Here is a 288,358-nt window from a genome sequence, read left to right as displayed (position 1 = left end):
ACAAAGATGAAAAATGAGGTAAGAATTATATAAAATAAAATATTTTAAAAAAGTTCCTTCCTTTTAATAAAGGAGAATAATTTTTTAAAAATATGTTGCCTGTATTTCAGTGCAACACAGGCACCAGCCAACCTGATCTTTTTGTCTAAAATAAGTAATGACTTAATGAACACAGTTATTAGTTACTTTGAATTTTGAGCTCTATTTTCTGAAATAGATGGTCTTAGTCGTCAGCCTACCAACTAGGTATCTTCACTCTTACTGACCATGATAAGTGTGCGCGTAGCAACTGAGTAGGGCTCTGTTTTCTAGTCTGCTGAATAGGGGGTTTAAGTTTATTTGTGTGTGTGTATATATGGCATTTTTATTATCATTAGGTAAACCTGTGAGTTGTTTCTTTGCTTATTCAGTTTTTATTTTTAAATATAGATTCACAGGATATTGCAAATAGTAGAGAGGGCCTGGCCCCTTTTACCCAGTTTCCCTTAATGGGCGCAGCTTACATCGTTTTAGTACAGTATTACAGTCAGACAGCTGATTGTGCAGTGTGTGCTTCCAGTTCTCTGCTCTTCGTCACATGTTTGCATTCTGTAACCACCACCAAAGTCAAGATACAAAGCTAGTCTATCATCATGGAGATTGAGTAGTTCCCTACTTACTCATATAAGGTCACGCAGGAGAAATGTACAAGCTATGGGACTGGTAATTCCTCTCATTTCCCTTTTATAGTGGTCCAGAGAGTCTTTTTGCACATCTTGAAATTTAATGGAAAATTCCAATTTAAAAATTGGCAAGCTTTATTTAAATCAGGAATTGTACTATTAGTACCAATGAAACTTTTCTAGCAAAAGTTAAGGATAACATTGAAAATTTCTGTTAAAATATGTAAGATTTAAATGATTTCAGGGCTTATGAGATATATTTTCATGTCAGACAGGAAATACAATTAAGTGAACAAAATTGTAGTTATTTTGACATTAGTTTGGTCTTTGACATGTTAAAGCAAATGTGTCAGGTTAATTGATTGTGAGCACCTCTTATAGTTTTTATTTTGAATTTGTTGTAAGGAAACTTTTTTCAAAAAAAGTCAGTTCAAAGATTGTTTTCAGAGAAAGGATCTTTAGAGGAAATAAAGGGGTTCTAGATACTTATGTTAGTTGTAGATTCAAGAAAAGACCATCACTTTACCGGGCTAGTTCCGGTGGGCTGTGTGAGCATAGAGCCGCCTCAGAGATGAGGCTGTTCATCCCGCGTGCTGCTGACTGTTGCGCATCAGCTAGCAAAGGTCTGCTTTAAATAGCCCGACAAACTATTTTCAAATATGTTAACAAAACAGATATATCCTGTGACTTTTTTTTATTTGTCAACACTATGATAATTTGCTTTGAAAAGACAAATTATATCTTCATTTGTTCCATTGATAAGAATATCAATGTAGTTGGTCTAAGGTTGCATATAAATTTCTGGCATACTTCCTGATAAATCAGATTCATGTTTAGAGAGCTTTTTGGTGACCTGGGATTTCACTTCTTCCTGGCATAGTCTGTGTGTTTTTCTCTTTGGATTTCTCTGTCACCGGCTTTTTATTTATTTTGTTGTAAATTCTAAAAAAAAAAAAAATTGTAATGCTTTAATCAGGAATTGTTTGGCTTTAAGGAGAGTTCATTGGGCTCTAACTTTTGGGGATGGTAAAGAACAGCTGACTTTGTATGAACAGCACAACCATCAGGAATCTGAGAAACTAGTCTCCGGCTCTCCTTCTGGGGAATAAATATGGTGTCTTGTCTCAACTTCTTGTTCCAGGTCTGCTTCATCTCCTGTTCCCACTTCTCACTTCCTCTTCTCTTTGCTCTGCTTTGTCATGGCGTCTGCTTCCCCATAGCTGTGGTTTGCAGGTGATTTTGCCAGACTGTTCTTTCAACTAAGGAAAGGTAGTGACTGTGTTCTTTGAGTTGGACCAAGAATCTGAATGCTTGGCCGTGAGGTGCTAGATGTCTATGCCTCTCCCAAGACCTTTGAGGGTGAGGTTCGGGGAGTGTCACCTTTTCTATAAGGCTAATACTTTTGGGTGCTCTACAGGAAGAGAATTCTCCCAGAGCAGTTGAATAGGGTGCTTAGTAAAACTTGGCGACTCTGGCAGTGCATGTCAAAGAACTCTGTGGGATACAAAGATAAGTTAGATTTGATTCTTTTGTTCAAGGATCAAATAATATGCAGGAAATGGCAAAAGTCTCACTATAATTTAATGTTAGCTTTTTTTTTTTTAATTCTCATAGCTGCCTAGGAAGAAGTTTTTTTTTTTTTATTTAAGATTATTTATGCATACAAGAGCTGGGGTGTTGCCAGAGATGTGGCGGGGTGAGAGGATTCACCAGAGACAGAGCGGGGAACAGAACAGGCAGACAGACTCAAATACCCTGCTGAGGGGAGCAGTATGCGAGACAGGAGAGGTCTGCTGCACCATGTGGGTTTCCTCTCTGGCCAGCTGGGAATGGAACTCGTGCTGCAGAGACTGCAGATTGCTTCAGAATGCGGCGCTTACAGGGAGGCCCAGTGTTAGTTTTTTATGTCAGTCACCTTAGAGACAAGCCATAAAGATGACAAAGCAGAAAGATAGACCTCGCCAGGATTAAGGAACAAGGGCTGCAGGGACCACTGGAGACATGGATGTTTTGTCTCTACAATTAGATTCACACCTAGGATCTATTCTGGATCTGAATTGCTGCTATCAAGGAGTATCCTTTGTTGAATTAAGAGGCTCCTTTTTTTTTCTTCAGCACTATCTTATATCAAGTAGACAACCTTTGCCATATCATTGGAGTCAAGAGGCATCTTAGGAGAACGCAATCCATCCCTATTCCAGAAACTGGAACATTCTTTTTTTTTTTTTTTTTAAAGATTTATTTATTTATGCATACAAGAACTGGGTACAGGCCAGAGGTATGGGGGGGGGGGGAGTTGAGAGGATTCACCGGAGACAGAGAGGGGAACAGAACAGGCGGCTCTACAGAGATACACTGCTGAGGGGAGCAGTGGGCAAGACAGGAGAGGTCTGGTGCACCATGTGGGTAGCTCCCTGGCTGGGGATTGAACTCGAGTCACAGAGGCTGTGGCTAGCTTCACAGTGCTGTGCTTAATCCCTTGTCCCACCAGAGAGGCCCCAGGAACTGGAACATTCTAATAGGCACTCGTGATCACTATTCTTTTGGAAAATGGTTCTCATCCTTGACAAGCTTTTGCAGTAAATCAAGGCAAACGCAGGACATTCATGCCTTCTTGCTTTGGATGATGAATCTGTAGTATTGAGCATCTTCTATACAACATGAGAACTGACATTGGGTCAGTCCAGTGTCTGGCTGACACCATATTTTATGTTTTGCAGAAGCTCCACGATGTTAGGGAAAGGTAGTGGAACTTCCCCGCCTCTGCGTCAGTATTGGAATTGATACAGATTTCAGACAAAGCCAAATCTTAATTACATATCCAAACCAAGACTGAGATTTTAGAAAGAAGCATAAATCAAGCATAGGCAGTTAAAGAACTCAGATTACAAAGCCAAAAAAGATAGAGCTGGTAGTTAAAGAGTTATAACACTTAGGACGCAACATAGGAAAGCAGTGGATGTTAACTTTTGTGCAAAAGAATTGCCTGGGGGAAGTATTAACATTTATAGTGTCTTGAGCTCCACTCCCTGATTCCTACTATCTTGGGCCCAGGCATATACATCCTTCCTGAGCATACCAGATAATTTGAATTGATGTAATACTTAGAACATCTGGAAAATGCACAGAAAATACAGCATACTATCCATTGAGAACCTGTTATGTGCTTGGCCCTGTGGCTGGTGCTTGGTGATCTTACAAACCTGTTTGTAACCTGGGATGTTTCCTCCTGGACCATGCTTGCCTTATGTTGAACACTGCACATTCATCCTTTATGATTGCTTGTGTCACTGAGTTGTGACATGGGGTGTGTTTTGATTAAGCGTGGTGTGTTTTGTAGATGTTGTACTTCGTAGTATAATGCTGCAAACATCTGTCTTTCATGGCTAGTTAGTAGTTCATTTTCTTAAACTTTTATATTCTCACATATCTCTTAGGGCATTCTTTTTTCCTCCCCTTTTCACAGTAAGTTTTCCCTTGTTCTACTTCCCTGCATCTGTTTAGCAAGATTTCCCCCACCATCATGTACTTTGGTGTAACCACCATCTCTTGAACCATTGTCCTTACAGATAAATCTTCCGCATCTTTTTTCATTTCTGTTATCATTTTCCTTGGCCTTAATTAATCCTAGTGTATTGAGTTTTGATGACATGGACTTTGACGCCTCACTTTCGTACGTGCAGATTTGACCTCCAGCGGGTTATTCTCTTACTTTGTGTGAACCTTGCTCTGTCTCAGTTTCTCCTTCTGTAAATTGGGGATCTGTGACATGGAGGTAGTACCGCTGGCATGGAGTTGGGAGCACGAGACGGTATTTTTAAAGTGCTTAGAATATTGGGTGGAGCGCCTTTTAATTTTATTTTCAGTTGGCCTGTGCTTGTTTCCGCGGTACCTCTCTCTTGAATCGGTAGAATTTTCATATGTTGCAAGTCATCCCTTCCTGGCTAACTTGTTTTTTGTTCATTGATTTGTTTTTTTCTCAGTTTTCCTTTTGTAGGCCTTAGTTGCATTTGAAGTAAACGCCTGTTTCCACCTAGTTAAAACTCTTTCTGTCCCGGCCGTTTCTCCCTCCACTATCCTTTCCTTGCTAAATTTACCTCTGGTCTTAGAGGTCTTAGATTTAAAAGCTTTAAAATCGCTCTTTCAGTACTTACCTTTCCGAATTTGTCTCCCTCCTCCCCTGTCTCACTCATCTTACTTGTCCTGCTGACTCTTTCGGCATCACGGCTTCGGTCACTGCCCTCCTCGCCATATCAGTCATCGCGCATCGCCCGCGGCTGGGATGGCTGCAGCCATCAGACGGGCCTTCCCGCCCCTTCCCTTCTCTAGTCCATGGCACGGTTTTTATCAGACACTTGCATCAGGCATTCAAAAATTTATGAAGCCTTAGTTCGAATTGTGTTATAGTCCAATTTTTAATCCTGCTGCCTTTTTAAAGTTCTCTAATATTTTTTTCCTCCTTTGCTAGCATCCTATTTTGTTATTTCTAAAGATGTTTTCTCTACTACATTCAAATAAATTACCTTTCTTTCCGCTGTACGTTTTCTTGGTATTTATTTCTTGATATTTGCTGCTTTCCTCACTTAATAATGTTTGTAATCCCTATCTTGCCGCTTAAAACTTTAATAAAGCCCATTTAAGCCCTTCTCTGTCTGAGGAGATGCTTTCCAGCGGAACCCAACACATTTGGAACATTTACTGCACGTGTAAGCTGCCCTTATGGACTTAGTCATAGAAGTTACTTACTCATAGAAGTTACTTACTCAGTACATGTGTGTACACGGAGACGTGCATGTGCATGTAGGTATGTATTTGTAAGATCTGTCACATTTTAATTATTTAGGTTTTCATTTCAGGTGTATGAATTACATTCCTTGTTCAAGTATAAGGCCCATGAGTCTCCTGTCTCCCTTCGTATTTTCCCCTACCTGTTTAATTTCATGGTTTGTTTCTTACTTAGCTCACCAGTTTTGATTTCGTATTATGTAAATAAGACATAGGCCTAGGCTTAGGGAACTCAAAGTTTGCTTTTGATAGAATCTGAAGGAGTATTTAACTCTGAAGAACAGGTCTCAGTATTGTGCCTGTTATTCTTCGTAAGTAATTTCTCTGATCCACCACAAAATTAGTAACTAGTAGGTTCCCCAGTCTGAATTTTTTACAAATATTTGGCTTTGTAATGCTGGTACCAATGACAATGGTTAAAAATAGACAGTGTCATAATAGGTAAGAATTTTAGCTTTATTATCTTCTGAGCATAAGCTCACTTCTCTTCATTTACCAGGACTGCAGGAGTTCTAGGCACTTAAAAATTACAATTATAAAGTTATTACACAGAAAAGACTCCAAGCAATAAAAAAGTATATATAAAATAGCAAGTGTAGCTTCCCTCCAGCCCCCTTCCAGTACTTTCTACCTGGTGTTCTCATCTATTGCTCATAAAACCCAAACTTGGTAGAAGCTTAAAGCAACAACAATCATTGTATTACTCTCTCTTAGGGATCTGGGAGTTGACTTAGTTAAAAAGTTCCCACTGACATTGGAGTAACCTGAAGGCTGGCTCACTAACGGGTCTGATGCCCAAGTTGGGAGAACTAAGCAATGAAGACTGGGGCGGCAACACCTCTTTTTCTAGGCACCTCTCTCAGTCTCTGGTCTCTCCAGTATAGTGGCTGCAGGGTCACTGGACTTATTGCATGGTACCTGTGGGGTCCCAAAAGCAGGTGTCCTGAGAGAAGAGAAAGCCAGGCTTGTCACTGTATTCCTGACTGCACAGTTTGCATCTGCTGCACTCTATAAGGAGGCAGTATACTGGCCTGCCTGAGATCAGGAACAGGGAGTATAGACTGTACCTCTCGATATGTGGAGTGGCAGGGTTCTGGAAGAGCATGTGTGAAAGGAATATTGTTGTCGCAATTGTGGCAAATACTAACTGACATCAAAAATAAATGCTGTTAATAATTTGGTTTACTATCAAAACTTTTTCTTTGCATGTACAAATCATTTCCCCAGATACCTGCTCATAAACTTGTATCCTACTCTAATGGTGTCAGTATATAAAACCTCACCTTATTTATTTTGCATATCATGAATGAGTGAACTATAATTTTCTATAACCAGTTCTCCTAATAGTAGATAGTTAAGCTTTCTGGAATCGATGTGTAGGAACCTTTCTTGACTGGTGTGAGATGGACCTGCCGCAAATACTGCGGTGCATGGGACTACATAGGTTTTCTTCTATTGTTGCTCTTCTAGCCATCTGGAAATTAATGCTTAAATTTCTTTTTTTCTTTCTTAAAGATTTTATTTATTTATTTATACAAGCACTGGGTACAGTCAGAAGCGCGGGAGGTTGAGAGAATTCACCAGAGCCAGAGCTGGGAGCAGAGCAGGCAGACAGACGGAGGAGACTGATGAGGGGAGCAACGGGCACAGCAGGAGAGGTCTGTCGCGCCATGTGGGACCCTCGCCCGTTGGCCTGGGATAGAACTGGCGCTGAAGAGGCTGCGGGAAGCTTCACAACCCAGCGCTCAACCGCTGCACCACCGGAGAGGCCCTCATGCTTAAATTTCTTTTCTTCTCTTTTTTGCATTTTTTCTTCTCCTCGCTATCACCTACTGATAACCCTATGCTTTTGTCTTGATATGAGAAAAGATGTGGAAGAAATGAGACTATAATCACATACAAACTGAAAGTCTTCAATTTGGCACTTTGTTTTCTTTTTTCTTTTTTCCTGTAAAGTATAGAAAAGCCATCTTAAATAACTTAGTTTAAGCTATTAAGTTCATCTACTAATCAAAAATTTGGTCATAGTAAAAGTAATAGCTGATTACTTGAACATTTTACTTTAAATGAAAAGATACAAAGATATAAATATGCATGTATTCATCAATTTCTTGCTATAGGCAGTGGTACTTAATTGGGATGATTTTACACCATTGGGCTATTTGGCAATGTTTGGAGACATTTTTGATTGTCACTGCTGAGTAGGGATGCAGTTATCTAGAGGGTAAGAGAGAAGTTGGGGTGCTGTTAATCGCTGTTCAGCTCCCAGGACAGAGTTGCATCCACCCTCCTCCACCACCTTTGAACAAAGAATTCTGTAGTCCAGAATGTCCATGGTGTCTGGGGAAATTCTGATCGGGAGGTCAAGGCCTTTTCTTGGTGTATGAATCCATAGATTGGCTCTTTGCCCCATACTTTCATATGTAAACCTTGCCCATACTGTATCACTTAAAAGTTCAGGTATTGGTTTCTTCAAATGGAAGGAGACCCTGAAGACACTTAATCATTGTGTTAAATCTTTTTTTTTTTTAATTTTTTTTCATTGTGTTAAATCTTATTATAATTTCTCTCCAGATTTTTTTTTTTATGATAGTCTCACCCACTCCTAGTTCAGTAGTGTTTTCTTTTTAAAGGAAATCATTTATGCCAAAACAGTTCATCTATTTTTTCAATTTAATATTCCTAGAAACAGTTCTTCATACTCATTTTGTTGATTTATATGATAAGTAATTAAATTTCACAATTGCACAAACAACTGTTACAAATGGTCAGGAAACAAACCAACCTACACCTGATTGGCGTGTATGCTGTGATAGCTTCAACATCCCCTGTCAGTTTGCTTTAGAAGGTGAATCTAGAGAGTGTTGGTTGCTTGTAATAGTAGGTTCATTGAAAGTTGGCTGACAGCTTCTATATGAGCAATAAGGAACTGAAGGATGTTTTTGAAAATTAATTGTTCTCAAGGTAAGTTCACTGAAAACTATAAAACTACTTAAACAAGTGACTAACCCTCTCCCCCCTACCACACACACACACAGCAAAAACAGACAAAAATATCTACCAGCAAATGAGAATATTACTGAATACATTACAGTTGAGTTTCATCTTGCCACACATTGGTAGGATTTGTGAGAAAGGACAGAGAGGATGCTAATGCTAGCCTTTGGAAGAGAATAAATGTTTCTTCTCTCTTGATTTATATGCTCCCATGGTAGGATTTTAGTGATCTTTGTGTATTTGGGAAGCTATTCAGTTACTTTCCTGGATTCTAGTCCCTCTCATAAAATAATAATAATAATAATAATAATAATTTTTTATATATATATAGAGAAAGACAGAGAGAGATTGAGAGATTTTATTTGTTTCAAAGACTATCCTTTTAACAACTATTTTAAGCAGGCTAAATTCCATGATATGTGTATTTCTGGATTACCTTCCTCTAGACCTTTGCGTGTTAAACCCCATCAACCAGTCTCCTGCCTTTTATTATTACATTTCTTAATATGTCTTTAAAGTATTTAAACCCAGCACCTTGGTTTTCACTAGTTAATTAAAGACTAGATGCTAACACATTTCCAATCTTTGTATTACTAGCACTTTTTTTCAGCTTTGATTATATGAATTTTTGGAATATATGTATAATTTGACCTACATGAGCTGTGCAGGCTGATTCATTGCCTAATAAAAATAGTTGTTATTTAGAATTTAATCAGAGTTTAATCAGAGAAATCCAGGAACTGCATTTAGATACCCTTATGAATTATCTAGTAACCAACACCAGTGGGAAATATAACCTGAATAGATGGATAATCTTCTCAGAGCTAGAGGATTAAGCTGAATTAGCTTAGGATTGTTCAGGTTGTTGATTACTATTTCTGGGGTTGTTGGGGAACACATTAACTCTTCTTCCCTGCACTCTCTGCTAATGTTGGTGATATCTTTGTCTAGACAAACTGTAGAAGAAGGATAAGAAATGCTTAGAGCAGTCTGACTGGGTTAACTTTTGGTTAATGAGATTTTTAATAATCATTCTTCCCCTTCAAGTTTACATTAAAATAGAATTCACTGTATAAAAATTATTTTTATATTTATGTAATTATCTTACATGTATTTTATAAAATAATGTGTGAGCATTTTTAACTTTGCATATCCATTTCCTCTCACTTTTCAAGGATAATGGCATAAGTGGAAATTCTTAGACTAAAGTTATTGCAAGTGATGGTTTTGAATGGATTTTCAAACTAATTCCAAACTGATCAAGACAGTAAATTTTAAGTCAAATATATTTAAAATGTTATCAGAATTGTTTGGAAAGTAAGTGATTTTTTAGAATTTTTTTTTTTTAAAGATTTTATTTATTTATGCATACAAGAGCTAGGGTACAGGCCAAATGTGTGTGTGAGGGGCTGAAAGGATTCACCAGAGACAGAGTGGGGAGCAGAACAGGCAGATTGACAGAAATACCCTGCTGAGGGGAGCAGCGGGTGAGACAGGAGAGGTCTGCTGAGCCATGTGGATAGCTCCCTTGCCATCCGGGGAATCGTACTCGTTCTGCAGTGGCTGTGGACAGCTTCACAGGTTGCATCTTAACCCCTTGCGCCACCAGGAAGGCCCCAGGAAATATTTTCTTTTAAACACATGAATGAAAGATAATTTTCCAAACGAACTGTTACATAGGGTTCTGTTTATAAGAGGCACCATAAACACTTCAAGGCAATTTAATGCATGTGTGTGGTGATGATTTTTTGTTGTTACTTGTATCAACCACTGAAATGTAGATACCCTCAGAAATAATCTGGTTTATCACTTGTGTCAGATAGGGCAATGAGGGAGAAAGATATTCTTTTCTAAAGTCTTACTGCCAGGGTAGAACCCTTATCTCCTCATTTTATACTCTTTTCATCATGCTACCTATTAGCAAAAGTAATGCAAAATGCTGATTGATTGTGCCCAAATCCTCTACTTCTGTGATAGGTGAAGATTTAATAACTTCCTTTCCATAGCCACTTTTAAACAGTAAATCTGTTTATTTTTCTTTCTACTTTATTATGTAGTATATATTACCTCCGTAGGGTGGTCCGAAATGATTCGGGCAGCTGCTGATTGTGTGCCTCTGTACCTGACTGTGTCTCAGTGGCTGCTCAGAATCTCCAGGATCTCCCTGCTCCTTGTGTCCCGAGACGTCCTGCCACCTGCAGCCCTTACATTATGCAAGCCCTCTCTAGAGATCGCCTAAGGAACATATGAGTGCAGGCTTATTATATAGCCTGATGTCATTCATTAGCACACCATTTGGGTAAAGATATCTGGTTTATTCTAATTTAAATGCATTTTGCATTAATTTCCAAATGAAAGTAGGACCATGTTGTTTGGTTTGTGCTTTTTATTTTAAAATTTAGATTCAACTTGCCTTATTTTGATTTATAAAGCCCTTCCTAAAGCCATATTTATTTCTGAATTCCAGACTGGTTTATTTTTCTTCAAACTCAAAATTATTTTTTTTTATAATTTTTTTTTTTTAATAAAGGCATGCTTTATTTATTTATTTATTTTGTTTGTTTGTTTGTTTTTGTTTATACATGCACTGGGTACAGTCAGAAGCGCGGGAGGGTGAGAGAATTCACCAGAGCCAGAGCGGGGAGCAGAGCAGGCAGAAGGACCGAAGTACACTGCTGAGGGGAGCAGCGGGCCGCAGGAGAGGTCTGTGCGCCATGTGGGACCCTCCTCCGGAGGCCGGGGAGCAGCCGGGGATCGAACCGGTACCGCAGAGGTTGCGGGCAGCTTCGCAACCGAGCGCTCAACCGCTGCGCCACCGGGGAGGCCCAAAATTATTTTTTTAATTGACGGAAAAAGGAAAAATTGACATTAAGTTTTTTTTAATTTGTCTTAATATAAACTTGAAAATCTGTAAAAACAGAAAAAATAGATAAATATCTATTAAAATCTGGGTTATGCAGAAGACTTTAAAATTTGGCATTGATAAATATACCACCAGAGTACTGGGACATTTGAAAGTATATTAAAAAAAATTAGTTTGACCTTCTCCAGTAGGTATGATGGACAGTTTCTGAATAGCAGAAAACCCCCTGTAAGTTTTCTCAAACTATCTGTGGCAGCATATTTTTCACTTGCTAATTTTTGGCTGACTGACTTTTTAATAAAATATAATAAAAATGAAAGACTAGATGAAAGGTATTGAGAGGTATAAACTTCCAGTTACAAAATAAATGAGGCAAGAATATGTAATGTACAGCATGGGAAGTATAATCAGTAATTAAATGTGCATACAAATATCAGAGCATAACATATACTTGAAACTAAAATAAGGTTATATATGTCAATTACATTCAATAAAAAAATGACTAGAAAAATTAAATGGAAAAATACAACCAATGAAATACAAGATATGAGGTCAAATATTTTGTGTCAGATTCAGCAAATATATTATTTTGTCAAGTTGCTATTAAAGGTTCTAAATACTTGTTCTCAACTTCTGTAATTATCTAGTCACACATGAACCAGTTCAGACAGTAATGGTGAGCATATATAGTTGCTGGCTGCAGGCCCAACTTTGAGAAGAACTTTTCTAGAATATGCCAACCTTACAAATACTATGTATAAGGAGTCATTTCTGTTCCTAGGCTTGGAAGCTCTCTGTTACAGCTAATACTGCTCCTATGAACAATATGCAGGTGGGTGTCTGATCTGCTAAAGTGTTGAGTGATGACCTATGAAGATCTACAAATGAAAAAGGGGACTTTAAAAAAAAAAAAAAGATGACGTTTTATTGCGGTATAAGTGATATAGCATAAAATTCACTTGTATTAAGTGTACAGTTGAACTACCTTAAGTAAATTTGCCAACTTATGCAGAAACATTCCCATAATCCAATTTTAGAACATTTTTATCACCTCAGTGAGAGCTTTCATGCTGCTTATACTTAATTCCCATTTCTAAGCCTAGATCTAGGCAAACACTAATCACTTTCTGTGACTATAGATTTCCCTTTTCTAGACATATCATGTAAATGAAATCAGTATCCAATGGCCTTTAGTGTCTGGTCTCTGACTCAGCACAGTAGTCTTGAGGTGTATCCACGTTGTAGCAGTATTTCACTCCTCATATTGCTGACTGATGTTTCACTGTATGGAAACAACACATTTGCTTATTCACCAACTGATGGATGTATTTGGGTAGTATCCAGGTTGGAGGATCTTTAGAACAACGCTTTTGTAGAAATTACTGTCCAATTTTTTGTGAACAAATTTCATTTTTCTTGGCTATATATCTAGAAATAGAATTGTTGACTTGGATGGCTAATTTATGTTTAACATTTTAAGAAACTGCCGTATTGTTTTCCATTCCCAGTAGCAGTGTATTAAAGTTACAGTTTTTTCACATTTTTGTCAACACTTGTTATTTTCTGTCTTTTTGATTATAGATATTCTGTTGGAGGAGAAATAATACCTCTTTGTGGTGTTAATTTACATTTCTCTGATAACTAATGATACTGAATACCTCCTCTGCATATTTGTCACTCACATATCTTCATGAGGTATTTATTCAGGTATTGTGCGTATCTTACAATTACAGCAGTTGTCCTACTGAGTTGTAAAAGTTGCTTATATATTCAGCATACTTGATTTTATCAGAAGATGATTTGCAGATGTTTTCTCCCAGTCTGTCTTTTCTTTCTCTTACTGATCTGTTTGAAGGTGAGAGTCTCTCCAATTATAGTAAAATTAATGCTTATTCTTATTTTAATGAGTCACAAGGACTGGTAAAATAGGAGACCAGTAGCTGGGCACCTACTTTGTTCTTCAGGACAATTTCAGAAATTATTTAATAATTCCAGAGTTTGCTTGATGAGTGATGTTAAATAACTTTTTCAAACAAACCACAAAGCCTGGTGTGCATGAGAGGGAATTGTTTTGCACCATGTTACTGGCATCAACTTCTATAATTCCTTAAGCAGTCAGATTTCTTAGTTGGGAGCAACAAACCTCACTATTTAAAATGTAAATTTAGGACACTGTAGCATTGTCAGGCAGTCTAGAGAAGCAGACTTCTGCCCTGGAAAGGGCTGTTGGGAGCTGTTCCCTGTGGAACTGCAGCCAGGGACACCACGCAGGTCCAATTTGTTTGGGACAGGGTCATCTTTGCTGCTTACTGGTGGTGCTACTGCTTAACTTTTGTTGCTGCAGCCTCTGAAACTTGACCTTGCGCTAGTCGTCCTCTCCACTAAGAGGATCTTCCTGGTTGACTGTGACAGATTCCTAGTTCAAGGCTGGTACCCAGCATAGGCAGAGACACTGTGCTCTGTAATAGGCAGGTATATCTGCCTATGCTCTGTTTCAAAAGGAAGCTAGGAAATAGTTGGCATTTTCTAGTTTCTTAGTGGGTTCCTGAAAGACTATTCAAGTGTTTCCCATCTTAAAAAGAAAAAAAAAAAATCTCCCTCAACCCATCCATCCTTTTTCATCCAAATTCTGCCGTAGCTTTTCTCTCTAGACAGTCCTGACCAGCCTAACTTCCATTAACTCACCTTTTCTGGACTCTCCAGTCTCTAGGATCTGGTGTGCACTTTAGTTAATCAGCTAAAATGTTCCCACAGGTAACTAAAATCTATGTTCAAATTTCAGTCTTCTAGTTTGATATCAGCATTTTTGGTCAATAGGCATGCATCCTTTATGAAATACTTCCTTGATTTTTTCGATACCACAGTTTTTTGGCTTTCCTTCTTAGTCTCTTTCCTTCTTCATTTTCTGGCCCTCCAAATTCTTCATGTTCCAAAGCTCTGCTCTAGGCCCTGTGCTCTTATATTACCCACTCCACTGGCCAGCTCATCAGTCTCTTCTCCCCAGGTCCCACTTTAGACTAGGACAGACCTCTTGTGCTCCAGGGAGAAAGAATATTATATCCAACTAGCATTTCTTCTGGATTGTCTTGAAGGCATATTGTTGGTGGTGCTTGTTTTTTTTAAGCAACGCTTTTTAAAACCATATTCAAATTTTTCTCTTAAGTATTTATTGCTGGAATGGCAACACCAATCAGACTTCTCCAGGCTGGTGGCCTGTAGATTATCCCTGACACTCAGACTCCTTCATGCCACATCCTCAAGAATCCTATGTACTAATAGTCCCTGAAGTATACCGGTTCCCTGTCTCTCCATCCAGGAGCAGCAACACCCTGGGGCTGGTGGTGCCCTCTTTCCCACAGGATCACCACATGCAGAATGTTACTCCTGCACCTGTCGGTGGTAAGCTCTTGCTCTTAAGATAAGACCGATCTATTTACTTAGCCTTATAAGGCTTTCCACTTATCTCTATCATTCTTCTACTTTTCTTATTGCATTTGGTATTCCAGCTATACTGTCTTTCTTGCAGTTTCCCAACTGGACAGATTTCTTGCCTCAGTTATCCCACAGGCTATTTAAGTAGTGTACGTTTTCTGCCCATCCCTCTTCCCCACTCTCCCCACGTCTGGCAACGTTCACTAATACTTCATGTTTGCATTTAAATGTAATTCCCTAAACTGGGTTTGGTCATTCTCTTACATGCTTCTAGAATACTCTGTATTTCCCGATAATGATACTCATTACAACTGATTATTTCTTCCTTCTAGACTACAAACTGCATGGAGGCAAAAATTATGCCTAGAGGAATACCTCTCCCTCCACACCATGGTACCTAGCATAGCGCTTGTCACAGTAAATATTTAATAAATGTTAGATGACAAGTAACAGACGGTGATCTGTTTGAAGAGCAAGAGCCTTCTTATATTTTAATTAGTAGAACTACTTTGGATGGATGAGTTCAGTGTCCTAGACCTAGATTAATCTATTTAAAAATAACTAGAATTTTTTGGATTAAAGAACTAGACATAAGACCTGAAACCATAAAATATATAGAAGGAAATATAGGCGAAACACTACGTGATTTGCACATCAAAGACATCTTTACAGACACATCACCCAAAGCAGTGATAGTGAAGGCAAAGATAAACAGCTGGGACTACATCAAATTAAAGAGCTTCTGCACAGCAAAAGAGACAATGACAAAAACAAAGAGAAACCCCACCAACTGGGAGAACATTTTTGCACCCAACACTAATGATAAAGGACTGATCACAAAAATCTGCAAAGAGCTGATGAGACTCAACAACAACAAAGAAAATAATCCCGTCAAAAAATGGGCAGAAGAGCTAAAAAGAAACTTCTCTGAAGAGGAAATGCAAATGGCCAACAGGCATATGAAAAAATGTTCAACATCACTTGTCATCAGGGAAATGCAAATCAAAACTACCATGAGATACCATCTTACACCAGTGAGAATGGCACATATTAAAAAAACTAGCAACAACAAGTGTTGGCGAGGGTGTGGAGAAAAAGGAACTCTTCTGCACTGTTGGTGGGAGTGCAAACTGGTCCAACCACTATGGAGAGCTGTGTGGAGATTTCTGGACCTACTAAACATAGAGCTTCCATAGGATCCAGCAATTCCACTCCTAGGTATTTACCCAAAGGACACAGAAACATCAATTCCAAAGAACACCTGCACCCCTATGTTTATAGCAGCACTGTTTACAATAGCTAAGCTTTGGAAACAGCCCAAATGCCCAAAAATAGATGACTAGATTAAGAAGATGTGGTACATATACACCATGGAATATTACTCAGCATTCAAAAAAGATAAACACATGCAATTTGCAGCAACATGGATGGCTCTGGAAGGGATCATGCTCAGCGAAATAAGCCAAAAAGAAAAAGAAAAATACCGGATGGTCTCACTCATAGCAGGAATCTAGAAAACTTAAATAAGGGACCAGAAAAATGAATAACTATAAGAAAGGGAAAATCAAAATCAACAAAAAACTATGAACCAGAGATACTTTTTGGGGGGTGAGGGACGGGAGGGGAGGGATTGGGGTCAGAATGCGGGGGTTGCAATTGTATGGGGAATATAAAAATAAAATTTATTATTTAAAAAAAATGTATAATAAAAATGATACTAAGAAACCCCAATAAATAAATAAATAAATAAACCTTACATCATTTATTTGGGAAGAAAAAAGAAAAAAAATAATATCTAGAATTTTTAAGTCAAAATTGTCTAAGTGGATATTGGAAAATTATTGGATCTTATATAGTTAAATTTTTGTTTAGGAACTTAAAAATGAAATTATAATTGTGGGATCAAGAAGAAAACCTGTCAAAGAATGGTCAATGAAAAATTTAACCAGTTAATTAAAAGTTAAAAAATTACTCCCTATAAAATCATCTTTTCCCCTTCTTTACTGTGGAGAGGCACTGTTTTGTAGAGAAAGCAAGTATCTGAACATGTGCCTCCACTCTTCTATGTCTTGACAAACATCTGTATCAGTTGACGTTCAACCTAGCATTATTTGAACCACAGCATAGGAGGCAACTCTGACAGTTGATTTGGCAATGAAATCTCTTTGACATTCTGAGCCTAAGTAGAGGGTCAGTAGTTTTTGGATTTTAAATGAATATGTTGATTTCATTTCAGTGAGTTTTTTTTCTATTTCATTTCAGTGAGACCCTACTTATTTGCTTAGGATTTATTCCACTTTATTTGAAAGCACAGTTATGCTGCTAATACCTATAATGGAAATAAAAATGCTTTATAAGAGCCAGTGAGTACATTATAAACATATGAATAGAGTGAAAGTGATATAAAGAAAACTACAGAGCATATTTTTCTTCACAAGTGGCAACAGAAGAAATACCTGCTGGGTTAGTGTGTAAATGAATTAGTATATTCTTTGCACAATTACAAAATAATACTGTGGAAACTAATATAGACTAAGAAAGTAATTTCTTCCTTTATGTATCTGAAAAATACAAAGTCAGGGTGGACTTTGGACAGTTGGTGATCCAGAGACTCCAAATTGGAGTCTGTAATTTTTTTTTGGTGTAATGTATAGCATTGTTTGGCTTTTCATTCTTAGTTTCCTAGAGCAGCTCTGGCCAGTAGATATGTAATGTGAGTCTCATTTGTAAATTTAAATAATCTGGTAACTACATTCTTAAAAGTAAAAAAGAAACAGGAGAAATTAGTTTTAGTAATCATTCTCATTTAAATCAGTGTGTCCAGATGGGCCTTCCCAGTGGCGCAGCGGTTGAGCGCTGGGTTGCAAAGCTGCCCACGGCCTCGGCAGTGCCGGTTCGATCCCCGGCTGCTCCCAGGCCACCAGAGGAGGGTCCCGCATGGCGCACGGACCTCTCCTGCCGCCCGCTGCTCCCCTCAGCAGTGTGCCTCGCTCCTTCTGCCTGTTCTGCTCCCCGCTCTGGCTCTGGTGGATTCTCTCACCCTCCCGCACTTCTTACTGTATATTTATAGAGTGTATATTTATTTATATATTTATAAATAAATATATATTTATTTATATTTATTTATAAATACTGTATATTTATACCATGCTTGTCTCAATAAATAAATTAATGAATAAATAAATCTTTTAAAAAAATAAATCAGTATGTCCAAAATATTGGCATTTAAACATGTAATTGGTATAAAATTTATTGAGAATATTTTAGATTCTAATTCATGTTATCTTCAAAATCATGTTCTTCAGTTACTGTGGATCTTAGTGGGACTAGCCCATTTCATAGGCTGTGTACCCACATCTGACTGGTGGATACTGTTTACTAGACAACACAATTTTGAAGTTTATGCTCTGTCTTAATGCAGCCTCTCCCTGTTACTGTAAGTTGGAGTTTTCTTTGTTGTGTGTTTTTAAACCCTGAACTCGGTTTCTTTAATAGGCGTTGGACTGTTCAGGTTATTTCTTCTGATGGTTGATGTTTTTCAAGTTGATCTATTTCTTCTAATTCGGGGTTTATGGATAGAGTTGTTTTTTCCTCTATACTTTTAGTCTCTGTAGGGTCTCTATTGCTGCCCTCTTTTTCCTTGTCAAAAAACCATAGCTGGTGTATGTTTTTACTTCATTTGAATGCATAAACAACAGTTTATCACCAGCACACCAAGTGTAAATGCTTGTAACCTTTCATTTACTTAAGTATCTAAAAAAGTAGTAGAATCAAGGTCATTCAAAAACATAATCATTTCCTGGAATGTAAGTGAACAAATAACTAAAAAAGGTCTGCTGATGGTGTTGATAATATGTTATCAAAATCATTTAAGCACCTGAAGTAGGTGAAGACTGTCAAAGTCACACTTCAATTTTAAGCAGCAGGTGCTTCCTTTTAGCTTTCAAAACATTTCTTTATACAATCAATTCTAAATTGAAAAATTAAGAAATTTAGAAACAAGGACATTCTTTTTCTTGGCTGAAGTAAATAGAGGGAAGCGATAGGCAGAATATTGGTGGCTGCATATTCTTGTCATAGGCTAACTTTCTTCCTGTGGCACAGGATTGACTTGCTAGCAGGTAACTTGCAAAAGAAAGATGTAGCTGTGCACAACCTGAGTGACCTGTATATATTCTGGATGTCAAAGTAATGCATACACCTGTTTAACTTTAACTTTATTTTGGCAAAAATCCCATCCTTGAAAGGTAGTACATGATTCAAATTTTTATATATATATTTATATAAATATATATATAATTTTATTGCCAGTGCCCTAAGGAAGAACAACCAAAGCTAAAAAAAAAAGCCTGCTCTGAATTTTTTTGTAACATGAATATTCATTTATCATTGTTATAAAAATTTACTCTTTATCTTTTTTAAAGTTGAAATGATTGTAAATGTGAATTTTGTTTAAATGAAAGTTAACATCTTCGTTTAAAAATGAAAGCCTTAAACAAAAAGGTCATTCAACTGTTAACTATTATAAAGAGAGAAGTGTTTTTTTTTTAATAAGTTAGCCTAGAAATAAATTGAATACAAAATTGACTTATGAATAAACAATTATGTTTATTATGATAAATATAGCATTTTAAAAATATTTCTTCTGCAATTTAACATTAGCCAGGTAATCTTGACACCAGCTCTAGTTTCAAATCTGTACATTAACCTTTTATTTATATTCAGTCCCTCTTCAAATCCCCCACAAGTTCCTGCTGTGAACAAAGCACTGGGGTGGGGCTTGGAATAAATAGAGTTGTCAATAAGACAGACTTGGTCGTACCAAAGTAATAAGCCCCTTATATATACTAGTAAATTAAAACCCTGTCAGTATCTATTTGAAGTTTGAATGTATTTTCAGTATTGTTATAATGAGAGTTTTGTGTGTTAATATTAAAAGCTGAGTGATGTAATGCACTTGCTCACACGTTTACACACGTACATACCCTTGCTGGCATCCCAGGGACACCGCAGCAGAGTGGAATGGTTAACGGCATAGACTCTGGAATCTGCCTTTGCATACTGGATCTGCTCTTCAGTGGCTTTGTCATCTGTAGTAAGTTAATAGTGTCACTTGCCTCATAGGATCAAATGAGTTACTTGATGTAAAGCACACAGACATAGTACCTGTTAAATATGTAGGATTCTGTCAGTGTTGGCTGTTGTCTACATTTTGTCCAAAAATAACTGATTTTGTTTTTAAATTTGAAAAAATTAGAATAAAGCCTTTGAAATCTGTTACCTACAAATGAGCTATTTCCTATATTAATTGTTGTAGTTATGTTTGGTTGTACTTTTTTTCTCCAATTCTGATTTAACAAACTTTTTACTCCCAGTTTGATATGCCAGAAGGCTGTCTGGTGATTCCCATTGCTACCACAAACAAAATCAGAGTTTTGTCAGTAAGGAATAAAGGAAAAAAGATTTTCAATAAGCAGTTAGTCGTGCCTGCTGTAATTATTTTCTGTAGAATCATTTTCTTTCTTTTGTTATAGCTTATATCAGGAATTCCTGTTCTAAGCAAAGCAGTAAAAAGATTGATATAAGCAATAATGAGCACCTACTAGCCCAGAGAAAATGTACTTCAATTTAAATAATAATAAAAAAAAGATAGTTCCCTAGTCTTTTCAGGTTTACTGTCTGATGAAGGAGATAGGATATAAGTGAAGTGAGCATTGTGGTTATTGCCATAGTAGAAATAGGTCCAAGCTGGTATGGAAGAGAAAAGAAGGAAAATGTTGTGTTTTTGAGAAGAGTCTCAGAAAAGGCTTCATCTGTCTTTTTAGATAGATCTATCTTTTCTATCTATCTTTTTTTAGAGACCAGAGAGTCAAAAATAATGAGTGGGTAAAATAATAATAGTGGAGAACTTGGGATAAATGAAATTACTAACATAAGCAGAGATTTATTTCATATCCTATCTTAAGCTAGAGAATAGCTTAGTTTTAGATGAACTAGATTAAATATATACAAAAACTCTTTATGAATTCTAGTATAATTTAGAAGAATTAAGTGGTTCTGAATACCTTATAGCATTGTTAGGACAAAATAATCCTTTAAAATGAACATTTCATAAACATTTAATTAATATATAAGCCAAATACATTTCCATAGTATCTTTGTCATCATTTGACATTAAATTGATGGAATAAGACCTTGTATTTTTTTATTTATTGTACAGTGAATAATGTATAAAGGAAACCTGTAGTGTTGTATAAAGACTCTGGAAAATTTTTAAATAAGTTTCTTTATAAGTAAATTAGGCAGTCATAGATAATACTGATAGTTTTATGAACTGTTAGTTAATTTGGTTGAACAAATGAACAGCAGAGTTAAGGAGCTACTTTAATGATGAGTTTGATAACTGGATTTGTTTCATTCATTTTTCAGTGTTAGGATAGCCACAGAGTTACTTCAAGATACATAACTCATTTGAAATATAGAACATGCACCATAATAAAGAAAACATGCTTATACTTAATTTTAAGACATATTTGGCATTTATAAAAATACAGTAATCATGTTACTTTGATAGTCTATTAGTACTAAATAAGTAAGGAAATAAGCCTCTCTCCTTGGGTAGCTTACCATTTATGGAGGTAGACAAGACTTACACAAACTGTTACTGACCCAGGCAGCACATGCCAAAGTGTTGAATTACGCTAAATCAACAAAGGAATAGTGCATTAGAAGGTAACCATTGCAAGAGTTATGCTTAGAAAAAGAAAGAGAGAATTCTGAATAAAAGTCTTCAGGGACAAGGGCTGGACCTAACCTTAGTTCTTGAAATAAGGGAGCATTACTTTGGTGAACTTTTATTTAAGTTCTGCTTTTTTCAAACCATTATCTTTGCAAAGGCAAAAAACTATGCTTTGAGAAATCAAAAAATGATTCTTTTGTTTAGTAGAACCTTTGTGAATTATCAGTAGTTAAACCTAGGTACTTTGAAGTCTAAAAATTGTGAGTTCTATACTTACAGTAATATATATCTGCACATGTACACAGATTTTTCAAGTAATTTCAAGTACTCAGATTTCTGGTTAAGAACTCACCAGCCAGCAGTTGTTTTACTGATTTGTTGTTAATCTACAGTAGCAGTTTTGAGCCCATAAAGTTGCATTTTGAAGAGAAATGGTAATATGTTACTTATATAGAATATCAGCTATTACTATGAAATCTGATTTATCCATAGTATGTTTCAGTAGCATCTGTACTTTTGTGAAATAATAGCTATTTCCTGGAATAATAATTATAGTTTATAAAGTGATGTCATGTATCTAGTCTGATTTACACATGAAGTTACTGTGTAAGGGTCTGTATAGTTAGGCAAGTTAGGCAGACATCTTCCCTTTCTTATTCCTGTTTTTTTCTTTGTAAAAGACTTTTTTATTGTAGTAAAATCATAAAATTGACTATTGTAACCATATTAATACATACTATTTTAAGACATATTTGGAGCTTGTAAAAAATCATGTTACTTTGAAATTCTTATTGGTATGTGGTACAACCGTCACCTCAGTCCAGAACTTTTTCATCACTTCAGAAGGAAAACCTGTACCCATTAAGCAGTTACTCTCAGTTCTTCCCTCCCCCAATCCTTGATAAGAATTTGTCTACTTTAAACCTATGAATTTGCTAGTACTAGACATTTTATGTAAATGAAATCATAGAATATATGGCCTTTTGTGTTTTACTTACTTCACTCAGAATATATGGCTTTTTGTGTCTGACTTAACTTCACTCAGTATAATATTTTCAAGGTTCATCCATGTTGTAGAATGAATAGTAGCATTGTATTCTTTTTCACAGCTCTGTAATATTCCACTGCATGTATATACTGCTTTCTGTTTACCCATTAATCATTTGATAGCCATTTGGGTTGTCGCTTCGTTAGTCTGTTACAAATAATGCTCTTATAAACATTTGTGTACAGTTTTTTATTGAATCACCTATTTTAGTTCTTTTGGGTTTATACTGGAAGTGGAATTGCTGGATCACTTGATAACTCAATGTTTAACTTCTTGAGGAACCCTCAAGCGATTTCCACAGCAACTGTATCATTTTATATTCCTATCAGCATTGTGCCATGATTCCAGTTTCTTCACATTACCACCAATTGCTGTTCCCCACCTTTTTTCTGGCTACCATGTAGCTCTTGGTTATGATTTGCATTTCCCTAATCACTAGTGTCTTTGAGCATTGTTTCATGTGCTCCTTGGTCATTTGCGTATCTTTGGAGAATTCTTTATTCAAATTCTTTGACCATTTTTGTGATTAGGTTGTTTGCTTATTGTCATTGAATTTTAGTTTGGTGTATTAACCAGGGAATTATTGCTTAATCCCATGTCAGGATTTTCCTGCATATTTCCTCTTATTTTAAGGTTTATGATTCACTTTGAGATAATTTTTGTATATTATGTTTTTTAATAGTTGAATAAAGAGAAGGTCATTGAAGTCATAGCTTACATATAAACCGGAGGCAAAGCAGACCATCTGTCCTTTCAGAGGTCTTCTCACCCAAGGGCTCATAAAGTAGGGCCACCAGTCAAATGTGATTCTGCCACTGTTTTTGGACAGTCCACACACTGAGAATATCTTAAAATTTTTTAATAGTTGAAAAAAAATTTTGGTACATGTGAAAATTACAATCCTACAAATAAAATTTTAGTACAGCATAATCTCTTTGATTGTTATGTATTGTTGATGACTGGAAAGTATGTCAGGTGCTTTGCATTAATGACTAAGGACTGAGCCCCTGAGTGAGCAAAATTTGAAAATAGAATAAACCAAGATTTGTATCTGATCAAAGTGGTTTGCAGAGAAGACGCCCCACCTCCCAGCGTGTTCTTTTTCACCTTAGTTTTGTTCTTTTTAACTTAGAGGGCTTAATTCTGTCTTCTTCTTCTTCTTCTTTTTTTTTTTTTTTATTGCTTTCTTTCAGTGTGGTGGTGAGGGGAAAATGTTTTGAAAGCATGTGGAGTTCTATAGGTAAAAATAAAATGTGGTGTTAATAAGTACTGTGGTTAAAGCACCTTGACTTGGTCAGAAATACTGACTTGCCTTTGAGGGTCTGACTCAACGCACCTATAAACCCTAATAATAATATGTGAAAAAAATCTCTCATCATTCTTCTTTTCTCTCATCTTAATTTTGGTGACCTTAAATTGACTACTTTTAGACACTCATGATAAATAAAAGGTTGGTGTAGGGTAAGTGAATTGATCAGGCTTTTTGTGCCACGAGTCTCTGTGGCTATCCCCTGTGGCTTTGCTTGTGCTAATGCAGGAGGCACTTGGGAGCGTGGGCTTGGGCTTTGTGTACCTCATTGTGGACGCCTGGAGCATGGTTGTGGGCGTGTGTAAGTGTGCACCCCTGAGCCTGAGCCTAGAGTTCAGGGATACAAGGGCAGCCTCACTCAAGGACAGCTCCGGGAGGGAGGACAGGCACGGGAGCACAAATGGTGTGACGACAGAAGAGGTGAGACCACAAGAGAACATCAGCTCAGAGAAAGTGTGAGGATTCACTGGGGGCTGGGGGGCTTGGTTGCTGCCAGCCTCCCAGGCCCCAGGTCCCCTACCCCTCTATCCCCCGTCACCCAGCCCGCCCTACGCCTGATTTCCCCTCTACAGTTAGACACTAGTTAAAGTCCTGTTTCTTCCTCATTATGTTGCTGCTTTTTTTGTCTTTTAAGTTGCGGCATCTTCTTTCAAAGAAATCTTTTAATTTGCTTCTTATAAAGTCAACTTTTCTATATTTTTTAAAAAATAACTAAACATAAACCACATTTAGCTAAAGGCTTTTCTCGCAACTTTTAATTTTGTTGACCTTAAATCTACTATTTTTAGGCACAGGGTAAACAAAAGGTTGGAATCAGTTAAAGGCTAGTGTACAGATGGTGAAAGTGATGTTTATTTACTGAAATGAAGGATAAACATTTCATTAGCTGTAGTTTTTTGATATGGTTCATTTGGTTACAATAAAATTAATTAGGATTTATTACTTACCTTCTCAAAAATTCTATAAAACACTTAAAGAATTCGTATTTAAATAGGAAAGAATTTTGTAACCTTACTGGTGATTGGATAGACCTACCCTCTTCCCCACATACATTCATTTAAAATATTGATGGATTAAATAGATGAAATTTCTAATGTTTGAATTTTATTTTTGACTTGGGAAAATACCTCTGCCATAAAATTCTCGTGCTTCTAGTGACTGCCTGACTCACTCTAGATCTAGTTTGAGGCATTAAGTTTAATTCGTAATTTGCGAGAGTAGACATTGTAAGGTGAGACTTTATTACTGTGAATTCAACTACCTGATTTTTTAGTAGCAATTTTGTGTTAATTTTGTATGTTAGTAAGATAACATACAAAATACAAAATTGCCACTGAAACAATTACTGTAAAGAACTCCTACCTCCATTAACAACTATTGTAAAGAAGAGTCATACATTGTTTTTTTGCATGTGATTGGGACCTGACTTGTCAAGTCAAGGAAGATGTCCCTGAGTTGAGATTTTGAAGATTGAGTAGAAGTTCACCATTCTAAGAGAGAAAACTATTCAAAACAGAAATCTTGTGGTAAGTTACAGTTTGACAAGAAGGATCGTCAGAATGATTAGAGGAAACAGTCTGACAGGTGTGACACAACGTGGCACTAGAAGGGTGGGATGGGGTTGGATCACAGATGGTCTTTCGTAACATGTCACACGGAGATTGGTTTTTATCCTAAGAGCAAATATTTATGCAAGCAGAAGGTTATGTTTTTGAAAAATCTCACACTGCTGTAGAAAGAATGATTGTGGGAAGGGAAATGAGGAGACAAAATAATATGGACCAGTCAGATAGAGCTGATGGCAGCCTGCGCTTAGATGGTTATGGGGGTGATGATGGCAGTGGCAGTTGATGGAGATAGTGACAGGAGCTAGAAATATTTATGAGGTTGACAGGACTCTGGAGCTGGGGGGTATGAGAGAGGGTACGGTATTAAAGATAACTTTAGGGCCTAACTTATTAGTCTCCCATGGAAGTTTTGCCATTTACTGAAATCACACAATTGTTTACTTAGTTGTTTAGGATAGAGAGATTGGAGTGGGGCAAACATTTGTGTATTTCCTTTGGACAAGTTTGAGTCTCACTAGCAGTCGAATAACTATGCCTGGAGCCTAGAGGATAGATACAAGTTCAAGACTTGAATCTGAGGATTGAGAACACACTTGGTGGAACACGTTGATCGAGGCTCTGGAAACTGGCTGTGCCGCTTTTGCTTCAAACTCACTTGCATCTAAAACCATACTCTTTATTACTAAAAATGACTCCTCCACTGGACATATATTTATCTCAGTTAACCATTTCCGAGTCATTAAGGTCTAAGCCTTGATAGGCCAATTTTACTTTCTTTCAAGTTGACACCAGTCTTGGAAATGCCTTCTTTCTGTTCGTGCTGCTGTCATTTTCACCTGGGACTTTATTAACATATACCTGAACTTTCATAACTGGCCTCCCTGGCTCATTTTGTTATCCTTTGGTGATGGAGACAGCTGCTGGATACTTAGAATCTGTTACTCAGGGCCTGCCCTTTCACAAATAAGACGATGTCAGGAAATAGTGTACAAATATATCAGGCGTTGCTGAAGTTAGCCTTTTCCCTCACTGTCATCTTTGCAGGACCCCTGTTTCAGGAAGATTGGCCTAGTCACTATCTTGAGCATACTTTGCATTTGTATCTCCCTTAGCATCTCTATGATAACAATTTCACGTCCATCAAATGCTCCCTTCTTTACACTTGTCTAAATAATTCCTGCAGTCTTCCTTTCTTTTGAGCCTGGGATCATTCACTTACTTGTATCAGCTGTAACATGTATTGTTTTTACCACTCATTTGGTGTTAGCTTATTCCATCTTAAATTATTGTTTATTTTTAACTGTTTTTCTTGACCTGAGAGGAGGGAGCATGTCACCCAGGTTCTAACTGTGTAATCGGAAAATAAATTGGCAGATCCTTTATGATTATATATTCACAGAATTACCAGAAATCCTAGAAACTATTTGACTGCCTATTTGCCTCAATCCCCTTTTGTATTTATATTTTTTAACATACTGTTTTCCAGCATGAAGTTTTAAAAGTAACTCTATTGAACTTGGTGTTTACTAATACATCTCATTTTAGATCAGGAAATTTAATGTTAGATCATTTTTAATGCCCCATATATTCCATGTGATTAAAAATTAACAAATACAGGAAGTTATATAGTGACATTTGGAAGGTCTCTCTGTTTGTTCCTCCACTCACCAAGTTCCTTCCCACACCCCTTATGGAATGATGTTTGCAGGTTGTATATCCTTCCAGAATTTCTCAGAGTAAACACTCTTTTTTACTTCCTTTTTAGTACAGGTAACACATGATAATATGCTTTTCTTCATCTGATTGGACAATTATAATGAATTTTTTTCATATCAATATATAGACAATGATGTAATATATAAATATATTTAAAAATATCGAGAGAGCCTCCCCTGGTGGCGCAGCGGTTGAGTGCTGGGCTGCGATGCTGCCTGCAGCCTCTGCAGCGCCGGTTTGATCCCCGGCCACCGGCGAGGGTCCCACATGGCGTGGCAGACCTCTCCTGTCTTGCCTGCTGCTCTCCTCAGCAGTGTATTTCAGTCAGTCTGCCTGTTCTGTTCCCCACTCTGGATCTGGTGAGTTCTCTCACCCTCCCATGCTTCTGACTGTACCCAGTGCTTGTATAAATAAATAAATCTATCTTTAAAAAAAAATATCGAGAGAGCTTCCTCGTTCTTAAATTTACAAAGTCTCACTTTGTGTAAATGCGTTGTACATTATTTAAGTAGTCCCATGTTGCTCATTCCATTAAGATTTGACTAGGATGAAGATGGCATCTCATCTTCTATAATTGTGCTTTTAATTAAATACCCCCAACCAAGGTGATAACCGATAGAGGAAATAACAATGGCCATTTGAGTTTTTATGCACCTGACAGAGCAGATTGAAATGAAATTCGAGAAAGATCATGTGTATTGATGCCAGCCAAATACTGTAGGAATGTTTATTCTCAGAAGTTATAACAACTTCTCAGAAAGGAAAAATCTTTGAATCTGACTTGTGTAAAATATGAATATCTCTTTTCCATAGTGCAGAAAAGTTTTGTTGGTCACTTTAAAATGAGGCTGTTTCCTGAATGCTTCAGAAATTGGTTTGAGTTTAGTCATGAGAAACTCTAAATACACAAAGTACAGTGAATCCCCAGCTGAGTCCTAAATAATTGAAAGCTCCCAGTAAGCAGTATTGTTTTGAATGGCAGGGTTGCAGTGGGCAAGATGTGAAGGGCAGAAGTTTTTAGTTGTTTGTTAGGCAATCCAGAGGAGAGAGCTGGACTTGAAGATAGCTCTTTGTGATTGGTATGCAAGCCAAGTTTCTGCAAAATGCAAAAAAGAGGGAAACCAGAGGCAAGAAAAGGAGGTAAGACGCAACAGAGGGAGAACTGAGCCGGTAAACACTGAGGCAGAAAAAAAGAAATGGAGTGGGCAAGACCACAGCAAACCGAAAGGAAAATCCAGAGACACCAGGAGTCCTTAGGAAAGTAGAAGGAAACAGATCTGTCAAGGTGTATCCAGGAGTCAATACAGATTTTGCTCATTTATGAAAATATGCACAATTTGAAAGATTTAGTATTTGAAAGATGTGGATTATAATGGATGAAATGAGAGAATTCATTCTGAATTTGTGTATAAAAATATACTGACTGAAAAGATATTGCCATAAATTACGACGATTGTCAGTGACTAGTACTGCTGCCATGGACTATTGTTGTTTTCAAAGTTAATTTCTCAAGTAACCAGAGAGTTAAATAAGCTAGCACCCCATTCCTGGTCTTTCAACTAAATACAATTTACTATAAATAATTAATATTAAATATTATTTAATCAAATAATATTGATCAAATAAAAGACATGAAATAACTGAGTTTTCTTGCTGAAAGGGGAATCCTGGTTAACTCTGTTTGGCTTATTTACTCATAGTCTCTTATTTACTTTTTTTCACTGAAGTAATTCTGTATGTATACATATAAGTGAATATCAGTGTTTATGTCAAAAGTAGTTTCATTTAATGAATGCCCATGAACCCTGGATTCCATTCTGCATCCAACTAACCTCTATGTGAAGTTTTATGCTTGCATTTGGCCATGAAATAATCAGTTCTACTTTGTGATAATACTGTAAGATACAAAACAGTCCAGCTGCTATGGTGCCCTGTGGGCTTACATAGAGCACATAAGTCTAGGATGTCGAATTCCAGACAAACCTTAAATATATTCAAAAATTACTTCAGGTTGTAGCTTGAAATTTCCCCACACCTGAAATGTTAGGTACAACACATGGTGCTCTAAAAATCACACAGTAAAACTTTCAAATGTTCCAACAACATTGTCGTCATATTCAGTGTGTTCCTTTAGGGTGGAACATTAGCTACTCAGCTCACCTGCCTCTCTCCTCATAATAAAGCCGTCCCCGGTGTTCCTTGGGCACAGGCGGCAGTTCTTCCTGAGGGACCACCATCAGTTAGGCTCCTTGACCCAAGTTGATCCTCTTTTTTCCCCCCAGTATTGAAGCGCTTCTGCAGAATTAATCCTAAGTCCTGATGCGGACTCTCTTTAATTCCCTTCAGTTTGCCACCCACCTCTTATTTTAGTGAATAAACAAAAAGTGTACTTTTTTAATCAGGTGAATTTCCCAGATACCCTTTGATTTGGGCTATTCCTTGGAGCTTCATTTAGCATAAGGTAAAACAGTTGAAAAGATTGCTTTGTGTTGGCGGCCCCATGACTGGTAATTTATTTTTTTACTTTAACTTTTATTAAGATGAAGTTGGTTTACAGTACTGATTTGTTTTGGGGGGCAGGCTACGAACCTCTTTAAATGTATGTCAGCGCACCACACCCACCACCAGAGTACCATTAACCTTCCTCCACAGTCCGTGAGGCCCTCCGCCCTTTGTGTCATGCCACACGCCATGCCCTGGGCTAGGCTCTGTTCTGCCATCAGAATCCCGGGGGTGGTTTGGGTTTGGTTTTGTTCCTTTGCTGCCTTCCTTTGTATTTCTCGTATGAGTGAAAGCACCTGTTTTTTGTCTTGTCTCCTTCTGACTTCAATTAACAGTAGCTTCTCCAGTTCAGTCCATGTTGTCACAAAATAGCAAGAGTACATCCTTTTTTATAGCTGAGTAGCTTTGCATGTGTGGGCGTGCGGGCGTGCGTGCATGTACACATACACACCACATTTTTCCAATATGCTCCCTGATCCTTGGGCACTTAGGCTGTTTCCATCCTGTACCTATTGTAAGTAGGATGCGTGAACAGGGAATACATGCATTCCTTCAAATGAGTGTTTTTGCATTCTCCAGGTAGATAACTAGGAATGAAATTTCTGGGTCATATGGTAGATCCATTTTCAATATTTTCAGAAAACCCCATACTATTTTCATTGCAAAATGTGATAGAAGTTAATTCTTTCACTCTGACTGAAAATTTAACACTGTGATTTCTACATAATCTACTTTTTGTATTTTAGTTACTAATTTGTACTGTTCAGTAATCCAAAGCGCTAGAGATTCCTCCTGCCAACCAGAGTTGAAAGAGAGGCTGGAAATGTAGCAACTAGTATTAAGAACCAAATCAGGAAGGCTTGGTAGCTTTCTGACTCTTCTGTGTATCCTATATCCTTATCAACTAACAGTAGCAATGGGTCCATCTTTTTGTGACCTTGATTTGTAAATGCCGCCTCTGTATCACCACTAGTTCTTTAAGTACCAGAACGCTTGAATGATTGTTTTATCTACTGTGGCATAATTATTGTTACTTAGTTCAAATGCTGCAGCATGCTGTTTTGCAGTCTCCTTTCAGTTAACATTTTGTCATGAATAATTTTCATGTCATTAGGTATTGATTTCCAATTTTTTTTCTTAAGGTATGTATCAATAAATCTGTTTCATAGTATAGTTAAGAGTCATCTATTGTTAGACATGTAATTTGTTTCCAGCTTTGGATTATTGTAACATTCTTGCAGTTTAATACTTGCACACATTTATAGATATATATACCAAGTTTGAATTATTTTAGTATTTGCTCTGTTAATATCGTCACACGTAGCTAAGTAAACCTTGCTTTCATATGTTTCTTCAACATAGATTGCAGTAAAAATAATCAGTAATACTTACCTGCCTTAAAATGCCAGGTAGGTATATAAGCATCTGCGTAACATCACTGAAGACTGTAGCACCTGGGAAAGGCATTCTCATGTCAGTGCTTAGCTTGCACCTTTGTAGTGAGTGCTGCTGTGTGCCTGGTCAGTGAGGTCTCTGTTTCCCTCTGAGCCTGTCATTTTGTAGGTCAGTGTGCCTATGCATGACTCTGTAGCTTCTGAACATAGCCGTGTTTTTCCATAGGGATGAGGTTAAGGGTTGGTGGGGGGTGGGGTTGGCTAATTAGGCACTAGGATAAGATCATTGGTTTTCTCAGTTAACTTAACCTGATGCTGCCTTGTCTTCCAGACTGTTTTCCCCACTTCCAGACTTTTTATATGAAAACAAGATAAATAAATGACAAGCCATTTAGACTGGTATGTCTGTTACTTGCACCCGAAAGATGGTGAAATTTTGAGAGATGTAATTAATTTGGAAAATGTGAAAGATTTCCAGTGGGGGAAATCACATAAGCAAACATCAGATAGGTTCAAGGATTTGTCAGACTAGTGGACACGTGTGTCTCCAGCTCCCCATTAGAAAAGGGAGAATTGCCATGTCATACTCTGTCGTCCACCAAAGTGCCATCTCAGTCTTATGGAGCCCTTCACAGTTCCTAAGGGGGGCTGCTGACGGGGTTTACCTCTCTTTCTCTAGTAAACTTAAAATTTGCCTTTTAGGTTTACAGTGTTTCCAGTTCTCCTGTGGGGGAAGTTAGTCTCTGTCGAGGAGCTAGATAGGAAATACCAGCTTAGTTTCATGTTCTCAACATAGAGTGTCAGGTTGAGCTTGCACAGACCCTATGTAGTTAAGATGACAACTTATTGAGTAATTTTGAATTAGCTTCTGATCAAGAAACCACTGTGAAGGAATGTTTTAAACAGTATAGTTTAAAGAGTAAAAGTGAAGTGAACTTGGTGATGTACGGATCAAAAAGAAGGCAACTGTGCTGCGAGTGTGGGGAGTGAAGGGCAGAGGTGCTGATATTGGGCAGTATAGGTAATAAAGATTTGAAATTTTATCCTATGTACACTGGGCGGTCGCTGCAGGGTTTTAAGTAGGGTGTGACATGGTTTGAATTAAGTTTTAAAAGATCACTCTGCCTATCATTGAGAATGAGTTTTCTAAAGAGCTCTGATTTCTGAAGAGCAGAGATTAGCAGATGTTGATAGAAGGTGTAAAGCTTATGTCTTAATTATAAGAAGCTCTTATTTAAGTTCTACCTCATAGCCCTCCTTTTAAAAAAAAAATAGTTCACGTTAATGGATAAGCTATTTAATTGGGTTCTTTGTAAGAAATACTAGAATGCCTGTTTTTGAGTTTAACTTCCATTCTGTGGGAGCAAACACAGCAGAGGAGCTGAGGAATAGCTTTGATTTTTGGCATAATTTTCGAGCGCACAGCTTTCTGATCGACCTTGCACTGCTCTGTAATCTCGGATGTTTCCTCCTTGTGTTAGAGATCGCACTTTCCTGGTGTCTGCACATAAACAGCTGCTTCTGGAAGTCGGCATCAGTGAGATGTCTTGGGATTTTCACACCATTGATGTCAGTTTTGGTAGAGTGGCGATGACAAATTTTTGGTGTGTTCTGTGCAAAGGAGCTGAATTGAAGGGCGGAGGTCCAGTCACAAGCCGCAGTCCACTGATCAGCTGCTTCAGGAAGTCACCCTCTTGCCTGTGGGTGAGGAGCAGGCTAGCTCGCGCTTTTCCCAGCTGCTCTCTGAGGGTTTTTGCCGTGGCGCACCAGCCGTCCCGCGCATTTTCAGTAGGGGCGTAACTAGGCATTTTATGATGTTCAACCCCTCAGGCACCGCCTTTCTTGTCACCATCAGCTGGCTTTGTGACAGCAGTGAGACTCTCCTTTTTCTTTTCAATACTGGATTCAGTGCTGAACATAGCCATTTGTACCCTGTCTCGTGTGCTTCGGGAGTATCTTCTAGTTCTCTGGCTGGGACAAGCTTTGGGCTGTGGGGCTTCCCCTGTTTAGGCGTTTTGCCCTTAAGGTACCCCTGCTTGCCGCTGGCGTCGGCCTTCTCAGTGTCAGGTGTCTTCTGTTCAGTAGCTGGCTCTTTCTTTCAGTGTCTTCCAGGATGGGGAAAAGAGCTAATTTTGTGATTTTTTTTTTTTAAGAGCAAGTTTAGCAGTATTTCATTGACTTTGATCTTCCTTATGTTTTCCCTTATTATCAAACCCTAAAAGAGAAATCTTTTCGTCTCTTTTTCTATCCATACTCAGTAGTTTCAATTAATTACACATTAACTGGCCACTACAAAACTTAGTGACTGAAAACAACAAGGATTTGTGATTTCTCATGATTTAGAGGGCTGACGAGGCGGCTCTTTGTTGTTTGCCTGGGCGTAGTCATGTGACTTCTGACGTGGTGTTTCGGGCAAGGATGAAGGTCCAGAATAACCTTATCTACATGCCAGTTGGTGGATCTTGGTTCTCCTCTGGATGACCATCTTAGGTGGTGATTTCAGGACAACTCTCCAAGAAAGTGAAAAGCAGAGGTTATCAGACACTCAAGGGTTAGCTTTGGAACTTGTACGACCTCGTTTCCACTACATTGTATTGGGAAGAGTAAATTCAAGTCAGATGACAGTCCTCCCTCTCAGTGAGGAAAGGGAAAAAGTCACAGTGCAAAGAAGCATTATTATGACCATCTATAAAGTTGTCTGCCACAGTCCACTCTTTGGCCACTACAGTTTTGTTTGTCGTTTATACAAAAGACTTTCATCCTTTCCTCCAATTCCCAAGAATCTAATCCAAATGCAGCCTTACTCTTCAAGCCTAACATTCTTGATCTGTATCAAGTCCACATGTGAACAGAGTTCTCAGGTTCAGTTCCCCTGGTGCACAAACTCTTGATGCAGACACCTGCAAACTAAAACGAGTACTAAATCAGTGATCTAAGTTTCTGGCTTAAGAAATGAGGTAAAGGTGAGTAACAACGCCAAAGTAAGCGGAAGGAAAGAAATAGTCGAGTACGATAGTTAAGTACAATAATAAACGATATAGCTAACCCCTGAAATTGAGACTTCTAGATTGATAAGTAAAAAGGGAAAAGACACAGATTACTCGTGTCTGGAATAGAAAGATCCTGTAAATATTAAGAGTGTTATGAATAATTTCATGCTAATAAAGTTCACAATTTAGACAAAAAGTCATATTCCAGGGCCTCCCTGGTGGTGCACGGGGTTAAGACGCAACCTGTGAAGCAGACCGCAGCCTCTGCAGCACGAGTTCCATCCCTGGCCGGCCAGGGAGCAACCCACATGGCGCAGCAGACCTCTCATGGCTCACCCGCTGCTTCCCTCGGCAGTGTACTTCAGTCATTCTGCCTGATCTGTTCCCCACTCTGTCTCTGGTGAATCCTCTCACCTCCCACACCTCTGGCCTGTACCCCAGCTCTTGCATGCATAAATAAATAAATCTTTTTTAAAAAAGTCATTCTAATATTTTTACAAACTATCAAACCTCTTTCAAGAAGAAATAGTTAACCTTTTATCACTATTAAAGAAATCAGGTTAATACTTAAAAACCTTTCTGCATAGAAAACTCCACGCTCTAGTGGCTTCACAGTGACTTCGCCAGCTCTTCCAGTAAAGACAAGAGGGACGCTGCTCACCTCTCTTTATGAAGCTAATATTACTCTGATACCATGATGAAGATATGACAGAAGAAGACTTGAGATGAATATTAAATTGTTATTAAAATATTAGGAAATTGTTATTTAAATATTGTTATTAAAATATTAGGAAGTGGTGATCAAAATAACAAATTGAATCCAAAAAATGATAAAAGTTAATACATCGTGACTAATGTAATATCAAAATGTAAGCTTGTTTAACATTCTACACTGACTAGTGAGTTAGGAGACTGAAGTAGAAAAGCTATAATCATTTTAAGAGATGTAGAAAAACACCGCTTGTGATTTTAAAACAAACAAAATTCACTAAACTAGGAATAAAAAATTATTAAACTGGTAAAGGTTGTCTACCAAAAACCTAAAACATTTGATAGTAGTTTCCTCCTATGACTGAGAACAGGTCGTGGGTTTCTGCCTTTATTGATTCTATTCAACAATGTCTGTGCACTCCTAGCTAGCACAGTATGATAGGGGAGAAAAAGAAACAAAACTCCTTATTCACAATCTGTTTGTGTTTGTAGAAAATCCTAAGGAGTCTATTTAGAAAAACAAACAAACTCTAGAACTATTAAGTCAGCTTAGCAAAATCACAGGCTGTCTGGTCAACAAAAAAGTCATTTTTAGTTTTGTGTCTCATTATCTCTTACTTGCAGTGAATAACTGCTAAGTGGGAGCTCAATAATTGTCCTTTATAATATAAAAATATTTAAGAATAAAAATAAATGTGTAAGATCTCATGCTGAAAGCCATAAAACACAACTGACATAAATAAATGGGGATGTACACTGTGAGCATTGATCAGAACACTCAATAATTTTAAAATTTCAGTTCTCCCCAAATTGATCTATACATTCAACACAATTTTAAAACCCTAAGAGGCTTTTGTGGAACTTGATAAACCACATCTATAATTTATTTTTTTAAAGATTTACTTATTTATGCATACAAGAGCCGGGGTGAAGGTCAGAGGTACGGAGGGTGAGAGGATTCACCAGAGACAGAGTGGGGAGCGGAACAGGTAGATCCACTGACATACACTGCTGAGGGGAGCAGCAGGTGAGACAGGAGAGGTCTGGTGCACCATGTGGGTAGCTCCCTGTCTGGGGATCAAACTTGTGCTGCAGTGGCTCTGAATAGCTTCATAATGCTGCAGCTTAACCCCTTGGGCCACCAGGGAGGCCACTGCATCTATCATTTATATGGAAATTATGAAGACCTGCCATCACCCATTTGAAAAAATTTGTTATTTGGGGCCCACACATATATGTCCAGTTGATTTTTTTACAAAGATGTCAAGACAATTCATTGAGCAAACGGTGCTAGAGTAATTGTATATCCTTATGGACTGCGATGAAGGGGAGAGTGGCACTTTGGCCTTTATCTCATACCATAAACAAAAATTAACTGAATGGATATAGTCTTAAACCCTAGAGCTAAAACTTACTCTAAAACTTCTAGAAGAAAATGTGACTTTCCTAAGGCAGCATTTCTTAGAGAAGACCCAAAAAGCTTGAACCACGAGAGAATGAATATTGATAAATTTCACTTCATCAAAATTTAAAATTTACTTTGAAAAACATGAAGAGGTAAGACATTACAAAGAGATGTGCATCATGAGATGGGTATCATTTCAGGGTAATGTAGAAGAAAGTGTGCTGAGTTTTGTGAGGAACTTCTCGTATGTAATCCTAACTCTGGCACTTGTCAGAGATCGTGTTTATTAAGTTATTTGGTGTTTTCATTATCTTCCCTGAACCATGGTTTTCTTTTTTTGGAAATAGTAATATTAACTCCTACTCTTTAGGATTATAGTGATGGTCAGGAGAAGAAAAGGTGAGGAAAAATAGAGTGCTAATGCTGTCCCATTGTTGATTCTTAATTCTCCCTTGGAAAAATGGTAAATATGAAAGGACCTTTCTTTTTCACACAACCAACTATAATTATCTCTTAAAGAGTCTAAATAGTCTTTTTTTAATGTTTCAATAGATATATAAACAGATCTATAAACTCCCGTACTCCCGTTTATATCCTTCTGAACCTTGCTGATTATGGAAATCAAAAGTGGGTGATGTCACCTTTTTTTCCTCCCCATTTTCTCTTAAGGGAAGAGTTGCTCACACTACTTTAGGATATGCCCTATAGGTTTATGCTAAGATTATTACTAATCTTATGTTTATGAGCAATTAAAAACAACATTCTCTAGAGATACAGAGATAAATTACAAACACATGGATATAACATTGTAAATATATTCTATGTGTTAAATATCCAAACTGTGGTCATAATAGAACTAATTGATCATTATTGTCCTTTTTGCCTTTTGGAAACTTCCTCTATATACTTTTTCTCATATAGCAAGATTCAGCTATACTCTAAAGTATGTAATTATCCTCCGTGAGAAATGAAAGATAAGTGGTTCCCAAGGATATATTCCATACTTTGAGCTAAAAAGAGAACGATTTCATGTCACGTGTGACAAACACTATTGCTTCACGAATCCACATGTTTCAGGCACAGAGAAAATGAGCTTTTGAATATCTGAACGTTAGATGATAGAGTCTCATCCATTATAAATTTATGCATTACAGAGGATTAAAAAATAGCACAACCAAGGATTCTTTTAAAAAAGCCAAATTAAGGGACTTGGGGCAAGAAAGATAGAAAATATCACTGTTACCGTGCTTAAGGTATATTACTGCGCCTTCTTTGTTTTACACTAAGGGAGACGAGGTAGGGTATGAGACAGTGAGAGTCAAGAGGTGGAATGGAAACATCCCATCTTCTTCCTTCTCTATTTTTTCTCTCAGCTGTTGTTGCATCATCTTTCAGTCACCCAGACTCTCTCCCTGGAACTGGAGAAAGATTGACAAGAGGAGGAGACGTAAGATCGATAGTGAGGATGGTTATATGGGAAAGTATAACCTGGCTCTGGAGGATTGGCAGGGGGTGCAGCATTTCTAAGCCCTTTGGGTTGTGGTCATGAGTTTGTTGTCTACTCATTGACATTCTTTTCTCATTAACAGTTAACCATTATTTCTAACCTGTTCTTTCCAATTTTACCTTTAACTCTAAGGAAAGTTACTCTTTTTTTTTTTTTTTAAAGATTTATTGATTTATGCATACAAAAACTGGGGTACATGCCAGAGGTGCAGTGCAGGGGGTGAGAGGATTCTCCAGAGACAGAGCGGGAAACAGAACAGGCAGGCTGTCTGGAATACACTACTGAGGGGAGCAGGGGGCAAGACTTAGGAGAGTTCTGCTGAGCCATGTGGGTAGCTCCCTGGCTGGCTGGGGATCTAACTCCTGTTGCAGAGGCTGCAGGTAGCTTCACAGTGCTGACGCCTAACCCCTTGTGCCACCAGGGAGGCCCAGCAAAGTTATTCTTATGTATAATACAACATTATCATTTTATACAATACTTGCTGTAAACCACACAGATTCATAAGCCAAAGACACCCAATCCTTAGATCAGTCTGTATGTGACATGGAATATTCTTATTCATGGCTTTGAAATTTTCTGCAGAAAAAGAATGTCTTTTTTTCTTTGTGAAAATAGAGCAAAACCATATAGATTTTCTTGACTCACAGTAGCTACTGGTGTATAAACCTTAGAGGCTGGAGACTTTGTCTTTGTATCTGCCATGATGTTTTGTGCCAAGTAGAGGCCTAATATTTATTAAAAGCAAGACTTTTTTTCATTGTTTAGTGTTCTCTGTGTGTTAAAAAAAGGAGGAATAAATGTGTTTGATAGCCAAGAGTGGCGTCAATTTTTAAAGTGTCAACTGAAATAATCACTGCTGTGAAGTGAACTCAGAGTTTAGCAAGCGAAAAATTTAGTTAAGAGATTTTTCAGACCCAGGCAAGGAGACCAATGTCAGCCTTCTCTGAGTGACTGGTCCCCGCCTCGGGGTGCAGACCTCGGTTTATGTCGCTAAGTTACATACACAGAAGGAAAACGTAATTGTTTTTCTTAACAAGGGAAAAAAATTTAGTTACACTTTCATTTAACTGAAGGAGGCTGGTTTCTAACCAACTTAACTGCTAAACTTAACTGCCCATCACTTCAGAGCTGTCCCTTGATCTTACAGTGGGCAGAAGGCAGAGCTCTCTGGACTGGGAAGATGGGAGGACCAAAGGCAATTTGAAGCTCCCGTTCTAAAAGTGCCGCTGTAGATGTGAGGGCCCGCAGGCCAACTCTCAGTCTTCTGCCTGTGATTCACAAACACAACAGGCCCCATGGCAGTGTTTCTCCCGTGCGGTTGGTCACAGCAAAAATCATTCTGCTACTGACACCTCTTCTGGAGGTGGCCCAGGCAGGCTGGAGGGAGGCATCTTCCTATGGAGCAAGAATTCTTCTTAGTCCACAAAAGTGTGATAATCAAGAGTTTTTTTGAAGGCAACTGAAACACTTAAAAACAGTAGAAAGTGCTGTTTAAAGGTGAAGTGTTTCTCCTCATCTGTTCGTTTTTGGCCCTCAGTATATTGTGCCACGTAGTTTTATTTTGCCCTGTCCTTTCTCCCACGGCCCCACCTTACTCACAGTTCTTTCTGTTGTACCTCAGTAATTAAATGGTTTCAACAGGGGTGTTTCACTTGAGTCTCTGTCAGTTTCTCTCTGCGTTCACCCCTTGTCCATTATTAACATTACCTTCATTTAATTAAAACTAGGAAACTGGGTTTTGCTTCAGATGAGCACAGTAGAGTTCTTACGTGACTGATTTCCCAGGCCTTGTCAGTCCCCCATATTTCAGATTACAAACTTTCCTATCTGTTCCGCACCCTGATGATTGGGAATCTATAATGTTAGAATGAAAAAGCAGTGTTAAAATGTGACCTTGCACAGTTAACCTCACTCAGCTGGCTTTCTTTATCTGCAAAATTGAGAGAATTAATGTCTGCCCTTGAACCTAATAGAATTTGTTGTGAGTACAAAATTAAACAAAGCATTGTAAGCTGCGAGACCTCTGCAACTTTAAGATTTTATGTGGATGAGGTTTCTGAAGTGCCACTTAGAAAAGACTACGGTAAAATAAAATAGTGACGCTCCTTTAAGGGTTCTCTCTCCAGATTTTCTGTAGTAGCCTCTTTACCCTTTATGGAAACTTAATGCACCTTTAGGGCAGGTATCACCACCTTCATAAATTCTTTCTCTGATCTGAATTAAAAGCGTTATCACCCCTCTAGTATATAGGTGACTTGACAACTTTTTAATGGACATAGCTATTCCCTTATTTTCACATTCTTTTCTGTCTACTCCCTATTCCTGAGTGAAACATACAAATAATGAAAATAGTCATTAAATTAGGGCTGTAGTTACTTAAACCTTAATGTGTCTCTGTGGTCACAGAGGGAACCTGCCCGCATTCTTGGACGCTGGGCTTCAGGTCCGCTTCATCCGTGCAGCTCTTCCTTCAGCTTCACACAGTCTGCCCCACACGTCTTTCATACATGACGTTGCCTTTGCTGAGAATAGTGTTCACTTTCTTTGCATGATATCTGTCCTTCAGAGCTGAGCTATGTTAATTCCTAAGGGAATGTTTTTCTGACATGTTGAACACATTGCATGTTCTTACAGCACCGGGTACCCATCACAGCACTTACTGTAAGTGCAGCTTTGCCATTTATTTGTAGAATTATTTAAATAATGACTCACTAACCTGAAGCTTCATGAAGATAGATACTCTGTTTGATCTTGTTCTCTATTATATCCCTATTACCTAAGGTAGTCTGCAACACACTTGTCACTTAATATTAAATGGGTGGATGAATAATAATCCACAAAAATCACCTGGCAAACATTGGACCAGGAGTTCTGGATCCTTATTTTCTGTATCTACTGGCTTACATCTGACTTGGAAATTTCTTGTAACCTTTCTATACCTGTTTTGGTATCTGTAGAACTGAAGGTGAAGATATTTTGAAGAGTATAAAGAGCTACTTGAATGTGAAATTATATTAAATAGCTAATGATACAAATGGAAGGTTGCGATGAATACAAAGTAGACTATATGGGCCTTGTCCTGTAAACCACAAAAGTTGCATTTCTTGTTGGATTTTAATCTCTAGTTCTTGTATATTCGACCTCTTATATTAGAAATGTTATCTCTCACTATCCATCATTTGGGGTAATGGATGTCTTTTATTTCCACTTGTGAAAAACATGAGCTACAACTTTGCCTAAGACCAGCCTGCAAATTCCTTTCCCTTTATGGCCTACCAAGCCCTATGAGGACCCCATCTTCCGCAAGTGGCTTATCTATATTTTTGTAATTACCTAATGCTGTGTGCTGTGAGGCATTGTATGTTACTTTATCTCTGGATAAAATGGAATAGGAACACATCAGTTAATTTATTTGCTTGCAAATTGAATACTTTGTTGCATTTTTGGTCCAGAGTAAGATACCCTCAACTTTGAAAACAAATTCTCTATACTTGGTCATCCCATAGTATTTTACTGCCAGCCTATTAAAATATTTTTCTGTTCTCTTCCTCTCTGCTTTCTGTTCCCAGTTTTTCTTACCTTCACCCTTTTTTATTCCTCTAATTTTTCTTCAACTTCAACAATCTGGGTTGCAGGGGAAAAAAACCTGGCACTTAATCAAGAACATGATCTCATTGCTTTCAATGGCTTAGAAAAGAAACATTTTAAAGCAGTTGAAAGATTTCACTTTGGAAAGTAGGTACTGCATAACTAAGTGTGTTGGTTCCCAGCAGAGCCTTGAGTAACCTTTTCCCAGCCATCCTCATGTTTTTTCTCTTCTACTTCCTGTTCAGTGAGCAATAGCCTACACTTAAAACAAAAATCCTGTAAGACTTGCCTTTTGGCTCTCCTGCCAGAGTGGTGTTTTCTGTTCTTTCACTCTGCTACACAGTACTTTTATGTTTCTGAGGCCCAATTGTTGCTAGGCCTCATCTCTTATATAGATAGAGCGTGTAACTGGCAGTGCCTTCCTGCCAGTCCCAGCCCTGTTGTTGCCTTAAGTAGTCTCCTAGGCCTTGTGGATTGTAACAAGGATTTGAATTGTATCAAGGGTTGGGGAACAGAAGTGAATATTCTTTTCTTACAGCTTCCTTGGAAAGACTCCTCTCCCCAAGTCACCCTAAAAGCTGGTGTGCTTTGTCACTGCCACTGGGTCCTCTGTGAGGGATAGTGGCCATGCCAGCACTGCTCTCCTTAGTGCCTTCAGAGTTGCAGGGCTCAGACAGCTGTCCCCTCCCCCCCATCCACACTTTGTCCCCAAGCTCCAGAGCTCAGGATTTGTGCTCACTAACAGTCTCTCTTGAAAAGGTTTCTTATCATTTGTATCTACCCTATGCTCTGCTGGGCCCCAAACCAGTTCAGAGAGGCAGATGGAAAATGACACCATGCTATCTCTTCCATTGTCCTTGTTTTGTTTCACTCTCCAGCTCATGCCCTTTCCTGCTGAAATTTCCATCATATATGAGCTGAAGGCAAAATACAGTGTGTGTTGTGGAGGGTTTGTCATACTTGGGATCAACTCAGCCAACATGTTACACTTGCTTAAACTGAATTTCACCTGCTATAAATTCAAAAGCAACAAAAATGTGTCCAATGCAAAGTCCCGGAGCACCTCCATCCCCCAGTCAGCGAGCAGGTTCTCACCTGAGAGAATGGCTATTACCCACTTCTTGTACATCCTTCCAGAACTGGAAGGACATTTACTCATATATAAACAAGTCTCTGGATAGTTGCTTACATGTTCCCTACGCTCCGCCTCTTTCCTTCTTCCGTTCACTTGGAGAACTGTTGCGTATCAGTGCATAAGGAAACCCCCATGGCATGGGCATGTCATGACTTAACTGATCTGGTTCTTCAATGGTGGGCATTTACGTTATTTCTAATCTTACTGTAATAATGCAGCAAAGAATACCTTGCATGTAAGTTATTTTGCTTGTGTGTCTCTGAGGGATAACTACCCAGAGCTGGAATTGCTGCATTAAAGTTATAAAATTTGAACCCTGCTGATAAGGTTTTTGCTGCTGGTAATTTTTAGTTACTGAATTCTAAGGAATTTTTGTTTTGTTTTTTTTGGTTTCTAGCTTATAGTCTGGACTCCTCCTTTTGGTGAGCTGGTTTTAAAACCACCTCATTTTATTTGTTGATTTCTCAGACAGTGCCTAGGCAACAGAAATAATTGAACCAGGTGTAAGGGAAAAAATACTTAATTTTTCTTTTCACATTTATATGGAGGTATAGGCATCAAGAATTATTTATTTCTCTGGCTGGAACAATTGACAGCCTATCTGGGTGACACACGGCAGCTAATATTTAGTGTCTTGAGATGACAGGGACTGTGGTGACCTGGAGCCTGGGGAGCTCCGGTCGTGGGGCCAGTGCTGTCCCTCTCCAGTCAGGTGTGGCCACTTGGTGACTCAGTGGTGACAGATGCTGCCATTTTTTTTTTTCTTTAAAAGTAAGAGCTTCCATCTTTCATATTCAGTTTCCTGCCTTTTAAAGACACGTAAGCCAACTCTCTCATCCTCCAGTATACACTGTAGGCTGTGGCGCTTCAGAGGGGACTCCTTGGCCTGTTCCTATAGCTCTGACTCCCATGGCCTCTAGGTCCTTGTCGTCCGCTGCTTTCTAGGTATTGCCTCTAGAAGTCCCATTGATTTTTTCAGTTCTGCATACCACTGTCTAGCCTACTAGATATTTATTTGTATTTTTCTTTTTCCTTGGTGTTTCCAGTCACAGTGTACAGAACCATGATTCTAATACCACATTTCTATTCATTTAGTCACTGATGACTCTAATAAGCATTTCTACTGTAGAGGCATACACTGTTAGAATTTTAACAGCCAGGACAGAATATACTGGTAATCATTATGTTTGCTCCATGATTGCTACTGGGATTCTTTCTTGTCATTTGTGGAGGCAGGGCGATCATGATCATAGATATTAGTTAAATATTAGGTGAATATTAAAGAATGTCTGAAGTCATCACTCATGGCCTTCTTTGAATGTGGTTTATTTTAAGAGATACTGGAAGAGAAATTAAAAGCTTGAGCCAGGGCCTCCCGGGTGGTGCAGGCAGTTGAGCGCCACACTGTGGAGCTGTCCGCAGCCTCTGCAGTGCGGCCGGCGAGAATCCCACATCGCGCAGCCTGCTGCTCCCCTCAGCAGTGTATTTCGTCAGTCTGCCTGTTCTGTTCCCCGCTGTGTCTCTGGTGGATCCTCTCACCCCCATCCCTGCACATCTGGCCTGTACCCCAGTTCTTACATAAATAAATAACTCTTTAAAAAAAAAAAAAAAGGCTTGAGCCAGAGTCTCCAAATATTCATGATTCCCACTGGATCGAAAACTCTTACTTCGTGGACCTCTGCTACTACATGTTCCTTTATTGCATTTTTCAGAATTTCCAAGAGTATATAGTATTGCCTCACCTTAGTCCATCAAAAGTGACTCAGCTTTTGGGAGAGACAAGTAATTCCTTTAAGGTGGTTATTAGACACTATTATTTTTGATGTTGATTTTTCTCAAGTAGTCAAAGTCATTTATTCATAATTATGCTAGTTAGAAGGTTGTTAGGAAAAGCTGTAACAAATTGAATTTGGGGGGAGGGAGGAAACTTGGGACAGTGAGTTCTTACAGTTAATAGAAGGGAGCAAGACTTACCAAGTTGCTCTTCAGAGAGAACTATCTTCCCAGCTGTGAAACTACTTATTCATCGCAGCTTTCTAAATCATCTCCGGTGTTTTCACTAGTGTATTGTAGTTCACTAACTGATGCTGCCCCCAAACCGCTTTTACCCTAGAATGCAGTAGCATTTTACAAAGATTAATGCGTCAAGCTTAAAAGGTGGTAAGGAAACTAGCATTTCTGGGTGCCTGCTTTAGGAACCTGCAGCCCCTTTTAAACTGTGTCTTAGTTAATCCTAATAGTGACCCCTTGAGGTAGATAACATTGTTTGCAATTCACAGAGGAGGAAACTAGGGCTTAGCAAGATTAATAAATTGGTAAAATATCAACTGTTAACAATGAGTAAAATGTGTTTTGTGCTGTTTTACCCTCCCTTTACATTTTAAAAAGGTTATTGTGTTAACTGTGTGTAACAAGGATAAGAATGGTGATGGAAAGGGTAGTTGGAAACCATGGCATTAAACAGCAGAAAGAGAAGCTTTCAAGCAAGAGGGGCAGAAGAAGGGTGGGAGAGAAGGTCACAGAGAAGACAACCCGCTGGCGAGGGTCCTTGGCACTGCTGGGTCGTGCAGGCTTGTGTCATTATAGTTCAGCATGTAAAGAGTAGCTATTTCCAGCTGTAAATTTCAGCTAAAATGATGACCTGTCAGTTATGTGTTGAAGTTAAAACATTAAGTATTTGGGGAATTTTAAGAGTGAATCATTTTCTGCCTTTCATAGGGGTTAACTTTTATATGGTTATGCTTGATAAGCATATCAAATCTTTTATTTATATATAAGCTGTTCAAAAGAAGTAATAAAGAGCATGGGATACAGATTACAGTACTTTTTTTATGCTGGTTAGACCTAATGTAAAATAATTCAAAACTGATTTGAGTCAGGAAATTATTGCAAGGATTGAAGAAGCCTTGCTACCTGTAATTGGATACAAATCTGTATGGAGGGCCTTCTGCGAGGTAGTTGTGTTTGGTAGCATGTATCGATCACAGCTGTGGATGGGGCTGCAAAGTTTAGCAAGAGAGAAATTTAGTGAAGAGGTGATTGATTCAGTCCCAAACAGGGAGACCGACAACCACCTTCTCTGAGTGACTGGTCCCCACCTCAGGGTTTGGGCTTTGAGGCCTGGGGTTCTGTAGGTAAGTTACACAGAAGAAATACATTGTTTTTCTTAACAATTTTCAGTTAACTGAAGGAGGTTATTTTCTAGCCAACTTAACTGCTAAAGGAGAAGTCCTGCCCGTCACTTCAGAGCCTTTCCTGATATTGCAGTGGGCACAAGGCAGAGCTATCTGTGTTGGGAGGATGGGGGATTGTAAAGGTCAGGAATGGACACAGTGCAGGTTTTCTGATCCAGCAGACCAGGTAAAGGAGGAGTCAGAGTCCTCAGGTCTTTTATGGTTTTTGCAGGTCTTTTATTGGGATTACCAGGTACACGGCAGGCAGGGGCACTGGAAGCCTGCCAGCCTCCCGGCCCCCAGCAAGTCTTTACTCTTTCTGGGCTCTCCGGCCTTCTCTCTGCTTCTCTGCTCTTGGCTTCTCTTTCAGCTTCTTCTGCTGCTTTCTCGGCTTCTGCTGGTGTTCCCGTGATGCTGCCCTTAAAAGCCCAGTCGAATCCCATCTACCTATGCCCACACCCTACTCCAGGTGCCCGCCATCAGGCATGCATTCAGGACCACAGGGTTCCGTCATCTATCCTGATGGCGGGAGGGCAGAAAAGCCTGGCATTTTTCCTTACCTTACAGGGACCAAAGGCGATTTGAATCCCTCATCCCAAAAGCGCCCCTATAGATGTGAGGGCGCGTCAGGCCAAATCTCAGCCTCCTTCCTGTGACTCACAAACACAACATGGCTGAGGTGTATAGACCTGTGGGGACATTTGCATTGTTTTCTCCTCAGAATTCTTTACAGTGAACAAGAATTACTGTTCTACTGACTCTTAATTTCCTGAGGTGGCCCTGGCAGGGAGAAGATAGGCATTTTCCTACAGAGCAAAGAGTAAAATTTTCTTTTCTTGGTCCATACATTTAATAAATAATTTAAAATATCAATACTATATAGTTCTGTGGTGCATTATAATTTATTATTGTCATGGTTTGAGAACTCATGAGCTTGTCAGTCGCTGAGGAAAAAATCAGAATAAGGGATGTGAAATGTACAGAGACTGTAGCAGATAAAATCGAGATAAGCCTTGTGGTTCTGAAGTAGAACACAAGTTCTTGGTGGGAATGGCCAGATCATGAAAACATAGAGAACGGGATGGGGGTGGGGAGGTGTGGAGAGAGAAAAGAGTGATTATCTGTAGCCCCAGGCTTTTAAAGACAGGAGTGTGAGAAAGTTGTGTGGTCCCCAACTAAGGTGGTGAGTGTTTTCTCACGATTGGAGATACTTTTTATCTCCATGATTAGAGATACTGTTTAGTCAGGCAATAAAATATATGAGGCCCTAAAATAGCTGTAGTAGACTTGGGGAATGCAGAAAATGGAAGAAGCTGTTGTTCTTGGGATGAATGTAGTCTTATGAATATTGGAATTTGACTTTGACCTTTAGTTATAAAATGTCTGATGATCTGCCACCTCCTCCTTATTTTTGAATTATATATAAACATATTCTCCTGAGATATGGCAGGTAAAATACTTCTCTTGCAATGGAGAGCATATGAATTCATCTTCTGCCTCTGCCTTCTTTTCTCCCTTTCAGCTCTCCTCTCCTGGTAAATTGAGAATGCTGCAAAGCTAGTCAGAAGAGTAGTTGATGATGCTCCCTCAAGTACGATTTAATGGATGCTGGGAATGTCCAAAAATAACGTCTCTCTATGGACCTGTTGATATTATCAGAAATTCTACCATTAGCAATTCATGCTGTTTCCTATTAAATTCGCTCATCCCTAGTAAAAATATTTATTTAATCCCTGTCTGGCCAGGATGGGGATTACATTTAGTATTTTTAATGAAAATTCCCAACTATAACAGTGGACTGTGGTGGGGCTGTGCTGCGTTGGTGGTGGCTGCGGAGTGGTGACACACACCTGAGGAGGTGGGATCCTGTGTTACTGACTCTCATACAGCGTTGTAAATCAGTGTTACCTTAATTTTTAAAAAATTACTTAGAAGTAACTTTTGAACTATAACTTCCTGTAGGGTAAGGAAAAATGTCAGGCTTTTCTGCCCTTCCGCCATCAGGATAGATGACAGATCCCTGCGGTCCTGAATGCATGCCTGATGGCGAGCACCTGGAGTAGGGGGTGGGCATAGGTAGATGGGATTCACCTGGGCTAAGACTGGGCTTTTAAGGTCGGCGTCACGGGGACACCAGCAGAAGCCAAGAAGCAGCAGCAGCCGAAAGAGAAGCTGAAGAGAAGCCGAGAGAGAAGCAAGAGAAGCAAAAGCCGAGAGAAGGCCCCTTTGACTGGTCTCCCTATCTATAATCCCAAACTTCTCTGATTACATGAGCTCATACTTTACCCTTTGCTCTTGCAGTTCGATCGATGTTGTCCTTGGTGCTAGTCTCTGATCAAAATGGACAATTTCTGCCTCAAAGTCTTGGATCTTGAGTGTTCTCTCCCCCTGTATTTTCATGGTTTACTTCCTAACTTCAAGTCTATATTCTGATTTAACTTTCTCAATGAGGTTTTCTTTGAGCTTCCTGTTTAACCTTGTGTCCCCACCCACCCACAATCCTTAAATTCTTTCCCGGCTTTAATGTTCTCTATTGTACTTGTTACAATCTTTAAACTAAACTGTGTGCTTGACTTAAAAAAGAAATTTTGCCTGTCTTCCACCCCAAGAATATAAGATCTTTATCAGCTGGGATTTTGTTTTGTTCACTGTTGTTTCCCAGTGCATGGCATATAATAGGTGCTCAGTAAATACTTGTTGACAGCATAAATGCATGAATGCAGGTTCCTGTAGCATTAGGCATAAAAAGAAGCACCTGTTAGTCAAGTGGATACCAAACAATTATCTCATTGAATAGTTTTTCTTAAAATATATTAACAAATTTATATTAACAGAATATATTAGCAAATTTTATTTTTCCTTCTACAAAAAATACGTAGGGTCAAATATAGACAGTTTCTATTTGTACATTTATGACAATTCTGAGCTCTTAATGAAAACTTCAAGTGACATGATTTAAATAGACCCTAAGTTTCTGCATGACTGACTACAATTTTTGCTTTAATTTATTGGTAAATTGATGTAAGTACTGTCTTGGGAGTCAGGGCTTCTGGTTGCTGTTCCCAGGTTTTTTTCATCTATAAACTGAGGTGATTAGAAAACATTGTTAACATCATTTCTAGCCTAATATATGATTCACCTTATCTAGCTTAATGAAATTTCTTATTCCAGTTCTGTAATTATTTAATTTATTAAACAATTGGGAAATTTCTGGGATACAGGAAATGCAAAATGAGAAGGAAGATATTTTGTCTTCCTGAAATGCAAAACCACAAGTTTTTCCTTTGGAAGTGTTTGTCATGTATTATATGCTTTGCCTACGAAAGAGAGTAGTAGTTTCAAAGTCACATGAATGTTTGAGCAATAAATCAGGGTATCTGGATTGGTGCTGTGAGTAAATTGTTATATTTCCATGTCAAAATATTCTATATATATGCCAGTAGGAGTGTCTTTTTTGCTTGTTTGAGGCCAGTGCATAGTTAGTTCCTTTTATAAATGATATTCATAGACTCCTAAAATTATAATGTTGGTATTTGACCATTCAGATGTTAAGTTTTTGTGTTGTTGTGAACTTTGGAAAACTGTCATTGGTGAAGCAACGTGGAGTGTTAAACTCATGAATTCTCAGTCGGGTATTTCTCACTAAGGAGGTGCTGAAGTCCTAGTAGAGTTCACCTCCAAGGGCAGGGTAGATTCCATGCTGTCAGAGGGCATCCATGTGATTCAGATTCACAGTAGGAGTGGAAGTACTTAGGTTACACCTCTCCTAACTGACATGGAGAGAGACTTCTGTCTGCTAGAATGTATTTGTGCTGAGACTCAGTAGGATGAAGCAGGGTCATGTGTAACTTAACAGTAACACCCAGTGGGAGTAGAGCACATGGAGACTTTTACAGTAGGGAATGCTGAATAATACACAGTAGCTGCTCCATAGATGTGGAGCAAAAATCTGAAAATCAAACCACAGAGTATACACCTGCAACCCTTTCAGAAAGAAAATAGTGTCTAAACTGATGGTAAAAAGTGCTCTTGATCAGGGTCAGTACATTTGAGGCCACAACGAGAGGCAGAGATGGTGACTGAGCCTCTGACCTAAGGATACATATTTCCTAGTGTTTTATAACATAGTTCAGTAAAATTTACCAGTGAGCCGCTACTAATAATAGAGAGGTGTGTATTTTTATTTTAAAGTTATGTAATTACTTTAACATGGAAAAAAGTAGGGAACATGCTGAAACTTCCACGTATCTTACAGTGATAGAAAACTGGAATTCCTGCATTAGACTCCCATTTTCATGCTAGAGCCATGTGGTGGTCATGTGGCTCTTCTGACTCTGTTTGTTGATAAGTCTCCAGGATCATCTCGGAGTTAAACATAATAGAGACTTCAGCTGTCGTGTGAGTAGAGTTACCTGGCAAACATTTACAGTGCTTGCTATTGTGCCTCTTTTGGTCTAGGTATAGATAATAGACAACAGTGTCACAGGTAATAAGCAAAATATATAACATGCAAATAATGATGCATGCTTAGAAGAAAAGGAAAGCAAATATGAAATGATTTTGCCTAAAAAAATAATAAACAACTGGGCTGAAGGGCAGCCTGGATCAGGTACACCTCAGGTGTTTGCCCAGTGCTTCTTGAATGACTTGGAGCAGACTTGTGTCCCCAGGTATAGTATAGGCACCCAACAAATGACTTGCTTATGGTAGAAAGTGATATAATTTGAGCTCTAGAATGGGTAAACTAATAGTTTCCCTGCATTCTGTCTGTCCTGTTTATGCTGTCTGTCCAACTCTTGTGTTGGGGAGCCACCTTTTAAGAGAAGAAGGCAGTCAGGATAATGACAGATGAGGAAATATTTTCAGACTGGAATCTGGACAGAGGATATCGAGCATGGATGCTCTTTGCAATGATTATGTTAATATTTTTTTTAAGATTTATTTATTTTATAGATGAGCTGGGGTATAGGCCAGAGGCATGGGAGGGTGAAAGGATTCACCAGAGACAGAGCAGGGAGCAGAATAGGCAGACGGACTAAAATACACTGCTGAGGGGAGCAACGGGCGCAGCAGGAGAGGTCTGCGCGCCATGTGGAAATTTCCCTGGCTGGCTGGGAATTGAACCCGCGCTGTAGAGGCTGGGGACAGCTTCACAGCGCTGCGCTCAACCCCCTGCTCCATCAGGGAGGCCCTATGTTAATTTTCAAAAGGCTACTTTGTGGAAGAGTAAAGAAGAAATTTAGTCTCTATTGATTCAGCCAGACAAGTGAGTTGAAATTACAAGAAACAGTTTTAGAATCTATAAAAGGAAGACTTCATCATCAAAACTCTTTATTAGACCTCCCTGTCACTGGAATTATAGTAAAAGCTACACCAGTATCTATAGATCTATAAAATTTTAAAAGTACATGTAATACTTCTTTAGGAATAAAAATTTCCATGGCATGTGACATTCTTACCTCTAATCATGAACCATAAGTAAAATTATGCATCTTAGATATTTTAGTGGTGTATTGGTTGTTGTTGCACAGTGCCTATCACAATTCAACATTTTCTTCAGAGAAATGATAAAAAATAGTATCCCTAGTCTTCTATTGTGAAGAAAGGTGACATCTAACCTAAGTACTTCCACTGCACTTGTAGTGATTACAATAATGAAGGAAGTCCATTAACTGACCGTAGGTGAGTAGTCTGCTCTTAATTACCCACCACAAGGAATTGTGAGGTCCGCTTTGTGTGTGTCCGGCATTTACCCACTGACTGACTGGTCTCTGGGAAGTAGTACTTGTTATTTACAGTTTTAAGCTACATGAAGCATTATTTGAGAAATTAGTGTTCTAATCCAGATGAATTTTTAATTTCTGTAATTTCTGGTTCTGTTTTTCCTCACAAGTCACCAGTCATGCTGTACCCCAAATTCTCAAACCACAGCTAGATGTGTAAGGCCTAATTTATCTGGCATTGTTCAGGGGAGAAACATTTGGCCCAAGTGAAATACCTTCTGATTAACTTCCTCAAACGTGAACTTTTAACCATTTCAGCTTAAAAAAAAATCACCTTTTTAAAACAAGGATCCTAAAACGTGACTTTTTGATGAGTCAGCGTTATTATTGAGTGTCTCTATAATTAAATATTTGCTTTCATTTATATTATCCTTTCCTGACACCTGTCACTTTTTTCAGCGGTAGAGTATTTTAATAATATATACTCCCAAATATATTCTAAATTTCTATGTCTAATCTACTCTAGATTTGGAAACCAGGTAACGACGCTTGCTTAGTTAAAATAGTAATATATCCGGGATTGGCTTGAAAAGATCGTTGCAGCGGGAGCAGCGCTGTGGAGTTGTTAATTATTCAAGCTGAGTGATGGGTACATACGCATTTTCACCCTCTGCTTTCTGCTTTTGTACATATTTGCAACTTTTCATAAGTTTTTTTTTTTAAACAACATATGTAAAAATAGCTCTATATTAGACATATACAGGTCACTATTATTTTCAATCTTTTATCTTTGTAAGAATTCACAGACAACTTAATATTGTACTTAATAGTGTTTATCTTTGATCAAAAGGACTGAGATCAAAGGAAGGGCTCCATCTAGTCAAGAAAGGTCACGTCCTCATCTGTAAATTTAGAGTATTAATAGTATCTAGCTTATGGGGTAATTTGTGAACCTCTGTATTTTAACACCTTATTTTTGGTTAGTTTTATTTTAAATAGCTGTTTTAGATGGATAACACTGGGTTCTGTGTGAGGTGCTAAAAGAACAGCAAAGGGGGGGGCCCTGCCAACGACTATTTCAAACTGAGAATTCTTTTTTGGTTTCCAAATCTGGGCTTACAGGTCTCAGAATTGTTTGCTTCGTCTCTGTGGTTGCTCCCGTGGTGGCGCACTGGCTGCCTGTGTGCAGCCAGGCCGGCTCTTCGCCCTCTCCTTGGGCTTTCCTCTTCCAACCTTAATGCTCCCTGTTCCTTATTTCATTCTTCATGATTTAAATATTCTGCCCTTTCTGTGTTTACCATTATTGAGTGAAACAGATATATTCTGAACCGCACACTGTAACTTCATTTGTAAATCACCGCTGACATACTGGATTCACAATTAACATTTCCCGAAGGTGAGAGTATAAATTGCTGCCATTTGGGGAGGCAATTTGACAAAATCTATTTATCATATTTTAAAGCATGTATACTCTGACCTAACAGTTCTGCTGCTGGGAATTTATCCTAAAGATATACTTACACATGCCCAATGTATGAAGGAATTTTGAATGGTATCTGGGTGGGAGAGAAAAAAAAAAAAGGAGCTTGGGATAGGCTGAAATTTGAAATTCATCTTTTCCTTTGTTTTATGCCATTGCTACTTTTTATATTAAATACAAAAACTAGGGCAAAAAGAGCCTTCTTGCCACGTGTGGATCTGCAGGTTCTTATTTCTAGTGGGCTTTCTAGTATATTTTTCTTTATGGGTCAACAGAACCAGCATTTGGCTTCATTGTGCAAAGTGACTATCTAGGCCTTTCATTAACTAATCATTTGATAACTGAGTTCATTTCTAATAGTACAGATTTTTACAACTTTATCGTGTGTCTATTGCATAGATGCATTTCTCCTTCCTGACCTGTATTCCATGTACATTCATGTACACGCTTACACCCCCTCCCACAAATCCACACCCCTAGCTTTCCTTCCTACTCTATGACTTGTTGACCAATTAATTTTTTTCATGCTCATTTACTTAGCCACATGTATGTTAAGATACATTGTAACATACGTATATCTTAGCTATATAATGTACATCTTAGATATATATGTAATGCGTGTTTGTGTATGTATCTAGATCGCATGAGGCACATATAAAGGGATTTTTTAGCTGTAGTTTTTCTTTTAAAACACAACCATAGTCATTTGATTGCCTTTTGCTTTTCTCAGTGCTACAGTGTGAACATCCCCAAGTCACCTGTTGAAAACCTTTGTTTCAAAGATTGCATTGTGTTAGTCAAAGTATATTTGATTGAGTCCATTTCTAATAGTAGAAATTTTTACAATTTTATAATGTAATTTGTGTGACCATTCCTGTGTTGACTGAAACAACACTGTAGAGCAAGTCATGGGAATATACATGACAGCAAACATCCTTGTACATATTGTGTGATTACTTTAATTTCTTCATGATAGATTCCCAGGAGTAGGATTGCTAGGTTAAAGATACAAGGACTTTAAATTTTAACATTTGTTGCTAATTTCTCCCCAAAGGGATATCATAATTCTTACTGAGACCAAAGAAATATGACAGTATCCTTTCGAGAAGATATTACCAATCTCTTAACATTTTAAGTGATATTTCATTAAGCTAGTTGTTACTTCTCTGACTTTTAATAAGTTTGAATATTTTTGTGTAAAGTTGATAACTTTGATCTGCTCTTTCCCCACGACAGATAATTTTCCTGATTTAATTGCTTAATTTGCCTTTTTCTTAATAGGAAATTTTAAACTTTTTCTCTATCTTTTAAAGTATCTGCTCTCTTAAGAATTTTTTAAAGAAATGTCATCTTCTAAATGTTGTAGACTGTATTGCTGTCATTTTTCAAATTTCTCCTTACATGGAGTTTATTTTTATATATAAAATATAAGATAAATGTCTAACTTTTTACTAGATGATAGTTAGCTTTATTACCATTTAAAACGTTTTAGCCTTTCCTGCTGAATTAAAATTTAACCTGTGGTTTGTATAGTTTTTCGTATGTGCTGAAATCTGAGTTCTGCATTCAGTCTCACCTATGTGACTATTCCTGTGCCAGTGCCATATTGATTTGATTATTGTCTTTTGATTATATTCTGATATCTGGTCAGTATATCTGCCTTTTTTTTTTGGTGGTGGTTCTTGGATTTTCTGATTATAACTTTCAGATCTTATCTAAACTAAAAAACCTTTGAGGCTTATGTCTCAAAACAGTTATTCATTAATATTGGGGAAATATTACTAGTGTGAATGAAATGTTTTCTATGATGTTTCCTACTAAACTAGGAAAATTTTTTTTATTTTAAATGTATCATGTCTCTTTAATAAATTTCAGTTTTCTTTTACTAGAATTGCTTGTTTTTTTGGTATTCTATCAGATCATTAGCAAAAAGATATTTTCCCCTTGCATGCCAATATTTTAGCTATTTTATTTATTTGGCTAGCATACTGTTTGCTGTAATCTTCAAGTCAGAAATTACAAATGGGGTTGGTGGGATTAATTCCTAAATGTACTCATTTTTTGATATATTGAATAATAACATCCATATGGTTAAAATAAAAATTTCCTATAATCAGTCTCCCCCGCCCCCACTTGCCTCTAATTTATTTCCTACCCTTTTCTCAAAATAACCATTGTGGTCTCTTCCACAGATCATTAAATTTCAATATAGAAGCACGTACTTGATACAGATGTACATATACACATAAGCATGCGTATATATAACCCCCATGTATGTGTATATATGTACATATACACACATATACTCACTGTGTGCATACAATCTTAATTTTATTTGAATTGGTTTGGATGTTTTGCTGTTGAGTGCTTGCTTTTGTTCTTTTTTCCAAAAATGTTTAATTTTCTATTATTTTCCATAGTTTTTATTAAGGTGGCTGCTGAGTTTTACTTAATGCCTTTTCAGCTTCTGTTGATATAATCATTTGCATTTTTCTTCCTAATTCGTTGATATATTGGATTATGTTGAGTCCTAAAAAGTGAGCCACTTGTATTTCTGCAATAAGTTATGCTACAGGACTGGGCACCCCAAGGCCCCCCAAACCCGCCTGATCTCAATAGATTCTGCCATTCACCAGCTGAAGATAAAACATGCTCTAGTGCATAAGACCCTTAATGGAAAGGAACTTTAATACAATTAGTGTGCAATAAAGAGAAGAGAAGGGAAACAGGGGATAAAATAGTTTCCACACACAACACCCAAAGTTACCCATCCCCTCTTGGGTAGACGCCCAGGCAAACAGGACCGCTGAGACCCATAAGCCTGCCACAGTCTAAGGCACTTTCTGGAGGGGACCCATTGGAAAGGGGCCAGGCAAGTCTGGGATGAAAGGAGCAAAATCAAGATAAAGGCGGCGCCTGTTGTTAACCTCTTCAAGTGTCTCTCACCCATGTCTGTTTCGAGTGTTTCCTTCTGTGCTTCCAAAGTCCCGGTACAAGTCTGAGGCCAGGAAGCAAGCTCATCTTCTTCACATGGCTCTCCGCCCGGTGTGCCTCTCCTCCAAGTCTCCCCCTCGCTTGTTTTCTTCTTTTTCTTTCTTCTCCTTCCTTCCTTCTCCAGTCTCCTCTCAGCTTCTCGGCTCCACCCTTTCTGGGGTGGGTCAGGGAACCCAGAACATCCCCTTTACTTGGCGACCACCCTGTTACAGATATAGTAATAAATTATTTTTTATTCGTGGCTAGCCTCTGTGGTCTAATTCTATTTTTTTTATTTAGAATTTTTATATTTAACTTTTAAGTGAAATTGGTTATGTTTTATGTATTATCTTTGTTGGATTTAGTATTGAGTTGCTGTGACTTCATAAAAGAATTGGAACATTGTATTTTTTTTATGGTTTAATACTGTTAGCATTATATTTCTTTAAAGGTTGAGTTTGCTGAGAATGAAAACCCAACTGCTCTTGATGTCTTTCTCTCACTAGGTTTTTAATTACGTTTAACTTATGGTATGTGGTTTTCTAGTCTAGGTTATATTTCTCTTGGTTTAGTTTTGATATTTCCTACTTTACTGGAAAGTCATTGTTCTCTTTTAGGCTTGCAAATGAACTGCCGTGAAATTATGTTTGTCTTAGATTTGTTTTCTTAATTCTCTCCCATATTTTTGGTTGTGTTTGTTTTTTGATTCTGAATCGTGTTGGTTTTCTCTTTTTTCCACTCTTACTAGATTTTCTGGGTGGTTATTTAATCTTTCAAAGAGGTAGCTTGTGGGCTTGTGCTTTCTGTAACTTTTATATTAATTTCAATATATTAATATTGAATTAGTAGTATCTTTGTTCCTTCCCAGTTTATTTTTATATATTTTTTCAAATTTCTTATTGAGTCATCCCATTGTCTTTTAAAAATGTGACATCTTTAACACCGTAAATTTACTTCTAGCTGTGATTTGAGAGTTTAGGGTGAAGCACATTTTAACTGAATTTGAACAAGAATGGAATGTGTGTATTCACTAATAGTTTTGTGGCTTGGTATTGCTATTTGTCTGGGAACACAACCAGCAACATTTTCAGATTTTCTTTGTACATTATATCTTTTTTTTTTAGGCTAGGTATTTCTTAAGTCAGCAAGAACTACAACAGCAAGTTCATTAAAGCTATAATTTAGGATATGCAAATGTGAAGGGTTTCTAACTTTACCCTGTTCATTTCACATATATCATTAGTCACTGTTAGACACTTTGGTCTTGCTTAATATAATTCAGTGCTGAGTGTGTATTTGAATGTGAGAGCTTTTGACATCAACATTTTAAACTTTTGTCTAATTTATAATCTTAACTTTGAGTAAATGGAGATCGTTGCCTCTTTAGATTACGGTTTGAAACTGCTAATAAGTTCAGTCAGTAAAACATGATCTTTAGCTCCTAACCCATGAATAATAGATCTCATTTTTTGTGCAGATCTATGTCTGAATTGAAAGGGGTCAAAGTGTCTGAATGGTGAATAACACAGTCGAATGCTAATCTGAAGACAGAAGTTACTAGACTTATTCCCTTACTAACTCACATTGTACTCAGTAATCTGAAGGCATCATGGATATTCATCTCTTGTTTAAATTGGTAGTCATAGCCCCTGCTACTTGATAGTGTATGAAGTGCTTGATCACCACCATTTTTAAATGTTTTAACTTCTTTAGTAGCTCTTTGAAGTAGTTGTCTGTTATCCCTATTTTAAAGATGTCGAACTGAGACTTAAGATAAATTGTCACTCAGATTTGGCCAACAGTAAAATAAACAATATACTTGGAATTAGACACCAGAATTTGCCCCACAGTTAAGACCTTTAGCTACAATCATGCTGAAGTATGTTTTTATTTATAAGATTCTACATGAACAGACTGTACGGCTGTCACCCGAGTATGTCTATTCCAGCGCGTGTTTAAAATCTGTTTGCCTGGGTGGCATCTAATAACAAATTAAACAGCAGGGGTAGGACTTTTACTCCTTTTTCCAAGTGAGTAATATTGAAAGGTATCAGTAGTTTTTTTCTACTTTTTTTCATATTCTGCTTCAAACCAGTGTTTTATTTTAAAACTATAAAATAATTTTTAAGCGCATGATGAGCTGGTGTTTACTATGAATATCCTCAAGTTGTATCGGTAAAGGTTTCATTCAACCCTTGATTAACAAGTATTTCTGAATCTTGTCTTTGTTCTACAGAATGTTGAGTAACTCCGAGCATCTCTGGGAAGGCTTTTGATTCACCGCGTGTAAAGTATGCTCAGTTCCTTTCCAGTGGTGTAAGTGTCCAGTTCATCGCTTAAGTTTTATCTTCTCAATTGTAATGAAGTTATAAAATTGTCATGATCCACATTTGACAGCAGGCATTTATAGAGTTGAGTTTTTCATTGTCATGTGGTAAGGAATGAATTTTCAAATTATCAACTTTTTCTTTACCATTTGTGTTTTCAGTTTTAAAGTCTGGCATTAATTTTATTTTCTTTTTTTTTTAAACAGTATTTTTTTAATTAATTTATTTATTTATACAAGCACTGGTTACAGTCAGAAGCGCAGGAGGGTGAGAGAATTCACCAGAGCCAGAGCGGGTTGCAGAGCAGGCAGAAGGGTCAAAGTACACTGCTGAGGGGAGCAGCGGGTGGCAGGAGAGGTCTGCTCACCATGTGGGACCCTCGACCGGCAGCCGGGGATCGAACCGGAACTGCCAGAGGCTGCGGGCAGCTTTGCAACCCAGCGCTCAACCGCTGTGCCACCGGGGAGGCCCGGCATTAATTTTCAATGAAAAATAAAACCACTTCTTTTTTTTTTTAAAGATTTATTTATTTACTTATACAAGAACTGGGGTACAGGCCAGAAGTGCGGGAGTGTAAGAGGATTCACCAGAGACAGAGCGGGGAACAGAACAGGCAGATGGACCGAAGACACTGCTGCGGGGAACAGCGGGCAAGACAGGAGAGCCGCACCATGTGGCCAGTGGGGAATCAAACCAGCGCTGCAGAGGCTGCGGACAGCTTCACAGCGTTGTGCTCAACTGGCTGCGCCATTGGGGAGGCCCAGAATTACTTATTTTAAGCTGCTTAATAGTCTAGAAACTTGTGCAATACAGGGTTAGCTGTTGAAGAGAGCTAGTGTTAGAGTCCTTGTGACAAACACAACATTGGGCACAAGTTACCTTGATACTGCATTTCGTATGCAAACTCGCAGCACCTGCTCCCTTTCCCTTTACTTACTGGAGATAATGATGTAGGTAAGCCTATTAGCTAATGTAGTTGCTAGCCTCTCTTTGAAGTCAGGCAAAAAATACAAATTGAGATGGTGGTATGATGTTGAAAGATTTTTTTGTGCTAGGATATGTATGAACTGTAACCACTAGTTCATATTAAATAGGCCTCTGAATAAAAGTATTCCGGGAATTTCAGATATTAGAGAAGATAAAGTATCTATTAGCTCATTAAGTGCATCTTTAGAGTCTAATGTGGAGTGCCTTTAGCATAAGTATTTTCTAAAATTTGGTACAGACTACATTTTGATTAAATTCCTTCCGCTTTGGTTGACAGTTCTGTAATTCAGTAAGTAGACATTAAGATAGGTTTTCCTTACTATGTTGATTTTTCGTTAAATCTTTTTCTTCTCTCATTGACAATTATGTATCAAAAAGTCTCTGGAACAGACCCAAGAGATGTAAACTATAGTATGAGTTTCTGTAAGAAAATATGTCCTTGGGAAGTAAAACATCACTTTGGGCCTTAGTTTCCTCTTCTTACTATTTGCCACTATCCATTACAATATAAGCCTGATGAGGCCAGGAATTATTTGCCTGATTTGTTCCTTACTGCATCCTTTTTTGTAACTGGCACATGGCTGAATGAGTTATATTTGTCTAAATGATGTCCTATTCACAGATTCCAAATCTAATACGTATTTATAAGCTTACTTGGATTTTTGGATTTTTTTCCCCAAACATGCATAAGGTGACTCCAATAAAAAAATCTCAATCAGTGATAATTTAAAAATAACTATTGGGCCTCCCCAGTGGTGCAGAGGTTGAAGACTGGGTTGTGAAGCTGCCCGCGGCCTCTGCGGCGCCGGTTCGATCCCCGGCTGCTCCCCGGCCACCAGAGGAGGGTCCCACATGGCGCGCAGACCTCTCCTGCCGCCTGCTGCTCCCCTCAGCAGTGTCCTTCGGTCCTTCTGCCTGCTCTGCTCCCCGCTCTGGCTCTGGTGTATTCTCTCACCCTCCTGCGCTTCTGACTGTACCCAGTGCATGTATAAACAAAACAAACTAACATATAAATAAATAAAATTAAAAAAAAATAACTATTAAAGTGTGACTGGCACATTGAAATGTAACCCTAGTTTTCTCAGTATATTTATTATTAAAGGACATTTTTATAATGTTATCTATAATCATCGCCTCCATTCTTATGCTATAGTCAGTTCTTTTGATTTGAATTATAGACGCATTTTACCTTACTGTTGAGCTCTATCTCCAGTAAATCTTCATTTCTTAGTTTCTTGCTCTTTGTCATTTCTTACTTTAAGACTGCCACTTCTTTATGATAATAATAATGTGCCATAAATAGTAAAAGGGTCCTGAGTGCATCTTTCGCTGATGAATATAATTATTGACTCTAGAATGTATTAAATTATGCAGTAAATACCATGTATGCAAAGCAAAACTAATTTATGTCTAGACCATATTTTGCTTAGTCATTCTAGATAAAATAAAGAGCAGAATCAAGCTAAAGTGTTTTTTGTTGTTGTTCTTATCTAGTAAAACCTTACTAACTGTTAAGGCTTTACAAGTAAAGTAATAATGCCATTTTGTACATGTGATTTCAAGAATAATCATTTCTCTAAGCTTTAAACCTTTAATACATGTTTGTAGAATTTAGTTTAAGGATGTTTTGGACCTTATGCCTTTATCCAGGAAGGGATTAGGTACACATTCCAAGGAGGGATAGAATTGATTGTGAAATAGGTTTTCTATTATGGTCTGATTGATAGTATGGTCTTCTGGAACATCAGTTTATGAACTGAGCCATAATTCCTGAATCTAATTGTTCTTTTATGCTTTAAACATTGTCTGTGTTATTGCACTGTTGAAATTCTTTTCACATCATTTTCAATTATTGTTGGCCTGAGTCTGCATTCAGATTAGTAATTTAAAGTGAAAGATGTTCCTTATCCTGTGCCCAGTCCTTAATTTTCTTATGCTATATAAGAAAATTAATTCAGTTCCTACCTGGTATCTTTTTCTGTTATGAAAGAGCTGTATTATGGACTTAGATGACCTCTGTAGGTCATTTACTTCTATAATTTCATGATGTTATGCTTAAACTAGGTAAATTATAAGGAATAAAATTTGGAGATGGCAGAATATGTACCTTTGTGTAAGTTAATGCATGTTGCAATATTAGTCTTGATATCCAAGAAAGCCTCTAATCTTGGCATTTCTTATCAAGATATTATACCTTCGATGCCAGGCTATTTTTTGATCCTGCTCATTATGCCCTTATCATTCCACTCTGTAGTGATCCTACGTTCCATTCTCGCAATAGTACATGTTTTTAACTTTAAGTGTATCTTTGCAGTAGGGACTTCTCAGTGTAAGGCACTAAAGGGAATTTTGTTTTTACATCACATACAAGAACAGGATATATTGCAGGGGTTCGGAACTACTGGGACGAGGGATATGAACACTTCAGCGCTTTCTTCTTCACTCTGCATTTTTTGCTGTGTCCTTTATGTTCAACCACAAACTGGTTTCTTCCATATGGTGAGAGATATACCAGACTAGCATCTCCCTGTTGCTGAGCAGTTATAGTAGCTGTTCATTTTCCCCCTGGTCTTACCTGAACATTGTAAGAGAGCAAGACTTTGCCTTCTCGTGTGCACACCCTATTGAACAGAGGTGCAGTGCATTAGGTGCAGCAGCCCCACAAACATGAGCATCATCCATGTGTACTTGGTGACTGTTTACATGTGAGTCATGTAACAGCATAGATCATGGGAGGCAACCAACACTGCATAGCCTTTTAATAACAGTTTGGAAGTGCTAGGCATTCTGGGAAAGACCCCATAATAGGGGTCTTCTGTTGCCTCCTTTCATGACTTTTGGAATAAAAGACACGGGAATCTGAAATGACAAAAAGTATCAGATTGTTTCAAATAAGATGGAGTCTTCAATTCTGATAGTTCTGAGTCAAGCTTTGGGATGGGCATTTTTCAGTAACGGGTAAAATTCATATAATTTAGTTCTATGCTGATATTACAGAATGCTGCTCCATGTGGTGAAATTTGAGGAGTTACATACAGATCACTATCTGCTCTGATAAAAACAGAATGGGAAATGTCGTGACTGATTGTGTGTGTGTCTCCATGTAATAAAAACAGTTTTGAACACTCACGTTTAAAGCAAGGTCAATTTATGAAGTATTTGGAGAGCATGAAGACAGGAGCTAGCAATGGAAAGTTCTATTCCATTTTCAAGCAAAAAGAATGATGTGTAGAAACCTCAAGTCATAAATTAAGGGGGTAAATTATTTGAATTGCTAAAGGGATTTGGCATCTACTTTAAAAAGAACTTCGTAGAACTAAGGATTAATATATGACTGAGCATTTGCTAGAGCAGACAAAGGGCTGAGGGCTAAAGCAAACAAAAGTGTTAAACGTCTCCTATAAGCCATTAAGAAAACGCCCACATGGCTTTTTCAACAAACCTTTCCTTTAAGTATAGTATGCCTACTGAGCACCATCCATGTGTACTTGGTGAATGTTTACATGTGAGTCATGTAACGGCATAGATCATGGGAGGCAACCAGCACTGCATAGCCTTTTAATAACAGATCATTTGTGCTGAGCAAGGTATACGTTGTTCCTTTGATTGGTCACCAGAAAAATTCAATGCACTGATCTACTCTGAAAGTTTTCTAGACCACTAGGTTAGTATTTGGGGGGAGGAGGTTGGGTGCTAACAAGAAAATTAGTACAGTTGTAATAACCAAAGCATTTAGAATAATAGTAGGAGACAGCCCAAGTTTCCAAAATGAAATGCACTGTAGTATAATCCTACAATGAAGTACTACCGGTAATAAAAAAGAACAGACTGCAGATACAACAACATCATAGCTGAATCTAAAAAATGTTTATACCGAGTGAAAGAAAACTTACACAAAAGAGGACATCGAAATTCCAGTTATATAGGTTTATAGAATATAGAACATGCATCTAGAATACGTCTGTGGTGGGAAAAAATCTGAATAGTTGTTACTTCTGACGACAAGGCATTCTAATTTTATTTCAACTTTATGTTGAAAGTATTTCATTATAAATTGTTGGTGGAAAAAACCTAGGCAATCAGAAAAGGATGTAATAGTCATGAGAACAGGACTTATGGATAACTTGTCACAACTGAATATTGGAAAAAAGCAGAAGTTGAATAGAGTTGTAAGGTAGATATTATGGCCCATGGGCACAAATCACCAGCAACATGTTATTTTGGACTCATAAGATGTGTGTGCTTATGCGTTTTTATTTTGTGTTTAATTAGTCTCTTTAGGCTTGAGAGATTTCACACAAAAATTCTAGATTTTTTGCTTGCTTATTTTTTAAAGCATGTGAAAAACAAAACTATGGAAAAGAGTAGATAATCCAGTGTGTGTTGAATATTAAGTATGGCCAGGGTGGCATTTCAGATCAGTAGAGAAAGCAATATGACACAATTAAGCATATTGGATAACCAGCTACCATTCAGGAAAAAACAAAATTCATATCCTTTCACACTCATTGAGGTAATAGAAACTCTAAAAGGGCAAGGATTTTAAATATAAAAACTATTCTTAAGACACCCCCCCCACACACACACACGTAGTCCATCAATAAGAGTGATGTTATCTAAGTGGTTTTAACTGGAGAGTTAAGCATCCCACACAACCTGTGCCTCCAATCCTATGAGTCTAGCAAAGCCTGATATGTTGAAAAACAGAGCGATGTATGCTTTTGGTATCAGTAAGATCTAGAGTTAAATCTTTTTTATTAATCAGATATTTTGCAAGGTGTAAAGCAACTCTAAGCCTTAGTTTCCTCACCAATCAATGTAATTTTTCTTTTTAAACCTACCACAGAGAGTTGCTGTAAGGATTAGTTGGTATTACATTACATAAAGTGCTTACCCAATGGCTGCCAAAACGCAGATGCTCTGTACATTTTTTAGTGTAGAGGGATGAAGAAGCAATGAGATCGACAGCAGCTTGGGGGGGTGGCCAGGGCAGATGTTTACCTGTGAAGGATGAGAAAATTCCTTGAGGTTTATTTCTGTCAGCAAATACTTACTGAGAACCTACTTCATGTCATGTATCCTATTTAGAGCTGGAACTATAAAAATAGAAATAGAAGAAATTACCACTTAAAAAATCTTAAATAGGAAGCCCAGGTTTTTATGAGAAAAGCATGAAAGTAGATATTTGACAGCTCCCTTAAACTTAATATTGTTATTGATTCTGAGACATTTTCTGGCATTCTACACATGATGTAGAAACAATTTCCTAAGAAAAATGAATAGTTCAGTTTGGCTACAACAGTGAAAGGTCCATTTCTTGGGATCACTGTCATGAGAGAATGCATTACAGAGATGAAATTCTTATGAGATTGCCGAGTGGGGGATGAAATGATGCTTAATAAGGTTTTATGTACCTCTCTTTTCCATTTAGATATTTTACTGATTAGTAGTGTTTGCCTGGTAAAAGTTGGAGTTCCTAGGTCAGTTTTGCCAATATTTAGTGAAACAAGATAATACAAACTATTTTTCAGCAACTTTCCATTCATATTCAAAATGTGGAATAACAAATTTGAGATGGAAAAAGCACTTGTGAATATAATTGCCCAGCCTAGGCTTGAAACTGTATTATTTTGGTTCATAACTGAAATTTTGGTTCAGGTATTTACTGAGGAAAATGTAAACTGTATGCTATATGAAACTGGGCTAATGTCCATCCTAGTTCACTCAGTATCTGTCCCAGCCCATCTGTCATGACTCTGCTCAAGTATGTCATACTCCAGTATGGAGTGATAATAGTTAGCAATATAATTAAAATCATGTCTTAATTTTAGTAAGAAAGTTAATATAGAAATAATGCATCTTCTGCTGAGCATTCGCCACAATGTTATGTTCTTTGTAGAAAGTGTAAATAAAGAACTTTAATTTCTTTTTATTTTTCAGTTTGCTGGAAACCATGTCTCACTATACAGATGAACCCAGATTTACCATAGAGCAGATAGATTTGCTGCAGCGCCTGCGGCGTACTGGAATGACTAAACATGAAATCCTCCATGCCTTGGAAACTTTGGACCGTCTTGATCAAGAGCATAGTGACAAGTTTGGGAGAAGGTCCAGCTATGGAGGAAGTTCCTTCGGAAACAGTACCAACAATGTTCCAGCCTCTTCCTCTACAGCTACAGCTGCCACACAGACCCAGCATTCAGGAATGTCCCCATCGCCTAGCAACAGTTATGATACATCCCCGCAGCCTTGCACTACCAATCAAAATGGGAGGGAGAATAACGAGCGGTTGTCCATATCCAATGGAAAGATGTCACCAACTCGCTACCATGTAAACAGCATGGGTCAGAGGTCATATAGTTTTGAAGCTTCAGAAGAGGACCTAGATGTAGATGATAAAGTGGAGGAATTAATGAGGTTAGTTCCTTTGTTTATTCAAAGTCCCCAGAAATGTCTGTGTTCTCAGGTTGTTTTTGAATAATAAACTATATTTCAGCTACTTACCTATAAGAACTGTGATTCCCAGCCCCTTTTGGTGAGGGAAGAAAAATATTTCACTTTTTTTTCTCTTAAGTCAAATTTCCTTTTCTTTACTTCAGCCCTTTCTTTTTGCTGCTTGATAAGCCTTTTCCATTCTCTGTTTATAAAAGAAAGATTAATTTCCTTTTATGGTTCTAATTGTAAATTCTGAATTGCTAACAGGCACATTCTCATCTTTAAATCTAATGTAAGTACTTTTTCTAAGAGATGATTTTATCATGATAAAGAATATGTACTCTTAATTCTTTCCCTCCAACATAACAAGAAAATTATTTAGAGCACCTATTTTATAAAAAGGAGTATTCTTAGGAAGAAAAATAGACATGGTTTCTACCCCTAAGAAGCTAAAGTTCTACTATTGGCAGTAAGTTTTGTGTGGGGGTGTATAGAGGTTATCTATTACCAGATAAACATAGGCACTTCAAGTTGTAAGTACTGAGAAGTGGAGAGGTTGACTTTCAGCAGGGATAATTAGTAAGGCTTCACACAGGACCTGGCACAGCAAGGGGTTGTTGTGTCTCTCTAGGCTCTAGAACTCTCCTTAGCACATGGCCCAAGCTAAGTATGTTATGTGAATGGATGGGCTTTAGCTAAATCTTAAAGAATAAGCTCTGTTTAAACACAGGACTTTTAAGTTAAGGGGATGGTAGAAGGTAGATAAGGCAAGGCATGATTAATTTTATAAAAATAACAGATGGTAGATTGTGGTACTAAGAATATTAGGAGACACGGGTTTTCAAAGATTTGAATTCTGTACAAATCATTCCTATTTCATTTGGTTGAAATTAAGGAAGTTTTACAGGTCTTTAGGAATAAAGGTAATAAAAATGTGGTTTCCAGTAGATTATCACTACTGTAGTGTGGAGGAGAGCCTATAGATAAGTTATAGTGGAAAATGAAGTAAGCTATATAGCAGGAATTTGTTAGAAATAAAATTGAAGCCTGTAATTATGATTTACATTTATTCCTAAAGATGTTAGAACTTGATAGTATAATGGTGACTTAATCTGTCGTCCCACAATGGGGAAATATCTTAAACAAACTGACAAAAAGCATTTAAAGAAAATGCCTTTTTTTTTTAAAGATTTATTTATTTATTTATACCAGAACTGGGGTACAGGCCAGCTGCATGGGAGGATGAGAGGATTCTCCAGAGACAGAGTGGGGAACAGAACAGGCAGATTGACAAAATACACTGCTGAGGGGAGCAGCGGGCGAGGCAGGAGAGGTCTGCTGCGCCATGTGGGACCCTCGCTGACCGGCTAGGATGGAACCAGCGCTGCAGAGGCTGCAGACAGCTTCACAGCATGGTGCTCAACTGCCTGGGCCACCAGGGGAGGCCCCAAAATGTTTTTAAATAAATATTTAAAACCTAAAAATCTAAGAGGTTAAATTGGCCTTAAATTAGTTTTTACTTGTTAAAGCAGCTGTGCAAAGTTCAAATGATCATTTTCAGTTATATATCAAGAGATAGAAAGACATTATATATTTATATAGACACACACACACACACACCCCACCCACCCCCCACAAGATTAGAAGGGAGAATCATTTGGGCAAATGAAAGTTTGCTTTATCTTTGAAATACAACAAGAATAGCTGTTAATTATCCTGAATAGAGGATATCAACAATAAAATTTATTTAGCTATTTATTAAGATACTAGCCTGGTTTTTATTGTTGCTGTTATTAATCAGTTTTAACAAGCTGCTAATATAACAGTTAATTCCCAAATGTGTATTAGGCTAAACAAGAATTTCAGGGCAATTTTCTTTTAAACAAAAAACTTTAGAATATTGGCCAGGGTCTAAAACTTGACTATATGGGTCTAAAAACTAAACTATTAAACTCTAAATTGGCATAATGCTGCAACTCAGCTGTGTCCTCAAAATAAACAGAAAACTTACTTAGCAACAAGTTGGAGTTGTAGTTATAACATTAAATACATACATCTCTGTACATGGTTATCAGTATTTAATTTCCATAGTAACACTTGTTGCAAAGTTAGGACACTTCTTCCTTTTCTCTGCTTCGTCCTTACAACTGCTCCTTCAGTGTCCTCTCATCAGCTAGGGGTCTCTTCGGACCGTTTGACTCTGGGGGCCTCTGCCGTTGTACCCTCATCCACGCCTCCACTTCTTTGTGTCCGCCTCTTATCTTTCTCACATTTGCAGATAATAATAATTCCCAAGTTGGCGGAGAACGTTAAAGCACGACTGTTCTCACTTGTAATCATTTCAGCCATGCTCTGAGATGGAGCAGAGAAATTGAGGATTATAAAAATTAAGTACTTGACCCAAGCATACTGAAATACTAAGTGGCAGAACCTGAATTTTAATCTGTCTTAATTAGCAGTTTGTGTCTGATATTGGTTATCTCTATAAATAAAATATCATGTTTGTAAATTTCTAGAAGGTTTTAGGAACAGTGGTGTAAATGCCTCAGTGGGCTTCCTCTGTCCCTCTGTGATGTTTGCACATCAAGTCAATCACTTTACTGCCAAATGAATTTTTATTTGGTAGAATGTTAGAGAAATTTTTGAGCAGTGGATCTTTCTAAGTATCCTGTACCCATGTAATTATCACTCTACATTATGGATTGGTATGTATAGTAGATAATTTCCCCTTGCATGCTTACATCCCCAGCCTCCAAAGCATTTAACCTTAAGGCATATTTATCACATTTATAAACCATCAAATTCATAGACTTCTTATAAATTCAAGGTGCTTAAGGGATTTTTCTTAGAACTTGATTAAATTATAACTGCACTTCTGATCTTACAAAGAAAGACTCAGAATGAAAGTAAGTTGCTACTTTTTCCATTTGGGAATTAATCAGGGTGAAAAAAACTGGAAAAAATTAGAATGTAATTTCTTAACAACTGTTGAATATAACATTGTAGGAAGGTTTAAGGCTAAGAGCTAAAACAAGACCCATTTCACATGCTAATACTTTTAAAATGCATGTCTTAATAGGTACTTATAGATGTATATGTATACCTGTTAATGTAATGGTATATAGCTATTGAAAGTGTATCTGTTTTTGTCATGACATTATAAAATATCAGTTGAAGTGAGGCTTACCAGAAATTATAAACAATACCATACATTAAAGATATTATTAACTTCCCATGTGCTAAATTGTATGAGTGTTTTAGTATTTTATACAAGATTATAAAACTTTTGTCCAAGTTGGTTATCTGTAGGCTTAACAATAGGGTATTTACTTGTGTAGGTAGGGTGTTTATGTTCTATAGGTCATAATATTTAGTTGCTTATACAAATAGAGTAGCTTTTCTCAAGTTATGTTTTACATGTCCATGGGTGGAAATTAAAGGGAGCAGGTTTTTATTCAAAAGTGAAAGAATTTCTGTGTACAGTATTTTTCTGTCTGTGATGTAATCTGTCTTAGTAGGTATCACTCCATCTCTGGAAATCGTTATGTTAAATGACTATCTATTATGGGCCCAAAGTATGTGTATATCAACTAAGAAAATACGGATGGTCTCGGGTCTCCGTAGTGGCACAGTGGTTAAAGATACAGCGCTATCAAACCATCACCAGCCACTGCAGCATGAGTTTGATCCCGGCCAGGGAGCTAACCCACGTGGTGCAGCAGACCTCTCCTGTCTTGCCTGCTGCTCCCCTCAGCAGTGTATTTCATTAGATCCACTTGTTCTGCGCCCCACTTTGTCTGGTGAATCCTCTCACTTCCTGCACTGCTAGCCTACATCCCAGTTCTTGTGTGCATAAATAAATAAATCTTTTTTTAAAAAAATATGGATGGTCTCAAAGCATACCATACCACTTTTAAATATGCAGTCTTTAATATCCTTTGTTCCAGAAAATGAAGCATTGTCATTTTGAGCTAGCATAAATAACTCTTTTTCCTTCTGATTTGGGGAGCTTAAACATATTTGCAAATAAGAATTAGAGCTGCTCTATAAATTACCTAGATCAAGTATTTCATTTTATTACCTTTTATCTCCAAGTACAGATTTGTTCATTCATTGAACAAATTAAACTCTATTATATGCAACCCCCATGATGAATAAGACACAATCACTGTGCTAAAGGACTTTACAGGGTAATAGGAGAGATAAGACCAGGTCAGGAACAACTGTAACACAGAATAGCATGTACTTTATTAGCATGTGAGTAGTATAATTGAAATATTAAAGTTAGCTATTAAAAGAAAAGACTGTTTTTAGCTCTGACGATCAGGGAACGTCTCTTAATAGAAAACAATTAAAATATGTCTTTAAAAAGGGTGATTCCACAAAGAAACATCATAGTAATTCAGCCAAATATTAATTAAGAAAAGTCTGTTGAAAATAGTAGAAAGTTTAGGGTGTTATTAAATGAATAGCAATGGAGAGTGAAAACGAAGAATTTTATCCTCCTGTGGAAATCACCCAGGTAAGATGAATCCAGCACGACTGTGATTTGGAAAAGGTAGTAGGAGGAAATGACACTCACTTCAAGCCATTAGATACAAATAGTATGGTAGTTTATCTTGGCAGTAAACTCTGGCATCAAAAAAGATCAGTCTGTACTTCACTTTAATTCCATAAGACTTGAGAAGAAACCATAAGGAGTGTGAGATTTTATTAGAAAAGGGAGGGAAAGAGATTCATTCTCTTTAAAGAGGATATCAAATTTCAGATGTAGAGAGGAAGGAGTAGAAAATGATGAGAAAATTAGATTTGGTGTAATGGAGGAGTCTTCACTTAAGAAACTGGTGATTTCACAGGGCCAGTGTGAGCAGGAGGAGAAGCAGATTGTTACAGGGTGCATGAGGAGAGGATGAGGGGGGAATATGCGAAGTGTAAAGAACAAAATTAACTCACTGGAATGAACTCTTTGAATTATATGAAAGAATTGGACACAGTAGAAGTTGAATGTTGTTACTGTTTTGAAAAAACCTACTAAGTGACATCTCTGCTTGTGCCTAGTTGACTTTACAGAAGTCTTTCCAAGGTGCCGGGAAACATCCAGTAGAGATGTTTGCTGCAGTCTTAGTCACCTCAGATCATTTGTCTCTTTTCCTGCAGTTCCTTCTCGGATTTTATAAAGTAATCGCCACTGTTCATGTAGTGTTGTTGTAGTTTCAAAATTGTTGGCATTGGAAAATTTTTTATTTTACATATGTACACAATCTTAAACTTCATTTAATTTTAATTTCAGTGTTTGGAGAAAAATTTAAAAGTCTTATGATGGGGGTATTAAATTCTCCTCTTAACCTCATGATGAAACCAGCATCCAATTTTATTTTTAAGGACTTGCCCAAATACATGCTGATCTTTCAAGTCTTAGGATTTTCTTCAATTTGAAAAAGTCTGGTAGATCAGTTGAATGAAGAGGTTTTTATTTTTTAAAAGCTCATTGTCAGTACAGAGAAACAGTACTGAAGGTACCTGAAAATACAGGATATTAGAGGGTAACTAACTTTGGAGGGTGCCTTCTTTCGCACTGAAGTCCTTGATATTATTACAGTACATGGCTGTGAATACTTCACAAACTATATAAGCCCTACTGGGATAATTGAGTATTATCTCCTTATATGATTTAGTGTCTACTCTAAGTGAATTTGGCATAAAATAAATTGATTTAAAGTCCAATTTAAATCAGGCAAGAAAATTCCGTTAATCATTTTCCCTACAAAAGCACATTTCACTTAACCTTAATAAATATTTTCTTAAACTCAGTTTTTATTTTTGTAGAGGAACATTCTGTATGTTGAAATACAGTCCTTCAATTTTTTTCAGATTAATTTTGCAGTTGTATCTGAAGCCAAATGATTTGTTTTACTCATATAAGCCAATTTAAATGAATACTGCTTAAGTTATCTCATCAACTGATTATTGATGGATATTTGAGGCCTGTTTGGTCTACAATACCCGTATTTTACTCAGCACTTTGTTATTATATAAACAAAGCATTTTGGAAGGAATCTAGCCAGTATCTGTAATAGAATCTGGATCAATATGAGAAATTTTCCATATTGGATACGCAGCTGACTCTTCCTATAGGATTTCCAACTAGTAGGTCAAGAATATACTGTAGAGCTCCTGATTGCAAACTGTCCCTCTGTCACTTCCCTGCTTTTTTCCAGAATTCCTGAAAGAGAGCATGAACTCCAGCAACAGAATGTGTATCCCTCCTTATGTAGGGGCCGTAGTATCTGCACTAAGTGTTAAGTCATACCTGGTTTTTTTGTTTGTTTTTTTTTTTTTCGAGGATACTTTTCTTTTTTTATCCAAGTATAATATATAGAGAGATCTGAACTCTATAACGAATTTGTGGCTCATTCACAAAATGGTTTGTAAATATATACAATCCCTTTTCTCAGGTGGGGATGGTGGGCAGACTTTTTTTTTTCCTATGAAGTGCTAGTTGGTAAACATTTTTAGATTTTTGTGTTCAGGAGGAAAAATTGAGAATATAATATAGATACTTACATACATAAGAGAAAAGAAATGGCTATAAATTTTTGTCAGAAATTCAATGCAAAATAATAGTAATTGAATACAATTTTTGAAAGTCTAATAAGCATGGAATTTGATAATTGGTGGGGGGGATCGTAGTTTGCTTAACGTTCAAAGGTAAACATTCCCTGTTATCAAATTGATTGCAAATTTTCATCCGTGAAAACCAACCAGAGCCACAGGCTGTATAAAAATCGTTGGCAGGTCAGATGTGGCTCATGCCCTGTAGTTTGTTTACCCCTTGGCAGTGTTCTGTATTACCTTGGAGCTTGAACAGAAATCACTGCTGTTTTTCTGTAGTTCTTTTGAACTTAAGCATTCAAAGAGAATGCTCAGTTTTAAGGGTTTATGTGTGATTTTTATTTAAGTATTCTGTTTGTTTTGGTGGAGAAACAAGTCTTGCCATTCATTGTCATGCTAGCTAAAGTCTGATCTTTTGAGAATTCATTGAATTTTTAAATGAGTAAAAAACAATTAGTAGAAAAAAATTATCTATAATTTGTAATCCAATGACACAGAATATAGTATAGTATGTATATTACAGGGAAATTAGTAAGTATATTTTATATTAAAATTTTACATTCAACCTATCCCACTGAAAAATTTTTTTATGTAGCAAAAAGAAGTAAAGCTGAAGGCCAAAGCCCTTCTTAAAATGGCTAATATTTTAGCAGTTATGAGAATGATGGTGACTCCTAGTCCATTAACAGAGGTTTTAAAATGAACTGAACATTATTTATGCAGTCACATAGTTAACATGTGAACCCACAGCCTACTCACAACTGATTTTTTTATTGTTGGTGCTTTTTATTTCTCTAGGATTTCTGTCTGTGTAAGATATATTCATTTCCCAGTAATGACACTTTGTATATGCCATATGGCAGCCTTATTCCTAATGTGACTGTACGCAGCATGCGATAAGCCATCCTCTGGTATGAGATCTCTCTTGACGGTGGCATTCACTAAAGCGTCTGTCTGCTGATGTGATGTTTTAGGACCTGAATATTTGGTGTTTCTTGGTTTGTTTTGATTTCGTATTTCCACACAAGTTTGGTCTGTTTCCCTTTATTTTTGTGTCCTTGCTTTCTGTGTTCTCCCCGCCTCTCTGCTTCACCTTTCTTGGCAAAGATGAGGATTTCTACCTTCAACATACATTGTTGGTCTTGTCTTTGTTTTTGTTAGGAGGGACAGCAGTGTGATAAAAGAGGAAATCAAAGCCTTTCTTGCCAATCGGAGGATTTCCCAAGCAGTTGTTGCACAGGTAACAGGTAAGAGCCAAAGAGCCCTTTATTCTGGAATCACGTCTAGTCTCTGCCTTCTGGTGCAGATGTTGAATATCGCTTGCATTTCTGCACTGCAGTGCAGATCTGTCAACTCAGGCATAATAATGTATGCCTGTGATTTAAAACCCATTGTCTCCCATATCGTGGAACTTCGCCAATGATTTTTTTTTAACTTGTGCTAGTAAATTTTATAGCATTGGTAATAAGCACAAAATTCCCTATTTTATAGCCAAAAAAAAAGGTTTCTGTGGTTTTTTAAAAATTGTGACAGAACTTAAGACACATGTATGTCCAACTGCTATCTACAGTTCATATTTTTAAAAGCTTTGCAGTCCTCCAAATCTAATCCCTGCTTTTATTAAAAAATGATTCATGGGAGTAAAGGAAGTTGTGTTTTTTAAACCACTTTTCTGTATGTGAAAACTTTGCTCAAACCATTACTGAGAAGATAAGAGTCACCGTTGTCTTCTCTTTGTTCTTTATATCACATCCCATGACCTACCGCGGCCCCATCGTGAGCGTGTGGTTATGTGTGTCATTCTCAAATCAGACTGCATTTTCTATGAAGTTCTTAAATTTGGGGGTAACATGTCTCTGTTAGCATGCAGTCTTCCCTTTTGGCTATCAGTGATTTATAAGACCTTAATAAAATTGACTATGCCTTAGTCATAAGAGGAACCTACATTTTGTAGGTGATGAATTGTTGTTCATTGTATGTTGATAGATATGAAAGTTAATTTGCCCCCCCCCCTTCTTTTTTAACACACCGCTAACAGCTATGTGGCTTTGGTTTTTTTTAACCTCTGAGCCTCAGTTTCTTATGTCTGCAGTGAAATAGATTTGATTTTCACAGTAACCTTCCAATTTTATGTTAGCATTTCTGCCCTCTGGATATTGATAATATATTTAGCCTAATTTACCTAAAAGCTGTTGCTATTGACCATTAACTTGGTTAAAAATGAAACTTGAGCTTTCAGAAGTGTTAAATTTCATTCTAAGAATCTTAAGGTCAGCCAGTCTTAGTGTGCTTGCATGTGTGTGTGTACATGAATGCTATGTGTGTATAATATATTACATGTAATTTTGTTTTTATGGTACCACTTTACAACATAGAAGTTTCAGGTGTGCTTTGTTGAGAATCAAAATAATTTTTTTTCATAAATGGCAGTAAATCATTGGTTATACCTAGGATACCTTATTCCCTCAACCTTATCAACTCCTGTCTGTCAAGATTGTGTCAGTTATTACTCTCATCCTCACTTTCACCCATGGAGATCTCTCCTTTTTTTCTGAGATTACTTACATGATTGCACTAGACCTTATTTTGTTATGCACCTTAGAGTAATGTTCTTTAAAAGCCACCATCTTTCTTACACATCCTCAAAGAGTCCATCATTGTACGTACTCTGAAGAGTCTTGTTAATCTAGATGCCTTATAGTGCTAACTTGTAGGGTGAAGGGAATATTAGTGACATTAATACAGGCAATACCTGTGAAAACTCATCTGGTATGACTTTTTCCAGTGATGTTCCTTCTCCAGAAATAATTATCTATTTGCTCAACAAATGTAGCATGAGTTTCTGCCCTTAAGGAACTTGCATTTTTCTTTTTATTTACTTTAATTCAATTGTTTACATGAGGCAAGGGAATGAGGATGATTTATAACCAGATAGGTTCATTGTCCTGTTGGTTAACTTACTGAATTCATGTATTTCTCATGTATTATTATGATACAATTTCACCCAGTCCATTCAGTCATTAAGCTAAACTCAGGGACAGAGCTTTTCATTCCAGGAAAAGATCCACCTACAGAATAATGAGTTACTGGGAACCACATAAAGCCTGGCCCTCATAGCTGGTGCACCTGGATAGAGCGGCCTGAGTAAAGAAACCTCTAGGCACCCAAGCTCGCTCACTCAGATTTCCGGATCAGTACCTAGACACACCTTCTCTCTGGGAGCAAGTTACTCCAGTGCAGCTTAGAAGAACATGTGCGTGATGGAGTCTACCCCCAAATACAGTTAAAGATGTGGTGTTCCAGAATCTCATCCTATAATGGAGTCTTTTAAAGTCACTTAAGTTCAACTCTAATGTGTGAAATAATGAAATAAATCAACCTTGAGATAAAAATGTGAACAGCGGCGCATAACAAAAGAAAATGCTAAATTAAAAAATGTAGTGAGGTGCAAAATTATAACACATGTGCTTGTTCCAGAAACAAATACAGAGGATTCTTTTTATAGATTCAGAGGATTTCTATAATAGGATAAACAAGAAGTTCATGGGTGGGGTCTATATAAATAATATCCTACTGATAGGAAAAATGACAGTATAAACAGGATATAATGGCAGCGCCTGCTGAATTTCCCAGCATGTTATTTGTAGCTTCTTTCTCAGAGTCACAGCTGCTCCCACCAAGGGTCGGTTTTTACCTCTGTAATAGGTCGAGCAAGATTCTAAATTGTCGCTAACAGCAGTAGAGTGGGGAGAATAGGCTTTACTTGGGTAATAAACACTAGTGTCTGTATTCACCTTCAGGGAAGACATTTTCTTAGGCTATTTAAGAATTCTTAAAACATGATTTTCTTTATAAATGAACTCTGGGATAAATCAAGAGGGCAGAATAAATGAGTAAATGGGCAAAGCATGAATGAGTGCTTATTACCCAAAGAAATATACTCATTGGATTTATGTCCTCTTAAAAAAAAAGAGAGAAAATTTCCATGTCTAAATTTTCAGAAATTTATCACAATTTTGTGTTCTTGAATGATAGTAGTGGGAAGGAAAAGCCATCATTAAACTTTAGAATACCAAGGTTCTAGTCTGTCATTAAATAGCCTGTGACCCAGGGCAAGTCACATAGTTTCTCTGAACCTCATTTTCCCTGTTTATAAGATGAGGAGCTTTATACGATAAGCCTTTGTATTGGATACCCATATTTTCTCACTTTGGAGATGACTAAATTAAACACTGAGTGGAAGTTATTTTCTGAGTATCTTTTCTGGTTGTCAGGTTTTTTGTTTCTGTTTTTATTTTTTATTTTTTTTTAAAGATTTATTTGTTTGTTTATACAAGCACTGGGTACAGTCAGAAGCCTGGGAGGGTGAGAGAATTCACCAGAACCAGAGGGGAGAGCAGAGCAGGCAGACTGAAGCAGTACACTGTTGAGGGGAGCAGCGGGCGGCAGGAGAGGTCTGTGCGCCATGTGGGACCCTTGCCAATGGCTGGGGATCGAATCGGCGCTGTAGAGGCTGTGGGCAGCTTCGCAACCCAGCGTTCAACCCCTGCGCCACCAGGGAGGCCCTCTGCTTTTAAACTATTTAGTGTATTTAACAGGTGTGCATGTTACCTGTATTCAGTGATTCTCATCCCCCAAATATAAGAGAAACTTTGAAATAGTTTTAGAAATGTTCTGTCTGTACTCCTTTCACTTCTCTTTTTTAAATGTCTTTTAAGTAAAGGATAAAAACACTACATACTCAGTTTCTTTGTAATCATTTTTTTACTAAAATGGGTATATATTGGTCCTTCCCCTATCATAGAACTTCAGGTCAGATTTTAAAAGCCAAGTAAATTGTCAGTATACCTTAAAAAAAAACCAATTTTTAGAGCCAATTTAGGTTCCCCTTAACCCTTGGCAACTTCTGGCACTGATATTTTTACTGCCTCCCTAGTTTTACATCTCCCGGAATGTTATTATACAGTATGTGACCGTTTCATGTCAGCTCCTTTCACTTAGTATTATATGTTGAAGGTTCCTTTATGTCTTTTCATGGCTGGACAGTTCGTTTCGTTTTAGAGCTGAATAATATTCCATGATCTGGATGTACTAGTTTATCCATTTACCTACTGAAGAACATCTTGATTGCTTCTAATTATAATTATGGTAATTATAAATAAGATATAAATAACTAGAATTTATATATACATTAGAAAAGAATTGTTGGCAGGGCACAAATCACAAGTTATAGAATTGTTTATTATACTCCAACCAGATATAATGGTCACAGTCATTTAACAAGATTTTGTCAATGCCTACCTACCTAATGAATTTTATTGGTTTTTATCTAGATCTCCGATTTGAAACCTTTTCTCTCTCTACATGTGAGCTCTCTGCCTTCAAATTTAAAAGGTTTAGAGTTTTTGTTTTGTTAGAAAATTTCTTTTTAAATCTTGAAGTGAACATCAGTTGCCAACATTATAAATGCTTTTGCAGAGTGCTTTTTAAAAACTTCCTTTTGTTCTGCTGCTTCTGAAGGATAAGAACAGACATACATAGAGTAAGAATTCTTACTTTAGATCTCATTTTCTTATATCTTATTCTTACAAGATAGTTCTTTATAAGAAACTTGATATATTTTTATAAACGCAGGACCTGAGCTTACTTTTCTCTTCCATAAAAAAAAAAAAAACTCAGCCTCTATATCCAGAAACCTGTATCTTCTTCAGTCTGGAGATACCGAAGGTAAAAATTGAAGTGAAAATTTCATAGGTTACTTTTTGTTGTATTTTCTGCCGTTTTTCAAATTCATTGCCCTATCACGGCTTTTCTCATCTTGACTGCAGCATAAAGGGTTATACGTTTTTGGTAAAAGTTAGGAAGATTGATTTTCAAGTATCAAACAAAATTTTTCTTCCTGTATTTTTAAAAATTCCATTTTATGATAAACTTTGGCCAAAAAAAAATTACTTTAAATGGTTAGGCAGTGATGTGGGCTTTTTTCCTTCAGTGATTTCCATTCTTGTTTCTCCACATTTCTTATTTCCTAAGATTATGGGGCTAAGTCTGTATTTGATCTGCAATATTCCTCCAACACTTTTATGAACACTTCTTACCTAATGTAACTTAATTTTCCTTATGTTAAAAAAAACCTGACGGGAATAAATGACAAAAAGAAGTAACAACCTTGTAAGGAAGTCAGAAGGTATCTGTGTCTTATAAAGTTGCAAAATGTAGGTTTCAACTGTAGTTCTTGTGAGTCATCAGGAAATATAACTTCCTGCAGGAGAAGGATGTGCAGTGAATTAATAGCATTTTTTGGTAAACTATAGATAAAATTTTTTATGTATAATGCTATTCTGGCTAACTTCTGAGGTATACTTACAGATAAATATTACAGGATTTGACAGCAGTTGTTATAAATAATCTATTCTGTCAAGAAAGAGTATACGATTTAGTAAGTAATAAGTTACTGAACTTAGGTAAGGAACTGAAGCCTGAACTCACCAAACTAACCAAGCTTTTGGGCCTTGATATCTGAGAGACATGTAAAGCTTTGAAGTTGTTCAAATTACTGAAATTATTAAGGCCTTTAAGTAAGCTTTTAATATCAGCATGTGTCACTATCAGCTAAATTTGACAAGATTTAAATAAATAGAAAACAAACTTGAGGTACACAGGGGAAATGTAAGGTTTTTCTTTATTTTTGATCATGTTCTTGAGATAAAATTTTCATAAGAGTTCTCTGAGTTGTTTAAATTGATATACTGGTATAACCATTACTAAAATCAAGCTCTGGAATTTGTTGTTAGTATTTCAACAAGTTTCTCCTGCCTCTGCATCAATTACTTCTCCCCATCACAGTTCCTAATCAACCACTGATTTGCATTCTATCAATATAGCTTTGCCATGTGACTGGAAACACAATACATACTTTCTTGTGCCTTCTTTCAGTTCGTGTGATACTTTGAGATTCATTAATGTTGTTACATGTACCAGTAGTTTAGAACTGTCAAATCGACTGGACATAACAATATTCATTTATCCTCTAATCAGTAGATGGCTATTTGGCATTGACTCCAGGTTTGGGCTATTTTGAATTAAATGAACATTTAATTAAATTGAACATTTGTCTACAAGTTTTTATATGAACATGCACTTTTCATTTCTCATACCTGGAGTTGTGGGGTTGCTGGTAAGTATATGTTTAACTTTTTAAGAAACTGACAAAGTTTTCTAAAGTGGGAGATTAGTTTGCATGCCAGCCAAAAACATAGAGATTTTTCAGTTGCTTTGCATTGTCTCCAGCACTTATATCTGTGCTCCTCTTGATAAGTTTGTTTTTTTTGTTTTGTTTTGTTTTTTGTTTATTAATTTTTCCCTCAGCATCCAAAACCTTTTTAATAACAAGGCAGAACCAGGGTTATTTTTGTTGCTATCACTGGCCCCTCATCCTCTGGTGTGCTCAAACTTCCTGCTCTTGGAGTGCAGGTAGGGCTTGGTATGGCTGTGTGGGGTGCTGGGGTCTTGCAGAAAAGACAGTGCACCTCTCGGAGAGCAGGATGGTGTGAGAGCCCTTGGGAGATTCCAGGGCTAAATGGTCGAAGGTGAGGTCAAGGCCCCGGCCTTGAGGATGAGGCTGCGGGCAGGGCTGCTCACCCACAGTGCACACACCTTCAGTTTGGATACATACATCATCTGTTCTAGTTCTTGCAACCACGGCAGTCTTGCCTTCCTGGCCAGGAGCTTCATCCGGATCACTGTGGGCCGAGGCATCCAGTTGGTTCGACGCATGAACAACCTTTTCAGTACTACTTGGTTGAAGGTGGAACTGGTCTGTCTAGCCAGAAAGCTTGACCAAACAGCCCTTGGCAGATGTCCTGGCTTTTGGGCTCCCTGCGGAGAGTCTTTATAGGTATTTGTGGTGGTGGATGTCCATTTCCAATAGAAAGCTGTAGATAATTATCAAGCTATATAATCTTGAAATCAGAAATTGTAGTTCTTCCCCAACTTTTTCAGGCTCACTGTCATTATTTTAGGTCTTTTGCATTTCTGTCAAAGTTTTAGAAATCAGCTAATCAGGCTCTACAAAAAAATCATATTTTTAGTGGGGTTGGGATTGTGTTGAATATTTATATCAATCTAGCATTAGGAATCGATATTTTAATCATATTGAGTGTTCCTATCCAAGAACATGGCATATTTCTCTTTTTGTTTAGGCCTTTATTTTCATGTGTGCAGTTTTCAGTGTATGTGTCTTGAACATATTTTCTTAAAATCATCTTGTAAGTACTTTATATTATTGGTAGCATTATATATGTACGGTCTTTCATTTCAATTTCTAGTTGTTTGTTTCTTGTGTCTTACACAAAGGATTTTGGTATACTAACCTATTGTGTGATCTTGTTAGCTTTTTTTTTTTGGTAAATTCTTAGAATTTTCTACATAGATTATCCTGTTATTTGTAGGTAGAGATAAATCTTTTTTTTCGATATGTGTGTTCTTTCTTTATCTTGCCTTTTTGCACTGACTATGACAAACAGTTAAATATTGACTAGGAATATGATACTGTTCATCCCTGCCTTTTTCCCAGTTCTAGGGAACAAGCATTCAGTTGATGTTTACTACAAGTTCTTCGTAGATGCCCTTTATCAAGATGCCCTTCAACAGAAGTTCCCTTTTGTTTTCTAGTTTCTGAGAGTTCTTGTCATTAATAGGTGTTGTACTTTGTCAGATGCATTTTCTACACCTGTGGTGATGACTACACAGTTTTCTTTTATACTCTTGTTAAAATGGTAAATTGCATTGAATGATTTCAAATGTTAAACCACCCTTGCATCCTGAAGGAAAAAAACACGTCTTAGTCATGATAGATTACCCTTTTTGTTTGGTTTGATTCGATCTGCTGATATTTTGCTCAGGTTTGTTGCAGCTTTGTTCATGAGGGGTATTATTTTAGGTTTGTTTTGTTTTTCTCTGTTTTTGTAATACCCTAGTTTAGTTTTGTCATCATAATGTGGCATCATAAGATGAGTGGGAAGTGTTTCTTTCTCTTGTATTTCTGTAGTAGGCTTAGAATTAGTATTATTTGTTCCTTAAATATCTTAAAGATTGTGCTTTTATTGTAATGAATAACTTACATTTGATCATGACTTATTATCTAGATCTAATATTGTATCCTGTCAGCAGAAAGGAATATACAATAGTACCGATTATTGGGCCCTTAACCTTTTTTTCTTGCTGCTCACCTAAAATAGCAGGGTTACAAATCACTAACCAAGTTGGCTATGTTTTGGATATAGCAATAGCCCTTCTTACACCCTTGTGTACCTGAGTAAGGAGTACAGTTTTTATTCAAATGGGTATGAAGTTTTGCTTCCTGTAGTAGTTTAAAGCATGTTGGATGACCTGTCTCTAAATTTCTTCCCAAGCAGATCAATGAACAATATCTTGGTTTGGAATACATTGAGTTTATTGTTAGTGTCCAGTATAAACATTGCCCTACACTTGTCATTGTTGTTGATGAGAAACATAAAAAAGGATTTTTATAGACATTCCTAATGTGACCTTTATTTAATGTTTTGAGACATTTAAAAAAGTAAAGTATGCTATTTCTCCTTTGACAGTTTTCAACATGAAGATTGTCTTTTGTACCCAAACTCTTCCATTGCTAATTTTTTTGCTGAATATTTTTTATTATCAGTTTATCTTGCTTTTTCAAGGATGTAAAATGCTTGAATGTCTTATGTTAAAATAATTGTGCATAATATTTAATAAGCAATATCTATTAAATATTGTTGAATGTGCTCTTTTAGTCTTTAGCTCACCATATCATTGTGTTAAATAAATACCTACAGGACAGAAGATGGCCATCTAAGTGAGTTGTAGACTGCCAGTGGCTCTGGTTTTTTTGTTTTTTTGGTTTTTTTACTACTTTGCACTTTTTTGGATAAAACTCTGTTTTGGGATGTTTTTATTTTTAGCAGTAATTTATTTTAACACTTAAGAAGTGCTGGATGCCGTGCTAACTGTTTTATGTATTTGAGAGGCAGGTGTTAACTTCTTCAGTTACAGACTTGAAAACTGAGGCTAAAAGAGATTCAATCATTTGCCCATGGTTACAAAACTAATTGCTGCTTGTCTTGTTGCAAAACTGATGTTCTTAACATAGCAGTGCAGTACCTAGTGGCAGTAGTGCAGTGGTCAAGCAAGACTTTGCAGCTAGAGTACCTGGGGGAAAAAATATGATTTCCATCACTTACTGCTTTTATGTTAACTTTGGACATGTTATAGAACATTCTAAGCCTCCTTTGGATGGTCTTCTTTTGGAAAATGAGAATAATAATTATAATACCAACCTAACAGGGATCTTGAGTAGGTTAAATGAATTAATTTATCTATAGTTGTATAAATGCCATAGAAGTTGTTCTGTTATTATCATTATTAAGAATTCTGCTTCATGTTCAACCAGCAGTGATTTTCTTTTTTTTCTTTTTATATTCCCCATACAAGTGCAACCTTCTTATTTTGACTCCTATCTCTCCTTTCCCCACCCCCCACCCTAGAGTGTGTCTCTGGTTCATAGTTGTTTGTTGATTTTGATTTTTTCTTTCTTATAGTTATTCTTTTTCCTGATCCCTTATTTAAGTTTTCTAGATTCCTGCTATGAGTGAGACCATCCGGTATTTTTCTTTTTCTTTCTGGCTTATTTTGCTGAGCATGATCCCTTCCAGCTCCATCCATGTTGCTGCAAATTGCATGTGTTTATCTTTTTTGAATGCTAAGTAATATTCCGTGGTGTATATGTACCACATCTTCTTGATCCAGTCATCTATTTTTGGGCATGTGGGCTGTTTCCAAAGCTTAGCTATTGTAAATAGTGCTGCTATAAACATAGGGGCGCAGGTGCTCTTTGGAATTGATGTTTCTGTGTCCTTTGGGTAAATACCTAGGAGTGGGATTGCTGGATCCTATGGAAGCTCTATGTTTAGTAGGTCCAGAAATCTCCACACAGCTCTCCATAGTGGTTGGACCAGTTTGCGCTCCCACCAACAGTGCAGGAGAGTTCCTTTTTCTCCACAACCTCGCCAACATTTGTTGTTGCTAGTTTTTTTAATATGTGCCATTCTCACTGGTGTAAGATGGTATCTCATGGTAGTTTTGATTTGCATTTCCCTGATTACAAGTGATGTTGAACATTTTTTCATATGCCTGTTGGCCATTTGCATTTCCTCTTCGGAGAAGTTTCTTTTTAGCTCTTCTGCCCATTTTTTGACTGGATTATTTTCTTTGTTTTTGTTGAGTCTCATCAGCTCTTTGTAGATTTTTGTGATCAGTCCTTTATCATTAGTGTTGTGTGCAAAAATGTTCTCCCAGTCGGTGGGGTTTCTCTTTGCTTTTGCTGTGCAGAAGCTCTTTAATTTGATGTAGTCCCAGCTGTTTATCTTTGCCTTCACTATCACTGCTTTGGGTGATGTGTCTGTAAAGATGTCTTTGATATGCATGTCATGTAGTGTTTTGCCTATATTTCCTTCTATGTATTTTATGGTTTCAGGTCTTATGTCTAGTTCTTTAATCCGTTTTGAGTTCGTTTTTGTGCATGGTGTTAGGTAGTAGTCAAGCTTCATTCTTTTGCATGTAGCGACCCAATTTTCCCAGCACCATTTATTGAACAAACTTTCTTTGCTCCAATGCATATTCTTTGCTCCTTTGTCAAAGATTAGTGGACCATAAATCTGTGGGTTTATTTCTGGATTTTCTATTTGATTCCATTGGTCTGTGTGTCTGTTCTTGTTCTAATACCATGCAGTTTTGATGATTATGGCTTTGTAGTATAGTTTGAAGTCTGGGCGTGTGATGCCTCCATTCCCTTCTTTTTTTTTTTTTTTTTTTTTTTCAGGAGAGCTTTGGCTATTCGGGGTTTTTGGTGATTCCATATGAATTTCATCAATAGTTGTTCTATTTCTTTGAAGAATGACATTGAAATTTTCATTGGAATAGCATTGAATCTGTATATTGCTTTTGGTAGAATGGCCATTTTAATAATGTTTATTCTTCCAATCCATGAGCAGGGGATGTCTTTCCATTTCTTTGTGTCATCTTCTATTTCTTTTAACAGTGTTTTATAGTTTTCTTTGTATAGGTCCTTTACCTCTTTTGTTAGATTTATTCCCAAGTATTTGATTTTTTTTGTTTGTTTCGATAATAAAAGGGATGGGTTTTTTTATTTCTTCTTCTTCAGATTTATTGTTTGTGTATAGGAAGGCTACTGGCTTTTGCGTGTTGATTTTGTATCCTGCCACTTTACTGAACTGATTGATTAGTTGAATTAGTTTTTCTGTGGAATTTTTGGGGTTCTCTATGTATATTATCATATCATCTGCAAATAGTGATAGTTTGACTTCTTCTTTTCCTGTTTGGATTCCTTGTATGTCTTTCTCTTGTCTTATTGCTCTGGCTAGGTCTTCCAGTATTATATTGAAAAGTAGTGGTGAGATGTACTACATCTTCTTGATCCAGTCATCTATTTTTGGGCATTTGGTTTGTTTCCAAAGCTTAGCTATTACAAATTGTGCTGCTATAAACATAAGGGTGCAGGTGCTCTTTGGAATTACGTATACCCAATAGACCTTTTCTCCATTTTTCTCAGATAGGTGGTTTGCTATATATTCTGCACCATACTTTTTAAGCTTGGAAATTATCCCATATCAGTACATAAAAAATATTATTATTGGCTTTGGGGGGGGGGCTTTTATTCTTTTGTTAGTACAAGCTTCATCTTGTATTCACCCTTATTGTAGATTTGGAAAAATGAGACTGATGAACATCCTGTTTGTGTTAATGTTCAAATCAGTTGTAGCCATTGTTCTTTTATGTTTTGCCAATGCCAACACTGTAGTCTTAAACACATTTCCCATATTACTAGTTAGGTTAAACATCATTTCATATTTATTGACCATTTATATTTCTTTTCTGTGAATTGCCTGTTTAAATGTGTTACCTATTTGGTATATGGTTGCCTTTTTTGTTTTTTATTTTTATATTTTTGTTAAATAAAGTTGTGTATTTTAAGTTGTAACTCATGTTGTTTTAATACATGCACACTTTTTGTTATCACTGTTTTTAAAAAGTGCTTCATATCCCATCTTCAAATAATACCATTTTCAACCAACTCTGCTTTTTAGCAATTCAGTTATCACTTGAAGCCATTTTGTACTTTTACACCCCACACATAGATAGGCATTAACTAATACTTGTTTAATAAATTAAACAATTAGGTAAAGATTTAGATAAGACTTGGTATGATGATAATTATTCTAAAAACTGCGTGTACTCTTTTGTAAGTGTGCAGGGTTGTTTTTTTTTTTTTTAAGTTTATATATGCCTTTTTGACCATATAATTCATCTTATAGGAATAGGTCCTATAGAAATATTTGCCTGTATCTAGAATGATCAATGTGTAAGGATATTATTGTATTTATTTTATGATAGTCAACAGCTGTAAGTAATCTAAGTGTCCATCAGTAGGAGACTAGATTATAAATATATTTTTAAGTGCCGATTTTTAAACATATACCAAGTCACAGACTCAATAATGGGTGCCTGACTAGATTCAAGTGTTACCAGTTTGTTCTGTGTTCTTTGATACTGATCAAAATCACAACAGGATTTTACTGTTTTTGACATGATTGTAAAGTTCATCGGTAAGAACACATACATAAGAGTAAGATTTTCTTTTCTTTAAAGAACAAAGAGTTTGAACAAAGTTGCTCTGGCAGATGTTAGAGTATACTGTATAGGTAGAGGAAGTAAATAGATCATTGTCAGGTTGATAGTGAACTTTGTTCACTAATAGGTCCTTGCATATGGGGAAGCTTAGCTTAAATAAAATATTTCAAAATCTTTAGAAATGGTGTTTTTCTGTTGGTTGTCCACTGAAAATAAAAATAGGCACACTACCACTCCAGAAACACACATTAGTTTCCATATGAAATAAAATAGTGTATGTGTACCCTTATTCCACTACTGTTAGAAGAAAATATTGAATATTTTTATCATTTTGGAAATAGGAAAACTTTTCCTCAGCAATGCATAAAACCCAAACAATAAACCCAAAAGATAATGAAAATTGTAAACTTATGTCTAATAAAAATTGTAAGCCTATGTCATACACTGTAAACAAGATTCGGACTGAAAGACATTTGCAATATTTAGAGCATAGGATTGGAATCTATGATATATCATAAAAGCTATTACAAATTACTGTGAAAATAGCAAATAACCCAATAGAACATGTTGCAAAAAAATATTAGCGTGTAACTTAAAGAAGATGAAATAAAAACATACAGAAAAAACATTTGCAGCCTCTGGAAAATTGAGTAACAACAATCAGTTGCAAGTTAATGGGTTTTTGTTTTTGTGTTTGAGATCAGCAGACTTTACAACACTGAATGATACTGCTGGTTAAAATAACAGAGTAAGAATATTTCTCCACTATGGCCATCATAATCCAACGAAATAATGAAATAATAGGGAAAAAAAACTCTTTTCAATGAAGCAATAACTAGAACCTTAAAACACAAACTAAATGAAGTAATATTTGGTCACTGACATACCCACCTCCATCTTGGAGTGGAAGAAAGGTCCACTGAAAGTATCTTAGTTATAATTGGGCTGGTTCATGAGCTTTGGCTTCGGGGCAACAGTCCTAGAGGGAGAGGTAACAAGAATAACAGGAATATTACTGTCTAGATACAGTTCAACACAGAAATCGTATACCTATAAGTGTTCATTCCTCAATCCCTCATTCCCGCATCTCCTGAAAGCACTAATTTGCTTTCTCTATATATTTACTTATAGAGAACTATCTGGGCATTTCATTAAATGGACTCATACACCAAATTTTTGTGTCTGTCTTCCTTCACTTAGTGTAATGTTTTCAGTATTCATCCATGTTGTGCATTCATCAGTACTTTATTTCTTTTAAGAGCTGAAAGATATTCCATTATATTATTACATTTTATTTATCTGTTCATCAATTGATGAACATTTGAATTGCTTCCACTCTCTGGCTTTTGTGCATAATGCTGCTATATACCTTTGTGTACAAGGTTTCTGTAGACACATTCTCTTAAACGATACCTGGGAATAGAATTGTGGAGCACATGGTAATTTGTTAATATTTTGAGGGACTGCCAAACTCTTTTCCATCTTATAAACCCACTACAAATGTCTGAGGGTTCCATGGGCCTCCCTGGTGGCGCAGGGGTTAAAGTCTCAGTGCTATCAAGCTATCACCAGCCACTGGGGCTTAAGTTCGATCCCTGGCCAGGGAGCTGACCCACATGGTGCAGTAGACCTCTGTCTTCGCTGCTCCCCTCTATAGTGTATTTCAGTAGATCTGCCTGTTCTGCTCCCCACTCTGTCTCTGGTGAATCCTCTCACCCCCCACACCTCTGGCCTACACCCCAGTTCTTGTATGCATAAATAAGTAAAATAAATCTTAAAAAAAGTTTGAGGGTTCCAGTTTGTTCCAGAGGGTTCCACTCTCACCAATACTGGTTATTCTTCATAGCCATCCTAATGGTTGTGAAGTAGTATTTTGTCAATTTGATTTGTATTTCCTTAGTAACTAATGATGTTGAGTATCATGAGTTCAGTATTAACAAAACCGTGTGGTTTTAGCCATTTGCTTACCTTCTTAGAGAAATGTCTAGTCAAATACTTTGCCCATTTTTTTGTTTTTCACTTAAATTTTTATGAAAATATTGAATGTACTTGAGAGTAAACTAATACAAAGTATTGCCATATGTCACCCAGATTTAACAATTACCAGGATTTTACTTTATTACTTTTGCCTGATGTCCTTTACTTCCTTTTCTATTGAAACGTTGTATTGTAACTTTATATAAGGACAGGTGTTTATCATTGAGAATCAACATGTGTATATACCACATTAAGTTTACCTCCCAGTTTTTAATTGAGTCTTACTATGCTAGTGGATAGAAATAAAATTTAATTTTATATGTTGATCTTGTATCCTGCAACCGTTCTGAACACATTAAATAGTTGTGTGTATCATGTATGTGTACACACATACTCAAGAGGATTACTTCAGATTTTCTGTGTACAGCAGGTCCTCACATAACGCCCTATCATTCAACATCATTTTGTTGTAACATTGATGAGGAGGAAAAAAAAAAAAATCCCAACTACTGTTGAACGTTAAGACGTTATTTGAGGGCCAGCTTTACTTATACCTCATTGGTTTAACAGCACAGTTTCCAAAAACTAATCCATGACATTAAGTAGGATTTATTGTGCAAAATTTCATGTCATCTGCTATGTCTTCCTTTCCAGTCTGGATGGCTTTTATTTCTTTATCTTGTCTTATCATCCTGGCTAGAATCTTCACTACTCTGCTGAACATCCTTATGCTGTTCTTGATCCTGTTGTTAAAGCTCTCTCTGTGTTTAACCCTAAGTATTGTGTCCGCTGTTTTTTGTAGATACCCATTATCAAGGTGAGGATATTCATTTCTATACCTAATAGGTTGAGTGTTTTATATCATGAAACAGTATTAGATTTTGTCACATGATGTTTTTGTGTCTTAAAATTTCATGGGTTTTGATATTTATTAATATAGTGTATTACATTGATTTTCATATGTTTACTGCACCTCACGTGCCTGAGGAAGCTCTTACTTGCTCATGATGCATAGTCCCTTGCATATGTTGTTGGATTCAGACTGCTAGTATTTAGGTGAAGATTTTTGTATCTGTATTCATAGGGATGTTGGTTGTTTTATGCTATTTGTTTGTTTATTTTGCTATCAATGTAATATTGGCTTCAAAGAATGAGTTGGGAAATGTTTTCTCCTTTTTATACTTGATAGAATTTACCAGGCAAGCTGTCTGAATTTTCTTGTGGAAAGATTTTTGACTAATTCAATATACTGACTTACTATAGATCTATTCAGATTTTCAGTTGCTTCTTGAATCAGGTTCAGTAGGTTATTCTAGGAATTTGTTCATTTCATCTGGGTTATATAATTTGTTGGTACACAGTGGTTCAGAGAAGTGGGTCAAAGAATTGCAATTCTTTTTATTTTTCTGAGGTCAGTAGTAATGTTCTCTTCTCCCATATTCCTGATTTTAGTACTTTGAGTGTTCTGTTATTTTGCTTAGTCAATTTACCTAAAAGTTTCTCAATTTTATTGACGAAGGAACCAAATTTAATTTAGTAGATTTTTCTCTATTACTGCTCTATTTCCTATTTCTTTTTTTTTTAAAGAATTTAGAAGGCTTTATTTTTATTTATTTATTTATTTATACATACAAGCACTGGGTACAGTCAGAAGCACGGGAGGGTGAGAGAATTCACTAGAGTCAGAGCAGGGAGCAGAGCAGGCAGAACGACCGAGGTACACTGCTGAGGGGAGCAGCGGGAAGACAGGAGAGGTCTGCGCGCCATGCGGGACCCTCCTCCGGTGGCCTGGGAGCAGCCAGGGATCGAACCGGCGCCGCAGAGGCCACGGGCAGTTTCGCAACCCAGCGCTCAACCACTGCGCCACCGGGGAGGCCCTCTATTTCCTATTTCAATATTTTTCCTCTATATCATTTCCTTCCTTCTGCTTTCCTTGCATTTAGATTGTTCTTTTTCTAATTTTTTTAAGGTAGGAGGCTAGATTACTTATTTGAGTTTTTTTTCTTTTGTATTAGAAGCATTTGCAATGATCAATTTCCCTTTAAGCACTTCCTTAATTTCATCTCTTAAAATTCTAATATTTTGTTTAATCATCACAAAGTGATTTCTGATTGCCCTTATGATTTCTTCTTTGATCCACTGATTGTATAATTTCTATATATATGTGTTATACATTTTCTTTTTATTTTATTTTATTTTATTTTTTGGCTTTTAGTGATTTCTAATTTCATTCTGTTGTGTTGGAGACCATACTTTATCTGATTTCAGTCCTTTTAAAATAGAGAGTTGTTTTGTGGCCTGATACAATATATGGTCTGTCTTGGAGAATGGGCATACTTTTGAGAAGAATTTGTTTTCTGCTGCTGTATGGTGGAATGTTATATGGATGTTTGTTAGGTCTAATTGGTTTATAATATCCAAGCCTTATGTTTCCTTATTAATCTTCGTGTAATTTTCTCTATTATTGAGAGTGCCGAAGTCTTCATGTGTCATTGTTTTATTGTCTATTTCTTCCTTCAGTTTTGTCCATTTTTGCCTCATGTAATTTTGGGCTCTGTTGTTTGAATCATGTATATGTTTAATTATGTTTTCCTTACCAGCTAGTCCTTGTATTATTACAAAGTGTCTTTTTTGTCACTCATAGCAAATGGTATATCTTTTTCCATTCTTTTAACTTTCAACCAGTTGGAATCTTTGAAATTAAAAATGTGTCTGTTATAGACAGCATATAGTTGAATCATGTTTCTTAATTCATTCTCCAAACTCTTTTTATAGGAGTATTTAATCCATTTAAATTCAATATAATTATGAAAAGGTAGAATTTGCATGTACCACTTTGTCATTTACTTACCATGTCTTTTTTTTGTTGTGCTGCTTGATTACTTCTTTATTTTGTGTTAGGTGTTCCCTAGTGTAAAAGTTTAAATTCCATGCCATTTCTTTTTCTATATTTTTTTGAGTTATTGTCTTAGTGCTGCTGTAGTTGTTACAAGTAGCATTTTATATTGTAATAATACAGTTTGAATTAATACCAGCTTAATTTCAATAGTATAGAAAAACTTTGCTTTTTTATAACTTCAGGCCTTCCCCCTTCTTTATGCTATTATTGTCATACAAATGACATATTCATACATTGTATGCCCATCAGTTTAGATTTATGTCAGTAGTTACTACATTATTCAGCTTTTTAAACAAACTTGGGATAAAAGGAATTATAAGCAAAAGATATTTTTATGTTGTCTTTTATATTTACCTGTGTTTTACTAGTGCACTTTATTTCTTCATGTATACGATTTGTGTCCTTTTCATTTTAGTGAGAACTCTCTTTGGTATTTCTTAGGTCTTCTGGCATCAGATTCTCTCCAGTTTTATTTATCTGATAGTGACTTAACGTCTCCTTCATTATAGAAGGATGGTTTGTCTGGATATAGAATTCTTGGTTGACTCTTCAGTATTGATTCTTCCCCTTTCCAACACTTTCAGTATATTATTCCACTATTTTCTGACTTCATGGTTTCTGATGAGAAATCAAGTGTTAGTTTTATTGAGCACCCCCTGTACATAATGACTCACTTTTCTTTTGCTTCTTTCCAATTTTCTTTGTCTTTGGTATGTAAGTTAATGTTTTTCATGACATTTGGGAATTGCTCAGCTATTATTTTTTCAAATATTCTTTCTTCACTTTTCACTCTTCCTCCTGAACTTCCCTTATGTATATGTTGTAAATTTGATGGTGTCTCCGTGTTTTTGAGTTGCTATTTCTATTTTCTTTGCTTTGTTTTTCTCTCCTTCAAACCAGACATTACAGTTGATCTGTCTTCAAGGTTGCTGATTATTTTTACTACCAGTTCCATCTGACGTTAAGCCCCCTTATGGGCATTTTCAGTTATTGTACTTTTCAGCTGCCAGAATTGCTGTTGGTTTTTTATCATAATTCCAGTCTCTTCATCAATATTCTGTTTGGTGGGGACATTTTTCTTGTACTTTTCTTTAGACAAGTTTTCTTTTGTTGTTTAAATACCTTTAAAACAGCTGATTTAAATCTTTGTCTAGTGAAGTCCAACATCTGGATGTCTTCAAAGGCACTTCTTATTAACTGCTTCTTTTTTGTATTTATGTGTCATACTTTGTTTCTTTGCATGGTTTATACATTTTTTTAAATGGGACAATTTAAATAGTATATGAAAATTTTAGAATTCATATCCTGCTGCATCCCTGGATTTGTTGTTAATGTTTTATTGTTGTTTAGTTACTTCCTGAGTTAATTCCATAAAGTCATTATTCTTCGTGGTGTGTGGCACCTGAAGTCTCCTCCTTGTTAGCTGAATGGTGAAATACTTATTGGATAGAGATTTCCCCAAGTGTCCATAACCAGTAGGTTTCCCAACTTTTGCTGAGGAGCTCTATTTGTGTGTATAGGAGCATGTTTTTAATACTTAAGCAGACAATTTGTGATTCTCCCATCGCTTTCACTTTCTCCTTACTTCAGGCCTTAAGGTCACTGACAGTTGTCAGTGCTTTTATGATAGAGCAGCTTCTGCTTTCTCACTTTTCAGAGGTCCTTACTATGTTGGTCCTGCTGATACCACTCCAGGTTAGCAGATTTCAAGGGAAAGTCTAGCCCCCCAAGATTTTTTCCATAGAGTTGCCACAAAGAATAAATATATACAACACATATAGAAACATTTGAGGACTGGGGAATACAGTGCCAATAAACCTCTACTAATAAAAACTGGCTGATGAAAAATCTTCCCAACCAAAAGTTAATTTGAAAATACAGATTTTAGGCATTCACAAGAAAGGATTTAGGAAGGCTCCTTTAAGGAGCATGTAAATGTTCTCCATCTTGATTTGAACAGTAGTCACATATGTGTATACTTATATCAAAACTTGCTGTGTATTCACCTAAGAGTAATTCGCTTCTCTTTATATAAAATATTCCTCAATTAAAAATAACAACAACAATACCTTGGGCCTCCCTGGTGGCTCAAGGGGTTAAGCACTGCACTATGAAACAATCCACAGCCTGTGCAGCACAAGTTCGATCCCCTGCCGGCCAGAGAGAAACCCACATGGCGCAGCAGACCTCTCCTGTCTCGCCCGCTGCTCCCCTCAGCGGTGTATTTCAGTCAGTCTGCCTGTTCTGTTCCCCGCTCTGTCTCTGGTGGATCTTCTTACTCCCCACACCTCTGGCCTATACCCCAGCTCTTGTATGCATAAATAAATAAATCTTAAAAAAAAATACCAAGCTTATGAACGGGAAACTGTGTTGTACATCTAGAATTATGAGTAAACAGCTATTTGGAATGATGAATCCAGAACAGGATATAAATTTTGACTATGCCAACAAATCTTCCAAATATCAGGATAAGGTGGGAAGAGAGGTGGGGCTAAATAGTATCTGTATGTATATTTATATGTATGTGTATTAGTTGTCCACATGCAGAAAATTGCATCAGATCGTAGCAACTGAAAACCTAAATCTTTATTATCTCACTCAATTTCTGTGGGTCAGGAATCCATACTTTGATAGGTTATTCTGGTTCAGGGTGTTTCAAGAGATGGTTGTGGTGGTCCTGAGATTGAACTCAGACCAAAGAATTTGTTTCCAAGGTATCTTACGGGTATCCCGGTTGAAAGGGGTCATTGGATGGCAGTCACCTTCCTTCAGAACCAACTGTCTGAGACACAGAGCAAGGTAGAAGCCGTAGCATCTTCATGACCTAGTCTACTCTGAAACTACAAGCTTATCCCTTCAGCCATGTTTGTTGCTTGCACAGACCAATCCTGAAGCAGTGTTGGTGGAGATTACAAGAGGATCATTAGGGCCTCCCTGGTGGTGCATGGGGTTAATTAAGTCTTAGTACTATGAAGCTGTTGGCAGCCACTGCAGCAAGAGTACAAATCCTGGCCAGGAAGCTAAACCACATGGCACAGCAGACCTCTCCTGTCTTGCCCACTACTCCCCTCAGCAGTGTATTTCAGTCAGTCCGCCTGTTCTGCTCCCCACTCTGTCTCTGGTAAATCCTCTTACCCCTCCCCCCACCCCCACACCTCTGGCCTACACCCCAGCTCGTGTATGCATTAAAAAAAAAAAAACCCAAGAGGATCATTAGGCATTGTTTTGGAAACTGGCTAGTAGTCTGCTAATTTCTGCAGGTTTTTTTTTTTTTTTAAAGATTTATTTATTTATGCATATAAGAGCTGGGGCACAGGCCAGAGATGCGGGGGGTGAAAGGATCCACCAGAGACAGAGTGAGAAACAAAACAGGCAGAATGACAGAAATACACTGCTGAGGGGAGCAGCAGGCCAGTCAGGAGAGGTCCACCTCGCACGTGGGCTGCTCCCCAGCCGGCCAGGGATCGAACCTGCGCTGTATAGGCTATGGACTGCTCCATAGTACGGTGCTTATTAACCCGTTGCACCACCAGGGAGACCCTGCAGTGTTTGTTTGTTTTTTTTTAAACCAGGAACTATTAGATACTGCCCACAAATTAGAAAAATTAGAAAATGTGATTGTACCATCATTTCCTTTGCTTTACCTCGTTTTTTGGGGTATCTCATTTTTCCTCTCAAAGCAGTTACTGACCTTGAGTGTGGCTTTACTTTTCACCCTAGTTTATTGGTCTTTAAATTTTTCTTGTGTTAAAATCAAATTTAATGTTTTTACATTTTAGGTTTCTTTTTATAGTATGATCTTATTTAATAATTACTTTTTCTCTTCTATGTCTACATGTGCTTGGAGTGATTGTGTAGTCAGTGTAATTATTTCTTTTTTATATAAATTTAATGTAATTTTTTCTAAGTGATAAGAATTTGGGTGGATTTTTAAAAATTAGCTTTCCATTTAGTTTTACAGCTTTCATCTGAATAATTCTTTTTTATATTCATGTAATACAGGTTTACAAAACGTAACTCAGGCATTCTAAATAAGTTTTATAATACTAGTAATGTTGAGAATTTAGGGAAACTTTCTTATCACTATTAGACTATAAAACTGGGAACAAACTGATAGTGTCTGTCACAAACTGCAGTACTGTTCAGAAGCTACGAGTCAAAAATTCCATTTCTGTAAATTGGCCCTAAAATACTTATTCACATGCACAAATAAATGTGATTCATTGCTCATAACATATAATAAGAAAGCATTAGCAACAACTGCAGTGTCCCTTAGCAGGTAAATGTTTAAATGGATTATGGTATATTTTGGTACAGAATACCATGCAAGATTTGTATTCCATGAGAAAGTTCTAACACATGATGTGAAAAGCATTAATTTGCTTTATTCTGTTTAGAATAACTCCAAATGTGTGTTTTAAAAACTGGATGTATAAATAGACATGTTTATGTGTTAAATGCATAGGAAAGATTCATAGAAGGAATCATACCAGGTAACCTGACGTGTCTACATGTCTACAACAGGGAATAAGAGAAGAGTTGGGGATGAAAGGACTTTTTTTCTCTATACATTTCTGAATTATTTATATGGAGAATGATGTATGTGTTTTAACTTAATTTTTTTTAGATGTCACTCTGGTTGCGCTGTGCAGGGTGAGGTGTAGAGATGCCTGCGATTCTCAAGCAGAAAATTGCTTGAAACACCAAGCTTCACTGTATGAGCTCTGAGATGATCTTCTTATTAGAAAGGATCTGATCGTGCCGATCTTGTGCTTGTGGATTGTGAATGACTTGTTCTTATAATCAAGGTACCTTCAGTTGTTCAGGCAGAAGAGGCTGAGATTCCAAACTGCGGGAATGAGGATTGGAAAGAACATGAAAAGAGTTTTATGAGAGAAAGTAGTTGGATTTCGTAAACATGTGAGTGGGCAGAGTAGAGTGGAAGATAGAACTGAGATGGGGGACACCGGAAGAACAGATTTCAGGGGAGAGGATAATGACCTAAGTTTACTATGCTGAGGACCTGTGGGACGTCCTCATGGAGCTATCTAACGGATGGTTTGAAAGAACAGTTTGCTGCTCTGAACGTCATTATTTGGGTGCTGTTTTCAGTCATGATTGTTGATAATTGAGACGACCAAAGGCAGAGTGTCTAGACAGAAGAAGCTTCAAGTTGGAACCCAGGGACAGGAACTTGCAAGGAGCTGCAAGCACTCCCTGAAGCGACTGCAGTGCAGCGCTGGGGGTTGTAGCCTGCATTCCAGGGGGGAGATGATGTGCTGGTCAGCAGTGTGACTCCACTGAAACATCAGATTTTAGTGTTAGGGACTTTGACAAGAATGGGCTGTGGTGGAGAGCCCTCTAGTGGAAGGGAGCATGGCGTTGGAGGAAGGAGCCTGAGCAGCTGAAGCTCAGAAAAGAATGTGAATGTCACTGGCAGAAAAGCTTTCAGTCCTTTGATTACAATGTGATTACTACTCACGTATAGGGAAGAAATTAGAGGTTAGTTTTAGTATGTCCATTTATGAAGGTTCTATGGAATTTTTCCTCTGCCCCATGAAAGAAAGATAATAAAGAGATTTTGAGGAGCTAGAATTTACGGAGAATAACTTTTTTCCATCCATCAGGAAGAACAGGAGCAGTGGGGGAATTTTGTCCTAGAGAAGTACAAAAACTGGCAGCACAGAGGAGCTGCAAGGGCTTTTGGCACCTTGCACAGCCAAGTTCCAAGCCTTGGGATAGCCCGGAGGATGAGTTCAAGCAACCTGCCCTGTCAGCAAACTGGTAATGGAGAAAAGTAATGATAAAAATGTGTCATTCTCTTACTTTTTACATCTGGAAAACTACCTGCTTCATAACTTTTTTTCTATGTTAACTATATGAAAACTGAGATCAAATCTGTATGGAAGGGCCTCCCCGGTGGTGCAGCGGGTTGAACGCAGCGCTGTGAAGCTGTCCGCAGCCTCTGCAGCACGGGTTCAATTCCCGGCCGGCCAGGGAGATTCCCACATGGCGCGGCAGACCTCTCCTGTCTCGCCCGCTGCTCCCGTCAGCAGTATCTTCGGTCCGTCTGCCTGTTCTGCTCCGTGCTCTGTCTCTGGTGAATTCTCTTACCCTCTTGCACCTCTGGCCTGTACCCCAGTGCTTGTATAAATAAATAAATCTTGGGGGAAAAAAAAATCTGTATGGAAGAAGTTCTTTGCTTGTTTTTTCCTCACAAAAAAGACTGAATTGGAGGATATTCTTTATTAACTTTACTCCCTTTATTTTTTTTAATTAATAGCTATGGTGGAGCAATCCATAAAATATATGTGAACATTGCTTACTGCAAAAAGTGGGATTAGGGAGAGAAAGCTGTAATTAACCATGCACCTCTCTGTTGTTTGACTTAATTACAATGTTTATAAGACAACCAATATAGGATGTAGTATTTATGGAGAAAGACTAAAAATAAGATAAATTAATGCATGTTTGTAGAAAGAAAAGAATCTAGAGTGAACAGTGTAGGAAGAGTGCCACTCTGAATTTTACTTTACAAAAAAGAACATAATTAAGAATATATCTTTATTCCTAAAACTGTATACTTTCTCGTTTGTATGTGGGTGTCTTCCCATATTGATACATATTCATTTGCTTTATTTTTTAAAACACTACATAATTTTGAACTTTTTGGGGAAAAAAAACTATTGCAATATAACATAAAAACAAAAAAGTATCCAGCATAATGGCTTTTACAGAGTGAAGACACATGTAATCGCTTACCTGGATCAAGATCAAGATCAATGCTTGTCACCCCACACGCCTTCCTCATAGTACCTCCCGGCAATTAATTTCTCCCTCCTAGCCATAAGTTGCCACTATTCTGATTGCCGCTGGCATAGGTGAGTTGTGTCTGTTATTTTTACTTTATGTAATTGATTCATATAGTTGTATGTGACTTTTGTGTGTGAGCCTGACTTTTATAGACCAACATTACTTTGTGAGATTTACCACATAGTTGCATATGGCAGCAGTTACCCCTTTTCTGTTTGGTATCATAGTCTACAATAGAATGCTCATCACCACTGTTTTCGCATTCTCTTGTTGATGGGTTACACCTCCTGTCGAGTTGCTTCAAATTGGGATCTACCAGGGATAATAATGCTCAGATAGCCTTCTTGTGCATGTCCTTTGCACATAGTTGTGTTGCGCACATGCTCGTGTCTGTGGGCTACATTCCCAGGGAAGAAACTTCTAGGTGATGTGGTATTCATGTACTCAGCATTGGTGGTCCTGTCCGTTTCACATAGTAGCCCTGAGTGTTCCATCTCCTCCAGCACTTGGTGGTGTTGGCTTTTCGTTTGTTTTGTTTGGATTATTTTGTTGTTGTTTGTTTTTGAGGACTGTTTTAAAACATTGATTTTAAAAGGCTACCTATTGTCTTATCATGTGAATATGCTATAATTAACCTCCTTTGCATGGGCTTTACCCTTCACTGCCACTACAGCACAGGTGGAACCTGGAACTGTTAGTATCTACTGGGCTCCGTGGCTTCTTCTATGTGTGATCTGACCGTGTCAGGGAAAACTAGTACTGAAAGGAATAGAACCAATACATTCCTTTTTCTTTTAGAGAAGTTTTTGTTAGAATTTTTTTTTTTTTTGGCATAGAAGAACTGGGGTGTAGGCCAGAGGTGCAGGGCATTTGGGGTTGAGGATTCACCAGAGACAGAATGGGGAGCAGAAGAGGTGGCTCTACTGAAATAGACTGCTGAAGGGAGCAATGGGCGAGACAGGAGAGGTCTGCTGCGCCATATGTGGGTTAGCTCCCTGGCCAGGATCAAACTTGGGCTGTAGCCGTGATGGGCCACTAAGGAGGCCCATATTCCTTTTTTTCTTAACAGATTTTCCTCAAATTCCCTCTTGTTTTAAATGGTATGGTCAAATCTAAAATTATTTTGTTGATAGGAAAATTGATTCTGATTTCATGGTAAATGGTTATTTTCTTCAGTCTTGTTTAAATGTAGAGTTAAAAAATAGCATAGTGTCAGACACTAGACTTTTGTTGAAAGTATTGCTAAACAGAGACAATTTAATTATCCAGAATAATTTGCATTCCTTTAAAATAAGCAGACAGTGCTAGCTGCCAGCACCTGCATCCCATAGATCTTCAACCCATTGGAAAACTGCTGTGTGAATTACTTCAGAATACAGTCACTTAGGTTTTGGGAAATTCTGAATTTCATCCATTTAAAAGTAAAAGTCTTTCCAGTCAGAATCTTGCTTCACAGCCCAACTGCCTTTCTTTCAATACTTCCTCCTCCATTTCCTTACATTTCCTTTTGACATAGATTTTTAAAGTGTGTGAAACTCTAAGGACTCCATTTTCATGAGTTAATGTTGTCCCCAGACCTCCTATTTCTCATATTGGGGTGTGGTACTGAAACCCGGTCTTCCTGTTGTGCTTCACAAAGGTGTGGGTGCAGGTGGTATTCAGTCCTAGCCTGTTACTTACTGTAAGTAGCTCCTTGGGAGAGTTTCAATGAGGTTAACCCACTCTAGTAGCCAAATGGCCTTTTGGGAAGTGCCTTGTGGTGGGTGCATATGACAATTTCATCGTTCTTACTATTCTTTGCTTTTGCTAATTGTATGTTGAATTATTCATCTTTCAAAAAACTATAATGACCAGAAGGAGCATGTGATTCTCATACTAGTTTTAGACCTGCATTTTTCACTCGTTCATGTTGTGGTTCTTCACTTTTTTAATTAATTGGTATCGAGAATTTCTGACTGATAGCTGAACACTACTGCTTTAAACTCTGTTCAATTTTTAGATAAGTGTATTGGAAAAACATCTATCTCTTGAGATTTCTTGAAGTCATATTGCAGCATAACTCTAAAAGTCTTCCACGTCTTAGTTATCTGTGCTAATGGTAACGAGTCCAAAAATGCATAAATGAATTGACAATCCAGAAACCTTATTGAAAACAGTTTTTTCAATGACCTTTTCCAAATCTCTGAATCAGTTTCATAAGTAAGTAGCAAAATATATTGGGTTGATTGTTTTTCTTCTCAATATATGTATGGAGGTGTGGTGGTGAAACACAAAATTAATCAAATTCTGACAAATAACAGTTACTTGCAAATCTCTTCATTTATCTCATGTTCCGAGGTTAATCTTAGAGACCACTGTCAAGTCTTGGTTAATAGATCGTTGCTGAGAGTATCCTAGCCAGTGCAGTCAGTCTTTGCAGAGAAGTCTGATATGGAAGAGTTTGCTCAAGTTACAGATCCTTACAGAGGACACAGAACAAAGCATCCCGTCCCTCAGACCCAACAGGAAGAGCCCTCACTAACCTCCCTGTGATTTCAGTACCCCCAACAGTTACGTCTTTTTCCACATAGGTATCAGCCAGAGCCGGATCTCTCACTGGCTGTTGCAGCAGGGATCAGACCTGAGTGAGCAGAAGAAAAGGGCATTTTATCGATGGTATCAGCTTGAGAAGACAAACCCGGGTAAATATCATTTCCTTTTTTTCATTGCATCTGAAATAAGACATATGTAGTTAATAACTGTATTGAATCCATGTGCTGACCACGTTCCCTAAGGTAGTTTCATATTTACTGTTAAAGAACACTATTAGCTGTAAAACATAAGCCCCGACTGTTAACACTTTTCAGTTTAGTGTCTAATATTAGCCAGTCATGTTCCTTCTTCCTCCAAGGTGCTCTTATGTTTCTGGGTTGTATCATCATTCTAAGTGTATTTTGAAAGAAGGGTTATGCTTGTCAGTGACTGGTTTTCCTGTCCTCAACTATAGGCATACATGAAGATTCCATATCTAGTCTTTTTTGTAAATCTTATTTTAGCCAGTAATACAAAGTTAATGTTCTTATTTAGTGCATGTTCTGCCATATCCAGTGATCTCTGCCAATGATTTTCTGTTTCTGAATCTGTTTACCTGAGTGATGCATGTGTTTTTGGACTTCAGGGTCTAGCTACTCCGATGACTTCCGGGAGCAGCAGTTGGTCGGAAGGTAGAATGAAAACTTAAGGAAAAGATCAGAAACTTCTGTGTCTAGATCTGCCAGGAACAGGCAAGATCTGCTGCAGGATGCCTGCAATAGGGGTCATAAAGTGAAATGTGAAGTTGTGTGACGGACTGTCTCAGTCTACATGTTGCGCGGGCCAGTGGCTGTGAGCCTGGGCTCAGATTTAACCTTATGACCCGCGCCTCCGTCTGTAATGCTACAGCCCTGACGCCTGTGCTGATAGGCGAAGGCATTCGTTGGAATATTGCATATTGAAAATGCTTACCTAATAATATCATTGGACCAGAGGTGGAAATAAAAATGTTATGGAGACATATTTTTGTTGGGGGTTGGGGGAGGCAAGATTTTTTTCCATAGATCTTCATCTCAGTCTTAACAGGACAAAACAATAGATCATTGCAACCTCTCTGCAGTGATTTTTTTTTTTAATCTATCCCACCTCCCAGTTTCTATTTTGAAATGTTTATGACATACAGAAAAGTCAAAAGACAAGCACAGTGAACACCTGTTTACTGTCTTATTAGAAACATTAATTGTTAGCATTTTGCTTTATATAAAATAAGTGAATAAAAATTTCAAAAATTACATATGCTAGTGTTGATTAACTTATTCTTCTTATAGCCCCTGTATTTCTTATAAACTGGGGGTTAAGACAGAAGCAGGGTTAAATTCAAGTTAGACATTTTTGGCAAGAATGCTCATAAGATTATTTAAGGGGGGTATGGACTGATGGCTGCAATTTAGGCTAACATTTATCAAAATAAAGTGAATTTATGGGTAGATAGGGAGATGCATAGATATGTGATAAGGTAAGTTTAGTAAAATAGTAGGTGGTATAAGTATGGATTTTCACTATAAAATTCTTTCGTTGTTGCTGTATGTTTGAAAATTTTCTCAATAAAACACTGGGGCAATATGTGTTGTTAGTAATGTTTCTCTCATGTAGTCACATCATGAAGCATCTAAAGTGAGCTTATAATACTCTGCACATGCTAAGTTTGATCATTTGTTAAGTGTATTTGCAATTTGTAAATAATCTGTAAGTCATCACTTAGCCACTGGTCGAAGATCCCTTCCCACAACCACCTTTCACCATGACTTTAGCATCCACTGATGGTGTTTGCCTGAATAGTTACTCCAGTGGGGAATGCAAAGGGTCGATAAAACTTCATCTAGCATTACTTCACCATTTATTGACAATCCTTCTGTAAAGAACTTCATTTTTAGATATTTTCCTGGTGATATCTAAATCTACAGCAGACTTCTCAAAACAATGGCTCTGTTATTGCTGCCTTTAGTTAAATGTTCTAAGGCAGCATGGTGCAGTAGAAATACAGTGAGGGTGACAGGTAGGATTTTTAATTTTCTAGTAACCACACTTTTTAAAAAGTGGAAAGAAAGAGCTAAAATTATTTTAATACTATATTTAATAAATATCACTCTGTGATTTAATCAGTATGCTTTACATGAGTGAGATACTTGTCTTTCCTTGTCTTTTGATACTGAGCAATTATCTTTCAAATGCTCGATGGCAACATGCAGCTGATGGTTATCATGGAACAACAGTTCCATAGAACTGTTAGATAGATCATGCTTGAAGATAGATAGATCATGCTTGAAGCAACACTTCAAACTCAGCCCTCAGCACTCTTTCCAAAAGATACCACTGCTCCATGATTCACAGCTCAGATCAGATGGAGAAAGACAAAAAAATTGGCACATCAACTTAATAGAACTGCTTATGCTGATAATGAGATCAAATGGGTAAATAAGGAACTTTTGCACACGGATTTAGTAAACTTCGGTCACATCTAACAATTGGCTATCAGGGGGACCACCAGAGGGATTGTCAGGATGTTCCAACACAAACAGGACAGAGCAATGAAACATTTGGGGCTAAACCTGGTCCCGTGTAAGGCAGTTTCAGCCTCCATAAGAGAAGAAATTTTTGTTTTTTTGGATTTGACAGGTACAGCAGTGCCGTGCCGGCCAGGTAACCTTATCACAGCCAGTGAGGCTATGTTCCCACCCTGGGACTCAGGGCTGAGTCCAGTCCTAGACAGGGAACTAGGGTACCAGGAAAATGAATTCATTCTGGGGCCCAGCAGCATCGTTGCAGCTGGAGTGATAGCTGCACACCCCAGAGCACCGCACCACTGTTGGGGCCCAGGTTGGTGCTGGGGTGATGTAGCGTTCTCCCAGGGCTGTGTTTTAAAGACTGTTATTGTTTCATTTTTGTTTTTAATCTTCCTATATCATTTATCGTAGAACCAGAGCTAGGCTCACCCATCTTTGGGAAGTTCGAGGAAATGTAGAACTGGGAGGAAGTTCAGAAAGGAAAAATGGGAAGACTAACAGCATTCATGCTGTGGAGTAGTGCTGTTTTCTTAAGAGTGCCTCTTTTTAATAACACGTTTCCCCTAGCTGTTATGTAATAAACCAAGATGATTGGTTTTCAATCAAGAGCATTATGCTGATTGTCCCCCTTTGGAGGGTCTTTCTGATTTTTATTTGAAAACCAAATCCGCACTGAATTCTTTCTAATCAAGTTTTCTACAGGACACATTTTAAAGTTGTCTGAAGAGAGTAAAGTCAAAATTGTCAACTGGTAGTTTTCTTTGCATCTATACTAATTAGATATTAGCAATTGAAATTTAATTTTTTATGGTTTTCTTTGCATTTTAACTTTGAGTTAATATGGCATTGAATTCTTTCTAAATAAATGTAGATAGACTATTCTGTTTATTTTTTTTTTTTTTTGGCCTTAGCTAAAGAAATACATATATATATTTTAAATTCTTTGACATTTTGGAGCTAATATGTATTATCCTGGGCTAAAATTAACTAAAATTACATTCAACTGTTAATAGCTTATCTACTGTGTCAAGAATTGCTGATAGTACTTCAGAATTGCTTATAGTACGTCGTTGTGAGGTGATTGGAAACTACCTAAATGTCCCTCATTTGAGAACCGGTTAACTAAATCATGGTATATTTGTGTAATGGAATAGTAGGGGTGGTAAGCAGCTATATTTTTTAAAGATGGCTTTATATGAATTCAGTTTATATGTGATGTCATCAAACTTGCAAGTTAACAAAGTAAGGTACAAAACAATGCTGTTTACATAAGGGGAACACACGTAGGTGCACTCGTGTGCACAGGGCCCGTCTCTGCAAAGCTGTGCTGGGAGCTGGAAAGCACTGCCCTGCAGAGGGGCCTGGAGAGCCAGGAGTACTGTGGTAGCAGGGAGACTATTAACTATGTGACGTTTGTGTTTTCCTAAGCTTTGTACCTGTATTGTGTATTTGAGAAATACATACACAGCATAATAAAAAGGAGGGAGGGACAGAGACCAAAAATAAAAGGAAATTAATCTGCCTTGTTAATAGCTTTTAGGATGTGAGAAACTGAAGAGGCTAAGATCACATTTTGCCTCTTTGGGAAGTTCGAGGAAATGTAGAACTGGGCAAGTAGATAGAAAATAGGAAAGCCAAAAATGAAAAAAGAAAGCAGTTATTTTTACTGACAAGTAGTTCTTTTATTTCACTTTTTTCCCTCTGTCTAGCAGTGTAAATGGTACCATCCATTTACGTACATTCTAAGGAGAAAATGCAAAATTAAGCAAAAGCACAACATGAAAAATTATTTTTTTCTCTAAATACAAGCATTTAGAAGACAAAAAATGCTTGTCCTCTCTGTGCCTCTATTCCTGACTCTCAGAGAAATTCCCTCTGTATTCCTTCATTGAAATTTTTCTCTTTTTCAATCTCTTTACTCTGAATTCATTTGGATATGGATTTTTTGGTTTTTTTTTTAGTTTCTCTTTGAGTGGATTCAGCAAGAGAAATAATATAGCGTGAGTATTAGTTTTTGGTATTGATAATCCTGTAGATACAGATATATTATAGTGCTCTAATAAACCAATTATCAGAAATTCCCAGTGTTACCCAAAGCCTGCCAAGGCCTACAGATATAACAGTGATGGAAACTGATGAAATACATTTTATCTTGCCTTTTATGGAAACATTTACAAGAAAATACCTTTTTTTAAAAAAGAAGTACTGAATTCAGTGTAGTTGACATTAGAAGTAAGCTCAACAATCTTTCACCTAGTCTAATTTAAACATTACTGTAGCACACAGGTTTGCTGAGTTTCTTTTGGCTCGTGACACTGATTCTGCATATTTCTAAATTAAAGTTTGTCAAGAGGAATATGCAGCAAACACGGGAAGTAGATTTGGCGATCACAAGTAATGCCTCCTTCACTGTCACAGTGTGGGCGCCTCAGGGAGTGTGTGTGTGTGTGACATGGGGAAGGACGGGAAACCACTTCTGGAAAGGCTGGTGTCTGTGGACCGAGTAGTAACAATGCTGCAGTCATCAGCAGATTGGCAAATGCTCGGTAGCACTGAGAAATGACACTGTTAAGGAGGGAAATGATCCTGTATTCATAGAGAACAGTTGTGAAAATTTAAAAATCTATCCGCAGATTACAAAGTTGGTTTTTTTTTCCTCACATGTTTACATGTGCTAGATGAATGTGTAAAATTTTATCTTATAGAAACCCAGCTATAATGCGGAAAGCAAAAATGTTTCTATAAGGAAGCTAGGTAACATGGTTTTCCTGTAAGGTTCTTTAGCCAACCCAGAATGCCTATCTTTTACGTTAAGGTTTAAAGTTTAAATATACATTGTTCCTGCCTTCTGATAGCTGTATTTTTCTGTCATGGTCAATAATTTTGAACCCATTCTTGGGTTGTTCCTTGCTCTCCAACATTTTCAACTGGAGCAAGATGAGATGAACGGAGGTTTCTAGAACAAATCTGTTGGAGTGTTTCCTGTGCTATTTTTAAAAACTGCTACATTGAAAAAGAGAAAGGAGCCAGAAGAAAAATCTGAAAAGTAATGCGATAATATTATGTTTCAAATTAAGTATGCTCACAAATTTGAAATTATTCAGTTTCCCCCTTCTGGGTATAAATTTCTTTGATTTATTTCAAAGTAACCAGAATACAACTTACTTTTCCTCTTTCTTTTTTACCTTCCTTCCTCCCTCTTTCATTCCCTTCATGACCAAATCTGGACAATATAGAATATTAGAAGGAAGCATAGCTATATTACCAATAATCCCCAGTACTAAGAGAGAACCATTATCCTCTATTGGCTTATTTCCTTCATCCTCACGATTAAGATTCTTTGTGCCTATTTCATTTGAGCCCATTTGTCATTCGCCTGAACAATGAAAGCATATCACAGTTACAGGTGAGGCCTCCTAGGTGGGTCTATTCCACTTCCTTCCCATGAAGCCCAAAACTACTCTTCTTTTACAGAGTCCGCTCTTGGATGAGAGGACCTGCTATTGCTGTACCCTGTACGTTTCTCCCTTATTTTGATGAGTCATGGTAGTAGTTTGGCTCTGTTTTAGACCTCTTTTCCACGCCTGAGAACAAAATTTGTATAATCTAAGTAGGTAGATTCCAGGGCCCTTGTTATGCTGTAATTCTTACTTATATTTGACCTAATTGCCAAGTTATTTTTGTAAATGTAAATGGTATCCTTTTTTTTTTTTTTTTTAGATTGACTTATTTATGCATATAAGAACTGGGGTATAGGCCAGAGGTGGGGGGGGGTGTGAGAGGATTCACCAGAGACAGAGTGGGGAGCAGAACAGGCAGATTGACAAAATACACTGCTGAGGGGAGCAGCCGATAAGACAGGAAAGGTCTGCTGCCCCATGTGGGTTATCTCCCTGGCCAGGGATCAAACTCATATCTTAGTGGCTGGCGATAGCTTGATAACACTGTCTTTAACTCCTGCGCCATTAGGGAGGCCCTGGAATCCTCTCTCTTGAACTGCCTAATGAAGGTTTCAGTTTAGAGTTACATAGTGGGTAGATCAGGAATTTTGCAAGCCAGTAAGCTACTAAACTCGTCCTGTAGAGGATTAGAAAATCACTCTTTGGCCATGGGTCCCAGCTCCTCAGCTCTGCTGTTTCAGTGCTCCCACCCCCTAAAAAACAACTGTAAGTAAATGGATGTGCATGGCTTTGTTCCAGCAAAATTTTATTTACAAAAACAATAGAAAACAGGCCATAGCTTCCTGGCTCCAATTTTATTGTAAGCCAAGAACATCTAAAGCGTTATATGATGACATACTTACAACTTAAGAAAAATACTTTTCATTACATACAACAGGGAATCACCTATCAAGGGCTTGAACAAAAATGAGAACTATAAAAACATTTATGTGCGGCAAAACCTATATTGCTCATATGAAAAAATTGACAGATTTCACTACATAAAAATTAAGATCACAAAGGACACCATTATAAAGATAAAGACAAATGGCAAATTGGTGAAAAACTTGTAATCCACATGACTAGCAACTGGTGATTGTACAAACCAGTAAGATGAATAACCCAGGAGAAAAATGGGGAAAAATAGAAATTCACAAGAAAATTGTAGTGGTCAGTAAACAGGAAAAGATGCTCATTCTTACTAATGGTGAAATCTCTTATTAAAGAAAAAATTTTGGCCACCAAACAGAAATGTGGCAAATTATTGATACACATAATATTCAATATGTTGGGGGAATGTGGGAAAAAACAACTGAGATGATTTTGATGGCTTGTGTGAATTCTCTGTTCTTTAGTAAATTACCCTAAAATTTAGCAGTTAAAAACAACAAACACTTGTTATTTCACAATTTCTGTGATTCAGGAATCCAAGAGTGGCTTAGCTGGATCGTTCCAGCTCAAAGTTCTCATGAGGCTGCCGTCATTGGGACTGGCTGGACGGCCCACTTTCAAGCTCACGTACTTGACGAGTGCTGGCAGCCCCAGTTCTCACCTCCTGCTGGCCAGTGACATCAGGTCCTCACCTGATGTGTCTTGTGCCTGAGTGTGTGGCAGCTTGTCTTCCCAAGTGAGTTACCTAAGAGAGAGCAACCAAGACAGACACCAGTATCCTCTACATCTAATGCCATCTGCTCTTGGTCAGACTAACTGGGACAATAGGGGGAGGCACTACATAGGGTGTGTATGGCAGGCAGGAGCAGGGGGTTCTTAGGAACCATGTTGGGTGCTGGCTACTACATGGGTGCACCGTCATGGGGCTTTGTTTCTCTCTGTCAGCTGGGTTCTCTAGTTCTCCACAGGAGGGCTGCTTAGCCAGAATGTCCAGAATAGTTTTTTCCCTCATATGTTTGGCATCTAGGATGGCAGGAGCACCTGGGGGCTGATTGGGCATCTTTCACTCCATGTGGCCCTCCACATGGCTGGCTTCTTGGAACTTTGTGATCTTGGGTTCATTACAGTTCTCCGTGGCAGCTTGCTTCCCCCAGAACCAGCAGTCTAGGAGACCTAGTAAGAAGCTGCAAAGCTGCTTTTGACCTAGCCACAAACCTTTTCCATTTTCTGTTGTCAGAACATGCCCCAGTACTAACTGAGATTAAAGGGTATGATTACCAGGAGGTGCGACTTAAAGTGAACGGCCATCTTTAGAACCTATCCCAAGAAGTTATGCTAGGGAGAGGTGATGCCAGCTTGTTTTTAAAGTGCTACCAGTGTAGGAATACAAATTGCTGTAATTGCAGATGCATTTTGAAGATAAAGTTGATAGGATTTGCAGTGGGCTTGATACAGTATGTGGGAGAAATAGAGAAGTCAGAGATGAATCAAACATTTTTGAGCTGAGCGATCTGAAGAACAGGAATGGCATTTACTCAGATGGGAAAGATTGCAGGACAGGAGGTTTGGAGTAGAAAATCAGGATAAGTTTAAAAAGTTGGTAACTGTATAGAGAATGCATATAAAGTGTAGCCGGTGCAAGGGGTCCACAATGGGTTGTATGTAGTGAGGTGGAAACAATACCCGTGGTGTTAATCACCTCGTTCCAAGGTTCAATAAATGTGATTTCTGATAAGAGGAAAAAGTATTGTTGTATACATTGTCCCACGTAATTCTGACACGTTTTGACCTGTCTTACTTAGGCTCTATTAAGAGATTGGATTTTATTCCACAGGCAGAGGTGACTTCTTGGAAGTTTTGGATCAGCAGAGTGATATCACTGAGCTGTGGGAAGACACATTTTACAGTGTGAAAAAAGAACAGTGGGGGAGCCACAGCCTGAGCTCTGTCAGGGCGAACCATACTCTCGTTAAATGATAATTGTTTCTTTGAAATACTCCATGGCAGCCAGGGACCTCATTGCTCTCCTTGTTTTAGTCAGAGCCTCCAGCCTGAAGTAAGCCAGGTAAAAGGAGGTTGGTAAATGGTCAGTGGACAAATACGTCATCACCAGTTCAAATTCTTTGACAAAAGGCTGGTCTGGATTAATAAAATATCTCAAGTATAGATTTGTTTTTAGTTTTTTTATCTTCAAGAAGTGACCAGAGTAGCATAGCATTGATAGCTGGTAGACCTGTGGAGCTCTGATTTAGTTAGTACATGTAAAGCAGATAAAATACATTTTTCTTTGATGCTATATTTGACTTTTTTTTTGGTGAGAGTATACAGCAATTAAGTTACTTTAAATTCCTTTCCTCTTAAAAACTTTCTTCAAAGGTTCCATTTTTTCAAAAACAAAGTTCCTGTGGTAATGACAGATTTTGAACATATAGGGTAAATTGTTCAAAAACCATAAAACTACCAAAAAGGAATTTCAAGAGGGTTTTTTCAGAGGAAGGCAAAGGTACTCCAGGGAAGTTATCACTGGGCCAAAGGCCATACCTACGTCCCTGTTCTGTGAAGAGGCAGATTTGGTGCTTTGTTTGGAAAAACAATGTAGATTTTTAAAATGGTATTTTAAAGTAATTAATGTACTGTCTAAGGAGGAGTATTTATCTCTTTGGATTTTCTGGGGGGATCACAGTTTTTTTAAAAGTAAATATCAAATACATTGGACCTGCAAGTTTCAATGGAGAGACAAAAGTTAATGATGTCATGATATATTTGTCATTTTGCTCTTAGTAAATTGCAAGATATTTGCTAAAAATATCTTGTTTATTTCAGGGGCTACACTAAGTATGAGACCAGCCCCCATTCCAATAGAGGACCCTGAGTGGAGACAAACGCCTCCCCCAGTCTCTGTCACATCTGGCACCTTCCGACTACGACGCGGAAGTCGATTTACCTGGAGAAAGGAGTGTCTGGCTGTCATGGAGAGGTACGTCCTCCTTCCTGTGGGCGATCTCCCAGACTGGATTTACATAGTTTTCATTTCAAAGAAGTAACTTGGCATCTAGATTCTATCTCGAAGTATTTTCACCTATTGTAAAAGCTGTTTTATTCAAGTAAGTTGATCTCAGAACTGAGAGTTAGTAAAATTGGAGTTAGCATCTATCAGTGTAATTTAATAGCGTTCTCAGTAACGAGAAGAAAACATATTCATGAGTTCAGATCTTTGTAATGTATTTTGGAAAAACTCTTTGACGTTACTATGTTTCTTTCGAAATATTGAATAATTGTATAAGAGGCTACTATGATTTAACTTCCATTGATAAGGTGTATGGCCGAAATGAGCTTCGTCCTAAAGGTTAAAAATTCTTGTTTCTGACTTTGGTAATTTATCCTCTGACTCTAGAGCTAGGTCCTGACCCATAGCAGATACTCAGTACATTAGGCAAATTTGACCTTAACATCCATTTTCCCGTCTGAAATAATATAAATTAATTGAATTAATTATGAAATGTTCAATATATTTATTATAAATCATATAGAAGAATTATACCTTTGGTCTCCTACCTTTAAAAATGATGTTTATAAGATTTTGTTTTGATGCAGAGTTTTATGTGCATTAAGGTACTAATTTTCCATTACAGAAATACTTAATTCCTAATATTAAATGTGGAAGAAAAATATATATTTCTCAGAGTTCAAAACAATCGAATTTTTATATTGAGATTCCTCACTATATGAAGGAAAAGAATGGAGTGCAAGGTTTTAAATGAGGTTTAACTTCTAACCTGATACAGTATACATATTTACCTTGTGCTGGCTGCACATTTTTCCAGTTATCTTATGTGTGTCGTTGAGTGGGTTTTGACACTGACATCAGGAGGCCCGAAACCTGGTTTGGCTTTGCCGCTAACCTACTGGTAGCTTGGTTGGGATCAGACATTCAATAATTGCCTCATCTCAAAAATACGGTTTTTTCAATAGCCAATATTGAATTATATGTCACCTAGGACTTTTGCCAACTCTCTTCCTGCCTGTTTTCCTGATTATTTCCCAGCTCATTAACATCACTACTTGAGAGATTTAAAATGCTGGCTTTCGGGCCCTGTGATCAAGTTGAAATGATAAGGTTTGCTCAAGGAGAAGGCTGGATCTAGTAGCCAGAATGAGACTAGCGGTTACCCAGGGATGTTATCGTCTATATTTTTCTTGCTCTCCTTTGGTAGTTGAGAGTAAGAGGCCACTCACTGAATGAGGAATCCTTATTTGTTCGAGCGGTGAATGTGAAAAAGTGAGACTACTATTCTGGAGACCTGACACGACAATCTGCTCTATTTTTCACATCTAAACATTTGATTCTTTAAAAACAATTTCAGAACTTACCACATAAGAGAAGAATAAAACTAATATCTAACTTAAATTACTTACAGTATTCTACAGTTTCCTCTGGAGAACCAAATAAGCTATTTATTGGTTGGTACAAGTGTTAATTGTACCAGGGCCTCAGCCATTTAATTTTTAAAGCAGATACCATATACATTTGTCAAATGATGTCGGTGTGGGGAAGGATTAATTTAAAAATTAATAACTTGTAATGACAGGTGATATGCCTAACGTAGTTTCAAAATTGAAGTGGAAAGGCCTTGGGATCCTTTCTCCCCGCAAGGCAACAGGAATGAGCCATAGAATCACTCTGATTAAATTTAGTTAAAAATATATTGAGGGCAGGATTTCGTGTGGAGGCACATCTGAGCCTGGGGAGTAGACACCATGAGCAAAGCTCACCCTCCCGAGTTGAAAAAATTTATGGACAAAAAGGTATCATTGAAATTAAATGGTGGCAGACATGTCCAAGGAATACTACGGACATTTGATCCCTTTATGAATCTTGTGACACATGAGTGTGTGGAGATGGCAAGTAGTGGGCAACAGAACAATATTGGAATGGTGGTAATACGAGGAAATAGTATCATCATGTTAGAAACCTTGGAATGAGTATAAGCAGTGGCTGTGTTCGCCAGAGAAATCAGTTGCTTCCCCATGTCTGCTTCCACAGCATCTTTTCACTATGACATAAAAATTGGGTTGTGTACATTTTCTTACTGAACTTTTTGTTAAATAAACTTTTGTAATAGTCAAAAAAAATATATTGAGGATATAATCTGTATATATAACATGTAACACTTCTGGTTACTCATAATTTTCAGTTTTAACCTTAATTTTATTTAATATGTGTATTTATCTAATCCAGGAATTTAGTTATCTTTGGGTTTTTTATTTTATTATCTTTTTTTATCTTTAGTTTTCTTATATCTTACCTGGTACAGCTAGTAAGAATGGATGTGGCTTATTCCAAGTTACAAAAACACAAAAAAGTCTTTCAAAGTAAGTAATAGCACTACAGAAGGTGACAGCATGATTTTCATTCTGTGAAAGTAGACTTTTCAAAGATGAAATATAAAATTCCCCAGCCTTAGAGTATGCGTGATATATTTTTCTAGAGTGAATGAATGAATAAATATCTCTGTAGACTGTAAAACCAGCAGAGTATTTAGCCTCACTCAAATATATCAGTGTCAGTCAAAAATTACTCCGTTCGTCACATCGCACACCAAGATAACTTGAAAATGAATAAAAAAGTAAACCCATATAAATAATATAAGAAAACATGGGAAATGCCTCCATATCCTGAAAATAGGGAAAATATTTCCTGTGATGCAAAATAAGGGGAAGTATTGATTAAGTTTGATTACATGAATTAAAAGAAAAAATGGGGGAGGAAAACAAATGAACAAAACAAGCCCCTCCCTCCAACCCTACAGCACCATTCATCTGTTTTCTCTCCATCTAGATTCACCTATTCTGGACATTTCATATAAAAGGAATCATATAATATGTGCCTTTTTTTGCAATTCATTTCTTTCATGTTTTCAAGTTCAATCCTTTTTACTGTGCCGTATATTGATATTCATTCTTTAATTGCCAAATCGCTTTTATTTATTGTTCTATTTATTCACACGTCATTTGGTGGACATTTGGGGTTGTTTCTGCTTTTTGGCTGTTATGAATGCTGCTGCTATGAAAGAAACTTGTATCCTAGTAGAACTGCTGGGTTGTGCGGTGACTCTTCTGTTCCTTTTGAAGAACTGTCAGACAGGTGTAACACAGCTGCGCTGTCCACCCTCCACCTAGAGCCGTGCAAGAATTCTGGTGTCTCCACAGCACTTGCTGTCATCTGTCTTTTGGGTCACAGCCATCCCATTGGGCTCCCTCCCGCTGAAGTGTTGATGTGTGTTTCCCTGACTGTTGATGTGGGGCATCTTTTCATGTACTTGTAACTTCTTTGAAGAAATGTCTATTCAGATCCCTCGTCCATCTGAAGAATGAGGTGGTCTTTTTATATTGAATTGAAAAGGTACAAATATGTGAGGGCACAAATCCCTGAATCAGTACATGGTTTGTAAATATGTTCTCCCATTCTGTGAGTGGTCCTTTTACATTCCTGATGGTGATCTTTGGAGCATACAAGTTTTTAATTTTGGTGAAGTTTGTTTTTGTTCTTCTGTTTTTTGTGCCTTTAGAGTTAGAGCTAAGAAGGTTTTGCCTAAATTAGTTTCCAAAATTTATTCCTGTATTTTTTCCTAAGAGTTTCATACTTAATTTTTGCAAATGGTAAGAGATAGGGGTTTAACATCATTCTTCACTTGTGGATATCCACTTGTCCCAGAACTGTCAAAAAAAAAAAAAATGATTCTTTCCCTACTGATTAGTCTTGCCACCCTTATCAAAAATCAGTTGACTGCAAATGTGAGTGTGCACTTCTGAATTCTCAGTTCTGTTTGATAGGTCTATATGGCTGTTCATGCTTCACCACACTGTCATGACTACTATGGTTGTAAATATCAAAATTGGGAAGTGTGAGTTTTCTGCTTTGTTCTTATTTTTCAACCTTATTTTAGTGATTCTGGGTTGCTTGCATTTTTATATGAATTTTAGGGTTAGTTTGTCAGTTTTTTCAAAGAAGTCAGGTATAATTTTGATAGAAAAATACTGTAGTCTTGAATTTGAATTATAAGTAATAAATGTAATTCATATTCTATTTTCTCTTGAAAAAACAAAAAGGGGGGTTCTCCCAACTTTTATCTCCTGAAAAGGACATTATGCAACTTCATATATATATAGATATATAGAGATACAGAGATATATATTCACACACACACACACAGTATCAACCAAGTAGACATTAACATGCCTGGGGCCCACATTGTAATAAGTACCAGCACTCCTGCTGAAAGGAACCAGCACTCCTTGGAGCAATGTCTGATTCCAGGACTGGGGCAGAAGGCATGCCCAATAAAACTGGGCATCTTTTTAAGCAAAGGGCCATTGCAGGTAAATGGGTGATATTGAAAGTACGCGGGAGCTAACCTGAGACTCCCATATCCAAAGAAGGGGGGAACCATTGGACATGAGTCATAATGCCGGTTGTGATAGATTGGTTACAGCACGTCTCGCATGCCAGAACCCATGTGTGACAGTGATGCAGCTTGAGAACATGTCGGTCACATCTGAGCTAGAGAACAAACTTAATAACTTGGAAAATAATAAAAGAACTGAGCATTTGACCTGCTTTTCACATACAAACTTTATTTCCAGTTAACCAAAAAGTTTTCCTCTGATGGATTCCAGCTAATAAATGAAAAGGGAATAATATAATTAGAATATAATCATTTTGCAAAATCCTAGTGAAATAATAGATCTCACAATGATCATTAATAGCTACTAACATGCCAGAAAGACTGACAACCAGAGATTATGTACCTCTTAAAGGTCGCACGCACCACCCCCTCAGAATATTCTTTCCCATAAAATTGAAGCAGAACTAAGTCTCTAGATCTAACGTTGATTTTTATAGGAAAATGGAACAAAGTTCTGTTAGGCATACCATGGGATTTCAGGCCAACATAATCTGTGATGTGAGAAATTCTAAAGGACAATAACTCACTGTTTTAAAGAAAATCTATTAGCCAGTTGAGTGAAAAAGATAATCATTCTTCTGTTACAGCGTTCCTTGTAAGTAAATGGAACTCTATATTAGAGTACTTATATTTTAGAACTGTGTTTTGAAATGTATAATAATATGATGAAATGATACAATGTGTGGGATTTACTTCAGAATGGCACAAAGCAGAAAGGCCAGTCAGGAGTTTGGATGAAGCGAGTGGGGCTAGGACAGAACATTGATGTCAGTGGCTCGGTGGTTTTCCCTGGGGCTTTAGGATGCAGTTTTCTCTTATTTTGTGCACAAATTGTATGTGTGTCCAAGGAGGGTCAGAATTTTGGGTCAGAAGCAGATGGAACTATGAGAAATGAAGTCTTTATGTATCACAGAAACTCAAGTATGAGTATTATCTGGCAATAATAATGACAGTAAATGTTTTCGTGTCACTGCAGTGGGCCTTGATGAGAGCATGGTTAACATAGTTCCCAACAGTCAGGTTGGGGAGACAGATATGAATCAAATAATCACACAACTGAAGGCAAAATTGCCTCTGTAATACCTGTATGAAAGGAAAGGTATTTACGATAGTGGGTGTGCTGAGCGTCTAATTAGGTTAAAAACAGAGAAAGCTACGGTCACCAAGAACTGCGCTGGTACTGCGGTGTGCCTTTTTCAGTCTAAGTTACTTTACATTAAAGGTTTAAATTCAATTCCTCAGTCACACTAGCCACATCTCAAGTGCCCAATATGTATGTGTGGTGACTGACCGTGGCAATATTTCCCCTCTCCTTTTGACCTAACTGACTTTTACTCACTGTATTCTGTGCTTCTACAGTATTCTGTTGTCACAGCTAGGTACTCGTACAGTTTATTCCCATATCTAGTTAACTCCTTTTCCACAAACCTGGGGGCAGCAGCTGCCTATCAGCAATTACAGAATTAAGGAATAAATACTATTATGAAGGTGGACAACTTAGTTTACAAAAGGAGGGATAAAGAGAGGCCAGCGGAAGGCTGTTAGAGTCATCTGTCCATGAGTGGGGAGGACAGAGACTATAGTGTTTAGAGCAAAGAGTGAGAAGATCATAGGCATCAAGAGAAATTTTGAAGAAAAACTCAGGTAATGTAGTCACAGAGAACACAGGTGACAGAGCAGGAAGTGTGATGCTCAGGGCCCGTTCACCCGCGAGACAGGTCTGAGCCGCTGGAGACAGTGTGACTTTAGGCAAATTGTTCAGCATCTCTGAACCCTCCCTGCAATGTTTATAAAGAGTTACGTATTTCGAGGTAGTGAAAAGGGACGGGCTTCAGAGGCATACAGATTTACAGTTTAGTCCCAGCTTCGCCTTGTGTTCATCTTTGGAGATTTGGGTTTTCTGTAAAATGGGGATGGTTATTATGAGAAGAGTGACGAGCATTCTGTGAGGTGATGGATGTAAAGCACATAAGAGGAATGTCTTCCTCAGAGCAAGTGTTAAGCAAATGTTCTGTTCTCATCGACTTTCCTTCCGGTTAGAGCTTTGATTGTGATGTCACCTCAGGATTTTTCAGTGGTTACAGAAATGGAGATTTGGGAGTCATCCATATTTTAGGTATGCTTCTGCATTTTTGCTTATACTCTTTCTGCATTTTTGAAGCTCAGTACAGCTAGGGAAACACGTGAAGCCCTGCTGCCGGCTCTCATTTTGAATTCATGTCCATGAGCCTTAGGTGGGTCTTTCATTCTGCCAGACGGTCGTTCTCAAGACCTTCCTGGTTCATTCTTTCTATTATTTCACACATGGTTCTCTCTGCATACGCCCCACCCTCATTCTCACGATGGCCTTGCTTTTTGTTTAAATGAGGAAAGTACAGTACTCAGAGGAGAGCCCGTCAGCTGCCCTGCTAGCAGAGAACACACATGCTCTGTTTTTGCTTCTCACCATCCACAAAGCTCTTCCCCAGCGCACCTCAGCGCGGCTGCCAGTGGGTTTGTGGGTGTCGAGGTGGGTACATGGGTCTTTTCTTTCTTGTCCTTTTCCCCTTCTCTGGCCCCATTGCATTGTCTACAATTGATTTTAAAACATCCAATTCTAGGGACAGTAATTTATGCTCCACATTTCATCCTCGTTGCCGTCCTGCTTTCTCCTTAGAATGAGGCCATCGGGGCTCTAGGAAGCTGAGTGACTTTCCAGGGCCACAAACCTCATAAGTGGCCCAGCGCGTGCAGACATTCAGACCCGCCTAGCCATGGATTTAAGTTCTCTCTGTGAACTAAAATGGAATGTTATTTTTATTTGGGTGCACACTGGTTATTTTTTAATATATAGACTTGGTCTTTGTTTCCGCTAAGGTCTGAGGCTACTAGATTAATGACTTTGCAACTTTCCATTTGCTTCAGAGCACATGGAGATTTTAATGGGAAAAAGACAAACAGGAGTGGGATGCTGATTATTACCAGCTGGCGCTGGATAACAGTTATGTGGGGTTCATGGGTTTGTTATGATTGTGGAGGCTTGAAATTTCCATAATTAAAAAGGGTTTTGTTGTTACTATTTCAAGAAGGCCTGACTAGATTTTAACAGATAAACTAGAATTAGGTGAGTGACTGGTGTTTACTCAGTCACTTCCACAGCATCAGCCTACACGCTAGCAGTGAGCTGGACTCTCCCCAAGTAGTTTACATGTTTTCAAGGAGAGGGACATCATGTATATTATGTGTCTGAAATATCTGCATGTGCAAATAATATAAGACTCCAGTGTGGTTTTTATCCAGCAAATTTAACTCTTACTGTCTTTATTCACTCAACAAAGGCAGGAGTGAGGCAGAAGGCCAGAGATAGAAGGAATGAGTACATGTTAGGGTGAAGGAGTATAGAGACGATAGATCCACCAGGCCTGAAGTCTGTAGAGTTTATGGTCAGAAGTCTGGAGCTTTGTGTGCTAGGAGCAAGGGTTGTGGTGTGTGCTTGCCTCTTTTGCCTCCGTAACCAGAGCCCAGTGTTCCTTCAGCTGTGGAATCTTGGTGACTAGAGTGTGAAGTGGCTGGGACACCAAAGAGTGAGACCTGGCTATTATTGTGTCTGTTCTGCTCACAAGGGAGAAAGAAAAAGGAAACTTTCAAATCTCCTCCTACAGATTTTTCAACCCCACTAATTAAGATGGAGAAACAAGCCAACCCCTTGGAGGAGGAGTTGACTAGACTCAGGAGTAGGTGTCGGAGGGCCCCGTTGCCCCAGGAGAGTGTGGCAGGAGCACTGAGCATGGTAACTCAGAATGCCAGCTTTGGAGGAGTCTTCTCTCCACTCCCTGCTGCTGCTGTGCGTCAGAGTGGCTGAAGCAGGACCCTGTGTCTGAGCGTGCACAGGAAAGTGATGGCAGACGGATACTGCTGGGTACCTTTGTAGTTATTGTTTGTTTGGGTTTTTTTAAACATTTATCCATCTATATATACAAGAGCTGGGGTACAGGCCAGAGGCGTGGGAGGGTGAGAGGATTCACCAGAGACAGAGCAGGCAGCGGAACAAGCAGATGGACTGAAAGCACTGCTGAGGGGAGCAGTGGGCGAGACAGGCGAGATCTGCCGCGCCTTGTGGGTATCTCCCTGGCCGGCCGGGAATCAAATCAGCGCTGCAGAGGCTGTGGACAGCTTAACAGTGCTGCACTCAACCCGCTGCGCCACTGGGGAGGCCCTGCCTTCATAGTTTAAACAAGTGCATGCTGTATATTTCTAATGGAAACACCTGTAATGTATTTTTTGTTGCTCTTAGATTTTTGTCATGTTTATCTTCAGTAAGTAATATAAAGCAAAATCATGACTAAAGCCCAGAACCCTCTGAAATAATAAGGAAAACCTTATGTTGTTGTGTTTTAACCTTTGTCAGTCTCCAAAATAACTTTTAAAAGTTAATCCCCTCGAATATTCTCCCCAATAAGCATTGGATCAGCATTAAAAATTTCAGTTTGAGAGCAAGTGTCTCTTTCAAAAAAAAAAAAATTTAAGCATCTGAAAATTCTTTGTTAGGATAGAAGTGCCTTTTCACAAACAAAAGTAGCATCACAACCACAATACTATCACAAACCAAAATTTAGCTCTAAACTTGGTCTCATGCTGTTAACCTACAGTGTTACACAGTCTAAAGATATGATCTGAACTAGAGACACAGGCCTAGTACACAAATGCTGGGAGAAACAGTATAGAAAAGACAGATCAGTTTGTGAAGTGTTTCTAAAATGTTGCTTGAGGTTTTTGCAATTTAATTCTCTTGGTATTTCTTGCATTTTGGAATTCTTCCCAGGACAGTTTATTAGTACTTGGACTTTTGTGTCAGTCTCGTTCCTTTCTCCTTTTTACTTTCAGTTTTTTTCAGTGAATACTTGGACTTTGAAGGTGAAGATTACCAATAGTTCCAGAAACCAAATCCTATATTTAACTGCAGACTGGGTGTGGTTCAGACAACTGCAGTGCAAGCTTGCTAGTGTTTTGCCAGTCATCAGAACCCTGACCTGCAGGGTCCTTATCCTAGTCTTCGGACTCTGATTATGCTGAATGACAGTATGGTAATATATGGAATATACTTTTCGTACGTGTAATAAATAAAGACAAGAGCTGCATAGGTTCAAGCTTGAAGTGACTCTGGAATCTGTTTCCCCTATGTTCTGTTATGGGCTCCAGGAGGCGTTAACCTGCGCTGTTTTCATGGTGATGCTTCTCATTCTTATTTTATTGCCTTTAATTACCAGTGTGAGATATTTCAAATTTACCCAGGAAGTCTCCACTTCTGCTCCCAGAAGCGTTTTAGAGACAAAATGAAAAAGGAGAAGCAAATTTCTTCTAAGTCCTGAGAATATTTCTGGTTTTCTCATTTTATAAGGAAGAGGACTCATTCTTGCTGTCGAGGCCGACGCGAGGGAGTGAATGATGATTGTCGTGTGAGGAATACACAGCTGGGCCGTGTGCTGAGAACTGAGACGAAAGCTACAGCAGTCTTTCTTGACTTCTCTGTGTGTCTCCTTTTTCTCAGACCCTCTTTATCGCCCCTTTTTCTCCTACTGAGCGCCTTTCTATATCTTTCTTCTCACTTTCTGTTTTTAAGTTGCCAGAAAAACTGCTATCCATTGCTTTCTTCTTCCCTCTCACACACTTTTAATTACACCTCCTGCCCACCCACCTCTGTTCTGCGTTGCTTCTTAATCACCATAATGTGAGGTGCATATGCTTTGATGTTAGTTCTCATACTTACTGAATAAAGTCTTATGTCCCTGTTTCATTTCAAGAGCAAATTGGTCAACATAATTTTCAAAGCTAAAGTTTAGTGACTTATCTAGTTTCCAAGGGTCTTTCAAGTTTTCAAAATTGTATCACTCTATGGTTCTAAATAATTTGTTTTGTGGGGAGCACTTGTTCCCTCTTCAACTTGGTGGCCTTTTGATAGGAAAATACTTCCCATCGTCGGAATTAAATCTTTGCAAAATAATGGTTGCTTAGCCTCGCGTGAATAGACGCTTCAAAGAACAGAATCACCTCCACGGTAAATCAGGACCATGCTTGGCGGTCAGCTTGTATTCCGGCCCCTCCATTGCTACATCTATGTCTTATAGTCATGAAATACCTTGAGAGGATTGAACCGAAAAATGGGAAATCATTGTTCACCTACCTTCTAGCAGTCTAGGTAGTGGCCATTACTTCCTTCTTCCTTATAAAATGAGAAAACCTGAAAATGTTCTCACTGCTTAGAAGAAACCTGCTTCACTTACTTTTCACTTTATTTCTAAGAGCAAAACTTTCTTCAGTACTTTACAGTTGCAAAGAAACCTACATCTCATTTTCTTCTTTCATTAAGTTGCTGCTGAATTGAAGGGGACTAGCTGAGGAAAATACATTCTTCACGTCCATGTCAGAGAGACCACATGGCTAACCAAGATAGTGACTTTGTTGGGGCGGGGGGGCGGGGAATCAGTGAATTTTTTTAACTTCTTTAAATTTAACTAGGATAGCTTTTCAGCAAATGTCTGAATCACTTAAATAGAACACAATAGTAAAAAGACCTATATAAATTCAAAGAAAAAAATGAATGAAATAAGGTTAAGCAATAGAAAAAAATTACATTGTTATAATAATGTGAAAAGTCATAAATTTACAAAAGATTGGGAGAGGTAACAAAATTCTCAGTAAATGGTTTGCCCATATAATTGAATATTTTATACAGTTCTGAGACCTTCTATCTTTTTTGTTTGTTCTTAAAATATAGTGATTAAGAACACAGTTTTGAGTTAGACTGGGGTCCAATCCGGACTTTTGCTTACCAGCTTTAATATCCTGAGGGAAATTGCTTGCTATAAAGTGACAAAAATCATACCTGTCGTACAGGGACTGCTGAGATTTAATACTAAATGAAAAGCATGTAAAGGACTAAGCATGGCACATAGTAGGCATTTAATAGATCTACTCCTGCTACTTAATAAGTGCCATTTTTGGTCAGTACAGAAATTGCTGAAGTGTTATTTTCTGTATTCCTAAGCCTCGGCCAAGAAAAGACTATATAGCATTTCTTCAAAGAGACTGTAGGGCTCAGCCTAGTGGAGGAGTCAGGTGTGAAGCCACAGAAGAGAGGGACTCGGGCGCAGTAGTGGTGCGAGGAAAGAAGCACGAGGTAAGGCGGGGTGAGGAGGCTGTGGGCCGAGACCTGAGGAGAGAGAGAGAGAAGACACAGGCAGAGAAGAACCAGCTTTGGAAAGCTGTCTGGGTTTGATGGGTTGGGAAAAGAAGGCACGCATTCTGGGCAGGGCAGCACAGGGGCATGAAAAATTAGGAACTCTGGCAGGACGTGCGGGCTGGGCGAGGAGGTTGCACCTGGATTGTGGAAGACCCTTGTGTTGCCACCGTCACAACATCTGTCTTTCTCAAAGCATTTGTGTTTACAGCTATGCCCGGGTATAGTTCTTCTCATAAGTGACAGAAAACTTCATCTTTTTCCAGGTTGTTGCCACTGGCTTCCTCCTGTCTGCTAAGCAGAGATAATAGTTCTTTTATGGCAGTGACTTGAAATTATTTTGGGGGTAGGGTGAATTTTATGTTACTATCTGTGAAACATTCTGGGGATTAATTTTCCTACTGTGTGTCACATCGGTGCTTTATTAGGAAGAAAACTTGAGCTCTGTCTTTGCCAGAGTCAGTTGTGTCAGCACCTGTTACGTAAGTGTTCCCTGGCATTTTAGCGGGGTTGTTTATGTCTTCCTGTCAACGAGGGGTCATGTCTGGTATGCGGCCCATAGGGTAGCAGAGTGCTGTGCGTAGGCTGCCGTCGGCTGACATTGCTTGCACGGAATACCTGAGAAGACCTACAGCTGTAACGGAATTAGAAAAATGCAAGTCCCTGTCTCCTTTGCCAGACATATTGAACTTGGAGTAGGAAGTAGAATAATTACAGTGTTTTCTACTTTTATTAAAGTTGTAAGGCCTTCAGGTCAATTCAGTGATAACTATTATTTAACATTTTAAAGTAGTAATCCATTTAAAATGAGTTTAAAACCAAGGAGAAAGGACTATCAAATGCTTCAATGTAGTTTTTCCTTAGCCTGACCATGGTACTGTTAGCCCCTACCTTCCACCCCCTCCCACAAAAGACAACACTCTGTGGGAATAGATCCAAGGCCTTTCAAATCTACTGTTTTTTCTGACCCACAATGAATAAGACTTAAAATACATTCTTTTATTCTCCCTTTGGTAGTCTCGCGGTGGCTGCCCTGGCAAGCCAGTCTTCCTTTCCCTGTCTTCTGATGTCATTGCTCATCTAGGATAAAAATGTTGCAAAAATATGCTATAAATTTTGGAATTAATGGATGCTTAAAGTTGAATTTTAAAAGAGTTCATCCTCTTTCATATTCCTTATGGAATGACTTGGGTAGGACATAATGAACTATACCTCCTGTGTCTGCAAATAGAAGGAAGTTCTCAACATTTGTTTAAGACTGCAGGAGCCTGGACATGACCTCATTTCAATCCATTAGACTATTTGAGGAAAAAACAACAAAACTTTCCCACTTATTGACAGGTAAAGTTATCCCAATCCATTTCTCATAGCCAGTAAGAAGATGAACTGCCCTTAAATGCATTTTAAAATTGGCAAATAATACTTCCTGGTTCCTTTTTGGTCAAACAGAAATAGCCAAAAGAGAAATTATGACATTGTTTTTAAGACAGATTAAAAATTCTCGCCATCCTCTTTTATAGATTTACCAGCAATTTCATTTTGTATAAACAACAGGCTTCTCATTTCTCTAGTCCCTGAGCCAATTAAACAAAACAAATGACCCCGTGTTCCTCATACTGTTCTGTGGCCACAGTTTGCAAAGAAATGAAGTAGCATTTGATAAATATTCGTATATAATGAGTCACCAATAAAGATATGAGTCATCTCAGCAGCAGAATTATAAGCATCATATTGCAAAGGATAGTCCTCACAGAAACCCCCTATGGATTAAAATCTTCACAGAAAACCAGTGGGCCTTTTCTTTCTTAAACTCAACAGTTTTTTATTGTTTGAGTTATTTATTATTGAGTTAAACTCAACAAATATTTATTGGTTTTCTCCTTTGTGCCAATGACTGTGAGAGACACTAGAGGCTGCAGCATTTGGCAAGACAGAGGTGGTCCTGGCTCTTCAGTAGTGCCCTGGAAACCACTGTTTATAGACTGGGCAGTCACAGTGGGTCTGGGTCTACATGTGTTTGATATGTGAAGATCTTGAATGGGCAGAATATGAACTTGTTAGTGAATATCCTACTTTTTGTCTTAGTTGCCTTTGAGAAAACTTCAGTGAACTGTAATAATGTCCATCTAAAAAAGTTCTTTAGGGCCTCCCCAGTGACGCAGCAGTTGAGTGCTGGGTTGCGAAGCTGCCCGCAGCCTCTGCAGCGCCGGTTCGATCCCCGGCTGCTCCCCGGCCACCGGAGGAGGGTCCCGCATGGCACGCAGACCTCTCCTGCCGCCCGCTGCTCCCCTCAGCAGTGTGCTTCGGTCCTTCTGCCTGCTCTGCTCCCTGCTCTGGCTCTGGTGGATTCTTTCACCCTCCCGCGCTTCTGACTGTACCCAGTGCTTGCATAAATAAATAAATAAATCTTTTTTTAAAAAAAGTTCTTTATACTTTGAAAACCTATGTACCGTAGAAGTCCTAGTCATGATCACGCCTCATCCAGATGGTCTGTTTTGTTGATTCCTACTTAGACATGTCATCCACTAAAAGACATACTAACCGTTCAGACTAGCATGTAATTATCATCTTCCTGGGAATAGAAAGCCTCAGTTTGTCATCAAAATACCTTCCTTAGAACATGACTGTGCCCCAGATTTGCAGTGAAGTACCACCGTGAAGAAGTCTAGTCTGTGTACCAATAACCTTTCAAGCTCTGACAATATTAATAATGTAAGTACATGTTTTTTGTCAAGTGTTACCAGAATTTGACTTTTTAAAAAGCAATTAAAGGATCATTTGTATTCTCTTAGTTTGATTGACTCCTGCTAAAAACAGCAGCAGACCCAAGAACAAGAGGTAAAAATCTAGGTTTAAGAGACAGTGGTAAGTCCCCAGGCTACTTGGTGTCGTGTTCCTCCCTCTGCCTGCGGGGCTGTGTGGGGGGAAGCAGATGGAGTGTCTGTCTGTGCTGTCTCTGCTTGGGGTGCTTGTTGAGCCCTGCCCCTGAGAGAAACAGTTCTCATGTCAGTTGCAGGGGGAGTCACTGCAGAAGCACCATGTTGACCTTAGGAAAAACCGTGCAGGAGGCAGTGGACTGGCCTGGCCTCGGTGGTCTCCCCACTGTAGGAGACGTTTGGTCGCTAGTATCAGAGCCGTAAGTGGCAGGTTCAGCACTTTATTTTTAAGAATAGACTCCGTGCCCTGTGAAGATTTGTACACTAAGTGGAGAAAACTTAATTCCAGATCACCTTTCAGATCTGTCTGTAAACCTGATTTCTACTAGCCAAGGCTAACAGAGCATGTGAGGAAGACACAGCTGCTCCCCAGCCGGAGGTGAACAGATGCAGCAAGGGCTGCCCCGAGCCCCGGGCTTGATAGGGAGGCCCGAGGTCAGGCTTCCTGTGTTTCCGTCATCACCCGCACTCGGTCGTGTCATTAGGAAGCTAAGGCGTCCATGGACCATCAAACCTAGACAGCACCCTCTCGTGCGAGTTCTTTTTCTTCCTAAGATGAACTCAGTGGTATTCAGTCAAGAGACATGTTTCAAGAAAAATACCATTTTCCAGTTGTTATCCTTTAAGGTAGTGAAAATTTGTCAGTTTTACTCTCTTTGCCTGACGAGTCCCAGAAAATTGTCACCATTCTCCTTGTCACGGTGTTCAGAGGGAGACTTAGGACGGGGAGGTGAAGCATACTTGCCTCTGGGGCCCCCAGGAATACGGCCTGCACCAGTCTCCACTGTGGAGATGCTGCGTTCCGGGCGGCGGGATAAAGCTAAGCACTCAGGGCCTCATGTGGTGGCGCAGCGGTTGAGCACTGGGCTGCGAAGCTGCCCGCAGCCTCTGCAGCGCCGGTTCCATCCCCAGTCACCGGAGGAGGGTCCCACATGGCACGCAGACCTCTCCTGCCGCACCCGCTGCTCCCCTCAGCAGTGCACTTCATCAGTCTGCCTGTTCTGCTCCCCGCTCTGGCTCTGGTGAATTCTCTCACCCTCCTGTGCTTCTGACTGTACCCAGTGCTTGCATAAATAAATAAATAAATAAATAAATAAATAAGTCTTTAAAAAAAAAAAAAAAAAGCTAAGCACTCACTCGGCGCTACGTTCTTTTCCATGAAAAGAACATGTAGTTGGACAGTGTTAGTTCCGTGATACTTAGACAGAGTGTTTCTTAGATCGAAGATTCCAGCCTGGGACGCGCTCTGCAGACTTTCCTGTGAGAGCTGTTGGGAATCGCAAGTTGAGTTGAGTTTACTCAGCTGGGACGGTGGATTGCTGGCACCACGGAGGTAGTTGCTGCTGATAGGAGAGGCTTCCGGTTCTGAGTTGTCCTGACCTAAAGACAGGCTGGTGCTAGAGGAAGGCAGTGTGGGCTTAATTTTGCCTTTGCTAATGAACGCACTGTAGAGAGATGTGAAGGCGGGGACCACTGTACCTTTTTTTTTTTTTTAATCTGAGGACTGAGTTCCCGTCGGGCAGCAGATCCCTGCCCCCGGGATGGAGCCCGTGAAGATGGCTTTCTTTGCACTCTGCCTGCTAGGCCAGGAGACGGGGCCCCAGAAAAATTTTCAGTGTGTTCACTACTCAGCGTTAGCCTGGGACTCTGTTCCTCAAGCAGCAAGGATGGCGTGAGTAAGTGCTTAAACAGAGACCTCTGCCATGAGGGACCATGAGAGGAAAACGCTCTTGTGCTGGTGTCTAAGGAGCGGCTGACCCGGAGGATGGATAGGCGCCTGCTTGCATGGGCGTCTCGTGTGCTGGTGTGTGTCAGGAGAGACACGCGGGCTTACTTCATCTCTGCCCAGGGTAAAAAAGGTCGGTCAGAATTATGGCTGTTTCCAGAGCAGTTGGGTTTCCTCCCCCTTAGGTGAGACGCAGCTGTGGTCCTGGGGCTGTCGTCCTGGGGCTGTCATTGGGTTTTTTTGTTTTGTTTTTTTTTTTTTAACAGTGCTGTGACATCTTTGCTTCTGGGAACTCTTATGAAGTTTACTGGAGCTTGATTAAGATGATTCATTGCTATAGGGATTTGTATCTTAAGAGAAATTTGAAACAATCCTGTGTCCTAGCTGAATAATGACCCTTCCTTCCTAGGAGGCCACGAAGCCAGTGAAATGAGTCAGGAAACCTGACGGGGTCGTGTGACCTTGAGCAAGTCAGTTCTCTTCTCTGGTTTCTCATCTGTAAAGTCCGTGTCCTCATCTGTAAAATAAAGAGACTGACCCAGTAAAGTCTCCTTCCAGCTAAATATTCTGTGATTCTTTGTGAGGGTCTAACTGTGGTATCTCTAAACTCATTTGAATGAGCTAGGTTATGGGATTCCTTTGCATTTATGAATTAGAATTCCAAAAGTCAACTATTTATATCTGAATCTTTTAATCTGTTAACAGGCCAATACTAATTATCCCACTTAAAAATTTCCCTTTTCCCAGGCTTTTTTATTCTAGAACTTTAAGCTGCAAAGCCATGAAAATACACAGCTTCTTCTCTAATAGAACTCATTTATATTTTAGCTTTACTTATAGTGACATCTACTAAAAGACTGAATTAGAGAGCCATTATTTTATTTTCTGTAGAATTAAACATAAACTCATATTTATAAAAAATACATTATTATAGAACATCTTTTATTTGTTATACTACAGTGTGTTTACAAAACAAACTTTTATTTATTTTTAAATATTTATTTATTTATGCATACAAGAGCTGGGGTACAGGCCAGAGGTGTGGGAGGGTAAGAGGATTCACCAAAGACAGAGTGGGGAACAGAACAGGTGGATTGACTGAAATACACTGCTGAGGGGAGCAGCAGGCAAGACAGGAGAGGTCTGCTGCGCCATGTGGGCTGTTCCCTGGCCGGCCAGGGATCGAACTCATGCTGCAGAGGCTGTGGATTCCGTCATAGTGCAGTGCTTAACCCCTTGCGCCACCAGGTAGGCCCTACAATAACAAACTTTTAAGTGTAAGTTTGCTTATTGCCAAAACACATTAAGATAAACTAAGAAAATTTATTATTTATAAACCATTTTATGCAATTCTGTTTTGCTCATGCATTGAGACCACAAACTTTATTTTCAAGTAATGATTTTTTTTAAAAATCCAGAATCAGCACATGGCTTACTCTGTGAAATCTGGGAGAAAATGCAAGAAAATGTAAAGATGAAAATTACAATACCTCTGATACTACCTATCTAGAGACAGTCATTAATGTTTTGGTATATTTTTTTTACCATTTCTCTGTCTTACATGTTTTTAAACAAAAGTGTGTACTAGTATACCAGACAGATAATGTTATATTTAATACCATCTTATGCTCTATGAAAACATGGCCTTTAATAACTAAATCCATTTTTAAATTATGCTATAACTAATTACTCTGTTTCCTGAGGTTGTCAAACAAACACTCGTTTTACAACTATATGTACTAACTATATATCCTAACTTCATAACTGATCGTGTTCCCAATTTGTAGACAGATTCAGGGATGGTAAAAGAGGAAGTGCAGTTGACCCTTGAACAACACCTGTTTAAACTCTGTAACCACTTATATGTGTGTTTTTTCCTATCCAAGGATTGGGCATTCATGGATTTATTTACCCCGCATGTCAGTTGGTAGAATCCCATTTTCGCGTGGAATCCACAGATACCAAGGAGTGACTCTAAGTCACTGTCTGAATTTGCACTGGATTGGGGGTGGGGGGAGGAACTGGAAGGGTAAGGGGCTAAAACACCTAAATGTGTTGCTTAAGGGCCAACAGTATTTTGAAAAAGCTATAAATGCAATCAGCCATCAGAGGTTTTTTGAAACACAAGTTTTTATTTTGAGTGACATATTTATTAGAAAACTAATAGTAGGGCCTCCCTGGTAGCGCAAGGGGTTAAGTTGCAGCACTGTGAAGCTATCTGCAGCCACTGCAGCACGAGTTCGATCCCAGCCAGGGAGCTGACCCACACTGCACAGCAGACCTCTGCCTGCTCCCCTCAGCAGTGTATTTCAGTCACACTCTGTCTCTAATGGATCTTCTCACACACACCCCACCGCACCTCTGGCCCGTACCCCATTTCTTATATGCATAAATAAATAAAAAAATCTTAAACTAATAGCAACATTATAAGCTATATAGAAATATAGTATATAAAGAAAAATAGTATTTCCATTCATAAACTGTTTTAGCATAATTAGAATACTTTATGTGATTATTATTATCTTTTTTCACTGACATTTTCCCCTGTCATTAAGTACTGTTTGAAAATGTGATTTTTTTAATGAGTCTTCAAATAGCTATACCATAAATTATTTAACCATTATTGCTTTGTTAGACATTTAAATTCTTCCCAGTTTTCCCCTATTAATACTGCTAACATGAATACTTTGTATCAGTAGGTACAAAGTATTGTTTTAAGACTAGCAATATATTTGGCCATGTTACTACCATCTCCCTCCAGAAAGTTGGCTTTGTCCATGTGGGTATTGTAGCCATTTTTTTGGCGAGTGAAAATCAGCTATTTTGCTTATGTGATAGGTGCAAGCAGTGTTATTTCAGTTTTTTGGCCTACGTTTAAACTTCTCTGATAACTAGTAAAACAGCATTTTTACATGTTTATTAATAATTTCTCTTCTGGTGTCCTTTACCTATCTTTCTGTTGTGCATTCATGTTCTTACTGACGTCTGTGTCAACTCTAATAAGATTATTGACCCTTTCTGTTGTATATTTAGTTTATTTTTTTAATTCAAGTGTAGATAAATACAGTGCTGTGTTCTTGGATGACTGCCTTCACCGCACATGCCCTGATTTCATGTTTTCTTCTAGTTTCTTTTTCTAAGGATTTCACTTTTACATTTAACCCTAAGTATAGGGTTCATAGGGTGAGGATTTCATTTGGCCTTCATTTCTAGATAGTCAATTTACCCTTCTTTTTTAGATTTAAGAGTCTTAATTTTATGCATGCCTATTTTATTTATTGGTTCTATTGAGCTCATCAATTTTTGAGCCACAGTTTTTATTATAGTTTATAATTTCATAATATTTGACAAGATAGGGCCCATTCATTACTATTTATTTTCAAAATGTTAACCATTTTTATGAACATTAAAATCACATTGCCCCATACCACTTCTATTAAGGAATGTATATTCTGATTGAAGTACATTAAACCTAAAAAATTCATTTGAGAAGACATGACATAGCCATATTCATTTTTTATCAAGAAATGTGTTATATGCTTCCCCTTTCCTAAGTCTTTTCTTATAAATATTAATCAGTAAAGTGGGTAAATTTTTTTAGTTTTTTTTTGTATTTCTATAGAGTTAGGCTTCTATTTTTTTTTTTTTTTTGGCTAGGTGTTTTTATTTTAAATGTAAATGTTTCTTACTTTGGTTTATAGATGCCTTTCCATTACCCTATCAAATTAGTTATTACTGATACACAGGAAAGTCTTGATATTTTTATTTGTGTTTAGTACTCAACAATCTGATTATTTCTGAGACATTTTCAGTTTCTCTCTCTCTTGGTCTTCAGTACAGTACCTTGTACTAACTGGGACTTTGAGAACAATGTTAAACTATAGTATAGAAAAAAATGTCTCAGAGATAGTGGGCTCTGTTGCCTTGTTTCTGATTTAATGAGGGTGTTACTAACATGTCATCATTTTATTATTGTTAAACCAGTTGCTACTTCTCCAGTATTTTATTGTGAAAAATTTCAGACACAGTGCTAAGTTGAAATGCCAGCTGCCTAGATTCTGCCATCAACATTTTACTATCTGTTTCATTCTCTATTTCAGCAGATTTTTTTAAAATAGCAATAATCTTTGTTTATTACAGAACTATCTGTTCTAGTGTTACAAACATCTGTACCCAGTGTCCCAAAACTTTTAAAAATCAACACTGCCCTAGTTGCTGAAAATACAGGTGAATAGGGCCATATCTTAGCTCCATTTGCTACTAAGTAGACAAGCAAGAAATGTCATAAATCTTAGAAGTGGGAACTTACGAGAATTGTTTGAATGAAGGATGATGTTAAGCCTCAAAAAAAAAAAAAAGTAGCCATTCAACTTACGTTATGGTAGAAAAAAGGATTGAAGTTAGAAATTTTTAGTATTTGGCCAGACTAGAGAAGGGAATCCCTTATTCAGATGGCAGGCTGTGTACAGAAATAGCTGCTTAGTCTAATGGGCCTGCCAGGTGGATTTCTCTAGTGAAAAAAAGTCCATCAAGCAATGATAGCTGAATCACATTATCTTAAAGATCATCTTATCCTTTTTGTATTGTTTACCCAGTGTATTCATTTCCTAGGGATGCCATAACACATCTCCACAAATTGGGCAGCTTACAGCTTTGGAGGCCAGAATCTGGAATCAAGAAAAGTCAGCAGAACTGGTCCCCTCTGGAGGCTCCTAGGGAGAAGCCCTCCTGCACCCCCTCCCCGTTAGCTCCTGACAGTGTATTCCTGGACTTGGCAGGTGCATCTCTCCAGTATCTACTTCCACCTGCACACCGTGGTCTTCTCTGTGCCATTGATTCTTTCCTGTCTCTGTAAGGACACTCGTGTTGGGTTTGGGACCCAGTGTGACCTCATCTTGAGCCTTACCACAAACATCTGCGAAGACCCTATTTCCAAATAAGATCACATTCTAAGGTTCTGGGTAGGCATGAATTTTCAGAGGATGCTGTTCACACCACTGCAGCCAGCAACCTCCTTGGTAAGCAGTGGTGGAAAGGCTTGAAGGCAAAAGGCTTGGCTCTGACCCTGCCAGCTCTGTCACCGTGGGGACCTCGTTCTTGTCCCCTTTTCTCAAATGAGGAGGCTGATCAGTAAATCAAGGTTTCTAACTGTCCTCACGTCCACATTAAATGAGGAAGAACCATCTGCATAGCTGACGTCTAGCTCCACCCCCTTTCTTTCTGCTACTGCTTGTTTCTCAGAGGTATTTTTAAGGTATGATTGGTGTCAGAGGGACTTTGATGTCTTTGCGGGAAATACAGGCTGTAACTAACCCAGTGTGTCTGTGAACGGGTGGCGTTCCTTAGGCTTTTTTGGATTCAGAAGAGAGAGTTGCTTTACATAGAGAAGGTTTCCCCATTTCTTTCATTTTGCAAACAAACAAATTGGTTGGTTTGTTGCTGAAGATGATTTAACACACAGATGCTGTCAAAGAGGAAACCGGACAATTAGGAGCCAAGTCTTTGCGTTTCACGTTATGCTCTTTCCTGTCCACTGCCAGCAGTTTCACACAGTGATGAGAAATGCGCACTGGAGTCTAGGTATTGGACAGGGTCTGACAGTCCTGAAGCCTTACTTGGAATAAGTGAGGAAGTTTAAACCTCTTCAGCAAAGGTAGTTCACATAGAGGTGCAGAGGGACGTTCACTTGCATGGCGTTGCCACTGGCGTAGAGAGCCAGGCCCTGTCTTTTCCATGTGCTCACCAAGACACCAAAGGAAGAATTTTCTGCCCGCAATTTTTATAGACTTCAGTGTTATTGAAATGAAAGTGCTTCAAGGACATTTCCACGAGCTTATGGCTTCTCATCTCATGTAAATTATTTTGCCACTTTTCATTTTAATTCTTTGCTGTCATTGTCTGGCAAAACGATCATTTGGTTTCTCCCTGTGAAGATACTCACTGATTACTCAGCTGACAGTGTCCTTTCTCTACAAGTGTAATGCACTTTGGATTTATTTTACCTTTTTTTTTATTGCTACCTATACACTTCTGTTTACATTTTTTTCCCCTTTTTGTCTTCAAAAAGTCTAAGGATATAAACATTCTTATACGAGACAGAAGTGTGTTTTGAACCCTAAGGTTCTAGTTTAGAAATATGCCCCTTGTAATTCTAGAGCCAGATTCTATAGTTTATCCTCCTGGTCATGGTGGCAACAGCTGCTACTTCAGCATCATGTAAAGGTTAAGAGGTCTGAAGGTGTGTGCGCTGACAGCCAGCAGGTGAGACTGCACTGGAGTCTTAATACCATCCCAAAACTCCTCCTGTGTCTCACCTTCCTTTTCCATTTCCCAGCCAACCAGAGATTCGGTTTCTGCAAGTGCCACAGCTGCCTGGCTTCTGCCTTTAGAGTCACCAGAGATTGCCCCACAAAAATAAGTTTGATTTAAGCCTTGCTTAAAAACCTTCCTTCTCAGCTGCCTAATATGTCAGCTTCAAACTCTTTGTACCCTTTAAATGTGGACCAACATTTTTCTTCAGTTGGAGTCCCGGTTATCCCACCTCAGGTGTCATGTATTCCAGCCACATCAAACTCCTTCTTCTTCTCAGAACATTTAAAACCTGTCAGTCCATCCTTTACCCCTGGAGCTTCCGCGCCCCGCACCTCCACTTCACCCTTCTGCCCTGATCCGGACACTCTTGCTGCTGCTTCATGACCCTGCACAAATGTCTCTTTCTCCTGCCCCCACAGCACTGTTCACCCCACCAGCTCGCCCATTCACAGCGCTGTACATGCGTTTCATCGTGCGCTGTGTGCCCCCGTGGCCTTACCTGGAAGCTTGTCTGGTTCATCTTTGCCACATTGAGCCAAACTGTTGGTAGAACTTTATCATAAACGTTTTTGGGTGGCTTAATAAATGATTAATTATGCCCCAAATCAAAGTTATTAGACCTGTATCCCAATGTCAATGATCATACACGTGTATGTATACCCCTTTGGTTACTCATCATTGGACACTATACCATGTATTGCATTCAGCTCTGTCTTGGTCTGAACCCTGCGTGTGCCCGGAGAAGGCAGTGGCAGGGGCGAGTCCCGCTGTCATGCTCCTGAAGAGCTTCTTAACTTTGCAAAAAGGATTCACTGACCCCTCTGCTTTCTGTGTTTTTAACATTTATCTCCTTCTTTTACTCATTACCCTTCATATTTTCATTTGTTCAACCTTCATTGATCAGTTACTCGCTAAACGTCTGGTGTGACCCCAACTGGTCCCTCGGGCTTGTGTAGTTCCCGGTGTGATTCACGAAGTGAAGACTGTAGTTGTCATTTTTGATGCTTCGCTTTCTCCTGAGCAATTACCATATTTTTCACAGACCACATGCAAAAGACTTGGGGGATTTTAGTTGACATTAAATTCATCAATACATCAATAATATAATGAGGTGCTTGGTTGACCATATAATTTATTTTCTAAAAGGGGGTGTTTGGGGGCCTCCCCGGTGGCGCAGCGGTTGAGCGCTGGGTTGCGAAGCTGCCCGCGGCCTCTGCAGCGCCGGTTCGATCCCCGGCTGCTCCCCGGCCACCGGAGGAGGGTCCCGCATGGTGCGCAGACCTCTCCTGCCGCCCGCTGCTCCCCTCAGCAGTGTACTTCGGTCCTTCTGCCTGCTCTGCTCCCCGCTCTGGCTCTGGTGAATTCTCTCACCCTCCCGCGCTTCTGACTGTACCCAGTGCATGTATAAACAAAAACAAACAAACAAACAAATAAATAAATAAACATGCCTCTATTTAAAAAAAAAAAAATAAAAAATAAAAGGGGGTGTTTGGGAAGCCAGAAGGGGATCTGTTAATAATCCAAGGTAACAGCACTCTCCCAGGCAAACCAGGACGTGTGGGTCCCCGTCCCGAGAGTCGAGCCACGCTGCAGGACTAGTTGCCTTCTGCCTTCCAAGCGCATGTCAGGGCTGCGCCTTTGTGTCTTTGTGTTTACCACGAGCGTTGCCCTTTCCACCCTGAGACTTGCCGGGTCCTGAGAGCTTCCCCAGGTCCCCTTAGTCCTAGGGACGTCATGACCCTGGAATCATGCAGCATGTCATTTATATACTTAGCAGCACGGGGCGTTCTGATTTGTCACAATTATGGAACTGTGATGCCTTCCTTTTTCATCTTCCTAAACTGAAATGTGTTCTTAAGGTTAGGGCCCATGTTTTGAACTTACATCTCCTCAAGTTTAGCGCTTCACTCACAACATAGCCCTATTGGGTACTTCATTTCCGCAAACCCCCTACCTTTGTCTTGCCTACAAACTCTTCCACTTTATAGCAAAATTGTGTCCCCCAGGCCCCTGAAAAAAGCTTTAAGAGAGCTTTGCCTTGAAAATTTTTATTTATAACCTTTTTAACTTATATATTTACCATGAAGTATCTTAAACTTGGGGTCAGTGTAGATTATATAATCTGTCTTGAATTGCTATTTTCCAGCATTGAAACAAAGATAAAAAGAGAAAAGTGGGGCAGTATACAGATCTTAGGTGTAGTAGCACATTTTAATGAAAATATTTTCATTAGGCATACATTTAATTATAAAAATATTCAGTCTTTAACAGGAAGAAAGGATTGTTAGGCTTAAGATTTATAACTTCTGAATGAAATTTATATTCTTGAGCTTCTGATTTTAACAGTTACTAGTATTTCTATTCTGACCTTCGTCTGTGTTTAAAGTAACTGCAGGGAAGTATTGTGCGTTCCCAGCAGGACAATCTCACCTTCAGCTGGCTAACAAGATCTCTGAGCTCTATCCTGAAAGACAGGCTCTTGGTGGAGAAGGCAAAGCAGATGTGTTGGCCAGACACTCAGGAGTATACAGGGTGACTCCAAGGTCACCCCACTTTCCTGGGCTGCAGCATGCATAGGTGGGAGGAGCAGTAGATAAAGGACAAATGTAGTTTGGGTAAGACGTGTGAACTCCTCTAGAACAAACTTGAACATTTTTTGGATAAGACAGTGACATGACAGAGATCTGCATTAGGAATATTAAAACATGGGCCTCCCCGGTGGCGCAGCGGTAGAGCGCTGGGTTGCGAAGCTACCCGCGGCCTCTGCAGCGCCGGTTCAATCCCCGGCTGCTCCCCGGCCACCGGAGGAGGGTCCCACATGGCGCGCAGACCTCTCCTGCCGCCCGCTGCTCCCCTCAGCAGTGTACTTCGGTCCTTCTGCCTGCTCTGCTCCCCGCTCTGGCTCTGGTGAATTCTCTCACCCTCCCGCGCCTCTGACTGTACCCAGTGCATGTATAAACAAAACAAAAACAAACAAGCAAACAAATAAAGAAAAAACATGCCTCTAAAAAAAAAAATTAAAAAATAAAAAAAATTTTAAAAAAAAAGGAATATTAAAACATTGCGGTAAAAAATTACTGTCACAGGCTTTGCAGTAATTTGGAAGAAGAGTTGCACAGTGAAGTGTAGTGGCCATGGAGCTGTCGCTGAAAGTGTACGTAAGTCTTAGCAGCTACTATATTCCGTCACATCTCAGGCTTGATTTTAAGACACATCTTTGTGTCATGTACCAGTGGGGATAGGAACATCATCATTTAATTTTCAGACACCATGAATTTTGAGATGTATCCTGACCTAGAGATTATAATAATGAAGAAATGTTTATCACAAAAATTAGTGAAATAGAGTAATTCATAGGTACGGGGGAAAGATGGCGTGTAAAAGGAAGGGAGGAAGAAAGTGAAAGATGGGGTGATGGAATCAAAGACACGATGCAGTAGATTGATCTTCCTCTCCCGTGAGATATCTAAATGGATGAATGATAAAGCAGTAGTTTAGACGTTGAAAAGCTAAACAAATTATGCCAACATATTAAATAACCTCCAACTTAATAAAAGGAGACAAGGTCACCTGTAGATAGGATGACAGCGGGGGCTGCAGGTACGTGGGCAGGAAGGATGGAGTATCGGGGATGATCAGCAACCAGGGGCCAGGGAAACCTGGAAAGCACAGATTATAAAGCCACCTGGCCCTATTTTATGACCGACTGTGAGCACTTGGTCTCTGTAGTAGAAGAAAATAGGCAGAAGGTGCTTTCTGCAGGGTCGGAGATGGAGTGGGCAGGTGTGGTGGAGAGACAGACAAGCTAAACAGTCGAAGTGCCTTGAAAGGGGCATTGTTACTTGGGATCGCCATGGAGTTCAGGCTGAGAAATGAGGTGAGGCCAAGAGAAGAGTAGTCAGTGAGCAAATTTTTTTGAAGTTGTGGTGGGGAGGGTTGAAAAGGATTCGAGGTTATAAAGAAGGTGAAGAACAAATTACTTTGAAGAGGAGGAGTAGAAAGTTGATGAGGGAAGTACAGAATTTGAGATCACGGAGGTGATCGAAGACGTGCTCTTTTTGTGGCTTGACAACCTCTATGAAGGTGAGGTCATTGCTGCTGCCTAGTAAGCAGACAAGTCTCACCACTGTTGGCCCCAACCTGCCTTCCCAGGCTAGTAGCTCCTCATATCTTCTTGTGAACCTCATGTGCCAACCATGCTGCACTCTTCTCTGTGCCCAGAATCCTCGAGGCTTTCATCTGCCTCTGTCTCCGCGCCTGTCACTCCCTGGTGTGAATTGCCCGTGCTCTCCCCTGCCAGGCAGTCTGCTGCCATCTTGGCAGTCTAGCTCCCATGGAGGTGCAGCCTCAGCCACACCCCTGTCTCTGTGCACACCTCCTGGGGCGCTGCACAGGTGCGCAGGCTTGTGGGTGTCTCCAGCAGACCCTAAACTCCTGCTGGAGGTCATAAGTGCCCTGAAGCCAGAAACTGCCAGGTTCTCTTCCTCAGCCACTCATCCATCAGTTCCTGTCTGTTTTTGTTGTTGAATTCTTTTTTTTTTTTAAAGATTTATTATTTATACAAGAACCAGGGTACAGGTCAGAGGCGGGGCAAGGTGAGAGAATTCACCAGAGACAGAACAGGGAGTAGAACAGGCAGACAGACTGAAGACGCTTCTAAGGGGAGCAGCAGGCGAGACAGGAGAGGTCTATCGCGCCATGTGGGTTTCTCCCTGGCCGGCCGGGAATTGAACCCGCGCTGCAGAGGCTGCGCACAGCTTCACAGCACTGAAGCTCAACCCGCTGCGCCACCAGGGAGGCCCTGTTGTTGAATTCTTAATGAGTGAACGAATCCAGTGCTTCTCAAAAGCTGATGTATTTTCAGACCATCCAGAGATCTTGTTAAAATTCAGATTCTGATTTAGTCTGTGGTGGGCCTGGAATTTTGCCTTTTGAATGGCTCCTGGTGATGCCAGTGTTACTTGGTTCATGACACTAACCTTAAGTGTCTTTGCCTGAGTAAATGGCCGAAGTGGAGGGAAGAAAAGAGTAAGTGGAGGGAAGAGAAAGGCCAATAGTAAAGTGGAAGTGGAGCAGTTCTGGAAAAGTCCTCAGTCTGAACACTGGAACCCTAGGAAAAGGGAGCAGACGCCCACGTGGGATAAGGTGCTGAAGGGGGGACGTGAAGCAGGTGGCCTCGGGAAGGGTGGGGCTCTGCAAGCCTGGGGGTCCTGTGAGGACAGGTTGGCGACCATGGGGCTGCGGGGCAGACTGCAGGCGGAGCCCGCCACTAGCGGGTGGAGAGGGCCACTGTGGCTGCACAGGGAGGCTGGAGGCCAACGTTTCTTCCCAGTAGATGCCGTTTCCCCAGCGCAGAGAGGAGCGGAGGATGGGAGCGCTGCATTCTAGGGGCAGGTGCTAGGAGAAGCAGCAAGTGCTAGCACTTCATGAGGGATCATTTCCTGATCTTAAGTTTCCAGTATCAAAGTTGTTTTTTTAAACTCACAGATGACAGAAAAAGCAGCACTAATAAGTAACTGCATTGACAGTTTTTTGTGTCACAGATCTGGTGATGCTCAGGATGGAGTCAGCATACCTAAGTACTGTCACCCTGAAGTAATGTGTCCTCTTTTAACATGGAAAAAAGGCAAAGAAAGAAAATGTTTTGTTCTCCTGCCCCTAACCGCGCCCCCACAATTCAATTAAGTAATCAATATTTACAACCTGAAAAGGACTCATCCAGCTTTTATCCATAAAAATGTATGTACACAGAGACAGGAATTTTTTAAATTCTGTTATGGTAGTTTTACATGCACGTTATTCTGCAGATTGTTTTTCTCATTTAGAAGTATGTCATAAACATCCCTCCAGGCCAGTGTGTGTAGGACTCTAACTTTCATTCCTAGTCATTTTTAAATAGCTGGGTGTAAATATAGATGTCCCAGAATTTGTTCTGCTATTCTCCCATTGATGGACAATTGGGTAATTTCCAATTTTTGCTACTATAAACAATATGACACACAAAAAAGTCTTATTATTATTATAATTGCCTCAGTGGCAGACCCCTGCCTGCAGTGAGCCAGCCACATCACAGGTAACTCTGCCAGGACGTCTCCTGATGACGCACAGCAGAGGCTGCAGCTGTGCTGCGGGTACAGAGGCCACTCACCACGTGTAGCTACTTAAACTTCAGGTCACTAAAATTACATATCAAATTAAAAACTCACCTACTTAGTCACATCAGCTTCGTTTCAAGTCCCCCACCCACAGGGGAGTATGGCGCCTGGCAGAGATGCTCTCCTGTTGCATCCTATTTGCATATTTTTCAGTGGGCAAAAGTATTAATGAGAGCATTTTTTTAAAGTACAAACTTTGGTTGTCTCTGCAGTTACTTCAATGAGAATCAATACCCAGATGAAGCAAAGAGAGAAGAAATTGCAAACGCTTGCAATGCAGTCATACAGAAGCCAGGTAAGGCGGCAGCCGGCACTTTGCTGTGGCGGAGCGCTCAGCTCCAGACCGGTGTTTAGGACACTCAGCCTCCTTTTACCCACTTTGTACCGCACTCCCACGGGGAGTCACTGCCCTGTGTGCTCCCCAGTTCTAAAGCGGGAGTAGCTGTCTGCAAATCACTCATCAGGGAAAGTTTCCAGGGAGTGACCTGGCTTAAGATAAGAGACCTTGAAATTATTTTTTCAAAGGCTGTACAGATTTCTGTGTCCAAAACTGTAGCATAAATATATCAATTCCAAAATAATTTTAAAGTTTGGAATATTTAAGCAAGCTTGTTAATAAAAAGATTTAAAGGTGGGTTTTTGTTTGTTTGTTTGTTTTTATACACTTGTTGTAAGTTCTGTATTCCTGTTTGGGGGAAGAATTTGTTGGAGATGATGTCTATCCCCTTACCACATTGGGATGACTTCTGCTTAGTTAGGGAAAAGTAGGGTGATTTCACCTGAACTCCTGTTCCTAATGCAAGTCAACAGAGCTGTTTAAACATGTCTTTTCTTCCATGTGCTGAAATATTATTCAACATTGTACAGTTTTTGTTACCAGCAGCCATTCTCAGTTAAGATGATCCAGTCAGTCCCAATTTGGCCAGTCAGTGTAAGTGTCTTACACATTAATATTTTGTGACAAATAGTAATTTGTTCTCCCTTTGCTAAAAGCTAGAATTATAAAATTTTGAACCTATAAACTCAACCCCAACAACACATAAGTGGAAAATCTAAATCCTGACTTCACACAAGCCAAAGCCCCAGTCCTAAAGCTGTGGAAGAACTGGCCCTCTCTCCAGAAAACACTTTAACCCTCTGTTGTCAAGGCCTCACCTGCTTCTCCAGCCACTATCGATTAACAGCTGGAACACAGTCACAGAACAGGGTAGGGTAGGAGTGGGTCAGAGGGGGCCTTGCTGGCAAGGCTGGTGCTGGCCATGAGAGGTCAAGGGTTAGAGCAAAGGAGATAAAGTGCAGCCTCAGTCCTGCAGACTTACAGTGCGAGTCACCAGAGCTGTCCAAACACTCAGCAGCAGGACACGGGTTAAAAGAAGGCCTTCAAAATACAAGTAACCTTAAAAATACAAATTTCAGCTGTCTGGAAACTTGATAAAGAATCATATATTCATCTTGAATGATGCTAATTAAATGAAGCCTCATGGAACTTTGAACTGTAGCCAGCTGAAGTATTAAAACTCCTAAAGAATGCCAGTATTGCATACAGTATTAAGTAGTGTGACTTTCTGAATGAAAGCATATTCTGTTATTAGTTGCTGTTTGTGTATTCATTTCTGTGTTTATTCATTGGGTAATAATTTGTGTGTACAGTGTTAGTTAATGCTAAAAAAAAAATAATCCCCCTAGATCGGTTATTCTGGCAATAAATATTAAAGAAAGAAAAGTATTAGCCCTTAGAACTAATCTCAGATACGGATGATCTGAATTTTATTGCATGCATTCACAGGCAAAAAACTGTCAGATCTGGAACGAGTAACCTCCCTGAAAGTATATAATTGGTTTGCTAACAGGCGGAAGGAGATCAAGAGGAGAGCCAATATCGGTAATGTATCAGAGAGGCTGCTTTCTCTTCTGAAGTGCTTCTAGCTGTCATGCTTAGTGTGAGAGGACTTCAGTTTGGAACTGTCGGTCTAAATGGGCCTTACTTTCATGCCTAATAAGAGCTACCCCTGTGTGTATAATTTTAATAACCCAAAGACGGTATTATTTAACTATTTGTATACTATTAATGGCATCATTATTTCTGAAACTCATTTTTTGCAATGCTCTAGAATATAAAATTCAACGTGCCCCGACCCAATACTCCTGTGGGTGCATAGTTAAGCTGTGCGTGAGGTCTCCAAAGGGCTGTGGTGTCCTAAGCTGCTTCGTTATCACTGGGTTAAGACTTAGATATTAAGAAACAGCTGATGAACAGAAAGGGAATGAAAAGGTCTTAGTAGACAGGAAACACAAAAAAAGCAGAGATTTTAAAAAACATTTAAGAAATGGGAATTGAAGTGATTGGGGTAGGGGCTTGGTTTTGAGCTTCTGAAATTATATTTCATTTATAAGCATACTTGCTGTTCATCATTCCAATTCCCGCACACTTTCTAGAGCCCTCAAACAGCAGGGCTGTTTAGTGAGTTGGTAAGTATTTATGAAGTGCCAGTCAACCACACCCCACTGCAAGCACAGCAGGAGGGGCTCCAGGATAGTAGAAGCCACTTCCCGCCCCGGGTGCAGTTGAATTTTACCGGCTGCAATTTATGAGGCACATAATACAGAGCAATGTAGGTTTTTGTTTAATTCAGTGTATCAGCCATTATGACAATGTAACAGATAATTTAGGGATCGATTTGCTTTTTTCGAAGAAGCAGCAATCCTGGAGAGTCATGGGATAGACGTACAGAGTCCAGGAGGCCACTCCAACAGTGATGACGTCGATGGAAACGACTACTCAGAGCAGGTGTGCAGCCGAGCCTCCGTGGGGGGGGCTGAGCGGGAGGGACAGTGTGACAGCTCACTTCTGTGGGCGCGTGTCCTGGGCGGGGGAGGAGGCAATCTAATGTCCCTCCACGCTGCTCATGTGTCTAGTTAGATTTTCATGTAATGTGAAAGGAATGTGGTAAGATTCAGTTGTCCTGTTGAATTTGTGAGAAATCGTTACTCACCCGCATGGATTTATTGTCATACAACAGGATACTTGGCAAGTACGCAATGGGGAGGAGGAGGAGGGAAGAAGTTCAGAGGGAGGCAGAGAAGCAGAGAAGGTAGAAGAAGAGAGAAGGATCTGATCCAAACAAGCAAGTTACACCATTCACCACACACACACTGTTGGAGAAACACTAGGGGCTACGGGGTAGCTGTGGTCTGCGCCCGGCGTGTTCCATGCAGCGCGCAGGGAGGGCGCCCGCTGCGGCCGCGGGGCAGCGGGAACCCTCGTGCCCAGGCCAGTGGTGCTCCAGCGTCTCTGGCACATCGACACACACATCCGCTCATAAATGCATGTCTTCTCGCCTCACCCCGGCCGCCTCTTCATTGCTTGGGGGGAAAATATATTTAATTGTAGTCCCTGGATGGAATAACTAAGAATACAGGGAATATCTCGCCCCACGTCTTGATAGAGTTCATTAACATTTTTATAGGATGTTTAAAACTCATTTCCACTAGACGATGAAGCAAAGACTCCAGCAGGAAATCATGTACTTTTGCCTGTGGAGTCACACCTTTTCCTTGCCCACAGCTCTTAAATACAGCCCCCTCTGTTCCTCTCGAACCACTGTCCAGCCCGTTCACAGCTCGAGCAGTCACTGCAAGAGCGCCAGCGGCTCCGTGCTGGTCCCTTCTTAAACTCTTTAAAGACAGTTTGTGAAAAATGAGAATTGAAACAATGATGCCTGCACTGCCCTGGGCTTCCCCCAGGATTCCGAGCCAGAGCTCCACGTTTCACTCGAGAATGTTCTGTAAGTCTTTCTAATTGGAAACATTCCTGTTATTTTTCAGTCTCCCATGTAGATGGATCATTTCATCTTTTTTCCCCGATGCCCCAAGGGCAACACATTCCGTGCTTTTCCCCAAAGGGACTTACCCTTTCCAAAGCTTTTTTTTTTTTTTTTTTTTTAAGATTTTTGAGGCAGAGTTCCCCTGAAGACGTGACAGGTGAGAAGCTTACCCCTTATTTGTAACACCGTCCTCGTCCTCGGTGCCTGCGGTGCACACAGCACACGCAGCTTCCTTCACAGCTTTATTGTTTGACACCTGGAGCTGTGCCTGCAGGGGAGCTCACACCTCTAGGTGCGACACCTGCGCCCCTCCCTCCCCGCCTGACAGCAGGGGAGTGCCCCACTTTGTTCCAGAGCCACTCCCACCAGTCACACAGCCCAGATTTGGGTTGATGCTGTCATTGAAAGTACTTTCTTTGCTTAATTTTTTCACAAATAAGAATTTTTATCTGTAAGATGTTGATAATTTCGTCTAGTTTTCCGAGCTCGGTAGACAGCAGCCTTCTTGAATTCTGATCATCTCTTTGTAAAAGGACCAGTCCAGAATTTCATAGTGCACTATTGCAGACCTCAGTGATTTTTTGGTGGCAAACCTTAAAAAATCCAGGTTTGATCATCGTCACCAGCAGTTTTTCTGATGGAATGGATAAAGTCTCAGCAAAAAAAACCAAAACATTTTTCATGCCTTTTACTTGCCGAATCATGGAAATGTCAAGTGGGACGCTCTGGGCCTGTATCCATTCAGTGACTACTTAAATACATTTCACCTCTACTCTGTCCCCAGCCCCACCCCACTGCTTCCTCCCATGGATGCTCTGCCTCCCTTGCCCCCCAGCATGCCTTTCTGTGAGCCGGCGAGTCTTACCAGTGCACTGATAACACATGTTTCTCCCTTCTGCGCACCCAGGATGACAGCACCAGCCACAGTGACCACCAGGACCCCATCTCATTAGCTGTGGAAATGGCGGCCGTCAACCACACGATCTTGGCATTGGCCCGACAAGGAGCCAACGAAATCAAGACAGAGGCCCTGGAAGACGACTGATCAGGGAGGTGAACACGAGCAGTTAACTTAGTGTAGACGTAGCACCTTAGCAGACTTTCCTCGGTCCTTAACATGTGTTCTTACAGTATAACTTGCAGTTTCTTGTATGTCAGTTAGCCGTTAGGGTCTTGTTCTGTGAAGATGGCATGGTGCCCTCAGCCTTTGCATATACTCTCTCAGTATTAATTCCCAGTAAATAATAACCAACCAACCAAACTTCCCTCTCCCAGCCCCCGAGGCTAGAAAATCTTGCTGCTCTGTCTTAGCATTCCAAGAAAGTGCTCCCAGGTATTTAGATAGCCCTCAATTCTCGAATATTAGGCTACATGTAGACCTTGGGTACCCGTAGATTCCTGTAACACTAGTCGGCACCCCTTGTTCTTCCCCAAGAATGACAGGATGCAAGCTGAGGTAGCGCAGCCCAGGATTGACAGACCGTTGGGGAGTGTCCGCAGAGTAAAAGGAACACTAGGACCCCACCTCGGCGTGGGAAGGATTGAGTTCCAGCTGCAATAAGCCGTGCCTCCTATCAGTCACACCGTGGCTAGATTATACTTCTTTGGGTGCTGTGCTGAGAATGTCCATGGAAACGCTCGGTCTCAGATGTGGGTTGATGTTACATGCCTGACACAGACATCCTTTCCTCTCACGAGCTGTGTGACCTAGTCCATAAAATACTGCCTTCTGCCTTTGGGACCATGATTAAAACAAAAGACAAGAAACAAAAGTCATAATACAAACAAAACCCAGCTTGCGAGCTCTGGGGAAAGCACGGGCTGAATGTCTGACGGACGCTGAGTCCAGGGCTCAGGCCGCGCGTGCCTCGGGCCCCCGCCTGCCTGGGAAGTGCTGAGGTCATCCCAGAAGCGGCTTTGCCTCCTGTCTGTGTCCCCTCCCCCTGCTACCAAAAAGTCTTTCAAGGATGGAGATAAGGTCAAAAGTGCGTGAATGAACTTCCGGTCTCTGTGTCCAGTAGCTGAAGCCCCTCACTAGGAGCGGTTGATAGAGGACGTTGTGGTGGGATTGTGCTGACTATCACAGACGCAAACACTTGCCTAAACAGGAGCAGAAAAGCAGGGGATGCGCGCCCCCGCCGCGGTGGGCCTGCAGATGCGCTGGGATGTCACTGCTCGGGTGTTCTCTTTGCTCTGTCCTCGTGGAGGTGTGAAAAGCTGTATTGCTACAGGCAATTTATTTAATAATTGGAAGCCATATTGCTAATGGATGTGGTAATATTTGTAAAGTTTAATCTACTTTAAGCGGCAGTAACTAACGGAATTTTTTTCCTTGATCACATATGTAGCACTTTTGTTACTTTTTAAAGATATTTATATTTGATAAATCTTTTTTTCATTTTGAGAACTCAAAAATACCAAACAGTGAACTTGCGTTATAAAGTCGCCCTGTGATCACCTTGTCATCTAGTAGCAAAATGATGAACTGTTCATGCGTCAAAAAAAATGACATCTGCTGGCCTTGTATGAAAGTGGTCTCTTGGCACCCCATGGAATGGCGCTGCCACGTGAGTGGGACGCGCCGCCTCCACGCAGCGCCCGGTGCGCCCAGCGGCCGGCCCTGCTCCCCGCGCCCAGCCGAGCCGTGTTTCCAGGGGAGGCGGGCCTGGCTGCAGGGCTGGTCTGTGTGTCCGTACCCGAAACCATCCGAGAGAGAAGTGAGGTGCCGTTTCCTCACCTCCTCACCCCGCCTCTCCCCACCGCCCCCGTGTCCTCAACCTGAACCCGTTGGCGTGAGACTTGCCGGCCGGGCTCCTGTCCCTCCCTCTCGGCGAGCGTGGCGGGCACCTGCCGGCGACAGCCGCCCCCCTGGCGCGCCGCAGGTGCCGCGGGCGGTGGGGCACCTGAGGGGGTCTGTGACTCCGAGGAGCGTGGGTGGGACGGGGGGGGGGCCTGCTCTTGTCCGTGGGTTTCGGGGGACACGCACTTCTTCCAGCTTCCGAGACTCCAGTCGGTTGGAGGCGCCTCTTCTGATTTACCGTATTACTTGAACAGCAATTCAAGAGGAGCATTTGTTATTCTCAGGAATGATCCTCCCCGCTCACCTTCTTCCTTGGTGTGTCTGACTTTTTATTTCGGTTAGGAGGTTGTGTTCTCTTTCTTTCCTTTAAATTGCTTAGAAGAAAGTCGTGTCTTTGCCTTTCCGTGGCATTTTGTCTGCTTATTCTCTGTCAAACGGGAAAGAAAAGGAGGGAAAAATACACTGTGACAGGCCACACCCATGATCTGTTGTTAAGGAGATTATTATAATTGATAGCTTCTCCAGCGCGGGACTCTGGTGGCGTTTGTGCGTGCTCGTCTCTTTAAAGAAACACTCAAACTATTGAGACAGCTGCGGTTTCTAAAGAAATGATTGCCGGGGCAGAGCTAAGAGGTTTCATTGTTTTAAGACCTTTCGGGAAGGAAAAGGCTGCAGAGAATCGAGCAAAGTGAGTGTCGGTGAAGGCAGCCGGAGGCCTCACCTGGCAACCCGGGACAGCAGGGAACCCGCTTGCCCGGCGGGGCGGTGCCCGCTCTGTTCAGTAGGCCCCGCTGGAGGGGTCTTTCACCCCGAGTCTCATGGTTAGAGAAGACTGCTGGCCAGCTCTAGACCCATTGCCTTACGTGTAACTTGCTCTTCTTTTTTTCACCAAGAACAAAAATCTACTTCTTTGGGGCCTAGATTTAAATCTACTGTTTTGTTTTTTTTTTTTTTTTTTTTTGGGCGGCGTTGGCACCAGGTTTGATCCCACAGCCCACCTTAGCTCCTAGGATGGCACCTGGAGTCACCACTGTCTCATGTGTGATGTCTTTGGATGGGAGATTTTCTTCTAAAGCTCTGTCAGGTGGCATTAAACTAGCAGCCTTCCACTGCTCTGCTGCGGGGGGGAAACGCCAGGCTCTTTCAAAACAAAATCCCATTCTCTGTTCTTCGGTGGGTCTGTCCTTTTTTCTCACTCTTGTACTTTTGGGGGGTCCCAAAGGATTATTTTGGGGCCTGCACCTTCCTAGGTGAGGAAGAGTAACAGCAGGGGTGGGAGAACCTTGCCGGCAGCTCTTGTGGTTTTCCTGTCACAGAGAGTTCCACTGAGTTCTGTGGTCGTGCGGGTCAACAGCTCTCCTAAACGCCGGCCTTCAGGGGCACCTTGCCGTGGGCACCACCACCCCCCCCTACCCCCCCCCCGTCAGCCGAAGGCAGGGGGCGGCGCTCTCACCCTTCCCTGAGGCCTGGCCGCGCGGTCCCGGACAGGCGTGACCCTCTCCTCTAGCGGGTGCCGGGTGGGGTTCCCTTCCCCCTGCCTGCGGCCGGACAGCCCCCCCACAGCCGCACCCCGGCCAGGCCCGTTTCCCCCCTCCCAGGAAGACCCGCCCCAGCAGGAAGACCCGCCCCGGCAGGGCGCGGGCAGGCCCGGGACCCGCAGGCCTCTGCGGGCCGGGTGAAGTTTTGCCTCAAAGGGAGCAGCCCTGAGGGGCCCCTGCCGCGGGGGGGGGGGGGGGGGGGCAGCCCTCCTGTGGGCGCGCGCCTCCGGCGTGGCCCTTCGGGTTGCAGCCGGCGGAAGCGCCCGTTTTCCCGCGCGACGCCCCTGCTGGGACCGTCTCTGCCCGGGCGCCCCTCGCCTGGACCCCGCGTCCCGCGCAGCCCGTCGCTGCCCGCGCCCGGGGGTCCTCCCTTCCCGTCCCCTTCCCGTTGCGGCGCCGCGCGGCCCGTCCTGAGAATGTGAACCCCGAGTCCTCGGCCCGGCGGCTCGGGGAGGGCGGGCGCAGCCGTCTTCCCGCGCGCCGTCCTCGTCCTCCGCGGTGTGTCTGCTCCGAGCTGAGACCCTGAGGGGTTCCCCGCGCGTCCCTGCGGTTCTTCGGCAATAACGCGCCCCGGGGTCCGCGCCGACCCCCGCCGCGCGCCGTCGTCGTGCCCGGCGGACCGGCCCCCGCGTGCGCCCCGCCGCGCGGCTCTTCACTCAGGACCGGCGGCCGCGGCCACACTGAGCGCAGACGGAGCCGCCTGCCCGGAAACGCCGCCCCCGACTTCCCGCCGCCTCCCGGCCAGGGGAACCCAAGGCCGCGGCCCCGGGGCTGCTTCCCCAGGAGGCAACTGTGAACGCCCCCCCCCCCCCCCCCCCCCCCCCGCAGCCGCTCGCTGCCTCCCAGGACGACTCGCTCGCGGGGCTTTCGGCGCGTCTGTCGGGGCCGCCGCGGGAGGCCGGACAGGCCGTCTGGGCCCGTCGGGGCGCAGCGCCCCTCGCCCGGCGCGGCCCTGTCGGCCCGTGTGGAAAGGCCGCGGCGTCCTCCTGGCTTGGAGCGCGAGGCCCCGCGCCGGGACCCCCTGGCCTGAGGCGCTGCTCGCCCTGCGCCCGGCTGGACGCGGGGGAAACTGGGCGGGTTCCTCGCGGGGTCCCCCGTCCTTCTTGGGGTGAGAAACAGCAGCGAGAGCAAAGTGAGTGGTCGGAGAAATCAGATTCCTTCCATCCTCCGGTTCCCGCTTGTCGGGAGGAGAGAAAAGCCGGGCGGGAAGCCGGGGAGGCGCGCGGGGCGCCCGAGGGCCTGACGTCCCGCCCTCTGCCGTCAGCCGGGGCGGCGGGGCTGGAGGGGCGCCTGGGAGGACAGGGGTGCGCGGCCCTGGGTGACTGTTCAACCCTTTTCCTGTGACATTTGAGCAAAATGAAATCCAGTTGGTTCCGTTCAAACCTGAGTGTGACCGTTCACCCCTCACGCCTCACACCCACCTGCTCCTTGGCCAGCCCCCCAACAGCAAGCATCAGGACCCCCTCGGCGCCTGCCTGCCCCGACACCCCTTCTGCTTGGCCCACGTCTGAGCGGCGTGTGTGGCGCCCGGGGCTGGGGCTGGGCCTGGCGCTGTGCTGACGGGCAGCACTCACGGCTCGCACCCCCCAGGCTTCTTGGGGTGCCGGCTCCCTTGACTCCACTCTCGTTTTTTCTCACTTTTAAATAAAAGTGGCTCTCCACAGCCGTAATTAACTCTCCAGCGCACACTGGTGTGCTGTGAGCAAAGGAAGGTTCGCCTCAGTCCTTTCAAATTGTAACCATGGTGATCAAGGGGGGTGGCAGAGAATGAATATATAAAAATATAATGACAATTGTTCTGAATGACTGAGTGTCCTCCTGACATGTAATTAGCTGTTTTAGCGAGATCTAGATTGGCATGGTCATAATTAAAAGGATTTCTGTCCTTTATGTGACTGAAAATGGCAGATCTCCCATTCCCTGTTCCCTTTTAGCACTAATGCTCCCGAGAACACTGAGAACAGCAACCAGGAAGCCGTGGTAATGACATGGTGTCCGCGTCCTCGCCCAGGGAGAGAGGAGGGTCTGCAGTTAGTTCAGCTTCAGAATGGAAGCCTTTGGCTGCTGCTCCCCATCTGGCTTCTGAATTCCATGAGCCCTCGCCCTCACATCCAGTCTCAACCTGCTCCCCTTGGGCACGCACTGCCGCCGGATTCCCACCACCAAGGCCTCAGGCGACTGTCCCGCTGCCAGGTCCCGTGGTGGGCAGGCCCACCTTGAGACGCAGGCTGCTTAAGAGCCCCTGGAACCACCAGGTTGTCCCCCAGCTCGTTGGTACCAGCAGGAAGTACTCCTCAAACCCAAGTCGCCACCCGAGTTAGAGGGTTTTCCTCCATGGCTCAGGGGATCCGAAACAGACGGCCTGGCCCAAGTACCGGGGTTCCCGCCAACCACGAGGCGTGGCGTCCGCCAGTACTGGATGCTCAGGAGCTCTCCTGGCCTTCCTCACCTGTCGCAGTTGCCCCGCGCCCCTGCCAGCGGCCCCTGGCTGTGCTGAGCGTCTGCCTGTTCTTCCCGCAGTGGGAGCGTTTCCCTCCCACGCTCCCGCCTTCTCTCCCCACCACCTTGTGCGTCTGTGGTCTTGACCAGCCCCCGGCCCCCGCGGAGGGAAGCTGCCCTGTCACGCCCCGGCCTTTCTCTGGAAGAGGCTGGCCTGGCTTTTCCACCCCTTGCTGAACTCTTTCTTCACCCTGTGATCGAGGGCCAGTCTGGCCAGTACCACCCGGCACTGCCCCGGCTGCCCAGCGGCCCTGTGCGCGCTGCCTTCCCAGAGGCGCCCAGCTGTGCGCTGCTGGGGAGCCCGCCCTGGGGCCTGGACACTCACAATCTGGCAGAACAAACGCAGAAGCGCTTGCTTTTTCCATCTGCTGCTCCGGGACACATCTTCCCCCGCCCCGGGCCATGCGCCTCACCCCACTGAAATGGTCAGCTGCAGTTCCATGAAGATGCCCAGCGAGGCTGCCTGCTTGCCACGCTCTGCTCCTCTCTCCACACACTCACAGTCTGGGGAAAGGTTCTCACTCCCTGGGGCGCTTCCCCTTTCCTTCCCCTCAGAAGACCCGCCCTTGTGTGTGGCCCTTGGGCTGCGTTAGGAAAGCGAGGCTGTGAGAGGCTTTTACTGCGAGCTGCGCCGCTTCTCAGCGCGAAAGGCAACTTTCTGGCGCCCACCCTGTGGCTGCTTTCCAGAGACCCACGAGCCTGCTTGGGAGGGTTCCTATGGGGTCCTGTGGGGCTTCTGGCCCTTGGCATGATTGCGGGTTTAAGGCTCCAAAGGAGGGGATCCCACCCTCGTGTCCCCACTGCGGAACGTTCCCTGTTTCTCCGGAACTGAGACTCCGAAGAGCAGCAGTTCTGAGCATGGGGCAGACGAGCTGACGGTGCGCTTGCGGGGACGTGCGGTGGCCCAGCCGGCAGAGGTGGACTGTCTGCTCCCGTTCCGAGAAAACAGAATTAGCACTGCAGGTAAAACCTCCTAACCGTCAGTTTTGGGGATCAAAGTATTCGATTTTTAGCTCAAGATCCAGACCTGGCAAGACACCTTCCGTGCCCCAGAAGTTTCCAGAGGCCACTTTGGTGAGAGAAACCCTGCACCCCGTATTCCTGTACCACCAGCAGCCCCCGCCCTTGCCCTAGCAAAAGCAAGCCGCTCCCCCAGATCAGTGAAACTCGAGGCGCGCTTCCCCAGGAATGACTTGTCTTTGGGAGGAGAACAGCAGAAGTGATGCGCCTGCGCCGAGCATGAGTCGAGAAGCACTTGGAGTCGCTGTGCCAGAGAGAAGCCTCAGGCCTGCCCCTGGCCTGGGGGCAGCGCTCAGTCCCCACGCACACGTGGTGCCTCTCCCTGCGCCCCCACCTCTCCCGCCCCGGGTTGCCTCCCCTGGACCCGGTCCGCGATGGTGAAGGGCGGGCAGTGAGACCCGGCGGCCTGTCCTGAGTCCCTGGGCTTGAGCGCCGTGCCAAGGCCTGGCCTTGCCCTGGGGGAAACCCGGTGGCCCAGGCGGGTTCTGAGGAGACCTGGAACCCACTGGGGAGCTGAGGGAGCGCGTCGAACTCCCCACCCATCCTGCTTCCTCCCTGCTCAGCTCCGCTAGTGTTTTCCCAGGGCCCGTCGCTCAGGCGTGCTGCTGTTTCCCAGCGTCTTGCTCAGCCGCTCCGGCGTGTGCTGCTGTCCCGCCGAGGCTCCCGGCAGACCCCGGGTCTCCCTGGCATGGTGGCAGGGAGTGTGACGGTTCTGTCAGGGGAGCTTAAAGCCCAGCGAGCGGCAGCCACCCAGATCCAGGCCGGGGGTGCGGCTGGGGCTGGCGGTGCCTGGCGGGGCAGCCTGTTGTGCAGCTGGCCCGTGGGGTCTGACCATGTACTCCCCACCCTCCCTGAAGAGGTGGCGCCTGCGCGCCCCCCTTCCAGCGTGGACCCCGACTTGGCGCCCCCAGGCGGTTGGGCACCGTGGAGGTGCAGACCGGGCCGTCCTCCGCCAGGCGGGACACCGCTCCCTTCCCGTGACCCGCTTCGGGGCTGGCCTCGGGCAGGCGCCTCTCCCTCTCTGGCCGCAGCCGGCCGGAGCCGGAGCCGGAGCCGGAGCCGGAGCCGGAGCCGGAGCCGGAGGGGCCTGTTCCGCGTGGCCTCGCCGAAGGCAGCGAGCCCGGGCTTGCGTGCGGGGCAGAGGGTGGGCCGGTGTCCGCGGGGACCCAGGGAAGCTCTGGGGCGTCGCTGGCCGGGAGCGCCGTTCCTGGTTGTCCTTTGCCTCAAAAACCACATTTCAGAGCCGCCTCGGTGGCCCGCGGGGGGGCAGCTCCCGCAGGGCTTCCCTGGGTTGCGCTTTGGTTTCGTGGGAACCCCCCCCCCCAGGGCCGCCTCGGCTGCGCCGAGTCGCTTCCTCGCAGGGATGCTGCCCGCGCCGCGGCCCACCCGTGGCCGCCCCGCCCCGGCCTGGTCTGCAGAACCGCGGGAAGCCAGGGCCAGGGCCGCCCGCCCCACCCCTGCGGCGCCCCTGCAGAGGGTGCCAAGAACATCCCCGCTGCCTGCCTGGGAAGAGCCCACAGCCTTCTCCGACCCGGGCTCCCTTCCCTGGCGGCCGGCGTGGCCCGGGCGTGCAGCTGCCGCGGATTCTCCCTTCCTGTTGTTTAAGTGCCTACCGAGCTTCAGCCCCGGGACCCGAGCTTCAGCCCCGGACCCGCCGCGCGAGCCCAGGCGCGGGCTTTGTCACTCTGCCGTGCTTGCTTTTTGGGGTGTTTCTGTTGAGGGGGTCATGGTCTTGGTTCAGGAGCCTGCTTAGCCCAGTCTAGCTACTGAGAGAAGAGGGAGCCGCCGGCCTGGGGCAGCAGCTGGGGGGGCCAGGGGCTCCCCAGAAGCCAGAGAGGGTCTTGAGGGGCCAGGGAGTCTGCGCAGAGGGCTCGCGGGGCCTCCCTGGTGGGGCTGGAGCAAGGTCAGTGGGGGGTGTCTGTGAGAGTGCAGGTCCCTGCTGGCTCCCCTTGGGGGGCGACCCCGCCCCTCGTGTCCATGGGGTGGGGGGGGGTTGGCTCGTGACCGCGGGCGTTGGTTTTGCAAAACGGAGCGATCCCCCACCCAGGCACTTTATTTTCATTGATGATCCAGTTTCCTTCAGACCGTGTGATCGCCCGCCCGGCCTCGCGGGGGGGGGGGGGGGGGGGGCGGGGGGCAAGTGCCCAGGGGCCAGGCTGGGCTCCTCTGGCGCACCCGCACCCTCCCCCTTCTCCAGACGCCCCAGGCGGGCTCCCCCCGCCCCCACCCCCACCCCCACCCCGCGTCACTGAGATGAATGTAAGCGCCTCGGGCAGCGTCAGCCCTTCTGGCCGCTCTGGCCGCCGGGCCGGCCGGGCCGGGGCGCCCGCGGCGAGTCGGGCCTGCAGGGTCGGCGTGAGGGCGCGGCTGGCGGGGGTGCCCGGCTCAGCATCACCAAATCCGTGCGTGTCTGCGGCGGGCGCGGGTCCCCGCCGGCCAGGCCCAGGCCCAGGCGCCCCTGGCCGCCCCGGCCGCCGTGTGTGCGGGCCTCGCGCCCAGTCTCGTCCCGGCCCGCGCCCGCGCCGGGAGCCGCCCCGTCTGTCTGCTGTGAGGTGTCTGGTCTACCTCAAGGGTCTCCTCGGTCACCGCCGCCCCGTAGCCGCCCGGCCTCGCCACACACTGGAATGTACGTCCGCCGGCCCCCCTAGAAGCACCACAGACTCCTAGTGCAAATTGGATGCTGCTTTAAATGTGAAAACAATTGTTCAAAAGCTATAAAACCTGAATGAAAGCTAAAGCTGAATTTATAAGCCTTGTTGCATATGAGCCAAAAGTGCAAAAAGCTCTATATAATGAACTAACCTGCCACTCGTATAAATATAAATATATATAAATATATTAAAATCAGACTGTTCTACAAAACCGTGTATTTGTATTTTTGTGTACGTACAATTTTCTGCTAAGCAGAAGGAGGATGTAGTGTAGGAAGCTGTGAGAAGAGACTTGATTCCCCCCGTGTCTGTTGTTCTGTCCCCACCGACGCTGTCTGTCTCTGTGCGTGTGACCCTGTTCGGGCGGCTGCAGCATCGCCCTTCCCGGGGCCGGCGCCCGCTCGAGCGCGGAGCTTCCGGAGCTGTCTGGGGCGGCGGGGTGAGGGGCGCGGGGGGCGCGGGCCCCGCGGGTGGCCGCCCCCGGCCCGCAGCTTCCTCCGGGAAGTTGCCGCCTTTTTCTGATCAGGTTACAAGATGCCGGCCCGGCCCGGGCGTCTCGGAACCCACTTTCCCGGTGCTAACGCGAGCGGGTCGGGGGCGGCGCGGCGGCCGGAGGCCCGCGAGGCCAGACAGCTCCGGGCGCGGGAGGGCGACGCTGCACCTCGCCGGGCGCGGCCCTGTGTGGCGTCGAGTAGTCGCGGAGTCGGTGTCGTTGTCTCCTATTCTGATTAGTGCCTTTGGACAGTAGACTGTTCTGTAACAAAGTGTAGGATACCGCTTTTTTGTACAGTTTTGTTTTAATAAAACTTTTTTTTAATTTGTGTTTATTTTAGTATTGTACCTACTAGAGAATAAAACGTATAACTCGACAAAGGCTGCGGCGTTTCTTTGGCTTCGGCCCCGGCGGGTGGGCGGGCGGGCGGCGCCCCGGGCCCTGCGGAGACGTCGGGGCCCCGCGTGACGGCCACTGAGAAAGCGCCCCCCGCCCCCCAGCCGCGGGCGAGGGGGCTTCACGGGAGGAGGGGGCCTTGGGGGGCGCCCGAGGACCTGCAGGCGGGGCGCCCGGCGGGGACCGGGAATGGCCGCCCCTGGGCGTCACGTCCGGGTGAAGCAGGAACGGGGCTGAGCTGACGAAGCAGTCACGGCAAACCCGGGCCCGGCCCGCGGCCAAGGTGGGGGGGGGGGGTCAGGCACCAACACGGCGCGTTCACGCCTCGCTTCGAAAAGAAACTGGACGCCCAGGAGCCCCGACCCCCCCCCCCCCCCGCCCGGCCCCCTGAGCTCTGGGCCGCCTTCCCGGGAGCCGCAGGCGCCGGGGCAGGGTCGGGGCGTCCGGTGCTCCCGAGACACACGGGCCGTCACCAGCCGGCCCCGGCGCGCGAGAGGGGCCGCCCCGGGCACAGCGCGGGCCAAGATGGCGCCCCCGCTCGGCCCTGCGTGCCCGACACCACCCTCACCTCGTGTCCGGGCCCCAAGGCGCTCTGCTGGGCTGACTCCCCGCCCGGAGGGCTCCCCGCAGCGCAGGCCCGAGGGCGGAGGGCGGAGGGCGGAGGGCGGAGGTTGGAGGGCGGAGGGCGGAGCGCACCCCGGGCGTCCTCAGTGCAGGGAGACCCATGGCCAGGGCGGGAGGAAGCGAGTGCGGCCACCGCAGCACACAGGCCTCTGGGCCCCGGGGCGCCCTGGGCCCCCACCTCTTCACACAGGGCGCCCTGGGCCCCCCACCTCTTCACACAGGCCCCCCGGGGCGCCCTGGGCCCCCCACCTCTTCACACAGGCCTCCCGGGGTGCCCTGGGCCCCCCACCTCTTCACACAGGCCTCCCGGGGTGCCCTGGGCCCCCACCTCTTCACACAGGGCGCCCTGGGCCCCCCACCTCTTCACACAGGCCTCCCGGGGCGCCCTGGGCCCCCCACCTCTTCACACAGGCCCCCAGGGGCGCCCTGGGCCCCCACCTCTTCACACAGGCCTCCGGGCCCCGGGGCGCCCTGGGCCCCCCACCGCGGCACACAGGCCTCTCGGGGTCACAGGCGCGGCCCTGGGCGCGCCCCGCAGGCCCGTTCGGCCCGGGTGTGAGGAGCCCGAGCAAGGCCCAGAGGCGCGCGGAGGGGCCCCCACAGCTGCGCCCCCCGCGAGCCCACTGGACGCCGGCCGAGGCCCGGCGAGGCCCGCAGAGTCCGGCTCCCTCAGACGCTGGGCGCCCGGGGCCCCGCCCGCCACAGACGTCTGCCCCGCAGCTGAGGGGATCGCGGGGGCCAGGGGGCCGGGGCTGAGGGTGGGGCGTTCCCACAGAGCCAGAGCCCCGATTTCCTTGCGCCGCGGGCTCCAGGAAGGGGCGCAAGGCCCGGGACTCGCGGGGCCCCCAGTTCTGCCGCGCACACCCCGGCCGGGCGGGAAAGCAAGAGCCGGGCGCGGGCGGGCGGAGAGCGGCTTTATTGAGGCGCCGGGTGCGCGGGTGGCGGCGGGCTCGCCCGGGCTCCTCGGGCGCCCCCTTCACGTGCCGTGAACGAAGATGCTCCCCACGGGGACCCCTTCTTACGGGCGAACCCCACGCCCAGGCCTCCCCCGCAGGCGCAGAGGCCGCAGTGCGGACCCGGGTCCGGGCGGAGGGGGGGCCTGTGGGCGCCGGCAGCGGGGCTCCCGGGGGCTCCCCGCGGCGTCGAGCGGGGTGGGGGGGTGGGGGGGAGACAGTGGGGCGCAGGCAGAGGCCTGCGGAGCCCCGGGCCCGGCCGCACCCAAGGGTCCGGCTAATGCGGCTCCCGCCCCGCGGGCCGGCAGGGCACGGGGCGCGGCGTCACCAGGAGCCCCGGAGGGCCCCGCCCGGGCGGACCCCCCTCGCCGCCAGGGGCTCTCGGGTGACCCCGCGCCCCGCGGGCTCCCCCTCCCGCCCAGGGCCGCCGGCCTGGCCCCCCCCTCCAGCCCGGGGGCAGCGCCGCGCCCGCCCAGGCCCGGCCCCCGCTCCACAGGCTGCAGGGCCGGGACACGCGCCGCGCCCCGCGGGGCCCTTCCCGGGGCGGACGGGCTTCTGCCCCGGCGGGCCGCCCAGGGGCTCGGGCCCCGGAGCTGCAACGAGCCCAGCCCCAGGGGCAACCGGGCAGCTGAGCCCCGAGTTTGGCAGAAAAGCGGGCGCCCCGGGCCCTCTGGAGGGGCGCGGCCCAGCGGGGCCGCTGAGCACGGAAGCCCAGCGCGGCCGGGCCGCCGGGGAGACAGACGGGCACCTACCTGGGCGCGAGCCGGCGCGGCGGGGCCCTGCGGGCCGGGGCCGGGGCCGGGGCCGGGGGCGCGGGGGCCGCCCCCCAGCGCCCACAGCCGGCAGGGGCGGGGCGGGCAGGCGGCGCCCGGGGGCGGGCTGGGCCCGTGGGCCGGGCCGCCCATGGGCAGCAGAAGGGCGCGGGCACCGTGGGGTGTCCCCAGGCGCTGCTTCCCACTGGGCCCCCGCCCCCCACAGCTCCCTGGACAGACTCCCAAGAAAGTGGGCGCTTTTCATAGTCCGGGCGCGAAGGAAACTCGCGGGCCCGCGCCCCCCGCCCCGCAGCTGTTACGAGGGGTCCCCCCGCCCCCCCCTCTGCCGCCAGCCCCAGGGCCGAGTCGGGCCGAGGCAGGCCCTGGGGTGAGGCTGGTCCAAGGCCCGTCCGGAGCCGAGCGCCCCTGTCCTGGGGCGCGGATCCGCGGGGGGGGGGGGCGGGGGGGGGGCCGGCCGCGGCCCCGGCGCGCGATTGTGGCTCGCGGGGAGATCCCCGAATTTGAAAAAATAAATATAAATAAATACGCCCCACGCCCCTGCCGGCGGGCGCGGGGGAACACTTGGGGGTCGGCCCCCCGGGCGGGCGGGGGCGTCAGGCCGGGAGCAGCCACAGCTGGGGCCGGGCCGGGGGGGCGCCCGGGCCTGTCCGCACGAGGCCCCCTCGGCCCCGCGGAGCCCGGGACACGCGTTCTCGCAGCGCCCGCCGCGGCCGGGGCCCGGGGGTGCCGGGGGGCCCGGGGGGGCCCGGGGGAGTCCGGGGGCGCCGGGGCGGGCGGGCGGTCGAGGTCCCACGGCGGCGGCTCAGCTGGCCCAGGACTTGCGGTTCTCGGGGCGCCGCGGGCTGCGGTCGGCGGGGGCCAGCGCGGCGGTCAGCGAGGCCAGGCTGGAGGCCGAGCCCGACAGGGGGGCGCCCTGCGGCCGGGGAGCGGCGCCCCGCCGCCGGCCCGCGCCCCCCGCGCGCCGCACCCGGCCCGGCCGCACCAGCAGCCCGTGGCCCGGCGGGCACCTGAAGTACGTCCTCCCGCCGACCGAGCCGTCGTTCCTGCCTGGGGGAGACAGCGCGTCGGGCGGGGCCGGGCCGGGCAGCCCCGACCCCGGCAGGCGCGGAGGAGGGGGGCGGGCGCGGGGGGGGGGCGGGGGGCAGGCGCGGGGAGGGGTGCGGGGGGGCGGGGGGAGCAGTCCTTGGGGGGCCGGGGGCGGGGGGAGCAGGCCTTGGGGGGCCGGGGGCGGGAGGGGCCGGGCAGGACCCAGTGGCCGGGCGGGGCGGAGGCCCGAGGGGCGCCCTGCACTGTCCCCACTGCCGCCTCCCGCGAGCCCGAGGTCACCAAGGCCGTGTCCCCGCGACAGTGACCAGGACATGGTCAGAGGCAGGAGGAGGCCCAGGGCTGGGGGGCGGAGGGGTGAGGGGAGAGGGAGCACCACCCTGACCCCCAAAAGCCGGCCTCCCGGGGAGCGGGCTGGGGTGGGAGCCAAAGGCCACAGGGCGACACCCGCCGCCGGCGGGCAGCAGGCCCAGGGCCCCCGGCCTGCACACAGGCGTCCCCCCCGCCCCTCTGTGCCCAGCCTGGCCCCGGGGCTCCCTGAGGGCCTCCCGCCCCCACTCCCGCCCACTCTCCCCCCACCTGCAGGCTCAGCAGCCTCCCGAGTGTGTCTTGCGCCCAAGTCCAGCCTCACCCCAGGGGGCCCCCAGCCTCTCCTCCCACTGTCCTGGCCGGCTTGAGGGGGCCCGGCCCGCCCCTCCGGCCCTCGGCAGCGCCCGCCCGCTGCCCCCGCCCCAGCCCCTCCACCTCCCGCAGACCTGCGGACCCGCGCCCGCCTCCACCCGCCCGGCCCACCCGCTCTGTCCCACAGGCCTGACTCCCACGCGTGGTCGCACCGTCACCGGGAGCGTCGCTCCCGCGGGTGCCCGAAGCCAGCGGGTGCGCTGGGCGCGCCTCAAGTCCCCGGAGTCTGGAACAGCCGCCGGCCGGGGCAGCTGCTTGGTGACCTGCTGGCCGAGCTGCCGCCGCCAGCCCCACCCCTTGGATGCTCCGGCCACAGCCGACAGAAGCTCCTAACGCCCGGCATGGCCGGGGCGGGGATTTAAAAAGCACCCCAGCCTGCGCTCCCGTCATCTTCGCCAACCGCCTCGATTTTAGGACGGTCTTTGCCAAAATCATTTTTAAAGACTGACTGTGGCGGAGCGGAGGCGTCCCAGAGCTGGGAGGGGGAAGAAGGGAGGACCTGAGGTCTCGTGGGGCTCCCCCACCGGCTCCCCACTTCCCGCCAGGAGCGCTGGGCCCAGGCTCACTGTCCTCCACCAGGCTCCGGGCGACCTCCGGGGGCGGCCGCCACACGCGGCACCGCAGGGACCCTGGAGCTCGCACCCAGCAGCCCCGCGTCAAGTGCAGAGACGCCCGTGGCTGTGCAGGGGGCGGGGGGGGGGGGGGGGGCCTTTAAGCTTACAGCAGCTTGCAACTAGTGTTGGGCTTTCTCAGAAATTTCTGGAGGTTAAAAAAAAGGGGAGTTAAAATTTCTGGCTTTACCACGCGTAGGGCTTCTCGGGGCGTGGAAATGTCTAGTTTTGAACCTCGGCGACGCGGAGGCTCAGAGCGGTCAGGCCGAGCGCCCGAGGCCACCGGGGAGGACCGGCACCTCCCTGGGGCCCGGAGCTCGGACGCCGCCTCCAGGGCCAGAAGCCTGCCCCGAGCGGCCCTCACCTGCAGGCAGGTCCAGCTCCACTCCAATCCACGTGCCCTCCTGGAAGTCGGTCGGCCCGACGTACCTCACGATGCCCGTTTTGCTGGTGCCCACGGTAACGTACTCGCCCTCCTTGAGCCACTCTGGGACCTCGCTGGCTTCTTCAGAATCCGAGGAAACGTCCAGCTTCCCCAGGGCCTGGCCCTCGGAGCAGCCGTCGCCTGGCCCTGCCAAGGCCAGGGGGGCCCCCTCAGCGCCGGCGGGGCAGCTGGGGTCTCCGCCCAGCATGCGGGAGAACGACTTGAGCTCAGAGGAGGTTCGCACCTTCTGGACGCGGAAGGGAGGGGCTGAAGAGGCCGACAGAGGCAGGGGGTCTGGGGGCCGCTGTGCTTTGCTGGCGTCTGGCTCGCAGCTGCCGGCCAGCGGCGCCTGGTCCTTGGGCCGGCCGAGCTGCTGGGCGGCGGGGGACACGTGGCCCCCGTTCTGCTGACTGGGGGGCTCCTGGGAGGCAGCGGGGGGTCGGGGAAGAGTCGGGGAAGCGCTTGCCAGGTCCCGGTCCTGCCTCTCCGAGGAAACGTCCCTGGCCTCGGGCGCACCGTGGCCACCACCGCGAGCAGCTGGCCGAGGCAGCGCAGGCAGCTGGGCGGCAGGGCCTGTGTCGGCGCAGGAGGCAGCGGGCGGAGGCGGGAGCTCGGCCTCGGGGGTGACCAGGTAGAGGGCCGGAGGGGGCGAGCCTGGAGTCTGGGCCGCGGCGTCCAGGCCGGGAGCGGAGGCGTCTGACAGGGTGGCGGTGGACACGCTGTGGGAGAAGTACCCGCTGGAGGCCTCGCTCAGCGGGCTGGGGGGCCCGTCCGGACCGTCCGGAGTCTGCGAGGTGGTGGCCACAGGTAGCTGGAAAGGCCCCTTGGCTGGTCTGTCATGCACCCTCGTCCCCGGGGTGGTCTGCGCAGTCACCTCCGGGCCCCCCGCCGTCCCCGCGCGCGTCCCGGGAGCCTGCAGCGAGACGGGGAGACACGGGTCAGAGCTCGCCGCGAGGGGCGCGTTCCCAAGCAGCGGGCGGGTCTGGGTGGCAGCTGCGGCACACAGCGGCCACAGTGAGGAGGACGGGCCCCCACACGACCAACTCGGGCGCCAGACGCTGGGGTCACCGCACCTCAAACAGGCACTGGCTGCACCTCAAACAGGCACTGGCTGCACCTCAAACAGGCACTGGCTGCACCCTGCTGAGAGGCGGGCGAGACCCGGGCATCCCTTTCATGCCAACAGCCGTTTCAGAGGCCGCTGTGGTGCCGTGAGCGACAGTGAGGATCCTGTGGCCTCATCCCGTTCCTGGCACACGGCGCACAAAACCCCGGTACCCTCCTCCGGGACAAGAGCCACGGGGCGTCCTGAGCAGTCGCAGGGTGCGGTGGGCACCAGAGGTGATGAAATGGGGCAGTTTGTGACCGTGAGCGAGGGCTGGGGCTTCCCATCCCAGCCTCGACCTCCAGAAGGAACAGGCAGGACACACTCAGAGCCTGACCACCAGCGACTTGATCACTCGTGTCTGTTAACGAAGCCCCACGTCACCCCAACGGAGGGGGCCTGGAAGCTTCCGGTGGGTGACCACATGGAGATTTGGGGAGCCCGGAAGCTCTGAGGCCCTTCCATCCCTGACGCGGGACTGCTTGTCCTGCTGGAGGCAGGGGTACGGGGGTTGGGGAGTGCGGGGGGGGGGGGGGACAGAGGCTGCTGCTGGAGGCGGGGCGGGCAGGGTCGGGGCCTGGCCCCAGGGGCACCGGCCAGGAGGCAGCCAGCCCCAGGGAGGAGCCGGGGTGGGAGCTGCCAGCTGTTTCGGCTCCCACGTCACTGCGTCTGAGTCACCCCGGCAGACACAGGGCCCCTCTCGCGGGGGTGACGGCAGCACCGCCGTCCCAATGCCACCGTCCAGGGGACCCGCGGGGGGTCCTCCCTTGAGAGCCCCCGTCCGCCGGAGAACGTGGCAGATCTGTCTGTTTCGCTTCCGGAGGACGGGGGGAGGCGTGGCGAGGACGGGAGGCGGCCTGGGGGCCGCGCGCGGGCGCCGGTCACAGAAAGAAATATGCTTTCCAATATTTACGGAAAGATTATTTATATTCCAGGAATGGCCGTTTTCCATTTGAAATACAGGATTTATTTGAACTGGGAAACAGCCGAGATCTATAAGTCTCTTACAGTTACTTGGCTTAACTCCGCAGTGTGATAAATCACGCATTTTCACGTGCACTGTCATCTATGCTCCTGTCTCGGGGGGCCCTCCCTTGCCACAGGCACACTTCCAGGGTACGGCATGAACGGCACCTCTTGAGATTAACGGCCCATTTTTGTGATGGATCTCTAGGCTGCAAAATTTGCGAAATCCAATAGATCAATAACTGTCACTGGCATAAATACTCTAAAAGATTAGGCAACCCTTCAATCATTTGTCTTTTGCAGCGTGCGCGTGGTTTATTTATTCTTCTCTACTTTATCTCCACCAGCACTGGCCGAGTGGGGAAGAAAACAAACACAAGCCCAAGAACATCTGAACAACAGCCACGGCCCTGCCAGACATGGGGCGTGGCCCGGCCCCTCTGGGCGCGTCCCCCGTGGCCAGATGGCAGCTGCCGCCAAGGGCCCATGCGGCCGGGCCCCGCCGCGCCTCCATTCCAGTGCCGCACCCGCGGGCTTTCACCACATGGCCCAGCAGCGGGCTGCTGAAGGCCTCACCTCAGCCGGGGGCCTGCGAAGCCAGGGGCCAGCCAGGGCACGGGGCGAGGGAGAGCCCGAGCGGCAGTGGCTGCGGCCTCCCTCTGGGCCAGCGCCAGGCAGCGCCTCCCCAAGCCCCGCGGCGGCCGCCCGGACTCAGCCGCAGGCATGCGGGACACGGCGTCCAGGAGCAGAGCCCTGGTTGCCACGCTCAGCTCACACCCTGACCACTGACATTTCCAGAGACTTCCACGAGGGCCCCGACTGAGCGAGGCCCAGCCCGGAGCAGTGCGCCCCTCGGGCAGGCCCTCCGCGGGGCTGGCGTGGGGTGTCCCACTGGCCTGGGCCCCAGCTGCCTTGGGGGGCTGCCGTGAACACCCCACAGGAAGGAGAAGGGGGACTTCACGGAAGTCTGAACCGTCTTCCAGACTATTTGGCCTTTTGGGGGCTGTTGTTTTCATAAATAACATCTCCCCAGGAAGACGTGGCGGCGTCTCCGGAGAGAATGAAGGCGCCGTGGGAGAAAATAGATTTGCTATTCATAAGATCAGAAGTGCTGTTGATCTGTGGGAGATCATGAGAGACTATTTTCTCCCCAGCTTAGCATTAGTCTTTTCACGCTGATATCATGAATCAGAATGAAATGTAAAACTGAGAATTAAGCAAACACTCAGAATAAGGAGATTGTTCTGTTTATAGAAATCGCCCTTGCCGAGCAGCGGGCTATTAGAGCAGCCGCCGACATTAGCAGCCGAGCACCTAAGCGTTCAGCAATCATATGATTAACAAGTTGGAAATAGCCAAGTGCAACAAGGAAAACAGGGAGAGACGGTGACCCACATTGCAGTTAATTATCCACACGGGGAGGCTAAAATAAAAAGCCGAGGGTGTGGGTGCGCCAAGTATAGCCCGGGCCACCCCGATGTGGGGCAGCCGCGGCAGGCGCCCTGCTCGCAGCGACTCACCTCCGCCATCCTTGTCACCCCCACATCCGGGAGGGCCGGCTGCACCGTGATCCGGGGCACGGGCTGAGGAGACAAGCGAACGGGGGGGATGTGAGGGACGGGCCAGAACAGACCCCAGAGCTCCGCACCGACCGGCACGGAGCTGGGGGCCCCGGGAGGTGAGCCCGGGGAGGCTGCGCTGGGTGTCCCTGCCCGGCGGCCTCGAATCCACCTTCGCTCCAAGTCACTGCGTGTCACCTGACGAGGGAAAGCCCGAAACACTCAGGGCCCGGCCAGCCGTGTGTGCGGGGGGAGCCTCGTCCTGCGGAGCAGGCTCCCACGGCCTCCTGGTCCCCACAGCCCAGAGAGATGCGGAGGCCTCTGGTCAAACTAGTGTCACAGTTTCAAGAACCTACTGACACGGCCCACGACGCCAAGGGAGGCCTCGGATACCGAGAAATGAGACATGGGGACCCCAGAATCCAGACTGCCCCACGACACGAGACTAACTCAGCTGAAATCAGCACCGCGCCTGTGCTGACGCTCACCCACACTCAACTCCATGCAGCTGGGTCTGCTCTCCCAGGGGAACTGGGCCGCAGACACAGAAGTGGGGGTCACTTGGATCGGCTTTGGGCAGGCGGGGGAGTCACACTGCGCTGGTGCTGGAGAGAACCGGGGGCGGAGGCGGCATGAGTGGGCCCAGGCGGAGGACACCGCGAGGCCAGAGCAGAGTGGGGCGCAGGCAGGCAGGGGCGGCTGAGCCGAGCCTCCATTCACCTGCCCCTGCCGCCCCTCTGCCCTACGGAGCCGCTCACGCTGCCCCAGGCCCCGGGGAGGGAGACCCGTGAGCTCCTCTGACAGGCGCGCGTGGGCGCAAGTGGTGGTGGCAACTCGCCTCACAGACGGTGCATCCGTAACCCCGGAGACCCGCTGGGGAGACCTGCTCACAGGTGCCCAGAGCCCCAGCCACAGCAGGGGGAGGCTGCTGGCCTCGGGCGCTGGGCCATAGAGGCCGGACACAGGCCACGGTGCTCCCAGGAAGCGGGGATGCCGGCTGGGGGAGCAGTGTGAGTGGGCACCAGCGCCTGTGCACATGGGGGTCCTCAGCTTTTGACATTTGGCTGTGCCCCAAGACAAACCCAGCAAGGGAACCAAAATACCCACAAATACACTGAAATCCTGAGTGTGCCCTCTGCCCTCTGCCCTTCACACCAACACACACGCCCAGGTGCACACGGAGCGCACAGACCTGCTCTCAGCTCCCCGTGCAGGCGGGCAAGTCACCTCCTATTTCAGCAGCTCAAAACATTTCAGATCATAAGTTCATTAATCCTTACGACACATCTGGTAACTATTAATAAAAATGACTGCAAAGTATTTTGCAGCTATAAATACTAAGGAGCAGCCCCAAGGGACAAGCAAACCTAAGTATAATCATCTGCATTTCTCACCACTGGAGCCGGGCTCAGAGAGGTACCTAGCGGTGATGCCCCCAGGCTGTCCAGGGGGAGGATGACCAGCCTCCTCACGTCGCCCCCCCCACCACGGCCCGCGCGGGCTCCGGGCCCCACGATGACACACGGAGGCGGTCTGGAAGGCCCCAGCTGCAGTCAGCCTCGCCGCCTCGGCAGGGCAGAGACCCACACTCTTGCCTCGCTTGGCCTAGCAGCCCACCCTGAACTCCGAACACACTGCTTTTCCAGAACCTTCCTCACACCTCCTCCCCCTAGAGTCAAGTTCCACCGCGGAATCTGATTTATTTTTGAGTCTCCACTCGGGCACCCTCGCTCCTCCGGAAGTGCAGATAGAAATGCCAGGCCCAGACACACAGCCCAGCACCTCGGACACGCCCCTCACCCTGCCCAGGAGGACCCCGACTGCTCGTCCTTGAAGGGCGGGACCAGGTCTCATTCATCTCTGTCCTTCCTAACACAACAGCCTGCGCTTGCTCAGGAATAACAAGTAAGTGAACAAATGGATGACTCACACGTGACGGGAGAGGGGAGTGTGCACTTCCACAGAACTGAGAAAGTCAGACATCCCAATGGGGGTAAAGGGGAGGACAGCAGGTGAGGCTAAAACCCACCCCTTGGCTCGAAAACCTCCCCGACATCTTTTTTTTTTTTTTTTAAAGATTTATTTATTTATTTACACAAGCACTGGGCACAGTCAGAAGCGCGGGAGGGTGAGAGAATCCACCAGAGCCAGAGAGGGGAGCAGAGCAGGCAGAAGGACCGAAGCACACTGCTGAGGGGAGCAGCGGGCGGCAGGAGAGGTCTGCGCGCCATGTGGGACCCTCGCCGGTGGCCGGGGATCAAACCTGGTCTGCAGAGGCTGCGGGCAGCTTCGCAGCCCAGCGCTCAACCGCTGCGCCACCAGGGGAGGCCCCGACATCTTATTTTCTGATGCACTTTTTATTGTTTAAGAATAAACCTTTCTAATAATTGTGTCTTACCATGAATTTGACAAATTCTTCCAATTCGTTTTGTAATGATTCCTAAGTTAACATCATGCTCACACTTTTTGTTTAACCCCGGTGATTTAAACTCAAGGATGGAATGTGGGACGAGACATACGATTTACTCTCTGCTACAGACAACCAGTTGCCGACCTTCGCAGTCTCACTGCTGGGGTGAGGGAGCTGAGGGGCCGGGCCTGCGACTGTCCCTTGCTCTTTGATCCGACAACAGTAATAAGCCGTGGGTGTCATCAGACATGTACGATCGCCTCCAGATCAAGACTGCGATAACCTAATCAATAGAAAACTGCTTTTCAAAGGTTATCTTCATCAGAGGTGAGTGGTCAGGCGGGATGAAGGGGCCGGCAGAGCTGAGGAGGACAGGGCCCAGCTCTAGCCACCATCTGCCATCGGGGCGGCCACCCAGCCGGCCCCAGTGCCAAGGGTGCCCATGATTTTCCCTCTGGCTCCCCAGGCTGGTCCGGACAGGGTGTATCTGAGTGATGGTGCCTGACGGCTGTGCTACATATATTAATGGATCCACCATCCTCTGTGCAAAACTGGTCACTCTGGGGCCGACCTCTGGAAGGTGGTGGTCCAGCTACCCCAGTTCTCTAAGCTGGGCCTCCAGGGAGGCCCATGCTGCCCACCTCCCAGGCCCCCTACCCCTGGCACTCCACCTGCCGCGTGCCCCTTCGGATCAAGGCATCCAGGCAGCAATGTGTTGAGCCCAGGAAGGTGACTGAGATCCCTCGTGAGGTTTGTGAGCACATTCAAGAGAAACTTCCAGGCTTAGCCTCCTCAGACCTCCCTCCAAACGGCAGTCACAGAAGCTTCTCTGACCAGAATCTCACTGTGGCACCCCGGCTGGCAGGAAGCAGAAACGGGGGGTGGGGTGCTGCTCGTGCCCCGACAGCTGAACCCCACAGCACACCCACAACTCCTTCAGGCCACAAATATTCATTTGCTGTTTTTAATTAAATCCTGTGCGATCTCCTCAGATCACAATCAAGCATAAGATGCTGCTTCTCAAACACAAACCCCAGCTCTGCTCTGACCAGGCCAGGTCCTTGGTGCTCAGCGGCCTGCGCCCTCCACACTGCCCTGGGGGCCCCTCCAAGCTGGCTGGTGTCACCGAGGAAGTGAATTTCTTATTTACTGTATTTTCACTAATAGTAGGAACCTTTAAAAATTAAAGTGGGGCCTCCCAGGGTGGAGCGCAGCACTGCGAAGCTGTCCACAGCCTCTGCAGCGCAGGTTTGATTCCTGGCTGGCCAGGGAGATACCCACATGGCGTGGCAGACCTCTCCTGCCGCCCGCTGCTCCCCTCAGCAGTGTCTTCGGTCCATCTGCCTGTTCTGCTCCCTGCTCTGTCTCTGGTGAATTCTCTCACCCTCCAGCACCTCTGACTGTACCCCAGTTCTTGTATAAATAAACAAATCTTTAAAAAAAAAATTAAAGTGCCTGGAAGTAGGTTTGAAACAGCATGGGCATACGGGTCTCCATTTTCAACTGCAAATTTTATGAACTCTAAATGCAGATGAAGTGTTTCCGATGGGACTTTAGCTACTGAATGGAGAAGTGCTAGAAATGTAAGATGCACACCTGACTTCAAGGGCTGAGCAGAGGAAGAAAGCTTGGGGCCACCTCCACCAGCTTTAGAGTAACGACTCCAGGTTGAAAGGACATGACGATGAACAGACTCGGCCAAGTAAGGCCGACGAGTGACATTAACCTGACCTGCTGCTTCTATCTCAAGGCGGCTACCAGAACTTCTAAACCCGCAGAGGACCCATGGTAGCCGCACCCTGTCACAGCAGACCCTGCACAGTGCGCCCGACCTGGCACCTAGGAAGGGCAGGCGCGTGTCTGGGGCTGGCAGGCCATGGCCACCCTGCCGCGGAAGCCTGTCTGTTGTCTTATAAAGCACTCCCGTCGGCTCAGCACCTTTTTAAAACAATGAACAATTTTATCTAAAGATCGAAAGTTTCTACTTGTGTTTATCAGGCCCAAAGCCGTTCAGGATACAACGTTAATTCCATTTCCTACCAAGTAAGAAAACGTCTATTAATTTGCTTGCTCAAATTAATAGATGCCTGGGGATGTGGGGCGGGTACGTGCGTCAGAGACAGACACTCAGGGCCAAACATCGGATCTTCCGATTTAATTTTAATGACACAAAACCACTAAAAAGCCCATTTCTTATCAAGTAAATGACTTGATGGTGGATAAAAGCGAACAAGACCATCTAAACAGTCTCCCATTTCATTATTTAGTCTAATTTATGACTACAGGTGGAGAATTTTAAATACTAATATTTTCTGGAATTGTCAAGAAAAGATTCAGTCTCTGACTTTTAGAATTTAGCTAATTTTAAAGTATCCACATAAAAATTGTTAAAACTTACTTCAATATTTATGTGAAGAAAACAATTTATACTTTTAAAAAGAGGATGTCATATTCACTTCAGCCAAAATGAAGGTCATTAGCTTTTCAAGTGTCCATAAGGAAGATAAACCTTGACCTAAAACACAAAATACTTTTGAATTGAGGAACTTTTAGGAAGGATCTTAATCTAGTTCACCATCTGCTTGATATCCCTTTAAGAATGTTTTTATATTTTGTCTTTCCTTTGTGATATGAAAATTACATGAAATTCAAACTTCAGGGCCTCCCTGGTGGCGCAAGGGGTTAAGCACCGCACTATGAAGCAATCCGCAGCCTCAGCAGCACAAGTTCTATCCCCGGCCAGGAAGAGACCCACATGGCGCAGCAGACCTCTCCTGGCTCACCCGCTGCTCCCCTCAGCAGTGTATTTCATCAGTCTGCCTGTTCTGTTCCCCACTCTGTCTCTGGTGAATCCTCTCACCGCCCACCACATCTCTGGCCTGTACCCCAGCTCTCGTATGCATAAATAAATAAATCTTCTTTAAAAAAAAAAAAAAGAAATTCAAACTTCAGGATTATCAAGTTTTACTGGATCATAACTGGGCCCGGGCCCACTGATTTAGAATCTAAGGCTAGTTTTACAGACTTGGATGACCTGTGAAGCATACAGTATTTACTCTCCAGCCCTTTACCAGAAAGTCTGCCAACCCTGGTCTAGAGAATCCTGTTTATGATGCTAATTTCTGGAAAACGGCTGGTAAGCTGAGGCCTCTTCAGCCGACTCTGTCCTGCTTCGTACCTGAATTATTTTTCACTTCAGCTTCTAAGCCTGATTCCAAAGACAAGTTGTATCTCTGAATGTGTCACTATGCTGTCGACACATTTCTGGGGCCCAGATGACAGCAAATGTCAGGATTCTGGAAAACTAAGGGAAAGAGACTCCCCTCACAGAAGTAACAGTGCCTGAGGGTTTGCACGCAGAGCAACTGAACAGAAATCACTTGCCATGAACTGTTTAAGTCTCCAGAGGCCTGGGCAACCTCCTGTGGCTCATTCAAGAAGGGACAGCCCCATTACATGGATATGCTCACTGGGGGTGGAGGGCACTAAACTACAGGGGGAGACACCCTATTTCCTGAGGAACCCAAATAGGAAAACTGAAGGCTGGCTGGCCAGGACTACCTTCTTCTCGTTTGAGCTGACTGAGGCATCCTTAGCCCAGACACAAGAGAGGCGTTTCCAGGCTCACTTTATAAAGGGAGGCCAAGTGAGATGCGCTGGAGGCAGCATCTTTATGCACAAGACAGCTAGTGGCCGTCTGTCCCTCCCGCTTAATATGTGGGACAATCACTGGTGCGAAAGGTGTAGGCTGGACAGCAGCCCCTCAGCAGAGTCCCCAGGGGAGCGGGCACACTCACAGGTGGGGGCATCTTCCTCTCCGGTCACTGCTGAGATGGAGAGAAAGGCCCTTGGCTACCAGGGCATCCCTGAGGGGCGGGCAGGGGCGGGGCAGCGCTCTGGGGTGGGAATGGAATCTGACCAGCACTCCTGAAACCCCCCGCAGGAGCCCCGAAGGTGGAAGTGCTCGAACAGCTTCCTCTGAACACAAACTTCTAGATACATGAAAAAAGCTATTATGCCGAATTAATTCAATCTAACTAATTAGAGAGCAGGAAGTTCCTTCAATTATTTTATGTGCTGTCTGAGAAACACACTTGAATATGAGTGCAGATTTCATTAATTGCAGTTCATTATTTTCCAGATTAGTTACTAAACTCGCATCAGAAGGTCAAAGCCAGCAATTTTGTCAGCTGCCACCTCTTTCACTGTAGTATCTTTGCACTTCTGGAACTCAGACAGAAATTGATTACAAACAAAAACAAATCTCCATAAAAATGAGAAACCTGCGTCTTTATGAATATGCGCAAACCTGAAGGTTTTGTAAAATGTAAGAATCTGTGGCTTTTAATCTTGAGGATAAACTGTTTACTTCCACCTTACAGGCAAAATGCATGAATATTCCCCAAGTTTTGAAATATAATGCCCAAAATATAATGATCTGAGAACCGTTGGATCCAAAGTACAAGTTAATAAACATTCATCTTTTCATTAGAGTTTCACGTGGTTTCGTGTTTGTATCCTCACTCGAGGGAGGGAATTGAACATTCTTGTTGAAAATGTCAAGGACACTCTGATTAAAAGTTTTTTTTATAATAATTGTTCCCTCATTACACAAATTCTGCCTCCCTTCCATCTAATCTAACAAAGAAAATATGGGCAATGACTGGTAGACACCAGACCTTTCTCTTCCTTGTTCTTATCTGGATCATTTTTATATCCTCAAAATCTTCCTGTCTTTAAAAAAGAGAGATGTCAGAACCCCCGGGTGTTCTAGAGCCCTGCTCTCCAACGAACCCTTGTCCCTACCCAGTGCTGCACTCTCTCTGTTGGTTTCCTTTCTGTCGCCCTGTGACTTCAGCGGGACTGTCCTGACACCTGCCACCCACCTCAGGGTGCCGCTGCCCTGGGGATGCCTGCCCTGCCTTGACCACTGTTTGCTCAAACTATAAATAGCTCCCTTAATCCGTCCTCATAAATCATTTCTGACTGTATTCCCTAAATAATTACAAGTGGTCAATGGATTCTAGTAGTAGTATATCCAGAAGCATGTGCAATAATTGAGGTCCACTCCAGTAGTCAAAGATGGGGGGTGGGGGGGGCAGTGCAGAGGGTTGGGGAGATTCACGGGAGGGGCAGAGTGCAGGGGGTTAGTGCAAGGTGCTTTATGATTGTGATTATTTCTGACAAGTAGTTTAAGTCTCCAAACTGAACAGGACAAAAGCAAAAAGGAGAAAGTTCCAGTATCTTTCATGATAGGCACATGAGAAATGGCTTTAAAAATGAAGGAAGGGCCTCCCTGGTGGCACAAGGGGTTAAAACGCAACCTATAAGCAATCTGCAGCCTCTGCAGCACAAGTTAGATCCCCGGCCAGCCAGGGAGCAACCCACATAGCACAACAGACCTCTCCTGTCTCGCCCTCTGCTCCCCTCAGCAGTGTATTCCAGTCAGTCTGCCAGTTCTGTTCCCCACTCTGTCTCTGGTGAATCTTCTCACCCCCTCCCCCCAAGCTTCTGGCCTGTACCCCAGTTCTTATATGCATAAATAAATAAATCTTTAAAAAAATGAAGGGAGAAAGTTGGGGTGGGGTAGAAATAAGAGGTGCTACCAGGCTTGGCTGCTTGTGACCCTGCATGTCTCTGGATGTCCACACCGGGGATGTGTGCACATCTGGAGCAGGGCTACCATCTACCTTGACTCTGCCCTTTTCTAATGTTAATGCAACACATCCTCCCTGCACTGCGGAATCTGCCCAGATTTCTCTTGGGTTCTGCGCAGATTTCTATTGTTCTGGGCTCTGCTTTGATGTCCTGACAACTACCATTTCTTGGTCCGATACTGCTTATTATTTAACAATTAGTTATATGGATATGAAAGCACTCACAGGCGTGAGCAGCAAACAAAACAGGACCAACACATAGGGAGGGCTTCTCTGCACTCCTGGGAGGAGGGCAATGCCGCTGCCAGGCCAGCAGCCAACAGCATGGCTTAGAACATTCCTCAACATGAGCTCTTTTTGGTTTTCTAAGTCGTCCAACGAGGGAAGGCCTTGGACAAATGTCACTCATCGCCATAACGAACCTAACAGAGGCGTCACGATCTCCCTGGAGAGGAGAATCTGGGCCAGCTGGGAAGGACTGCCCTGCCGTGGCCATGGGCGTGGAGCCTGGGCTCTAGCTGAGCATGACAGGGTCTTTCTGAGGCTCCTCCCTCCCCATAACTTGTGGTAACAGCAGAGAAAGCTGGAGCAGAGTGGTTGGGACAGTCGACCTTTATGCTGGAGGATCTGGAAGGTCCGCAAGGAAGGGTCAGGGTAGACCATCAAAAAAGGAACCTCCACTTTGAGGTAGCAAGTCTGGTTTTCCAGGGAACAGGGTGAGCTTATTGTTCTAACAAGCAGGAATGTTGAAGGCCTACAGGTGAGGCGTGAAGACTGCTAGAAGCCACTGGGTTAAGAAGCCATCCCCCACGTTACTGAAGGGCTGTTTCAGCAGACAGGTGGGCGTGCAGATGAGAGAGTCACCAGAGAGAGTGGGGAGCAGAACAGGCAGACTGACTGAAACACACTGCTCAGGGGAGCAGCGGGGAGACAGAAGAGGTCTGCGGCGTCCTATGGGTAGCTCCCTGGCTGGGGATCAAACTCGTGCTGCAGTAGCTGCAGATTGCTTCATAGTGTTGACACTTAACCCCTTGCACCACCAGGGAGGCCCCGATGGGCGTGCATTTCTGTAGGTGGTAAGTGGTTGGGAATAAACAGACCATGAGCAGAAACGAACAGTAATGTCTGGGGTGTGTGACATGTGAGTGCCTAACTGATGCAGGAATGAAAAAGGAGAACAGGCAGTTAGAGCTCCAAGGCCAGGCTTAGGGGCAATGTCTGGTTTGGGGAGAGCAGTGTAAGCACTGCCAGGAAGCCGTGCGACACTACCCAGCGTTAGGGTTCAAAAGAAAGAGGAAACAAATTGTCCCAGAAAAGACAAGTGAGAAGGACTGAGCGGTAGCGGGGAAGCCAGGCCGAAGGCAGAGGCTGCGTGGGCTACAGTGGCTCCTGCTGCCCTTGAGAAAGGGGAGTGGAGTCCCCCTGAGTGGAGTCGGGGGTTTGCAAACCTACCGGAGTGTTTTAGCTCCACCATTGGGCAATGTTCATTAAAGCCGATTTCATATTTATATTTTCACTTACTTATGATACATGAATTGTCTGGGACCACTTTCCCAACCTCTGTTCAAAAAAAAAGTTAACTGAATGAACAAATATTGCTTAAGCTGCCTTCAAAATACTTCGAAGCCATGGCTCTCCACCGGGACGTCTCCAGGGGCCCTCCCCAGCAGGGCTGCGCTGACACGCGGTGCCCTCGCGAGCCGGAAGAGCCACCGCTCACTGGCACTGCAGGGAGGGGTTCCTTACTGCGCCAGGCGACTCGACGTCAAAAACTCAAAGTAGGGCCTCCCCAGTGGCGCAGTGGTTGCACGCTGGGTTGTGAAGCTACCTGCAGCCTCTGCAGCACCAGTTCGATCCCCGGCTGCTCCCTGGCCACTGGAGGAGGGTCCCGCAGACCTCTCCTGCCGCCCACTGCTCCCCTCAGCAGTGTACTTCGGTCCTTCTGCCTGCTCTGCTCCCCGCTCTGGCTCTGGTGAATTCTCTCACCCTCTCACGCTGCTGACTGTACCCAGTTTTTGTATAAATAAATAAGTAAATCTTACAAAAAAAAAAAAAATCTTACCAAAAAAAAAAAAACCTTTAAAAAAAAAAAAAACTCGGGCCTCCCTGGTGGCGCAGAGGTTGAGCGCTGGGTTGCGAAGCTGCCCGCGGCCTCTGCGGCGCCGGTTCGATCCCAGGCTGCTCCCCGGCCACCAGAGGAGGGTCCCACATGGCGCGCAGACCTCTCCTGCCGCCCGCTGCTCCCCTCAGCAGTGTACTTCAGTCCTTCTGCCTGCTCTGCTCCCTGCTCTGGCTCTGGTGAATTCTCTCACCCTCCCGCGCTTGACTGTACCCAGTGCATGTATAAACAAACGGACAAACAAATAAAATAAATAAATAAATAAATAAATAAATAAATAAACATGCCTCTATTAAAAAAAAAAAAAAAACTCAAAGTAGTTTCAAAAAACTGTTTTGGGGACGATTCATTGACTTTAATGCTGTTCCAATTTCCCTCAACTTAGATAACTGTCTCTATTGAATAAGCAGCCAAAAAACCTTGGTCATCCAACTTCAGTGTGAGAAGGATTCATCAGAGATGCCCCCACGTACGGGTGATGAGGTCAGGCCACGCTTCCTTTGACACCTATTTTAATTAAAAGCTACATGAAAATTCTAACACAGACAATCCACGAATCACACTTTGCACAGCAGCACTGGTGTTTAGAAGAGAATGAGGCAGGTAGGAACATACCCTTGGAAAAACCACTTTCGCTGACTCCAACCCCTGCTAAGTATTAAACTGGCTATTTTTTTTAGCTCACATGGTCACAGATTCATGTTCATAATTATCAAGCAACTGTTATGTATCTAGCTAAGTGTGGTTTACACATTTCCAAAATCTCAAAGTTTACTTTTTATCCACTCTGTGTATGTGTATGCTCATGTGGATGCACAATGCTAAGAGGAAAAACTCTATGTCTGCACAGCTGCCTTAGAAAACGAGTAACATCAGCCTTGAATACACATTCACAACCTCCAAAAACTCTTCTAAATAGTTAGACGGTCTCAGACAGGACTCATCTGCATTGCTGCCACTGGAATGCTAAGCAAATGGGAGAGGCTGATGGCCAAAGAGCTATTTCAACAACTGAACTTGCACTCTCTTTTGTGTTTTTGAATGAGTATAAATAAATCCTCATTTATCATTTTCTGCTGAATTCACACCTCCAGGAAGCTCCCTTCACCCTTCTCCCTCACATAAGAACATTTTCCTGATTGTCTGGGAAAGCTTTTAATGTTTCTCAAAAACTTATTCTAAGGCTGGTTACAAGGTTTTAAGAAAAAAGGGAAATAAGACCAGCAATCACTCTTAATAGTCTAAGTGAAAGAACAAGTAAACCACGGCAGAGGAAACAAGGGGTTGAGAGGGAAGGACGGTGATGATATCAAACTGTTTGAAGCAAGAAATGAAATCAAGAATTAAAAATAGAATTACATTTGCTGTTTGGCAATACACAAACACCACTAAGTGCCCTTCATAAATTTTACTATTGTTGCTCTAAGTGATATTACCATGAATCACATTAGTCGTGTACTTGGCATTTTTTAAAAGCAAGGAGGAGAGTGTCAGTAAGTTTAAGCAGCTCTGTTATCTCTGATGAGAGTGGAGGAGAAATTATCGCAAGCTTTTACTGGGCCTAAAAGCCCGGTTCTGAAGCCCCCACCTCCCCCTTGCGCTGGCCCTCGCATTCTGCCTCAGCTAACTCGGAGCATAGTCTCACCAGCAATCTATTAGGAAAAGGCTCACGGCTGCTTGGTACCTGATGTGCAAAGGGCGATGGCTGTTTGCCCTTCTTCTCGTCACGGAGGGGCAAGAGAGACTTGAGGAGCTTTGGCATCTGTATCTGTGGCATCAAGGATTTCACAGGGTTCAAGGAGATGCCTGTGTGGTCGATGTCTGCCAGCAAGGTTCAGAGGCAAAGAGAGAAAAGAAAAAGCAGTGAAACAAAACAATTTTTTAAAAGCCAAAAGTTGGTTTTGTGAGATTAAGAAAACTGGTAAAATTGTGGCAAGAGTATTCAAGGAAATCAGAAAGGGAAAAAAAAGATCTGTGTCAGAGTAAAAGGGAACATCACAACGGACCCCACAAATACTGCAAAAAGGGAGCACTGGAACATGTAGGAAAGGCACCTGAACTGTGATAGAAAGTTCCCTGAGAGCCTGGCTCATGGAAACTGACCCAAAAAAAAAAAACAAAACCCAACTCTACATAGAAGAAATTGAAGTCATAATTTAAAAGCTTCCCACAGAGAAAATTCTAGACCCAGATAGTGTCACCAGGAAATTCTGCAAAACGTTTAAGGTGAGCAGAAAACGTCTCCTGAGGTGTTTTATGGGATCGACACCGGCCTGTCAAGGCTTTCTCGGGAAGAAGGACCTTTGTCATTGGACATAAGCACAAACCCCTTTAGCCAACACTAGGCATGGAGTCGGGCTGCAGACGTAGCCTAGGGGTGCGGGACAAGTCAACATTCCCGGTCAGCGTGCAGCATGGCCCGGCAGCAGGAAGACAGCCCAGCCACCCAGCGCCGTAGCCTGGCAGAAGACCCCATTTAAGCTCTTCCAGAAAGAGGCTCAAATTCCTGGACAGTGACTGACAGTTAGGGCAGGACTTACCTGGATCGAGGGACTGGCCATTTGGGGGCCTGGGAGGGGACGGGTCAGCCGGCGCGGCTCCTCTGGCAGCGGCTATTTGCGACACGTCCTGTTGACTTTCCCACCGGCCCTATTAACAACAGGACAAGCCCCGCCATTTTTATTTCAAATTAATTACCAAAAAGTTTAGATATTTATGGGAAAAGGCCACATGTTGAAAATGCTCTGTTCCTGCACATAACATGTCACTTGTGATGACTGAAATGCCTTCATGGTATCAGTTTCCCTGAGGCCACTGCCGCCTCGCCGGAACACCCTCCAGTTACCACGTACAGCCTCCAAGTTCCATCCTACCTCCTGTGTCCCTGCTGCTTCCACACCACACGGCTCTCTTAGCCATTTCTCAGGGATGTCTTAAGTTCCGCTGTTCTGCCCCTTTTTCCTGGTACCTTATGACTCACAAGTCAAACAAGAAATCAGAGCAGCAAATGTTCTCCACGTGACGGTGAAAGCAATATAAACCAACGTGTACGGAATGCAGAGAGAAATAAGGGCAAGTAATGAAACAGCATAAATAGTAAGGCAAGGCCAAAAGTTGGTGCTGTGAGATTAAGAAAATGAATTAAACTGTGGTGAAAGTGTTCACAGAAAACAAAAATGGTCCTCACAGAGTAGAAAGGATGCTTACCTGGGCCCAGGACAACACCAAGGCTCCAGAAACACCCACCCACACACGAGCCCCGAGAGCAAAAATTCTAGAACAGTCCATGACTAACAAGCACTAAAGACACGTTCCAGTTAAGCCCACGAGTCATCACAAGTCGTGGGCGTCTCTGAGTTTCCAGTCCTGAGGACTCACCGAGCAAATTCCCTCTGGCTGACGCCCCCAGATCTGGAAGGATTCCCCTGGACTCACCCCCTGGACTCCTTCCATCCTGCGGCGCATGTCCACTCTCATCAGACATGAAGCCTGGGTTCCGGGTGCAGCTGCCACCTCCCCGCACCACCCCCCAGGCAAGGGAAGGCCATAAGTGTCTCCTGTTCAGCAAATGTCCTTAGCCTGGGGCTGCAGAGCCACCCCTTCCCTGAAATGGGGGAAGGAAGGAAGGAAGCGCCAGGTAAATGGGCTGCAGGAGGAGACGACTTTGGGCCCATGAACATAAAGGAATCGGGACCCCTGGGCCTTTACTTCTCTTTTGACCCCAGCTGCAACACGGCAGAGCGTGGTGCGAACCCGTCTTTAGTTCTGGCCACGGCGGTCTCCACCCCACCATGTGGGTCTTAGTGTCTCTCAAACTTCAGAATCAGCCCCCATGGGAAAGGCACAGGAGGAGAGTCAGGCTGTTCCCAAACCAGCCTTCTGCTGGGTGGGAAGGTGGGTGTTGAGCAGCGGAAGGGTCTGGCCGCACCTGCTGGCTTCCCGTGGCCGTGGCCGCACCTCGCACGCGACATTCAAGTTTCCCGTAAAGAGGTCTGTTTTTTCTCAGGGAAGTGACAAGGAGGCAAATAAAGAGAAGTGCAAGTGACACACCAGGTCCCAGGGCGGCTTCTAATGCGGCTGAAGGAGTGACTCATACTTGGCCACACTAAATCACTGCAGTTTTCAAGGAGACAATGGAGCCAAACCAGCATGCGGGTTTGTTGACTGAATATCTGTTAGGGCTTTGGCTGCTTTTGATTGCATAAAAACTCCTGTGGGAAGACGGGCACGCTGTCTTACTGACGTATGAAAAACACCACTTTGCCTGAAAGGACACTAGCGATTCCAGCACTTATGATGACAGTCCTGCCTGTGCTGTGAGGTCTCACAATCTAGCCAGCTGGGAAGACCGGCTACCTGCTGGCACCCGGCCGGAGGGCTGTTTCACCAGAGCCATTAAAAGCAGCCTTACTGTGACCAGCGTCCCCCAGGAAAAGCTGCATCACTGCAACAGGGATGTTTTATTTCTGATGGAAAAGCTAATCTCAAGAGCAGTTTCCTTAAGGCCCAAAGGTAAATTTAAAAGTTGGGAGTAGTAAATCAAATTCAGTTTATCTTTAGATTACATGCAGCAAAGATAAGATCCTCTGGGGTTGGGGGGGGGGGGGCGGCCACCTTTCCTGAGCCTCAGGTCAACTGTGAGATGGTTCAGAATCTCTGAGCATCCTCTCACCTCCTTGGAAAGCCTGTCCCACTGGACGCCCGGCCCGGCCCCCCTGCCACGACCTTCACTCACTTTGTCCCCAACCAACTTTCTCCTGGGAAACCTAGGGGGGAAAGGCGGTGCTGAACCAGTCCCAGAGGGGCTCCCTGCTTCTAAGCATCATTCAACTACCTGAATATTCAGTGTTGGCCAGAACTAAAGACGGGTTCGCACCACGCACCACGCACCACGCACCACCCAGGAAAGATTCCATCATGTGTAGCTCGGACCTGGCGGTCAAGAACGGAGCAGCACACACAGTGATGCGAAGGGAGAAGCCGGACACAGCCCACACAAGCCTGCAAAGTAACTAATGTGATCGCCATCTTCTGTTACCTCAGAACACATCTCTGAACATTGTCAGCATCACCAAGTTCAAAACTGGACTCCACACTGGACTGTCTTGCATGTGACCCCAAGATAGTCGTGTTGGCAAAGGCCTGTGGAGCCCAGAAGCCAGTGCCCAGGGCCCTCACCCTCCCGGCTTTGAGGAAAAGTGCTCCTGTATTGACGTATGTAATGTATTTACACACAATTTATGGATTCATACTTCATAACCACTGGTTACAACTCCTCACATTCCAGAACCTTCTGAATTTAGAAAATGGTCCCTTTTTTTTTTTTGAAAGATTTATTTATTTATCCATACAAGAGCTGGGGTACAGACCAGATGCACAGGAGGGTGAGAGGATTCACCAGAGACAGAGCGGGGAGCAGAACAGACAGACTGATTGAAAATCCACCGCTGAGGGGAGCAGCGGGCGCGACAGGAGAGGTCTGCGCGCCATGAGGGACCCTCGCGGGTTGGCTGGGATCAAACCCGCGCTGCAGAGGCTGCGGGAGAAGACGGTCCCTTCGACAGGTCAACACTTTGTGGTGTCAGACCCAGGCAGCGAGGCGCTCTGGAAGGGAACCGTACGCTGACGGCAAAGTTCCGTCCACAAAAGCCGGGTGCAGCAGGCGCGCGGCCGCCAGCGCAGAAGCTGCCTTGGGGGGCGGCGGCAGGGGTCCTGGTGGCGGGCGGGCTGCGCCCCCAGCAGGAGCGCCCGACGGGGAGTCAGCTCTCCCCGCATCTCTGAGGACGGACGGACGGACGGAGGCGGGCGGCCCGAAAGGAAAGGAAACCACGGACACGTCTTTCAGGGACGTCTGTCACACGCCAGAGCAAACGCGGCGCGAGCAGGCCTGGGCTCCCCCGCCCACACTCGGCTGCCTCCTCAGGCAGGGCATCTGCTCACAGGAGCCGGAACCCCGCAACACCGAGAGGCTCAGCGGGGAGCCCCTTCCGACCTCGCCCCGCGGGGCCCCCCCAGGCCCGCTTCTCCCCGCACGGCTCCGCGCCAGCCCTGCGGCTCCTCAGGCGCGGGAGCGGGTCCCCGTCGGCGCCCCGAGGCCAAGCTGTCCACGGCCGCCCCCCAACCCCCGCGAGCCGGGCCAGACAGCGTCTCCCGAGGCCGCGCGACGCCCCCCCCCCCCGCCGCGAACGGGCCCCTCCCGGCCCGCCCCCCTCCCCCCCTCCCCCTCCCCCTCCCGCCCGAGCCGCTCTGGGGTGCCCACCCCACCCCGCGGGCTCCTCGGGGCAGCGGGAGGGGAGGCGAGGGGAGGCGCCCCCGCCGGGCGGCCGCGGCCCCGGGGCCCGGGGCAGAGACGGGTCCCCGGCGTCCAGCCAGAACGTTCTGCGGAAAACGCTGTGTTTACGGTTGAAACCGACAGCCCGGCGGGCTCAGAGGCTCCCGCGGGACGACCCGCCTCGCCCAGAGCCCCCACGCCCCGGCCGCGGGAGGGCGGCGGCCCCGGCACCCGCAGCGACCATGCAGCGAGGCCGCCCGCGCCGGGTGACCTGGGCCTCGGCGGGGAGCCTGGCTCGGCAGCTCACGGCTCTTTTCCGTAGGTTTTTATAAAGAAAATTTCAAACACACAGAAACTGCAGAATAATTAACGGTAACAGGGAGCACGCGGCACCCCACGCGGCTTTCACAGATGCCACGGCCGGCCAGCGTCCACCCTCGGGCGCCTGGCCCCTCAAACAGTGATGAAAAACCCACGCGCTAAACCCCGTTGAGCAGGAAAAGCTATAAAACCAAGGAAATAAATTAATCCCAGCTCACAAAATCACCGTTCCTTATTTTCTTTCCTCTGACAAGTAATATTTACTTTTACGTATAATGTTCTTATTTCCCGTAAACTTTCAATCACCACATCAATATCTTAGTATTAAAAATGTGATTTGAAGTTTCTTTTTCTGATAGGAACAGGAAACACATTTCTCAGTTTTTTAATGGAGGTAACATTTGGCGCCCCCCATCAGGTCCCACCACCGCCATGCACCCACCCCAGAGCACCCACAGTCCAGCAGGAGGGGTTTCTTAAACAGAAATGATCAACCTAGGCAGCAAAATTGTTTCTTAGCCCCTAAAAGGGAGAGCAGTCAGTGGGTGTAGTCCACCTTCTTCTAACTGGCATGGGCTCTCAAGCACTTCCCAGCCAACCTCACATGGCCTGGAAGAGTCGGGGCGCCTGGGTGTGCAAGGGGGAGTGGGCGGTGTGGGGTGGGGGCCTGCGTGGAAAGGACACGCTTAGACACACTGACCTTGTTGCTGCCCAGGCTGCTGGAGGGGATGAGATCCTGGCGGCTGCCGGACAGCTGTGGAGACAGCAAAGAGGGGTCAGCCTAGGGCGGAAGCAGGACAACCCCGGCCCGTAAGCAAGGTGCGAAACTGCACCCACCAAAAGAGGGGCGGGCAGAGAGGCTGGGGAGCGCAAGAGGGGGAGCCGGACTGTGGCCTCGGGAACACTGTCAAGGCACGACTTTTTCACTGGATTAGTTACCAGCAACTTGAAGCAGGAGAGTTAGATAAGCCTGGGCGTGGAGTTCACACCAGGGCAACAACTGGCCGGCACTGGGCACGGCTTGGCCTGCTGGTGGCCGCCTGTCCTGAGCAGGCGGCTGGTGAGTCTGCGTGCCCAGACCAGGCCTCCTCTCTGGCTTCTCACTTACAAAGTACCTTCAGCCCAGGCATCCCACATGGCGAACCTCTATGTGTGTCATGTGTTTTTAATACATCACGTTCTGAAGGAACAAGAAAGTATTTACCTGAATTAAAGGGACATTTCTTACTGTCTGAGTCCAACTCAATGGTCCCAACCTCTCAGCCTGAGGCCATGAGGGATGTGACTGGGTCCCTGAGGGCACACGTGCCCTCCAGCTTGGCAGACGCCCTGTCTCACCACTGTCCCTCAAACACTAAGCCGTGGGGCAGCCGCTCAAGACCACAGTGGCTCTTACTGGGGTAAAATGACACAAAGGTGGGACAGCGCTCAGATCTGCATCCTTATCATAAGCAGGGAGGCTAAGCCACAGGACACTGCCTGGCTCCCTGTGAAGAGTCATCTGTGTGTTTAACATGCAAATAAATTCTATCACTAAAAACAAAAACAATAGGGCAGTGTTACGGAACAAACTTAACTTGTTTAACTCATTTATATAGCCTGTGAGCAACTGAGTTTATAAACCTTGTCCAGACTTCTCCTCAATTTAAAAGTAATTAAGTTAAGCCCAGTAAATTTCGACTGCATGCCCTAGGCACTTGGCTAGTTTTGCTTGAGTTCAACACTCATTCACCGAGCCCCTTTGTGCCAGCGGTGGAAAGTGAAAGGAGCCACCTGCAGGGTCCTGACATGTCCAGGCCCCGGTGTCAGCCTGGCGGTTGACAGGCCTGCACCGAAGGGCGAAGGTGAGGGTGGGGAGGGGTGTCAGCTCAGAGGAGGAAATGGGGTCTGACATGCGATGTGGAGGACGGATGCGTTGCCGAGACAGGGGAGACGGCAGGCGAGAGAGGTGGCCCAGCAGAGACAGGCCTGAATGGCTCACCCGGTTCACGTTGGGAGAGCTGATGCTCCTCCGGCTCAGCTTCCCCTTTCCTGTCAGCTGCTCCTTCACTGCGACTTCCTGTCAGCAAGAAAGCACACGGATTAAACGCTGGCCCAGAGTCCCTTCTCACGCGGGCCTGATACCACCCCCCACACAGTCCTCCTCCCTAAAGAACGGCTGTTGCCTCACAGGACACAGGAGCCCAGCGCCCGCGCCCGGGGACACCCAGGGACAGGGCACCTGGACCACGTATCACCTGCCGCGTCCCAGTGAAGCTAGCCCGAAGTGAGTCCCGGGGGAAGGCAGTGAACATTCACACATGCGCTTTTATCTTTTATTAGCATTTTTGGTAAATAAATAAATAAATAAAGCTAAAAGGAAAGTGCACATGTTGCTAGGTGAGCTGAGGCTTAGGGTTTCTAAGGGTCGGGTTCACTGGCACCTCTGTGACCACACCCTAAGGTCAGAGCCCTCAAATCCAGTGAGCAAGGCAGGGCCTGTCCTACCTCGTCATGAGGTGTTTCCCACCAACAGTACTGGCCATGAGGAGTTAAATATTTTCTATCCCTTGGCATCAAAGCAACTAGATTCCACCTTGTGTCTTGGGAAAAAGTAACTTTTCAAAAACAGCATTAAAGACAGCCCAGGCAAGCTTAAACTACAGGATCACGCTCTGCTGGACAGTCTTGAAAAGTCTCAACACAACGACACCATCAAGGGCAGTGAGTGGGGCGCAGGTGAGGCCCGTGGCTGGCCCACCTGGCGGAGCCGGTCCAGAGTGAGGAGGTTTTCCACGGCCAGCACGCTCCGGAGGTATTTCTCAATATAAGCCTCTGAGTCAGCAGAAGCTGTGCTCCCAACGTTAGCTGCCATTCTTGCTAATGTTTCCCGTTCCTCTACTCCCTGGGCATCCTGGAGAATGGAAAGTTATATATTAACATCAAGTGCGTTGCTGTAGAAAACATGCTAAAAGCTTCTTGATCTATACAGACACATACAGAGATTTCTCAACTAACAAATGGGATGTATTCCAAATTTCCATTTTAAAGTCAGCATCTGGAGCTCCGAATGCATTTTCCCTCAGAAACACGCCGTAATGGCAGTTGGGCGAGTGGGTGGGGCCAGGCCAGCGCAGTGGGGCCAGCCGTGTCCAAGCAGGCCAGTCTCTATCAGGTTCCCACCACAAACAACACTGCTGGCTGGAAAGAACCTGGTGGACTAGCCGGAAATACGGACCCTAACCTGGGGAACCAGAGGATGAAGAAGTGGGGTGAGGCAGGCCAGAGAGGAGACAGGCAAGGGGCCGAGGATGCCATCAAGAAGGAGGCTTGGGTTGCACCCTCCTCGCTTAGCAGCCTTAGGACGTATCCAAAACGCGCAGCTTCTACATGGTTTGGATCCTGAACTCTGGGGCAGCAGAGGCCAGTGGCTGGCACCAGCACCAAAGGAGGCAACAAAGCCAACTGGCCTTGCTCACAGGCAGAGCCCAGCCCTGGCCCTGGCCCTCTGCACACAGACAGGACTTTCACAGGGCAGGGAGGGACTCTGAGGGTTGATTTAATTATCCCAAGCAAACTTGGTTCGTGGCAGGTTATTCTCAGGGAAAACCTACTTTATTTACTCATGAATTTGTTATAATGATGTCAAAAGCTATAGAACATACATTGGTGAGCCACAGCCTTGTAAGATGCTGTCAACTATAAGAAAACACAATGTTTTATATACCACTATGGAGGAAAAAACCCACTGAATAGTTCTGTGATATTGATTATAAGACATTCTAACTTCAAAGAAATTTTAGAACTTAAATGAGGGCCTTCCTGGTGGCGCAGGGGGTTAAGTCTAAGCACAATGAAGCTATCCGCAGGCACCGCGGCACTAGTTCCATCCCCAGCCAGGTTGCTAAGCCACGTGGCGCAGCAGACCTCTCCTGTCTCCCCGCTGTTGCCCTCAGCAGTGTATTTCAGTAGATCCACCTGTTCTGCTCCCCACTCTGTCTCTGGTGAATCCTCGCCCTCCCCCCGCACCTCTGGCTTACACCCCAACTCTTGTAAATAAATCTTAAAAAAAAACAATGGGCCTCCCCTGGTGGCGCAGTGTTCAGCGCTGGGCTGCAAAGCTGCCCGCAGCCTCTGCAGCGCCGGTTGGATCCCCGGCCGCTGGTGAGGGTCCCACATGGCATGACAAACCTCTCCTGCCACACCTGCTGCTCCCCTCAGCAGTGTATTTCCATTAGTCTGCCTGTTCTGTTCCCTGCTCTGACTCTGGTGAATTCTCTCACCCTCCCGCACTTCTGACTGTACCCTGTACCCAGTGCGTGTATAAATAAATAAATCTTTAAAAAAATAGTAATAAAATAAAAGACAACATTATTAAAAAAAAAAGAAAAAAAACAAAAACTTAAATGAGTCTTATCTAAAATATGGAATTTGGCTTAAGTTCACTTTTTTTTTTTTTTGTCTCCTTAGAGACTTTTAATAATCTGGAAAGGAAGGCTCATCTTCATTTTGTAGGTGAGGAAAGAGGGAGGCCAGTGCCAGCCTGAGGTGAGAGGGAAACAGGCCTCTGACTTCCGGTGGCCTGTCCTCACCACACAACACAGAAAACTCGGTGTCTGAGGGGACAGACGTTATCGTGGTTTTATATGAAGGGGGAGAATTGAGTCTTGATAAACAGTGGCCATGTTACGCACACCTGCCTGACCGAGGCCTCGGACCCCTGGGGTGGGATGGGAGGGGGCTGTCAGTCAGTCCTGGCCCTTCCTGAGGCTGGATAGATAACTTCCCTCACCACCGGTTAGCCTGTCCTGCTTTAGGCTTCACAGAATGAAATCCTGCTGTCGTGACATCTTTCACTCAGTCTCACGGTTCTGAGGCCCCTTCACCCGGCTCCTTTCCTCACACAGCCGGTAACGGGCCGAGGCGCCTTCGCCCCTTGACGGCTGCCCGGGCTGTTTCCAGTTTGAGGGTGTCTCGCTTCCTGCTCCCCTGGCAGACAGCATCCCAGGGGTGGGGGCAGGGGAGTCACTGCCTCGCCCACAACCGCCTGTTACCACCACATGCACCCCGGGGCCTGCTCTGTTCTCAGCAGCAGTCAAGCCCCTTACAGACTTAGCCCAGAAACTGCAGGAGAGCAGGCACGGCATCCAGAGGGAGAGTCAGACTGAACACAGGGCACCCAGAGTTACCCACGACCCCACCCAGGTCTTCGCAACTTGACCAAACCTGACAACAGCCTCAGTTTTGAAAAGCTCAGCAGCCCCAGGTTATATGGTGTTGAAGGGACGCTGAGGGCAGAAAGCACAGGAAAAGAGCAGCCGCCTGGCATTACCTGAGAGGGAAATGTGTTTGCGGTACAAAAATTCTAAAACAAGGCCTGAGCCTGGGGGGTGCGCTTGCTTCCTTCCCAGACTGATGTCCGTGTGAAGGAGGACACATCCACCTATGGTCCAGGTGCCCCACCGAGCCGGTCAGCAGGCTGCTAAGCCCTCGGTGGAGAGCATGACGGGGAGGCCACGGCGGGGGCAGGGGGCTCACCCCAGGACCCACTCCACGTTCCCTAACCACTCGCCCTCTGGATGCGGCAGAAGAAGCTGCTCTTCTTCCCTTTTCTCAGAACCTCCTTTTTGTTCCTTCCAGGGAGGCCTCCAGGACCACAGTGCCAACGCCTGGTGAGTAAGTCTAGCCTGGGCATTCATTCACCTCGAGGAAGCACTAGAAGCCACGTCCCCCACTCCTGTCAGACATCTTTTAAGCTCCATCTGTTTGATTCCATAAATATCCCAATTAGCTCAGAAGAAGAAAAATTAACAATAAAATGACAACTAATAGCAACTAGCAATCATGCAATAGCAATTACGATTTGTTGCTAAAGCACATCGGTTTTCCCACATGGTCTCATGTAACCCTTATAAACAAGCCTGCCCAGAGGACACCACTCACCCCCTGATAAATGAGGACATGTTGGCTCAAAGCAACTGACCCAAGTTCACGTGCCCAAGAAATGAAACAAGATTTCTCTGACTCCAAAACAGAACCTCCCTCCACCTCTCTCTCTTAATTCCCTTCAAAGGTTACCGTTTTGTCATCTTAGGTCTTCTATGAGTGAAAAGGTGTTAATTTGCTTTTCAAAAGAAAGTTCTTTTTTAACAAAATAGTAAACCCAGAACCTCACTGACTGCAGCGAGTTAAGGTTAGGGAATTCCTCTACAAATCTATATGGCATATTCCTAAATACACATTTTCTCTTGCTACATGATTCTTGGGTAGGTGACTTTTCAGGGAGTTAGCGCTTTTCACATGTTTATTTTTAGTAAATTCAAATTGCCTATGATCCTTCACCTCTGGAATATTGGAGACAATTTCAAAAGTCACTCCACAGCCAGGAATAGAACTTCGGTGAGACATCTTTTTTAGTAGACTCTGGGCGAAACCCTAGAGAAAAACAAAAGAGGAGATATGACTTCCCATCTCACAAACTGAGCTGACGTTAACAAAGACACAGCACAAAGGGTACCTGGTCCACTCTCACCCAAAACAATCCGAGCACATTTCCTTTTTCAGCTAGCTAAACCCCAAAGCACTCAACACAGGTTCCCCAACCTCCTCTTAGGGCACAGAACCAATTTACTTGATACTTGCAATGGGGCCGGCCCCAGACCCAATACGGGAAAAGGACAGGCCCCCCTCTGGTCTGACACAAGGCCTCTGGCTCAACGCCGCTTAAAGGCCACCGAATAAGACTTTTGACTTCGAGACAGTAAAATGACCTTCTAGCTAAGCTGTGAGCAGGGCTGGCGGTGCTTCTCACACTTTTTTTTTTTTTTTCCGGCAGCTGGATGGACATCTTGTACCATGAATATTGACAAGTTCAGGCATTAAATTCTCGACCAAAGCAGGATCGTTATGAAGAATGATTTAAGAGTGCATGGTCATTGTTTATGCTGACTGTGCTCTCTGCACAGTTAAGAATTGAACTGTTGAATTAATGCACAGATGACTCATTGGAAGATGCTGCTGAGGCCGAGCATCCTGGGGAGGTTGAGGAGAGCGGGGAGGAGGGCGGAGAGCACTCCGTGAATGAAGATAAGAAAACAGAACATTCCACTCACACTCAACCTTTGTCCCCAGATAAAAGGCAAGTTGGAAGCATGTGCGCCCACCCTCCCAGGGGAAGGGAGAAGCTGTTTGGGCGTAGAAATGCGCATTTTCACGAGCCTGCTTCAAGCTTATTTCCTTCCTATTCACTGATCTCGAGGTAGTTTTTGAAAGATTCTGACCTCTCGGGAAGCCGACAGACCATTCCTTCCACCCCTCCCCTGGCTGCCTTGGGCCTTGCAATGCTGGGTCACTGCCAATGTCAGTGGTCGCGACACAGCCAGGCTGGATTTTCGGGTGGCGGGGGAGGTGTGGGGCCTGGTGGTGTGGGGCCTTGTATTCCGTGTGTTTGGAATGACTGGTGCTGCTGGCGGGCAGTAGGCTCCTGAGACACGCTACATTCTCGCTAGGGAGGAGCAGCCTTTAGGAGTGAAACACCCGGCACCGGGGCGGCGGGGTGGGGGAGGAGGCTGGCAGGAGGCTGGCACGCCCTGAAATACTGTCATCCTTCAGCATCGATTTGAAACAATCAAACCATTTCAACCACGGGGGGGAAACGTGGCAACTTCTTGTCCCTACGATAACAATTTTCAAGTAATATTAAAAAATAATAAATATTTTAGAAATGGAGGACACGTGGTGGCTGGCGATGTTGCCCTCTGCGCAGGGAGCCGTGGACCCGGGGGCTGGACCTGAGCAGGCCAGTGCCTGACAACAGAAGCTCTACTTCTGAAACTGTGGCTTCTCTCAGCGCTCCCCAGGAGCAGCCTGTCCCTTCTGTCCCTCACAGATTGCCCGAACGGGAAGCTGGACACAAGAGCTGCAGCTGACCCAAGCCTGGTCTCACTGAGGTCGGACTGCCGAGCTAAGGAGCTGCAATTTTAACAGCATTACGGCCCGTCCTCGTTCCCAAGATTGATATCAGTGTGACATTTAGAAGTGAAGATTAATTTTTAGGGGTAGAGATTACATCTAGAGCTCTGTCAACCATGACTGTGCTCTTCCAAATGAAAAGATTTCTTTTCATCTGTCCTGGTTTTCATCAGTGATTGCAAAGGTCTCAAAAAAGTGAGCAGAGACAGTTAAAAGGATCCTCAGCCTTAACCTCCCAAATCCTGCATTTGCAAAGCCAGTAACAGAACTCATTTATAATTTCACCTATAAGATTTCTACTAAACCCTTCATAGGGCACAGGCACTGGGAGGAGCCCAGCTCTGCCCCTCCCAGCCCCGCCAGCCCCTCCTTGGCACAGAACAGCCAGCTCCGACTCTGCTGCCAACCCATCTACTGAGGCGCAGCTCACGTGGACCCTCTTCTCCGAAGCCTCACTGCCACCCTGGCCCTGGACACACCCTCCCGCCACCCAGAGCCCCTGCACGAGGGGCACCTGCACGAGCCACTATCCCGGCAGAGCGCCCCACGAGCCACTATCCCAGCCTGACACCTGCGCCTGCTGACGGACTTGACTCCTGCAGTAGGCAGACTACTGCTACTTCATCTTTTAACCCAAGCTTGAAGTCTGCTCTCTCCAAATATGTAACTGAGCACCCAGCAGAGGTGACTAGAAGGGGAGAAAGGTGTGGGCAGGGGAGGGGTGGGAAGAGCGGACCCAGCCCACGTGCAGCGAACCTCCCCATCCTGCAAACCTCCCCGTCCCGCAGGCTCCGGTGTGCGGCAGCCACTGTGCACTGACCGTGCCCTTGCCAGGGCCCGGTGGCGCTGAGAGGGGTGGCCGCTGGGGAAGAGGCAATAAGAAAGGCCCAGCACAGAGTGTAGCACAGTCTGGGAGGCAGGAAGCCCCATCCCAGGACGGAAGCAAGCAGGCCACAGGCACTGGTGTGACCCTGGAGAGAGCAGCATGCGCCGGCAGCACCGTGGGCCCTCAGGCAGACCTGGGGTTGGGCTGCAGCTCCCGCCGAGGACTCACCTGCCGGCCGTGCACGTGGACACAGATGCGCTTGCGCAGGACCAGCTGCATGCTGGCTGGGTGGCTGAGCTGCACGGTGACCCGCACGATGAGGAAGACGCGCTCGTCCGCGGGGGTGCCCTTGCTGAGCTGGGGGCAGCCGTGCACCGCCGAGTCCCAGGAGGCTTCTGCCTTCGCCTGCACAGACAGAGGAGCATGCGTCCCTCCCTTCCTTGGAACAAGCACCCCAAGGCAGCCCCTGGACCCGGGCTGAAGAGGCAGCGCCAGCAAGAGTGCCCCTCGGCCAGAACCGCCGTCTGCAGGTGCCTCCTCCAGGCCCCGTGCCTGCTCGACATTGCAGCGTCCTCCGCCCGCACATGGCACAGACACACCAGTGTTGTTATTCTTGCTGAGTCACTCTGGAGTCGGTCACAGACATAGGACTCCAACCCCAAACACCTCAGCGACCCCCTCTGTGAGGAAGGATGTCCTCTGACTTAACCACAGTCAAGGGCTGTTTCTGGAACTTTCACAAAGGCCTGAGACCACAGACCATGGCTCACAGTCAGACGCGCTTCACAGAGCGCGTCCCCTGCCAAGCCCCATGTCTGCCTGACCCGCAGGGGCCCAGCCACTGGGGCAGGCCCCGGTCGCCAGGTGGACCCAACCCATCTGATTTCATATCTCAGGACACCATGGCGCTGCATGTCCTTCGAGTGTCCTGTGACACTCATCTTAACCTCAACTCGGTGAGGCCCGCTGGGTACCTGCCGGTCAGACTGACCACTGTCAGGATGCCCTGAGCGGCCTCATCTACTCTTTTATTCCCTTTATTAAAAAGTCTTCACTAAAAAGAAACTGCAACGCAACAGCAAACAGGGCCTCTTCACCTCCCTGTGCCCCCAGCATGTCCCTGGGGAGTGGTCACCATGACCTGACCGTGAGCAAAGAGGCATTTCCCAGGAGAGGAAGCTGCACCGGAGGGGACATACTCGCATGTCCAAGCCCCATTTTTCTGGGACTCATAATGGGAGCCTTTTCTTTCCATCTCTTGAGAAATACAAGCACCAAAACGATGACTGTGCTGGAGGCCGCAGAGGCCCACGGAGGTAGGCCGCAGGCGCCCCCGACCTGAGCCTCCTTTGTTACCTCTCCATCATGCTCCTTTATAATCTGCAGCTCAAAGAACTCGTCCTCTTCTTCCCCGGTGAGGGTAGCATCCCACCCGCCAGCTTCCGGGTCATCAAGATTATCCTGAGAGCTGAAGTCGTCAGCTAAAAGCAAAGAAGCTCCATTAAATAGAGATCCTTGTGCTGAAAACCGCTAACAGCAAGATCTCAAGATGCTTCATGTTAAAATTCTTCTGCCTCAAACCTCATCGGCCTCTGGCTCTGAAATCGTACATGGCGCAGACGAGCCCCGCTAGACGGCTTGGGGGCTCAGGGCTGGAACGTGCCTGAGAAACTGCTCTATCCCATCCTCTACCTTCATGCCTTAGTTTACCCAGAAGCCCACAGGCTGAGAGGTCACTCCAGGTCAGCCCGTAGGCCTGCAAGACAGGACATCCTAAGTTCCTAAGCAAGAAGTGAGTGACAGAGATGATCTGACAGTTAAGTTCAATACGTGGGCGGGAACTGAAGGGCAGCCCGAGGCCCACTAGTTGTCCGGGCCCAGCCTGGCCCCTCGACTCCCTCCCACCATTAGCCTGTAGGCAGCACCACAAGTACCCGTCCTGGTCTGTGAGCCTGGGGGATCCACAAACGGGCATGAGGCTGAGCAAGGTCCTGCCGTGTCTCAGAACAGCCACACTAACAGATCTTTAGCTTGTTTCCACTTTCTTACCCCTCTATGCACCCCCTCCCCCAGCATCTTGTCTTGCTGACAGAACAGGACAGTCACCCGCAGCCGCCAAGCTCGGGGGACACTAAGGCTGGACAAGGCACCGCACCCAACCCCCAGGGGAAGCAGTGGCCAAGGACTATCCTCTGATTCCACATGAACTTGAAGATCTCCCCTGTGTCTAATCAGCTACGCAGCGTGAGGCACTGATACCGCGGCAGTGCAGCCCTTCTGGCTCGCTCGGGGAAACCATGGCCGACATCCAGTCTTGTCGACGTGTAAGATGGGTTGTTTTAACACACTTCTGTCAATGTCTGAGGAATCGAAGGCTGCCTGTTAACTCATTTTTAGCTCCTGAATCTTCTTTTTCGCTTTCTTTTCCCTTCCGGACAGCATGTATGTAAGAGGGAGCCACATCTGAAACACTTTACAGGATCTGGGGGAGCTGGCAAGAAATACTTGATAAAGAGATGGCTCAGGGAGGGACCCACAGAAAATGGGGGGCTTAAAAGGTGCTAAAAAAAGAGGCCACAAGGGCCCCGCTAGTTATCAGTGCTTCCCGGACACAAGCTGTCCCCTAAGAATTAAAGAAGAAAGCATGTCAGGTGCAGGTAAGGTCACCGCCACGGGCACTGGCGAGAGAAGGGAGGACACACAGGCACAGCCCTGGGGAGAGGGGCCGTTCCCGCCACGCAAACGCTGCCTTCCAGAGCCCCACTCTCGGCCCAAGGTCAGAGTCCTCTGGGGCACAAACAAGGGGCCCAACCTTAGCCTCATGGAGTCGCCCCCTTACACCAGTGCTGCCTCAGCAGGACGAGCCTTCGAGAAAACCTGCAAACTCACCGTTGAGGTCCAGGAAGATGACAGGAATGTGCATCTCCATCCCGGGCACAGGAGTCCTATGACGGAACAACAGGTGGCATCACCAACAGAACCGACGCTCACGCACACCCACAAGCACTGCGGGCCGAGCGAGCAGCTGTGGTCTCACGGTGGTTTCCACCAGAGCAGCCACACAGACTCCCAGGACCCACCCGGCCTCTACCTGCCCGGACAGGAGACCCACATCTGCTCGCTGCTGACCCCCGCCCAGGGACTTCCTCATTCTGTTAGAAACTGGAGGGCCCCACGTGACTCAATTTGCTATTTTAATTTCTATAAAGTTCTTTATCATCTCTGTAGGAGCATCTGCTGACAGCACAGTTTAAGCACCGAAGCCCAAAACTCCTGGAGATGCAACTTTATTACCAGCGGTCTTTAAGGGAACAGCCCAAGGAATTAACATAATAATTTTTTTAGTGCTAAGTGCAATGATACTAAATATTGATTTAGAGTCTCAGAAATCTTCATTACTTGGGCCCATAATAATATTTAATAAAGCACCATTTTAGGCCACAGTTACTCCAACTCGAGGAAAGAACTTAACGCCTCCACCCACATAACCCCTGAAGCGCCCCGCCAGGCCCCCCACCCACGGAGCACAGGCCGCGCATAAGCAGGCGCCTCGGAGGGTTCCTGAGGCCGGGGCAGCATCCGTACCATTCTGCAGGGGCCCCCGGGATGCCGCTGCCGGCGGAGGGGACCATCACAGCGTTCCTCTCCTCCGTGAGCGTCAGCCGCATCTCCAGAAGCTGGGCTTCGCGGTCAGCATCATCCTCTGTCTTATCTAGAGCAGGGGAGCGAGGAGCAATGGCAGACCCTCACCTGCCGTTCACAGGCCTGGCCCACGCCTGCGTCTCAGCAGTAGGTGGGGGGCTCGAGGAAGGCGACCCCTGAGCGGGGGTGTGTGTCTCAGTGGACAAAGAAGCACAGGTGGAGGGTGCCGTGCTCCAGGGCTGCTGGCCGTGGACGGCCCGCTGGGAACAGCACCGGAAGCTTAGAGGCGCCGGCACTTTTGGATAAGAAATCAGGCCACATCAGCACCTTCCCGCAGGTGCCGGGGGACGTGCATGTGTGCTGTGCTTTCTCTCTCCTTGCTGGGGCTGGGGGGAGACGCGGGCCAAGGCGCCACGCACCAGGAGGCCAAGCCCCTGGGCTCCCGCCTCCCCATTACGGATGACCACCTGCTCCTGGCTCAGGGGCGCGGCGGGGCAGTGGGGCGCACTCAGCGCTTCTCCTACCACTCTTGGTGACGGACTTGTGCAGCTGCTTGTCCAGGTAGTCCTGGCGCTTGGTCAGGGCGGTAAGCCACTTCCTGCGCAGCCTCTCCAGGTCCCGGTCCTGGCGGGGAGGGAAGGAGGTGAGCTCAGCCTTGCTCGACATGACCGGCCTGCACCCACACCCCCGGAGGACCCCGCACGTGGAGCCCGCACAGGCTCATCTGGGAACCACTATGTGTTGGCTCGGTGCTTCAGAACTGAAACCTGCAGACATTAAAGCGCTACGTGCTAGAGACCGTTTCCAAACCCGCCCGTGTGATCAAAGCCAGCTTCAGTGCTAGAGGCTCACGGGACAGACGTCACACTCGCCACTAAGATCCTCCAGGCGGTCACTTTGCTGCATACAAACCACAAGGTGACTCCGTAACCCTCAGGGCGCACCCCTGAAGCCAGCACAGGGGCCTTCGAGTCCCCGGAGGCCGCCGTTAGCATGTAATCTCTGGTCTGGGCGAACATGTGCCGGTTCCTCTGCCTTGTGGGCTTGTTTGGCGGGGAAGGGGGGTGTCATCAACCGAACCAGTCAACACCTGACCGGACGCCAATTCCACCTCATTTCCTTCGGTAATAAAGTTACAAGACCGGGTAGCCCAGTGGGAGGCGGGGGACGGAGGGTATCTGGACTTCACTAAGGCACTTAACCAAATGCCTCGTGACACGCTGCGGGCAAGCGGAGGAGCGATGCACGGGGGAGAAGTCACGAAGGCTGAGATGCCACATCCACAGCACGGTGATTAATGGAGGAATGTGGGCTTCAGGGAAGTCTCCCCCACTGCTACAGGACCCTGCAGTTAACCCCATCGGATACTTTTATCAACAACTTATTGGAAGGCAGACATTTTTATCCAATTAGAATGATGCAAAACCAGCAGTGTGACTGCACTGGATGACATAATCCGGGCCCAAAGCAGTCAGCAGTCCAGACAATGACTAACACAGCTGGCGAGATGAACCGTGCAGGAGCTGAGGGGACGGGGGAACCAGCACCAATCCTGTGCAGCCCAGGAAGCAGGGAGACCCAGCTTGAAATGTGGGAGACCCGAGGGGTGAGACTTGCTCAAGCTCTGCAGGGGACAGATCCCAAAGAGAGAAGACAGGGCACCCCACATGATGAGAAAGCTGGAGGCTGGGAGCCCCGGGTGTGGAAAAGTGTAACAGTCATAAATGTTTTCCTGTGCGAAGCAGAATTTACATTATCAGTAGAAAACATTCCTTGTTTTTGAGAAAAAGCAGTATCTGACTCAAAATGAACTATCTCATTACTCGGGGTGTGTAACAAGCGTCAGAATATCGTTTCGGGTTTATCAAGCTCACTGGACAGGCCAATAGGCCCTAATTACCTGGTAGCTGTCCATGTCCTCCTCTTCCTCCTAAGAGAGAAAGCAGATGTGAAGCCAAAACTCCGCTAAACTATCGCGCTTCCCCACACTCGTCACTGTCTGCTGATGGACACCTGTTTCCCTGCCACCTACACGGCCCTCCCTCCAGGATCTGTGGGTTTCAGGAAGTTGGAATAAAATCTTGAGCTTCTCCAGGGAAAGGGAAGAACAGACCTTTGGGGAAGCAGGACAACAGGCTCCCGCTGGGCACAGCCCCTCTCCAGGGAAAACCCAGGCCTGCTGTCAGCATGGGGCCTGCTGGCAGCATCTAGACAGCCTGGCAGGGGGCTGCTGCAGGGTAGTGGGGGGTGGAGTTGGTTAATCAGGCGAGTTGGAGGGGTTCCTGGAGGCTGAGGTGCTTTAACCCCCAACACGCCAACAAAGCAGCAGGGGGTGCCGCGTGCAAGAACACAGAGCAGCAGCAAGGGGCAACTGAAAGTTGTCTGCAGAGGCAGTTTCTGGCAGGTTCCAAAGACACTCTGGGGGGGCTGGACCTCTGAGGAGGGTGTAGCAGCACAGGCACTTACGTGGAAGGCCTCGTGAGCACGCGGGGCCCGCAGCGGCCGGACCTTCACGCAGCCGATGCCCACAGAGGAGATGCCTTCTTCTATCAGGGGCAGTGCCCCCGACTCCTGCACCGACTTCACCTCCACGTGGACCCGCCGGGACTGGCCCTGCACACACACACACACAGTCGTCAGAGTTGCTGAAATTCAGGGTGATCCCCAAAAGTGTGGTGTAGAGAGACCCCTACAGGCTAATGTTGAGAAAACCACTCTACAGATTGCAAAGTAATCAGGAAATTGGTTTATCTTTTACGCGAGTAGAGAGACACAGAACAAACAGATGGTTTTCATATTCTTTTCAATTAAAAGAAAACATTCTAACAAAGGCAACGCAAAAGACTGGATGCCAAAAGACGTTCAATGAGCTAATAATCAAATAAAAATTAAAATAAGCAGGGACACACTTCTAGTTGCACCTGTGAAACAGGTGAAAGCAATCATCTATAAAGTCAATTTCTAACACAGCCCAAAGTTTATGAAACTGGCAGTTACTGCACTGTGGGATCATAACGTGGAACATACTTTCTCCTGGGCAATTGGCCTTAGAAATATCCCTCGACCTTGAGGGAATCTATAAATAATCATACATGTGAAGTATCTTAAAGCAATGCTAAAAATAAAAAAAAAAGATACAAATTAAATGCATCATATAATTGCTTAAACTGTAGTTTATGTAATAAGATATCGCAGTCATTAAAATACTGCAGTTGAAATCATACATGCTATATTAGGTTAAAGAGCAGATTACCAAACCCAATATAAACGGTATGATCCGCTTTTTAAAGTGAGTACAATTAGAAACAAGGAGAATCACTAGTAGCAGACAGTCACCACTCTAACCACCAAATCCAATCATTTTAAACCAGATTGGCTACAGTGGAATTCATCAGAGAAGTCATGGCTTCTTAGGCACATTTTCAGCAGAAATACTATGTAGCTTGTATATTACAATGAAGTAATATTTTTAAAGAAAATTCCCAGCATCTCCAAATTACGGACTTCTAAGTTGGCTTATACGTTTAGGAACGTAAGAGAACTGGAAAACTGGAGTTTGAATATATAATTTCCATTTAGATCCTCTCCCCTCTTCCATCAGATTTTAATTGCAGGGGGCTTGGTGTCATCAGGAAAATCAAGGAAGGCAACAATGGACCCCATCAAGCCTGACTTGGAAGATGGGCAGCAGATGTCTTTTGATTCAATATTCCCCAGGGTCTGTGTGTCCCTGGGACCGGCCGCCCCGTCGGCCCCCCTGCCTGGCCAGAGTGACGGCGCTGAGCCTGTGCGTCCAGGCTGGGCGGGTCAGGATGAGCGGGTGAGGAGGCAGAGGGCGGCTTTAAGGAACATTCACAGAAGTCTTGAGCAATGAGACTGACTCCTTGTAATTGCTGATATTTGCCTGTTTTTTTAACTATAAAAGCAGTTTTTCTCCTTCACATCCCTGTTCCATTGCAAAGTATGTTGAGGCCCGAGCCGGCCCTGCCCTCTGGACCCAGCTGCACAGGCTTCCCTGGCCTCTGGTGCTGCGTCCCCTCCTCCACGGCCCTGCCCCCCCCCCACTCTCCTAATTCCCACTTCCATGCCAGTATTCCTCCACAGTGCGTCCAGCCTGGAGGATTCCTTCAGCAGCCAGGTCAAGACACACATCTGCCAAAAAAGGCTTTTCCAAGAACCCGACACGACCCTGGACACATTCAGGAAAGGTCAGAAGCAAGACAAACACTTCAATTTTCAATTTACACTGAACCACAGAAAATCGCCTGGTTTGTCTTCTAGGAGGCGAGTTTCTAAAGCATCCAAAGAAGATTATATATATACATATATATATATATATATATATATATGTCTTCACAGATGTTCAAGAAAGATGTTCTTCACACCCTGAAAATTCCTTTATGCATATATCTCAAGCTATGGCTTAAACCAGCTTCTCCTTTTGCTCCCCACCACACATGAATGAACCCCTAAACCTCACTGCTGGGACCAAAGCACAAGTGCTTCTGACCTTCCCAAAGTTTAAGCAATATCTTTTTCCTTTAACCTTTTTTTTATATTTTGCTTCAAATGATTTCAACATTCGTTTTCTAGAGCTATTTTAATATTCAACTATTGTCGTAGAGCCATCACAGAATTCAGTCTTCTACCGAACGCTGAGTCACTATATATAAAGTATGGCCAGCAAAGGCTCTTTCCAAGCCTCCTGTGAGAGTCTATGAAGACATTCTCTCTCAGGGTGAGTTGGAGACACTGGACAGATCTCAACCTGGGTGAGGGGTCCAGTGAGTCAGTCCTTGTACAAACCCCAGGAAGGAGTGTTGCCAGGGCCACGTCACACCCAGAGTGAGCGCGAGTGGCCCCTGGGCCTGCACAGGTGGGCGGGGTCCACCCCGCTTGTCCCTGCCCATGCCCGCCGTGCACAGCCAGGTGATGCGTCTGCTTATCTCCGCTCCTCAGTTCCCAGCTGTCCACTCGAGCTCATCTTCCTCTTGCTTCACACCTAACAGATGCTGCGTTTAAAATATCCCAAAGGCGGACTTTGAAAGAAAATACAGCTGTGTGGGAGATGATTTTAACGCGAGATGGGGACTTGGCCAGGCTTGACTCCGTTCACGCCACCAAAAGGAGCCAAGGGTTAAGCTATGTGAGGCTGACGCCCTTCACGTCTGTGCTTGGAACAGCAACTTTTGGTTTCTTACCTGCCGGAGCTGGAAGATCCCTCCAGTCGGCACATCCTTCGCAGGGGTCACTTCCACCGGGCAGTAGTCGCCGTTCTCGTTCTGCTCCAGAATCTGAACCCAGAATTCCACCTTCCTGCTGACCTCGCTCCACCTAGGAAAGAGGCGGAGTTCTGGGAGACCTTACGTTTCCGTCTCACGCAGGCAGCTGAGTGCCCTAACCGCGCTGGCAACCTCCAGGCAGGACGAGCGGCGGTCGGTCAGCGATGGACACTCATGCACACACCGGCAAATGCAATTCAAGGCAAAGCCAAACTATATTAGAACTAGAAATGGTTAAAGCATGAAAAGGACAAGTCTATCTCGCACTGGTCACTTCAGACATGCAGCCTGCAAGAGCGGGCTGGGCTTCAGTGACTGAAGGACCTCCGCCAGGTCAGTAGGAGGTTAAGGGACCAAAACCTCAGCTTCTGACTGACTAGGTGCAAAAACCTCCCTCATGCAAAAAAAGAATATCTGGTTCTCATCTATATTTAGAGGAAAAGTAAGACATAAGTTCTTCCAGCCATTTCCTTTTAACTCCTTTAAAATCCCAGCCAACACCAGAAAAGACTGTTGGGCAAGGTGTGGAGGAAAACTGCGTCACCACTGGTGGGATGAGACGGCCGAGCCCCTGAACACAATGCAGAGGTTTCTCGAGACACTGATCTATCATGTGAGCCAGCAAGCCCACTCGTAGGAGTCCACGCGAAGAACATGAAATGCTAATTCACAGGACGGCTGCATCCTCTGTCCACATGGCCACGGGTGGAGCAACCCAAGTGCTCCGGCCATGGTGGGGGCCAGGTGTGGCCTGTGTGGACAGGGGACACCACTCAGCTATCAAGAAAGATGACTTCTTGCCCTTGACAACATGGATGGAACTGAGGGGTGATACTGAGCAAGTAAGTCAGGAGGAGAAAGGAAAATACAGGCTGATTCTACTCATGTGGAATATAAAGAAATGAAGCAAAGACACCAGCAAAATCCTGGAAATCTAACTGTAGAACAGAGGTTCATCTGAGGGGGTGAAGGAGCATGGGGGGAGGGACACTGGGGGTGTTGCTCGTATTTTGGTGGTGAGCATAGTGTGGTTCACCCGAACCTGTATGCCTAAAACAGGTATGGTGCTAACACCCAACATTATCTTCAAGAAACAAAAAGGATTTGTAAATAAATAAATAAAATACAGTAAAATTCTGGCCAACCAACAAGCCTCCTTTCGTCACTGACATCACTGCAAGGGTGTCGGGCAAGGACAGAACAGGCCGTGCTGGGTTCCAGAGCGCGCCCCGACCCGTTCTCTCTCCAGCTCCCTCACTAGAGATAGTTCATAACCACAAGCATCCTATGAGCCAAAAACTCACTGCGCTGTTTCTCCTTAAACCCCTACATCCTTCCTTTCCCATCACTTGCCTCCTCTACAGGAGTGTACCTGTGCCTTTAAAATCCCCGCAGGCACCCCCATCTTTCCCTGGGCCCTGGGGAGTGTGCAGGCAACGGTCTCCCTCACCATGGAGCCAGAAGGAGACTCCCTCACCTGTCGCGAAGACTTCGTGTCTTTGCTTGAATGATCCCCAAGTCCCACACGGCGGGGTTCCTCCGGGGGTCGTCGACCTTGTGGCCATACACCTCAATGGCCAAGGCGCCTTCCAGAAGATGCTCAGCGAAGTCCTCAGTGACGGTCACAGAAAACTCCTGAAACAAACAAGTGCAGAAAAGAAGCACCTTCCAGTTGCCTGGGGCTGCTGACGGCTGGCACCAGCTCCTCCATCGTGGAACTGACCTCCACAGTGGGGGCTCAGTGGCCAAAGCTCTCGACTTTAAAATTAACTGTAACTGATTCTTGAACACTTTCCCCCTTGGAAGTTTACTGTGCGAGGCCAGCATTGTTTCCTATTTTGTTGGCAATGTTTTAAGAGATATTTTTAAAAGCACAAAACTGCATCAAGAACCACAAGAATCACCTATGACTTCCTTTTTTTTTTTTAAGATTTATTTATTTGTTTATACAAGCACTGGGTACAGTCAGAAGCGCGGGAGGGCGAGAGAATTCACCAAAGCCAGAGCGGGGAGCAGAACAGGCAGAAGGACTGAAGTACACTGCTGAGGGGAGCAGCGGGCGGCAGGAGAGGTCTGCGCGCCATGTGGGACCCTCGCCGGTGGCCGGGGATCGAACCGGTGCTGCAGAGACTGCGGGCAGCTTTGCAGCCCAGCGCTCAACCGCTGCGCCACTGGGGAGGCCCCTCACCTATGACTTCTTGACATAAGTTACCACCTGAAATAATGTAACAATGTGTAGGAAAAACCATTTTTCCTAGTTTGTAGGAAGCAAATTTTCTCCAATGATGGGAGAGAATAGAAATAATGATCATTCAGTTCAAAAAAAAAAAATCACCAAATTATGAAAAATCTCCCACCCTGTCCATCTTTACAAGATGAGGCGTAAGGTGGTGCTCTGGGATAAGTGGGCGTGAGCTCTAAAAAGGCTCACTTTTAAGTCACAGAATCTCCTCGCTCCACCCTAAACACACTACAGGTATTTCTAAGTTTAGACAGGTTAGGAAGGAACGACCCCCTTTAGAAAAAACCCGAGACTCATCAAGTGTTGGACAGCAGGAAAAAGAGCCTGGGGCTGGCGGTGCCGGCACAACTGGCCGAGCTGGCGTCGCCTCAGCTGAAGGGCACTGTCCCCGGGGGGCACGCGAGGAACCAGTGGGAGGACCACATGGGTCCCGTCTGCACTCCAGCTTCACTGCCTGAGACACGAGCCCGCAGCCTGTTTAGACAGCAGCGTCTGCAGTCATCTCGGGAGCACCCACGCGCACACACAATACACGCTACACACACGAGTGCATTCACGCAGCGTGAGTGTCTGACTTGGGGGAGAACTGCACTGTCACGAGGGCCTCTGTCCCAGCTTCACGGAAGTGGCGACACAGAAGACTGCAGGCCTGAGGTGTCCCCAAGCCCCCTAAGAACTGGTCCAAGATGCGCCTTGCTCCCCACTAATTCAGTAAGCAGGCTGGCTTCCCACTGGCTGCACCCAGTGACTGAGTGCCAGTATGGAGAACAGACTTACCTTGCAGTGATCAAAGACCACCATGCACTGAGGCTCCTTGGAGACAGGCGAGGAGGACGTATCCACTTCCGGGGCAACAATCACTGGCTCCTGCTGATCCCAGAAGCTGTATTTGCAGAATACGAAGTGGGACAGGTGCTGCGGCAGCCCGGTGGCCTGGAGGATCTTAACCTGAAGGAAGGGAAGGCTCTGCTGGATTTCCCTTCAGACAGCTGCTGTCTTGCCACGCCGCTGACTGTGGGTTCTTATGACCCAAACCTAGTTGCTCTGAAGTGTTTGTGAAAGGGCATGACTGTCACATTTAGGGAGAGGTTGACACAAGGTAACAGCCACCTTGACAACGCAGGTGGGGTGTTTTAAAGCATCTTCGAGGCTGATGGTTGGCACTCAAATTCTCGTTTCCTGTAACACCACCACCATCACACAATAGTGACACCGGACTGAGGGGCGCTCTCAAGCCAGCAGCACTCGGAACACGGGTTTGGCGTGGGTGCGCCCTAGGAACGCAGGACAGAAAAGAGTATGAAGGCAGGGCATCGTGCTGATGCAGATAAAGAACAAATACTCAAGGAAGGGCAGGACAGTCACTTGATGTTTTTGAACATAAAGAGAAACAAAGTCTCAAGCAGAAGTGTCCCCTGCTGGAGGGTGCTTTCTGGGAGATCTTTAACCAGCATCGGGGATGTGCACTTGAAAGACCTGGGGGAGGGGGCAGAAGGGAGATTAGAGCTGGTGAACCCTGGCCATCCCCTGTGATGCTTCCCAAATGCCTTCTCCACACCTGGCCTGTGGAAGGCGTGGCCTGCAGGAGCAGTGTGGAGCTAGAGGCCGGGTCTCACCAGACCCTCATGTCCACAGCAAACATGCCTGTGAATCTGAAAACATCCAAACAGTCCTACTAGTTCTGCTGGCTGCGTCAGGCTGATTTTTAAAACTGGCGCTTTAGTGATAAATTCTGGAAAGAAACTGCGAAGGAAACCTCCACCTCCCAGCTAGAAAGGAAACTAAGGCCTGCAGTTAGGTAAGCTGGACTGAGCTCCAACCTTGCTGGTAAGACCGACTCCTGCGTGCCAGGCCAAGTGACCAGGCCTTGTGGCACCCACCTTGGGCCATCCGACCCGTCTCACTCACGAGGCACTCAACCGCCAGCAAGGAAACACGACAGATGCAGGTTTCAGCGTGTGGCAGAGGCCGAGGTCGTCCAGCAGCCAACGCAGAAACCCTAACGTTTTAGGAACGTTAGCAAGAACCAAAGTCACACAGAGCCAGCGGCTTTATTTGCTCCCAAACCAGTCACAAAATGGGAAGGTTGCAAAAGGGACCCCCCCCCCCCAGATCCTCCATTTCTTCCCGTGGTGTTAGCAAGAGCTGAAAACCCCTGGAGAGGTTCCCTGGCAGGCGCACAGGCCAACACGCATGGCCTGTTCCTCCAAACCCACAGAGCCGTCAGCACTCAGCACCCAGCCTGCTGGGACATTTTAGAGCTCCCAATTTTTCATTAAGTGTTTCAAAATGTTTACTGGCTTCTTTAAGGTGAGCAACAGAGGGTTCGGGAAGACCGCAAGGTTTTGGAGGCACGTATGTTCAAGTAAATTAGCTACCAGTCACTATCTTGTGTGTTTGAACAAATTACTTAAATCTGAGTTTTCTTGCCCTAGTTTTCTCTCATGCCAAGCGGGCGAGGCGTCGTGACACGGGGTCCGGGCTGGCCACTGCAGTGAGAGAGAGGGAAGGACACCGGGCACCGAGCGGACAAGTGCTCACAACACGTGCTCCTGTCACGGAGGCCGTCGCGAAGCCACTTTCTAGCCTTAGAAGTTAATCTCAGTTCACAATAAACCAGAAAGCAAGATTCAATGTGCAGCATTCACACCCGCAGGTTCGTTCTCAGGAGAAAGACGCCAGGAACGAGGAATAGCTGGATATCGAGAACGCAGCTTGTTTTTAAGTTTTTAAACACCAAAATCAGAATGTCCACCAGGGGTCAGAATTCCACAGGTCACGATGCAGGAAGGCAAGAATGTCAGCGGACAGGGACGCTGTTTGTGGGGTTTTTTTTAATAAACTGATTTTATGTCGTGGAATTGACAATGGTATTATGCTAATACTAAGGGTGTTTGTGTTTTTTTTAATCATGGAAAAACAAATCCCAACTTCTCTTATAGGCTCATCCCTCCTCGTATCTGAAGCCTCCCAGCTGGGTTTATGTGGCTTTTTCACTCACGTTTTGTTTATTGTCATATGGGTTACTGGTTCTCCTCTTTTTCACATCAAAGGCTATTCCGAGCTCAGTAGTGGTCCTGGAAGCACGTGCCCCCCGAAAGGCAACAGGCTCCCTGAAGAAATGGCTGATTCCACACCCGGGACAGGAAACGAACAAGATGAGGCCGAAAGGTCCAGCGCTGCAGAGGGTGGGCAGTCTGCGTGGCTGGGGTCATGTCAGGTGGGAGAGCCGCCCCGGAGAGCCCAGGACCAAAGCCAGGGTCACCTGAGCTCCAAGTCAGGTAATAAATACACGGATCAAAACACACCGGTATGTTCAGCTCCAAGAGTTCATAATGATTAAGACTAAAAACAAAACCTCCAAAAAAAGTATCACTGACCACCTTTGGGTCCCAGCCCCGTCATTTTGAAAGTAGTGAGTAGAGGGAGGAAGGGGAGCCCTCTGCCTTCCTGTCCAAACCGCATCTCTGACAGCAAGAGAGCCACAGCGCCGCCCGTGGAAGACGCGGTCCAGAGGTTTCCGGCTAGTGAATGAAGGGACAGCAGGTCGCGGTCGTTTCTCTCATTCCTAACGATCTACCTGAGGGTGCGCGCCGGGGTGGCCCTGTCCCTATGAGGAAACCGGACGCTGTGTCCCTGGCGGGCGAGCACACCAGGCCCGCGGCTCGCCCTCTGCCCCGCCCCCGGGCCCGCCTTCCATTGCCCGCCCGTACTAAGAATCCAGGCAAGACAGCAGCTCATTCCACAATTAGCTGCCAGGTAAGGGAGAGCGGAGCCCTAAGATTTAAATAAACTTAAGAGACACATCAACCAAGACATTAAGAAAATTAAATGAATATTTCATGATATTAAGAATGTATTGATTTATTATTTTTTTTAAGTGCCTTCCTTTGGCACTTATCCCCTGCCTTTACAAATGAAGTGGGGTGTCTGGGATCCCTTCAGAACAACCCCTGGGAGCGGGCACAGAGCCGGCTGGGGTGTAAGAATGAGGCAAGATGGCCAGGAGGTGATGCCCGCCAGGGGTGCGTGGGGGCCCACACCACTTTTCTCACTACTCATTTGTTTGATAACTTCCATTATGAAAACCTTAAGATGTTTTAACTTCATTTTTAAACAAAGCTCGTGTTACCCAGGGTACAGTTTTCAGTGACAACGACGCACTTCTCTGTGCTATTTTACCAACAGCGGCATGAGCTTTCGCCACCTGCACTCACAGCCTTGCAAATGGGCCGTGGGGCCAGAGAAATGACAGCAAAACAAACAGGTCAAAAGCTGCAATACAGCAAAAGAAAGATACAAGAAGGTTAAAAAGAAACTCTATTGAGTGGGAGAAAATACTCACAACACACAGCCAGGGAGGGGTTACTATTGGTAATACTGAACATGCACTCAGTCCGACAACAAAAAACAAGCAGTGTTAGTAAACGGGAAGCAGGCGCGAACAGACACTCCGCCCACGAGGAGCCCCAGCAGACCCACAGACATGAAAAAACGCCCACCCCAGCTTCTAGTGAGAAGGGCAGGTTAACACCACAAACGGCATCTCACACCCTGACGCCGACACGTGGGATAGGCCCCACCATGCAGTTCCGGGGAGGCCGAGAGGAGGGGCAGCCCCGGCACGCGGTGGGGGAAGCGACGGCACCACCTGACGGAAAGCCACCAGGACTGAAAATGGAAACACCAGACGATGATCCCGCGCTGGGCCTCTGTCCGCTGAATCCGCGTCCATCAACACAGCCACACGTTCCCAACAGCGGGACGCAGAAGCAGCCAGGTTGTGACCCGACAACAAGCAGCGTGGCCTGGCCACAGGCTGCAACACCTGCCCGCGGGGGAAGACGAGGCGCAGCCCACTCAGCAAGATGGCCGCGCGCAAGAGACCCGCGTGCAGGAGAGCGAGTCGGACTCGGGAAAGTGGGCGCCGGACATCACGTGGCAGGTGACCGACGGTGGAGTACTCTCCGAGCCAGCGGACATCAAAATAAACACTGTGGGGGCTCCACAGTTAAGGGGGGGACAAGGGGCTAAAACGAGTGGTGCTGGGAATGAACGAATGAATGAATAAATTCACACAGAACCTTAAAAAGAAAACGAAGTTCAAGTCTGTGCCTCCATGTCTGTCAGCCACCCTGATGGACACGCGGCTCTCCGCTGTGTGGCCACCGTCTGAGGGGGCGATGCCACCTGCCTGCCATGGGGCTGTCCTGACACGGGCCGGGGGGGACTGTCCTGAGCAGCGCTGAAGTCCACCACTGCTGACCGCTGCTCGGTGAAGACGCTGACTGTTGATGGAGTCAACAGTCCTCCCCAGCTGTGTATTGTATTTTCTCCCACTCAATAGGGGATAACCTTCTGTGCCGCCCCCCACCGAGTAGGTGCCCCCATCAGGTTCCGATCATTTTCAAAACCGTGAAATTTTTTAAATTAAAAAATAAAACAATGGGCCATGACAGCGTCCTCAGGCCTATGCCCAATCTGTGATGCCCATATAGCCACAAAGGAAATATTATGAAATCAAGTGCAAAACAATCAAGATTGACCTTTTGGTGATGTGAGATTCCCACCCCGAGCCCCCCACGGGACTGAAGCAGCTCGGGAACGCTAAGGCCCCCTCACACCCGGGACCACAGAGAGGAGCCGGCCTGCCCAGCTCCCGCTCGCCGCACCCGCAGCTGCGCCCGAGCCACTCTTCTCAGTCCTGGAAACATGCGCTGAGACAGGAAGGGGGCGAGAGTAGAGCAGGAAGCCAGTGCTGAGCTCAGCTGCTCCCCACACTCCTCCCTGTGCACTTTGCTGAGCTCTTGCCTCAAAAACCTGTTGAACTGGTTTCGACACTGATTGGCAGTGGGTTTTCCACGTGATGACTAAGGGCTGGCGGGCACCACCCTTGCTAATGGGCGGGCTCTAAGAACCAAAGCCACAGTTCCCTGTGACCCACAGCACTGGGAAGACAGTACACACGCTCTCGTCCAGTCAGCTGGAGCCTGGTCTCTCCAGAAGCGACCCGAGGCCCTGAGGTCCGAAGGGCCACTCACTCCCCTGCACCTAGGACAGGCGTGGCCACCATGCCCACGCCCATGTCCCAGGCCAACGGTGCTGTGCCCTCGTGTGCCCCACACACTCCTGCAGCCTGAGCGCAGCCCTCACCCCCTTGTGTCCCTGTGGGCAGATACGCTCAGGTGTCCTGCTGGAGGGATGCAGGGGGAGAACAGGGAGACAAGTGGGGTCAGAATACGACGAAGCAAAAACGGGGTGCCAGGAGGACTCATGGGGCACGAGGAGGACTCAGGGCGGGCATGTAGGGTCAGGCCCAGGACTGGGCTCATCCCTGTGGTCAGCAGGAATCAAGCGCCCTGGTGAGGGGAGGAAACCTGGGTGGAAACTGGCTTCCCTGGGTAAGTGCGCAGACCCCTGGACCCACCCAAGCGCGGGCAGAGCAACCCAGAGACAGAGGTCACTCTGGAGGGCCTCTCAAGGAAAGCGGGCAGCTCCTGGAGGCCAGTACCCGGGCACAGGGCAAAACATGGGCTGCAGGACACGGCACACTGAGGTCTCTTTAGAAACAGTCTTGAAATTCGAAAAAGATCGTGACATTGATTTTCTAAATACCCACAACTCTCAAAATCAGCCACGCGCCTACCCCGTGGCGGCCGGGACCTACCATGCACACGAGCTTTTTGTCCGGGATGTCCTTGTCGGCAGAGACCTCTGCAGCGTCGTCCCCTCCCGCCATCCTCTCCCCGATGTCGCCGCTCACACGCATCACCTCCACGTGCAGCCGCCCGGCCACCTGCAGTGGGGAGCAGACCCTCTATAGACGTCGCCGCCTCTCTCCAGACATCCGCAAGCCCAGGCCAGACTTTCCCTCAGGGCCTGCGCTCACCACCCTAAGCAGCGTGGAAACGCCAGGAATGTGAGACCCAGAGCATCACCCGGCATTACGATGAGGAACGGCCCCAGGGTAAGGGCCGCCGCGCCACAGGTGACACGCGCAAGGGGAAGACGCACCTCTCCCCTCTGGTTGATGATGGGGACCGCGTACTGCAGCTTCACGTCATAGAGGAGGGTCTCCAGGAAGACGTTGGCCACCCCGATGAGACTGTGGTTTTCCTGCTCGTCGTAGAAAGGGTCGGCTCGCTTGAAGTAAGACCGCGTGACCTTCCAAGAGATCCGGAACATTCAACTTCAACAAGACAGCCCGGCTGAGGTCTCGTGCTGCCACGCGCCCCCGCCTCCTCCTGCCCATGCCCTCCACCGCCAGCGCCCGCCCTGCTCATCAGCACTCCCAGTATCTCTCCTCCTGTCGGGGAGACAGAGAAACACACACGGACTAGAAAGGTAGAAACTACTTTGCATTTCTCATTCACATCCATTTTTCCGCCAGGTTCTCAGCAGCGCTGCCACAGAGCGGTGGCCCCAGGGACCACGCTGAGCTCACATCAGAGAACGCAGGAGACAGTGAGAACTGTGTTTAAGCGAAAACGTCCCCTAACCAGAAGAAGAGATTTCTACTGGTGACTCTCTGGGAGAAATGAACATTTTATGAAACGAGGCTAAAGAAACAGACGCCACCGTGTTAGAAATACAAAAGAAAAGTGCACCCTACGCATCTCTACTTCAGCACGTGCAGGCCCTTGCCGGCCGAAGCGGGAAGAGCCACACCGGAAGAGAAGGCGCAGAGGCAGCTCCGCGGGGCTCTAACCCCTCGGAACACGGCCCGAGGACACAGATACCAGGGCCCGCCCAGACACAGACACTGACACAGGCACAGACACTGGGCCTTTCTTCTCTGGGGGTCAGAGGCGCTGGAGATGGAAGGGACGCAGTGACGTGGGCTCGGCCCGGGCCAGGACAGGAGGCAGAGTGAGATGTGAGGATTCCACCAGAAATCCCGCGGACACAAAACAAGCAAGAAACACATGCCAAAAAGTGGGTTGCTGGAATTCTTGCTGGAGAGCGAGGGTGAGGTTTCTTCTGGAAACAGGTCTGCTGTTTGCAGACACGGCGGTTCTCCCCGGAGCGGGCAGGCGCACGCGGGCCTGGGCCCCTGCATGACACACGGGTGAGTCGTTCTCACAGAGAACTTACGGGGCTGTCCTCGTCACACTCCTTCCACTCCTGATACAGGTCTCTCATATCCAGCAGCCTGTTGTCCAGCTTTTCCAAAGACCAAATCTGCTTTCCTTTTCCTTTTCTTCTCACCTGGATGGCGGGTTCGCTAAGCAGAGAGCCTCGCTGCAGGGACAGGGGCGACACTGTGAGGACGCAGACCTGCGGGACGGACCAGGACCCTGGCCCTTCCCCCAACAGGGGCGAGTGGTCCCAGCGGGGGCCTCGTGCTCCCGGAAAGCTCACAGGCCCCCGGACCACCTTTCTACCCAACCACAGTTTAAAATTTGTATTTAAATTTAAAGATGTATAGACTCGGGTGTGCGTTTACGTTGAAAGCCCAAAGCCCAGGTCCTGTTTGGCGGGACTTGAGACAGAAATGTCTCCTTGGCCCCTCACACAACAGAGAGCAGCAGAGCCTTGAGCACTGGGAGGTGAGCACTGGCCGGCAGGGGACAGCTCACAAACTGCCCTTTACCTTTCAAGAGTTTCAAGTTTGAGGTTTTTTTGAATGGGGAGCATCTTAATGTGGCACAAAGGACAAAATGGTCAAGAGAGGGCACTGAAGAGTCTCCTGTTCACCCACTTAGAGACAGCACGTGATCCGGGGTTCCCGATACTCACAGCCGGGACTTATTAAACCACAGAGAACTCGACAGAGATGCCGAGCACCGTGAGTGCACTAAGGCAAAGAGAAACTCGCTTTAAAATGGGTCATTTTAACAGATTTGGAGAGAAGGGGTTGAGGACAGAGCATGGCTGGGAAGGGGGTGAGGGGCCAGGGTATATCTAGAGGATGAAGCACATGCGTGAGCACAGGCAGAGCATCGCGGGGCAGGTGCCGGGCCTGGGCTGAGGGCCCCGGGGGCCGAGGCCGAGCCCTGGTGGCGGTGCTGGGCAGCCCAGAGCCGGGCCTGAGCTCACCTTCCTGTTGGCGTCCAGGCTGGAGGCTGGGATCTGCAGGGTCACTTTGTACTCCGTCTTTTTATCCAACTCCTCCGCGATGTAGCTGGCCTCTCGCACCAGCAGATTGGCCTTCACGATTTGTTCCCTCAGCTTCATCAGGCTGTTGTTCAGGGATGCTTCTCTTTAAAAAAAAAAAGTCGTTGGTTGGGGTTTGGGGGCCCGTCAGGCAGCACCCAAGACATCACAGAGCACGTGACGACAGACTCTCAACACTGCGGGCCCAGGTCATCGTCCTCTCTGCGCCCGCGACTGGAGCCCCGAGGGACCCTGGCCCCACCCGTGCCCACCCTGGGGGGCTGCAAGCTTGGCCACTTGGCGCTGCAGCCAGCCAAGCTGGCTGCTTGGCTGCCCTGACTGGCTGCAGATCAGTGGTGCATCTCAGAACTGGAGACTTGAACCAGGAGACCAAGGCAGGCCCTACAGGCTGCCAGCCTGGAGACCCAGCTCCAAGGAGCCAGGGGGTGCTGTGTGCAGCCCGTCACCTCGGACTAGGCGGGCACGGGAGGCCAACAAACTGGAGCGGATCAAATCCGCACCCGGAATCTCAGCGGCTCCGAGCTTGGCCGACCTGAGGGAACCGCTGAGATCAGCGCCCATTTTTTTCTCTTTTTTAAAAAGCGTCTACCCAAGCTTCAGAACCTAAAGTACCATACAGTGATAGAAAGTGTGACTTCTAAGTACAAACATATGTTTATTCCAAGCAGAAAGCCACACATACAGGCTGAAGACAGGCAGTGCCTCCCAGGGCAACTTCACAGAGGCCAGTACAAACGGCCCCTGCTGTCTCCTCAAACAGGAAAAAGCCAGAGAGGAGATGCCAAGTGGCCTTCACTCCAACACCCTCTGCTCACAGCCTTCTTTCCAGTAAGATCTAGACCTTTCCGTCTGAAGCTCGCCCAGGCGCACCCACCTCTCCTCGGCCCACTGCCGCAGGCGCTGCTGGGCGCTGGGCGAGGGCGTGGACAGCCTGTCGGCGCCGCGGCAGTTCTGTTTCTCGGGGGACAGGCGCCGGCGCAGCTGCTCCAGCTCCTGCTCATACATGAGCCGCTGGCGCTCTAGGGCCGAACGCTTCTCCTCCTCATGCTGCTGCTCCAGGCTGCTCAGGATGGACTGCATGGGGTCTGAGGGGGTGGTTCAGAGTGAGGGCCGAGCACACAGCACGCCTGCAACGGCCTCGCCTCATCATGCTGTTTGGTGTCTGGTTCGTAAAGTCGTTGGGTGAGGTGCGGCTTCCCGCCCCAGGGCCCTGCCACTTACACCTCGGAGAGGCAGGTCTGCTCCACTGCCTGCGCATGCCTGAGGCAAGGCAAGTGCCCCCAATGCCCTCCAGTACCGAGCCGAGGGGCGCTACCCGCGAGGGTAATGCCTGAGTGACTCGCACAGCAAGGCGGAGAGAAGGGAAACGTTTGTGAATAACACAGAAGCCAAGACAACGGGACAAAGTCCAGATACCCACGACCAAGGGTCTCCCTCTGGCTAACGTGGCCAAGGAACACCGTCCCGCCAACGTGCTCACCGTTGCTGCCCAGGGCCTTCATGGTCACCTCCATCTGGGCGTACTCGTAGTTGAAGTTGACCTCGCTGGACACCTCGCTGGAGGAGTCGCCGTCCACGTCCAGCTGCTCTGAGCTGGTGTCGTTCCTCGTGGACAGGTCTTGCTCCTCGTCTTCCCGGTCTGCTTTCTTCTTCCTTTTAGGCAAGTTGAGTCTGGGGAGCAGGGAGATGACTTTTTAAATAAAGACATGCACTTACTGTGACTGCGCTCGGGAAGTTTACACTTTCACGGCGGGAAACAAGCACACGTGCAGGCACACAGGTGTGCAGTCACACAGAGAGCGCCCGCAGGCCCCGGGGCTGTTTCAGGCCGGGGTTCACACTGGAGACAAACCCCACAGACGCCAGAGAACAGACCGTTTCTGTGGAGTTTACTCTCTAGAGTGTCTCCTTCTGTGTTAGGCATTATCGTCGCTAATCGCCACCTCAAGAATGACAGATGCATCCTACCTGAAGAAGTGGTTGTTCCCCCAGAGTATCCTGTCCCCGTGGTGCAGCTGGAGAGGGCTAGACACTGAGGAGCCGTTGACAAACGTCCTGCGGAGAGGAAAGACCAAGCAGGGCAAGAACGATGATCATATTCTCCTCCTGAAGCTCGTGAGACCAGAGCTCTAGTTACCAGCAACAAGAAAATGATCCATTTCCCCAAATAAATCCTGCCCAGGGTGAACTGCAGTGTTTGTGTTTACTTCTTGGTGATGTTCCTGAAATGCTATGGGACTAAGGACAGCAGGTATTAGCCTCCAGTTTTCAGAGTTTTAGGTTTCCTAGGTAGCATTTTAAGGAGTAAATACATGACCCTACTGTAATAATAAAAAGATGGTGCTTGGTACGCAGTACAGCCACAACAGAAAAAAGAATGTCCAAACTAGATAGATAAAGAGAGCCAATCAGCCACTGGACTCTAGAAATATCTGCAGGCATCAATAATAAATGGAACCCATGTGAGAGTCTCCCACAGCCTCCTAGCGTAAAACACACACACACGCTTCCAGTCAGTGGAAAGTTTGTCAGGCCCACCCGACGGCTTGACAAATGTTAAAGAGAAGAAATGATGAGCAGAGGTTGTTAAGGGAGGAGTTTGGAGAAGCAGAAGATAAACAGAAAATCAGACCACGATAGGACTGACTGGGCCTAAGACATTCTGCACCCAAACCAGCAGAGCCCCCCAGTCATGAGGTGAGCTAGGCAGGTGCCATGACAAGGAGACCAGGGCCTCAACAGGGCAGGTACGGGGAGGGCGCCATGGAATGGAGTTAAATCAGGAGGATGTGGAAATCTTCATCAAGAGAACCTCAAAGCAAGCAAAGGCCGCGTGTGCTGTCACTGCCCGGCTAGACCTATCCTCCTCTGAAAGAGGAGACTGTGGTCCGGTACCTGGTGTTCTTCTGCGGCGTCAGCTCCACCTGGCCTTCTGGTGTGATGTCTATAATACAGTGCTCAGGGAGGATGCCCATCCCACACAGCTGGATATCTTGGGAATCCGCCGAGCCTATCAACGTGTGTTCCTAGAAACAATCACAGCTTCTGATGAGTGCGGAGTTGAAGGTGCCACCCCAGTCCTCAGCTGGTGGGGGGTGGGGTGGGGTCGGAGGGGCGCCTCCCTCTCAGATTCATTCATTCACGAGTTCCATTCCCCCCCAGGCAAAAATGCCCGACTTAGGTTGTGCGTTTCCACTTAAATCTGTGCCATGTACTTGCGTCTACGTGATAGCCACTCCTGTCCCCTGCAGCCTTTGCCTTCATTCCACTGTAAACTTGATTTCAAGGATTTTGCACTATCCTCTGAGCCCGAGCCAGGCGTCAGCAACGCACTGGGAACACCCAGGTGAGTGACGGTGAATCCGTCACTCACCTGGCCTCACCCAAGACCAGTAACTACAAAGACAGAAGGCCACTCAGAGGTCAGGAATCTGAAAAGACCAGAGTTAGTTTAGCATCCCCTGGCCACCTCAGCTGTGGTCTTGACTCAGACCCCCAATGGTCCAGTCCACTGAGGCCCAATTGCCAGCCGTACTTTCTGGCAAGTCACTGAGCAAAGTCTCAGCATGAGGAACCTTCACCTCTGCTCCTACACGGAGCCCACATGGCTGTGGCCCAGGTGCTCCAAGGCCACTGTCTCCCACATACCGGGATTGGGGGTCAGACAGGGAACCTTTTAGGTTTGAGACTCACGCGCAGGGCGTCAGCTCAGCCCTTGCAGTGTGACAGTAGCCAGACAACACACAAATGGGCATGCCCGGCTGCTTTCCCACAGAACATGCTAGGGACATCTAAACGTGAGCTTCATAGAATTTTCATGTGTCAAAATATTGTAACTCTTTTCATAAATTTTCTGCCATTAAAAAAAGTCAAGCCGTTCCTGCTGCCCTTCCAGGCACATAGGCGGGCAGGGGGACATGGCCCATGGGGGCTGATGGTGGACCCCTGATGGGGCGTCGCTGAGTCCCGCGGCCTGACACCGTCGCCACAGACACGGAGTCCCAGCTGGGAGCTGAAGCTCCCACCTCTACCGCCCTGCCGGCCCAAGACATTCCGCACGTCTAGGGTGTCCACAGACATTTCCAGTGAAGGGGTCAAGGCAGAACTTTTATGCCCATGTCCCTCATCCCATGAGTCTGTCTGTCCCCCAAAATGCTGCACCACCACACCCAGCTAATGAGCGGCAGCCCTGGGAGCTGCCACGAGTTCTCTTTCCCTTACCAGACCCCCACCCGCATCCATCAGGGGACCCTGTCCTTCTAGCAGGACTCAGCTCATCTCCCCATCTCTGGCCGTGCCCCAGCTCAGCGCCAGGGTCTCCTGCCTAGGGGGTACATGCAAGAGCCTTCTATTTCGCCCGGTCCCCATCCACTCCCATCTCAGCGCTGACCCTGTGACTCCCCCATTTAACACCCCCGGGGCTCCCTCTGAACTTCTAAGTGGGGGACCCACCCACCAGCCCCTCCCCACGTCCCCCATCTCCCCGGGCACATCATCCAGCCCCAGGGCCTGATCTGCTCCTGAGTCGCTGCTGGCTCCTCCCGAGCTGCCCATTCCCCTGATCGTCACGTCGGTGGTTTCTCATCTTATTCTACCTCAGTGTTGCCCCTCAGCGGACAGGCCTTTGTGTATACGGCTCCGTCACAACAAACGCACCCCGGGAGACAGCAGGGGTAGAACTGCCCTTCTCCTTCTAGGGAAGTTTTTTAATTTTAAAAACTTTTTGTTGACGTACCACCATTTTACGGCCCTGCTAGTGCTCGTGGGTGTGGCTCCCCCGGTGCGGTCCCCGCAGCCCGCCCACCCGCCACCCAGGGTCCTCTGCCACAGTCCATCTGTAAGCACATTCAGCAGCGGGAGCTAAGCTACTTGGTGTGCCGGGGATACTGCTGAATGGGATTGCTCATACTGCTAGGCTGAATGTCACGCAGAGGGAAACTGATCCCAGAAACCCAAGATTTTTCCAAATTTTAGCTAATTTAAATAAAAACTTGCTAACTAATTGAAGCATGACACCCCTGAGAAATACGATTATTTTTCATGGCAAAAGTGGCGGCAGAGCCTAGGACGGCACCTTTAAGTAGTAAACCAGCAGCTCATTCAGAGCAGGGTCAGCGTTCAGGTTGACAAGGAAACACTTGTCGTCCCCGACTTTGATTCCCGAGGACTGGAGTGAGATCCCGAGGCTCTCGAGCTGCTTCTGTCGCTCCTGTAAGTGTGAGGGAAAGGCAAGGCCTAGTGTCATATTAAATAACTCTGTGATCCCGATATGGTCTCTTAGGATATATTCTAGATTGTTGCACTTTTCTCTTTCTAGACTCTATAATGTTATTTTATTAATTATAACCTCTTTTTATTTTTGAAAAACGAAGTCCTCACAAATAGCAACCAAGTACTTATACTTTTGAGTTTGAAATTTTCATTCTTGAAAATAACTAATTTCTATTTAAATAGAACTCATCTTTCTCACTGGATTCTGCATATGTGAAAAGGGATGGTTTGTTCAACTGTGACCTTTCTCAAAAGCCACGTGTTCAGTATGCTCTCCAGCTGCACAGCCCCAGTGACCCCTCCCGACAGAGCCCTGGCCCCAGTCCGCCCTTCGATCCTGCTCTCCACCCTCCCCGTCCTGCCCTGTCCTGCCCTGTCCTGCCCTGCTACGCGCAGAGTTGCCCTGCAGGCAGGAGCAGGTACGGGACAGCCTCCAGGCCCTGGAGGGTTGGTGATGCATCCCCTGGCTTAGGGGTTCCCCACCTGTGCCTTCTTCCTGGAGCACACTGGTTCTCAAACGTGGTAACTACTCATTTGACCATTTGTCTCTGAGGGCTCGGGCCCTCTCTGCCCACTGTCTCAGCACAGGTGCCTAAAATGTGCCTTTGTGAATTTACCCAATTGCAATTTGTACAGGCATTCAAGCACTACTTTCATAAGAATATGAACCCTTCTATATACCTAAAAACAAAAAAAAAAGGCATTTTTTCCCTTGCAAATATTAAACTCATTAGGTGATAAGACCATGTATGAAAAATTAAGCAAGTATTGCACCATTAAAGGGCCAAAAGGTTTGGGACAGTCTCCAGAGAAATTCACAGTCTGGGGCGTGCTCTGGGGTGGCCATGCTAGAGCGGGGAGCAAGGACCTGAGCGATCTCCTCGGTTTTCCGTAACTTCTCCTCCCAGGTCACAGTCATCTCCTGGATCAGCTTCTCTGATTCTTCCAGCCGGTCTTTGAGCTCCGGAGATTTCATTGCCTGCAAGCGAAATGTTCACTTCGTGAGATGTCCGTACGCAGCCCTGAGAAAGTCAGCTAGATCCAGAGGGACCGCATGCGAAGGGACGCCCCTCGGCTCTGATGGGCCCAAGACTTGACAGTGACATCCGCATCTGCCCAGACTAAACTTGCTCACACCGCGAACTGGGCGCTGCTATTACACCAGGAAGAGAAACAACATTTCAAAGAAGCCTGGTGAACTTAAAATTACTCCTGTAAAAACGGGCAAAACTCAAGAGGCAAAAATACAATCAAGATAAATGCCTTAACCATGTGTTGGAGGAATTTACTACCAGAAAAACCCACCAGGAAACGGGTTACAAGAAAGAAGAGGGCATCAGTCCCAGCCCCACAAAGGTGACCCCCTGGGGCTGGGGACCTTGGGGACAGATGCTGATCAAAGAAGGGATCTGAACCCACAACTTTATTCTACTCCTGACAATGGGACAACGCTGGGCTGTAGGTTAGACTGGGGCGGGAGTCCAAACTCAGTAATGGAACACGCATGTCCCATGGAAAACAACGCCACCAAGGAAGGGTCCTTCTGCTAGGAGGTGCTGTTTTCTACAAACAGCCCACGCCATGGAAAAAGTAGATGATGGTGTTCAAGGCCGCATTGCGATTTCCACTCTGACTTCAACCATGAACAAAGGATACAATAAAAATCCCATTATCTCCACTCACTCTGCACCATCCTCTGCACTAAAATTGAACTGCACACATTGTGCCTCCAGCCTCTCTCTGTCCCCTCTTTTCTATTTCACCTCTTCTCCATCGTCTGCGGCCCAGACCGTGACACCTCGAGTCCCACTCTCCTCTCTCCCACTCAGTCCTTGAACACCTGTCAGAAGTCGCTACACTTCAACTCCCACCACCAGCCTTCCTTTTATTTATTGCTCGAATCTCGCTTCCCTCGGGAAATGCAAACATTCTCAGAGGCGTCCTCGTCACAGGCCAGGGGCAGCACCCCAGCGGGGGCCTGGAGGTCCCCGGCACCCAGCGCCGCTCAGCCAGCCGCACCTCAGCTTTGGTCAGCTGCTCCCGGAGCTTCTCCACCTCCTCCCGCAGATCCCGGATGATGCGGGCATTGGGGTCCTCATTCACCACCGCGTGGTTCACAATGTTTTTGGCGCGGTCGGCGTAGCGCAGCGTTGAGAGGGTCTCGTCGTAGTTGTCCGCTGCCGGGCTCACGGTCGCCACCATGGCTGTCTTGCTGTTGCCCCCGAGACTGTCCTGGGGGGGAGAGCGAGTGGCATTTAAAATGGGCCAAGGAAGCAAGAGAGAACGCTCAGGTCACAGAGCGAGTGACCCCCAGGTGCTTCAGGACCCGGCCGGGCTAAGACCGGGCACCCAGACCCCAGCCTCTGCCGCTTCTCCTCTTCCTGTCTAGCTCCTTTTTTACAAAAGGCAGCTTTGGTGGTTGAGAAAAGACGTGTGAAGTCTACGTTTATTTTGGCTTAGTAACTACTAACTCTAAGTCAATGTGCTGTTGGCAGACGGATGCCCCATGTCCACCGGCTGCTCAGAACACGGAGGACGGCCTCGCGGATGCCCACAGACCTTCCGAGGGGGGCTGAGCGGTCACCATGCTACCAGGGGTCATTGACCTCCTCCACTACCGTGTCCTTAGAGCCACAGTCACGCCCAAAGAAGGCTCCAAAGTGCTGCTCGCAGGAACACTCAGGCACCTTGTGGGGTTTTTATTTATTTATTTATTTATTTTTTATTTTTATTTTTAAATGTGGTTTTTTTTTTTAATAGAGGCATGTTTTATTTATTTATTTGTTTGTTTGTTTGTTTTGTTTATACATGCACTGGGTACAGTCAGAAGCGCGGGAGGGTGAGAGAATTCACCAGAGCCAGAGCAGGGAGCAGAGCAGGCAGAAAGACCGAAGCACACTGCTGAGGGGAGCAGCGGGCGGCAGGAGAGGTCTGCGCGCCATGTGGGACCCTCCTCAGGTGGCCGGGGAGCAGCCGGGGATCGAACCGGCGCCGCAGAGGTCGCCGGCAGCTTCGCAACCCAGCGCTCAACCACTGCGCCACCGGGGAGGCCCCACCTTGTGGGTTTTTAGACACAAGGCACAACCCCAGTTTAAAGAGAAAAGACGCCTGCAGGTGCTTCACCTTGTTCGCTCTGGCAGCAACTCAAAAACCATGGAAACAGCCGCGGTGCTCCCCAGCCTGCTGCTATGGTCACACGGGGGCACTGCCAGAGCACCTCAGCACCATGGAAGACCCAGGACACAGCCAGCTGGCCTGGCCGCTGGCTTCCACCAGGGTCACAAAACTGCTCCATGCAGCTGAGAACTATAAGACCTGACCCGGGATGTCGAGCCCAGTGGGGGGTGGGTTTCCCCACACATAGGCCGGCTCTGCCACCCACTAGGGAGGGTGCCAAAGGACCCCAGGGGTCCAACCTCCTGGCGCTCGTGCTCCTGCATCAACCTCTACCCCGCCCCCCAGTGCCCCACCCCCCCGCCCCGAAGGAGAGACAGAATACAGCGGAAGGACGGAAGGACGGTCCCAGGTGTACTCCCCTCTGGGAGAAACCACTGCTCTGGGGGAGTGTCCTGTGAGGACAACAGTCTCCTGTGGGGTGTCTGCAGCACACCTGGTGAAGCCAACAGCCACTCAGGTGAGCCGCTCCGTCCCCAGCCTCGCCTCAGGACGATGGAGCGCGAAGCAACAATCACAGGTGACACGCGCGACCAGCCGGTCACTGAGCTCCACCATACCCCGAGTCCTGACCCTCAGGGACGGAGAGATACTGGATGTTGTTATTTGCAGCAGCTGAGTGTGGGGTAATCAGACACACGGCAGCCGACAGCTACACAGGCTGAGGAGACTACCCGAAGGAACAGACTCACAGCCCAGGCCTCCAGGCAGGGCGCACGCAGGCAGGCGGGAAGGGGACTCCGTGAGCTTGCGGGAGCCCGCTCTACCTTCCGGGCACATCCGCTGATGGATGATTCTTACTGCTGAATATATTAAGTCCTCCCAATGGTGGTCTCTCTCAACCTTGTTGGAGCAACATGTGATTCACTCTTTGAACCAAAGCTTTACTTCGTTATTACTTAATTTTCCCCATTTAATGGAGGAAAAAACAGAAGTTGATCTGAGAAAGGAACTTAAATATTAAGTACTCTTCCCGGAACCCCAAAAGCAGTAAGTGAACACTATTCCTGCCTTGAGTGCAAGGTGATCCCGCCCGCCCTCCCGGTACTCAGAAGAACGCACTTCACTTGGCAACACGGAATTCAGACCTGAGGAGCAAGGACGTGACCCGCACCTTTCCAGATTGTTTTGTCCCAGTGCTGGAAACAAAATAATTCTCTAAATACTGCTAAAAGTTCAAAATAATCACAGACAATATGTCTGCTTATCCATCCATCACTGCAATTTGGTTTACCACAGAATACACTGCTAAGATAATTATATCTTTGAAGGAAATACTCTTTACTGCACGGAACGGAAGGAAACACAAGCAATCTGGGCCTCGGGAAGCAGAAGCCACTGCCACCATTCCTGGGTGATGGCTCGCTCGACTCCTCACGTCCAGGCACGAGCTCACATCACGGCGCCCCACGGTGGCAGCATCCACAGATGGGATGGCCAGCCCCGGGCAAGGCCGTGACGTCCAGATGCCGCAGAGGAAGGTCACAGGGAGCAGATCTCAGGTGCCAGTCGGCTCCCGGCAGCACGAGGTAGAGGCTACCCTTTCCAGAACTACTGCTTTCTGCTAACCCCCACCAACGGCAAATGCTTGCCGGTAAAAGGGATTTGTAAGAATAATCAGCAGAAAAGCACACGCATTGTGCTTCAGCTGATGGGAGAAAAGGAAACCTGGCAAACAAATCCTTGATGTGTTAAAAGTCCTTGTGCAGGAGCAACAATGTCCTTATATGCAAAAGTGGCCTCGTGCCATCCGCAAAGAGGAAACAGCGACAAAAGAACCGGCATTTGTTCCAGGAGAAAGTATAAAGCCTCTTGTTTACTCTTTAATTGTTTAATTAGGCAAATCAAATGAGCTTTGTTTCAAATGCAGCCACTGCAAATGAAATGAACATAGGAAAGAAATTTAATTTTGGAAGTCCTAATTTTTTCAAGCTGAAAGACCTCTTTGAAGTCATCTAATGAAATTATTTCATTTTACAGAGGAGAAATGGAGACCCAGGAAGATTGATAGACTTACCAAGGGTCATAAAGCTAATTTGGAGCAGAGCTAAAACCATTCCTTCATTCAACTCTTCTGGAGTTTACCACCTAGGGGGCCACGCGAGTGGGCAGCACTCCGTGGTCAGAAGAACTAGGATAAATACAACAGGGTCTGGGGAAACACAGACAGCCCAGTCTTGAAAGGTTCGCTTAAGGAAGGCTACCGGTGAAAGTGTCCGTCCTGAGGACGAGAAGCCTCGGCCAGGCACAGGGGAGGGAGGTGGGCGCAAACGGACGAGGGGGCGCGTTCACAAGGCGATAGCTCGCTCACCACCAGGATAGCCTGGTACTAGCAAGGGGCAAAACGATGGACGGTGAGAAGGACAGTGTTGTCGGGGTACTGAGAACCTCATTAGCTACAAGCCCCGAGGGGCCTTGTGCGATGCGGCACTGGAAGTGTAGCAGGGTATATTAATTTTAACAGGTGTCACCAACCTAACTGGAAGGAGTGGAACAGACTAAGCAGGTGCTAGGAGACGTTTCAGTCCTCTGGACAAGAGGTGGGGCAGGAAGGACGGGGAAAGTGGACAGATTCCAAAGAGACTCATCGCGGGACACTCACCGCCAGCAGGACCTGACGTGCAGACACCCACTGACAGGGCAGCACAGGAGGTGACTGCCCCTACTGACCGCTTCCCAAATGAGCATGCGCAACCCTCCCAGGGAGCGGCCCTCACATCTGCCCCCCACCAAATCCCCCCACGTGTGGTAAACATCAAAAGCACAACAACATAGTTATAATGCAAATACAGTGCAATATTAAACTGTAAAAAGAAATTGCAAATCTTGTAAAGGATGAGCAATTTTATGAGTTCACTGCAAGTTATGTTGGAAGATACTAGAACCATACCACATCCAAGGAGGCTTAGAGAGAGCTAGACTAAGAATTAAAGAAGGAAAAAGCCACCAGGACCTAAAAGTCACCTCAAAGAAGAATACTCCATCCCAGTGGATTCCCAGAGGCCTTGGGGAAAACTACTTACAACCCCCAATAGCATGCTTTGCAAAAATGCTCCTACTTAGGGGCCTCCCTGGTGGCGCAAGGGTTAAGACGCAACCTATGAAGCTGTCCGCAGCCACTGCAGCACGAGTTCAATTCCCGGCCAGCCAGGGAGCAACCCACATGGCGCAGCAGACCTCCCCTGACTCACCCGCTGCTCCCCTCAGCAGTGTGCTTCAGTCAATCTGCCTGTTCTGTTCCCCGCTCTGTCTCTGGTGACTCCTCTCACCCCCCAGCACCTCTGGCCTGTACCCCAGCTCTTATATGCATAAATAAACAAATCTTTAAAAAAATGTTCCTACTTATAATGTTGCTGCAAAAGTCAAACACAGTAAAGAAAGTCATAGAGTTTTCAAGATAAAACAATGACAAAAATCAAGCGAACTTTTCATTCTTGTAACCCAAGAATTTACACATAGAAATTGCAAATGTAATCTAATTTTTCTAAACAGAAGAAAAAGCAAGCTTTTAAGAAAAGTGCTTAATTTTGCGCTTTAAGTTCAAGTCTTTGCAACACTCTCTACCAAAGCTTAGTAGAAGTCTGGAGCTTCTATGTCTAATGAAAAGGAACCTAGGAAAAGAGCCCAGCACAAGCAAAAGAACGCAGCAGAGGGAGCCCTGGAGCCCAGTTCCGCTTCGGACAGTGACTAGTTCTGTTTCGGTGGCCACATCTGTAAAATGGAACCAACTCCCTCTGTCTGAAGGAGCAAGTGCGATCAGGTGGTCAAGCATGCTGCGTGGTACCCGAGATTCCTAGACAAGTTCTCCTGCTTCCTGCCCATCCAATGGCCAACCCAGGGTCCTCAGGCCCTTTCCACATGCCAATCAATGTAATGTCAATCGGCTTCCTATTGCTGATTTAAAAGGACTGAAGCAGAAACAAAAGGACGAAAAATTCTGTTTTTTAAATCGGCTACATCCAGGGAATAATCATGAAGGATCAGGCAGTGTTTCTGAAGGAACTTGGAGGAACAGGATCTTAGCAAGATTTCTGGAAAATTAAACAAACGGGATTCCAAGGTTAACTATTGCCAAATAGTGGCAATGATTTCCTTGGTCATGAAAGGTTTTGTAACACTCCTTTAGTTCGAGAGTTATTGACAAGTGGTTTTTAATCATCCATTTTGTTTGTTTCCCCTTCGGTTTTTAAATTTCCAGTTTTATTGCATGTTGGCCAAAGGAAATAGACTGTCTGCTATTCCCCCCGCGGCGCCCTTCTCTTCACAGAGCAGGGCAGGACGGCACACAATGCTCAGCAAGTAAAGCGGAACTGGAGACCCCGGGGGAGGGCCGAAAGCAGGCGGAAGGCCCTCCTCCCCGACAGACATGGATGAAGACGAAAGTTGTGTCCTTTCCTAAGCTTCTTGGGGGCCTGTGCTCAGCCCACTGTTACATTCTGCACCCCCATAGCCATGAGTCACAGGAGTTCAATACATTCCTGACCACTGAGGAAAGAAGCCACCCCGAGACTAAAACCAAGACCCATAAAATTGTTTCCCCATTTAAAATAAAGAGAGAGAAAGAACGGGACAAGGGCAGCATTTTGTTCCAGGCTGGCAGCTCTGTGAGGACTCCAGCTGTCACCAGATTTTATACCCCTGCACCCCCGGCCCCCCGCCAGCGCCCCCAAAACCTGCCCCACTCCTTGCCACCGTCCGCCCAGTGCATGTCTGTCTCCCTCCCTCACTGGACTCAGCGGCTGGGGGGCAGGGAGGCCCCCAACCTCCTTCCCTTCTCCTCACAGCCCTTCCTGTGACCGGCTTCCTCGTTTCCGTTTCTCTCCTCCACAGTCAGCGAGTTAACCGACTAATGAGTGCGCGCGCCACTCTGCGAGCTGAACTACACCTTTAAGAAGCTGAAAGCAAAGGAGAATGGCGGTGGGTGGTTCTGCAGCTAAACAGAAAACCAAAGTCCAAAATGTCAGTCTAACAAAAGAAGCCTGTGAGGGATGGAGACAGAGCGTCCATCGGAGTCTGGAGGACAGTGGACAGTCCTCTTCCTGGACCTGCTCAGCTGTCAGGGGGCCCCAGGTCCCTTCTCCAGCCCCCAAATCTCAGAGGCAACTGTGGGGGTCACTGTGCCCCAAGTCCCACTGCTTGCAGGACCGGGTGACTCAGGAAGGGACCTGTGCTTAAGCCATTAAAACTAGGATTCCATGTCCGACCCTCGGGACCTAACCAACGCTGGAGGCAGGGGTGACAGTTTTCCCTTTATTTTTCCTTTTCACCAGCCCCGAGGGTGCGCCAAGAAGAGGGAGAACAACTTACTTTGAGCAGCCAAGTGAGAACCGAGTCCCGATAAGGAACAAACTTGTTCTTGTTTTTGCCGGCACTCTGATCTGCCAGGGCCGAGATGACCAGCCCCAGGGTGGTGAGGGACCTGCAGGTGCAAGGAGCGCAGAGGTCACGGAAGGCGAGGTCTCAAGATGGGGACTCAAGATGCCCTGCGACCCCCGCGGCCTGCTTTCTCGCTCACTGGGAGGCCCATCGGCTCTGAAAACCGACACCCTCCACCGCCACCACCACCACTGATATGCTTTCAGCAAGTGAAAACCTTGCCAGAGTAGACCATTTTGCCAGCGTGATGATTCTAGTTGCTGCTATTGAAATCCCATGCTTAGCTCGGCATTTTTCCACTTTTGTAAGCAAAAATGTGAGCTGTGATCTGTGAAGGTAACAGCACAGACTTCACGTGTGTTCAAGAGTGAGAGCAGGAGGCACAGCTCAGGGAGCTGACGCACAGCATGAGGCCGGCCTGCGGGGTGCCCGCCTGCCCCACAGGCACACATGGGGACGGTCGTCACCTTGGTGGGTGGCTGGGTGTTGGCTGACCAGCTGCTGCCTCGCTGCATCCTGGGAGCCACGGGACAGCAAAGATTCCCACCCACATGTTCTAGCCTCGGGCAGAACATGGAACCCCGATAGGGGGTTCTCCCTTTTCAGAAAAGGGGATCCCTGGTGGTTTGATGAGATGGTGACACGCTGGTCAAGGTCAACTGCTGGACTCTGAGACCCACCCTCTTCCTCCCTCCCTGGGACCGTGCATTCCTGGCAAGTGACAGTGTCACAGGGAGCGGCCAGCAGTGACCGGAGATGCCCGGGGTTGGCACAACTGGGGTGGGGGCGAGAGGGGGCAGGCACTACCGCCATCTGGTGGGCGGAGCAGGGTGACCAGGATGAAGCCCTCACAAAGCATGTCTCAGCCCCTTGCCCCGGGGCCGTTCCTGAGAAGCCTGTGACTTGACCGAGGCTGCTGTGCTCCTGGGGAGCCTCAGACATGGTGCCCAAACCTGGCACAGCTTTCTGTAGAGATTCTAGCTGTTCATGCATTATCACTTTAACTGTTCAGAATCTCAGTGACCATGGAAGGCACTGGCAAGCAGTAAGCAGGCTCCGGGGTACTGACTTGTTGATGTTGCTTCCCTCCTTCAGTCTGTCTCCCGCGGCTCCGGTTTTCGTGGCCCGCTCACTGCCGGCTAAGTCGACCAGGCTGAGTTTGCCCACCTTCTCTCCAGAGGTCTAGAAAGGGAATCAGTGGATCAGAACAAACCATTGAAGCAAACAGAAATGATGCCATCGCTACCAAATGAGCTTATTACCAAAACCCTCTACTGAAGAGTTAGTAACGTAACAATTTATTGCTATCTCAAAATTACCTTGTGCAGCAAAGTATAAAAAAAAACTGTGTAACTCGTAGTAGACAAAATTATACAGAGTAAGGTTATCTCAGGAAAACACGTGACCCCCAGAAGGAGCACTATCATGGGTCAGTGCTCACAAGCACCTCTAAGACAGAAACTTCAACGTGCTTTGAAGTGATGCTTAAAATTTCATGACTTTTTACCAATAATCCTGGAGGAAAACATTTATAATTTTTACTGATACAAAAAAGTGAATCTGGCTTTTATACAACAAAAGGACCCCACAGAAACGTGAGGCTTGCTATAACTTCTCTCACTCTCCATGCACAATGGCCCCTTGTTTCGTAATTTCAGGTATTAAATTAACACACTGTTCTACTCCAGATGGTGCCTGAATATCTCCACGCACCTGCATACACACTGACGGGCCTTTATGAGAAACGTCCCATTATCAATTGCACCTTACAGACACTTTACACTCAGCACCAACGCAGGAAACGAGGGCAGACAACACCATCTGCAGCCGGTCATTTCTTAAAATTTTCTGTTAAAATATACATTTTGCTTTATTTCCATAAATAACTGTTGCTAACAAAAGGATATTCAGCTTCTCAAATCCAAAGTCCTCTGGGTGGAAAAAAAAAAATCTCTTCAGTATGTTTTTTGTTTTATGCTGAAAAGGAAATAGGAAACAAAGGACTTTCTGTTGTTCCACTAAACTTGTGATGGTAAAAGAAAAATATGCTTTCAGCAAGTGAAAACCTTGCCAGAGCAGACCATTTTGCCAGCATGATAATTCTAGTTGCTGCTGTTTGAAACTGCGTGGCCGGGAGGTGGGCATAAGGAAACCTGCCCAAAGCTACAAACGGCAGGGGGGGCACATGCTTCCCGCCTCTGCAGTGCTCCAGGGCTCACCCACCTCCAGCGCGGCTGGCGCGTCCTAAGCTTCAAAACCAAATATTCAAAATATTTTCCCACAGACGTAGCCATTTCACACTACGGTGTCCCCAGGTAACATCTCTCCACCGAAGGGGCCCAGGCCACCAGCCTGAGTGATCTCCCTTTGGCTGGGGAGGCTGGGGCGAGAAAGCACCCTCCTCGATGCCCCTGCAGGCGGGTGCGGCTGTGTGACTCAGCTTCTGTCAATCAGATCTCTTGTTTGGATGTGGAGGCAGAAGTAAAGGGCCCCAACCCCCTTTTTTGGCTCTTTCAGAGGGCAGGCAGGTGGCTGGGAAGAAGAGGGCTTCTACCAGACTGTCCCAGGGTCCATGCGCCAGCCCCAGTGATCTGCTGCCTGGGACCTGGCCTGGAATCATGGGGGCCGAAGCCCTGGGGGGGGGGTGCAGCAAAGGGGGTCTCAATCCTGGGGGGATCCTTACATGGGGGTGCAGAGGTAACAGCATCCCTGGTGGATGAGACACCCCGGGAGTTACTCCCAGGGCTTCAGTTTGGAGCCCACTGCTCCTCAGGTGTTCTGACAACCATGGGATCACCCATCTCCCCAGAGCAGCCTCAATTTCTCGTCGAGTCCTGGGGGGCACCCTTCAAGTCATCAGACATCTTAAGGGAGTAAGAAAAACCACGACCCATGTCAGACATTTGAAGGAAAAGGAAAAGAACACCTACCCCTGACTGCACGTCGCACAGAGTGTGCGTGAGGGTGATCTTGAAGACAGCGTGGGACCGGCTGCTCTCCTCATTCATGTTGGTGGCAGCCACGGTGCGAGACTTGTTGCCCTCGGACATCAGAGACTCAATGTCCTGCGGGGAAACGACAGAGACATGCATGACCAGGCGAGGTTCACGACTGGCCCACATTTGGAGTTCACGCAGCGTCTCTGCCACAGCAAGGTCCCAAGCACAACGGCAAACACGGCCGCTGGAAACAAATCGAATTACTTTCTGCAAGTGCAAAATAGAGGGGGCCCTGTGACCAAGGGTCAGGGCAGTGTGGAAGCCCACGGAGCCCCCTAGAACAGACACAGAGGCCGTGGCCAACCCTCACCCAACCTAGAAATTTGAAAAAAAAAAAAAAAATAGCAACAGTCAGGTCAAATTAGATTACACAGACAGACAGAGCATTTGTAAGCTTCCCGTAGACACAGCGCTGGCACCAGCTGGGAGGGTCCTGCGGGCTTGTCCTTAGGGGTGAGAACTTGGGAGCCAGACCCCAGCCAGGCCCACAGGCCTCACGGCCAGCACCGCAGAACAGAACAGCAGGGCGCAGCAGAGCGGTCTAGGGATCTCCATGTTGTTAAATGCTGTAAACTTTGAAACAGTTCCTGAGCCACAAGAATTTTAGTTTCAATAAAAAAGGCAAAAAAAGTTGCCATTTGTGATAACGTCTAACTGGAGGGAGCAACGCTAAGAGAAATAAGTCTGCAGGAGACAAACAGGGGGGATGTCACTCACACATGGGATACAAGGAAACAAAGCAAAAACACAGACAAGACTTAGTCAGAACCAGCCTTGGGTTCTGATTCAGAGCCGGGGCCGCCAGAGGCTGGTGTGGGGCTCTGGCTGGGTGTGCTGTGGCTACAGGAACCTTGGTAGTGGGAACCCGCACCCCTAATGCAGATCGTATTGTAAGCCGTTACCTCAACAAAGTGACTCAAATTTTAAACCTGTATATACTTTTCTGAAAGAATTTCATTTCATAGATGACAGCAAGGAGCTAGGACGTCTCGTACAGGATAGTAATGAGGAGCAAAACAGACAGCGTGTAAAAGCGTCCACTGTTGCTCCCCTCATCTTGCCAGTGAAGGGGCCCATCTTTCCAGAACATGTGTGGCCACGCTAAGGGATACATGTCCCAGAGGCCCTTGCAGCTCAACTTGGCCACATGACCACATTATGCTGGATGAGAGTTGAAGGACAGCACAGATCCATCTGGGAATCCCTTTAAGGCCTGCTGAGACCCATCCTGGACCACGAGAATAGGGCGTCTCCACGCTGGCTCCACGGGGAGTACCACAAGGCTCCTCCATCCCAGCAGCATTTCTGGAGCCGCCCCCCCACCCCCGCCACCCCAGTCTCCAGCATCTCCCTTCTGTCTTTCACAATAGCAGCCTTATTTAAATCACTATTTACGCTTCCACATATTCATTGGCCCCTCAAATAGATACTGAAAGCACCTATATATGCCATGTACATTTTAAGATATTGAGAATATATAATGGACAAAACAGATAATAATTCATATTCCAAAGAAGTTAAATTCTGCAATATCCTCTCTGTTACAAGCAGTCAAACATAATCCCGATACACATCTAGGAAAAACTCTGAAAATCCTAAGCTTCTATTTTGCTATATGTACATGAAAAAGAATAATGCTGATGGAAAAATTCCACACCATAAATAAAAAGCCTTAAGGTAAAAATGTTAACTGCAAAAAAAGAGAGGTATAACTAGCACCAGAATGGAAAAACAACAACTAACGGTAAAATGGAAGATTTTCTAGATCCATTCCAAATCCATTTTAGACCCATTGAGTGACAATCCAGAGGTTGACACTAAGAATTTTATCCTAGGACCCGACATTGGTTTCTAATCTCATGAATAATCTCTATATTGAGACTTTTCATTTTTAAATAAGCAATATATCTTTTTATACTTTCCAATGTCCTCTGAGCTCTTGATAAAATATGCTCTCTCCCAAGATGCAAGAATAAGTCCTCAAGTGATCATTGTTAAAATAACAACACTGAACATTTATGGAAGTCTTCTTAAATCTTCAAAAACTTTTCACACACATTATCTCACCTCCTCCAGGAAGCCTTCCTGGACACCAGCCTCCCCAGACACCTCCACATCCACTTAAGATAGGTATCCTTCTCAAATCTCTGAGCCCTGAAGCATCTTGAGGGGATGGACCTTCATGTGCAACTGCACAGTATGTGCACATGGTAGGTGAATGAGAGGTACTTGATAAATGAACACTGACCAAATGACAGAACTGATTAATGAACAAACGAACATACCTCTTCAGACAGCCTTTTATCAACTTAGGACAGAGAGGTTTGGTGAGGCAAATGATCCAGAGCCATACAGGAACTGTACTGTGACTCTATCAACAATATGACTTGTAATTCTGTGTACAATTCACCAGCATCTCAACCCACCAGCCCGTTTTCCCAACACACAAGCCTGATGGACTCAAACAAAGCAGAACTGTGATGCTTGAAAATGAAGACAACTAAAATCTAAAGGTCAGTGAGCTTTTCTCAAATTAGCAACAGGCTTCGAATTCCAACCACTGAACTCATATTTTATTTCATCAAATCAACATAATCATCAGCAACTTTGTGATCTTATGTACCACTGGAAGGAAAGAGAAAGCTGTCACTTATAATTTAAGAGGCAATTCTAGGCAGTTTACAATCTCAGAGATGATAACGTATGAGAACTGTGTCTCCTCCCAGATGAAGAGGTGCCTGCCGGTATGCACTCCCCTCGAAATCAAAGTGTCTCACAGTCATAGGGAGCTTGAAAGGAAAAGATTTTTATAAGGAGTTATTTATTAAGGGATGTTACTGTTTTTTTTTTTTTAATTTCAAAAAAATCATCATTGCCAATTATGCCTAAGCACTCTGCACGCTAAGTGGCAGCTCACGCCAAGCTGCGCCGCTGTTACCTTGTAGCTCCTGACTGCCAGCTTGGAAAGGCCGTCCACGTAGGGTCCCAGCACGCTGTGCTCTCTGACTTTCAGCGTTTGGCGACTTCTGCTTGTTTAAAACAAAAAAAATAACTTTTAAATGACAAAGTGTCTTTCACAGGACTCCACTGTGCCCCCTAAAAACATATCCCAGCTTCAATAGAGACCCCGAATCAATCGACAGCTGACTTGATCCCAGAAGAACTGAAACTGAGCTCCAGACTCTTGACTGGCGAGGCTGGAAAGGGTAGGTTGTGGGTGACTGTTCACCTCCGCAGAGAATGCAGAGTCACCCGGACACAAACAATCTCCTTGTCAGACCACAGAATGTGGCGCAAAGAGCAGAACTCAGTGAAAGTTAAGCGCTGAGAAAGAGAAACGGCAGGCGGACCTCAGCCGTACACACACACAAAGAGAAGGGAGCCCTGAGCCTGATGATGACTGAGAAACAACTGTGCTTATCCCGGCTGCCTGGCGGCTTTCTCCCTAGACAAAGACTCACGTTCCTGAGCACACGATGGGCTAAGGCGGGAACACACACGGTCATCTCGGTCAGTGTCGGAAAACCTGGACTCAGGAAAATCAACTGCTCGTTCACGTTTAAAAAAATAAATCTCTGAGAGACCAGGAACCGATAAACCCAGCAAAGAGCTTCTGCTAGATCCTAGAGCACATGGGAGACTCATCCCAAAACCCAGAGCACACAGCACATGGGAGACTCACCCCCAAAATAGTGAGAAAACTTGGTGATGACTATATGGTGAGTTCCATCTCAAAAAAAAAAAAAGGCTCTTTAAGAAATACAGACACTGGGGCCTCCCTGGTGGTGCAGGCGGTTGAGCGCAGCGCTGTGAAGCTGTCCGCAGCCTCTGCAGCGCAGGTTCGATCCCCGCTGGCCTCGGAGCAACCCACATGGCACGCAGACCTCTCCTGTCTCCCCTCTGCTCCCCTCAGCAGTGTAATTCGTCAATCTGCCTGTTCTGCTCCCTGCTCTGTCTCTGGTGAATCCTCTCGCCCTCCCACACATCTGGCCTGTACCCGGGTTCTTGTATAAATAAAAATAAAAATAAAATACAGACACTACAATAAAGAAAGAGCACTTGTTGACATGAAATAACAAGTGATTCTTGTTTTAAGCAACACCGTTTTCTAATGTGGAATCACGGCTCCCAGGGTCAACCACTGAAAACTTCACTGATAACCTTACACTGCACATGAAGCAGACAGAGAACGAGAACAGACACCTGAGTGCCCACGCAGGGCACAGTCCACTGGACCCTCCCCATGTCTCTCCCTTTTCTCACAGAGAATGTACAGTGGGTCATCCAGCGATTAGAGCAATACAATTACACCCCACTGCCTGGTAGGCGCTGAATTAACAACATCAGCACTTGAATAAAAAAACTAAGTTCTTGAAAAAGAAAAAAACAAAAACTAAGTTCTCTCAAGTTGTCTTTCACTGCGAGGGGTTCACCTTGAGCACTCTCAACCCATCTCCTTTGACCCTTGGAGACACTGCAAGTGCCTAAGGGAACTTTCCTGGGGCGCCTGCCACCTGCCTGCAGCTGTCACCCCGCCCTGGTGATCTTCCCAACAACCCTGAGCTGTTTTCCCTATCATCGCTGCCTCCGTTCAGCTGAGGCCTAGAAAGCGTGAGGAACGTGTTCAACAGCAGGTGGAGGACCTGCGTGCAGAGGCAGGCGGCCCAAAGCTCAAGCCGTCCCCAGCTGGCCCACACGACACACGGGATCCGGAGACCGCAAACGGCCCTGTGGCCAAGCCCAGCTGCTCTGCGCCAGCTCGAGGCTCAAAACCCACGGGTGACCTCAGTCCACAGCTCTGCAAAGAGGAGGTCTGGCTGGGTATCAGAGAGCGCGGGGGTCTTCTCAGAGCAGAGGTGCAAACACAGGGGCAGGAGCCAGGCAAGGCACCCGCTCATGACTTCCCAGCCCACTGCCCCCCCGCCGTACTGGACGCTGGGTCCCTCCCCACACGGGGGTTCTCTGACCCCTGCACCAGCAGACTCTCCTGGTCAGCACGGAATTCACCACATCTCCTGCCCTGTCCTTCCCCTCTGGGCAGCGAGCCCTCCCGCTGAGGTCTCACCTCCTTGGGAGAGGGCACCTCACAATATAACAGCGTCTCAGCATGGGTCAGGCAGGCCTTTCTCACTGTGAGCTCTCCAGCCCCCACCCCCCAGTCCTAAAGGTGAAAGCCAGGAAGCTACTTGATAGCTAGACAGAGATGAGAACTAGAAGGTCCTCTCCTAGAGCTCCATACAAATCCTTCCCCAGAGCCAACATTAATTCTGTTTTCGTCACAACACTAATACTGACGTCTGTAGCCCACTTACCCTTTGGGATCCAGGAGGTCTCGAACTTTTTCATTATAAATTTCCATATAGGACACTTCTACTTTAAAACTCTGCTCTTCGTTTTCCTCTTTCTGAGTTCGCTCGAAGAGGCCGCTGCAGAGCCTGGGGATCAGCCCGGGCTGGTCAGCCGTGCCCATCATGGTGTACGACTTTCCCGAGCCTGAAAGTGGAGACCAGTGAGCATTTCCCTGGAGAAGTTACTTGTGGGACCCTTTTTCCACGGCTCAGAACAAGTGACCAGCTCTTAATGAAATACCCCCAGTACGGTAACCCCCCAAACACGAAGATGGATGGAGGCAGCAACGTGGAGGGTTAAAAGGATGTTTACAAGTGCACAAGCTACCCCACAGGTGTGTCAACAAGCAAACCTCCTTTGAGAAGAAAACAAAGCCCATTTAAACCATCTCCATGTTTTTAAAAAAAATTACCCAAACCCCCCCAAAGCCCCCCAAAAACACAGCGAGGCCTGGATAGTTTTCTGACACTAAGTGGAAAGGTCCATGTGGTGAGTACAACGGGCAACTCCAACCACTTGTCACATACAAAACACAGAGACGGGGCCTCCCCGGTTGCGCAGTGGTTGAGCGCTGGGCTGCGAAGCTGCCCACAGCCTCTGCAGTGCTGGTTCGATCCCCGGCCACCCGTGAGGGTCCCACATGGCGCGCAGACCTCTCCTGCCACGCCCGCTGCTCCCCTCAGCAGTGTACTTTGTCAGTCTGCCTGCTCTGCTCCCTGCTCTGGCTCCGGCGAATTCTCTCACCCTCCCACACTTCTGACTGTACCCAGTGCTTGTATAAATAAATAAATAAATCTTTAAAAAAAAAATAAAAAAATCACAGAGACGCCCTGGAGGCCCCAGGGTGAGCCCGCGTCCTTCAGCCAGTGCGGAGACCAAAAGAGAGTCTCTGGCTACTCTACAATTATTTTCTCCTTTGGACCAGAAATACAAATTCATTAAGGGAAATTTAGAAAATACAAGAAATCAGCAAGCGAAATTTAAATTGCTCATAGTCCGAACTTAAATAGAATTCCTTTTCCCTTTTCTGTAGCAGCAATTTTGTAAACATCCTTTCAACCCTCCACGTTGCTGCCTCCATCCCTTGCCATGTCATCACACCTAAATCTGCCCCCGCAGGTGAGGTGCTCCATGCCGGCTCCTCTGGCTGTTTTCACGAGCCAGCTCATGGTGATAGCCCCGGAGGGAGAATCCTTGCTGTCTCCCTTCACCCGGGAGGACACCCAGCCGGCAGCTTAGGTGCCGGAGCAGGGTTGGGCTGGTGGGCTGAGCCAGGCCCCCGCCACCATGACCCGCCCCACCCCCTGGAAACAACAAAAGCATTTCCCGTGAAGACTGTGTCCAACCTGACAGGCTACAGGACACAGGCTCCTAAAAGTGACTCTTTCACTTCGAGATTTTCTTTCCTGTTGGCCCCAGAGGTACACAGTGCACCTCATCAATCATGACTAATGAGCTGCCGACAACTGTACTGTTGCTGGTATTTTCTCTGTTATGATCCTTAGCATGTAAGAAAATAAAGGAAAACACCATAGATCACGTACCAGTCTGCCCATAGGCAAAGATACACGCATTGTAGCCGTCAAAAGCATTCTGGAGGATACTCTCCCCAAGGCACTTGAAAACATCATCTTGACCTGAGAGAGAGAGAGAGGAAAAAAGGATATTTTAAGTCAAACTGCATGTGAACAAATTTTTAAAAAGGATGCTCAAAATCATACTTTTTCTCAGCTTACTTATCTCCAAACAAGGCTTTTAATCTCTGTGAGTGATGCCAGTGCTCCTGTCCCTCAGGTATTTGTCGTAAGCGCAGGATAAAAAGGAGCCCAGAGCGCCCAGCAACGCGTGCTGGGATTGATAAATACTGGCAAGGGGCCTCTGCAGTGCAGAGAGCTACCAAACTGGTTTATAAACAGCGGCCATAAACACCCAAATGCACACTGAGATCTAAGTGAGGCCTCCCTGGTGGGCTATGGGTTGAGTCTCAGCACTGTCACCATGACTGCCTGAGTTCAATCCCCAGCCAAGGAGCTGACCCACATGGCACAGCAGACCTCTCCTGTCTCACCTGCTCCCCTCAGCAGTGTATTTCAGTGGATCTGCCTGTTCTGCTCCCCAGTCTGTCTCTGGTGAATCCTCTGGTGAATCCTCTGGTGAATCCCCTGCGTACCTGGCCTATACCCCAGTTCTTCTATACAAAAATAAAAACAAAATCTTTTTTTAAAAAAAGAGATCTAAGTGAACCTGGTTTTCATTGTGTGCGGCTCGGTTACTGCTGTCTTCTTTGGGTACTAACATTCAAAACAATCCCATGTACCAATCGCCTCTCCTGATCCTTAGTGACACCATTAACTACAGGTCCTACAATATGTACCAGCAAGGACAGGGAAGAAAGACCTTGTAAATATCTTCCAGCTTTCTTCCAATCACAGACACAACTAATAGAATCAAATTCTCCTCCACAGGTTAAATCAAATACATCAATAATCAGCGGTGACCTTGAGAAGTCACTCGGCCGACTCTGAGACTTGGCTGCAATATGAAAGAACCATGGGCCGAGAGGGCAGTTGGGATTTGAAGGCCATCGCAGCCTCCTTCCAGCGGGTCTGCCAGACTAGGGCACCATCGTCTTTCTTCCCACGCCGGATGCATCCTTAAAGTCATCACCGGCCAGCGAGGCCAAATTAGCCCGAGCTCTGTGCAATACAGCATGACAGCATTTAGAGCGGCTGCAAACTACCCGCTGCCATGAGCAGTGAGGAATGAAAGCAATAAAGGCAACCACCGGGCCCTCAGCTTGGGGTGGAAAGCAGCCTGGCAACTTCCTCTCCACTGAGCAGAGAATGAGAGAGAGAGAATGTGATGCTATGCTCTGAATCACGCACAGGCTGTCAACCAATGTCACAGGGATCCCCTCAACAGCACAGGCAGGCTCGGCCTCGCTGCCTTCCACAGGCCAGTGCCTCCCTCCCCCCCACGCCCGCCCCTCCAGACCCCACACTGGGCCACGAGCCCATCCTGGACCCTGAATCTCACCCTATCGTGTCACTCCAAGGACCAAGCACAGTGAGTGTCTAAATCAACCTGAAAACCTCAACAGCAAGGGCTGGAGGGAGAACAGTCACGCAGGTACGATGACACTTAAGGGGGGGAAGCCCAGGAAACGACCCCCCCACCCCCGTCCCCGCCAACAGCGGCAACGCGGGCGTGGCTCTCACCTGCGTACTTGTCTCTGACAGACTCGTCCATGGACCAGAAGCAGTGGTCGTACGCAAACACCTGGGGAAGCACAGACGCGGCATGTGTGAATAAAACCTTAACACAGTCACGATGTTAAACGGAAGCCATCGCCGCGCTACCACTGTTCACGGAAGGGAAAGCACCTCCCTGTCTGCTGGCTTTACATCTAATTGCTTTATAATCCTTAAGGATTCACTGTCTTCAGGTTCCTCCCAGCTTGCATCTAAACTCCCCCACCTTCGACCTTTGTTACTGCGCCTCCTGCAGAAGCCCAAATTCGGTTTCTCCTGCCCAAGCTGTCAAACTCCTCCCCGACACCCTCCTGGTTCTGTCCTTAACAAGGGCGAGAGACTCGCCTAAGCTCAGCTCTCCCCTCGGGGGCCACTGCACCCGCAGGCACCCTGCAGGCAGCAGGCTCTCGGGGTACCCGTCTCCCCACTCTGTTATGGGGCATCTTCCTCTTCATCAAAAAGATGAAGGAAAAAAAAACTAGTAAAATCACATTTTTGCATATAAAGCAGTCAGAGCCATTTTAACTATTCTTAAAAATCATTCAGGATCCCAGCCGCACTTATCATGTGTTTTAGCAACAATAATAAAGAATAGAATTACAATTCAACCATAGACTCTGAAACAAAACAAGACTTCAAGAATGTAGATAAAAATCTGAGTTTCCTGGAAAGTTCCAAGTAACTTCAGCAAGTGGTTAATTCAAAAGTACAGCCCCTGTGCCCCCTGGCGCCTGCAGTGCATATACGGGCCAACACGCCCAGGGGGTTTCTGGAGCATCTGCCTCCGCTCCAGTAGGCCAGCCTGTCCCCAGAGGAAACGCCACCAGCGTGGGCTCCTGCCCGCCCCACAGGGTCCCCTGCCATCCCGGAGGCGGCTTCATGGATGGGCCTGCCCGGCACGGCGCTGACCACAGCTTGGAACGACCAGTTTTGAGCCAATCCACAGCGAACAGCACACAAAAGGAATCTGTGTGCCGACGCCAGGAGACCGGCCAGAGTGGTCAAGCACACGGACAGCGTTTCCACAGGCCGGGGGCTTCTCCTAAGCCAAAAACCAGCTTTGGATTCATGAACAGGCTACAGCTTATGTTTCTGTTACAGAAGTGACAGACAGAAAATATTTTTGCGAAGGAAATTACCAGTACTTCCAGAACATGCACATAACACCTTCCACAAGCACTGCCTAAAACCAAACCTCTTACCTTTGGCTGGCTCCTGAGTTCCCGAAGGAGGTATCATCGGTGACATGAAAGAAAAGAGGATTTAAATGTTTTAGTTTGGAAGACTCTTTTTGAAGGGCAAAATGATCAACATATGTACATTTTCAGTAACACAAAATATCAACTCTGAAGTCAGCAATTTAAAATAAAGGATCAGCTAAAACCTATTAAGCGGTAGGTGGGTGCCTGTTATAGGGAACTAACCTGGATGTCTCAGGTAGGAAGGCCGAGCACCTGCACCCTGGCTAACTGGTGAGGTCTGATGTTCCAGCCTGTGCATGTTGCTTGTCCTTGTGTAAGTATCACGAGTTTACTTCCAAGGAATTTTCTCTGCCTGGATACAGCAGCAACTTACTGCATAGCCCTTATCTACACAGGCCCTTCTGTACAAAGCTCATTCTGTCCCCGCTGGGAATAAAGGTTACATTAAGGGAACAACCAGTTGTTGGCAGTGACTGAGGACTTACTGAAGGACTCACCGCTCCCTGTTCACCCAGAACTTCCGCCCTTTCGCCCTCCCTCCCTCCCTGCTCCCCAGCAGCCCCTTGCTTCCTAATCCTCAGGGCACAGGAATGGAACTCATTCTAGTAAAACCTGGAGAGTTTATACTTAACAAAAGCACAAGAACTCTCCTCAGACACTGGCCAGCTGCTAACACTGCCAGCAGGCCCTCGTTCTCCCCCTAATGGACAGGTAAACCACACACCCAGAAACACGTGTTTTCTTCTGGACCACGTGAGAGTGAGCTGGACACACCCCTTCCGTCTAACCTCAGCACATCTTTCCTAAAGGCAAAGTCACTCACGTACACAACCACAGGGCAACATCAAAATCAGAAAAGTTAGGAAAGGAAAGTACTCTTGACACAAGCTAAACAGGGACAATAGCGGAGCTCTGGGAGTAACTGGTCCTTCTCGGAGAACCACACGCCAGCTCAGTGCTTGCTCCCTGTGGTCTAATGTCTTCCTGCGCCTTCGTGTCCTAAGACTTTCTTAATCTAATTCATCTTTGCATCAGATGACTTCAGAGAACACGGCCACGCCATGGGGGGTCCGGTAAACGAGGCCACTTGTGTAGCAGACTGTGGGGCAACAACCAGTGTGGTTGGCAGAGAAAATGATTTCTCTGGAATAAGAGAACAGAATTCTGACAAGACGATTTAGGCACTGTGGCAGAGTCTGCCGCCACACGCCAGCATCCTTGCACAGGCTCGAGAAGCCAAGCGGACTCTCGCCCACTGCGGGCAGCGGGGCAACGCACCTACCTAGCTGGGGCCAGCGCAGAGCCAGCACATGGAGAGGCCCACGTCCGGCCAGCTGAGCTGCAAACCACTTCTTCATTCTCCCCTTCACTTTCAAGATGCTACTATTATTCCAGTTTGACAGGTGAGAAACTGAAGGCCCCACAGCTCAGTGACCTGCCCAAGCCACTGTAACGAAGTGATGGCTCTCGCATGTAAAAACAGGTCACCCAACTTCTGAGTCTATGTTCTTTCCATCTGAAAATGGCCTCGTCAAGTTTCTTCCAGACTTAAGAATCTCTGAGTCACACATTAACAACCGCCACGGCTCACAGAAGCTTCCCCAACGTATTCATTTCCTCCAATCTAATTATTACCCGATAGAAGGTAACCCCTGGAGCCTATGCGCATTCATTATATTTATAAAAACTTCAGGGTGTCTTTTCTGCATGATATGGAGCATGGTATTTCGAGTTTCAATAAAATGCTTTTGTACTAAATCAGCTCTTCCTAAGAAACAACCAACAAGTATGAAATCCAATCTAGGACACAATGCAGAAGAATCCGTGGGACTAATCTGAATTCAGAACATAATAATGAAAACAGAAACACGACAGTAAATTAATTACAGAGCTAAGTTTCCAATGAGGGATTCTAGTGGTTACCACAGCCAAGCTCAAATAGCCAGCAAAGCCACCGGAAACCCCAAGATGGAATTACAGCGCTGTGCAGAGTCAGCCAGTCGGTGAACTAAGAAAGCAGAGCCTGTTCAGGGAGCGGAATAAGGCAGGGCCTGGCTGACCCAAGTCCTGTGTGGAAGCCCCAGCCTTCCTGATCACAGTGGAGCAGGGAGCCAAGAAGACGGCCTGAGACCTCAGGAAGCAGCAGCAGGGACTTCATAGCTTCTCACCTCCATGGGGCTGCTTTTTGTTCTTGTTTTTGTTAACTTCATTTTGAAATACTGCCAAGCTTACCAAAAGTTCCAGAAATAGTACGAAGAACATTTGTGTACCCTTCACCAGGCTCCCCCAAATGTTAACGTCTTCCATAACCAGCCACAATGTTCACAACCAAGAAACCAGGCAGCGATGCGATTTATTAAAGAACATACGGTCAACCTTAGGCAGATTCTGCCAGGTTCTGCTCCGACCTGGGCGTCTGTCCTCAGGGCCTCGGTGCTGGTGGGGCTTTCCCAGTGTCTGGGGCTGTCCTCCATCGGGTCAGGGTCCATGCAGGCCGGCACACGGGCGGGCACAGCACAGGCGCTACCCAGATCCGCGTCCCTCAGGCCTGCACCCGGGACACCAGGAGGAGCCTCCATGCTGGGGATGGGATATACTGTGAGGAGTCTCTGCTGTGTCGTTACCAGCTTCCCTCTGCACATCTTCCTTGTAGGGGAGACTCTGAGTTTATGTCAACACTGTCCCTCATCAGACATTTCACCCACAAACTTTCGCATCCACTCCATGATTCTTGCCTGCAATTATGGCTTCCCAGAAGGTGCCTGTGCAGCTGCTGCAGATGTCAACAGCCCCGGTGATGGACGTGATGGACATGTGTTCTTGCAAGAGGCCGGCTCAGGAGATGATTACCAAATGGCTACCTGCTGTGGAGAGAACTGTCCTCTCTTCGTCCCTTTTACTGAGCTGGCTTAGGGGCGTTCACATCTCATGTGAGTCGTAGATCACACCACCAAATTAAGTCGCATAAGCCCCCATCTTTAGAATGCCACAATACAGAAGACAGATAGGAAATATCTTATGTAAGTGAGTGTTCTCTGAACATTTTTACTAATGTTTCTGACCATGCAAAAATCAAATTGATGTTGGATCCAAAAATAAATCAGAGCATCTGGAAGGTGTGAAACGCAGAGGTAGCCGGAGTGAGAAATCACCCCTCAGGGACTGCTGCCAAGTACCGAAAGCTAAGGGGACACCCAGAGTCACCACCTGGCCACTGTCAGGCTCCTGGACATTTCTGAGACCTTCACAAACAGAACGGCTTGGACTCTGACCTGCTCCAACAGGACGTGTCCACCACAAAGGCTCCTTCTCCACAGCCGTGCTATGCGCTGACAGTGCTACTTTCTCGGGCTGAGCTGGCCGTACCAGCAACCAAGCTACCATCTGTGATGGTCACTCTGGTCCCCGGCCCCACCCCCACACCCTCCTGCACGGGGGTGGAGCTGACTCGACCGAGCTCCAGACTCTGGCAAGACTCACAGGGAGGCCTACAGCCCCATGCTGGCGCAGCCACTGTCTGCGGCATGAATGTGCTAAAGCCTGCTCCTTGTTTCCTGGACATTTGGAAGACCCTGTTCAACTCTGAAGAACATTCTAGAAGCGTCACTGACAGCAAGGTGCTGCAGGCAGCAGCGTCCAGGCTGCGGTGGGGTCTGAAGATGCTTCCACTGACAGGAGGGATCAGGGCACTGGGGTGTAGAGCCTGGCGCAGGGGAGGGGCCCTCAGAGCACTGAGGTGCACAGCCTGGTGTAGGGGAGGAGCCCCAGGCCATGGCAGAGCTGAGCAGCCCACACACTTGAGGGCATGGGGGACTTGCTATGATCCTTCTACAGGCAGAATTCAGGAAGACCTACGGGAGACAGCTAAGAGAAGAGAGGCAGCTCTTTAACAGAAGCACAGGAGCAGCGGGTTAAGAAGCAGCCAGTGCCCCTTCCAGGGAGTTATCTAAAGAGAGCAGAGGGAAGACTCCTCTGAGGATGCTGAGGAAGAAGTTACAACAGGTGACTGCTCGTGCCACTCCCTGTTTACAGTGAGAGAGCGGAACAGAGCCTCCAGGAGTCACAAGCAACACTTCTGCCAGGAACACGTGCTCACCGTATATAGCAGAGGTGACGCCGGCAGCAGTGCCAGCACCACCTCCACAGCACGCCCCAAGGAGGTCCCGCCTCCCTGCCAGCTGGTCTAGCTGCTGCTTCCCGCACACCTGCCACACCTGTCATGACTCGGTCTAGTCAAGCCCTGCCCGGGACAGAGAAGCTCACATCCAACGCTGTCCCCTCAAGAAGCCTCCACAGGGACGCCAGCAGGAGGGGGTTTCCTTCCCCACCTGCCACCTCCACTGCTCAAGCAGCACCTGTCCTCCTAGTTCCTGACGGGGTTCTCAGTCTGGGCTCATTCCCGCCCAGCTTCTGCAGGACAGTCTCTGCATTTCTCAAAGTGGCCCAATCAGGACGTTTCGCTTCTTTAGCAAATATTTCCTCTGTTCTCGGGGAGGCCTGGCCCCTGCTGTGGCGCCAACAGAGCTGGCACGGGCCTCGCCTCCTCACCCGCCTGCGTAGGGCACTCTCCATGCCACCGACTCCTCCTCTCCCTGAGTCATTCCTTAGCTGATGCCAATGTCCCCACACGCACCTTTCTTTTCTTTTTTTAATTTAAATTTTATTTTTTATATTCCCCATACAATTACAACCCCCTTATTTTGACCCCAAGCCCTCCTTTCCCCGCCCCCCACCCGCCAGAGAGTGTCTCTGGTTCATAGTTGTTTGTCGATTTTGATATTTTCTTTCTTATAGTTATTCTTTTTCCTGGTCCCTTATTTAAGTTTTCTAGATTCCCGCCCAGTCCCCCAAGCCGCGGCAATCACAGAGCTCCTGACAGAACAAAGTCATTTCCACCCCAGATGTGGAACCTGCCACCTTTTTGAATTGAGAGGAAAGAAACACGCCTGCCCTTCCACCCACAGCCCCGACGGTGCTGGGGACAGAGGGCCCGAGAGCAAGCCACCGAGCCATGGCCCGCAAGCGTGACCACCACAAACTTGCTATGTGAAAACACCAGCTGCGATTTGCTCATGATTTCAAACTGCCATCGATATTAGAACAGCAAAGTTCAAAGACTATTCTCACTAGGGTGACATTCGCAAACAAAGGGGGACCAGCCCTGAGCAGATACCAGCAGGTCCAGCCATATGGGATTTGCTTTGTGCAGTGGGCCTGGCCTGCCTCAGGTCTCACGCAGGCCTCTGGAAATTCTAAGCAAGGCCTCTGCCGTTTCCCCAGCTGGATATGAGGTGCCAACTGCCTGGCACTTACGAAAGTTCTGACTTGAGCACCAAGGCACCTGGTCCCAGCCTCCTTCCATGTTCTGGTTTGAGGGCTCTGGGTTTGCAAACTGTCCCTGGGGAGAACGATACACTTGTAGTCAGGACTGTTCAGTGTTTCACTCAGTTATTTCTGAGCGTTTAACACTATTCATTTATTCAGTCACTCACAAATCACCTACCTCTTCCCATCGGTCAAACACACGAGCAGAGTATGTTTTCATTCATTGCTCACTTGCACTACAAGAAAGTTTAAATCTGGCCAAAGAATTAAATCAATGTAGATTTATTTGTGGTGATTTTTGGTTAAAAAAAATTGTCCCCAACAGCGTGAAATGAGAGGCAAGCAGACACCGTGGCAGGAGATGGGCCCCAGGGTGTCAATCGACCCTCCTCACGCCACTCCCTCTGCGAACAGCAGGACCCCACAGCACAGGACTGACGGGGGAGCAGAGCAGCATCTGGCACATAAGCAGCACCAGCGTGGGTGTCTATCTCTGGCCTGTAATCTTCACCTATCTGGCTGATTGCGCTGACTCCCTCAGTTCAGAATTGAGGTGGGCGTAAAGGGGGTGCTAGAGATAGGCTTCCTGAAATCCCAACAGGGAGAGAGAATCTCGGTCAAAAGCGAGAGGCATGAATGCCTTGGGCCATGGGGGTGTGGATGTCTCATTCTACTCTCTGGTCAGCGGGCCTGGAGAAAACCCCAGAATAAGAGCTGGTCCACAGGAGACAAGGCGCCGGCTAAGCGTGCCTGGGTAAAAATCTCCCCGGTAGTTCACCAATGGCAAACTCCTTCGGAACAGTGTGGGTGTGTCCAGGGGAGGGGGCTCTCAGAACTGCCCCCAAGATGGTTCATTATACATTAGTGGATCAATAGGATCCATGACAATGAAGCTAAAGTGCACGCATTCCTAACACCGCCTGCCTCTCCTCTTTTCACAGGAATCAATTGATTCCTTCTTGAGCTTCTCACCTGTTTCCATCTGAAGAGGCTACTGTGTCTTTATGGGCTAACTGGACCGGTAACAGAACAATTAAGGATGACTCTGTAAGGTTCCCAGGATTCCTGGAATGAATTTCCTTCTAACATGTATCCCACTGTATCAAATCTTTCCAGATGCTCTGCAGCCTGCTGCCTCCTCACCCAACCCTTTACTTGATAGCTGAGCACCCATATTTAGCCCAGTGCCTCCCAAACTATAAGCACTCGGTGAATGTCTATGGAAACGAGAGACTAGAAATTAGGCTAACCACGACTCCATGCCGTCTAAAAAAAACTATCCTCCCCCCAAGCCACTTCTCAAACCTCCAGCCTCCACTCTCCTGTGTACATTCTCTGTCAACATCTTCTCCTTCCGGATTGTTCCACATTAGACATGGAACAGCCAGTTTCCTTAGGAGACCAGGATCTAAAGATTTTAAAAGAACCAGAAAATGCTCATTTACAATTATTCCTCACTGAACTCCAGGCAAAGCTATGCAAGAGCAGGGCTGCAGCGCAATCACAGACAGAAGACTCGGAGACAGGATCTCTGGAGGAAGAAGCAATCGCTGAGGACTTGAGAGAAGAAATTTAAGAATGTGCTAAAGACAGAAAAGAAAACAAACAAGACTGCAGCAAAAATAAAAGGTTATTCAAATGAGTCATGGCCCAAATACAAAGCAAACAAAAATGTGGTGCAATCTGAACACAACTGATGGAATTTAAGAGCTGCTTCAGGGGACTTAGTCAAACACAGAGAGACAGACAGACGGATGGGAAGACAGGCAAATGGAGGGAGGGAGGGAGGGAGGGATATATACACATATGCATACGGGCAACTTAAAAATAACACGAAAGCAGCAGTGAAGGGAAAGGGTCTTCATCTTAGTAATAAAGGACCAAAGAGATAAAGTTTAAAGAGAATTTAATAAGAAACACAGGTTTCAATATGCTATAGAAAAACATCACAGAGATGACCAACAGGAGAAATCAAAACAACAAAAACCCAACAGCAGGAGAAGAGGTGAAAACCTCACACACAGGAGTTAAACCCACTTGCGGGAGGCGCTGTCTGTCTGAGGTTAATGAGTCGAGGCGTACACACATGGCCTGGAGGGCTCCTCAGTGTTTCTGTTCACGGACCCCATGAGCATTTTTAAGTGGATGTATAAATTTGAGTTTAACTGCCAAAATGAGTTTAACTGCTAAGGATGTAATTTCTGAAACACTGTATTTAAAAATAAAATTACTTTAAATCCATCAGTATCCAAGTACCATTATTTTTATAAATCTTGGTGGGGGGATATCACTGATACTATCAAATTTTTTCTTTAATTTTTATTTTTTATTCATTTATGCAGACAAGAACTGGATTGTAGGACAGAGGTGCGGGGGGATTCACCAGAGACAGAGTGGGCAGCAGAACAAGCGGATCTGCTGAAATAGAGGGGAGCAGCAGGGAGACAGGAGAGGTCTGCTGTGGCATATGTGGGTCAGCTTCCTGGCCAGGGACTGAACTCATGCTGCAGTGGCTGGGGATAGCTTGATAGTGCTGAGACGCAACCCCTGCGCTACCAGGGAGGCCCCTCAACTATTTTTTAAGTGCAAAAACTCTTCTTTAATAATCAGTGATTTTACACGCTTACTTTTTTCCCGTGAACTCATTTTTCCATTCCACTTTCCCCAACATATTTTACCCTAATAAAAAGTTTTATATTGTTCTTTTCTGCAAATATATATATTAAAATTTTTAATTTCTCTTTCCATTGAACTATTAATACAATTATTAGTAACACAGAATTGATCAGAACAGGGTCTCCCTGGTGGTGCAGGCTGTTGAGCTCAGCACTGTGAAGCTGTCCGCAGCCTCTGCAGTGCCGGCTCGATCCCCACCGGCCTTGGAGCAACCCATATGGCGAGCAGACCTCTCCTGTCTCGCCCGCTGCTCCCCTCAGCCGTGTATTTCCTCAGTCTGCCTGTTCTGTTTCCCGCTCTGTCTCTGGTGGATCCTCTCACCCTCCCGTGCATCTGACCTGTACTCCAGTTCTTGTATAAATAAAAATAAATCTTTAAAAAAAATTTTAAAAATTGATCAGAACAAAACAAAGAGATTACAAATTTGGACAAACACAAAGAGTCTACTGTTTTGGGAAGGCATCTCTTAATGAGAAGAATCTGTGGGATGATGGGCTGCTAAAATGAGACCACACTGAGCATCCATGCTATTCCTGTCTTCTTTTGTAGGGAAGCAAGGCACTGAAAACCCTACCCCAATTCAGAAGAGGTGGGGCTGCAGAAGGGTTGTCATGGCAACGTCACTCCCCTCTGCACCCCCGCCATGGTACACAGTGACCTAACATCAAATATTATCATTAGTGATGGACAAACTAATTAATCAATTAGGGGTCCTGAAAGCAAAGCATTGGAAACTACCCGACTTGGAGAAGGGGTTGTGACCCAGGTCACAGTCATTGTCTCAGCTTCCTGAAGATATGCCAAAGACTTCCTCACAATTTACCAAGTTTATTACAGCTGCCATTGCTCCACTTCGAGAAACTTTGCTGAACCTCTTCAACTCAGAAAGGGTTGAGAAAATCAAGTATTTTCAAATTCATTATACCCTGAACAAAAATAGTACCACTGCCCTATAATCTACCTAGACGAGAATATGGTTTTATAACCAAAACTTTAGCTTACATATCTTACCAAATCTTGATGATCTCATTGTTAAAATAATCAGATAAATCAAGTTTTCTGCACAAAATAACCTGATCTTATTTTTAAATTCAAATAAAAGTTTTTACACTCATTTCAAGAACGAATCATGGAACACGCTCTAAGACAGACTTACTAAAAGCAATCAAGTAAGGATTTAAATGACATACATCTAATCACTTAAAACAGATAAAGGGGGGCCTCCCTGGTGGCGCAGCGGTTGAGCGCTGGGTTGCAAAGCTGCCTGCAGCCTCTGCAGCGCCAGTTCAATCCCCAGCTGCTCCCCGGCCACAGGAGGAGGGTCCTACATGGCGCGCAGACCTCTCCTGCGGCCCGCTGCTCCCCTCAGCAGTATGCTTCGGTCCTTCTGCCTGCTCTGCTCCCCCCTCTGGCTCTGGTGAATTCTCTCACCCTCCCGCGCTTCTGACTGTACCCAGTGCTTGTATAAATAAATAAATAAACAAATCTTTAAAAAAAAAAAAAAAGGCTTTCTTAGGAGAATGAGAATCCCTTAGCATTTAATAAAAATAAATAAATAAATAAAATAAAACAGATAAAGGGCCAATACAAAGCCTCATGCCATTCCTCACAATTGTTAGTAATAAGTTTTAATGTGTAGCTAAAATGAGAAACTATTTACAAGGAGCATGATAAAGATAGCAAATTCTTTCGGTTTCAAAGTGTGACAAACTCTGGTAAACTGGGTTCTTGAAAATAATTAAGAATGAGAAAGAAGTCCATTGAAATTTAGGCATCAAGATCAGATTTCTGTATATTTAATGAAAGAGAAGAAAACATGGAGCTGTAACCACCTTAGCAGTTGGCATTATATGGTTTTTTTGAGTAGGAGCCAGAAAATATTAAATATCATGTAGCTTGAAACAAGACAATTGACTGTAATCAAAATAAAAATACTTCACAATATGATTTAACAAAAATGTTCTTAAGTACCTTTGAAGCCTTACTGAATAAGGTACATCCAAAACCTGAACTAAATGACATCACAATTTTATCTCTGCATTTAGTTGATAGAGCTTAAGTCATTCTAGCTACCTGCTTTGGCTGTTTGAATGAGCTTTGCCTACCAGTTAGTGGCTTGTCCTGGGGATGAGTATTAAGAACAGATGAAAAAATCTTTCTCCTCAATTTTTCTGTAAACCTAAAACTTCTCTAAAAAAATTATCAATTTTAAAAAAAGAAGAAATGAAAAGAATTCTATTTTCCAGCCCAAAAGCTACACTTCGATAACGCAGCAGATAAAAGTAAACAGAAGCCAGTCTAAACTACAGTTCAACTTAAAATAGTTTAAACTGGCCCATTAGTTTGTCAAGATGAAAGTGAAAAGTAAAAATATCAAAATGGAAAGTGGGAATGCCATGGAAACATATTTGAGCGACTAGGAGAGCGAAATTTCTGACATTTAGCCTGGACTGACGTGAAAATCCTCCTTGTTTTATGGTAGATCAAAAACAAAGCTTCTGGCCAGAGATAAGCGAGTCTGAGATAGAGAGGCATCGCTCTGTGGGCTGAGAACGTGATGCGAGACCTGGCACCCTGCAGGTGAGCGTGCAGGGAAGGAACGGAGGGGCCTCCCCGACCAGCTGCCCCCAGGTCCCTAAGAAACATCTCAGGCACCAGCTCAGGCTGGACCCAGCCAAGGAGCTGTGACCGGGAACCACTTGACCGAGGCTCTGGCCACACAGAACAGGACTGATGTATGCTTTACAGACAGCACGCAGCTCGGTCACCTCCGCCGACAGCTACAGAGGACAGCAGAGCCGTGGGTGACAACGCTGGGGACGGCCGTCGTCCACCACCGGGCTGGAGCCCTCTGGAAACCGTGTATTCCTCTGCTCCAGGGCCCAGCAAGTCAGGACTCCCTGGGGCACTGGCTGTGTTTTATATCAAAGATTAATCGATTCTGCACTAGACGCTGAGTGTTTTGTTAGTCTGCCCTTGACCTAAAATTTTCCCTCCCACTTCCCTCGAGGTTTCTCAAATTGATTGCTAGTAAATGGGCCGGATTTTGAATGTTTCCTCTGCTGGGATGTCTGTGTCTGTCTTTGAAAATCTTTTGCAAATTGGTGTGACTCTTGGAAATCTTGCCCTGGGGATTTGGTTGTTCCCCCCTCATCAGGTGACGATGTGGGGGGGTGCCTGCTGTAGATCCCTGCAAAATCCTGAGACTGACACAGGAACCCCGTGCCAGACTCATATTTAGAGACAGGAGGCAGACCTCACTGTTTTGTTTGGGAAACTCCTTAACACATTTTTGTTCTCAGCCCTTCTCTTATACAAATAAAGCACTCTGAAAATGCTAGTGTGTAACAGAATTGATACGTGTTCTGTTTGATCTTAAACAGAGAAAACAAAAGGGGTTACAGCTCCTTCCTTCTTTATTTCAAAGTTGTCACCAGTGTTCACTGATGGCAAACAGCAATGTGTGGTGTCCAGGAGTCTGTCCACCTGGGCAGGTCGAGTGCCCAGCTGAGGGCACACTGGGCGTATGTGCCCCGAGCTGGCCCGCTGAGCTCAGTGCCCACGCCTGCAGGGACATCTCACCCCTGCTCAGACTGGGAGCGAGGAGGGAGGGTTTAGTGTAAGTCGCAGGGCGTGTGCAGCTATGGTTTTCTGGAATAATGCCACCTTATAGGAATTATTGGTCAGGTCTTCAATCAGTTTTTCTTTAAGTTTCAGAAACAAAGTCTCTGCTGAGAAACACTGGATTTTCTAGCTCAGCTTGCAACACACATGTCGGTTTCCCAGCCATTCTTGTCGTCGGCTCACGCTGCTCAGTGGCCAGGCCGCCTTCTCACACGGCCACCTGACAGCCTGACCCACGTCCCCTCAATCACCTGCCACATGGTCATCTGTGTGGCCTGGCACCAAGTCGGGCAGGGACAGACAGGCCCGGCTCTGACTCCGGATGAAAGCCTTAGTCTCTCCATGCCTGACCCTCCACCTGCCAGGTGTGAATAAAAACAGGGTTGCCAAGAGGATTTAGTGACTGAACAAGGGTCAAAGATCTGGATAATTATGTCTGCCTTTTCTCCTTCCACCCCCGTCATGCCAGCCTCTAGATTGGAAATATCTTTATTTCTTTTTTTTTTTAAAGATTTATTAATTTATTTATATAAGCACTGGGTACAGTCAGAAGCGCGGGAGGGTGAGAGAATTCACCAGAGCCAGAGCGGGGAGCAGAGCAGGCAGAAGGACCGAAGTACACTGCTGAGGGGAGCAGCGGGCGGCAGGAGAGGTCTGCGCGCCATGTGGGACCCTCCTCCGGTGGCCGGGGAGCAGCCGGGGATCGAACCGGCGCCGCAGAGGCCGCGGGCAGCTTCGCAACCCAGCGCTCAACCGCTGCGCCACCGGGGAGGCCCAATATCTTTATTTCTGAATAGACAGAACACACATATTTCCTTGAGGTCTTTCCATATGACTGTCTTCCTCTCCCCCACACTCTCCTGGCAGCCATGCACACACATCACTACACCCTCGCCATCCAGATCCTCTTACAGCGTCTTTGCTTTAGACACGACTTCTCATCTTTATCTAAAAGGACTTCCACACAATCCGGCAGCACCTCCCCGATCTCTCTACAGAACCCTCACACACTGTCTTCGCTGAACAGCCTCATCCTCCCGACTAAATGTGCCCTAAGAAACAGTGGTGATTCAGGCATTAGTTTTAACCCACACATCAGTCATTACTTAACCTTTGATGGTCTAATCACAAATAATACACTCTAGGGTTGATTAGGGAGCATATGAAGGCTCTCATCAAGAACAGGTCAGGATGAATGTAGGTGTGTGAAGTTGAGGGGGAAGTTATGATTTTCTAACTAAAATTTAGTAATTGTGGTATTAAGTTACAGTATTAGCAGTAACTTTGTCATCAATAAAAACCAAAGCTATTGTTGCAAATATCTTGCGCTGACATTTCATCAAAACTTTGAAACCAAATCAATTACTCCCAGTAACAGATTTTACTGGGACTTACTACTGTGTCACAGGTCTTTAAAAATATTTGTGATAATATTTCAATGCAATTGGTTTCCTTTGAAATCCTTTGCATTTGTTTTAACTTTTGAAAGATTTCTCGGAGAAGGACTCCACGGACCATGTGAGATAGGAAAGTCGGCTTGAGTTTGTGCTTGAGTTTCTGTCTCCCTTGCTCTTTTGTCCCTGATCAACACAAACAGGGTTTTAATCAACAGAAGGAAAGTCAGAAGTAATTTCTCACTGGTAAACTGTATAGTGCTGAAACCCTAGAGATTAACAGCGATGTAAACCAAGGCTGCTGCAATTAATAAAAAATAAAATAAAAATTCTGTTTTCCTGAGTAGGACTATTGCACAGATACCTCCACTCTGGGGAGAGCCAAGTCGAAGGCTCAGGCCCTGCAGCCTGGGCACTGTCAGACGGATTCAGCATCACTAGTTCCAACTGGGAGGGCCCCGAATCCTGCCACGCGGGTCTCAAGGAACTTCCTGGCCAGGTGCTTGTCGGAGAGCTGGGACTTCACTGAGCTCTGGGAATGGGCTGCCTGACTGATATTTTCTAAAATGTGTCAGAATTCAGTCAGATTCAAGGTAACAAGCCCCAGTAGCATGGCTGTGGGGAGAAGGCCTGTACGCGCTTACCTGCTCTCGTCACAGGGCATTACACAAGAACAGAAAGGACCAGCTGAGGCCAGTTCACGATGCCCCTGCTAGAACAGGGAGCTCCATGGAGCCTGGGACCAAGTCTCCCTTTGTTTGCCTTGTTTTCCTGGGGTGACGCCATCCTGATGCGTCAAGGACACACAGTAAGCAGTTGTTGGATGAAGACACAGATGTCAGCTACTTCGCTGGGGATGGGTCTCCCTAACTCCAGAAGGTGATTTCTTAAAAAAAATATATAATAAAACACGTCATGCACGTGTTCCCTTCTCAGGCACCTGGCCGGGGCTGCCTGTATTGGACAGCAACAAGTAACTGCTGAATGCCTTCACTTTTCCCAATGTTTGAAGATCAAGAAGAAGCTGCTGTAAAATCTTGGAAGGCGACAGAAACAGAAAGTTCACCTGGCCGTGGAGAGAAGAGGCCTGGCACACCTGGGCTCTAATCCCAGACCTGCCACTTACAAGCCCTGAGCTCTTGGGTCCTCACGTAACACCTTCCTGCTCCTCCCCCTCCTGAAAATGAGAGAACCACAATGCCCATCTCTGTGGTTGTACCGGCAGGTAAAACCTTCAGAAAGGACCCAACCCACTAACACAGTCTAAGGCCATCATAATCCCAATACATAAATGCTAACTGTCATCAATGAGAAGACCCAAAAGCTGGATTCTCTACTCACTTGTAGACTTTCCAAGAACATTGTAATGGCTATTTCAGCATTATTTACACCTTCTAAGTATTCAAAGACCTTGACCACTGAGTTCCTTCTGCTGTGATAATAATAGCTTTTTGCTCAGAACAAGGAAGCCAACTCTGGGCAACAGTATGCAAATCAATGCTCTGCAGAGGAACCCACAATTCCTCAAGTAAACATCTGGACTCGCTTTCTGGAAGCTAAGAAACTACATTCAACCCACAGCTTAAATCACCTGTCATTATTGCCGGTTAAAAGCAAAGGGCATTATTTGTTATTAGGAACATGATTTCATGACATGTCTGATTCAGTATCGACCAGAATAAATAAATCAAGAAACAGCAGCAGCGATCTCGGTACTGCACGTGCCTGGCGTTTCTCATGACAGCTCTCCCGGCCCCTGCGGCTGGGGTGGGGGGTGGGGGTGGGGAGCCTCGAGTCATGCAGCTGCAGGTGCCCCAGATTCACACCCTGTGTGCCCGTTGCACCTGAGCTCTCCCCAAGTCCCTGCTGCCCTCAGGAGCCTCCCCCATGTCAGTCCTACACCCTTCTGATGTGTGACATGAGTAATTTAAGTCAAGGCCCTCTATGAAGAGCAGGCTGTCTGCTTCCTTGTTTTTATCTTCAGGTCTTTATTTTCAGTGCTGGCTCAGGCCAAACCATGTCAGATGAACCAGCGGGCAGTTTACCCCACAAACAAGAGAACCCCAGCCTTGGGCCACAGCCAGACAGGAGGGCGTCTCCGCATGGGATCCTCAGAAAGCAAAGCCCGGGGCTTGTCAGGGCGGGCAGTCCCAGGCAGCAGAGGGCAGGGTGGGCTGGTGTCCGGGCCCCACGGGAGCTGGAGACAGCCAGGGCTGAAACGTGATCCAAGGCCCCAGGAGAGGGAGCCGAGAGGATCTGAAGTGCTCTGAGGTGTGTGCCCCGGGCCACATGGACTCGGCCAGAAACCCAAACGGTGCTGACGGGGAGGGACACTGTCCTAGTTCAGTGCCAGGGCCTGACCCATCTGTGCCTATGTCCCCCTGTCCAGCGTCCTTCCTAATGCAAGCGGGTAAAGACCAGCCTGCAGGTTGGGTCCTAATCAATCCAGCTTTCAGAGAAGGATGTGCCCAAGGCAGGGGCTGCCCGTGCTCCCTGCCCAACTAGAAGGGTTAGCAGGAGTGGGCACTTGTGGGCACCGCCTGGGCCTCCCGGTTCACTGCAGCTTCAGTCCCCAGACTGCAAGGGTCTGCGACCGGACCAGCAACGACGTGGGCATCAGCACTTGGCAGGCAGAGGGGTTCTGGGCTGGTAACACTGGTGAGAATCCAGTTGACTGCGGCGGTGGTGTTGTTACCCCCCAAAAACGCCCAGACACCCGACCTTCTCAGAGGGGGAGTGAGTCTAACAAAGCTGCCCGATGCAGGTCCTGGACAGTGCTACTAGGCGCAGGCTCTTAGCAGGGCTTTCCTTTCATAGGGTAAATTTTATTTTCGAAAACACTTGACAATCTTGTAAATATGCTGTATCTAAAACATCAACAGGGGAAGCTGCGATCCACGGAGGTTTAGATGCTATGTATTCTTGCATAGAATTGCTACAAAAATCTCGTTTTCAAACCAAGAAGGCCAACCAATGCTGCCGAGGCGTTACGCGTTCAACTTCCAAAGATTAAAAATGTTTGTTTACAAAGAACCTGCCAGTTTCCAGTGACATGAAAACTGACAGATGCTCTGGGACGCACTGTGATGCTTTCAAAGAAAGGCTAACCTAGCCTCGCCTCCTCTTCGCCAGCATAGCGAGCAGGCTGCTGACATCTGAAATCTTTACAGTCGTCTTTTTTTTAAACTTAGGATTATTTTTAATTTTTTTGTTAAAGCACTCTGAATTTTTTGACATAAATTCACCATCCAGTAACTCCACCTTGTTGGCAGGGGGCAAAGTTTTGATTTGCCAAAGGTTTCTTGCTTTATTGAGATCAACTTCAAAATGTGTGCCTGCCCGGCTCTCTGTCCTCTCTACGCTAAACCTGACACCGCCCAGTCTAGGAGGAACAGACCTGACCAGGGAGTCTCGTGCCCCAGGGGGCTCCTTCCAAAGGGCACAGCAAAAAGAGACCACAAGTGCCCTCAGAGCCAGCCCTTCTTCAGAGCCAGGCCCTGAAAACTGGAGGACAAAGTCCCCGGCAACCAGGCCTGCCGATGACGCTGCTGTAGCCGAGGGCACGTCTAGTCTCTGCTCCAACCACACTCCTGCGAGACTACTAGGGTCCGTCGGGCTCTAGACCACAAAGGGCACTGAATAGAGGCGCACGGCTGCCCCGCTCTCCTCTCAGGGTCAAAGGACATAGCCGTGAAGATTTGCAATGTGCAAGCACAGCGTGAGTTGTGCCTGTGGCCTAACCCTAAGCTCGACCCTCGCACGCGGGAGGCTGCGGATCCTGTGAACTCCAAGGATGATCACACAGGAGTCATTTCCTAACAGAAAGGCATCTAGAAACTAGTTGGAGAGACAGGAACAGGTCTTTGGCACTAAGAGGAAAGAGCTGTGTGTGTCCTGACCTACTTGGCCAGCTGCCAGCTGAACTGGCGGGGAGTTTCCCTTCCCACGTCCCTACTGCGGGAGCCTCTCCCCTACCACCCACCTCCCGTCCCTCAGCACAGCAAGGCGGCTCTTTGCCACCCGGCCTCACATTAAGGGAGGGCTCCCCAATGACGGGACAGAGCGAGCCAAGTGGGGCGAGGAGGGACCTCCTCCCTGCGGACCAGCAGCGGGCGACGCAGATGAGGAGCGGGCAGGGGGAGGCGTCAGGAGTCCTGGAAGGGTGCCTTGTCTCCAGGCTGTGCCCCCCTTGTGGGGAAAGGGAGGACAGTTTCCCCCTTCTGGTCTCCAAGATACCCAGTTTTATGCTCCACAACTGCCCATTGTGAATCTCATTTGAAAACCCCCAAAACCCCACATTGAGCCAAAACTGCATTTCAGTTCTTCAAAGCCTCTTTCCACGGTCTCCCCAAGCAACCCCCGACAGGCGCAAGGGAACAGTCAGGAAGGCTGAGAAGCAGGGCCCACAGGTGGAAGGTTACAGTTCGTGGCATTCAAAGGTGGCGCTCTGAATTCAGGCCTTTGTTAGCAGTCTGCCAACTTCAGGAACGCCTCGGGTTAAATGGGCTTTCACAGGGGCTTAGGGGTGATTTCTCCCTTTCTGTGACATTGCTTACAGGGGGGACTTAGGTTCTGAAATTTTGGTAAGTTCCTTGGACAATTCCAATGAACCCGGCTGACGTTATTTTTCAGGCGCAGAGGATCTCAAACTTTTTGGTATCTGGAAGTCTTTGCACACCTAATTATTGAGGACTCTAAAGATACTTTTTTTTTTTTAATTAGAAATGTCTTTATCATCACTCATTCAGCTTAAACCGCAGAGTATTTCTCTGACATCCATTCTCCCCCCACCCAAATTCTTGTTAAGAGCTTTTCAAAAGTAAGCACGTGCTCACGTCTCTCTTGCGGATAAAATTCCACACAGTGAAGGCAGAGAAGTGCGTGTGCCCTGCGGTACATGCTGCCTGTGGCTGTGGGGACGGCCTTCCTGGGCCCCCGAGACTCTTGTTCACAGAGCAGGCCCAGGCCTACGGCTCGCTGGGCTTATCAGTCTGAGGGTTAAAACCTCCCTTACAAAGCCCCGGCCCAGTCTTGTGCCGAAGCTGCTGTGCACGCCTCCTCGCTCCGTCCCTGTCTGCAGGTTTGGCATAAACTGCGGAGAGTGGGAAGAAAGCTGGGCACCAGGCATGCGGAGACTGTTGATGCCAGGGGCACGGCTTTCTCACCCTGGCCTTTGGACTTGTGCTTCCAGAGTTCCTTGACACTCAGAAACTCTCTGAGTGAAGGATGCTTCATTCTTAATTTAATTTCATTCTTGCTTCTTAATCGTTTTTAAGAAGACACTGGCTGTGAGGTAACGGACGGCCTCCCCACAACACCTGCATCCTCTGGGCCTCCGGGGGCGGGTCCTGTGAACTGACTCCTGACAGCAACGGTGGCCCTATAACAGGGGGGTTCCCAGGAAAAGGGGAAGTTCCAGGTTCCCTGCCCCACCCAAGGCAGGGTGGAGCTAAAGAGAGAGGAGAGGAAGCTGGAGAAGAGACAGAGAAGGAAGGAAGCAGGACGGAGGCCTGGAGGAGGCACATGGAGCCGAGAGACACATGAAGAAACTGCGCTTGCCTTGTGGTCGTGGACTGGGTGACACAGATGTGGGTGAGAGGCCCACGGGGAGGTGACTATGACAGTTTTTGTCTTTTGATTTTGCTCTTTTCCTCCCAGACTTGTCTGGTTGTTTCTGATCCTTTTCTGTGGGTCCCCGCTGGAAGGTGCGTTAGACTTGGGGCAGGTTTGGGGCCTTGCTCTGGGCAAATCCCATTTGGATGGACTTTTACCCACAAGGGGACAGGGAACTTTGGGTGCTTGATTTAGAAACTAGATTCTTTGCCTTTCCTGCATTGTTTACTAATTGTATTAAAGTTCCTTTTCATTAAAGTCTCCTATGTTTTGTGTTGATGTGGCGGATGGCAGAATCTATTTAGAGCAGGCAGGTTTGTGGTGTCTGGGATGTCCCTCTCCCTGCCCTATAACAGCACGTACCCAGTCAGTCTGGTTTCGGGGTCCATGAGAAAAGAGTGGTAAGTTGGAATTTTGAGAGGCCCTGGTTTTAACCAAGAGGATGATCAGGTTCAAGCCCCTACAGGTATTTTTTAATGTGGGTGACAGTCTACAGATATTTTTTGTTTTGGGGTTTTTTTTTAAGGTTTATTTTATTTATTTATGCATACAAGAGCTGGGGTGAAGGCCAGACTGTGGGGGGGAAGAGGGGGCTGTGAGAGGGTTTACCAGAGACAGAGTGGGGCACAGAACAGGTAGAGCTACTGAAATACACTGCTGAGGGGAGCAGCAGGGAGACAGAAGAGGTCTGCTGTGCCATGTGGGTATCTCCCTGTCCAGGGATCGAACTCAGGCCATACTGGCTTCATAGTGCTGAGACTAACCCCTGCGCCACCAGGAAGGTCCCTACAGATATTTTTTGAATTAGGAATTAAAACTGAGAAAAATTTTAAATATCTTATTAGTTCATATTAAAAGAGCAAAATTTTTTACTATTATTTTTAAAAGATTTATTTTTATTTATTTATGCATACAACAACTGGGGTATAGGCCAGAGGCAGAGGTTTTGGGGGGTGCGAGGATTCACCAGAGACAGAATGGGGAGCAGAAAGCCTGACTGACTGAAATACACTGCTGAGGGGAGCAGCGAGGAGACAGGAGAGGTCTGCTGCGCTATATTGGTCAGCTCCCTGGCCAGGGATTGAACTCAGGCCACAGTGGCTATGGATAGCTTGATAGTGCTGAGACTTTAACCCCTGTGCCACCAGGGAGGCCCAAGATTTGCTACACGGTAAGATAAATAATATGTTTATGAAAAATAACATGATTCTTCAAAACGAAAACATATACATGTTAATATAAATCTAGTAAAGAGTGAAGCTGTTTTACAGTTTTGCAAATTAATATAATGGATTAAGCTGAACACATGATAATTTATCAAGTCATGATGACAATGAAGGAATTCACGACAATTACTCACTCAGCAAACACTGGAAATCTGAGAACATGATATATTCAGGGAGGAGGGGCTCATGGTCTCAAAAAGTAACATGAGCCCCAAACCCAGGGCCACGGCCAGGAAATAGCATGTTTTGTGCCTGAAGCTGATGAGAAGCCACAGCAGGGGCTGCAAGTAGTTAGGTCCACAGTGGGGCAAATATCATCAAGAGGGGTGCCCACGGGGCGACCGAGGGCTCAAGCCCTAGTCAAAGGAGGCGGCAAGCTGGGTGCTGCCTGATTTTCAGACTGTTCAAGAAAAACTGCGAATCTGACTTTTTATATGAAACTTCCTGATTTTGAAATGTTGAAACTGCAGGCAAAACAAAATGCATCTTTGGCTTAGGCTAGCCTAAGGCACCCCGTTTGCCACATCTACTGTATACAGGTCAAATGGGATGATTCCCCAGGAAATTCTTCCCAAAGGAAATTTACCCTACAGGCTGATGCTAATAGCAGATCACTGAGAAACAGCAAGCCTAAAATACAATCCGAGAAACACACTAAAACAAAAGGGTGTTGTCAAAACAGCAAAGGCTGCAGGGCAATGAATGGAGTAAGGAAGACTGGCCGGGGGCGGGACACCCAGGGCCAGGAAATCGGCTGAACCCACCGAGCAGGTGGAGCCAGCCCCGCTGCAGCCTTGTCTTGAGAAATCCGCTTCATAAAATCCCACTCCAGACTCACAAATCCCCTTCAAGCTACAAACTGGGGACCAAGTCACAATGGGCCGTGGGAGAACAAGCACTAACAGAAGAGCTGCAGTCAACTAAGACCTTCTCCTTGTAAAGACCGTACAAGACACGAAAACCACACGTGCTCCAGCGCCCAAGCACCCACAGTCTGGAGGGGAGTAGGGCCACCCGTACAGCAACAGGACCAGGGTGGACAGACACAAAGATGGCACCTCGGCGGGGACACTGTCCAGCAAGTCGGCGGAGAAAGTTCTACATTCAAACGACTAGGCAGAAAGCAGAAGTGGGCGTGAAAGATGAGTCTGTGGAGAGTGGCTTCCAGAAACCAGGTAGAAGACAGTGCCGTCGTCTAACTATTGAGTAACCGAGGTCCTTAACAAGACTGATGACAGGGACGGTGGAAAGGAATGTCAGGAACACACAAGAAAAATCAGCAACATCTGGCATCTGACTAAACCAGATAATACACGCTCTGTAATGGACTCACTTATCGGTCCACCGACAGAAGACACGACCCAGTTTCTTCTACAACCACAGAACCAATAAGTTAAAGACGTATAATGCAATCCAAAGTGCAGACCAAATTTGAATCTTTTTCAAAACAAACTCTGGGAGAAACCTTGAGACAACTGGATGTGAGAACACGGAAGGTGTGATGCTATTATGTAACTACTGTTAATCTCTAGGTGAAATAATGGTATTACAGTTATGTTAAAATAACAAAAGACATTAAGATATTTGTGGGTAAAATGGGGTCAGCTTCAAAATAATATAGGAAAGAGCTGAAGCGAGGATAGGGCAGTCTCAGCCCTGGGGGGCTGGGGCTGTTCATGATCCCATTCTGTCTACCTAGGTGTAACTCAGATTCTCCAAAACAAAAATTTTAATTAAATGGCAAAAACAATTTTTACATTAATCTTGATGTAAATTCTACTTGTTTTCCTAAAAGCAGAATACAAGGACTACTGGTTTGTTTCACATGGGTGAAAGCACGAAGCATAATACACCAAGTTTTATCAGCACTCTTCATATATTTTTGATTATAATCATATAAATTAGATTTGATGAGTGAAATAATGCCAATAATATGAGATTTTTCTCTAACAAACTCTAAGGAAGAAGTTTAAAGGGCTTAGACTCCTATGTAGTCATTTACAAGAAGAAATCATTTATCACGTCAGCTAGGTATCAGTCTCACGAGACAATGCACAGCGGTCACAATGAACAAGAGTCACTTAGTCACTTCAGGTCTAAGTCTGCAAAAATCCAAACTCACAAAGGCCACAAGAGAAGACTCCTCCTCTTTCTACTTTCCAGCTCTTTGTTTTGCTCGGCTATATGTCTCACCAGCACGCTTACAGACGTGTGTGCCAAAAGTAAAGCAACCGAAATCTAATGACTAATGATAAATACAAACACCCAAGCTCTGAGCACCACGTTCAAGCTGTTGAAAGGGGCATGGAGACCCCCAGGAGTGGCTTTTGGGGTGGGGCTGGCTTCCCAGGTCACATTTCCTCATGGAGTACTGCTCTCTCCAGAAGTCAAGGCGTTTGCACAATACTTGGGGCATAACAGCCACCAACTGCTACCCTAGAGTTGGGTCACAGAGCCCTAAAACGCCCTGCCAAACAGCCAAAGTTTTAATCCCTCCATAACAGGACATCACAGTTTCACCCACACTTTGTCCATAATTATCTAGTATATTATATTACTAGCTGATCATTTTATGCTGAATCCAGAATTCTGGGGAAATTCGAAGCATTTCATCCCCTCTGGGTGCCACTCACTCCACACGGAACGAAGCACACACGGAGCCTGAGTCCTCATTATGCCAAGTAGCGCGTCAGACACGGTGGTAAAGAGGCTTCCCCATGGCTGATAAATCATGACAAGTATCATAATTGCAGAGCAAATGGTCTAAGACACAGGATCTCGAACACCGTGAGCTAGCACTCTCCACCTGGGTCATGTTAATCCAGGTTTATAGAAATGTTGAGTCTTTGCAAAAAATCCTTCTTTTTGCCAGAGCAATTCTATTGTTTTTTTTTTTAAGTTCATTCCTTCTTATCGCTGTACCAAAACAAAAAAGAATGAGGTAATATTTGTACAGCCAATGGCAATGCTAAAATAAATAAAATCCTATTGCAAGTCTACTCAAATTTTTGTTCAGACAGGTTTACTAAAAACGTGCCAGCCTGTGCTGGGGAAATGTCATAAAATCTGTATTGATTGCTATTTGATTATCACATTAACTACACAGTGAACGTAGAGTGGAATTCAATCGCATATATCTTACTAATTTTTTTTAGCTTTTAAGCATCTCCTGGACTCATTTTCACAACTATATTCAAAAGTGGCAAATGATTTGTACACTCAACAGTCACCGCGTCTTTTTCGAGAGAGGAAAGGAAGACTCGCCTACGACCTCTAGGCACACAAGGCAAGGCTACCCCCCTTTAGCCTGACATGATATAATCAGGAGGAACAGGTCCCCCGGGGGAGCCTCTTTATGAAATTAAAACATACCACAGACTGTTCTCGAGGAGCAAATTCTATTTGGACACAAGTATTACCTCCCTCCTGTCGCTTCACAGCAGAGAGAACAAACAGGTCTATTGTGTATCCCATAATTACATTTTGCATGACTTCCTTCAATTAAAATCCTGATTTAAATTAGTATCCATATAGTAGCAGAGACATTGTAAATGTCATTATCTATAGGACCTGATGGTGCCTTCCACTGAAGACAAGTGTGTGCATTTCAAGGCAGTTAGTGGCATGAGGTCCTGCCCTCGGTGCGTGCCCCCATACAGGTCAAGAGACTTGCATGTGCTTGGGTCAGCTTCCCTTAATTCTGCATTTGTTGGGCTGTAGGTGTGTGGGGGTGTGTGTGTGTCTGCATGTGTATTTTCCAGGAGGACTAGCCAGGCCTGCTCATGTTAGGTGCTCGTAACTTACTTGACGACCTTGTTAAACCAGTATCTAGCAGGAATCAGAAGGAATAAGGTTTTTCCTGGCCATACTGGTTGTTGCTGGCTGAGAGCCACATCTCAGACGTGGGTAACACTTTCAGCTACCCAGGAATTGCTAGGTCACGTGTGACCAAGCGGTGAGGAAGAAAGCACCACGTTTTAAGGAAGATGTCTGCACAGCGACACCACCGCTGGCCTATTCCCCGCATGCTGGAGAGTCTCCCCCACATGGAGTCCACAACACATCACGTCACAAAACACCAGACATCGTGATCTGGGTTCATTAAGATCCTGAAGTCTAACGCTCCAGTTTTCTGCTTTGAAAATTCTAGTCTCAAAGTCTTACACTTGGTGGGGCGTGGCAATAAAGAGTTTTACAGAGAAACTCCAATATATTAACCCTATAGGTTAATAATCAGCACAGATGTGCTACGTGCACACACACACACCCCCCCCAGGATAGAGAACCATGGATAAAGAAAACAGTGGAAAACAGACTAAGAATTGAACAGCACAGTTTACAGAGAGGCTCCTCGCCCTTCCAGGTTCCAGGTCTGAAGTCCCAAGTGGGCCCCTCATCCCTGCGGCAGGGGGTATAACACGGGGCAGGTGCACTGCAAAACCCCTGACCAGGAGGGCTCCTGACCCAGCCTCTCACCACAGGCAGGGGGACACTGGGACCATGTTCACTGCCATCCTTGCAGAATTCATTGCACACAATAGATGGGGGGAAAGCAAGGCTTTTACTCTTCACCCCTTCAAGTTTTGCTCCATTTGTGCGAAGCCTGCAAGGCAGTGGTTCCAGAGGCAAGTGCTCTAGAACCCAGCCGGGAATCCGAGTCTGGCCAAGACTTGTTCTGTTTGGACGGCACAGTGTTTTGTTTGGCTTCTCAGTTGTAATCTGGATGCCCCTGGGCAGGTACACACCCTCCAGTCAGCTGAGGCCCTCACAGCAAAGAAGCATCCTGGACAGCCCCTGGAGGGGACTCCGCTGGTGCAGGGGCCAGGGCAGCACGCTGCAGAACAGGCCTTAAAGGCAGCCAGAGTCTGCGCTGACCCTAACCTCCACACCTAGAACCTGCTCCAGAGAGTGGGCACATGTCCACACACACAGTGCTCACAGCGGCAGCCCTGGTCCCAAGGGCCAGAAAGTGCAGACCCCCCAAGTGTCCAGCAACCGATAATGGATAAACAGAACAGAACCCAAGGACACGTCACCCCATGGCGAAAGGAATGAGGTGTTGATAAATTACATGCGAGCAAACCTCCACACACGTTAGGCTGAGAAGCCAGTCACCAGCCACACGATGGATGACTTCACGAACATGAAGTCTCCAGAACAGGCAAATCTCAAGTGTACAAGACAAAGTAGATGGACAGGGTGATTAAAAAAAAAAAAAAGGAAACTATTTAACATTAGATAATGGGGCTGGTTGCCCAACTCGGTAAATAAAATAAAAACCTCTGGATAGATGTAATAAAACCCCCAGAAAGGTTTACTTTAAAGAGGTAAATTACAGGGCATGTATATTGTATCTCAATAGGAGAGTTTAAAAATAAATAAACCAACTAAAGACAAGCGCTCAGTTCTAAGAGTATGAGTCAGAGTAACCCTGGCCCAGCGGGTCTCAAATTGTGGTCTCAGGTGCCAGGACTTTTCTGCAGGCATGGAGGCCTACTTCCATGAGAGCAGAGACATCTGTCTTTCCACAAAGCAGCTGAAACCGGGGTTCCGCAGCACAAGCCGTGCGGCAAGCCCAGCTCTTGGCACGCAGTCCCGGGGCAGGTGGCCCCTGGTTCGGTGCCGCGGAGAGGAGTGTGGGGCCCCAAGGCCTGGCTGCTCTAGCTGCAGGCCCTGGAGAGGCCTGTGGATTGGGAGCCTAAGCGTGGATTAGACCATCAGGTGTGGGCCATGAGCTGGCTGCTGCTAGGGTCCAATCGGCCACAGGATTGAAAACAGACTTGTAGGTAGGAGAGTGAGGACGGAAAGAGGATATAAGGCAGGAAGGAGCCATCTTGGGGCTCTGTGACTTTCTGTTCCTGACCTCCGCAGGAAGAAGCCAAAAAGCTTCACAAAGGAGTCAAAGAGCTTTGGAGGGGCTGGGGCCACCGCCCTCCAGCCCTGCCTCTGACATCGCCTGCAGGGAGCATCAGAGGCACCAGGCCTGGTGTCTCAAAGAGCTGTCTGTTGCTGGTGTGGGCCAACAACTCACAAAGAGCCGTCAACACGGAGTATCTGGTTGTCCGGCACCACCCCAGGTACTGCTGCCTCCGCTGCTGTCTGGCCTGGCGTCCAGTGCTGCCATCCCCACCTTCAGATGTGGCTGCGGGCTGCTGCGGCCTCATTTCAGGGCCCCTACCATGAACGCCTCCAGCCGCAGTGAGTCAGCCAGACCCTGGCCCGATGCTTGCCAGCCATGCGCTCCAGGTCCGGGCTGGCGCCATCTTGAATGAGCAGCCTTTTTGTTTGGGACTTTTGGACACTGTGGACACTCTGGGGTGGGGTAACCAGCCACCTGTGGCCTTAGGAACTCCTTGTTCCCACTGTTGTTAAATAAGCCCATTCACTGCTGTTGTTCCCTGAGGCTGAGTCACCTTGCAATTGTGTGCGTGAGTGAGAACCCACAAACCTCTACCTGGCCTCTGTCCTTGGAGGCCATCGCTCCATACAGCACTGTTCTGCTGCTACCTGTACTGCTGGGGTAAAAAGAATGGGTGGGGGCAGGGTAGAAGGTGGGACTAAAACTGCGGGGCTGGGACACAGAGCTGCTAGAGGCTGCCAGCCACAGGCAGTCCCAGCATTCTTCATCACCCCAGCTGTAACAGGGTGGTCCCCAGGAAAGGGGGAGGTTCCCTGCCCCACCCAAGGGAGGGTGGAGCTGAGCAGGAAGAGGAGAAGCTGGAGAAGAGACTGAGGAAGGAGCAGGATGGAGCCAGGAGACCCGGAGGAGGCGCATGGAGCCTAGAGACACGTGAAGAAACTGCGCTTGTCTTTTGGTCGTGGACTGGGTGACACAGATGTGGGTGAGACCCGTGGGGAGGTGACCATGGCAGCTTTTATCTTGATGTTGATTTTGCTCTTTTCCTTCCGGGCTTGTCTGGTTGTTTGTGACCCTTTTCTGTGGGTCCCCACTGGAAGATGCTTTAGACTTGTGCCAGGCTTTGGGGCCTTGTTCTGGGCCGATCCCATATGGACGGAGTTTTACCTACGAGGGGACGGGTAACTTTGGGTGCTTCATTTAGAAACTAGACTCTTTGCCTTACCTGTATTGTTTCCTAGTTTTATTAAAGTTCCTTCCCCTTAAAGTCTCCTATGTTTTGTGTTGATGCGGCGGATGGCAGAACCCATTTAGAATAGGCAGGTTTGCGGGGTTTGGGCTGCCCCTCTCCCTGTCCTATAACACAGCCACGGCAAAAGAAATTTCTCACCTTCGAATGTCCCCGATAAGGAGTAAAAATTACTGATTTTGTTTAGTGGCTACTCTCTGGGTGCACCACTCTGCATATGAAGTGGGAAGGAGCTGTGAGCACTGGTCACACACCAAGTACAAAAAGCGTGATGATCATGTAAGCTGTGGCCAAACTAGTCACTTTCTTAACAGAACACATGTTGACAGAAGCATCTGCCAGTCCCTAGGAGGAAGCGCTCTCAGGTCTCCACTCTCCTGTCCCTAGGTCACACCAACTTTCTCGTAATACACCTGCTTCCAAGCGGAGGCTGCTGCTCTCCCTGGAGACCACCTGCATCCCCTTCCCAACATGCTCAGCATCTTAATTAAGCCCTTAAGGAAAGGCCAGCTGGGTGGGTAGTGAAGGGAAAGAAGCAAGCAGCAAAAGATAAAAATGAGCCTCAAGCTATTCTGTCATGGTAGAGGTGCTAGTAGCACACTTCTGTTATAGGGTAGAATGTGCCAGGTCAGTTTTAAGATAAAAGTCAAACGAAATAAGGCCCAAGGATGGATTTTATTATTCAAAGTGGAACATTACAAATGCTAAGAATCACAGCTGGAGAATCACACTTAGGGAAGCTAAGAACAGACACCAGCCGTTTATTAGTTGATCTGTGAACATGCTGCTGTTGAAGGGCCTCCCCGGTGGTGCAGGCGGGTGAGCGCAGCACTATGAAGCTGTCAGCAGCCTCTGCAGTACAGGGTCGATCCCGGCCAGCCTGGGAGAAACCCACATGGCGCCGCAGACCTCTCCTGTCGCACCCGCTGCTCCGCTCAGCAGTGTATTTCGTCAGTCTGCCTGTTCTGTTCCCTGCTCTGTCTCTGGTGAATCCTCTCACCCTCCCGTGCATCTGGCCTGTACCCTGGTTCTTGTATGCATGAATAAATAAATTTCAAAAAAATATATATATGCTGCTGCTGAAGACTTGGGAAACCCTAAGGATCAATGTAAAAAACTCAGCTGACTCAGGGCAACGGGGAACTCCAAGAGGCCTCACACACTGATAGCATAAGCAGAACAGCTGGGCAGGAGGAAAGATGGCCAGGTCCACCTGTGTCCAGCATAGTGCTGTGTGAAGCCGCCAGCACTGGTAGAGACACGCATTTGGTCATGGTGTTTGGGTAGAGTCTTGTGGGATAGAAAAAGCCTGCCACATTTCATAAGAACGTCCCTTTGTCTGACCCTACGTTCACAAGCAATGATTTGACCTGGTTTCCCAGTTAGCAGACACTCAGGAGAGGCCCAGACGGTAGCGAGTCCTATTTTACTCACCGTACACCTAAAGTTAGAGGTCCCAGCTCCCCAGCCTAGGCCTCTAACAGTTGCTCTGTGAGGTCCTAAGAGCCCCCATCAACTTTGGGCAAACTGAAAACTTAAGTTTCTGACTTGCGGAGCTGAAATCGTCAGAGAAGTAGGTGACTTCTGGCCAGGCACATGGACATCGCGTGGACTCTACTTCGGTTTAAGGATTTACCTGCTTTGTGGCGATTCATATGTATAGGGTAAAGAAAATATCAGGCTTTTCTGCCCTTCCGCCATCAGGATAGATGATGGATCCTTGTCCTGAATGCATGCCTGATGGCGGGCACCTGGAATAGGGTGTGGGCACAGGTAGATGGGATTCAGCTGAGCTAAGACTGTGCTTTTAAGGACACCAGTAGCGCAGTAGAAGCCGAAGTAGCAGCAGCAGAAGCCGAAGCAGAAGCCGAGAAGCAGCAGAACGAACGCCAGATAGCCCAGATAGAGTAAAGACTTGCTGGGGGCTGGGAGGCCTGCCAGCCTCCCAGCCCCCCAGCCAGCACCCCTGCCTGCCATATGCCTGGTGAACCCCAAATAAAAAACCTGCAAAACTACTGAGGACCTGACTCCTCCTTTACCCGGTCTGCATGGGATCAGAAAACCTGCACCGTGTCCATTCCTGCCCCTTACAATGGCGTAAGTCGGCAAGATCCATGCAGACGGGTATTGGAGCCCTCCAAAGACCTGGAGGGACTAAGGAGTAAAAGACTGCCTGTGACGATGCTGGAGGCGCCATGGCGGTATAGAAGATGGATACGTCCACGAGCTACAGGATGAGACCTGGCGTGAAGGAGACGCCCGAAAGGACCAGCCAACGACACCGGATAGGACCAGCCAATGACACCGGAAAGGACCAGCCAATGACCCCTGAGGCAGCAGGCCGTTGCTGACGCAGGGAGAGGCCAATGGACTTGAACTGATGGACTGATGGACTTGGACTGACAATCCCGCCAGAAGGCGGAGGACCTTGCAGGTTGATATGTTTTGGGACCCTGGGGGTGGAACAGTTTTGTTTGTAAACCCCAGGAGATGGGAATCTGGGGGTGGCCAGTGGGCCTTCATGGCCAAAAGCAGCCTGTGCATGCCCAGCAGCCAGGTGGAGGAGAAAAGCCAACTAAGAAAGCAAAAGCTGGTACTGATGATAAGTTGAGAAGCCCTGAGTGGCTGTTAAGCAGCCTTAGTATGCTGAAGATCTGTGAGTCTCGTAAAATCACCTGTGGGTGATGCCCTGCTCATTCTTGAGTGAGGGTGAGGAGCTGAGGAACCTGTCCTTGGGGGACGGGTGGGGAACGTGGCTTGGGGTGGAGCCCAAGCCAAATGCAGAGTTTTGATCCCCGACCCATGTGCTTGTGCAGTGGGTTGGCCTGAGTGCAGGGGCCTGCGAGTTGCATGGGTGGCCATGAAGGCCGAGTGTTGGAGCGACTGCAGACAGAAACCCTGAGGGTTGGCGATTACCCCCAACAGAATAAAATTGCTAATCCCAGAGCTAGTGCATCCTGGGGGTGGATGCTGTGTGTGCCTTATAGCCGAGACTACAGCCAGAGAAGGCCAGGAAGCCTGACGGCTCCTGGTATGTTATAGCAGATGTCGTGTGTGATTTCCCCTCCCTCGTATGAGCAGTGCCTTCGGCAGCAGATTTGGTGGCTCATCTGCTGGTACCAATAATTGTATTTTGCACTAGGTTGGGGCCCTGCCTGGACTTATTTGTGTTCTGTTGTATTTTGTTGTGATGTATTTGCTTTTGTGGGCCATGGCTGCATTGTCTGTTTGATAAGAAAATTGTATATATATAGACTGTATGGCAGAAAACCCTGAGGGGGTGGACTGTAGGGTAAAGAAAATATCAGGCTTTTCTGCCCTTCCGCCATCAGGATAGATGATGGATCCTTGTCCTGAATGCATGCCTGATGGCGGGCACCTGGAATAGGGTGTGGGCACAGGTAGATGGGATTCAGCTGAGCTAAGACTGTACTTTTAAGGGCGGCGTCACGGGGACGCCAGTAGCAGCAGTAGAAGCCGAAGTAGCAGCAGCAGAAGCCGAAGCAGAAGCCGAGAAGCAGCAGAACGAACGCCAGATAGCCCAGATAGAGTAAAGACTTGCTGGGGGCTGGGAGGCCTGCCAGCCTCCCAGCCCCCCAGCCAGCACCCCTGCCTGCCATATGCCTGGTGAACCCCAAATAAAAAACCTGCAAAACTACTGAGGACCTGACTCCTCCTTTACCCGGTCTGCATGGGATCAGAAAACCTGCACTGTGCCCAGTCCGGCCTTTACAATATGCCAGGGACCGCAGCCACTTACAGGCCATCCCACAGTAACAGAAATCCTCAAGAAGAGCTGACACGAGAGTTGTGCACAGTGGGCAGGTGACCTGCTAGCTCCTCAATCTCGTGATGGTCCTCAGGCAGGGACTGCGAGAACCTCCACTTTGGGGACGGGTAAACTGAGGAAAATGAAGCAACTCCTCCACATAACCACCCGGATCGGGTGGTGGAGCTGACCTGGATGGATGGCTCCCAGCTGGGTTTCTTAGTCGCTCTCGGCCCCATTCTACCCACTTGGTGAATTTTAAGCATCTTATTTTTCAAATCAGTTTTGAAATTGCATATACAGCACAGCAAATGTTTCCCCCAAATTCCCAGATTAAGCTGTTAGTCTGGAAGTTCACCAATTTATTTAATCCTGGCTTCGATTAGTTTTAACGAGCATAAACATCAAATCATGAAATGGTCATAAGTTAACACAAAGTTTAGCGGAAAAAATGTCCAAACCATTGTTTTAAATCTTATGTATGTTCACTAGCAAAGTATACTCACTTACATGCACCTGTAAAACCAGTCCTGGTTTTAGCAGAATGGAGTTGGATATTATAATAGCAAAGACACTGTAGCTTTTACAAGAAAGACGTTCATTCCAGCCTTTCTGACCAGTGATTTAAACTGACTCAAAGCACTTTTGTGTCCATTTCAAATCCCTCTCCAGTTACAAACACAGCTCCTATGAAACTAACTTGCTTGGTGGATTAGTCACGCAACAAGCTGGAGGGCAATTAACTTCGTATCACATAAAGTACCTTTTATTTCGAGTGTCCTTCCTTTTCCCCTGTAAGGGCTTCAACACAGTCACCACTAACCTGCTACATTCCCAAACTCTTACTTTCCCCTTGAGGTCGCTCTTCAACAAAGGGCCCTTCGCAGTGGTCCTCTGTCATGCTAGCAATATTCCAGCGGTTCTCATCTGGGTACCGAGAGCATGCTCAGGAATATTCATCAGGCCTACACACTTTTTTTTTTAAGCTTCTCAAATATATCTTCCTTATAGTAAGATCCTCCAGACACATTTATTTGCTACTGAAACTGAAAGAGCGCAGCAAAAATCTTATTACAGCCCAAGTTGTTGAAAACCAGAAATCTGGGGAAAGCGCCCGCCCTGCCAGGCCGGGCGACGCCAGTAGGTGCCCCTGCCCTCCCGCCACACACCTGCTGGCTGCGGGGTCCCGCGCTGGGCCCGAGCTCACTGACTCAGTTGGGAACACGAGCCCAGTGGTGGAACGAAAGTATCCTGAGGCCCCCCAAATGCAAGCTGCGGGTTCCTTGCTGTGACTAAATCACCACAGGAAGGACAAAGATGCAAGAAAAGAGACGCCAGACTCGGGCTGCAGCTGGGGACGATGCTGGCAGGACGTCTGTCGAGCAGAGCCACTTCCCAAGAGGTACATGCTGGGCTCAAAATGACTGCCAGGAAAGCAGCTCCAGAACAAGGTCTACGGCCCTGCAGGCCCGTGTCCCTGCTCCCTTCTCAGGAGACCTGAGTCCAGGCAGAGAGGGCGGCCACACTGGACTTTCTTATTCTTTTCCTCATCTCTGTTTTTTCCCCATATTTCTTCTTGAGGCTGACAGAGCTGGTCGAGGTGCTGGCTCTTTGTTTGCTTTTTACCACCCTTGCCCTCAGCTCTCCCACCCTCTCGCAGGGTGAGCCATCACCAGCCAGTGGCCTGGGAGGGTCCTCTGGGGCCGTGTTGGGGTGGACATTCTGGTAGAAGGGGAGGTACCAGGTGGAGACACCCACCCAAGGATCTTCTTCCACCGCTCCCATCAGGTCATGCGGCCACTGAATCTCGACTGGGAACTGTCTTCAGAGCAGGTCTGGAGACTCGGGGTCAAGGTTGAGATAAACTTCTTTGGTGAGTCCTCGGGGGTCCAGTCGCATACACCTTCCTGCAGGATTTACATACTTCAACAAAAAAGAGCTGTTTTTCAAGAAGCTATTCTTAATGTCACCATTCTTAATGCCTTATGGAAGCTCATTTTTATCAAACGTTTTATGAGGCAGTAGCCCACAGCACTGAGTGGCGTTCAGCGTGTACGTTTAGCACATGGAGAAAAGGAGCCATCCAAGACGTCCTATGGAACCAAAAAATGCTATTTAATTCTTTCATAAATCACGGAGTTTTAAAGGTCTCAAGGAGAAAGAAAACATCCTTTTCCTCGCTCCCATGGGCTCACTTTGTCCTCACAACGTCCTCTCCGGCGCAGGCACCACCACACACCGTGGCCAGCTGTGTTTCCCAAAGATGGCCCCACCGAGGCACAGCCCTTCCTTTGGGGGCCCTGCCCTTCCTCCATGGAGAGATGCGTCTGCTTCCTCTTCCCAAGGACCAGCAGAGCTTTAGACAGCTTGAGCGAGAGCATGTCACCACGACACCGTGGACTCCCGAGGCCGGAACGAGAGGGCGGCAGGGCTTCCACCAGCTTCTTGCTCTCCACGAGCCTGACTTGGAACCTGCCACCCGACGGAGCAGGTGTCCTGTCCACGGCCGCCCAAGCCCTCCAGCCAACAGGCAGCCAACACCCCGGCCTGGGGGACCCAGCCTTCTCTGGTGAATCCAGCCCCCAAGTCTTCCAGGGAGGCCCAAGACAGCTCGGAGGAGCGAAAAGCCACCCCGCCTACAGGAACCATGAGGTAACAGGTGGGTATCCGTGTTCTGAGCCACTAACCTCTGGAGGCATTCTGCTCCACAGCCACGTAAAGCTGCACACCTCCTGGGCGAGGAACACAGGGAGGCGCCATGTGAGCCATGCGCGGTGGGGCAAGAGCAGACCGAAACAACAGCGTCCAGACTGAGGTTCCCAGAAGAAGAGTGTTGAAAGTTCCAGGTCTCCACTGGCACTCAGGACAGCGGCCTCTCCGTGCGCAGGCTCGAACCCCTGGCCTCGTTTTGACACAGGTAACGCCTTCACACAGTCACGACAGCACTTTCCTAGAACCCACACCCCAGAGAGGCTTGGGCAACAGCTCTTGGTCGGTGACAATAAGCCAGAACCTTCCCAGAACACTGCACAAAGCACTTTCACAACACTAATGCCATCTCCGGAAAACACCCCAGTCAGATGTGAGGCAGGGATTCCACCCCAGATCTCCTGACTCCAAATCCAGTGCTTTCCAACTCCACCCGAAAGGACAGGCATGGACACCTCCCAGCTGCGTTCTTCACCACGGCCTCTAGGCATCCCCAGGGCACTCGCTGTGTGCCAGGCACCAGGCAAGCTTACCTCTCTCATGTCTGCTCTCCATTTCCAGGGTCGGTCTCCATTTCCAGCCGATCTCTCGAGAAAGCTGTCTTGCCCACCTTGATCCAAACTCTACGCTGCTGGGCAGCAACTTTTCCTAATCCATCTCCTTGATCCTAACATTCAAAACTGCTCAAGATGACGCTTTTCCGAAACATAAAGACACAGGACTTAAATGTGCTCATCTGCTTTCAGGAGCTTCTGTAATCCAATCCCAGCTTACTTGAGAAAATCAATTTTCCTGCATTTAATAAGTAAGAAAAACCAAGTAATCTCTTCTTTCTTCCTCAAATTCACTTTGGTCAAAGCTTCAGGCCCCTTTGTTCAAACCATTATCCAAGTCCAGAAATGATGCTCAGTATATTCATCCTCAGCCCGGAAAGGTCCCTTCTCTCGAAGACCCTAAAATCCACTGAAGAGCCACAATGAACTATCCAAAACAATAAAATAACCAGATTCAGCCGTCTGGATTCTGGCTCACACAGGAGGAACTGCTGGGGGCTGCAGGAACACCTTCGGGAAGTGGCACACTTGAAAGGGTCTGGCTGACAGTAGGATGCCATCGGGCAGAAGCAGAAGCTGCCCAAGCCGAGGAAATACCTGGAAGTGACCCTCTGCCCCCTTCTCCCATTCACATCTGACCAGCCCCAGGCAAGGCTGTCTCCCTCCCAGGCTTCCTCGGCTGCTTCAGCCTGACCCAAGCTTTCTTCTCTGTCCAGCACACACGTCCCAGCGCTGAGTCAGCCAGTCTCATTGACTTGACAGCAATCCAGCAAGGGCTGGGGATCTGGTAAACGACACCCACCCAGCCCCCACTGTTTCCAGTTGTTCTAAAACCCACTGGCCACAGCCAGATTGTTTCTTGACTTACCGGGCATCTCCTTTGGAAAGATTAGTGTTTACAGGACTGAGAATAACCTTGTTCGCATCTACGTCCACCACGCATTTGGTGTGCAAGTCAATCTCTGCAGATTAAAAAAAAAAAAAGGAACAAGGAGTCAATTTTTTAAATTTATTTCAGAAAAAGCATTTGACAAAAATCTGACACTTTCATAAGAACATTCAACAAGCCAGGACCAGAACGGGGCAGGAAACGCCCTTGACCTGATAAACGGCATCGCGCCCCGCGGTGATGGTCAGAGCAGCTTCCCTCCGCATAGGGAAGGAGGCGGGTGGCTCTTGTCACAGCTCCTGCCCCACAATGTGCCCAAGGGCCCAGTCAGGGCCGCTGACAAGAAAAACAGGTAAAAAGCACCCAGACTGGAAAAAAGGAGTAAAACTATTTGCAGATGAGATGCCACATATAAAAAAATCCTAAAGAATTCACTAAAAATCTCCCAGGATAAATGAGTTCTGCAAAGTTGTGGGCTACAAGAGCAATACACAAATATCAAGTGTGTCTCTACATAACGGTGATGAAAAATCCAAAATAAAATTAAGAAAATTTCATTCAAAAGATGTAGGTACTTATGAGTAACCATAAAAGAAATGCAAGGTTTGCACGCTGAAAATGTCAAAACAGCATTGGAAGAAATTAAAGAATTAAATAAATGGAAGACATCCGAAGTGTGAGTTGAAAGACTTACATCTGTTAAGATGACAATACTTTCCAAACTGGTCCACAAGATTCAAAACAATCCCTGTCAAAATCCCAAGTGCTAGTATTTTTTTTTAAACGAAATTTAACAAGCGGATCCCACACTCTTTGTAGAGGTCCAAAATAGCCAAAATAAAAATAACCTTGAAAATAAGAGCAAAAATAGAAGGGACCACACACACCAATTTCAAACTTACTACAAAGTTGCGGTAATCAGGAATGTGGCATTACTAGGTGGATGGACATACAGCACGCTAGAATACAGCCCAGATACATACTTTCACATTCATGGTCAACTGATTTCAACAAAGGTGCCAAAACAATCCAATGAGGAAAGCACAGCCTTTTCAACTGGGTATCACAGGAAGAAAAAATATGCTGGACCACTTCCTAACATCATATGCAAAACTCAACTTGAGTAGGGGCCTCCCCGGTGGCGCAGCGGGTTGAGCGCAGTGCTGTGAAGCTGTTCGCAGCCTCAGCGGCACCAGTTCCATTTCTGCCCAGCCGGGGAGATTCCCACATGGCGCAACAGACCTCTCCTGTCTCGCCCGCTGCTCCCCTCAGCAGTGGATTTCGGTCCTTCTGCCTGCTCTGCTCCCCGCTCTGGCTCTGGTGAATTCTCTCATTCTCCCGCCTCTGGCCTGTACACCAGTGCTTGTATAAATAAATAAATCTTTAAAAAAAAAAAAAAACTCAATTCGAGTAGATACAGACATAAAAGTGTAAAAGCTAATACCATAAGGGTCAATCCGCGTGACTTGAGTTAGGTAATGGCTTCTTAGATACCAAAGGCACAAGAAACAAAGGAAAAATAAATAAATGAAAAATGGTGTGCTGCATGAGACACTATCAAGGGAACAAAAGGACAGCCTACAAACTTGAGGAGATGTAGTCAGTCACATAGCTAATGAGGGCCTTGTACCAGAAAATGTAAAAAACTCTTACAACTCAGTAGTAAAAAGACAAATAATCTAATCTGAAATGGGCAAAGGATCTAAGTAAACATCTCTCCCAAGAAGGTACAAAAATGACCAATAAAACACAAAGAAAAATGCTCAAAGTCATTAGGCATCAGAGAAATGCAAGTCAAAACCACAATGAGCTACCACTTCACACCTACTAGAATGACTAAAACCAGCAACGCATAACACAGGTGTTGGCAAGGATGTGGAAAAATTAAAAGCCTCCCCCATCACTGGGGGAAAAGCAAAATGATGCAAACTCTTTGGAAAACGAGTCTGGTGGTTCTTTGAAAGGTTAACCCCAGAGCCAGCATGTGACCAGCAACCCCCACTCCTCGCTGTAGACCCAGAGAAATCTCCATCCACACTAAAGCTGTACAAGAGTGTTCCAGCAGCACCGCTGGTTACTTGTGATCTTAAAGACAAGTGGGAGTTAAAAGTGGCGTGGCCGTAAGCAGCAGCAGTGGAACGCTACGCAGCAGTGGAAAGGAATACGCTAGTCGTGCTCGGCGAATAGAGCCAGTCACAGAAGTCTCCTGTGGTTCCACTGACATGTGGGCAAACCAAGGCAGGGAGTAGACGAGTTTCTGCCTGGGCCCGGGAAGGGGCGGCTGGGGGGTACGGCTCTCTGTGGGGGTGGTGAAGGTGGACTGAGATGTCTTGTGTGTACAGCCTGACACTGTGAGCACACGACCACCGCTCAATTGGTTGGCCAGTCGATAGGAGAACAACATCTCGATAAGGCTACTTGTTTTTAAAGGGCAGGCCGTGGCGTGTTTATGTTTTCCTACTTTGATATTCTTCTATTTTTCTCCACTGAAGGGTGAACCTGCCTGTTTCTGTTGGCCTTATTGCCACTACCCAAAGATAAGCGGGGAGGAAGGAGCTGCACTCCACTGGAGGCCTGCTGTTCTCAGGGAACCTTGGCCCAATGTCAACGTCAGACGCAGTATAACTTAAGAGCACTTCCACAGCCAGGAAAGGTCGTTTCCTTTTTCTTTTTTTTTTTTTTTCATTTTAACTTACATAACTGAAACAATTGGAAAAAAGAAACAGAAATGACCCTCCCTGTGCCTGCCACAACCTAACTTTTCTCATCAGTTATTCTATATTACCCATAGTTCTCAGAAATAGATTCTGTAAGTCCAGGAAACATAGTGTTCTTCCTTTTAGCCAATGCATTTTTCCTGCAAAGAAAACTGACAAGTTCAGAGCTGTGTTTTGCCTGAACGTGGACGACTAAGCCCTGAAAGGCACAGGTTGCCCGTGGCCCTCTACCCGGGAAGTCAAATATTTCTACTTCTGGGTCCTTAATCCACCCAAGACCTCACAAAAAAGCTGCCAGGAGGTCCAGTGCAAAAACCTTTCAAACACATAATGTCACTCCTTCCTTCCCTCAGGTCCCAGGACGTCTGCAAGCATCAGGCTCTGTCAACCCCACTCCTTCCTGGCCTCTGACACGCCCGCCAGCTGACTGCATGACACACACGCGCGCGTGAACAGCTCTGCGGAAGCTGCACCGTGACTCAGACCTGCTATCTCACCACCCACAACAGCGGTAGTGACCAGTTTCTTTTAGGAACGTCTGATCTGCACATTTGATTTGAGCAGAGGTGCTGCGAGTGGTCTGTGTGCAGGGTGCCTCCTCAAAGCCTGACGGGCTGTCGCGCAGAAGTCCCCCCAGCAGAGCTCTGTGTTCATGTCCAATGAGCGCGAGCTGAGCAGGGACCCGAGCTCTCCCTTCAACGTGAGCGTGCTTTTGCCCTCGTCTTCTTCACGCTCCCCTCTTCCCCCCTCCTGACTTCATCAGACACAACTAACAGTTTGGAAGCACTAAATGGCTTAATTAAAGAACCAACCCTGGAAAGCCTATCACACAAAAACACCTAATATAACCCGTAGATCCAACCCAGACTCATTTTGTCCTATAGCTGCAACACTTACAAATGTGGCTACATCCAACACCCACCAAAGGGGACCTTTCACATACATACTATCTACACCTCTTGATTCACTCAGTTTGAGTCATCAAACAAATGTCACCCGGCTCCGCTGACTGACAGCAAGTTACCGGGAGAAGGTGGGGAGACATCTGGACACACCCGAGCGAATCAAAGTAGTGAAGTGTGAAGAGAGTCCAGGGTTCACATTTATCAAAAATAAAATTAATAAAAAATGTTAGTGTATCATCAAATTTTACTAGTTGGTTGAATTAAATTATACTGCACATGATTCTAAATAGGAACCCACAGGCAACGTCTTACTCTCGATACTGCTTGAAAGCAAGGGATTGATTGAGTAGCACTAACAAAATCATCTCTTAAATGGAAATGGAATTTGAAAGCAAAACCTCCCCCAAAGACCAAAAGATAAACACCTTCCTCTTAGTTGGGACTAATGCTTAGAAAGGGCCCAGCTGCTGTGCACCACCTTGGCCAGAGTATCGCCGATGTACCCCTGTGTTCCACTCACGGCGGCCAAAAAATGGACACCATTCAACACGGTCCATCGGCAGGGTAGGGAGTGAACAGTGTGGTACTTACATTCCACTCAGCCTTAAAAAGGTCCTGGAGCAGTTACACTCAAAGAGACGGAAAGTAAAATGGGGGTTGCCTGGGGCTGGGAGAGAGCCCATGCACAGTGTGTCTTGGGTATGGAGGAGTTTCTGTTTCGTAAGATTAACATGTTCTGGATCTGGGCAGCAGAGGGGACGGGTGTGCAACGGCATGAATGCACGATTCCAGTGTTCAAGGTTCTATTATGCTCACTTCACCGCAATAAAAGGAGTAGCACTAAGTGCTCATCATTAATATAATAAGTAACACATGGACAACAGTTGGTGCCTAGTGAGGCCTAAAATAACGAGATTGGGATTTAATTAGTACTACATCTGAAAACCAATAAAAGCCATCATGATCTTAAAGTTAACTGGTGCGGTAAGTTTATGTCATGACAAATCGTGCTTCCGCGGGCTCAGAACCAGGCATGCCTTGATGTACCCGAGAGTCCTTAAAGAAAGTTCTCCACTGATATTAAAGATCCCATATTATCTCCCATACAAAATCCCTTCCCAGTTCAAATTCCTGGGAATCTTAAAATATGGATCTTAAAATATCAACTGCTGACAATTCAGTTTATTGTGTCAGCAACTTAGTCACCTTGTAAAAGTGAACAATAATCTGGAACAAGTCTTTCCTCCATGTGCGAATCAGCTTTGGCTCATTCCCCAGTGACATCACAGAGAAATCTGGGCAGGCCTGGGAGACGCCCTTGCAGGCAAGACCACGTTTTTCCCGAGGACTTTCCGCGTTCTTGGGTGAACAAATACTTCTGAGGGGCCCACTTTGCAGCCTGCTCTCCTTATTCTCGAAAATTAGCGATACTTTTCAAACAAGTTCTAGGGCCACGGGCTATCAATATATTCTCTTTACTTACGGGTGATACTCCTTAAAAGCCAACTCCAACTTTCTCTCCAATTCATTTAGCTCCTTGCTTAAAAAGAAGACAGTAAGTTATTCATGAGATTCGGTTTTTGATTAAGTCGCAAACCTCGCTACATGTGGCTTTCTTTTTCATGATCATGTCCTGGGCCTGCTGGTTGACACATCTACACACAGAGGAATAAAATATTCTCCACTAACATTTCAGATATGAAAGAACGGCTTCCACAACTGCAATGTAATATTCTTATTGAAAGCACAGAATTCCACTCATCTGTCTTTACCATGCTTTTAAGTTGCTTGGCACCCCCTTTTAGATGGAGGCCCATGACCCAGGGGGAATAAAGATTAGGTGGTGCCACACAGCAAAAGCAAGTCAGCCTTTTGCTTTCTAATAAGAGATGCATAAAACATGTTAATCACCTGCTTTGTATTTTTATCAGTGAACAAGAAAATCCAGTCAATAAATTTTAAGAAGCATAAACATGTAACCAAGCTCTAAGAAGGCTAAAGAAAGTTGCGGGGTGGAGGAAGAGCCAGGGCATCTGATATGGGGAAGAAAGTCACGGCGTGAAAACAACTACAATAATCCAAGTGGCCCAAGATAAAGCATATGTATGTATAAAACTATTCAGCCTCAGAGGGCTAGGAATCAGGTATGTAAAAACTAAGATGGCTGAACCAGAATAGCCAAAACAATCTTGAAAAAGAACAAACTAGGAGGACACACTCACCACTTTCAAATCTCACTGCAAAGCTACAGTAATCAAGATAGTATGGCACTGGGCCTCCCTGGTGGCGCAGTGGGTTGAGCGCAGTGCTGTGAAGCTGTCCGCAGCCTCTGCAGTCTGGGTTCGATTCCTGGCCGGCCAGGGAGATTCCCACAAGGTGCAGCAGGCCTCTCCTGTCTCGCCCGCTGCTCCCCTCAGCAGTGTGTTTCTTTAGTCTGCCTGTTCTGTTCCCTGCTCTGTCTCTGGTGAATCCTCTCACCCTCCCGCACCTCTGGCCTGTACCCCAGTTATTGTATAAAAATAAATAAATCCTTAAAAAAAAAAAAAAACACAAAAGAGTATGGCACTAACATGAGGACATGTGTACAAATGGTGAGTCCAGAAACCCACTGCCACACTGATGGCCAACTGCCTTCGACGGGTGCCCCAAGAACCACCAGGGGAAAGTACAGTCGTTTCAGAAATGGTGCTGGACAGCTGGCTCTGGGAAGAATGAGGGTGGACCGCACCTCACAGTCAGAAATTTCTCACACAGTCAGAAATCAGCTCCAAGTGACTGAAGACAGGAATGTAAGTGCTAAAAACAACAAAACTCTTAGGAAAAAAGCAGGCATGTATCCACGTGACTTTGGGTTAGGTAATGGTTTCTTAGATGTGACATCAAAAGCGCAGGCAACAAAAGAAAAAAACAGATAAATTGGACCACATCAAAATTACAAACTTGGTGCTTCAAAGGACCCCTTTAAGAGAGTGAAAAAGCAACCCACAACGCTGAGAAAATACCTGCAAATCGCAGAGAAGATAAGGGGCTGAGATCCAGGATAGACAGAGAAGCCTTACAAGTCAAAAATAATGAGATAAATAGTCCAATTTCAGAACTAAGAAAGTTATTTGAACAAAGTTCTCCAAAAACATACAAGTGGCCAGTGAGCATGTAAGAAGATGCTCAACATCATCAGACAGTGGGAACACAGATCACAGCCACCCTGGGGAGACTCTCTACACACACAGGGACAATGACAGCCACAGAGCAGAGCAGGACACTGCTGACAAGCTGGGGCCCTGGGCCTTCACACACTGTGGACAGGAATGTGACATGGTGCTGGCTCTGGAAACCAACCCAGCAGCACCTCAAAAGTCAGTGACCACATGACCCAACAATTCCTCTCCCACACGTGCAGAGTAAAGTCTGTGTGTGTGATTCCACTCACATGGATTGTCCACAACAGCCAAAGCCATGGAGACACAGCCACGAGACCAGGCCCACGTGGGGGCGGGAGGAAAGTGTCAGCTACCAGTACAGCTGTGTCTCTGGGCAGTGAGAATATTCTAGAATTGGACAGGGGTGATGGCTGCACGCTTCTGCCAACACACTATTCACTTCTGATATGTGAATTCTAGCTCGAAAAAAAAATTAAAAATGAGGACTTAGAAGGAATGACCCCGCAGCCCGCAGCAGACAGATAATGTGACTGCGGTCCTTTAAGCTCCTTCTAAGCACTCGTGACTCAAGATCCCAGCTCACCCAGCTCTCACTCTCAATAAAGGACCTCACTTACCACCCCCTCAAAACAACACAGCCCTCCCAGGCTTCCCCATTCTATAGTCACTCCCTTCCTCTCATATTTCAATGTTTCCCCTCCTTATTGGCTCTCTCTCTCCGCTACAACAAGGCTCAAGCATCTCCTAAAATAAAATATAAATTCAGGCCTGGCCCTACCTGGCCACACCTGCAGATCCCATTCACTCCCCCACCTCCCTCCTACATGGGGCTTCCAGGAAGAGTGTCTACTCGGCGCTGGTATCGCTGATTCCTCAGTCCACTACCGACACTCATTCCTTGGAAATCTTTCAAAACTGACCACTGGCTACCATGACCCCAAATCCTGAACAGACCCAGTGCCCCCCGAGGGCCCTTCCCGTGAGACTGACGACTACCGCTTCCTTCTGCGCACGCCTTTCTCCCTGGCCTCACATGACCCCCGCTGAGTCCCACATCTCCCTTCTTGGCCTGTCACCTCCTCTCCCATGCAGCTCCATGTGGTGTTCCTCCTTCCACCTGCAGCGATGGCCCCATGCGCACGCATCCCAGCCCCTCGGCGTCAGCCCCTTCACAAACAGCAGCCTCGGGCCCCTCTATGGCTGCACTTCAGGCAGCCGAAACTCGGGGCCCTGCTGCGCTCCCTCTTCCTCACTGCAGGCGGAGTGTGCGGCAGATGACGGGCGCTGGCTGTGTGTTCCTGAACCTTCCAGAATGGAATTCATCATTTCCCAGCCTCACCTCAAACCCGCGCTCATTCACTTAGTCACCGAAACCATCGTACGCTGAACCTTGGCAGTCTTCCTGCAGTTTCTCAATTCCAGAAGCTTCCATACCACCTTGACGCATTCCTGCTGGAAATACCTAGAATGCAAGACCCTAAGTGCTCTTTCCCCGGCCCAACCCTCCGGTTGCGGGTCAAGGCCTTGCGGGACCAGGACTTCCTTGGGGACAAAGCAGCTCACTCAGCACCGAAGAGCTGGGGTTCCCAGCCTGAGACCCTCAGATGCTGCACAAGCCCACGGCAGGCCCACCCTCCACCTGGGCTCCTCCTTGTCCCCCCAGGGCAAGTCCCATGTCTTCCAGCAGCACCCCTGGCAGGAGCAGTCGACTCAGCAGCTCAGAGCAGGCCGGGCGTGATGGACCCTCCTCCTCCGGCGCGGCTTCCACGGCCGCTGCTCTGTTCAAACGCCTGCCGTGCGGTCCCGGGGACTCATGCCCTAGCACACTCTGCCTGCTCCTCACGGCAGGACTTCCCAGGCCTCCACCCCCATTCCTCACCCCCAGAACTCCAGGGCCGAGCTCTCTGCCTTGGTTCCAATCCCATGTCTCCGCTTGATCAGTGAGTCCGGTTTTCTCCTCTCTGAAATGGGGCCACAGTACAAACGCTTCCAGCGTCTTCATGAGGATGAACTGGGCACCACACAACTGCTGTGATTCAAACCAATACTGTCTCCCTCCCGCAGCCTGCATGCTCCCAGGGCTTCCTCACTGTGCGTGCAACACCGGCTGAGCCCCACAGCGCAGGGTGTGGGCACCCCCGCGTGCCTTTTCCATCATCCTTTCCAACTCACTGCCCAGCTCCCCCAGCCCGGCCCTACCTCTGCAGTCCCTGACGCAAGGACATCCCTGCCCGGTGTGCGGGTGTCCGAGAACTGGCACACCTGGGCAGCTCTCGCTCCCGACAAAAAGTGAGCCTCGCAATCAGAGGTGAGGGCGTACGCTTCCCGCGCACCCTACACGCCTTTGCAAATAATGTAAGCTGAGGAGACCAGGCCCCTTTAAAAACCAATGTGTTCAACAGAGTAGAGCACAGGCCTGGATGGCACAGGAGGTGAAGTTCAATCCCCAACTGCTTTGGGATTCTGGGAAAGTTACCTAACTTCTCGGAGAGCCCATCGAATCGAAATTCTCTCCCTTTTTCAGTTTTGTTTAAAGAACAAAATAATGTATAAAAAGTGCCAAATTCCACAGCTCACAAATAGAAAAGCTCTCCTAAAGTAGCTCTTATTTTTTCTCCATTTTTTCCTCCAATCAACACGTGTTGAATTGAAAGGGCTGGCTAATACCACCTTGGAAGGTCTCCGCGGCTTCTGAGAAGCAAAGCCCAGGACCAGTGGTGTGACAGGCGGCATCCCACAGCCACCACCAGAACCCCCCAGCACCCCCCACCCACAACCAATCCCGGCAGGGCACCCTGCGGTCTCTGCAGTTAACAAGGACCACCAAACACCAGGGCAGCTGATCAGATCGGCAGGCTCAGGGATCGATAATAAATTCACTGCACTCAACAAACATCCCAATTCACCTGCCTAATGAATAGCTTTGTCGGTGGCTTCTGTCTTCTAATGTAAGAACTGGCAGAGTTAGACACTGGTCATTGTCTTACGCAGAGAGGGGTAAAAGTCAATGCTAATTCAAACAAATTTTTATTTTCTTTTATGTTATAAAATTGTACTTTCTTCTAGCAAAGCCTCTGGCCCCATGTGTATCAACTCCATTTCAGTCCCTGGGTTGACAGCAGGAACAAAAGGATGTTGCAACAGACGTGTGTCTCATTCCCCATTAGCATATCACGCAGATGCTCGTAAAACAAGGATCTTCTGTTTTAGAAAATATGTCAGAAATTTCCATGCAGTCATCCTTAACTAAATCAGTTATCCTCTGGGAGGCTGAGAATGACCCGCAGCCTCAGGGTCAACACCACCTTCCTGCTTCAGATTCTGCCCTTCGTTTCCTAAGACTTAACTATTCCTGCAGGATCCTCTCCGACTCCCTCCTGTTTCCTCAGGTTTACCCTCTTTCTGGGTCGTGACGCCACACTAGCCGTTCCTGCTGACGCCGCCCAGCTAGGCCTCGAGGCAGGACAGCCATCTTGCTCTGACTTCTGTCCGTCTCTCTCCTTCATTGATGTACGAGGCCTACATGACGTTCTGAACAGCTAAAGAGAGCACATAGTCCAGACACCCTGCACCCAGACTCTGGGCGCAGTGAGGATTCAGGGCTCCCTACAGTACCACCCTGTGTTTCTAAGCTCACCCTTCTCTAGTCGAGGCACAGAAGCTCCTTTTTGGCAAGCTGCTCTAGTCTCCACTACCTCCACTTGCCAGGCTCATCCTCCTCCTCAGAGAACCAAGAGCATCCACCCCTCTGTGCCCGCATCAGGCACCCACTCCAATCTAGACATAGAGATCTCTATCTCTAAATTCCGATGTCTTCCTATCTCTTGATGTCTCCCTCGCTTATCTGGCACTGAATTACCAGCAATCTGTTCAGAGGTGTTTGCCTTTTAACCTTATCTTTCCACGTGACAGTCATTTCCTCATGTGGGCGAGCCATCATGGGCCCTTTGGAAACCTGATACCACAGAACTAGACAACACTCAAAGTTGCAGAAAGCAGGAACAACCACAGAACAACCAAGTTCCTTTCCAGCCCTGGCCCATTCCGGGTGGCATTTTCCCATGCGATGATCATGAGGAGATTCAGCCACACAGTTAAACATCCTTGTACACTCTGCTTTTTCTGCCAACAGTCTTTCTTGTCAATAGTCTTAATTTTCATCATTTTTTTGATGGCTGTATAGTAGTCTCTCCACTGAGATACGGCACCTTCATTTACTTAGGCACTGACTTCACTTAGACATTTTACATTCTTCATTGTGACTTTCGTTGCATCAAGTACTATGAAACACATAGTAAACCTCTGAGAAACAGCTGTTGAAATAAATTTCTTGCCCATGCTTCCTAACACTTGAAATAACCCATTTTCCCCCCCTGGTGGCACCACCGGAGGCTGGGTGGATAGGAAAGGTGTTTTCCAAACACTTTTCTTCATTGATTTATTTTGGTACTTGATCTTATACATAATTAAACATGGTAAGCCCCTGAGTAAAGGCAGTAAGATCACCTACCAGCTGGTTTGGGCCTGGTCAGCACTCGAGAATTGAATTCAGTATTTTTTCGGTGACTGAAATGAAGTTCTAAAACATCAAATTCCTGAACGAAAGAGTGTTACTGATCTAACTAGTACCCTCAATTATGGCTGTAAAACTTTCGACTCATTTAATAATTAGATTGGTTAATATGTATGAAAGGGTGTTCTTTACAGCCTAAACAAGAACACAACCGGTGTTACCTGGTGAGCTGTGCCAGTTGGAAAGATAACAAGAAAAGACAAACAGTGTCTGCAAATAGAACCTCAAGATCTCATGACTAAACACGCTTTCCCCTTTCTCTCACTGTTTAAATTCACATTTCAAATGAAGGAAAGCAAAAATGAAAGTTGGAATATTAAAATTATGTAAAATTACATATGCATGAAACAAACTGGAACAGAAATAAGAAAATGAAAGTGGGAATTGTTAGGAGGGAAGACTATGGAAGAACATTTCCTTTTTCTTGTTTTGTCAGTATACTGTTAAAATGTGTAACTAGAAAAATACTCCTGGCAAAAGCAGCCTGGTTCCACATGACAGTTCTTGGTATGACTGAATTAGGGCCTAATGCTTAAGGTTCAAATGTTAGCTTCCAAGCCCAGGTACCACTTAGCATAAAAAGACTGAATCACTCTTCCTCCCACGATATTAAATAAGACAACTAACCACCCGAACACAAGTGTGCAACCAGACACTGAATCACAGGTAGAACTTATTGTATGCTAGAAACTTGTCCCAATTTTACGATTTGCCTCGCCAGACAGCTAATGTGATTCCAAGTATCGAGCCTCTACATACAGTGGCCCCTTCTCATCTCATTCTCCTGTGCTGAGCGTGCTCTCCGAGGGTGCTTCTTGCACCAATATGCTAAGCGGGAAACAGTTATGACTGAAAAACTTATTTGTCATAATTACACACTATTACTTAAGACATTAATTTTCCCAGAAGTAATAATTGTTCAAAGAAATATAATTCTTTCCGAAGTTACTGGAAAGGAGTATGGTTTTGTTTCAGCCTTTTGAAACAAACTCTAGATAGCCACTCAAAACTCACTGGCTATAGAATTTCACTACGGCATATTCCATAATAACCTCCAGATTCATGTAAAAGACTCCTTCCACAATACCCTTCCAGACTGTAAACGGCTACAAAAGAGAAATAGAACTAACTTTAATGATCTGGGGTCATCACTGAAAAAAGTTCCCTGGAGTCTGCAGGAAACATCAAGGCCAGGTAAGCGGCGGTACCGGGCGAAGGAGGTGGGCTCCCTCCACCACAGCGCTTCTGCTCACAGGGCGCTGGGTCCATGTGCAAATCTTAATTTTAAAATGAGTGCAGCCAAAGAAACAGCTCCACAGTTGAAACTATCAGTCTAAAATTACAGTTCAAATTGTCATTCTATGCATCCCTCAAAACTCCAGTACGGACCCTTGTCACCATCTACGTCAGGACAATTTATAAGGAAAGGGGCAAGTCAAACACTGAAACTCGTGGGGGAGGAGAAGAAAAGGATTCCAACTGACTGAGCTCGGTCTTCCCGGTGGCGGCGGGTTAGCTGCCTCTTTCAGCGCTGACATTTCCAAGTTTTTTTTGTGCAAAGGACATTTTAAGAATGTGCTGAAATCACCCTTTCAGAATCAAATTCCAGTGCAGTGGGGCTTTATGTGGCTGGGCTTTGGGGGTTTTCATTACTGTAATGGTAATAAGTCTGAGGTGAGCTAAACTCAAGGTGCGGGACAGCAGCTTGGGGACACCGCCGGCCTTCCCGCCTGGCCTTCCCTTCTTCTGTCAGAGCAAGGAGGCGGGCGGCGAGGAGGCGAGGAGCGAAGCCCTCTCAGGCGAAGAAGAGTTCCCAGGAAAAGCTCTTCCAGGTCACCTGCCGGCGAAGACTGACCGAGCTGGGCCCCCAAGGCGGAGGCACTGCAGGGAGAGACCCCGTGGGGCGCCGCCACCTGAGCGGCCGCGGCTGACGCGCGTCCCTCACAGAAGCCACCACAGAGGAGGAAACGGGAGAACGACCCGGCATGTCTCCCTGGACGTGACACACAGTCACCAACAGGAGTTGCAGAAACAGCTCAGAAAACGGCTCTGGGCTGAGGGCGGGTCCTGAAGAGAGAAGCGTCTGATCCGTGAGGAGACACCCGGGCCCGGGCGCCCGGTCAGCGGTCAGGGGCGAGCCCCGGGGGGCGGCCCCGGCCAGGGAGGGGGGGCCTGCGCCCCCCGCCCCCCGCCCCGCCCCCCCCGCGGCCCCGGGGCCCCCGCCCGGCGCCCGCCTGTCAGGGGTGACTCGAGGCTCGCCCGGCCGTGGCCTCCCCGCTGCCCACACCCGGGAGCGCCCGAGAGATACAGTTTCACAAGAATCTTGGCGCTTGGGCTATTTATTGTTGGGACGACGAGCGGCTCCGGCGGCGGCACGACTTTCCCAACCGTCCCGGGGCGGCGCGGGCGCAGGGCGCGCCGGGGTCCCCGTCCAGCCGGCTGTGCGGGGGGCGGGTCCGCGCGGCCGGGGGCACCTAGGGGACCCCGCGGGGCCTCCGCGGGAGCGGGCGTTCCGGGGGTCCGCCGGCCTCCCCGCCTTCTCCTGCCGCGGGCCCCGGGGCGCAGGCGGGGGGGCGCAGGCCGGGGCGCGGGGGGGCGCGGGGGGCGCGGGGGGCGCGGGGGGCGCGGGGGGCGCGGTGACAGCGGGGGGCGCGGCCGGGCGCCGCGGCGGGCGGAAGGGGCGGCGGCGGGCGCGGGGCCGTCGGGGGGGGCCCCGCGCGCCCCGACGCGCCTCAGGGGCGGGGCCGGCCGGACCCCCAGGCGGCCGCGGCGCGGGGCCGGGCGCGCAGGCACCTGCCGCCGCCAACGCCGAGGCGGCCCGCGCGGGCTGGGCGCTCACCTCTCCGGTTCATGGGCCGGACCCGGACGGCCACCTTCACTTTGGAGTCCCCCATGCTCCGCCGCGCGCTCGGCTTCCGTCTGCCGCGGCCGCCGGCGACTCTCGGGGCTGACCCGGCGGGAGGGGGCGACGGGGCGGGGCCTGCGGGGGCGGGGCCTGCGGGGGCGGGGCCGGCCGCGGCCGTCGGGGCGGGGCGTGAGGGGCGTGGTCGGGGCCGGGCCGGCGCGGGCCTGGCGGGGGAGGGGCCCGCGGGGTCACGGGGGCGGGGCCGGCGCGGGGTCCCGCGGGGCCTGCCGGGACTTGTAGTCCGCGGGCGGGCGGGCTGGCCCGCTGCGGGCGTGCGGTGCTGGCCGCCACTTGTCTCTGCCCCTCTGCTCCCTCGTCCGTCTCTCAACCCTGGGACCCAAGTTGTAGAGGAGCCGAGGCCTCCCCTGAAAACAAGCGGTGGAATAGGTGGTCTCGGGGACCCTACGATCTCTCCAGACTCATTGCCTGTCCATCGATTATTTTCTCGGCCTGGGGCGCCCTCCCGGCCCTGTTTGCAGAGCCCGTGCTTCAAGACAGGCCAGACGCACCGTGTCGGGTCATCTTCGCAGAGGCCCAGGTTAGCCCCGCACCCCCTCCCCACTTCAGGCCGGGACCTTGGACTCTGGAAGCAACTTGCGTGCAGCGCGGCCGCGGGCCCCGGGGTGTGACCGCTCGGTGCTGGTCTTCCCACGTGTTGTGGGGCCGGTTACAGTGCCTGCTTTGTGGGGCTGCTGCGAGGCTGAACTGATACGCTGCATAAAGCTCTTAAAAACTCCCGGGCTGATGAAGTGCTCTGTAAATGTTATTGTCTTTGCTCTGTTGTTGCATTTATGGTGCTACTATCTATATCTCCCTAGTAAGTGTTTAAGTCACGTCTTCTAGGTGTAACCTGGAGTGGAGACGGGGACACATTTTTTGAGTGAATGAATCAATGAGGGAAACCACAGTAAAATCGACTCTTACTAAGCCCTACCAGAGAATAGGAGCTCGTGGCCTGTGGACCAAATGGGGCCTTCAAATGTATTCTATTTGTCCCAACAGTATAGAATAGGGCAATGAAAATAGGGAGATTTGCACACACCATTCTGGGCCAGCATTGCCTGCTGGAAATAGTGGGTTGGGACCCAGTATGGGTGACTGCTTTTACAGAGGCAGGTCTCTGGGCCAGAGCCCCCTTGGGTGTCTCTGCCACTCACATGTCTGAGGCCCAGGCAATTGTGCCACCTCTTTGAACATGTTTACGTGAGAGGACAGAAATCAACCATTTTTAAGAGCAATACAAACACACTTTCCCTCTTACCAACCATCCTGTGGTTGAAGGAGTTCAGTGCCAGCTGAGTTGTGAGGAAGGGTAAGGGCACCTGGACCTTCCCTGCCTGGAATGAGCCTAGAAGCCACGAGGCAGAGTGAAATAAGCCAGATACACACAAAAGCCAGATCCTGCTCCAGTGAGGTTCCTAGATAGTGAGAGTCACAAAGCAGAATGGGGCGACCAGGGGCAGGGAAGTGGGAATAGGGAATCAGCCGTCAATAGGGACAGAATTTCAGTTTTAAAAAGTTCTGGAGGTGGGTGTTGGGGAGGGTTGGACTTAATGTGAATTCACTTAATGCCACTGAGCTGTACACTTAAAAATGTGTATACGCAACATAAATGTCTGTTCTATGTATTTTTCACAATAAAAAAAAGGGTAAAAAATCGTTCATGCTCCCCCACAAGACCTTCTTTGAAGAAGGGAGTTTCTTCTCAGGGGCACTTCCTCTGGCTTTCAGAAGGACTTTCTCAGCTGAGAACAGGCCCTTTCAGTACAGTAAGTCTTGTTTTCAGAGCCTAATAAAGTAAGCAAAATGAAGACAATAACCTAGAATGCCAGCCTTCTAATTTTACCAAGTCAAGCCTTTAAAAGCCAGTGCAGACAACTATTATCTACTGTCACTGTCTTTCTTGGGGGAAAAAATAAAAGGTGAAAGGGATGTTTCTATACTGAAAACGTTTACTTGCCCAGAAACCTCACCACTGTCCTTTTGCTCTTGTTGACCGTTGAAAAACCTTGCCATGGGCCCTGGACGGGAGGCCAGAGCTGGGTGCTCTTTCCTAGTGACCACCGTGCCTGGTTCTAGTTCTAACAAGTAAGTGCTTGCAAAGGGCCCAGCCTGCTGGGCTTCCATTCACTTTTTATCTTTTGCATAATTTGCTAATAACTTTCATTCTGATGATGGTTTAAATCCAGCTTTTAAGCAGGGGCAAAGCAGGAGGATAAAGACAAGTCTCTATGTCTTTAAATTGAAGCTCAAATCAGAGAAGAGAAATCCGCTCAGGAATTGAAGGACTTGGGGGTGTGGGGGGTGTAGAGGTGAGGACTTTCTCTAAAGTTCCCAGACCACCTCAGTGGTGCTGGAAACATCTGCTGATTGGAAGAAAGTGCTAGTGGCTTCCGGAGGGATGAGGGAGGAGGGACCTGCAAGGCCCCCCACTGTGTGCTGCTGCTCTCCCCTCCTCTGACTTCTCTTCACACTAATGAATCTCTTCACTTGTGCAGTGAAGGGCAGAGACAGCATTCTTCCAGAAATGCCTTTATCTCCCCATAGAAAATCCGCTGAGCAGCACGGAACAGCCCGCAGCCTGGTGCTGGGTGCTTGGGCTTTCTCACCTGGAGAAACTGGAGAGTCGCCTGCAGGGTGGCGGCTCAGGACCAGCAGGAGGGAGGGCAAGTCAGGTGGCTATCAACTGTTAGAGCAGAAAGGAAAGAACCAGTAAACTGGGCACTCCTTGGAATTTGCTGTTGTAAAACAAGTGCTTGAGATCCTACCTTCAGGCCAAGGGGGTAAGTTTGTTGAATGTTTGTTTCTTTGCTTCTTTGATAAGAAGTTTCTCCTGTTTTGCCCTGACACTTTGAAGATCCACTTCATGCCAAAAGTGATTTCTAGTTTGCCTTTTTTTTTTTTTTAAGCTTGATCCAGCCATTCAGCAGTTTCTGGGGTCCCTACGTGGCTAAGACAGCCTGCCATATCTTTATGAGACCATCACTTGCAGAAGAAGAACTAACGTACATTCAGTGTCCTAAGCATTTCCCACACATCAGCTCCCCACGCTACACTAATAGCAGTTACACTGGTTATCACGATCCCTCCAGCACAGGTGGGGAAACTGAGGACTCGAGCAGCCAACTACGCAAGGTGTCCTGTACTCCTGCTCTGCTGTGATGTCCTGTTCTACAGCCTTCCACCTGGCAGGCACCTGCCGGCAGGTTGTTTAGCCCACAGAATTCGAGAAGATCTCATTTTCACTATGCCACTTTCCAAAATAGTTTCGAATAACCAAACATTAAAGAAAATCCCTGGGACCTGACTACTTAGTTCTATTTGTTGCCTTTAAAGAGGAAGGAAAGAGCTCGCGGCTCCATCGAGGATAACAACTTCTCTGCAGCCCACATCTGTATTCACCTGCTTGCTTGAGACCTGCTCTCCCCGACACTCGTCTTTTCCTGTCTCCCCCGCAGACCCGCCAGCAGAAGACTCTTCCTCTGCAGCACCTGGTCCCGCACCCGGTGCTCAGTGGGCCAGCGCTTCCCGTGCCCCGGGGAGAGCAGGTGTTAACAGTGCAGCCGTGTTGCCAGCGCAGAGGTAATGACTTGCCTCCGTCCCAGGAAGGAGCAGGGTTGGAGCGAAGGCACAAATTTATTTAATTCCAAAATTCTGTGCTTTCCCTACTAAGAAGGTCACCCCATGTGTCCATTTCTGGGGGGCTTTCCTCATTTGTGAATTTCTAGGGAAGCCAGGGCTTCAGTAACAGCCTTCGTCGTGGTGAGCCATCCTGGTTGGCCGTAGTCGGGCGCTCCGCTTGAAAGGCCTTTCATCTTCACAATGACCCCCTGGCCATGCTTTCACGGCCCTCGACAGACAGCAGCAGAGCCTGACCGAGACACTGGGCTGAGTACAAGGTTCCCGAATGTAAATCCCGGGCCTCCCACCCTCAGCGTGTCCTTGCTGGGGCTGTCGAGGCACCAGCCCTCCCCCCCTGCCTCTTCATATAGGACCTGGCAGACTGCTGGGCCCCCAGCCTCCACCAACGTCCTTCAGCAGCCACCCCCCACCGAGGGGGGGACACCCCCGGATCTCGCCTTGACCTCAGTCTGCTCTGCCTATGAAATTCAGTA

General features: G+C 46.0%; 3 protein-coding genes across 9 annotated transcripts; 2 read left to right on the top strand and 1 right to left on the bottom strand.

Moving 5' to 3' along the window:
* Positions 1 to 57,993: 57,993 nt before the first annotated feature.
* HMBOX1 (homeobox containing 1) lies at positions 57,994 to 143,546 on the top strand (the record flags this gene model as incomplete). Of its 6 annotated transcripts, none has more annotated exons than XM_084231671.1 (10): positions 57,994 to 58,016; positions 64,955 to 65,431; positions 73,223 to 73,308; positions 100,031 to 100,141; positions 109,690 to 109,843; positions 138,890 to 138,972; positions 140,464 to 140,559; positions 141,377 to 141,465; positions 141,698 to 141,769; positions 143,409 to 143,546. In XM_084231671.1, 10 exons carry the CDS (start codon positions 57,994 to 57,996, stop codon positions 143,544 to 143,546), a joined length of 1,329 nt encoding a protein of 442 aa, XP_084087797.1. The 6 variants fall into 6 exon arrangements, with proteins under 6 accessions (XP_084087797.1, XP_084087796.1, XP_084087795.1 ...); XM_084231670.1 differs by having other exon boundaries at positions 141,374 to 141,465; XM_084231669.1 differs by having other exon boundaries at positions 141,371 to 141,465.
* LOC311169899 (small nuclear ribonucleoprotein G-like) lies at positions 111,625 to 111,849 on the top strand (the record flags this gene model as incomplete). Its single annotated transcript, XM_084232142.1, has 1 exon — positions 111,625 to 111,849. The coding sequence occupies one exon, from the start codon at positions 111,625 to 111,627 to the stop codon at positions 111,847 to 111,849; it is 225 nt and encodes a 74-aa protein (XP_084088268.1).
* Positions 143,547 to 157,050: 13,504 nt separating the features above from the next.
* KIF13B (kinesin family member 13B) lies at positions 157,051 to 284,232 on the bottom strand (the record flags this gene model as incomplete). Of its 2 annotated transcripts, none has more annotated exons than XM_084232303.1 (40): positions 157,051 to 157,295; positions 158,949 to 159,921; positions 162,600 to 162,662; positions 174,509 to 174,630; positions 175,347 to 175,473; positions 180,117 to 180,170; positions 181,398 to 181,475; positions 182,157 to 182,309; positions 185,738 to 185,830; positions 188,421 to 188,597; positions 189,549 to 189,673; positions 191,082 to 191,137; positions 191,778 to 191,904; positions 192,359 to 192,458; positions 193,735 to 193,764; positions 194,301 to 194,447; positions 197,036 to 197,168; positions 198,594 to 198,751; positions 200,136 to 200,306; positions 206,026 to 206,154; positions 206,373 to 206,522; positions 207,453 to 207,599; positions 208,398 to 208,560; positions 209,350 to 209,560; positions 209,956 to 210,146; positions 210,444 to 210,530; positions 211,371 to 211,501; positions 213,550 to 213,684; positions 214,615 to 214,725; positions 215,766 to 215,978; positions 222,228 to 222,339; positions 223,366 to 223,478; positions 225,227 to 225,361; positions 228,234 to 228,321; positions 230,608 to 230,788; positions 232,189 to 232,281; positions 233,863 to 233,923; positions 235,098 to 235,110; positions 269,962 to 270,055; positions 284,178 to 284,232. In XM_084232303.1, the coding sequence occupies 40 exons, from the start codon at positions 284,230 to 284,232 to the stop codon at positions 157,051 to 157,053; spliced, it is 5,745 nt and encodes a 1,914-aa protein (XP_084088429.1). The 2 variants fall into 2 exon arrangements, with proteins under 2 accessions (XP_084088429.1, XP_084088430.1); XM_084232304.1 differs by having other exon boundaries at positions 174,509 to 174,645; positions 175,365 to 175,473.
* Between the last annotated feature and the right edge of the window lie 4,126 nt (positions 284,233 to 288,358).

Source organism: Talpa europaea, assembly GCF_964194135.1.
Source record: "Talpa europaea genome assembly, chromosome: 4".
NCBI classification, from domain to species: Eukaryota; Metazoa; Chordata; class Mammalia; order Eulipotyphla; family Talpidae; genus Talpa; species Talpa europaea.
The sequence above is the reverse complement of the archived record's forward strand: the minus strand, read 5'-3'. Positions and strand labels throughout refer to the sequence as shown.